The sequence below is a fragment of the Amblyraja radiata genome, chromosome 1, assembly GCF_010909765.2.
Source record: "Amblyraja radiata isolate CabotCenter1 chromosome 1, sAmbRad1.1.pri, whole genome shotgun sequence".
Lineage (NCBI taxonomy): Eukaryota > Metazoa > Chordata > Chondrichthyes > Rajiformes > Rajidae > Amblyraja > Amblyraja radiata.
Genome location: NC_045956.1, coordinates 9371365 through 9625064, shown reverse-complemented (window position 1 = coordinate 9625064; position 253700 = coordinate 9371365). Strand labels below are relative to the sequence as shown.

The 253700-nt window shown below is 43.4% G+C and overlaps 2 protein-coding genes across 4 annotated transcripts; one reads left to right on the top strand and one right to left on the bottom strand.

The window, feature by feature from the left end:
- Positions 1-44298: 44298 nt before the first annotated feature.
- On the top strand, positions 44299-158720 carry fhdc1 (FH2 domain containing 1). 3 transcript variants are annotated; one of them, XM_033017414.1, is made up of 12 exons: positions 44299-44415; positions 72405-73028; positions 80712-80773; positions 119750-119852; positions 137432-137517; positions 137609-137709; positions 141093-141163; positions 141268-141375; positions 141764-141834; positions 148378-148495; positions 151514-151678; positions 154286-158720. In XM_033017414.1, the coding sequence occupies exons 2-12, from the start codon at positions 72612-72614 to the stop codon at positions 156734-156736; spliced, it is 3753 nt and encodes a 1250-aa protein (XP_032873305.1). In that variant the 5' UTR covers positions 44299-44415; positions 72405-72611; the 3' UTR covers positions 156737-158720. The 3 variants fall into 3 exon arrangements, with proteins under 3 accessions (XP_032873305.1, XP_032873312.1, XP_032873321.1); XM_033017421.1 differs by lacking the exon at positions 44299-44415 and adding an exon at positions 71025-71113; XM_033017430.1 differs by lacking the exons at positions 44299-44415; positions 72405-73028; positions 119750-119852.
- A 9795-nt stretch (positions 158721-168515) lies between these two features.
- On the bottom strand, positions 168516-177265 carry LOC116970802 (immunoglobulin J chain-like). The gene is made up of 4 exons (XM_033017337.1): positions 177123-177265; positions 173987-174113; positions 171297-171377; positions 168516-168848 (listed from the first exon to the last, which is right to left on the bottom strand). The coding sequence occupies exons 1-4, from the start codon at positions 177184-177186 to the stop codon at positions 168752-168754; spliced, it is 369 nt and encodes a 122-aa protein (XP_032873228.1). The 5' UTR covers positions 177187-177265; the 3' UTR covers positions 168516-168751.
- Positions 177266-253700: the final 76435 nt, after the last annotated feature.

Sequence of the window (253700 nt, the reverse complement as noted above, 5' to 3'; positions counted from 1 at the left end):
TACCCTTTGAGTGTAAAAGTTGCTCCTGAGTTTCCTCTTAAATCTTTCCTCTCTCACCCTAAGCTTGTGCCTTCTAACGTTAGAATACTCTATCCCGTGAAAAAGCCCATGAGCATTACTTTATCCATGTTCCTTGAGGCCTATCCTCCATGAGTATAGAAGTTGGGAGGTCCTGTGGCAGCTGTATAAGATGTTGGTGAGGCCACATTTAGAGTATTGTGTTCAGTTCTGGGCACCATGTTATAGGAAAGATGTGGTCAAGCTGGAAAGGGTGCAGAGAGGATGTTGCCAATGCTAGAGGGTCTGAACTATAGGGAGAGGTTGAGTAGGCTGGGACTCTATTCCTTGGAGGCAGGAGGATGAGGAGTATAAAATCATGAGAGGAATAGATCGGGTTGATGCACAGAGTCTCTTGCCCAGAGTAGGTAAATCGAGGACCAGAGAACATGGGTTTAAGGTGAAGGGGAAAAAATTAATAGAAATCTGAGGGGTGACCTTATCACACAAAGGGTGGTGGGTGTATGGAACAAGCTGCCAGAGGATGTAGTTAAGGCAGGGACTACCCCAACATTTAAGAAATAGTTGGACAGGTTTGGAAGGATATGGACCAAATGCGAGCAGGTGCGACTGGTTGGCCGGTGTGGGCAAGTTGGGCCGAAGGGCATGTTTCCACACTGTATCACTCTATGACTCTAAGCTCCTACGACTCCTCATGATCTAAGACTTCTCAATAAGGTTACCCCTCAGCGTCCTAAGCTGCAATGAATAAGAGTTGAAGCTTATTGAAACTCTCCCCGTAACTCAAGCCTGGAAGCCCAGGTAACAGCCTGGTGAATCTCTTTTGCACACTTTCCAACGTAATGACATTGTCCCTATAGCTGGATGACCAGAATACCACGCAGTACTCCAAGTGGACAACTGCATCATGACGTGCAAATCTTTGTACTCAATAACCTTCCCAATGTAGGCAAGCATGCTAAATGTTGCCTTCATCACACTGTCCTCCTGACTTGCCACTTCTAGGGAAACATTCAATAAAATATACAATACAATACAATACGGTTTTATTCGTCACTTGCACATAAAGTGCACGTGAAATGAATTTGCCAGCGGCGGTACAATGAGAAAGAACACACAAAAACACAATAAAAATTCAACATAAACATCCACCACAGCATTCATCACTGTGGTGGAAGACACAACATTTGGCCAGTCCTCCAACATTTTCCCCCATGGTCGGGACCTCACCCCTCCCCAGCCGTCGCTGCGGGCGTCCAGATGAGTAAATGTCCAGGTAAGTCCTGAATCGGTGCCTCCCCAACCGGAGGCCGCGGCTTCAGGTTGGTGTAGGCCGCAGGCCAGCGGTCGTAGATTTAAAGTTCCCGCCGCAGCCAGAAGCACCGCAGACCGCAGGGCCGGCGGTCAGAGCTCCCCTCCAGGGGTCCCTGGCGAGGGACCCCGCTCAGGATGGTAAGTCATCTTTACTCCAAGATCTCTCTGTTAATGTGAAACACACTGGATTCCTTGGATACCTTAATTATCACAGATCAACCTTTGACTAGGAATGATAGTGGAATTCGACATAATTCGGATAAATTCACAACTTATGTAAACCCAATTTACTGAACACAGTTCTTATGGCTGCCTCAAGACAGGGCTTCTGTCAAACTCTCTCTCCTTTTGTTATCCACTGATTGCTACTGAGGAAATAGGTGGAAAGAGTTGGGCTCATGTTGCATCTTGCAGGATAGATCACATTGCCTGGCATTCATTTCCCAGACTCGAAGGCAAAGAGTAGCCACTTGCATGGGATACCGAATATCTGCTCAACCTGGAACTCCACACCTGTGATAAACATCCCTTCTGGAATTGAGTGGCAAAGAATGGATACATTTTAAAAATTAAGCCTTCCATGTTTTTTGCCAAAATGGAAATAAAACCAATGACAAATATAATTGCCACAAGTGATACAGTGCTGCATTTTTGTACTATCGTTGCTGGGGCCAAAGTAGGCATTTTATTGCTTTGATTAAAAATAAACAAACCACATGTTTTGGAAATTATTTCTGGTTATGCAGCTGTGGAGATCCAACAGATGATGTTTGTACTGAACCTAGCGACTATACACACCAACACTCCTTACCTTATTCTCATTCAAATCCTTCATAACAAGAGGATTTCAGTATAGGAGTAAAGAGGTTCTTCTGCAGTTGGATAGGGCCCTGGTGAGACCAGATCTGGAGTATTGTGTACAGTTTTGGTCTCCTAATTTGAGGAAGAACATCCTTGTGCTTGAGGCAGTGCAGCGTAGGTTCACGAGATTGATCCCTGGGATGGCGGGACTGTCATATGAGGAAAGATTGAAAAGACTAGGTTTGTATTCACTGGTGTGTAGAAGGATGAGGGGGTATCTTATAGAAACATATAGAATTATAAAAGGACTGGACAAGCTAGATGCAGGAAAAATGTTCCCAATGTTGGGCGAGTCCAGAACCAGGGGCCACAGTCTTAGAATAAAGGGGAGGTCATTTAAGACTTTTTCACCCAGAGAGTTGTGAATTTATGGAATTCCCTGCCACAGAGGGCAGTGGAGGCCAAGTCACTGGATGGATTTAAGAGAGAGTTAGATAGAGCTCTAGGGGCTAGTGGAGTCAAGGGATATGGGGAGAAGGCAGGCACGGGTTATTGATAGGGGACGATCAGCCATGATCACAATGAATGGCGGTGCTGGCTCAAAGGGCCGAATGGCCTCCTCCTGCACCTATTTTCTATGTTTCTAAACTGTTTTATTTCCTTGTTCAGTACCATCCTAGGGTCTTATGCATTGGCGATTGTAGCATTTTATACAACGCCTTCTCTCTAAATGGTTTAGCAACGATTCTGTGACCAAATGTTGTTTCCATAATCTGGAATCAATACCTTTTCAGTAATTTATCCTAGCAGAATAGCATGACTTATCCTTGATAAGGATAAGGATAAGGATAAGGATAAGGATAAGGATAAATCTGCAATTGATCCTTTCAGAATGTTCTTAATACCTTGTTTGTAGTAAATGTAATTTTGCCAAATTCACTTTGGAGTAGCAGATATCTAATGATCTTAAAACCTCAGCTGAGATTCTGAGATCAGTTCTTTGAAATGTAATTGACATGAGAGACCTGAATTTCTTTATAAGTATCTTTGGGTTAAAGATCTGGGAATATGAAAGTGCGTACAAAAGATTTCATAGGATCAAAAAAAAAAACTGGGAGTGAAACATGTGACTACAGATTGTTACAGATGCTGGTTCTTCATCTAGTTAGGTCGTGAAACTAGTTCCAATTAGGCATATATTGTGAGCATGCTCAGATTTTGGGCACTGTGCCAGCTACTGTTTGCAGCGGGCTGCTCTCTGAATCTATCCCTTGCCAGCATGTCGCAGGGCGGGCAACCTTCTCTTTGCAGAGTACTGAGCTGCCAATTGGGACTCACACCCAGTGTTAACGCCAAACAACTGAACATATGTTCAGAAGCCAGCAGGACCATCCTCCAGTGCTATTTGGAAAGCTTGTCAATTGCTTTCAAGTTAGTTGCTGATTCATTTCAAATGTGTATTTCTTTGGGGTGCTATTTGATGCTTCCAGAGTTCTTGGGAGTTGAAAAGCTTATGAGGAGTGAGAGGGGCTCTTCAAAGCTTTACCGCAAACCTCCCAGACATGGATCCCTCAGTTGCTATCAGTCTGATCGATTGGAAGACTGACATGTGGTGTGGAAAACCTGACTGGTAGAAGAAGCAGGAAAGGCCATTTCCATCAAGGCAACAATTCTCCTATAACCACCTGAGCAAGGAGCTATGCAAGAGAAGGTCATTACTCAAGTATGTGATGTACACTGGCCACAACTCTGCCTGCACAGACTTGCAAGGACTGCTTAGCCAAATGCTCTGAAGGCAACAATTAATATCAACCTTTGTGGGTCAGGCAGCGTTCAGGCTAGACCAGAATATATCTATAGGGAGGTTGCCTAAAGATGATATTGGCTATAAACATGGAAGAAGACCCTTCATCTCAACCAGTCAATGTTGAGCACATGTTCCACTGGAGCCCCTTCTTTCCACATTTAATTTTCTTCGGTTCAAAGGAGCTTTTATTGTCACATGTGCAAATGCTCTCTTTCATCATTCCATCTTTCATCATTTCTCAAGAATCACAAGGGTCAGGAGTGGTACCAAAGGACTGGAAAACGGCTTACCTGCCGTTAGCGAGTCTTCCCAAGTACCTGCCGTTAGCGTTACGAGCCGTTAAGAGGCGTCCCCGAGCTCCGACGTACCCGCTAAGTTCATTCTCCGTGCTTACCACGAGTTTGATTTTTTTTAAACTTGGGAGAGCTCTTGGAATGAACTCGTACCGTGGGACAGTTATTTTTCCATGCAGCACACAAATAAGATAAACACAACACTTTAGAATTTTACGTAAAGCATAAAAAACATCCCCCCCACAGCGGAATCAACGTTTCCCACTGTGAGGGAAGGCAACAAAGTTCAGTCCACTTCCTCTGTTCACCCGTGGTCGGGGCCTATTGAGGCCTCCGCAGTCACCTCAGCGGCGGCCCAATGTTTCAGGCCCTCAAACGGAAGAACACTCTCAGCGGCCTGGAGCCTCCGAATCGGCCACTTCCTACCGGAGACCGCGGCTCCCGAAGTCCACAGGTCGAGCTGGGCAGAGATTCAACACTGGTGACCCCGGCAAGGATCCCAGGCTTCGCGGTCAAAGTCGGCGCCGCCCACGGCTGGAAGCTCCGCAGACCACAGCTCCATGGTGTCGAAGTCGGCCGTCCCAGCACTCCGTAGCTCCAACATGGCGATTCCCGGTAAGGCATCGCTCGCTCCACGATGGAATCCAGTGCTGCGCCGCGGCTGAAGCTCTGGCCGGTCTCCGGCAGGAAAGGCCGCGCCAATCCAGATGGTAGGCCGCGAGGAGGAGGGGTGAAGATGCAGCTCGGAGGAAAGACGCATCCTCGATCAGGTAGTGACTAAGGAAAGGTTTCCCCCTCACCCCACATAAAAAAGGACTAAAAGACCTCAAAAAACAAACTTTAAGACAGTCTAAAAATAACAAAAAGGATGAAAGGACTGGTTAGCCTGACTTCAGTGAGTGGGAATTTTTAGTCCATTATTAAAGATGAGATTTCTGAGTACTTACAGTTCAAGCACATGATAAAGTGGGCCTAAATCAGCATGGTTTTTAGAAGGAGAGACCTTGCCTGACAAATTGGTTGGAATTCATTGTGGAAGTAAATAGGAAGATAAACGAAGGAGAGTCAGTGGATATAGGTTACTTGGATTTTTAGAAGGCCTTTGATAAGATGCCATACGTGAGGCTGCTAAACAAGGTGAGAGCCCATGGCATTAGAGGGAAGATGCTAGCATGGATAGAAGATTAGCTGAACGGCAGAAGGCAAAAGTGTTAATAAAAGGGGCGTTCTCTGGTTTGCTGCCAGTGACAAATGATGTGCCGCAGGGGTCGGTGTTGGGTCCGCTACGTTTCACATAGTACATTCATGATTTGGATGATGGAATTGATGGTTTTGTGGCCAAGTTTACGGATGATGCAAGGATAGATGGAGGGGGCAGGTAGTGTAGAGGACGCAGGGACACTGCTGAAGGATTTGGACAGGTTTGAAGAGTGGGCAAAGATGTGGCAGATGGAATACAGCAGAGCAAAGTGTGTGGTCATGTAGTTTGGTCGTAGAAAATGGATGTAGACTGTTTTCTAAATAGGGAGAGGATTCAGAAATTGGAGCTGCAAGAGGACTTTGCTGGTGCAGGATTCCCAAAAGGTTAATTTGTGGGTTGAATCGGTACTTGAATCGGTAGTGATGGGTGTGAATCGTTATTCCCTTTCTTTTTTGTTTAGCTTTACCTTCTTTGGATTTTTAACTTATTTCCTTTCCCTTTCTAAGGCCCTCTTTTCTTTGGGGCCTGTTTTCTTTTCTTTTTGCTTTTCGTTTTGTTTTCTCACATTCTCAGTCGCACGAGGTCTACATCGTCATTCATTTAACGCCAACTACTGCTGACGACACTTCACTATTATCCTCATTCTTCTCCTCTTTCTCGTTTCCCTTTTTACTATTACAGCTTAAAGTTTAAAAAAAAAAGAGAAGTTGTGCACAAAATGTATTATGTTGCATATCATGATTAAGATGTATGTACAATGCTTTTAATTTAAATTTTTTAAAAAAAAGAATCGGTACTAAAGAAGACAAATGTAATGTTAGCATTCATATAAAAGGCTTTATAGGGCTTTGGTCAAACCATATGGGTGAGATTTTTTGGACCCCATACCTCAGCAGGGGTGTGCTGGTATTGGAGAGGGTCCAGAGGAGGTTCACGAGAATGGTTCCAGGGGATGATTGGGCTAATGAGCGTTTTCTTTGACGTATTTGGCCCTTACTCGCTGGAGGGGGGGACCTCAGTAAAACTTACCCAATAGTGAAAGGCCTGGATAGAGTGATTGTGGAGAGGATAATTCTATTAGGAGGAGAGTCTAGGACTAGAGGGCACAGCCTCAGAATAAAAGGATGTATCTGAAAAGGATGAGGAGGAATTTCTTTAGCCAGAGGGTGATAAATCTGTGGAATTCAATGCCACAGATGGCTGTGGAGGCCAAGTCGTTGGGTATTTTAAGGTCGTTGGATATTAGCAGGTTCTTGATTAGTAAGGGTTGCAAAGGTTATGGGCAGGAGAATGGGGTTGAAAGGAAAGATAGATCAATCATGATTGAATGGTGGAGTAGTTGATGGGCTGAATGGCCTAATTCTGCTCCTATGACATATGAACATTTACTTCAGCACAATTTTCAGGACTAAACTCATACCTGATTCCATTAATAGCTGCCTTGAATATTCTCAGTGACTCCGTCTCCAAAACAGATAATTCTAAAGATTCACTACCCTATGGATGAAGGGAATTCTTCTCTCCCTGGTTCTGAAGGGCTTATTTTGAGATTTGACCCCTGACTAGACGCATCAGTTGGGGAAACATTATCTTTGTATCTAATCTCTCAAGCCCAATAGGAAAGGTACACAGCTGAATGAGCTATCTCTCATTCTTCTAACCAAAGATCCTATAGCGAGCAAGATAGATCACTCGATGAAAAAGACATAGTACGGTCATGGGCAGATTCATGGGTAATTTTCGGCCACACTTCCATAACCGGCTTCCGTCTCCACACCAAAGATCCCATAGGACACTAATGCGGAGACGGAAGCCGGTTACAGAAACATCCTCGTAAAAATAAAAGTTATTTGGGAAAAATCTTCTCATTTTCAGAATTATAATTTATTAACACAAACTGTTCCCCCACAAAGTTGATTACACTGCGAGTCGGGTCCGGTTACGGAAATGGATGAAAAAAGGCCCACGTTCCGTTCCGTTGCGTACTACACGTCAGCCCATTGCATTTAGCAGGAGTGGTCTATCTTGCTCCGCTATAGGATCTTTGCTTCTAACATCTAGAGAACACAGGCCCAGTTTGTTTAACCCTTCTTCATTGGCTAACCCTCCCAGCAATCAGTCTGCATTTTCTCTATCAGAGTGGTGAATACAGACCTATCCTTCTCAGGCTTGGCACATCTTTCCTTCCAGTCCTTCCTCACTAATTTGCAGCGGGAAGACTGGATGTTTTGTCAAGGATGCCTGTCACTATGGCCATCCCATTTTCTCTCCTCCACCTCCTGGAGGAAGGTAGAGAATCACAAAAGCTTGGATGTCCAGATTTAAGAAGAGCTTCTTTGCTAGTGATATCCAACTCCTGAACCAATCACCTCTTTCCCATACCATTCCCTGGAGGTGCTGCCAAGTACTTTTTATTCTTTAATCCGCTTCATTCGGTTATTCCGCTATTGAGCTTTAGTGTTGTTTTGCAGGACAATCTTGCACCGTTTTGCTATTTTTCACTTGTTGTTGTATTTATCATTACTGTATAATACTGTTTACACTGAGAGCTTCATGTGAGCAAGGAATTTAACTGCATCTTGGCGTATATGACAATAACCTGAATCTACACAATATGTCTCATACTCTATAATCAGATCCGTATTAAATTGCATAACATGTTTCAACCTTTGTAGACAATTCCTGTTATAAAAAAAGCCAATATGTTTGCCTACCTAATTGCTTCTGTATCTCCTTTAAAGGTTTGTGTCCATGGACACCCAAGTTCCTCTGAACACCAATATCTTCTAAACTTTCATTATTTTTGAATGACTCTTTTTTTATTGGCCACTGTGTTTATCTATGTTATAGAGTCATAATCATAGAGTCAAAGAGTGATACAGCGTAGAAACAGGCCCTTCAGCCCAACTTACCCCTGGCAATGCTAGTCCCACCTGTCTGCATTTGGGCCATATCCCTCCAAACCTGTCCTATCCATGTGCCCGTCTAACTGTTTCATAAACGCTGAGATAGTCCCAGCCTCAACTACCTCCTCTGGCAGCTTGTTCCATACACCCACCACCCATTGTGTGAAAAAGTTACACCTCAGATTCCTATTAAATCTTTTCCCCATCACCTTGAGCCTATGTCCTCTCGTCCTTGATTCCCCTGCTCTGGGCAAGAGACTCTGTGCATCTACCTGATCTATTCCTCACATTATTTTGTACACCTCTATAAGATCACCCCGCATCCTCTTGCGCTCCAAGGAATTGAGACCCAACCTACTCAACCTCTCCCTATAGCTCACACCCTCTAGTCCTGGCAACATCCTTGTAAATCTTTTCTGTACCCTTTCCAGCTTGACCACATCTTACCTATAACATGGTGCCCAGAACTGAACACAATATTCTAAATGCGGTCTCACTAATGTCTTATAAAACTGCAACATGACCTCCCAACGTCTGTACGCAATACTCTCTGATGAAGGTGCCAAAAGCCTTTTTGACCACATTATCTACCTGCGACTCGACCTTCAAGGAACCATGCACCTGTAATCCTAGATCACCCTGCTCTACAACACTCCCCAGAGGCCTACCATTCACTATGTAGGTCCTGCCCTTGTTAGACTTCCCAAAATGCAACACATCACACTTCTCTGTATTGAATTCCATCAACTATTCCTCAGCCCACATGGCCAATCGATCCAGATCCTGCTGCAATCTTTCACAACCATCTTCACTATCTGCAAAACCACCTATTTTTGTATCATCAGCAAACTTGCTTATCTTGTCCTGTATGTTCTCATCCAAATCACTGATGTAGATGACAAACAATATCTGGCCCAGCACCAAACCCTGTGGCACACCACTAGTCACAGGCCTCCAGTCTGTGAAACAACCTTCCACCATCACCCTCTGCCTCCTTCCATGGAGCCAATTTTCTATCCATTCAGCTATCTCTCCTTGGATCCCATGTGATCTAACCTTCCAGAGCAGCCTAGCATGCGGAACCTTGTTGAATTCTTTGCTGAAGTCCATGTACACAATATCTACAGCTCTGCCCTCATCGACCTTTTTGTTCACGTCTTTAAAAAACTCAATCAAATATGTGAGACACGACCTCCCACATACAAAACCATGGTGACTGTCCCTAATCAGCCCTTGGTGTGTTGCAATGGCTTTGAAAGGCCTTGGGGAATCTAAGGAGCAAAGATCCTATAGCGAGCAAGATAGTCCACTCGACGAAAAAGACGTAGTTGGGTCATGGGTAATATTCGGCACCATTTCCGTAACCGGCTTCCGTCTCCGCACTCGTATCCAAAGATCCGAGTCTGGCCCAGATCAGCACGGCTGGGACACTAGGGTGAAGTTGCGGGGAGGTTTACAATGTTTTTTTATTTAATGTTGTCCCTTGTCTAGTCCGAAATAAAGTTTATCATTTGATATAAAATTCCGGAGAAATATGCATGTGTGTGTTATATGATTATATACATCTATATCACATTCATATATGTGTGTGTGTATGTGTGTTCTTTCCTACACAATCCAATCAGTTGTATGTTCATTTAGATAACCCCAGCATTACAGACAGATCTCATTCCACTCTCTGGCTATTGGGAAGACCAGACCCATTTTATTGTTGAAAAACAACTCCATGGACACAAAAACACATTAAGGAACATTCCAAGAGTAGAGCAACTGGAATCTTCATATCGCTATTATTTTTCCAAATACTGCAGTTGTGAACAGTGTGATTAGATGAATTACAGAGTGCAAGTGTAATAGAAAAATCAACTCAAACACAGCACATGAGCCATTTAAAAAGAAATGTTTAAAAAAACCATTATAAAGGAAAATTAACAGAATCATAATTTATAAACATATTAATCTTTAACCAAAATTAACAGACTTATGAATGACAGAATTATGAATTATGAATCTAACCCTATATCACACACACAAACTGTTCCCCCCCAACGCTGATTACACTGCGAGAGGGATAACCAAAGTCGGGTTGGGTTACTAAAAAGGCCCACGTTCCGCTCCGTTGCGTACTACACGTCAGCCCATTGGATTTAGCAGGAGTGGACTATCTTGCTCGCTATAGGATCTTTGCTAAGGAGGTGTTAAACCCTCCGCAGTGCAAGTTCCACACACTGCTGGAACCACTGCTCAATAAACATCACTCTCAGTCCTTACCTCCACCGTTCCTTTATGCCCCTGTCCCACTTAGGAAACCTGAGCAGAAACCTCTGGAGACTTTGCGCCCCACCCAAGGTTTCCGTGCGGTTCCTGGAGGTTCCCGGAGGTTTTTGTCAGTCTCCCTACCTGCTTCCACTACCTGCAACCTCCGGCAACCACCTGCAACCTCCGGGAACCTCACGGAAACCTTGGGTGGGGCGCAAAGTCTCCAGAGGTTTCTGTTCTGGTTTCCTAAGTGGGACAGGGGCATTACCTTCCTTTATACCTCCTCTTCTAAGTCCAATCCTCATCATGGAGCCTGGACAATATCGCTATTGAAATAAGACAGGGATAAGACCAAGGTTTTGAAGCCAGTCTCCTGCTGCAATTGGTGAGCTGGTTAAACTGAACAGCCAATACTGACAGGGTGTTCTGCATTTGGTATATTACCGAAGCAAAGAATAAAGAGGATTTGGGGACATTAGGCTGGAAATTGTGCAGTATCTCTCAAGGTGCTTAAGAGCAGTACATTCCAGGGATGGAGGTTTTTTGTGTGCATGCCATCAGAAAAATAAATCCACCATGTATCAACAAAAGGACCTTTCCATCACTTCCTCTGTAACAGCAGAGCTAAAGAATGAAATCAGTTGCATTCATAAGTGTGGGAGGGATAGGGTTAAGGGGATTAGTAACACAAAGGGAGGATTAGAGACAGGAAAGGGAGATTCAAACTGGAGTGGAAATGCTTGGAGCCACGAAACACCCGTGGTGATAAGGCGAGTGTTAGTGCTGAGGATCGAGAGTTGTGGGGGGAGAAAGCAGTGGTCCAGCAGGCAGGCAAAAGGGTGGTGGGTGGGTGGGTGTTGGTTGAGGAGGTGTTCTGAGTTTGCGCTAAAAAACTGAAGAAGTGATGTGGGCAGTGGGTGGAATGAGAAAAGATTCAGAACCACTTAAGGAATGAATTATCTGGATGATGGTGAGAACATTCAGACGTCATAGTCGATGACCAGAGAAGATTGCCCCTCCTTTAGTTGAGGTTGACGCAAACCTTTACCTCCATTTAAGGTCTGCTTTAAACATGCAACCTCCCATCATCAAAGATATGCCAAAGCATGCTGTGCGGGAACCTCGCCCACCACCAGCCGGTCCCCTATGCTCCACCGCTCCAGTTCCAACCGCCCGCTGCCATGTCTCCTACCCGTCCCCGCGCATGCCTCGCACCCCTCCACGTCCCGCGGTCGTGACTAACCACGGGGCCTCCCCTCCTGCATGTGTTCCCTTTCCGTCACCACAAGCCTCTCCCGCGCCATTCTCACCTCCGGGTTCTCCACCCCATCTTTCAGGAGAGGAAGGAGAGGGTTTGGTCCGCACGCGCTCGGGCCGTCAGTAGACCACCAGACAGATATGGCGAGTTTGTTTAACTCCATGGCATGGGTGCCCTTTTACACTTAGTCTTTAGGGGGAAGGATGTAGATTGATTATGCATGTTAACCAATCACATATAGTTAGCATCACTAACCCCGCCCCACTATAACGTTTATATTAACACTTGCTTCGGGCACTACACTACCTATTTTCTATGTTTCTATGTATATCTTGCAGAATTTCAGTAATATATAACTGAAGGCTAATTCATGGACAAACCCTGATGATGTTTAAGGAAACGTGGTTCTGTCAGTTCTGTAATGAAGACAAGGATATCTCTCAATTGTTTAAATGGATAAGGTAAACCATCAGCTGAACGAATCCTAAATACCTTTCTATGACCAGAAGATAACAGCTTACCAGGAAACGTGAGCCACGCTAGGAACTCAGCAAGATAAAAGATTTGTCATCTTAACTCATCCTCCCCTCACTTCCACAAACACAGATGTGAACTTGTTTCCTGATTTTCATCTGACGAAAAGAAAAGAAAGAAATTGGACCTCTACTCCCGACCCCTTGTACTTACAGCTTCTGAGTATTTGTCTGTGTGCTTTGAGGAGATTGTCGGTAAGCTGCCAACAATTTTGGAAAAACAAAACAAACTGGTTTTAACAACCTATCCTTTGATGTCTTGAATTAAAAAAATCCAAACCCCACTGAACATCTATTCAGCATATATAATCTTCCTTCGTCTGTTTACACAAAGAAAGTGGTTTCCAAACTTTGAACAGCAGCCCACCCATGACTACTATCATTCTGCTCACAAAATCCATCCAATTCTATCTCCACAGATTTCTTGCTTGTTTGTTGTGCTTGAAATTCATATGCTAAGTCCAGGAATTTGTGTTTTCTTATTGTTATGCTGGCAAGACCACTTGGTTGTCTACTTTCAATAGACCTGCTTTGTTCTTATGCTGATGGTTGGTATTCCTGTATTAATAGATGAATTCCGCTATCCATTAATAAGATGAGTTCCTCTATCCAGTAATAAGGTGATAGATGAATTCCTCTATGTTAATCCAGTAATAATGGTGGAATGGCAGCACTGGGCTAAGTCAGGACAGCGTGTGGATAGAGGAGACGTTGGATATGAAGACGTTTCTGTGCCATTGGTGTTGCTGCCTTGCTCAGTGGTGAAGGGATGAGGGAGAGGAAGATGCTGCTACATTCGATGTCCTGAGTTGTTGGCTCCAAGAGAGCTGAAGAGTCTGTGCACATCACATGTGCACATCACACCCAGTAGAGGCAAACCTACAAGGACAGAGAGACAGTCAGAGTGCCCGGGAAGGTAAATGCCAATGAACATCTCCACCGTGACTCTGCCCTTGAGATGAGTGACCTTGGGCTCCACCTCACAGTAAACCATGCCATCCAGCCTCATCACTAGCCTTGACTGACAAGAAGCTGTGAAATGACACATTTGCCAGCTGTCAAATGAAAAGGCCTTTGGAACAGTCGTAATACTTGCCGAAGACCAAACCCCTCCCACATCTGGGAAGAGTAGTACATGCCGGGGAATCTCAGATGATGCAGTCTTGACTAACTTTAACCAAGTCTTAGATAGACACAATAGGTGATGTCACCTATTCCCTTTCTCCAGAGATGCTTTCTGATCCAACTTTTTGTGTCTATCTTTGGTTTAAACCAGCATCTGCTGTTCCTTCCAACATATTTAACCAAGTCTTGGTCTCTAAAGAAGGGCCCCACCATGTAGATATTATAAACTAGTGTCATCTCCAACAAGTTCCTGCCAGTGGCTGAGGAGCAGCTCACTGGATTCAGGGGTGGATTCCATCCATTTGGAGATAGAATGGAGATGCATGGCAGCACTTGGAAACACAGGGAGCAGCACAAATCACCGTACAACACCTCATAAAGGTTTGTCACTCCATCAATCAGAAGAGACTGTGAAATATTCCTCTGAAAATTGGCTACCTGCAAAAATTCATGAGGGCATGCAAGCAGTGGAGTTAACTCCACATCTCCCTCCTGCCTCCGTTGCTATCTCCACCCTTCCCTGCCCCAACTGACTCCCAATGCCAATCAACCTCCTCACTAGGATCCACATCACTTGTTAGCTTTGGCCCCACTCCACCACATCACTTCTTTATACTGATTCAATGATTACCTGGATCTGGTGAAATGGTTTATTTTGTATACAACCCAGTAAAACCATGTAGCAGACACAACACGTGTCACCACATTTTGGCACCTGACTATCTCCCCTCCACTATTTCAGGCCAGATGAAGGATTCCGACCTGAAATGTTGACTGTCCATTTCCCTCCATAGATGCTGGCTGGTCTGTTGAATTCGTTGAAGATAGTTGGATTGAGGATGACTTTCAGATTTTCTTTTTCTCACAGAGAGTTGTGAGTCTGTGGAATTCTCTGCCTCAGAGGGTGGTGGAGGCAGGTTCTCTGGATGCTTTCAAGAGAGCTAGATAGGGCTCTTAAAAATAGCCCTATTTGTTTTAATATTCAGAACAGTAACACTACTAATGAAGGGTTCTGCATGTGGAGGCCTCTTGAATAAAACATGCAGTGGAATTGACTGGGGGCTAAATTCAGAAATTACTGATGAGGTGAATCCCAGATGGAATTTATTGTGCATGTCAGAAGTAAATTCAGTGGTGCTGGCAGATCTTGAATCACCACAGGGTCATGAGCATGAATACCCTTTTAACTTTATTAATTGCTTTTGCTCCACATCTACACTAACCAATTAGTAATAAACAATTTGATGCTCAATATTTCTAAGTAAATTGAGAAATATTTAATCTCAGTTTAAGCCCTCTTTCTCTTTTTATCTATTCTACTCCCACCTTTCTTTATTCCGTGAAGAAAATAAAGGGCTTTTTATTTCAAAAAAAAAAAAAAAAAAAAATAGCCCTATTTCAGGGGAGTCAGGGGATATGGGGAGAAGGCAGGAACGGGGTACTGATTGGGGATGATCAGCCATGATCACATTGAATGGCTCGAAGGGCCAAATGGCCTACTCCTGCACCTATTGTCTATTGTCTATTGATATCCCAGTGGTGGAGTTCCAACAACTGCTACTGTATCAGATCAGATTCCAGGTAACACAACATTTATCTGACATCATTACTTCCACTCCCAACCATTTCCCACTTCCCAAAACCCTGCATCCATACCAACCACAGTTCCTGAAACACCCCAGCTACCAACTGTTGTCCCACCATGGGTGAGACCCAGGGTGAGATCAGAACTGAGAGTGAATGGGCCTGGCAGATCCAACACTGAGCAAACCTGAGGAGCTTATTGCCAAATGTCTGCAATCTACACGTCATGAGGTCAAGTGAGTGACTTGATATCTCTTCTTTTTGATCCATTCACTCTGGCCAATCTGTTGGTAAGGAACCAAGGTTCCCTCAATACATCTTCTAATTCGTACTTAAAAAGGATGATCAATATATTGCCAGTTGCAGTGGGGGTGTAGACAGTGACCTGTGACTGTCTTATTTGTCTAAAGAAGAGCAGAAGTCACCCCCAACAATATGTCAAACAGGCAAGTTCCCATGTGGCCTATCATCCTTACACTAATATTCCAATTAAATAGTTAGAAAGGTGAACTGAATTGAAAGCAAACTTTGCAATAAACTCATCTGATGAAGAATTGGTACACAGAATATAAAAATGTACTGTTTTGAAGCCATTGCATGTGTTGATCAGGCTATCTTCACTGTTTTAGGTGGAAGGGATTTAATAAAACTGTATATCAAAGTTTTGTAGAACTAGCCAAAAGTGAAGGTTCTGCCAGAGCAGTGACTTAACTGCGCGTGCTGGCCTCAGATCCCCAGGGCAGGATAGAAATATTGAGCAGGATAGTCACGGCACAGTGTCACTCAAAGGTAATCAGCAGGGGTTATCCAGATCTGAGGAAGGGTCCCGACCTGAAACATCGCCCATCTGTTTTCCAGACAAGCTGCCTAATGCCCCTGTCCCACTTAGGAAACCTGAACGGAAACCTCTGGAGACCTTGCGCCCCACCCAAGGTTTCCGTGCGGTTCCCGGAGGTTGCAGGTGGTTGCCGGAGGTTGCAGGTAGTGGAAGCAGGTAGGGAGACTGACAAAAACCTCCGGGAACCGCACGGAAACCTTGGGTGGGGCGCAAAGTCTCCAGAGGTTTCCGTTCAGGTTTCCTAAGTGGGACAGGGGGCATTAACCCACTGAGTTACTCCAGCCCTTTGTGTCTTTATTTGGGTAATTTAATGACTTCAGTTCACCTAAACTGTCCGTCCTCACACAGGGATCCAGTCACGGGCCAGAATTGTTTGCTTGCTGCTTGCTAAACTGAACTGCAAGTGAAAACAGAGGCTGATCGAGAAACATTATTCATAATCCATCTGTATTATTGGCAAAGAAAGCAAGTGATAGCAAATCTGATTCACTGTAATGGCACCTCACCGTCACACATACCGAAGTACAGTGAAATTCATTGTTTGCATGCAGTTCAGTTAAGGGCCTGTCCCACCAGCATGCGACTGCATGCGGCGAGCGCGACCAAACGTGGTGCTTGAGGCGTACGGCCTCGCGGGGCCGGTCCCACTTCCAACCGCGGAGCCGTCTGGAGTTGTGCGGGGCTGGTCCCGACATCATACTCACCAATCAGCTGGGCAGGAGGCGGGCCAACTGAATTTGGACGTCGCACGGCGTCGGGCGGTTACGTCATCACGCAACGGAACGCTGGCCGGTGATGTCATTGCGTCGAGACGGTGCGTACGCCCGTCGAGGCGCTGCGTACGGCCTCAATGCGGCTGCGGGCCGGCAGGCCGTTGCCACGTGGAATTTTTGGACAGTGTCAGTTTTTCAGGAGCCCCGCGCGATGTCGGGACCAGCTCCGCACAACTCCATACGGCTCCGGCGATCGAAGTGGGACCGGCCCCGCGAGGCCGTACGGCTCAAGCGACCACGTTAGGTCGCGCTCGCCACATGCAGTCGCATGCTGGTGGGACAGGCCATTAACAATCCTACTATACAATACTTCGCACCATCAAATTAACTTTAAGAGTGTAAGGTAGTAAACCACACTGATTAAGTACACAAGATTCCCCAAGCCACTTGTACCCTACAGGTCTGAAATCTTTTAGAAAATGTTAGTCTTAACTTGGCCATAAAAGCCCGTTGTCATAGCGATGGCATTGGGCCGGAGTTGCATGGGTTGTACTGGCCAGGCAATGTCCTCTACCACTGCCCCATGCCGCTGCACTTGGAACAGCACCCGATCTAGTGGAGCCCCAGGCTGCTTCAGGGCCTCCAGCTGTTCACTCCGCTGACTCTCCCACTCCAAACCCTCCTCAACATTGTCATGCGAATGTGCCGCCCTTCGTCTCTGACGGCCATCGCTCATCCTCCGTGCCCCAGGGAGTCTCCTGCAGCCAACGCACTCTGTCTCTGAGCATCTTGGTGTACGCAGAACGTAAGCCCCCCCGGCCCACTCAATGGCATCGTTCTTTTCTTCCATCCGCCTCCATCGCCATCGTGAAGAGTAAAAAAAAAACAGATAACAACTGGAAAACAAGTGAAAAATAAAATCACAAGAAGAAAATGAAGGAATAAACCTATGAATTATGCTGGGCCTTGAGCTACATTAGATTAGCAAGCATCATATTATTTACATCACTGGTATTGTGGTATTGGTGGGGTGGTACTGGTGTGTGATTTGAAGGTTCAACCAGCAACTTCCAGAAGCTTTCAGCAATATTTGTTTTAATTGTTTGCCTCCGTTTTAAATTAACCTTCAACAATGCCTCTCTATTGTAAACTCTTATCTAAATCCCTAACGATTCTAAACCTACCAACAACTAATGAAGGGTCACAACCCCGTCATCTGCTGCTGTTTGTGGTCTTCAGTACTTCTGCAGTAAAGCACATGTTCCTTTGTGTTTTCTGTTTTGTATATTCTATCTTACTAAGATGTTGAAGATAAAAAGGACAAAGCATTAATTAATGTGTAATACCAGGATGAAAACGTTTCTGATAAGATAGGTGAAGAAAATTGCATTTTGTGAATCTGAACCAGGGAAGCCCTAGTCAAGAGGAGATACCCTTGTGAATGTCAGTGGATGGATGCTCTCTTTATATTCTTTATTGAATTGTCATATGAGGAAAGATTGAAAAGACTAGGCTTGTATTCACTGGAGTTTAGAAGGATGAGGGGGTATCATATAGAAACATATAAAATTATAAAAGGACTGGACAAGCTAGATGCAGGAAAAATGTTCCCAATGTTGGGCGAGTCCAGAACCAGGAGCCACAGTCTTAGAATAAAGGGGAGGTCATTTAAGACGGAGGTGAGAAAAATCTTTTTTGCCCAGAGAGTTGTGAATTTGTGGAATTCCCTGCCACAGAGGGCAGTGGAGGCCAAATCACTGGATGGATTTAAGAGAGAGTTAGATAGAGCTCTAGGGGCTAGTGGAGTCAAGGGATATGGGGAGAAGGCAGGCACGGGTTATTGATAGGGGACGATCAGTCATGATCACAATCGAAGGGCTCGAAGGGCCTCCTCCTGCACCTATTTTCTATGTTTCTATGTTGAATCCTACACAACATATTGACCTTGGTTTTACACATTTCCATTGTATCCGCTTCTATTGTTAACTTCACATATTGACCACTTTACAGTTCAACGTTCTGGCATTTCTCTCTCCAGCCTATTATCTTCTTTGACATGTATTCGCCACCTTGATTGCTTTTCCAAACAAATTCCCCTTTTGGATTGAATTCAAGTTGCTGCTATTCTCCTTTCCTGACATTCCAGAACGTCCAAGGAAATATCTTACATTAATGGCCATTCTTTTGTAACGTTTTGCTACAACTGAGCTAAAGGCTTAAAAGTATAAATTGTGCAATGCCCATCCTTCACGTATATGGTCGGAAAGTGAGTAATTACAGCTTATTTACTTAATACGTTGTCTCATCCTGTTCCATACTTACTGTCAAGAATCTTGTTCTGTTAATGTTCTGTTTGAGGTATCATTTCTCCCAGTTCTACCCCTGGATATAATAATAATAATAATAATGGATGGGATTTATATAGCGCCTTTCTAATACTCAAGGCGCTTTACATCGCATTATTAATTCACTCCTCAGTCACACTCGGTGGTGGTAAGCTACTTCTGTAGCCACAGCTGCCCTGGGGCAGACTGACGGAAGCGTGGCTGCCAATCTGCGCCTACGGCCCCTCCGACCACCACCAATCACTCACACACATTCACACACATTCACACACAGGCAAAGGTGGGTGAAGTGTCTTGCCCAAGGACACAACGACAGTATGCACTCCAAGCGGGATTCGAACCGGCTACCTTCCGGTTGCCAGCCGAACACTTAGCCCATTGTGCCATCTGTCGTCCCAATTGATAGTCCTCACATTGATAGCCTGTCACAGATCTGAATGACTCGGTGCATACTGAGCAGTATGTTTTGGACTCGCAGCTCCTGGGAGTGTAGGTTGTGGCGAGGATACAGAGAGACATCAGAGGTATAGACAGGTTAAGATATGGACATGGCAGATGGAATATAATGTAAACAAATGTGTGATCACCCTCTGGAGTTTTTAAATGGGGAATGTTATTAATGTTTAGAGGGGCATGAGTTTCTTTGTACACAAGCTACGAATATAAATATTGTGGCTCAACAAACAATTGGGAAGTTTAACAATATGTTGGTCTTCATTGCAAAGATTCGCAGTACATGAGTAGGCCCATCTTACCCCAATTATACAACGCACAGTTGAGCCTCCATTTGGAACATTACAGTGCCCTCCATAATGTTTGGGACAAAGTTCCATCATTTATTTATTTGCCCCTGTACTCAGCAATTTGAGATTTGTAATAGAAAAAATCACATGTGGTTAAAGTGCACATTGTCAGATTTTAATAAAGGCCATTTTTATACATTTTGGTTTCACCGTGTAGAAAGTACGGCAGTGTTTATACATAGTTCCCCCATTTCAGGGCACCATAATGTTTGGGACACTGCGATGTCATGTAAATGAAAGTAGTCATGTTTAGTATTTTGTTGCATATCCTTTACATGCAATGACTGCTTGAAGTCTGCAATTCATGGACATCACCAGTTGCTGGGTGTCTTCTCTGGTGATGCTCTGCCAGGCCTGTATTGCAGCCATCGTCAGCTTATGCTTGTTTTGGGGGCTAGTCCCCTTCAGTTTTCTCTTCAGCATATAGAAGGCATGCTCAATTGGGTTCAGATCGGGTGATTGACTTGGCCACTCAAGAATTGACAATTTTTTAGCTTTGAAAATTTATTTTGTTGCTTTAGCAGTATGTTTGGGATCATTGTCTTGCTGCAGAATGAACCTCCGGCCAATGAGTTTCGAGGCATTTGTTTGAACTTGAGCAGATAGGATGTGTCTATACACTTCAGAATTCATTATGCTACTACCATCAGCAGTTGTCTCATCAATGAGCCAGAACCTTCAGCAGCCACACATGCTCATGCCGTAACACCCCCACCACCGTGTTTCACAAATTACGTTGTATGCTTTGAATCTTGGCCAGTTCTTACTCTCCTCCTACAGACCACCAGGGGCGGCGAAGGATTGACAGCTCCGCCAGCAGTCTGTTCGTCTTTTTTTTTCAGTTTCTTAACATGCCAGAGATGCGATTAGTTTTCCAATCGCATTCTCCAGTCGCTTAGCGGCCTAACATCGATGGAGCTGGAGGCCTCCTCAGACTGGATTTGGAGCACTACCGCAGAGCGTGGACTTACATCGGGGTCGATCCCTTGCCTGGGATCACCCCAACCGCGGCCTGCGGTCTTTACATCGGGTGCTCGCAGTCTCGAGAGAGAGAGAGGCCATGGATGTCGGGAGCTCCAACGTCGCAGAAGGTTTGGCCAGCCCCGATATGGGGTTCGATTGTCCAGCGTGGGGGAGCTGACATCCCCCCGATGCAGGAGCACATCGCCTAGATGTGTCTATACACTTCAGAATTCATTATGCTACTACCATCAGCAGTTGTATCATCAATGAAGATAAGTGAGCCAGTACCTTCAGCAGCCATACATGCCCAGGCCGTAACACCCCCACCAACGTGTTTCACAGATGAGGTGGTATGCTTTGGATCTTGGGCAGTTCCTTCGCTCATCCATACTTTGCTCTTGCCATCACTCTAATATAAGTTAATCTTCATCTCATCTGTCCACAAGACCTTTTTTCGTCGAACTGTGGTTGCTCTTTTAAGTACTTCTTGGCAAACTGTAACCTGGCCATCCTATTTTTGCAGCTAATCGGTGCAGTGTAGCCTCTGTATTTCTGTTCATGAAGTCTTCTGCGGACAAATCCACACTTGACTCCTGAAGAGTGTTTCTGATCTGTCAGACAGGTGTTTGGGGATTTTTCTTTATTATAGAGAGAATTCTGTCATCAGCTGTGGAGGTCTTCCTTGGCCTGCCAGTCCCTTTGCGATTAGTAAGCTCACCAGTGCTCTTTCTTCTTAATGATGTTCCAAACTGTTTATTTTGGTAAGCCTAAGGTTTGGCTGATGTCTCAAACAGTTTTATTCTTGTTTCTCAGTCTCATAATGGCTTATTTGACTTTCATTGGCACAACTTTGGTCCTCATGTTGATAAACAGTAATAAAAGTTTCCAAAGGTGATGGAAAGACTGGAGGAAAGACTAGGTGCTGAGATCACTCTTATACCTGCATTCAGGAGGCAATTAAACACACCTGAGCAATTACAAACACCTGTGAAGCCATGTGTCCCAAACATTATGGTGCCCTGAAATGGGGGACTATGTATAAACACAGCTGTAATTTCTACTTGGTGAAACCAAAATGTATAAAAATACCCTTTAATAAAATCTGACAATGTGCACTTTAACCACATGTGATTTTTTTTCTTACAAATCTCTAAGTGTGGAGTACAAATAAATAAATGATATTTTTTTGTCCCAAACATTATGGAGGGCACCATATGTACAGGCCTCGTCTCGATGTATAATGGTGGATAATCACACAGTGGAGGGAGTGCCGCAATGGTTCATCAGATTGATTCCTCAGATGGTGGGCTATTGAATGGAGTTTCGGCAGAACTCAGGTATATTCTTTTGAGTTTAGAAGAATCAGTCACCATATAAGGGGATAGCTATTCCAGATTGAGATGAGAGGAAATGTCTTCACCCAGAGAGCAGTGAATCTTTTATCCAAAATAGCTGTTTGGTCTCAATTGTTGAGTATTTTTAAAGACACACTTTGATTTTTAGATACTAAACAAACTCAAGTGGTATGGGGTTAGTGTTGGAAAATGGTGCTCAGGGTGGTAATTAACTGGATTGGACATGATTAGATTTATGAGCAGTGCATACCAGAGTAAATGTTTACATTGTCAGTCAAATGCCAGTGTTACAGCTACCCAGGCAACTCCCATGTTACTGGTTGTGGTGGTGATTGGGTGTTAAATTCCGAGAAAATGGGCTGTATGATGAATTTCTGTAATATGAAGCTGTGTCATCTCTGCTTGTATCTAGATATGCAAGTTAGAAAAAAAAAGTTGCATCGATTTATTTTTGCATTCATTTTTTTTCACATAAGTTCCATGAAAACAACTATATGCTGTATTCACTGTTTTAGGCATTGACTTGTGAATTCTGTCAGGGTGAATATCTATTACCTGAATGGCCATAATGCAGGGATGGCCTGAACTGGAACAGCTTGTCTACTTGCCAAAGACTTCAGTGCTGCAGCAGGTACATTGTCAGGTGCCATGGTCTTTGCTATCTCCAGTGTTCTCAGCTGTTTCCTGACATCCCGTGGTGAACTGAATTGGCTGGAGACTGTTTTCTGCGATAGTGGGGATCTCAGGATGAACATGGATTATCCATTGGGCACTTCTGGCTAACTTTGCAAATGCTTAAGCCCGTTCTTTGCATTCGTGTGCTGGTCCCTGCTATCATTGTGCATGAGATGGTCTTCGAATCTCCTCATAATGCTTTCCCTTCCGTGTATGCTTTCTTTCCACTGTTTCAAACGCAGCTGGGACCAGGTGGGCGTGTGGATTTGCAAAGCTCGTAAAGTTTACCTATGGTACAACTGGCTAAACTGAAATTGTTTTCTTTGGAATAATAGAGACAGAAGGGAGAATTATTTGTGGAGTACAAAATGATGAGAGGTCCAGACAGAATGCATAGGGAGACCCTGTTTCCCTTAGCATTTGGATAAGTTATGGACATAGATGTGGGATAAAAGGACTAGACAGGACTTGAGCAAAAAAGAAGTGGAGAACAGGAATTCATTGCTCGAAAAAAATGTTAGAAGCAAAACACATCACGCTCCGGAGCTCCAAACGGCGACCCAGGTTGGCATCGCCCGCTCCGCGGTGAATTCAGCGCTGCACCGTCGCTGTTGTAGCTCTGGTCCGGTCCCCGGCAGGAAAGGCCGCTCCGACCCAGCTGGTAGGTCGCGAGGTGGGGGGCGAGGACACAACTCGGAAAATAGTTTCCCCCTTACCCTGCCCCCCACCCCCACATAGAAAAGTTAAAGTTTCCCCCCAAAACAGACATTAAGCTAACTGAAAATTAAAATAAAGATTGAAAAGACGAACAGGCTGTAGGCAGAGGCTGCCACCAATGCAGCGACCCTAGTCAATTCAGTTGCTTGAATTGAATCACAGCTGGGAAGAAACTGTTCCTGAATCTGGAGGTGTGCGTTTTCACACTTCTATACCTTTTGCCTGATAGGAGAGGAGAGAAGAAGGAGTGACCAGGCTGCAACTCGCCTGTGATTATACTGCTGGCCTTGTCGGAGTTAATGGAAGGGAGGTTGGTTTGTGTGATGGTCTGGGCTGTGTCCACAATTCACTGCAATTTCTTGGATGGAGCTGATCCCAAACCAAGCTGTGATGCATCCTGTTAAAATGCTTTCTATGATGCATCTGCAGAGGTTGGTGAGAGTTATTGGGGACATGCCGAACCTCCTAAGCCTTCCAAGGAAGTTGGTGTGCTTTCTTGGTCGTTGCTTCAACATGAGTGGTCCAGGAGAAGTTGTTGGTGATATTGACTCCAAGGAATTTGAAGTTTTCAACCATCTCTACTTCGATGCCATCAATGGAAACTGGGGTGTGTGAACTGCTTAGCTTCCTGAAGCTGATCACTATCTCCTTTGTCTTGCTGGCGTTGAGAGAAAGGTTGTTGTCTGGACACCAGGACACGAGGTTCTCGATCTCCTTACTGTACCCCGTCTCATCATTTTTGATATCCGGCCCACTACTGTGGTGTCATCTGCAAATTTGTAAATTGAGTTGGATTTGTACTTCACTATATGTGACAATAAACTAAACTAAACTATACTGTCATGGGTGTATAAGGAGTAAAGAAGGGGGGGGTGAGAACGCATCTTTGCTGGGCACCAGTGTTGAGGATTATCGTAGAGGATGATTTGTCCCCTATCCTCACTGATTGGGGTTTGTTAGTCAGGAAGTCGAGGATCCAGTTGCAAAGATGAATGCTGACATCAGGTCCCGCAAGTTTGGTGATAAGCCTGGGTGGTATAATGGTATTAAAGGCAGAGCTATAATCTCGGAATTGAAGTCTGACGTAGGGGTCTCTCTTATCCAGGTGTTCCAGGGATGTGTCGGGCTTGGGCGATGGCATTGGTCGTGGACCCGTTGTGGCAGTAGGCGAACTGTGGGTCAAGGCAACTGGGTAGACTGCATTTTATGTGTTCTATAACTAGCCTCCCAAAACATTTCATTATGCTGAATGTTAAGGCCACTGAATGGTAGTCCTTTAGGCATGAGGTCTTGCTTTTCTGTGGCACTGGGATGATGGTGGTCTTCTTGAAGTAGGTGGGTACCTCAGAACGGAATATGGAGGGATTAAAGATGTCCGCAAATATTTCCGCTAGCTGGTCCATGCAACAACTAAGGACACTGCTAGTACCTCCATCTGGGTCAGTTGCTTTTTGCGGGTTTACCCTCAAGAAGGCCGATCTAACCTCTGCTACAGTCACACTGGGAAGAGGCAGACTTGAGACTGAAGGGCTAGGTGTCACCGCCCTATCAGCCTTCTGCTTGAGGCGAACATAGAAAGCATTCAGTTCATCAGGTAGGGTCGCACCATCACCATTGATGTTCCCTGACCTCGCTTTGCAGCCAGTTATAGTATTCAGACCTTGCCACATTCTCCATGTGACCAAGTGATTATATGGGCATCCTTGAAGGCTTTGCAGAGATCATAGCTGGCCTTCTTGTATCGCGCGGGGTGATTTGACTTGTATGTAGCAGACTTGGCCTTAACCTGTGAATGTACTTTGTGTTTCATCCATGGTTGGGGAACACTTGGATTGACTCCCTCAGCACGCAGTCTTCCACGCACTTGCTGATGAAGTCATTCACGACAGTGGCGTACTCATTCAGGTTAGCTGTGGAATCCCTGAATATGGAGCAGTCCACTGTCTCAAAGCAGTCACGTAAGATGTAATCCATGTCCATTTGACCAGCATTTAACAACTCTCTGTATGCATTTCTACACATTTTCGCTTTGCTCCATGTTCTTCCTGGATCTATAGATACTGGGTCTCACTCAGCAGAGGCAACCATTTACTCCCAGATTTAAGTCTGAACATGGATGATTATGTCCCCTTGTTTGATTATGTTGTTCTGAAGAAGTGGTCACCCTCTATGCCAACATCCTGACAAGTATGCTCTGCATCTTTTTTGTGTTTTATTTCTGGACTGATATAAAGACAATTGTGAAAGTTATCTGAACAAAACATCGCAGCAAGTGTCTACTTTTCAAGTTGTGTAATCTCTCCATGTCCATCAAAGCTGACTACCAGCTCCAGGTTTTGTTGGACTTTCAGGGAAAAGTAACAATGAAAAAAATACTTGGTTGTGTTTAGAAGTTGCGAGCTCTGAGGGGCAGATGCAGGGGAAACTCCATGGCATTCTTCTCAGGCATGTTTCATAACCTTAGCTTCTTCTGTTAAAGTATCCCAGCACACCTTCAGCTGTGAAAGTCTCCTTAATTTGTTTGACCAATTACTCAGGAAGTTGATCAGATGGTTGTTCAATCCCAGAAGGTTTTGTATTTCTGCAGCATCCATTGGGCTTGGCATTTCCTTCACTGTTTGACTTTGGCTGGATTTAGCTTCAGACTCTCTCTTGTATTCAGTGACCCAGGAAAGAGACATTCTCTATTCTGAATTTCAACTTTCTTTCACTTGAATTCAATTGATTTTCCTTGCATTTGTTTATCAGGGCCCCAAGCTTTCAGCTATGGTCTAACTCAGCTCCACCAGCATTACTTCTTCTCCAACGGCCAATATGTCATAGAAACATAGAAAATAGGTGCAGGAGGAGGCCATTAAGCCCTTCGAGCCAGCACCGCCATTCATTGTGATCATGGCTGATCGTCCCCTATCAATAACCCGTGCCTGCCATATCCCTTGACTCCACTAACCCCTAGAGCTCTATCTAACTCTCTCTTAAATCCACCCAGTGATTTGGCCTCCACTGCCCTCTGTGGCAGGGAATTCCATAAATTCACAACTCTCTGGGTGAAAACGTTTTTTCTCACCTCAGTGTTAAATGATCTCCCCTTTATTCTAAGACTGTGGCCTCTGGTTCTGGACTCGTCCAACATTGGGAACATTTTTCCTGCATCTAGCTTGTCCAGTCCTTTTATAATTTTATATGTTTCTATAAGATACCCCCTCATCCTTCTAAACTCCAGTGAATACAAGCCTAGTCTTTTCAATCTTTCCTCATATGACAGTCCCGCCATCCCAGGGATCAATCTCGTGAACCTACGCTGCACTGCCTCAATCACAAGGATGTCCTTCCTCAAATTAGGAGACCAAAACTGTACACAATACTCCAGATGTGGTCTCACCAGCCCTATACAACTGCAGAAGAACCTCTTTACTCCTATACTAAGACAGAATTCCTCCTCATAGGCTCCAAAGCCACACTCAGCAAAATCAATAACCCCACTCTCACCATCGACGGCACCACTGTCTCCCCATCTCCCCAGGCCCGCAACCTTGGCGTGATCTTTGATTCCACCCTCTCCCTTGAGCCTTACATCCGCCATGTCATTAAAACCTCCTTCTTTCATCTCCGCAACATCGCCAAACTCAGACCCTCTCTCACACCGCCTGCTGCTGAAAGACTCATCCATGCCTTCATCTCCTCCCGACTGGACTATTGCAACTCACTTCTCCTTGGCATCAGCTCCACCTACATCAACCGACTCCAACTGGTCCAGAACGCAGCTGCCCGACTCATCACCCACACCAAATCCTGGCATCACATCACTCCAGTCCTCAAAAAACTTCACTGGCTTCCCATCTCCCACCGGATCACCTACAAAATCCTGGTCCTCACCTACAAAGCCCTCCACCCTCTGGCCCCCCCCCCATATCTCACTGACCTCCTCTCCCCCTACCAACCCTCACGGTCCCTCAGATCCACATCAGCCGGTCTCCTCTCCATCCACAAGTCCAACCTCCGCAGTTTTGGGGACAGAGCCTTCTCCAGGGCAGCTCCCAGGCTCTGGAACTCCCTCCCCCAACTGATCCTCAATCCCGTGTCCCTCACCATCTTCCAGTCCCGCCTCAAGACCCATCTCTGCACCTCTGCCTATCCTTAGCCCCACGTCCCCGTCCCTTTTCATCTGTGCATTAATTGCCTCATACTGTGTTTTGTATTGAATTCTGTCTTTACTTTGTGTACTAGTCATGTCTCTACTATTTATTTCATTCCCCTTACATGTTTTTCCTCTACATGCTCAATTTTTGTAAGGTGTCCTTGAGACTCTTGAAAGGCGCCCATAAATAAAATTTATTATTATTATTATTATACTGAAATCCTCTTGTTATGAAGGCCACCATTCCATTAGGCTTTATCAAATGCACCATTTACTCTCTGCTGAATTTCCTTAGATGCTTTAATTCACACTACTTTTACCATTGTGTACTGTTTGTTTTATTGAGGGTTAAAAGCAAAGGTTGTAGATCCCAACCCACTTTCTGTCAATAAATAATTAATGGCTGCTGTGCCCATGGTAACATCACCAAATGGATAAAATACAATGCCAAATGGCACCTAGAATGATTCAACACATGAAATGCAAATTTCCAGAAGGGTGTGTCTTCAATGGGAAATGAATTAATACAAACACTTTAAAAACATGTGCAAAGTACTTTTACACGATTCCTGGGTTAAAATGGTGTAGTGGATCCAACTTCTGTGCAATCATGTTGAAATGGTATCGTGACTGTGATCCAGCATAGCTCAAGCAGTCGACTCCGCACTCTTTTGATATCTCTTTCAATGTGCACCATTTTAGAAAAGTTTTCCCACTCCCCATTGCATACTTCCTTTCCATCATGTGGCTTATTATTGATGAGCTGCGCATGGTGTTACTTTAATTGCAATTTTATTTTGTTTTGCGTGTTGCTTCCCCCCCATTGACCGCCCAATATTTCTAGCCTGGCTTTGGATAGATCTGCAACTTTGATAGATAGATCTGAATGCACTTTGCTGGTGTTGCTCTGTCTTATTGAGCAGTTGTTTATGGAGGGATCCCTGTGTTCCATAATCCTATCTCTAATTAGCAAATCCTCCATATCTGCAGTTTACAGTCTTACATTACAGACGTATGAAGGACCTCTCCTGCTCCTGAAGAGCAGTTTTATTTCTGGGAGGGTTACCATTAGCTTATAATGCTTCTGGTGTCTCTAGGGCTGAATGGGAGCTTTATGGCATGGTAATATTCTTCTCCTCAGTGACCACTGTGATACAACACTTCTCCTTTTATCTCCTTTGTATTTTTCATCACAGACAGCTCAATGTCCAATGTAGAATTTCCTCTCATCTATACGATACGATACAAGACGATAGAACTTTATGAGTTTGCTCTCCAGCAGTGCAGGACGGATGGTGTTAAAAACACTGGAGAAGTAAAAAAACGTGACTCTCACAATGCTTCCCGGCTTTTCCAGGTGATCATGGGAACGATGGAGCAGGTGGATGATGGCGTCCTCAACCCCCATCTTTGTTTGGGAAGCGACCTGCAGGGAGTCCAGGTAGGGTTTAGCCAGTGGTCGCAGGTCAAAGGTCCCATCTCCATTCTTTACATTACACGTCTGCAGATCCAGTGGCTTGGGTGGCTTTGTTTGTTCCATATATTATCTTGATATGAGTCATACATTCACCGCCTGTTGTGCATTTTAATGCATTTTTTAAAATCTCAAATTGGAGATATCATAATGTATTTGATCATTAGATTCAATCAATTTCATGATGTATCAATCAGTATTTTTTTAATTTTATTTTTTTTAAATAATATTTTTATTAGAAGTAGACATATTATAAAGTATAGTTACATATTATAGTAAAAAAACTTTTCATATACATCAGTCATACATTATTAAAATTTTCAATTGTCGATTACTTCTGCTTCTAGTGTTTTTTTTATATAGAAAAAGAGAGAAAGAGAGAATAAAGAGTTACAAATATCAAAAAAACAAAAAAGGTGGAATGGATTACATAATACGTCATTGGAGATAGGTTCGTAGATTATAAAGTATGACTTTTCATCTAATCCTGAGTTCAAGTTTCAGTTGGGTTTTCGTGCCGGGCCAATCTATCCCGTCAGATAATTAATGAATGGAGCCCATATTTTATCAAAAGTTCTTGTTTGTCCATTAAGACAAGTCTAATTCTTTCTAGATATAGGGTCTCCGACATTTCCACAATCCACATTTTAATTGTGGGGGTTGTAGGGCCTTTCCAAAATTTTAATATTAATTTTTTCCCAGTTATTATACTGTAGTCGAGGAAGTTTCTTTGGCTTGTAGACATTTATCACAAATAGGTGAGATTTGTGGGAAGATTCTATTTAGTTTTATTTTTGAGTAGTGTAATCTATGTAAGACTTTAAATTGTATTAAAGCATGTCTGGCATTTAACGAACATTGATGTATATGTTGTAAACTTTCGTCCCACAAATCTTTCGTTATAGGATGACCTAATTCATTTTCCCATGTGTGTCTATATGGTTCCGTCGGTGGTACCTCGTTGTTTAGGAGGGTGTTATAAATATAAGCTATTAATTTTTCAGTGTTAGGATGCTTGTTCAAACATTCATCAAGGATTTCTGGTTCCCTAGTCCTGTAGACTTGTGTATTAGATTTAGCATCATCTCTAATTTGTAGATATCTGAAGAAATTATTTGAGTGCAGTACATGATTCTGTTGTAACTCTTGAAATGAAAGAAAAGTGCCTTTCCCATAAAGATGTCCAATCTTTTTAATTCCATAATTTTTCCATTGTGTGAAACCCTTATCCAAAAAGGATGGCTTGAATAAAGGATTATTTACAATGGGAAGGCAGAGTGGTATATTATTCAATTTTAAAACTTTTTTTAATTGTTTCCAAATTCGTATTCCACTATGTATTATGGGGTTTTCCTTATAGGTTTTTTTGTGCAGTTTTGTGGTAGCAAATATGATCGGACCAATTTCAAAAGGTAAACAGTCTTCCTTTTCCACCCTTAACCAATCTGGTTGTTGATCCATTTCTTCCAGCCAGAAATTCATGTTTTTATTATGGACTGCCCAGAAATAAAACAAGAAATTTGGCAAAGCCAAACCTCCATTTATCTTTGACTTACATAAATGTTTTTTACTTATTCTATGATTCTTATAATCCCAGATAAAACTTGTAACAATGGAGTCGACTTTTTTGAAAAAAGCTTTTGGGATATATATCGGGATTAATTGAAGTAGGTACAGCAGTTGCGGTAAGAAGATCATTTTTATAGCATTAATTCTACCAAGCATTCAATTAGTATTTCTGACATTCTCAATATCTCTCTCTCTAAGATACTGAAGAGTAGCCAGGAATTAACAATAGAGAGGTGCTGTACATTTCAAAAGAATGTACATTGTGCTAAGCAACATTTCTTATAGTGGACATAAAGAACTGCATATACTATAATAATAATAATAATAATACATTTTGTTTTTGGGCGCCTTTCAAAACTCTCAAGGACACCTTACAGAGATTAACAAGAATAATAAAACATATAGTCGGAAAAAAATAAATAATAAAGACATCACCAAAACACAAATTAAAAACAGAATTCAATCCAAAGACAAAAAATCAAAAACACAATGTGAAGAGAGAGCAGCGGCAGCTAAAGCGCGCCAGCGTCCACTCTCTCTTCCGACAGCCATCTTGGACACAGACTAACATGTTTACTGACACACAAAAAAAATCATCCCCCCACAATGGTTACCACTGTGGGGGAAGGCACAATGTCCAGTCCCCATCCCCAGTTCATCCAAAATCAGGCCTATTGAGGCCACCGCTATTGCCTCTACGGAGGCCTGATGTTCCTGACCGTTCTCACCGGGTGGTGTTGCCCCGGCATCGGGAGAGTCCTCTCAGCGGCTGGGCCACCTGGAACGGCCGCTTCCTGACTGGGGACCGCGGCTTCCGAAGCCGACAAGGCCGCACCGGTTTGGAGCTCCCAGGCTCCCGATGTTAGAGTCGGCGCCGCCCACTCCGCAGATCCGCAGCCCGGAGGTGTTGATCTCGGCGGTCAAAGCTCACCGGAGCTCCAGCGCGTCGATCCAGCGCGGCGACCCAGGCAAGGCACCGCCCGCTCCACTCCACGTTAGCGCCCCAGCAGCTGTGCCGCCACCGAAGCTGAAGGTGCTGGGTGGTCCCCGCCAGGAAACGGCGCACCACGCCCGCTGGTAGGCCGCGAGGACGGGTCGACGGGGCAGCCCGGAGAAAAAGCTGCCTCACCGACCAGGTAGGGACCTAGAAGTATAATTACCTCCTTCCCCCCCACATTAAAAAGTCCATTCTCCGACAGACAAAGGACAGGACTTACTAAAAACTCAAAACAAAAGTGAGTTAAACGGACGGACGTTCCCCAAGATGGCTCCTCTTCCTTGTAAATATACTGATTTACAAAAAAGACACAAAGTGCTGGAGTAACTCAACGGGCCAGGCCGCGTCTCTTGGGATCTCGTGCTCACCGGACACGTGATTTGACCGGCTGGGTTACTCCAGTGTTGTGTGTCTTTATTTCTTATAGTGCTTATATGTATTGATAGAAGGATGACTGCTGAAGACGTTTACAGAACTAGACAGACTTTTTGACAGCATCTGCGCACAAAAAATGCATTATCAACATAGAGGGCAATTGGTCATGTATTATAATATTTAAAGTGCCACCAACCAATGTTACTTGGTTTACAATCCACTTGTCTATATTCAGCATCCCTTTCCCTTCTGCTTTGGTCTGTGCCTCTTTATATTTAGACCTCGGGGACTGAAGATTCTTTTAAGATTTTATGTAAACGGTGGATGAGAGTGAACTTCCTCACTTCAGCTGGAGAAATACTTTGCCACCGTCTTGTGAAGTGACATAAGGCACTCATTTAACTGAAATAAGCAGTAATGTCTCAACCAATTAGTTTGGGACCAGACAGGATTTGCAGCAAACAGTCTGTAAACAGTATATACCTATGAGGAAGAGCAGAACTTCTCATCAAAGCTACAGTGATAAACACAAGGATTACTGTTCCATCAACATGCTTTATAGTCACATAACACAGATTATCTGAGATTATACAGTTCTCCCAGGAGTGATCAGAAGAAGAAATATCTACACTTCCAATCTGCTTCAGACCTTTTTTTAAAACATTAAAGGCACTATATAAATGTCATGTTGTTATGATATCATTTGTTTATGATATCAGTCGGCTTGTACTCGCTAGAATTTAGAAGATTGAGGGGGGATCTTATAGAAACGTACAAAATTCTTAAGGGGTTGGACAGGCTAGATGCAGGAAGATTATTCCCGATGTTGGGGAAGTCCAGAACAAGGGGTCACAGTTTAAGGATAAGAGGGAAGTCTTTTAGGACAGAGAAGAGAAAATCATTTTTTACACAGAGAGTGGTGAATCTGTGGAATTTTCTGCCACAGAGGGTAGTTGAGGCCAGTTCATTGGCTATATTTAAGAGGGAGTTAGATGTGGCCCTTGTGGCTAAAGTCATCAGGGGGTATGGAGAGAAGACAGGTACAGGATACTGAGTTGGATAATCAGCCATGATCATATTGAATGGCGGTGCAGGCTCGAAGGGCCGAATGGCCTACATCTGCACCTATTTTCTATGTTTCTATGTTAAGATCTTCCCCAATAGCCTGTTGAAAACAAGAGTTATTTGTATAGGGAACTGATACATTAATCAATATTCAAATAGCGTCCCACCCAACCACACTACATTGCAATGCAGTGTACACATGCCATACTCTGGCCAGTTTAAAACCCTTGATATGAAAACACATCACCATTAAGTATATTAAAAGGTAACACCAGAAGTAGTTGGCAGGCATCATGTTGTGATGGTGCTTGCAACATACATTGCCATGACATCACCTTAGTACACATCAAATTGAAATTTCAAGGTTGCCAAGAGATGAAATAATAAGGATTCAAAATGAAAATACAGCTATGTACCATTCAATGTGTCATTATAAAAATATGTAATTCTGAAATCGTAAACAGTATCATAATTATATTTCCAAATCAGGTAAAGGTGGATTCTGGGTTTAATTTGACCCTGGATCCTCTACCATAACATTCTGGTGATATTTATCCAGTATTGGATTGCCACACATTCCAAGATAAAATGATTAGATGAGGGTGATTTTAAGGAGAAAAAAAACCACACATTGTTGGAGTAACTCAGTGGGTCAGACAGCATCTATGGAGGGAATGACACAAAGCTGGGTGGCAGGGTGAACTGTGAGGGCAATGCTATGAGGATGCAGGGTGACTTGGACAGGTTGGGTGAGTGGGCAGATGCATGGCAGGTGCAGTTTAATGCGGATAAATGTGAGGTTATCCACTTTGATGGCAAAAACAGGAAGGCAGATTATTATCTGAATGGTGTCAAGTTGGGAAAAGAGGAAGTACAGTGAGATCTGGGGGTCCTTGTTCACCAGTCACTGAAAGTAAGCATGCAGGTACAGCAGGCAGTGAAGAAAGCGAATGGCATGTTGGCCTTCATAACAAGAGGAGTTGAGTATAGGAGCAAAGAGACCCTTCTGCAGTTGTACAGGGCCCTAGTGAGACCACACTTGGAGTATTGTGTGCAGTTTTGGTCTCCAAATTTGAGGAAGGACATTCTGGAGGCTTTCAAGAGAGAGTTAGATAGAGCTCTTAAAGACAAGGAATATGGGGGAAAGGCAGGAACGGGGTACTGATTGTGGATGATCGGCCATGACCACAGTGAATGGCGGTGCTGGCTCGAAGGGCCGAATGGCCTACCCCTGCACCTATTGTCTATTGTCTATTGAATGGACAAGTAATATTATGGGTCGGGAGCCTTCTTCAAACTGATGGAAATAGGAGAGGAATAGTTGGAATGAACAAAAGAAAGAAATCTGAGATGAGGTGGACGGAACAGCAAAATCATTACTGACATCTGATGTCTGAAAGCTAGAGTGACGGCTGCAATCTGTAATTATTCAACCTGTATATTAGTCATTAAATTAAAAATACTTAAAAATCCATAAAAGATGGTGCTGTTGTAAAATGTAAGAGATTATATAACATTCAGCAGGACATTCACTTGCCTTATCATGTTTTTTCAACATCAAACTCCTCCACACGATGCCAGCAGTCGTGCAATATGTAAAGTACTTTGTTGCTTTGAAATGCAGCAGTGACTCACAGAGTATTTTGGTTTTATTAACACTGACACTTCGCTGCTTAAAGGGCCAACATTCAAACTGCATTAAACTTTCTTCTCAATGAGGTTGGTGAGCACCTAGGGTTCAAACACAGCCGTCGGTGCCTGGGGAGACCACTAGGATTTTCCTGCACTGCCGCTTCAGACAGGCAGTGAGTTGTAATAATGTGGTTATGCGAGTGTATGAATCATGCAGAGGCCATCCGAAAAGATTTGAATCCCACTAGGGCAGCTGGGGAATGTGTATGGATGGCACAGACAATAGACCATAGACAATAGGTGCAGGAGTAGGCCATTTGGCCCTTTGAGCCAGCACCGCCATTCAATGTGATCATGGCTGATCATCCCCAATCAGTACCCCGTTCCTGCCTTCTCCCAATATCCCCTGACTCCGCAATTTTTTAAGAGCCCTATCTAGCTCTCTCTTGAAAGCATCCAGAGAACCTGCCTCCACCGCCCTCTGAGGCAGAGAATTCCACAGACTCACCACTCTCTGTGAGAAAAAGTGTTTCCTCGTCTCCGTTCTAAATGGCTTACTCCTTATTCATAAATTGTACCTTTCCTTTCCCATTGCAGAAAAGATTTGGCTCCTGTTGGCACTCATTCTCACTAGTTTGTCTAGGTCACTCTGGCATCTGGGGAATGGTCTTCCACAACACCCCCCACCCATGGTTGCAACACCCCTCACTCATGGCACCTTTCAATCACTGTGACACCCACTCACTCATTCTGTTGTGCATGCTGCTTGCATTGTAGCATGTACTGTTAAGAGTTGGCTGCAAAGATCATACCTGCTTGGCAACCTTTGACAAGTTCAACAAACCTACACATTAAGGAATGCCAGTTTCTATACATTAATAGGTCAGGGCATCCATTAATTTTGTTCTGTGAACGTCACAATTGAAGTTCTTGTGCTTTAAACAACTTTAAAAACTATTATGGTGGCCCACAACATTGTTTAAATACCATTAGAAGGTACTAATGTATTTTTTAATCATAGGTGTTCAACAGCATTCAATAGGACTGGAACTAATATCATAACAGGGCATCTCATTTAGGCTCATGGATGGTTTAACCTTAATCTGTAGGGAATGGGCAACGGCATATGGAAATAGAGAAGATAATGTGCTCAAAGGAGGGCGTATGTTAGATAGTAATAGAGAATGAAGCAGCAAAGGGAGAAGTTGCAAGAAATAAAAGTAGAAACACAGGGAACTGAAGTTGCTGGAATCCTATGAGATAACACTAAGTGCTGGAGTAACTCAGCAGGTCAGGCAGCATCTGGAGAGGGAATGGACAAGTGATGTTTTGGGTTAGAACTCTTCTTCAGACTGAGTTTGTGTGTTGCTCCAGAAATAAAAAATATCCAGTTGGGTGTTTTCATGTAGTAGTGATAACAGAAACATGCTGAATTAAGGAGCAGGATGTGGGGGCAGTGGGTTTGTGGGGGCAGGCGGGTGTGTGTGAGGCGGGGACGGGGGGCAGGGCAGGTGTGGATGGGGTGTGTGGGTGGGGGGGGTTGTGGGGGGAGAGGGGTGTGTGGGCGGGGGTCAAGGTGGAGGTGTGGGGGGAGGGGGGTGTGTGGGCGGGGGTCAAGGTGGAGTTGTGGGGAGGGGGGGGTGTGTGGGCGGGGGGGTGAGCGGAGGAGTGAGCTCGGCGAAAAGACGGGGGAAGAGCCATGGTCAAGAGGGGGGGTATCACGGGGAGGGGGTGAGTTGGGAAGGAGCCAGCGAGGGGGACCAGAGGGGTAGTGGCTGGAATTGGCGGTGCGATGGGGACTCACAGCGGGCACTGGTCGCTGGTCATTCTCCTCCGCCAGGATCAGAGTCCCCACTTTCCATTTGGCTATATCGGTGACATCTCAGACGCTGGGCTGGGCTGCGTCTCAGACGCTGGACTGGGCTGGGTCTCCCACGCCGGGCTGCTTGGGGCCGGGCTGCTCGGGGCTGGGCTACTTGGGGCCGGGCTGCTTGGGGCTGGGCTGCTTGGGGCTGGGCTGCTCGGGGCCGGGCTGCTTGGGGCTGGGCTGCTTGGGGCTGGGCTGCTCGGGGCTGGGCTGCTCGGGGCTGGGCTGCTTGGGGCTGGGCTGCTTCGGGTCCCTCCGAAAATTGTGTCCGGTTGGAACCCTCCGCCGGCGATCCTCAGCTCCAGTAAAGACGCGATGGAGCACGAAGGGGGCGGACGAATCCGGTGAGTGACAGGGGACGAGACTAATGCTCGCGGCGCTGAACGACAAGAGAAGAGATCAATCTGCGCACGCGCGGTTTTTAAGATTTTTTAAAACTTGCTAACTTTTACGACATTGAACCACTCGGAACGAAACTCGGTGCAATCGCAGCATAGGAGAACGGTGAGCGAACTGGCGAAAAATCGTAGCGCTAATCTATGAAAGTAAGCATGCAGGTACAGCAGGCAGTGAAGAAAGCGAATGGCATGTTGGCCTTTATAACAAGAGGAATCGAATATAGGAGCAAAGAGGTCCTTCTGCAGTTGTACAGATCCCTAGTAGGACCACACCTGGAGTATTGTGTGCAGTTTTAGTCCCCTAATTTGAGGAAGGACATTCTTGCTATTGAGAGAGTGCAGCACAGGTTTACAAGGTTAATTCCCAGGATGGCGGGACTGTCATATGCTGAGAGAATGGAGCAGCTGGGCTTGTACACTCTAGAGTTTAGACGGATGAGAGGCGATCTCATTGAAACATATAAGATTATTAAGGGCTTGGACACGCTAGAAGCAGGAAACATGTTCCCGATGTTGGGGGAGTCCAGAACCAGGGGCCACAGTATAAGAATAAGGAGTAAGCCATTCAGAACGGAGACGAGGAAACACTTTTTCTCACAGAGAGTGGTGAGTCTGTGGAATTCTCTGCCTCAGAGGGCGGTGGAGGCAGGTTCTCTGGATGCTTTCAAGAGAGAGCTAGATAGGGCTCTTAAAAATGGTGGAGTCAGGGGATATGGGGAGAAGGCAGGAATGGGGTACTGATTGGGGATGATCAGCCATGATCACATTGAATGGCGGTGCTGGCTCGATGGGCCAAATGGCCTACTCCTGCACCTATTGTCTATTGAAATGTGAAAGAGCTGTAGAGAGGATATATTGTACAATTTCAACAACCTGAAAAACAACAGGAGCAATATTGCAGCAAAGGCCAAAGAGGGGGAAATCTCCTTAAGCGTATTCAGACTGACCTAGATCTCTGAGTTTCCAGATTATATTAGACGTTACACTAAATCTGGTTGTGGAAAACGAGGGGGGGCAAATGGACACATGAGTGAGGGAACACTTGGTAGCGTGTCATCATTTGATCATATGGTTTAGAATAATAATGGAGAGGGGCAAGTGGAAATGTCAAGTAAAACTTCTAAACTGAAGAAGGATCCTAAGTCGAGAAGGAATTTGGCCAAGTGAGTCAAATAACGGTAGTTAAAACTGTAACAGAACAAACAGATGTTTCAAATGCAGGCAAATGATACACAAAGAAGCAATGGTTAGAGAACCAAAGCCAAATTTCCCTCATTAACAAACAAGGTATTGAGGATAAGTTACTCCAGTGAGAACCAGCTGGAATATAATAAGTTGGGAGAAGAAGTGAAAAGGAAAATAACACAAACAATGAAAGAGTAGGAGAGCAGAATGGCAATTGAGTCTAAAAGTCAATGTGAAATGTATGTGGGAAAGAAAATAGATGGGTCCGATTAGGGATAAAAATGGGCAATGTGAGGATAAACCTTTTTTTAATCCAGAGTAGTTATGATTTGGAAGGTACACAAAAAAGCTGGAGAAACTCAGCGGGTGCAGCAGCATCTATAGAGCGAAGGAAATAGGCAACGTTTCGGGCCGAAACCCTTCTTCAGACTTCAGACTTATGATTTGAAGTTCACTGTCTATAGGAGTGGTAAAAATCAGAAATAGTCAGGCCTTTCAAAGGGGAATTGGATTTATGACAAAAGAGTGGGAAGTAAGACTCTCGAATTTGGTCTAGACAGCTAGCATGGACATAGGCGTTGTAAGACCTACCTCTGAGCTGGCACAGTTCTATGAATCTAGAAACTTTTAGAAACATCTCATCTTTCAATATGACATCTTATAATCTTCAGGACTCAACATGTTCAACAGTTTGAGATCATAAAGATAATATTTTTCATTATGCAGTAACTGTTATGATTCTATGGTTATCCATTCGTAGCTCCTGAATAACATCTTGATCTGAAACATCTGTTTTGATTTCTCTTTCCAGATTTCCTGTATGATCTGTTAGATGTATCCAGCAATCCCTGTTTTATTGTCAGACTTCCAGCATCTGCAATTTGTTTTCATTTTCAATGTATTTTGCTTCTCAGTTCTTCCATTATCACCCAGCTTTGAATCACATCATCATATCTTATTTAATCCTGTCTGCCTTCTAGCCTATTCTTTTTTGTCATAGACCATAGACAATAGACAATAGGTGCAAGAGTAGGCCATTTGGCCCTTCAAGCCAGCACTGGCATTCAATGTGATCATGGCTAATCATCCCCAATCAGTATCCCATTCCTGCCTTCTCCCCATATCCCCTGACTCCGCTATTTTTATGAGCCCTATCTAGCTCTCTCTTGAAAGCATCCAGAGAACCTGCCTCCACCTGAGGCATGTCTCCCACTTTTTCAGTCTTCTGCTTAATACTGAATTATATAAATCTAAACATTGTCACTAGTGATCTCTGTTTGTGAAGAATTCGTAGGTGTCGGTCGCAGAAGACATGGTGTTAGATTGCTTGCTCTTAGCAATTCTAGATCAGCAAAATAACTATTCTCCATGGATACTGTTTCAAATACCAGCAGTAATGTCACAAGATATTTTATGTTTTATATTTTTAATATAAATCTGTGCTATTAACTGCCTATTACTGTTTTAAATTGTATTTTTGTTTAGACCTGTGTTTTTGTGGAAAGCACTTTGGGTTGCATTCAATTGTATGAAAAGTGCTATATAAATAGTTTTTATTATTATAAGATAACTTCTGTGAGGATAAAAACCAAACGGTTGGTGAAACTCAGTGGGTCAGACAGCATATGTGGATGGAATGGACAGATGATACTTTGGGTCAGGACCCATCGTCAAACAGATGGAATTGTGGGAAGAAAACTAGAAAAGAGAGGTGGGATGGGGCAATGCCTGGCAAGTGATAGGTGGATACAGGGGATGGGTGGGGGGGGGGGGGGAAGATGGGCGGAATCACTTACAATGACTAGCGATGGAAAGGAGGCAAAGGGGATGTCAGGTAAAGAAAGATGAGGAGAGTGCGAAATGTAGAGTAGTCGGGTGGGTTATGGGTAGAATTCTTGCTATTGAGGGAGTGCAGCGTAGGTTTACAAGGTTAATTCCCGGGATGGTGGGACTGTCATATGCTGAGAGAATGGAGCAGCTGGGTTTGTACACTCTGGAGTTTAGAAGGATGAGAGGATATCTCATTGAAACATATAAGATTGTTAAGGGCTTTGACACGCTAGAGGCAGGAAACATGTTCCCAATGTTGGAGGAGTCCAGAACCAGGGGCCACAGTTTAAGAATAAGGAGTAAGCCATTTAGAACGGAGACGAGGAAACACTTTTTCTCACAGAGAGTGGTGAGTCTGTGGAATTCTCTGCCTCAGAGGGCGGTGGAGGCAGGTTCTCTGGATGCTTTCAAGAGAGAGCTAGATCGGGCTCTTAAAAATAGCAGAGTCAGGGGATATGGGGAGAAGGCAGGAACGGGGTACTGATTAGGGCTGATCAGCCATGATCACATTGAATGGAGGTGCTGGCTCAAAGGGCCAAATGGCCTACTCCTGCACCTATTGTCTGTTGTCTAATGAGAGGGGGAGAGGAAATGAGGGGATAAAAAGGAAATACGGGACTCGGGATAGGAGATGATTTTATATAGGGGAAAGAAGCAGGATGACTAGGGTTGCCGTTGTTTCCCTGAGCTCTTTCTGTGCTGCCTCCACTGTTGCGTCACCCCTTGGATACCTTTATTCCAGATCTCCACCATTCTTTCCATGTATCTGTGGCCTGTACTCATGGATGCAATGTGGCATAGCCCACTCTGCCTGCAGGCCAAGGCCAAGCCAAGTACCATTGCAGGACAAAGTGTGACTCAACGTACGCATGTGAAATGTTTTGTCAGCGTGCCCAAACCAAAGTTGCCTGACACTTAGGATACTGATGCCGTGAGCTGAAGAGACGTGACTTCACGTGCCTGCACTTTGACCATTACAGTTCAACACCATCTTGGTTTAATTTTGAGAAACAGCATGGAAACAAGTCCTTCAGCCCACCAAGTCCACATTTACCATTGATTACCGTTCACACTTGGTCTGTTATCCCACTTTCTCATCCACTCCCTACGCCAGGGAAAGTTCAGAGGCCAATTCGCCTGCAAACCCGTACGCCTTTGGGACGTGGGAGGAAACCAGAGCGCCCGGAGGAAACCCACGAGGTCACGGGGAGAATGTGCAAACTCCACACACACAGCGCCAGAGGTCAGGATCTACCCTAGGTCTCCGGCGCTGTGAAGGAGTGGCTCTGCTTGCTCTACCACTGTGCTGCCCTGTCTATCTGGCAAAGATTACCTTTAAAATACATTCAGGAAATTCCCCCTCTTAAAAGAATCTCCCTCACCCACTCCCAACTGAAATAAGATGCCACATCTGAATGGTGGTCAAATCATTCAGCTGATGGGCAAGTACACAAAACAAGTCCTTCCTGCACCACCTCCAGTTTAAATTCCATTTGGAATATTTTGGAGGACCAAGAAACCAAGAACCAAGAAATGTGCACCTTTGGGGGTGGGAGCAAGGGAAAGACTGGGGTTGTTTGTAGGTAATACTTGAAATTGGAGAATTCAATGTTCATACCTTTGGACTGTAAGCCACCCAAGCAGAATATGAGGTGCTGTTCTCCCAGTTTGCGAGGATATGAGGATGGCAGTTGAGGATATATCCATGATGTATCCGTTGCTTTCTAACAGAACTTGGCCAAAATCAGAAACTCAGATTAATGAATAATTCTTGAAGATTCCTAACTTTGATGGTTGTCCACACTTTTGGAAAATGAGCCACTAGAAGGATGGGGTGGTGGCGGAGTGCTTCTGGCAACTGCCTACAACAATCTTATTCTGTGTTTCTCACATCATATGGAGTGGGATTTTGTCACCATGATTCACACTGCTAGAAATCATGGCAGTTTTAGTTTGCCATCTGCTCAGGCTACGAAGTACAAACAAATCCAGATTATCTTGCATCATTTCCATCAGAATGCCAAAATCCATAATGACACTGTGATTGTTCTAACTCTTTTTACATCAATACAAAGATTATGTTTGTTCATGATTCATTCATGCTACTTTCCTCACGCACCTTTGCAAATGTGAGAACTGGCAACCCATCGAAACGTCATCCTGCAGTAGCTAGGAAAGGTTATTTTAATTTATTAATTTAGGGCTGACAAAGACCACCCTAACTGCCCTGATCCTTGCAACTCTTCCACTGAAAGCACTCAAATAATGTGCTTGGAAGAGAATTTCAAGGAGTAATGGGAATATTTTTCCAAGCCTAGATATTGTACATCATTAGGAACCTACACATGGAAATATTTCCATGCATCTACTGCCCTGCCTTTCTTGGTGTTACAGGCCACAGATTTGGGTGGAATAACTGCAGTGAATTTTGTCGGCATCTGTATAACTCAATGAAACTATGATGTTGGTGAATGGAATGATTGTTTTAAGTGATGAGTGGGGTGACAATCATGCCAGCTGTTTCCTCCTGAATCATATCAAGCTTCTCCAGTGTGGCTGGCTTCCACTTATTGGGATTACATTCAATTTGCCATTGTTTTGCTCAGGTAGCTGAACCATATTGTATGGTAACCTAAGATTATCCTCCTCACCGACAACACAGTTCTTTGTACCATCCACAAATTGTTAATCATAACTCTTACGTTCATATCCAAATCACTAATACATATGACAAACAATAAGGGCTCAAACCCAATCCCTGTCATAAGCTTCCAAACACAACCACAACCCTCTACCATCATTCTCTATTTCTTATTAGCAAGCCAACCTTGGATTTAATTTGCCAACGCAGATTCAATTAGCTCTAACCTTTTGGACCAGTCTTCCATGTGGGACCTTGTCAATGATTTTACTTCAGTCTATCAGCAGTGGCGGACTGGCCAGGGTGTCAGCTTGCCCAATGGCAAGTGGGCTCCTGATGAAGTGAGCCCCCTATATCAAGTGGGCCCCTGATGAAGTGGGCCCCCTTTGTCTCCTGGCAACCAATATTTTTAGACCCAGTCCGCCACTGTCTATCAGGTCCATGTGAACTTCAGTCTAGGTCTGAATGCTTGCATGCATTTTACATCTTTTACCATTTTATTTGTATTTCCTCTTTCTAACGGCCCCCAATAAGCCATGGACCAGCCGACCTCCACAACTTATCCCTATAGCAATCCTGGCCTCTACCCTATCACGGATATTCCATTGGTCTACCGTCCTTCTTTGCAACTTAAAACCAGCTGCTTTAGTGGTTTCCAGTTGTGTTGAAGGGGCTTTGGCCTGAAACGTTCAAAGCTTTTCTTTTCACAGATTCTGCCTGATTTGTTGAGTGTTTCCAGGATCTTCTTTATTTAACTTGTTTTTAACACTTTTAGTCCTTTTTAAGCCATCACATTTTGTTTTATTCCACCTGATTTTGTTGAATATATATCAAGGCACAATAAAAATGCTGATCGGAATAAATTGTGTAGATTTATGAAGAATTACAGAATTTAGTCTGAAGAAGGGTCGACCCGAAACAGTCACCTATTCTTTTTCTCCAGAGATGCTGCCTGACCTGCAGAGTTACTCTACCACTTTGTGCATTAACCTGCAACTGCAGTTCTTTGACGCTGAACTCATGTTTAAAATGGTGACCTTGATATTATTTATAAACAAACCAGGTGGAAAATATTTAAAGCAGCATTATTTGCTTCCCAGTCATCTAGATAGATGTTGCTCTTGATGCGATGACTCTGTGACTACATTACTCCAGTCCTATTTGCATTATTTATCAAATTAATTAACCAGTTACAATAGTCATAGTCTAATTCCAATAAGGAAGTGAGTCAGGTTTGCAAACCAAATCCCTGTGTATACATGCATCAAGGACAATATCATAAACAATGGTCATACCAAAAACATCGGAGTTAGTGCGCCACTTGATTATGAAAGTCTTTTATGAGGACAGCATAAATTTTAACTGATAGTCAAAAATATTCTGATAGTCAAAATATTCTGACATCTTCTTATGATGCATAATGTTTTGTAAGTAATTTGCATACCTTTCCTTTTTTTTTTAAAGAGCAATAACTTTACAGAGGTGGAGAAGGGGCCCCTCAGAGGATTGATGTGTGTGTGTGTGTGAGGTGGATGCTGCTGGGGTTTTCTCAGCAGCAGATGAGAGCAATGTTCACCTGGAGCCTGCCTGCCTGCCGCCGCCGCGCATGCGCCCGGGCCCGGAGCGCGAGCTTCCCAGGGCATCAGCGGCTGCAGGGAGTGAGTGGGGGAAGACAGATAGAGACAGAGAGGATATTATACAGAAACTTGGCCGGCGCTGGCTGAAAGCAAAAGCAGGTAAGTGTGTATATGTGTGTGTATGTGTGTGAGAGAGAGAGCCGGCGATCTGTGGTGCTGCACCATTGCACTGGTGCCGATGGACTTTGTGTGTGTGGGGAAACCTGCAGTGAAACCGGTTGTTTCAATGGTAATTAAATCAGTTTCAGATAATCTCACCACTGTGCAGTGTGTGAGTGTGTTCTCTCTAGCTCGGGCATGCATATGTTTAAGGTACACCAAAAGAAAAAAGCGGGTGCAGCAGCATCTATGGAGCGAAGGAAATAGGCAACGTTTCGGGACGAAACGTTGCCTATTTCCTTCGCTCCATAGATGCTACTGCACCCGCTGAGTTTCTCCAGCTTTTTTGTGCACCTTCGATCTGCAGTTCCTTCTTAAACACATGCATATGTCTAAGTTTGCAATTTTGTTTTTTCTCTCCTCTGTGGTTTATTTGCAAGGATGTCTTTGAGATCTGGAAGGGACGGGGGTGGAGTGTGTGTGTGTGTGTGTGTGTGAGTGTGTGTGTGTGTGTGTGGGGGGACTATGTGGGTTTCTCTGCACCGGGTGTGGGCTCTGGAGCTGCTGGTTGCTGGTCTCCAGGAACAGCTGGGTTGCCGGCCGATCGCACACCGGCCTCTCTCTGCTCGCCTCAAAGCCAGCGTAACCCTAATGGCTACAGGATCTGCAGAGAGAACGAGAAACCGGCGACCGTCTAAGCAGACTGATTTTGAAGCATGATTTTTGTTTTGTTTTTTGGAGTTATTTGGGATCGAGCATCAAGGTAGTAGGTACCAATAATAACGTGGGTTGCCAGCTGGGGCCTCGCTCATCGCATTCACAGCAGCTCCGCTGGTTATTTATTGATCCTGCTGCCTCGCTCGTCTTTTCTCTTTAAAGAAAGGCAGCCCGGGGAGATGATTTTGGCTGAGAATAATGTGGCGAGTCGCAGGTAGGGCGATGAAGGCTCTGCACCGGGGAGAAGGGGGCACGATTCGTGGTTATGTCACTTTATTCCCCCCCCCCCCCCCCCACCTTTCATTGGGGACAAAAGGCTGCTGTTTAGGACGGAGATCACCCGGGGTAATTAGGCTGTCAAACTGGGCCGATCAGATGCAAGGGATCCAGACTGGGCATGGATACGGCTGCTAGGAAGCCCAGCGTCGCTTTGCTGGGGTTTTGTGTGTGTGTGTGTGTGTGTGTGTGTGGAGATCAGATTTCACATTCAAGATGCGTTGATCTCTCAAAGAAACAGGCAACAGCCGTGCCTCCAAACAGACATCCAACAAACCAAGTTGCAATGAGCGAATGAGTGTAGTGCTGCCGCCCTCCAGCTTCCCTGCTCACTGCTCGCTCTTTGATCTCTGTAGAAAGTGCAAACCCAGGGAGTCAGGCAGGTCAGATGTAAAATATAAACCTTCGCTCATTGTTAAATGTTATTTTCCTGTTACTTGCTTCCTAAACACACTGTTAGAAATGATGGGGGGGTAAAAGGAATAGCAAGTTTATGCTCCGCACTGCGGTTGAGGCGATAGGTTTGTGTTTAAATTTATTTTAAGAATACATTCGTACTGCAATCCTGAAAATCGCTAAATTTAGCAGAACCCAAACCTGCCCTAGATACATAGTGTCTCCATGGGGCGAGTCTCTCTCCTGTATGCTATCTGAAGCTACAGGGCTCCGCACTTTTTAAAAGTTGATTATTTATGTTTTTAATTTTGGTTTGGTACGCAAGTGCCGTATAAAAATGACAGTAACGTTTTAATGGATTATCCACTTGGGGAAAACCTAATGAGTTGTTTTTGTTATGCATTATACCACCCACTTCTAGAGGCTTTGGGGGTGAAATTATATTTCAATCTGACCTGGAACAAGCGCCACAACAGTTACAATTCTTTTCCGAAATTATTGATCTTAGGAATTTGGCAGCTTTCATTGAAGAGTGCAGCAAAGGTTCTTGATATTGGAAAACTTTGGGAGAATAAATAAATGACATCTATGCATTTGGTTGTATCAACATAATTTACACACTTTTAGGTCTGTTGCTACACACCTCTATTGAAACATCTTGGAATGCTTTTCATTTTTAAGTAAAAGATGATATTGTTAATGGAAGAGGACTGGGAAAGATCAATAGAGAGACAGGTTGTGGAAAAGTGCATTACAAATACAATATATGCAAACCACAAACACAAGTGGTTCCTATATACGATAACTAGAATAACTAGAAGCTCGCATAAGAACAAAGGAAGTAAAGAACTGGCATTTATATAGCACTGTAAACAACCTCGGGACACAAAGAGCATCACAGACGGCTTTTTAGCCAATAAAGTACTTTTGAAATGCAGGGAAATATGTTGATTTTGCTGAAGATGCGTTCATAGTTACACTGTTGCCTGTTTGATTTGTGCAAATTAGGTGCCCTCCCGCTGAACCATCCATATTTCAGCTGGATTGAGCCAACCAGCAGGGATTTAGATTAGTTCTGCCTCTTTCAAATCAAAAGAGCTCCTTTTAAATGGCTTGTGGATGAGTCTGATATCTCTGAGCAAAATATTGTGGATAACCGTGACAAATTATGAACAAACTCTTAGAGAAACATGATCTTGAAGATCATGCCTTTTATAAGGGTAAAATTATGCTTGACATATTTAGGGGGGCAGAGAGCCAAGAAAATATTATGTTTATCCCGATCTCAGCAAAGTACAGCTGGAGATGGGAGATTTTGGATGGTATGGTGGAAAGAGATAGAATCAGTTGAGTGCAACAGAGCTGCAGTGGGGTGGCAGAAAATGGCAGTAGGGACTGTGGGAAGTAGCAGTGTTAGGAACTTATTTATTTTGTGTCTGTGCTGTAAATAGTACAGTCCCAAATAGATTAGAAAATTGGGTCAGGAGATGGCAAATAGCTTTTGGTGTTAATGAGAACAGAAATAAAGCGTGTAAGCATTGTGTTGATGAGAACAGAAATAAAGCATGTAAGCATTAATTAATGGCATTACTTGCAGGCGACAACAGATGCAAATGATTGATGTGTAACATTGGATGTTTTTATAAATCGCATTATGTGTGACAGTGGTAAACAAGGTCAATAGTTCTCCAGTTGTATATGGCAAATTACAGAAATGGTATTGAATCTGTGTAGACATTGATATGTCTCTGCTGGAAGAGCTGTGTGCAAAGCCACTATTACAGGAAGGATATCCCACCATTACAAAAGGTGCAGAATGGGCCACCCACAAAGCTTTCAGCTACCCAGTCACCAGGAAAGGCTATGACCACAATTTGTTTACACTGGAAAGGACTGGAGATTCTATTAAGATTTTATAGTTAGTTACTTGAGAGTGTTGACCAGAGCATTCTTATTTACTGTGGACTGTAGAATGACAATGAGTGACATGGGAAGAGGCTTAACTAAGGGAAGCCATTTGGATAAATCACACTATTTCATGCAAAGGGAGGTCAATATTTAGAATGAACAGTTCAGTGAGGCAGTGGATACTGAAGATAACAGTAATTTCAAGGAAGTCGAAAAACATTTGGTAGGAAAATCAACAGAGGGATATTGGTGGCGGTCAACTATAACACTGGCCAGTTAGATTGAAATGCATCTTCAATATCTTGTACATTTTTGTGTCAGTGTTAAAGAGCAAGCTGTTAGTTTGCAAATGTTATCACATTACATTTTCCAAAAGTAAAAAAAACTGCTGGTTGTGCAGCTTTCATGTATAATAAATAAGGCAGGGTTTAGTACGATCGATAATAAGTTACTTGTTTCGATTAACATTGTGGTATTAATGGCTTCGATTACTTTTTAGCAATTTATTTTCTAAGAATCAAGTGGCTGAGTAGTTGCTCAACCTTTTATTATTTAATCCATAACAGTATGGTTATTGGTTAATCTTTGGTGGACAATATCTTCGTGCAACATCACCTTTTTATGCCAAACAAGAAAGATAGGCTACCTTGGAATATCTCAGTGAGTTTTACATTAAAAAAAAAGCAGTTAGATTACTAATCCCATTTTACAGCATTCTGGGTTTCAGAAATGATACCCTCACTTTCTCTAACTTTTACTCCAGAGAATGACTATTCTGAGAGTTGTAAAGAATCGATACAATCCACAAAGGCAAATTTTTAAAACGTGTTAGTGGACAATGGGTGCTGGCAATGCAGGCCCATGGGGTACGCGAGGTGGGCTGACAAGATTTTTAATGAGGAATAACAAGAAGCAGAAAGTTGCTTTTCACTTTGACAACACTGCTTGCCCACCCTGGCCCAATACAATGCACACAATGAAGCATTATGTGCCCTGCTCGCAGCTCCCACTTTCCATCGCGGCATATAATGAGTTAAAAATAAAATTGAAACGATCAAACCACTATGGGTGGAACTTCAGCCAGTGCTGAAGAATAACTGCGGGTGAAGTTGACTCTTGAGAGAGATATTGTGGTGCAACAAGCAATACTATTACAATTGCCATTGTTCGCAGAATAGACCATTCATTGTTCATCCTTTAAACTCATCCGCACCCACAATCACAATAGCCACAGAGTATAGACACTGTTCCCCTGGCATTTTGAGGGAGGGGCCACGCTATTCAGTTCCATCTTGTCGGCTTTGTTTGTGTGAATATTTGATTGACAGATCCTGTTACGTTTGTGCCATATATTTAAACCTCAAATCAAGCAGTTAAATTTTGATAAAAGTATTTTAGTTCAATTTCATTCCATTGCCTTGGTTCCCCTTCACATAGATGGTGAAAGGATTGGTCTGGAGCCCTCGTTAGATGTGGCCTATTTGTGTGGTTTTGTTGAACATTTATGTGGGTTGAACAGCTTGGAGTAATTTATCCTCTAATAATCTGAGGCGTCATATCTGAAATAAGATTCAGAAGTGTTGTTAGCTGAAAGAGATACAGTTCTGGGCAGCAGTTGACATCACTGGTGCATTTGTAAGTATTTCATGGACAGCAAATTTGGGAGGTGGTCACTCTGCCAGTTGAGAGTTCTGGCAGAGGGGTTTTGGGTACTTGTCAAACAGACAAATGAAGCTGGGAGAATCTGAAATCACCTTATCATAAGATCATAAGTGATAGGCGTAGAGTTAGGCCATTTGGCCTATCAAGTCTACTCCGCCATTCAATCATGGCTGACCTATCTCCCTCCTAACCCTATTCACTTGCCTTCTCCCCATAACCTCTGACACCCATACAAATCAAGAATCTATCTATCTCTGCCTTAAATATATCCACTGACTTGGCCTCCACAGCCTTCTGTGGCAAATAATTCCACAGATTCACCACCCTCTGACTAAAGAAATTCCTCCTCATCTTCCTTCCTAAAAGAACATCCTTTAATTTTGAGGCTATGAACTGCAGAGGACCCTCTGCAGTTCGCTTACCGCCACAACAGATCAACGATGGATGCGATCTCAATGGCTCTCCACTCCGCTCTGGACCACTTGGACAACAAAAACTCATATGTCAGGCTGTTATTCATTGATTACAGCTCGGCATTTAATACAATCATCCCCTCCAAGCTGGTTACCAAGCTCTCAGAACTGGGTCTCTGCGCATCCCTCTGCAATTGGATCCTCAACTTCCGCATTCACAGCCAACAGTCTGTCCGTAGTGGTGGAAATGTGTCAGCCTCAATAACAATCAGCATGGGAGCACCTCAAGACTGCGCGCTCAGCCTCCTGCTGTACTCACTCTATACTCATGACTGCGTAGCTGGTCATAGTGCGAACTCCACCATCAAGCTCGCTGACGATACCATTGTTGTGGGACGTATCACTGATGGGGACGAGTCAGAGTACAGAAGTGAGATCGACCGACTGACCCAATGGTGCCAGCACAATAACCTGGCCCTCAATACCAGCAAAACCAAGGAACTGGTTGTGGACTTTGGAAGGGAGAGGATGGGGGCCCACTGTCCCGTTTATATCAACAGGTCGATGGTGGAAAGGGTCAAGAGCTTCAAATTCCTGGGTGTGCATATTTCCGAAGATCTTTCCTGGTCCGAGAACACTGATGCAATCATAAAGAAAGCACATCAGTGCCTCTACTTCCTGAGAAGATTACGGAGAGTCGGTATGTCAAGGAGGACTCTCTCTAACTTCTACAGGTGCACAGTGGAGAGCATGCTGACCGGTTGCATCATGGCTTGGTTCGGAAACTTTAGTGCCCTGGAGCGGGAAAGACTACAAAAAGTAGTAAACACTGCCCAGTCCATCATCGGCTCTGACCTTCCTTCCATCGAGGGGATCTATCGCAGTCGCTGCCTCAAAAAGGCTGGCAGCATCATCAAAGACCCACACCATCCGGGCCATACACTCATCTCCCTGCTACCTTCAGGTAGAAGGTACAGGAGCCTGAAGACTGCAATGACCAGGTTCAGGAATAGCCGCTTCCCCACAGCCATCAGCTTCTTCCCCACAGCCACTCGACTCGGGCAAAACTCTGAACATTAATAGCCAATAATCTGTTTATTTGCACTTTATCAGTTTATTTATTCATGTGTGTATATATTTATGCAATGGTATATGGACACACTGATCTGTTCAGTATTCATGCCTACTATGTTCTGTTGTGCTGAAACAAAGCAAGAATTTAATTGTCCTATCAGGGACATGACAATAAAACTCTCTTGATCTCTCTCTTGATCTCTTGATGACCTCTAGTCCTAGACTCTCCCACTAGTGGAAACATCCTCTCCACATCCACTCTATCCAGTTTGAGTTCTGAATGTTAACGTGGAATGAGAGTTCTTGTGGGACTTACACCTTAGCCAAGACCGTATCACCATGGATGGCTCTACGGTTGAGAGAGGCAGGTGACAAGTCAAGATAGAGATTCCATAGTTAGGTGCTCTGCAGCTCCAGACATGGTTTCAGGTTGGTATATTACCTTCAGGAAGCCAGGATCAAAAATATTACTAGAACGACTGCTGAACATTCTGCAAAGGCCAAGTGAATGGCTTGAGGTCATGATTCATATTATTATCACCAAAACTGGTAGAAAAAGAGATGAGGTCCTTTGCTGGACTTGCAATGTTTTGGTCAATGTCTGTAGCAGCAATGTTGGTGGTGAGGGTATGGGTTGTTTTTGATCTTGCAGAATGCAATGTGCATAAGTGCATTTGCATTTCCGGATATAGTTTAGGCAGGCTGGATATAATTAACGTAGGCTGGTTATTGCTATTTGATGAGAGCTCAATCTGTGTGTCATGGGAAACATTTAAAAAAGAAATTCAACAATTAAAGGTAGACGAAAATGCTGGAGAAACTCAATGGGTGCAGCAGCATCTATGGAGCGAAGGAAATAGGCAACGTTTCGGCCCGAAACGTTGCCTATTTCCTTCGCTCCATAGATGCTGCTGCACCCGCTGAGTTTCTCCAGCATTTTTGTCTACCTTCGATTTTCCAGCATCTGCAGTTCCTTCTTCAACAATTAAAGATGTGTTTCCACCTAGAAAAATGGTGAGAATTCCAAGTCCAGATTCTCCCAGATAGCAAAGAGCGTTGAAGATAAGATAATGGAGTATTGCGTGCATTTCTGGTCGCCCCATTAAAGGAAATGTAGAGGATCTGCAAAGGGTGTATCCGAGGTTTACCAGATTGCTGCCTGGATTAGACGGTATTATCTTTCAGGAGTGGTTGGACAAACTGGGATTGTTTTCTCCGGAACGTTGGAGGTTGAGCGGAAACCTGATAGAAAGATAAAATTCCGAGATGAATAATTAGAGTGGACAGGCAGAACGTTTTTCGCAGAGCTGAAAGGTCAAGTACTAGAGAGTATAGCTTTAAAATGAGTCAACGTTTAAAGGAGATGTGTGGGATAATGTTTTTTTTTACACAGAAACATAGAAACATAGAAAATAGGTGCAGGAGTAGGCCATTCGGCCCTTCGAGCCTGCACCGCCATTCAATATGATCATGGCTGATCATCCAACTCAGTATCCTGTACCTGCCTTCTCTCCATACCCCCTGATACCTTTAGCCACAAGGGCCACATCTAACACCCTCTCAAATATAGCCAATGAACTGGCCTCAACTACCTTCTGTGGTAGAGAGTTCCAGAGATTCATCACTCTCTGTGTGAAAAATGTTTTTCTCATCTCGGTCCTAAAAGATTTCCCAGAGTGCTGCCAGGGGGCATGACTTGAGAATTAAGGGACAGAAGTTTAGGGGTAACATGAGGGGAAACTTCTTTACTCAGAGAGTGGTAGCTGTGTGGAATGAGCTTCCAGTGAAGGTGGTGGAGGCAGGTTCGTTTTTATCATTTAAAAATAAATTGGATAGTTATATGGACGGGAAAGGAATGGAGGGTTATGGTCTGAGTGCAGGTATATGGGACTAGGGGAGAATACGTGTTCGGCACGGACTAGAAAGGTCGAGATGGCCTGTTTCCGTGCTGTAATTGTTATATGGTTATATGGTTAGTGGTGGGTGCTTTTGAATGTGCTACTATGGATAGTGGTGCAGGCAGATACAATAGTGGTGTTTAAGAGGCTTTTAGATTTGCACATGATATGTATGGCATGGAGAGATACAATCACGTGCAGGCACAGGATATTAGTTTAACATGGCATCATGTTCGGCACAGACATTGTGGGCTGAAGGGCTTGTTCCTCTGTTGTACCTTTCTGTTCTATGTATAAGCTAAAACAGGGAAGCATGTGACATGCTAATAGCTTAATACAGCAGAAAACAGTATAGAAAAAGTAAAAGCAAAATTAATGTCGAAATTTGGAAAGGAAAAAGCGTACAATAAAAATAACAGTCTAATCAAAGAAACAAATGCAAATATATTTTATAATAAAAAAGAGTAAGAGGCGATGAAGGAAAAAGTTGGGGCAATTGGGGAGCAGAAGGACAATCTTTGTGTGACTGCATAAGATTCTTCATGAATACTGTACAGTCTTCTGAAGAGGGAAACAATGCCTGTATGGTAGCTGCGGCAGATGAGGGTGAATGCAAATAATGGGGAAGTATTAGGCAGATTAGCATCTTTGAAAGTGAATAAATTACTATGTCTGGGTGAAATATATCCTAGTTGTTAAGAGGGGACTCAATAGGGACAGTGCATTTAATTAAAAAACTCAATGTTGAGGTCTAATGAAAATTCCTGGACCTGTAATATATATTCATTTCTTTTTCCACAGATGCCACTTGACCTGTTTTTATTGCAATTACTGTTTTCTATTTCAGCGCATTTAATATCTCTTACATATTTTTTGCAAGGTATTTGAGATTGTATTCCACATAGCAAACTGACCGAAGAAATGAAAAGCTCACAGGGTCCACGGGAGAATTTCCAAATGGAAAGTTTAGTGGCAGGAAGCAAAGTGGAATGGTTGTCAGCAGTATTGTGACAGGCAGGCTAGGGTTTCACAGTGCTCAATACTCAGTCCCTTACACTTTGTACTATCTTTTGATAATTTAGACTTTAAATCTAGAAAATATCAGTAGGTATGGCGCGTGGTTAACAGTCCACAAATTCTTTTAATGTTACACATGAGAGGGTCGAGTGACAAAGAATTCCAAGACAATTAGAAAGCATTCTCTGCTGCAGGCTTGGCGCACATGAAAGGTAGCAGGACAGGTCAACAAATTGTTGGAAAGGCACACACAATGCTTTCCTTTATTTGCTGAACCATAATATAGAAATGCCTTTACAATAGTAGACCTCTTCTTGAGTACTGAGTACAATTAGGATGTTGCCAGAAATGGAGACATGTTGTTATGAGAAACTATAGATTAGGTAAAGTTGGTTTCCTCAGAACGGTGAAAGCCGAGAGAAGACAGTTGCAATGTATTTGAGGGGCTTCTTATTTATCTTATTTTCCCATAGAAGGAATTTAAAAAAAAATAAAAAAAATATATGAAGTTGGTATATCCCTTTTGCACGGTTTTTATAATAGAGCTTTGTTTTTTTTTTTTCCTTTTTCCTCCTTTCTTTTCTAGGGTCTATTTCTTAATTCTTTTCTCTAACCAATGGCTCCCTGTTTTTTTTCTTCTCATTGATCACTCTTTTACACGAACACACCTTTCTTTCCCTCACTTTCTCTACTTTCTTTATATATACCTTTCCTTAAAGCTTAAAAAATGAAGAGGTACAATAAATGTAGTAAGATATATCTGGCTGGTACTATTGTAATTTACTGTACTTCTAATAAATAAAAACCATTTAAAAATAAATAAATAAATAAAATCTCGGGGCATAGATTTAAAGTAATTGACAACAGGGTGAACAGGAAGAATTGGAAATATTTTTACACCTATTTGTTGGCAAGGAGTGAATTGAACCCTGAAAGTTTGATGGCGTTAGAATCCCTCATCATATTTAAGAAGTAGACACAAGGAACTGCAGATGCTGATTAACAAAAAACACACACACAAAGTGCTGGAATAACTCAGCAGACAATAAAAGTGATGGATTATAACAAAAGCACACAAAATGCTGGGATCCGCTGAGTTACGCCAGCATTTTGTGTGATTTTATATTTAAGAAGTATTTGGGAATGTAGACGCAGAGAAGCTGTGAGCTGCAGCATGGTGTAATGTGCTCGAGAGCTCCTTTTCAAACACAAACAGCTTCTCTCTGTATCATAAATATTGTATGATTCAATCAATAATACCTATTGATTTGTTCTAACTTAAATTTGGAGACCATTATTGCCATTTCATTTTTCTACAAGTTGTTTCCATGTAGGAAGCACTGATCTCATGGTTGGTTTATATTCCTTGAACATCTTTCAGTAACATGTTCAAGAAGTGTTCTTCACATAAGGGTATCTGGCAATAGACAATAGGTGCAGGAGTAGGCCATTCGGCCCTTCGAGCCAGCACCACCATTTACTGTGATCATGGCTGATCATCCACAAATAGTACCCCGTTCCAGCCTTCTCCCCATATCCCTTGACTCCGCTCTCTTTAAGAGCTCTATCTAACTCTCTCTTGAAAGCGTCCAGCGAATTGGCCTCCACTGCCTTCTGAGGCAGAGAATGCCACAGATTCACAATATCTGTGTGAGAATGTTTTTCCTCGTCTCCATTCTAAATGGCTTACCCCTTATTCTTAAACTGTAGCCCCTGGTTCCGGACTCTCCCGACACTCTCCCAACAGGAACATGTTTCCTGCCTCTCGCGTGTCCAAACCCTTAATAATCTTATATGTTTCAATAAGAAAACCTCTCATCCTTCTAAATTCCAGAGTATACAAGCCTCCATTCTATCAACTATGACAGTCCCGCCATCCCAGGAAATAACCTTGTGAAAATTTGGTGGGTTACCTCACTGTGATGATATTATCACTTAAGCTGTCTTCTGTCCTTAACATAATTCTGTCCACATTTTCATAAGATCTGTTTTTTTTCTCGTGAAAACCTCACTGGCTTTAACAAAAGAAGCAATGGGTCATACAGCTGTACAGTACAGAAATGGGCCATTTGACCTAAAATGTCCATGCTGTTTGACCAAGTTGGCATATCGGGCTGGTGCCATTTGCTTGCATTTGACCCATGGCCCTCTAAACCCTTTCTATTCATACAGACTAGTCCAAATGTCTTTTTGAAGTCAGAATTGTATCTGTTTCTATAACTTCCTCTGATATTTAATTCCAATTATGGACTACCCTCTGAGTGAAAGAGTTTGTCCTGAGGTCCCAATTAAAATTCTCCCTTCTTACTTTAAGACCGTGGCTTTAGCTTCAGAATCATCTACCCTGGAAAAAAGACGGTGAAGATTCACTTTATCCATACTCCTCGTGATCTTATACACCTCAATAAGGTCACCCCTCAGCATCCTATACTCCAAAGGAAGAAGTCCCAGCCCATCTAACTTCTCCCGCAAACGCAGGCAATATCCTACTGAATCTCTTTTGCACCCTCTCCAACTTAATAACATCCCTCCTGCAGCTGTGAGCAGAACTGCACACGGTAATCCAAATGTGGTCTCAGCAACAAATTGTGCAGCTTCTTGATGGACTCTGGTGTTTTGCACAAATATTATAGTTATTGATTTATTGAATTTTTAAGTTATTATATATTATTGGTGTATTGGGTTTATGGGCCTCTTAAGCTGCTGCAAGTAAGAATGTCATTGTTCCATTGTTGATACATTGTTCCATTGTTAAGACAATTAAACAATTATACCAAGAGTAAAAGTGTGGAAAGGGAAAGAAAACAGGTCCCCACAAGGATCAGCATGGACATCTTTGTGTAGAACCACAAGATAGCCAGGGTGATATTAAATCCATAGGAGGTACACAAAAGTGCTGGAGAAACTCAGCAGGTGCAGCAGCATCTATGGAGCGAAGGAAATAGGCAATGTTTTGGGCCGAATCCCTTCTTCAGACTGATGGAGGGTGGGGGGGGGGAGAAGAAGAAAGGAAAAAGGAGGAGGAGGAGCCCGAGGGCTGAGGGATGGGAGGAGACAGCAAGGGCTAACAAAATTGGGAGAATTCAATGTACATGCCCCCAGGATGCAGACTCCCCAAGCGGAATATGAGGTGCTATTAAATGAATAGGAATACTTCTCATCCGCTTTTACTGAGGGGAAGACCACAGAAGCTGGGGAATCGAGGCATAGGAGTTGTGATGTCTTAGATCATTTACACATTATCAAAGAGGAAGTATGGCGGGGGAGGGGGGAGAGATTTTAAAGCAGATTAAGGCGGATAAATTAAATCATGTCTCGCAAATCTGGTTGAGTTTTTTGAAGAGGTCACCAAGAGGATTGATGAGTACAGAGCAGTGGACCTTGTCTGTATGGGCTTTATCAAGGCCTTTGGCGAAGTCCCGCATGGCAGGCTAGTCTGGAAGGTTAGAACGCATGGATTCCAAAGCGGGCAAGTCTATTGGATTCAAATTGGCTTGGAGGAAGGAGTCAAGTGGTAATTGTGGGAGGTTGTTTTTCTGATTGGAGGGCTGTGACCTATGGTAGTGTGTAGTGGGGGTTGGTGATCAATCACCCAGAACGTCCCCGCTGAGCACTATAGTTATACCCTCCCTGATCAAAAAGACAATTCTGCCTCCTCCTCTCTTACTCACTTCTCTATCACGCCGATAGCATCTATACTCTGGAATATTGAGCTGTCAGTGCTGTCCTTCTCCCAGCCATGTTTCTGTTGGGGCTATAATATCCCAGTCCTCATAGTCAATCCACCGTGAGGTTCACCGCAGTGACTCTTTCATTCCCAACATAAGATTTGTTACTTGAACATAGATCGGGACTGAATGTTCTAGGTTTGACTGCTCTTTGCTTTAAACAGCTGGCAGGCTCTTTAATTGGTGGAGCAGCATCTGCCATGTGCACAACTTGCCTTTGTATCTCTTATGGATGTATTTCATCTGTGGATTGCCGTAATAGATTAGACGAGGCACCCCAGTAAACCAACTGCCCGTCCTCGCTGGCATTGCCCCAGCCAACATCAGACGAGAAGCAGCCACGCTGGCCCTCTCTCGAAAGGCACAGACCAGTGAATCCCACCTCCTCCATCAGATCGTCACAGAGACACCACGACGTGTACGCCTCAAGTCACGGCGCCCCTTTGCCACGCGAGCCCACGAGCTGCTCTGCACAACACCGGCTGCCGCTTCCAAGGCCGCCTGGGTCAAGACGCGATGGAGAGACCAGTGGAAGTCAGCGGAACCATCTAGGCTACACCATTACATCGATGACCCCATGGACGTCCCTGGCCACGACCTGCCCCGAAAGCAGTGGACAACCCTCAACCACTTGAGGACAGGCATCGGACGCCATGGAGCAGCGATGAAGAGGTGGGGCCTCGTGGACAGCGAGAGCCTCCTGCGAGTGTGGGGACCCAACACAGACAGTGGAGCACATAGTCACCAGTTGTCCCAAACACCGGTTGGCCACCGAATGGTGAACGAGGTCTGATTGACCTGGACGATGACACGTTGGCCTGGCTCGCCTCACCGGAGCTGCAGGTCTAACAGACACACGACAGAAGAAGAATAAGAAGACGAAGATCTAATAATTTTTCAGTCCACAGTCAAGTCAGTGTTGCCTATCTCCAGCAATCCCATTGATCTGAGTGTGATGTTTGAAATCTTGTACGTTCTACAGTATCTACCTCATTACACCTTTCAATCGGACAGATTCTCAGCTTCAGTGGAACTCCATTTTATGAACCAGGTCTCCAGTGTCATCTCTTGGGCAAAATAATCCCTCCCTCAGTCTCAATTAGGCAATAACCCATGACGAATTTAATTAAGCGTTGTTGAATCAGCAGAGTGTAAAGGGTGACAAATATCAAACCATCTTCCACTGGCTCCAGCATGCTGAATCAGATGCACTATCCAAAAACAGTTTTACACTTATTTCCCCAGTGACGTTAATCCTTATGAAAGACAATGTTAGCCTCACGGTGTTCTGAGCAGGCATCGCACAACTGAGGAAAGACATTCTTGCCATTGAGGGAGTACAGAGAAGGTTCACCAGACTGATTCCTGGGATGTCAGGACTTTCATATGAAGAAAGACTGGATAGACTCGGCTTGTACTCACTAGAATTTAGAAGATTGAGGGGGGATCTTATAGAAACTTACAAAATTCTTAAGGGGTTGGACAGGCTAGATGCAGGAAGATTGTTCCCGATGTTGGGGAAGTCCAGAACAAGGGGTTACAGTTTAAGGATAAGGGGGAAATCTTTTAGGACCGAGATGAGAAAAACATTTTTCACACAGGGAGCGGTGAATCTCTGGAACTCCCTGCCACAGAAGGTAGTTGAGGCCAGTTCATTGGCTATATTTAAGAGGGAGTTAGATGTGGCCCTTGTGGCTAAAGGGATCAGGGGGTATGGAGAGAAGGCAGGTACAGGATACTGAGTTGGATGATCAGCCATGATCATATTGAATGGCGGTGCAGGCTTGATGGGCCGAATGGCCTACTCCTGCACCTATTTTCTATGTTTCTATGTTTCTATGATCCCAAGCAGCATTTGTGAAATCCTGAATAGTGACAGGCGTTTGCCTCAGCAGTCTCATGCTCATGCTCATGCCAACTTAACCAAATGCCTACTTCAGTCTCATTTCCGTAAGTTATTTGTATTCTTTTCAATTACTTATCTAACCCCTTCAAGTAATTTTACACCATGTGACGTACATCATCCTCTAACACCAGTGTTCTTGCGATAGTCCTGATTTAATGACATCCCCCTGCTGTTGTTTCACTAACTAAAGTTCCTCCTTGATCCAAACTCTCAACACTTAACTTCATGTTCAGAGATGCACCCAGAGCAGAGTTCATCCTTTCTGAGGCAAAGGGCTTGTGAATTGAAGGACAGATGCAGCCGAGCGCTATGGGAATCTCAACAGCATTCCTGTCAAAGATCAGAGCACTGCTGGATGAATGTTCTTTAGCAATAGCCAGAAGTCATCAAAAGTCTGTGGACAGCTGCTCACCTGGATCGGATTTTTATAATGATTTTTTTAGGGTGTGACTGTACAGAAACTGAAGGGAAATGGCCCCATGTAGGAATCCACGCAAGGCAGTGTCTGGGTTCCATCAAAGAAAATTCACCTCAGACTTGTACTTAAAAGAAAATACATTCATTTTATAGCTTGCAAAAACACACAAACTGAAAGTATAATTACATGAAGAGAGTCGTTGACTAGTCCATTTGCGCGGAGAAATGTTAGATAGACCTCTAGGGGCTGGTGGAATCAAGGGATACGGGGAGAAGGCAGGCACAGGTTATTGATTGGGGACGATCAGCCATGATCACAATGAATGGCGGTGCTGGCTCAAAGGGCCGAATGGCCTCCTCCTGCACCTATTTTCTATGTTTCTAAATCTGCTTGGGTGTACTATGGATTGCTAGTGTTGGGTGTTAAAACTACTGCTTCTATTTCCCTCTCCTCAGTAACAGATGCATCTTCCAAAACCGTGGAGATTGCACCTGCTCACTGTGCAAGGTTTGTTGTCTCTGGTCCAAAAAAAAACTGTCCTAAATCAAGGTTTGAGAGGGAGACTGGAATTTTTGTTAAAAGTAAAATATTATCAAAGCTCTTAAAAGGCACATAATAGAGAAAAACAGAGAAAATAGGATGTGGAGTAGGGCATTCAATTCCTCAACCTTACTATATGATCATGGCTGATCATTTGTCTAAATGACATATTGTCACTCTCTCCCCCGTACACCTGAATGATACATTTGAACACATACTCAATCTTTACTGCAAATTAAGTATAGCTTTTATCATTACATTTGTTTATTAAAGCCTCAGAAGCATTGGTTCTTTAGAACATAAAGAGCGATTGCCGTGTGAATGATCCCCCCATTTTGTTTTTCTTATCAAGAATCTCCTTACAGATCATACAATTGTTACTCTAATTTTCTGTTATGTTCATATTGACATTTTTTTAGTTTTAATCCGCCCAATTTTATCGTTGCCAGTTAATTTCAAATTTGCTGATGCGTTCGTTCCATTGGATAAATAAACATTATGTCATGGAAAACAAGTGAGCCATTTTGATCAAATCCACCATACAAAGAAGAATATTGACTATCACAACTTGAAATACACGATGATCAGGCAGGATGCAAGGAGAGAGAAACATGGATGTATTTTTCCTTCTTTCAAGCCACGGCTTCTCACACTCTGGAGTTTTGAATCTCCCAGATGCCACTCTGGAAATCTATCTTTATAAAATTTGTAAGATACAAGAGTCCACAGATGCAAAAGCAAATGGTTGGGGGTCAGCATCTGTAGTGGGAAATGGACAGATGACGTTTTGTGTTGGGGCCTTTCAAATCCCGACATATCCAACCATTTCTCTCTCTCTCCACAGATACTGCCTGGCCTATTGAGTCCAAATCGCAACCGCGTGTTGCGGGAACAGACCCAACGGGTCTGCACTTGGTCTAGTCACTCGGTAAACTCTGCATTCATTCATAAATTGACCTGCTGCCCATTTTGCTTCAGGTGCTTTGGGCAGTGATGAAGCTCTTCTATCCCTGTGTTTTCCTGGCAAGGGTTCCCATGGCACCCCAGGTTTGGCAGCCAAGAGCTTCCACAACTTATCCACGTAGTTTTCAGGTGGCCTCATTTTAGTTTTCCTTCAAGTGTCTACATCGTTACGTCTTCAGTTCATCTAAACCATGTGATCAGTCTATTCTCAATACCTCCTGGTAATAACAGCGCTTTCATATCTCATTGGTTGCACCATAAAATAGGTCTTTAAGGTAGTTCTGAGATACAAGATAGGGAGGATTTTTCTGTGGCACCATTTATGAAATAAAGACCCTTTGAACGTAATGTACATTGTCATTTCCTGCATTTAGCACCAGAGACAGCTGTTCAAAATATGAGACTCTGATAAATCTTGAGTTTGGTTTTAAGCTTAGTTTAGGTTTTGATGATTTCCAGACTTTATTTAAACTACTGAACATGCTGTTGTTTTTTTAAATTCTGCTTCAGATGTCCTGGCTCATTCCAGGTCATCTGACTCTTTATTAGCCAGAATGTGATCATCTGTTCGCACTGCTCACGAGCAGCAATATTAAAGATTCTCTTGTGGTTAATTTGCAGTCCAATTTGCTGTCTGACTGCAATGTGTCAGGTATTTGTGAGTAAATGAAAGTGAAGCAACGGTTCATCTGCAAATTCATATCCATGTGACATAGCTCGCTATATCTTCAATTTTACCACAAATTACCCAGATATTGAAGATAATTGCAGACATGACACATCTTCAACACATTCCTGAATTGACTTCAAGACTGCACTCAAAGTGATCAATGCTGATGGTAAAATTGGGGGAAAAGCTGTTAAAAAATCAATTTCAGACAAGGAAGCCATTGAGCTCATTGTGCCCATCCCAGTCAAATATGAAGTCATTTTGGTTGTTATATTATCTTTGTCACGGGCTGGTCTTTGCATCCACTTCCTTGGTTGTATTCTGAGAATGCTGCTAACAGCCTCTGATATACGCTTGGGCTTGATCACTAACACAAGCATTGCATAAGAGTGTACCACACCAGTCACCACAATCACCTGGTGGTGCTTTCTTGGATGTTTTCACTGCAACTCCCTAGCCCCATTCTTCTGGTACTCTATTCCCTTCTCAGAATGTGAGCAGTGGAATCAAAAAAGATGCTTCTCAATTGGGTTTAACTTTAGTAATTCTCCATTCAATGTTACTCTTGCCAGCAGATATCCCATTTTACAATGTTGATGGCTTCACTGTTCTCTTCCTTTGGGCATTGTATTAATATTGTGTTCATCTGTCTGTGGGCTGTGCTTCCTCTTCCAGTGGTTGTACAGCAATTCTGTGATGTGTTCTGCCCAGTGCAGCTCATGTTTTTCACTGTTGTCATTGTCTGTGGTCTCTGCTGGGTGTATTAATTGATGTTCGGCATTTGCCACTGGTGGGCCATGTCATTTTATGGATACATTGAGCACAGAACAGTAAAGCACAGGATCAGACCCTTCGGCTCACAATGTTCATGCTGAACATGATGCCAACTGAAAACTAATCTCCTCTGCCTATATGTGGTCCATATCCCTCCATTCCCTGTATTTTCCCATGCCTATCCGAAAGCCTCTTAAATGCCATTATCGTATCTGCTTCCACAACCACCTCCACAACCTGGCAGCGGGTTGCAGACTCTGCATAAAAAAAAAACACCCCACTCATCTTTAAACTTTGTTTCTTTCACATTAAAGTTATGCCCTCGAGCCTTTGACATTTCCACCCTGGGATATTTCCACCTCTGCCAATGGCAAGGTGTTCGTGTTGCAAGGATCAACATTTCTGGTGCCCCATCATATCTTCCCATCATCTTAATGAGGAAATCTCAGCCAATTAAGTAATTTTTTTTATTTTATGGTAAATTGTAGCGAATTGAGGAATGCAGTTGAACAGAGGGATCTAGGAATAACTGCATAGTTCCCTGAAGGTGGAATCTCATGTAGATAGGGTGGTAAAGAAAGCTTTTGGTATGCTGGCCTTTATAAATCAGAGCATTGAGTATAGAAGTTGGGATGTAATGTTAAAATTGTACAAGGCATTGGTGAGACCAATTCTGGAGTATGGTGTACAATTTTGGTCGCCAAATTATAGGAAAGATGTCAACAAAATAGAGAGTACAGAGGAGATTTACTAGAATGTTGCCTGGGTTTCAGCAACTAAGTTGCAGAGAAAGGTTGAACAAGTTAGGTCTTTATTCTTTGGAGCGCAGAAGGTTAAGGGGGGGACTTGATAGAGGTCTTTAAAATGATGAGAGGGATAGACAGAGTTGACGTGGATAAGCTTTTTCGATTGAGAGTAGGGAAGATTAAAACAAGAGGACATGAATTGAGAATTAAGGGACAGAAGTTTAGGGGTAACATGAGGGGGAACTTCTTTAGCCAGAGAGTGGTAGCCGTGTGGAATGAGCTTCCAGTGGAAGTGGTGGAGGCAGGTTCGATTTAATCATTTAAAAATAAATTGGATAGGTATATGGACGGGAAACGAATGGAGGGTTATGGTCTGTGTGCAGGTAGATGGGACTAGGGGAGAATAAGTGTTCAGCACCGACTAGAAGGGCCGAGATGGCCTGTTTTCCGTGCTGTAATTGTTATAAGGTTATATGGTTATGTTTTAAGATGTAGGCATAATGTGCATGGATCCTTGATTCATGGCATCACAAGAGCCATAAAAAGCAATGCTGATATTGACCTGGTATTCTCATGGTGTAGAAAATGTAAAAGTTGTAACGTTGTTGTTTAGCTGAGCAACCACAGAGAGTTTAGGTTTAACAGATCCAAGTGCGGGATGCATGAATCTAATAGATGGATCTATACCCTTACAAGAGGGAAATTCCGTGAGATAATGGAACAGTCGTAAAAAAGTTGGACATGGGAGATGATGCAAAAGCACTTTAGTACATATAAAATCCGACTCTTTCAAAAGTTTGTCCCTTCTTTGGAGTAAATAATGTTCCCTAACCAATAAACTGAGTCAAAACAAACAAGAGTTTAAATGGACCAACACATTAAAATGTGAGAGCAGGTGGAACAGTGTTATGTGAAAGCCCTGGTAGGAATGGAGTTATTGAGTTAGACAGGAAGGCACATTCAGGCAGTAAAGTCATGTTGAGGGTCATGCATGAATTGAATGGAGTATTTTTCAGTGTTTTAGTGCCATCAGTAATGGAAGGAACGGAAACTATGAAGTTAAAATAAAAGGAAAATGAGGGTGTTATAAAAAGGCCCTGCAGGAAAACTCTCCTAATCTGGAGGAACCACTGGGACTTTGGCACTGGATTAGCAGATTTTTCAACTATGGGATGTTATTTCTATGAACTATAGACAATAGGTGCAGGAGTAGGCCATTTGGCCCTTCGAGCCAACACCGCCATTCAATGTGTTCATGGCTGATCATCCCCAATCAGTACCTCGTTCCTGCCTTCTTCCCATATCCCCAGACTCCGTTATTTTTAAGAGCCCTATCTAGCTCTCTCTTGAAAGCATCCAGAGAACCTGCCTCCACCGCCCTCTGAGGCAGAGAACTCCACACTCACTACTCTCTGTGAGAAAACGTGTTTCCTCGTCTCCGTTCTAAATGGCTTGCTCCTTATTCTTAAATTCTAGATGGCTTACTCCTTATTCTTAAAATACCCAAACACATTTAATTTTACTGAAGTTTTACATGTGTTCAGTAGTATAATACATTTTCCAGTTAATTTGGTAAATATAAAGCAAGCTCAGGAAACGGAACCCAATGAGAAACTGAATGGAAAAAAAATAAAGATAATTTGCAAAATAAACAGCACTTGACAATTTGTTTTGTGTTCAGCAACCCTAAAGATGGTGGACTAGATCAGAATAGGCTCTTTTGGTTACCAATACTAATGGGTGAGCAAGAGGCAGAAACAACCAAATACTGGTTTAGTGGTCTTTTAGTCTAATTTGTATGTAGAATACCGCACTCCCGTGTGATCTCAGCAGAGCCACAAGCAACATGCGTTGCAATTTCATGAATGTGATTTCAGTGATCAATCAGCAGTAACGTTGCTGCTACAGGCCTCGGCACAACACCCCAGTGCTCAATTATATGTGTGGCTAGCATCAGGCTGAGCTTGTTCGTGTTGATTAAATCTCTGGAGACCCAAGTCCTCTTGTACCCACAAGAGGACTGGAAACTGTACAAACAGAATGAAGCGGCAGTGCAGGGGAAATGGTAGTTGCGATGAACAGGTATCGCGATGCCTAGGGCGCGGACTCAGTACCACAAGAGAGTTATTGACCTCGATGGTGTGGTCATGATCAGCGGGTGCAGCAGGCCTCATCAAACCCCATCTCCCCAACTGCATCCCTTGCCTCACACGTTGCTCCTGCAATGCATTCACATGTTCATAATTTTGGGCTTGGGCTCTCTATGTTAGGTTCTGACATCTACCTTATCTATGCCTCTCATAATTTTATACACTTCTATCAGGAAAACAATCCAAGTCAATCCAATGCTATTCGACCTTTCCCTGCAGCTAATAACCCCTCATCCAGGCATCTTTCTGGTAAACCTCCTCTGCACCTTTTCCAAAGCCTCTACATCCTTTCAACAGGGTGACCTGACCCACACACAATACTCCTGTGATGTTACAAACTTTGAAAAGAGAATCTAAAAACAGAAAGATTGCAGGTTTAGAATAATCAAAGTGTTCTTGTGTACTAATAGCAATATATTAGCAAGCAGGTGCAGCAAGTAGTTAGAAAGGCAAATGGCTGATTGCCCTTTATTGCATGAGTGTTGGAGTACTATTGTACAGGGTAATAGTGAATGAAGCCACTCCTGAAATACCATGTGTTTAAGAAGGAACTGCAGATGCTGGAAAATCGAAGGTACACAAAAATGCTGGAGAAACTCAGCGGGTGCAGCAGCATCTATGGAGCAAAGGAAATAGGCAACGTTTCGGGTCGAAACCCTTCTTCAGACTGATGGGGGGTGGGCGGGGAGAAGAAAGGAAAAAGGAGGTCTGTCTCGGGCTGTCTCCTCCCATCCCTCAGCCTTCGGGATGAGCTTTTGGTATGCTGGCCTTTATAAATCAGAGCATTGAGTATAGAAGCTGGGATGTAATATTAAAATTGTACAAGGCATTGGTGAGACCAATTCTGGAGTATAGTGTACAATTTTGGTCGCCCAATTATAGGAAGGATGTCAACAAAATAGAGAGAGTACAGAGGAGATTTACTAGAATGTTGCCTGGGTTTCAACAACTAGGTTACAGAGATAGGTTGAATAAGTTAGGTCTTTATTCTCTGGAGCGCAGAAGGTTAAGGGGGGACTTGATAGAGGTCTTTAAAATGATGAGAGGGATAGACAGAGTTGATGTGATCAAGCTTTTCCCTTTGAGAATAGGGAAGATTCAAACAAGAGGACATGACTTCAGAATTAAGGGACAGAAGTTTAGGGGTAACATGAGGGGGAACTTCTTTACTCAGAGAGTGGTAGCTGTGTGGAATGAGCTTCCAGTGGAAGTGGTGGCGGCAGGTTCGTTGGTATCATTTAAAAATAAATTGGATAGGCATATGGATGAGAAGGGAATGGAGGGTTATGGCATGAGTGCAGGCAGGTGGGACTAAGGGAAAAAAGTTGTTCGGCACGGACTTGTAGGGCCGAGATGGCCTGTTTCCGTGCTGTGATTGTTATATGGTTATATGGGCCCCTCCTCCTACTTTTTCCTTTCTTCTCTCCGCCCACCCCCCATCAGTCTGAAGAAGGGTTTCGGCCCGAAACGTTGCCTATTTCCTTCGCTCCATAGATGCTGCCGCACCCGCTGAGTTTCTCCAGCATTTTTGTGTACCTGAAATACCATGTATAGTTTTGGCAATTTGTTTAGAAAGGATATTATAGCGATGAGGACTGTGCGAAATAGATTAGGTAGGAAATTCCTCGGGTGAGAGAGTTGGCAGAACGAAGGATGATCTTATTGAAACATAAAAAATCCTAAGGGAGCCAAAGAGGATGGTGGTCAAGATGTTCCCACTCGGGAACATTTGTCATCCCAGCCAAATGGTAATGATCAGTGCAAGTTTTAGTGGCTGTGGGTTCCATGGAGTGGGTTTCCACAGAATTCAGTAAATGTCTTCCTGCTTTTACTGGTATATATCTTGTGGACTTTGCATGCCCTCTATATTTAAAGAAGCTTGTGGATAATACCAAAATTGGCAGTTATCACCAAGAAAATTGTACACTGCAATAGAATATCGGTGATGTGTCAGATAGAATTTGATCTGGGAAAGATCGTTAAAGCAATACATGATCTTGGAGTGCGAGCCTATGTATTTCTGCAGGTACCATAATAGGTAAAGGCATAAAAGGATATTTGCCTTTGTTGGCCACGGCATTCAATATAAGAACAGGGAAGTCATGTTAAACAGTTTAATGCATCAGTATGACCACACCTAGGTTACGTAATTTGATAACCACAGTGTATACAGAAGGATATGAAGGCACTAGAGAACATGTAATAGACTTATGAATACCATATGTTACTGGGGCTGTGGAATTTTAGTATTGAGATAATGACCAGGCTACATTTGTTTTCTTTGTGACTAAGGAGGCTGAGGAGATTTGATTAAATGTGTAATGTTTTGCAAGCCCTGCTGGGTGAAACCAACTATTGGGAGAGGGGTAGGGAAATGATGTGGGAATATAACTAGGGAAGTGATTCTGTTAATTTTGCGAGATGAACTAAAGATGCCTTTCACCAAGGTTGATGGGGTTCAGGAGTTGTGGTTCACGATGGTGTCAGCAAAACCTTCATCACCAGCAGAGTTGCTGCCGAACAGCTCCAGAGACCCAGGTTCGATCCTTACTACAGGTGCTGTCTGTATGGAGTTTGTGCATTCTCCCTGTGACCGCGTGGGTTTTCTCCAGGATCTCTGGGGATCGCTGGTCGGCGTGAACTCGGTGGGCCGAAGGGCCTGTTTCTGCACTGCATATCTAAACAAAACCAAAAACAGTTCCCTCCATAATGTTTGGGACAAAGACCCATCATTTATTTATTTGCCTCTGTATTCCATAATTTGAGATTTGTAATAGAAAAAAATCACATGTGGCTAAAGTGCACACTGTCAGATTTTAATAAAGGCCATTTTAATACATTTTGGTTTCACCATGTAGAAATTACAGCAGTGTTTATACATAGTCCCCATTTCAGGGCACCATAATGTTTGGGACACAGCAATGTCATGTAAATGAAAGTAGTCATGTTTAGTATTTTGTCGCATATCCTTTGCATGCAATGACTGCTTGAAGTCTGCGATTCATGGACATCACCATCTTCTCTGGTGATATTCTGCCAGGCCTGTATTACAGCCATCTTTAGCTTATGCTTGTTTTGGGGGCTAGTCCCCTTCAGTTTTCTCTTCAGCATATAAAAGGCATGCTCAATTGGGTTCAGATCGGGTGATTGACTTGGCCACTCAAGAATTGACCATTTTTTAGCTTTGAAAAACTCCTTTGTTGCTTTAGCAATATGTTTGGGATCATTATCCTGCTGTAGAATGAACCTCCGGCCAATGAGTTTTGAGGCATTTGTTTGAACTTGAGCAGATGTGTCTGTACACTTCAGAATTCATTACACTACTACCATCAGCAATAGTATTATCAATGAAGATAAGTGAGCCAGTACCTTCAGCAGGTACTGTCAGGTCACGGCGTAGCCTTGCAACTGGTACCATGTAGCCCAGTTCAACCTGTGGGACATGCTCATCCTTCATGGAAAGTCTGCTTTGGCGGACCAGGCGGAAGAGATCTTTATGAACCAATGGCTGGAAAGGCGACGCAGCAACACACTGCGGAATGCGAAGGGCCAGTCAGATCACTAACGACGACATGGCCATCCACTGCAGCCAAGAAGTCTCCAGCCGTGATGATTTTTCATACCACTGGACACTGACATCTGCGGCCAGAGAGGGTGGGGTTGTTACAGTGCAACAGGTTCTCCACCTTAAACTCATTCACACACAGGTTTTTGTGCAGCCCTCTTCTCTGCATCGAGACTGCACAACCCGCCATCGTCGTTACCGACGGCCACCACCACCTTCAGCAGCCATACATGCCCAGGCCATAACACCCCCACCACCGTGTTTCACAGATGAGGTGGTATGCTTTGGATCTTGGGCAGTTCCTTCTCTCCTCCATACTTTGCTCTTGCCATCATTCTGATATAAGTGAATCTTCGTCTCATCTGTCCACAAGACCTTTTTTCCAGAACTGTGGTCGCTCTTTTAAGTACTTCTTGGCAAACTGTAACCTGGCCATCCTATTTTTGCGGCTAACCAATGGTTTGCATCTTGCAGTGCAGCCTCTGTATTTCTGTTCATGAAGTCTTCTGCAGACAGTGGTCATTGGCAAATCCACACCTGACTCCTGAAGAGTGTTTCTGATCTGTTGGACATGTGTTTGGGGATTTTTCTTTATTATAGAGAGAATTCTTCCGTCATCAGCTGTGGAGGTCTTCCTTGGCCTGCCAGTCCCTTTGTGATTAGTAAGCGTTATTCATGTTTCTCAGGCTCATAATGGCTTCTTTGACCTTCATTGGCACAACTTTGGTCCTCATGTTGATAAACAGCAATAAAAGTTTCCAAAGGTGATGGAAAGACTGGAGGAAAGACTAGGTGCTGAGAGCTCTCTTATACCTGCTTTAAGGAGGCAATTAAACACACCTGAGCAATTACAAATACCTGTGAAGCCATGTGTCCCAAACATTATGGTGCCCTGAAATGGGGGGGACTATGTATAAACACTGCTGTAATTTCTACATGGTGAAACCAAAATGTATAAAAATGGCCTTTAATAAAATCTGACAATGTGCACTTTAACCACATGTGATTTTTTTCTATTACAAATCTCAAATTGTGGAGTGCAGAGGCAAATAAATAAATGATGGGTCTTTGTCCCAAACATTATGGAGGGCACCGTACATCAAGGTTCTAAGTCAATCTTAATTGATGGTTTTTAAAGCTGAGAATCTTCTTTATTGTTCTTCCCTGGAACTTTTTCTTCTGCAACAGTTTCACTCTGACTTGGGGTTGTGGGAGTGATGCCATTGGTTAAGTGTTCCAGTGACTAACTAGTACCTGTTGAAATGTGTCAATCGTTTTAGAAGTCACTTGACACCATTGAGATAAGAGGATTGAAAGCAAGATAATATGGTATTTGTGTTCAAAGAGGTAACATGATAGGCTGAACAGTCATGAAGACATTATTAATTTACCATGTGGGTAAAATAATGGAATTGATTATTTGGAGTAAACTTGAAGATCATCTGTATAGCATTTAGTACCAATTTATGGTTTAATAAAAGGAAGCCCTGCCTGAGCAACTTCAATGAGGAATTTCAACGCTCTTGTTACTAGTTTGTGAACTCAAACACTTTCATGTGATTTAAAAGGTTCATTTACAACTTATCAAAATTCATACTATTTTTTTAAGTGAAAATCCTTCAATAAATAGATCTTGTCTTTTCACAACCATACTGCAGATGCCGGTCTTTCTTTAAAAAAAAAATGCTTGAGTAATGTAATATCCTTGTCTCATGAACTATGTCTTTTCTATAGTGCCTGTATATAAACCCATTTCTCTCCCTCTCCCTCTCTTATAGCTTGTTGTCAATTAAATAAATCATGTGGGAACTTGCGCCCTTTCTTGCCTACCACAAAGAACATTGTTCTCCTATTGAAAGAGACTGATCATTTTTCATGTAAGCAATTAAGAGTTATTTGTGAGGAGAATGCTAGTTGGTACGCACAATTCATACCTTTTTCTTAATGTAATTTGGTTACGAACTCAACACTCCCTTCAAGTACAGCATTATCTTGTCACGGATATTTGATAAATGTTAATATTGAATTTATCATTCTGTTCCCATTCAGTAGAGAGTTTTTTCAATGTTGTTCATGTGTTACAAAAATAAATAATTTAGAACTCTCCACTTTGTCAAGTGGTTGGATCCTAATGCCCCTGTCCCACTTAGGAAACCTGAACGGAAACCTCTGGAGACTTTGCGCCCCACCCAAGGTTTCCGTGCGGTTCCCGGAGGTGGCAGCTGGTTGCCGGAGGTTGCAGGTAGTGGAAGCAGGTAGGGAGACTGACAAAAACCTCCGGGAACCTCCGGGAACAGCACGGAAACCTTGGGTAGGACCCAAAGTCTCCAGAGGTTTCCGTTCAGGTCTCCTAAGTGGGACAGCCCCATAAGTGCGACAGGGGCATAACTGGGGTTGTAGAATGTACCAGATATGATCTGTCACCTGTACATAGTTAGCAGATGTAAACTTGATAAGAAGTAGGGTAACCTCATGCAATTATAAGCACATTATCCATTGCCTAATACTAAATGCTTTCCAATTAATTCTGCTCGATGCCTCAGTGTCTTAGGCATACATGCTGGATTGCATTCCAGGATCCCAAAAGCGAATTGCCCAATGATTATCTCCATTCATGTTTCCTTCACAGGGAAAAGGTGAGTTATGAAGGTACATCTAATATGTAAAAGTCTGCATGTAAAGACAGCACCGTCTGCATTAAAGAAATCAGAGAGAGAACATCTTTGCATCCACGATTTTGAAGCTGCTTACATTTGACTGTTTTTATCGTTGATTTATGTGGCTACGTGAAATTTCGGCAAAACCTTTTTGAAAATCAAAGAACTGCAAACATTGGGCATCTGAAATAAAAAAACACAGAAAGTGCTGACAACACTCAGCAGGTCAGTCAGCATCTGATTGACGTTAATTCTGTTTCTCCTTCCACGGTTGCTGCCTGACCAGCTGAGTGTCTCCTGCATTTTCCCTTTCTAGTTCAAGTACTTTGGTAAATGCATTGGATGGGAGACCTCGCCCGTGTTTACTCCTCATCCACCCACCCAAAAAAAACCCAAGACCCTTTGGCGGGAAGTGTAACAAGTTAAATAATCAGTATTTGCAGGAGATGCACTTGTGCTGTTTGGTTGTTCCATTATCTAACATGAAGAGTTTTTTTTTTTTGATTAACAGGTTCTGGTGCTTTGGCGGATGAACAATGATATAATATGAGTACCCCGGGACACTATGCTCTTCGGTGGATTGTATGTAGAAAATCCGGTGAATGAGATGAGTTTATCGGCAAATGTTGGAACAATGGCCGTGAATTAGCCCCAGCCTTGAACGACCTTACAAGGGGGTGGAAAAAGCCGAAATTATTTTTTCTTCTCTTGGATTACAATGCAAGTGATGAGTTGCCTGTCGTTTGTAAATGACAAAGAGAATGCCACTTCTCCATCAGTCTCCGGTTTGATCACTGAAGCACCAACAGCATCACCTTCACTTCCAGCTCCTCCTCCTCCACCTCCGCCCCCACCTCCACCTCCTCCCCCTCTACCGCCTGGACTTCCCCCTCCGCCACCTCCAGCATCGGGCTCCCGGGCCGGGCACCAAAAACGAATCCGCAGTTTCTTCTGGAAGACCATCCCCGAGGAGCACATTCGAGGAAAAACAAATATTTGGACCATTAGCGCAAAAGAGCACTCATACAAGATTGATACTCGGACTATTGAGGAGCTGTTTGGTCAGAAAGATGACGCTAAAAATAAGTTTGGCACGGCAAATTCAAGATCCTCATTTAAAAGCAGCAGCAAAGAGGTAAAATGAGATTATACATTTTCTATGTGCTTTATTGCTAGGTTTGAATTATTCTCAAATTATTTGCCAAACTTTGTTCTGTGATAACGTTCTCATTTCTGACTTTCTGAAGATTGCCAGTTTCAGTTCCATTTCCAGAGGCATTAACACATGACCCAGTGCAGTATTGGGTAGATCCCACAGAGTTGACAGTGAAAGCTCACATCCCAGGGTGGCATAACAGGTCCCAAGGCAATATTCTGAAAAATTGCTTTAAAAAAAAAATTGTGATATTTACCTCCCCATCAATATCGCTTGCAGAGATTAGTACTTTGTTCTTTTATGGGATTTTTTCCTGATGGGATCTTATTCTGTAGAACTGCTCATACAGTATGTTTCCATGCATTACAACAGTGACAGTGCATCAAAGTTCCTCTCTTTCGCTAAAGCACGTTGAGACCTCTTAGGATAAAAAAACGAAAATGCTGGAAATACTCAGCAGGTCAGAAAGGATGAGAGGTTTTTGAATTAAAAATGTAAACTTGTTTTTGCTTTACTGATGCCTGATCTGCGGAGTGTTGCCAGCATTATCTGTTTTTATTTTACATAAAGGCTAGTTTCTGTGTGTGTTATTTTAATTTTAATTTTATACATAATTTAAGAAACATATAGCAATTGTATAGATTTTTTTTGTAACCAACCAGTGACTGGCAAACTTAAAAATGATCATTTTTTAAATATTTTATTAAAATTGTATGAATTCTGTCCATTTGAAATATTGAACTGTTTGAATAATTTGCACATACAAATGGAAAATGACAAATGTTTAAACTATTTAGAGGAACTATCAGCTTTGCAAAGGAAAATTAACATTTTAAGGACAAATGATTTTTGTTTTACATATGTTCACTCCCTTTTTAAGTTCCTGCTGCATTATTCTCTCAAAAACCAGATGATCTCCTGTCAAGCCCTCGTCTATGTCCCTTAACCAACTGCTCAGCAATGTATCTAAATGATCTGTGCTGATTTGGTTATTTGTCGATATACACTTGTTATTTTATCGATCGATATGTTTATATTTAAGTTTAATGACCAAGGAATTTGTGTCCAACTGAAGTTTCCAAATTTCATTTGCCACCGCCTTTTTAAAATGTTTAAAGTTCAATATTTGAATAACAATTCAATGAATCAGGATATGTATTTTGGTTTGGCAGAGGTTCCTAACATGATATCAGAGAATGCTATTGGTTATGCCAAAGAGTGAATTGATTTTCATCCACTGCCCAGCCAGAATGCTGGATAATGTTATTACATTTCAAATGTACTGATTGCGCACAGCGTCTATCAGATGTTGACCGTCTGCCCTAGCTAGAACATAGAACAATACAGCACAGGAACAGGCAGTTCAGCCCACAATATTCACACCGAACACGGTGCTAGGTTCAACTAATCTCCTCTGCCTCAACATCATCCATATCCCTTCATTTCCTACATATCTACAGTATGTGACTATTTAGAGGCCTCTTATCGTAGCCTCCTGTCGTATATCTGCCTCCTCCACCGTGCACCACTCTCTATGTGGAAAATAATATTGCCCCGCACGTCTCCTTCAAACTTTGCTCCTCTTACCTTAAAGCTACACCCTCTAATGCAGCGTTTCTCAACCGGGGATCCCCGGAACACTAGGGCTCCGCGAGAGGTTGCTGGGGATTCCAAGAGAAATGGTGGTAAACTGGACCAGGGGGTTTTAAACTACCGCGGGATGATTTCCCCAATGCCGCGGGCTCCAGCTGTCCACGGTGCCGGATCGGGCTGCAGATGTCCTCGGTGTCGGGGCGTCCGGGCTCCCCCTGAGCCGCTGCTCGTGCCCGTGACCCATCTCTCTAGTCAGCCGCGCGCTCCTTATAAGGCGTGAGAGGCCACGGCTGCATGCTGCCAACATTGTGACAACTCCTTGAGTAAGGGGAAGGGGGTGGGGTAGAGAGGGAAGGGGGTTGGGGGAGAGAGGGATGGGGGTGGGAGGAGAGGGGTGAGGAGAGTGAGGGGTGAGGAGAGGGGGAGGGGTGAGTAGAGAGGGGTGGGGGAGGGGGAGGAGAGAGGGGAGGGGGAGAGAGGTGTGGGGGAGGGGAGATGGGGTACCACCATGAGGTACCATCTCCAGTTTAAATTCCATTTGGAATATTTTGAAGGACCAAGAAACCAAGAAACCAAGAACCATGTGACTGACACCAGGCTGGCCCAATAATAGAAGGGACCACCCTCTGGGCAGTCAGCTGTGTCCAATGAGGAGGGAGCTGAGCGGGGTTCGGTTGCGCGGTGTGGAGAGGCTGGGTTCGAATGCTGTGCGGTAAAAAAACCAACATTGTAGCGGTACGGTGCGGGCTGCGTGGTGGATACTTTTCCCTTTACACTGTGTGGAGCAGCATGGCGGAGAAGAGAGGTCAGCTGACCACAAAGTGTCTCTATTCTATGCCCTTCGCGATCGTCCCAGAAACCCGTATTGACCGGGAGAGGCCTCAACCTGGAATGGTGGCGGAGAAGTAGACGTAACGAATCAACAATTGGTTTCGTTAGGTCTACATTTGTGTCTGCTAATGTTCTATTTCAATGGTTTATTAATGGATAAGGGTGCGGCTCCCAAAACAATCTTAGCCAAAATAGCATCGTTTTTTCTCTCTCTCTCATCACAACTTTCTTGTAGCCCACGACTGTAAGTTAATACCAATCATAAAAGTAATGCTTGCTCGGCAATCTTCTTCGTAAGAAACAAAAATCCGTAAAGTGAACCACTTTGTAGTTATAGCAGAGACTGAGGCACATGAGAGCAGGTTGAAAAAACAAAGGCGACGGAAGCAGTGGGAGCGTGTGCGCATGCGTTCACGTGTGGACAAATGATCCGGCCCGCATGAAGACGCATTTTGCCCAATCTCGCCTGTGACCTAAAATGAGTTTGACACCCCTGAACTAGACCAAGCATGGGTCCCCCAACACAATATGCCCCCAGTAGCACTCACCTATACACAACTCTGGCACTTCAATTATATTTCAATAGCATTAATGTGAAGGTAATGTACCGAGATTGATTTGTGAGCCATCGTTTTTCTTTTAAAAAAAAGAAGTTGGCCCCAGGAATTGCCAGCAACTGAGCTCCAATCCACTTTTGCAAAAAAAAAATTTTTTTTTAAAAAATGAAAAAAAAAATAAAAAAAAAATGACCATGGTGACTCTGTCCACAGGCAATCTTGGCCATCTAGAGAACTGGCAAGATGTAGAGAAGAACACTTAACCCAAGTTATGGTGCTCCTCATTCACTGGTCATTAAAGTTAATCGCTTCAGAATCGGGTTTTGCAAAATAAAGTATGGCCATCCAGATGCTCAGTTTGCAATCCAGCTGTCCATCTGGCAAGGCTCTTTGTGGGAGCGGACTTTTATAATTGAGAACCGCAAAAAGACCAAAGGGCGGTCAGACAATTAAAACAATTTCTCTCTACCTACCCGCAAAGCGCAGGTGTGCGTTTATGCATTCTGGTGTGAAGTGTGAGAAATGTAATTGGTGCAAGGGTGAGAAAATAAGTTTATTTTAGTGTGAGTTTAAAATAAGTTTATTACTTAAGTGTGAATTCATTGCTCTCTGGCCTTGAATTCCTAATTTTCGTAGGGGGACTCAGCAAGGAGGCCAGTGTGGGAGTTGGAGTACAAGCTATCTGACAATTCCCTGGGGCAGCATAAAGTGGCAAAGGTTTAAGAGGAATTCCCTGCCAACCGGGGACTCGGATAGATTAAGAAAGGGTAGGGAAATGAAAAAATGTGGTAAACGTTAGCAACCAAGTCTTTTCGGACTGTTTTTGTATATTAGGTTATTGCTTTTCTATGTTTCTCTTTTAAAAAAAAAAAAGTTTTCCCCTGGGGTATTTGTTTTAACTGGTTGAAATGTGACCTTCAGATTGAAGCTCATGTTACTAGCATTGAGGTGAATTGGCTGCTGAATGGAGTTTCATAAACATGGTAAACTTATTTTCTCACCCTTGCACCAATTACATTTCTCACCATTGACCTACAATGGCTGGCTTTAAACAGGCACGACGCTATTCCAATATTTGTAGTCTAAGTCCCACTGTTTGGTTACTTGCCCTACATAAAATGCTGGAGCTGCAGGGCTGGGGAGATGAGGACTAAGCAAATGTGAACGAGAAAAAAAGATGGTGAAGTGGGGTAGAATGCAGATGAGGGAAAAGCTGCCAAGATGTCGCTTGCACAAGGAGTGACAATGCTGGGGGAAAGGATTAAGTGTGCCAGAGGATGAACTGGGAGAATAATTGTGGAGCTGAACATAATGGGAAAGGAAAAGGAGAATGAAAATTCACGGTCTCCAACTCTGCAATTGGTTCACTATACATGTACTGAGTGTGCAAACATTGCACATTTTTAAACAAAGTGAGTCATGTGTTAAAATGATTATCCCATTACATTCTTGACCTGGTAGGCTCATTAAGGTTCTCAAGGTTTTCCAATACGTTGTGCCCTATAAGGTGATGCTAATTAGGAAATAACAATAATCGTCAGTAAGTGTCATGGTTTATTTAACAGACTTCCTTTGAAAACGGCACTATTGCAGTTAAATTATATGTATTTTACAGAATATATGTTGCTCTGAGAACTCCACATTGTTTTTAACTGAATGTTGCCCATTGGATGAAGTGATGATTTAAGATTAGGTGTGGAGGAAAGGACTGCAGATGCTGGTTTAAATTAAGGGTAGACACAAAATGCTGGAGTAACTCAGCGGGACAGGCAGCTTCTCTGGAGAGAAGGAATGGGTGACGTTTCGGGTCGAGACCCTTCTTCAGTCTGATGTCATGGTAGTGGGCGGGACAGAGATAGAATGTAGTTGGAGACAGTAATGCCCCTGTCCCACTTAGGAAACCTGAACGGAAACCTCTGGAGACTTTGCGCCCCACCCAAGGTTTCCGTGCGGTTCCCGTGGGTTTTTTTGTCAGTCTCCCTGATGGTCGAAAGTGGTTTTCGCTTCTTCTATGTTCCGGCGATTATTTCAAAAAATTCAAAACCGGCCTCGACTAAAAATAGGTTGCCGTTTTAAAAATCAGTAATTTTTTAGTCGAAGCCGGTTGCGATGCTAGTTGAAGGTGGTTGCCGGTGGTTGCAGGTAGCGGAAGGTAAGACCTCCCTGGTGGTATAAAACTGGGTGGAAAAAAAGGTCTCCAATTTGCACTGGGCCTCACTTTGACAATGGAGGAGGCACAGGACAGAAAGGCCAAATTGGGAATGGGAGGGGGAGTTATAGTGCTGAGCAACCGGGAGATCAGATGGGTTTGGTGGACTGAACGGAGGTGTTGAGCAAAACGATATGATTGTACTATTACTGTTACTCCAGTATTTAAGATTACGTGGCTGAGTTGCATATGGTCAATTAGCTAACTGTTGAACAGTCACAGACTGGAGTTGTAATGGGGAACGTACAAAAGCACTATACTGATTGATTAAATCGTGCGTAGAAAGAGACCTGAAGAGCCGATCAAGCAAAATTAATAAATAACGAAGTAATTTGTGGAAGAGATATTTGCAGAAAATGTTGTTCACCTTGGTGGTCCTGAAACTAAATGTGGGAGTGGGACAGGGGAAGTGAAGGGAATTCTCCCGATCTCTTTTCACAACATAAGCAGGAGGTCCCTAGAATGCCGAGTGATGTAGCGTAAACACCAAGTGGCTCCGATAATTCTCTCCTGTTCCCTGGAGAATTACTGTGGTGAGAGTGAGTGGAAGGACATCTGATTTCAGACTGGTATTTAAATGCCTGTCAGTGATTTAAGAGCGAGAACAGGCCATTCTCTCTCTTGAGCTCTTCCACACCCTTGGTTCCGACGTCTTGTTTTTGCTTGGGCACCTAAAACTTTGATGTAGTTAGTTTGTTTACACAGGTCAATCCTACAAGTTGTAACTGGAAGTGAATCCTTCTCAATGATTATTTTTACAATGTCTCCTGCCTCAGCGGCTTGATGGATTTTTCCCGCAAATGTTTCCTGTGATGTTTCTCAATCAGCAAAAATATCAAATTGGAAATCACCTATAAACGTTAATGCCACCTACCATGCTCATGCTGGTTCTTGTCAGTTTAGTGGAGGTGTTTTTTGAAGTTCTTGCCATTTTAGTGGTGGCGATTTTTTTAAGGAGACTTATTCACCCGATTGTTAAATGAGGAGGGAGGACACAAACTGATTACATTTGTAAAGAAAACATTCTCAGCTGCCTTTTATCTCACATGTAGCCTATCTTGCTCATCAAACCTGCATTGAAGAAGAGCTAGGAAGCATTGCACAAATAGAAGTGTAGCTCTCCTCTGTGGGGAAGAAAACATTATTTTTAAATGACCTCCTAAATCTAAATTATAATTGGTGAAATTGCAAATGTTATTCCTAGCCCGATTGGAAGCAACTTAAAGAATGTGTCAAATTAAAACCAGCGTTCTAACAAAATTACAATCTCCCCCAACAAAAATACATAATTCTCTATTTCAGTTTATAATTGTGGGATTTTTGCTGGTGCTTTGTTTTAAGCAAATTACTTAGTGCAGTGATTACCTTATTATAGGAAAGAAAATGGCTCAAAGATTGAGGAATGTTTTGCATAAGCAGCATCCTCTTGCCACTTCTGCAGCAGAGATGACTGACATTTCAAAGTCACTCAAGGTTTGTGTCTTTACCCCAAGGTTTTTTTTACCATGGCTCATTTTTGGGCTATCCTGTAAGAAAAATAAATAAGGGAGGACAACATAATTAAAATTGAGAACTTGGGTGAATGCCAAATGTTTTTTTTAAAATAAAAGGCAACTGTCGGAGACAAGTGAATCAGATTTTGTTTACAAATTCATGCGCTGCCTTACTTGAAGTTTTGTGCCAACACACGTCATTCACCTTAGGCATAGTTGTCAACCAACGCAGTGGTAGAGTTGCTGCCTTTTTATGCCCCTGTCCCACTTAGGAATCCTGAACCGAAACCTCTGGAGACTTTGCGCCCCGCCCAAGGTTTCCGTGCGGTTACCGGAGGTTTTTGTCAGTCTCCCTACCTGCTTCCACTACCTGCAACCTCCGGCAACCACCTGCAACCTTCGGGAACCGCACGGAAACCTTGGGTGGGGCGCAAAGTCTCCAGAGGTTTCCGTTCAGGTTTCCTAAGTGGGACAGGGGCATTAACAGCGCTTGCAGTGCCAGAGAGCCGGGTTTGATCCCGACTACGGGTGCTGTCTGTACAGAGTTTGTACGTTCTCCCCGTGACCGCGTGGGTTTTCTCCGATTTTCAGTTTCCTCCAACACTCCAAAGACGTGCAGGTATGTAGGTTAATTGGCTTGGTATAAATGTAAATTGTCCCTATTGTATGTAAGATAGTGTTAATGCGCGAGGATTGCTGGTTGGTGCTGACTCGGTGAGCCGACGCGCCTGTTTCCACACTATATCTCTAAACTAAATAAAACTAAACTACAATCTATGCATTAGTTTTAGTTGGCACTATATATATGTTATAACTACATTGCACAATTCAATACAACTACTTTGGTCTAATGTCTTTATTGTTTCATTGGATGCAGGCCATTCTCTCGATCATGTCTCCGTTGTATTTATAAATGGCAAATAGAATTCTAGTACAATAATATTTTATTGTTCTGACTTATTTTATCCCTCCATTACAGATTAATATTTTAGATTCAAAAAGAAGCATGAACATTGGAATATTTCTGAAACAATTCAAAAGGTACGACTCTTTTGAACCTCTGCAATGTGTTTGATTTTTTCCTATGTAGCTTGGATCCTTGCTAATGTGCCACAAAGTTCTGTTGCAAAGTGTACCAAATATTTTGCTTAAACTTTAGGAGGTGGGCATTAGAAGAAATACTCTTATTTTTGTTTTGCATATACCAGTAATTTTAATATCATATTGGATAAGATCTGAAATCCCAGAAAAGTCCATTTTTAGGGATCATCTTACGAAACTAGAGGAATATTGTTACAGGTTAATATCCTTGTGCCCCAGAGCACCAAATTAATGCCTTGATCTGAGTTTAAAACTCACTACCTATAATTCTGTAAAAGATTTAAGAAGTTTTCCCTGTAATCATTGACATCTACAACAGTATCATCTGGATATATCATCCTTTTCAGTCGTATCAGTCAATTCAGCCACGGTGCTGAATGCAGCCATTTGATCACCTGTAATTATCTTAGCTTACCCGAAGCCCTGGAACTATCATTTGAAGCTTGCTGATAGCCTACAGCTACCAGTTCCTAAGCTCCAGACATCTTCAGCATTCCACCTAGTTCATCTTTACCTTGGAGGTCTGTCTTACATAGTGAATCCATGACATCCATTTACTCCAGACCAACTAGCAAACAAACATCCCTGAAGGATTTAGAATCTAGAATTTAGAAGATTGAGGGGGGATCTTATAGAAACTTACAAAATTCTTAAGGGGTTGAACAGGCTAGATGCAGGAAGATTGTTCCCGATGTTGGGGAAGTCCAGAACAAGCGGTCACAGTTTAAGGATAAGGGGGAAATCTTTTTTCACACAGAGAGTGGTGAATCTCTGGAACTCCCTGCCACAGAAGGTAGTTGAGGCCAGTTTATTGGCTATATTTAAGAGGGAGTTAGTTGTGGCCCTTGTGGCTAAAGGGATCAGGGGGTATGGAGAGAAGGCAGGTACGGGATACTGAGTTGGATGATCAGCCATGATCATATTGAATGGCGGTGCAGGCTCGATGGGCCGAATGCCTACTCCTGCTCCTATTTTCTATATTTCTAAGGGTTTTCGAGTGAAGCTCTCGTTTGATCACTGGCCTTTTAAAGTTATTTTGACACCCAATGGTTTCAAAGGTCTTTTATTGTCACGTGTACCAATTAAGGTACAATGATATGCGAATTACCATACAGTCATAATGGAAAAAAAGTTTTTATGCACACAACTACATAAAAATGAACATAAACATCCACCACAGTGGATTCCCCACATTCCTCACATTGATGGAAGGCAAAAAAGTCCAACCTTCTTCCTCGAACCACCCGTATTCGGGGGGGATCGAAGCTCCCGTGTCGGGGCGGTCAAAAATCCAGCGGCTTGGAGTTCCAGAAAATCGGTCTCTGACCAGAGACCGTGAGCTCCGTGATGTTAAGTCCACAGGCAACCGTGGTTGGAGCTCCGAGGACGATCCCTGGCAAAGGGTTTGCGGACTCCACGATGGTAGGTTCTCCAGGCACCCGCGATGGAGCTCTCGAAATCGGACTCCAGCTAAAGCCGCCAACTCCTCGATGTTAGGCCACAGTGCGGACAGAGTTAAAATAGCATCTCCGTCGAGGTAAGAGATTAGAAAAAGTTTCCCCCACCCCCACATAAAACAAGCTAAAGAACACTAAAAACATACATTTAACACATACTATTTAAACAACAAGAAAGAATGGACAGGAAGGGACAGACAGACGAGGTAGCCATTGCTGGCGCCACTCCCTTCCTAACTTGCCATTCCTATCCACCCACGTGCTCACAGAATCAATTTGATTGTTGGTTCAGGAAGGGCTCCAAGTTAAATTTCTGATCGTCATGTCCTCTAGGTTCCACCATTTCTAAGCCCTCTAAGGTCGCACCATTTCCTATGTCTAACCGTGGAGCTTTTCAAAGATGTGTGCTCCCCTGGTTCTGGCTTCTTACTTATGATTAATTTTAATTGTTATGTCAAAGGCTTTACTTCCATCTGACTAGAAGATAAGTGCTGGAAATTCTTTACTTGAATCTCTTTGCTTCATTCTCCTCTAAAATATTCCTGAAAAATAAGGTTAGTTAAAGAGGTAGTCCCATATATTTTTTGGATTTTGTCATGATATGGAAGGGAGCCATTTGACCCATCTAAGTCTATGCCATCTCTCAGAGTCGCATTCTGCTTTCTCTGTATCCTCTTCTCCCTCACATGCTTTACCCTGATCCTCCTATCCCTCACCTATGCCAGAGCAATTCTTAGTAACAATAGACAATAGGTGCAGGAGAAGGCCATTTGGCCCTTCGAGCCAGCACCGCCATTCAATGTGATCATGGCTGATCATCCCCAATCAGTACCCCGTTCCTGCCTTCTCCCCATATCTTCTGACTCCGCTATTTTTAAGAGCCCTATCTAGCTCTCTCTTTAAAGCATCCAGAGAACCTGCCTCCACCGCCCTCTGAGGCAGAGAATTCCACAGACTCGCCACTCTCTGTGAGAAAAAGTGTTTCCTCGTCTCCGTTCTAAATGGCTTACTCCTTATTCTTAAACTGTGGCCCCTGGTTCTGGACTCCCCCAACATCAGGAACATAGAAAGAAGTGAGTGAGTAACATTCGAGCATTTCCGTTGCATGCGAGAGGGAATCTGAGCCGCCTGGCACAGAATCTGGGCCACTGAGCACAGAATTCCACTGCGGTGTGATGGGTGTGCCACATTTTTGGTGGTGCCATCTTTCAGCAGGGAAGTTATCGCCAGATCCTGTCATCTCGCTGAATGTAAACGATCTTTTCCAAGAAGAGTTTTCCCTCATGCTTCAGCCAGTGTACATTCCCCCAAGCAACATTTCCTGAAAGGAATTGCCTTGTTTTGACTTGCACAGCAAGTTCCTATGAACAGCACAAATAGGATCATGCGATTCTTGCCTTGCCGCGGAGATGATATTTCAAAAAACTCCTTCATTGGGTTCAAAGAGATCCTGGGGTATGAAAGCCACCATATAAAGTAACATTCTTTCTCAGATGGCTGGTACTGAAGTTTTTGTCTGAAAATCTTCTGCGAAACACATTCATAATTCTTTATACGTCTGATTGCTGATACATTGGAAATCTAGCTTAACCTTAAAAACAGCTTTTTGATTCCATGTAAGGTTAGTAGTGTCTTCCAAAGGTCACACTTGGTCCTAGAAACATAGAAAATAGGTGCAGGAGTAGGCCATTCGGCCCTTCGAGCCTGCACCGCCATTCAATATGATCATGGCTGATCATCCAACTCAGTATCCCGTACCTGCCTTCTCTCCATACCCTCTGATCCCTTTAGCCACAAGGGCCACATCTAACTCCCTCTTAAATATAGCCACTGAACTGGCCTCAACTACCTTCTGTGGCAGAGAATTCCAGAGATTCACCACTCTCTGTGTAAAAAAATGTTTTTCTCATCTCGGTCCTAAAAGACTTCCCCCTTATCCTTAAACTGTGACCCCTTGTTCTGGACTTCCCCAACATCGGGAATAATCTTCCTGCATCTAGCCTGTCCAACCCCTTAAGAATTTTGTAAGTTTCTATAAGATCCGCCCTCAATCTTCTAAATTCTAGCGAGTACAAACCAAGTCTATCCAGTCTTTCTTCATATGAAAGTCCTGACATCCCAGGAATCAGTCTGGTGAACCTTCTCTGTGCTCCCTCTATGGCAAGAATGTCTTTCCTCAGATTAGGAGTCCTATGCTCTTTGAGCCAGCATTGGGAAGGTTGTGGAGGGGAAATAAAAATAAATGGGCAATGATTAGTATGACAGCTAAATAAAGAACAGCAACTTCACATACAACCTCCTTCATTTCTCCTGTACTGCAAAGTACCAGATTTGAAGAACCCTTGAACTTTGTCATTACTGTTTTTTGGCACGGTTTGCAATATTTCATCATGGATGTAATCCAGAAGCCTCCTGTCACAACCCCATGACTTAATCACCATTATAAAAATAAAAAAATTTAAAAATCCATGGTGCAGTGCCAAGGTGCAAGAATATTTCACTTGAGTAAACGTCACCAGGAGTGGGAGCAAACGTATTAAAAAAAACTGCAATCAGGGGAAATAAAAAACTATTATTTAAAAAGAGACACTAAAGAATTCTACGCATTCTTTGCACCAATGGACTGTGACTTAGAAACTTCCACAGAGCATTGTAATTAAGGCATAATGGCAAATGGGAAAGGTAAAAAGGAAAATAAAGGATGTGACCTAAACAAGAACTGTAAATTTATCATGGTTCAAACTTGCCTTTCACTCAAAGTCTAACAAAAAGATCAACAGCTCTTGTTTCAAAATCTGAGATTTGTCAAATCCAATCCAGTGTTTAAGATTTACCGTGTAATCCGTTTATCAGGGCCTCGGTGGGAGAGAGTTGTGCTGGTGCAGTCACAAGATGGATGTAAGATTCTCTGCCCAGCCATCTGGCACAGCATCTGAATTTAACCGTTGTGACATGTCTTTCTTGCTTCAGATTCTTTATCTGAAAATGTTACTGTACACACTCGGGTAGTGATTAATTAATCAAACTGACAAAGATCGTCTTATCGTCTCATCAGAGAATCTTAGAAGAGATTTAAACTGAGAGTTCATTGTCTTTCATCTTCCCTTGCTGTTGGTGCATGTGGTCTGTCTAGTAACCAAGAATTCTCTCAGTTTCCTCTCCTGTCCATCAGCTATTCCTGTGTTTGTATTCTTCCCACAATTCCTGATGCGTCGTTTATGTCCTGATTATGATCCCAGAATTTAAGAGATGATAACTTTGGAGAAGATGTTTCCAAGGCAGCTGCTTTAATCTTTAATGGCAGACATTTATTATTGTAATCAGTAACATTTCCATACATGAAGCCAATATATTAGAAACATAGAAAATAGGTGCAGGAGTAGGTCATTCAGCCCTTCGAGCCTGCACCGCCATTCAATAAGATCATGGCTGATCATCCAACTCAGTATCCTGTAACTGCCTTCTCTCCATACCCCCTGATCCCTTTAGCCACAAGGGCCACATCTAACTCCCTCTTAAATATAGCCACTGAACTGGTCTCAACTACCTTCTGTGACAGAGAATTCCAGAGATTCACCACTCTCTGTGTAAAAAAATGTTTTTCTCGTCTCGGTCCTAAAAGACTTCCCCCTTATCCTTAAACTGTGACCCCTTGTTCTGGACTTCCCCAACATCGGGAATAATCTTCCTGCATCTAACCTGTCCAACCCCTTAAGAATTTTGTACGTTTCTATAAGATCCCCCCTCAATCTTCTAAATTCTAGCGAGTACAAGCCGAATCTATCCAGTATTTCTTCATATGAAAGTCCTGCCATTCCAGGAATCAGTCTGGTGAACCTTCTCTGTACTCCCTCTACGGCAAGAATGTCTTTCCTCAGATTAGGAGACCAAAACTGTACACAATACTCCAGGCGTGGTCTCACCTAGACCCTGTACAACTGCAGTAAAGGATGCTACCTTCTTATGGATACTGTAATTTTTTCTCCCCCATCTTAAAATTGACTTTGTTGCTTCTAAAGTTATATACATTTGATGTATTGCATCTGTTGGCATTAGGTGCACTGGAGTTGAGGTAAATGTGACTATTCACGTTATTCCCTTCATCGTATATCTGTACGCTGTGATGGCTCGATTGTAATTGTGTATTGTCTCTCTGCTGACTGGTTAACATGCAACAGAAGCTTTTCATTGTACAGCAGTACGTGACAATAAACTAAACTAAACTAATCCTTGACATCAAACCAAACATGGCATCAAGAAACACTGGAAAATGGGCATAAATGGGAAAGCAAATCAATAATTTCTGTTCAGTGTTCAATTTGATTCACAGCTCTTTTTAGATAAAGTGGTCGAACATAACTTAACGTAACGAGATCAAGACAACATTTGGAAGTGGATTAATATGTTGTGTATATTAATATGTTCATTCCCCTTTTGTACCAAGAAGAGGGTCTAACCATTGTCCCTTGATCAGTCTGAAGAAGGGTCCTGACACGAAATGTAAATTGTCTGTTTCCCACCACAGATGCTGCCTGACCTGCTGAGTTAACGTCATAAGGAATAGGAGTCGAATTAGGCCATTTGGCCCATCAAGTCTACTCTACCATTCATTTTTGGCTGATCTATCTCTCGCTACTAACCCCATTCTCCTGCCTCCTCCCCATAACCTCTGACACCCGTACTAATCAAGAAGCTATCTATCTCGTAGATCTATCTCGTTCCTCTAGTAGATAGTTTTTTGCTCTGGATGCCAGCATCTGCAATTGCTCGTGTCTATCCGGTGAAGCTTACCTTCACCGAGTCCCCTCACTTTCAACACTTTCACCGTGAACCTACATTTGTGCCATCTACAAATACTGACATTTAGACTGAAGAAGGGTCCCAATCTGAAACGTCCCCTATCCGTGTTCTGCAGAGATGCTGCCTGAGCCACTGATTTATTCCAGTACTTTGTGTTGTTAAGTGATGCTTGGTCAAAACCCTAGATATCCTTACACCGCAGCATCCTACAGAAAGATTGTAGTGGTTGAAGAAAGTTGATCACCAGTAACCTTTGAAAGCGATTGTGGCATGGGTAAGGAACGGGCAGGAGGAGGAATACAGGAACTTGACCAGTGCCTTTTGTGCCTGGAGTGAAGTTGTCTCATCCTGAACACAACTAAGACTAAAGAGATGGTGGTTAACTTTGGCAGGTCCAAGCTCCCCCTTCAGCCGGTCAACGCTGCAGGGGCTGACATTGAGGTGGTGCAGACATATAAATACCTTGGAGTGCACCTTGATAACAAACTGGACTGGTCTGTCAACTCTGACTCCCTCTACAAAAAAGGCCAGAGCAGACTCTTTTTCCTCAGAAGGCTCAAATCCTTCAATGTGTGTAATGATGTGCTGCACATGTTTTACAACACTGTTGTTGCAAGTGTTATTTTCTACGCTGTTGTCTGCTGGGGAAACAGCATTAGTGCAAAAAACAACAAGAAGCTGGTCAAACTGGTTAAACGAGCTAGCTCAGTGCTGGAGTGGAGAGTAGACTCTGGGATGGATGTGCTTGAGAGGCGTATGAGGCACAAGGTGCAGGTCATCCTGAAAAACCTCGGGCATCCCATCCATGTAATTCTGGAGAGTCAAAAGAGCACACAGAACAACAACCGGCTCCTCTCCCTGCCCTGTAGAACGGAGCGGTTCAGGAGATCCTTCACCCCTGCAGCCATTAGATTTTATAATTCGGACCGCTAGGCTGTAAGGGGATGCATTTTGCAATTTTTTATTTTTTATTGTTAATTATTGGTCTTTTTAAGTATTTATTGCTCTCAGGTAGTGTCCACATTGTATTCTATGTATTTTCTGTCTGTGTTCATTTTGAATCTGTGGGTTTGTTGGTTGGGGGCTTCTGGACATCTGAATTTCCCTGAGGGGATCAATAAAGTATTTATTATTATTATTATTATTATTATTTGGAGATGGATAATTAATGGCTGGCATGGTCATCAATTGCCACAAACAGGTGTTGCATTTTGGGATGTCTAACAAGGGCAGGACCTGCATAGTGAATGGTAGATCTCTGGGGGAGTGTTGTAGAGCAGAGGGATCTAGGCGTGCAGGTGCATGTTCCTAGAAGGTGGAGTCGCAGGTAGATAAAGGGGTCAAAAAGGCTTTTGGCACATTGGCCTTCATCGGTCAGAGTTTTGAGGATAGAACTTGGGAGGTCGTGTTGCAGTTGAATAAGACGTTGGTGAGGTCGCATTATTGTATTCAGTTCTGGGCACCATGTTATAAGAAAGATATTGTCGAGTTTAAAAGGGTTCAGTGAAGATTTACGAGGATGTTGCCAAAACTAGAGGGTCGAAGGCTGCAGGGAGAGGTTAAGTAGGCTGGGTCTCTATTCCTTGGCGTGCAGGAGTATCTCTCTTTCTCTTTCCTTCTCTCGTTATCTCTCTTTCTCTTTCTCTTTCGCTTTCTCTTCCTCTTTCTCTCAATTCAATTAAAAAACTTTATTGGCATGATAAAATACATCGTTATATCGCCAAAGTATAAAACATGACATACATATTTTAAATGCATAAATATAAATACAAGTATACAGTGCATGGATAGATATGTCCCTGTACATAAATTCGCAATAGACCTATAGCCCTTTATTGATACACGTTCTTGCAGCTGTAAGCAGTACAACAGAATAGCAAGTTTAGCAATTCAATATAAATTTCTTAGTGTCAGTTAATGTCAATTAGTGTGTGCGTGCATATGTGCATATTGGTCATTCACCGTCTCTCAGGTTATGGCATGCTGTTACGTATTGTGCACCAAGATGTGCCGTATTTCCTTCACCAAGGATTATTCTTAGTTTTGATGTATCATCTAGTTCTTTAAAATCAGGGGTTGCCAGACTGAGTTTGTCAAAGTATGTTTTTCTTGTTTTGTCAAATGTTTTGCATTGTAGGAGGAAGTGCACCTCTGTTTCAACCTCATCTGTCAAACAGTGGCCGCTTGTTTTCTCTTGGTTGCCAGAATCTCTTCTGTCTTCCTTTCTCAACTGCCAAATAGTGGTCACTTAACCTGTATTTGGTGAGGGTCTATCTCTGCTTTATGTCTCTAAGAGTTGAGAGATAGTCTGCCAATGTATAATCTCTTTTTAGGGCATTGTAACATTCTAATCAGCTTTGGCTTTTGGTTTCTTTATCTCAATTTTCCAAATAGATTTCTTGACATTGTTTGATAATTTGGTTTACTCTAACTGGTGATCAGTATTGATGTGAGGTTGGTCAGGATTTAACTGGATAGGGTTTAACTGAATAGGGGTAGTTAGTCTCAGTACCAACTGGCACAACCCCCACCCACCAATTTTTGTAGTCCTTACAACAAGTAGCCTGGTGCGAAATCAGCAGGGAAAAAACAGGAACGGGGCACTGATTTTAGATGATCATATTGAATGGCGGTGCTGGCTCGAAGGGCCAAATGGGCTATTCCTGCACCTATTTTTCTATGTTTCTAAGCAGTGCTTCATGAATTATTTATTCTTGCCTCATTCTTGTGTTAACAATGGGCCATATCTCTCCATGAATTTGCCATCTTCATGCAGTCAGGACAACTCTAATATCAGCAAACTGGAGGTAAGAGGTAATTATCAACGTGCCCTCAAAGGTTCAAAGGTTCAAAGGTTATTTATTGGTCACATACACCTAGGTGTAGTGAAATGCTTCTTGCCAATGCAGCACATAAAGAAAGAATACAGACATAACATTAATAAGAGATTTAAACATAAAGAACATCCCCCCACAATGGCTCCCACCATGAGGGAAGGCACAAAGTCCAGTCCCCAACCCCAGTTCACCCATAGTCGAGCCAATTGAGGCCTCCACAGTTGCCTCTACGGAGGCCCGATGTTCCTGGCCGTTCTCGCCGGGTGATGTTGCTCCGGCATCGGGAGAATCCTCACAGCGGCTTGGGACACCTGGAACGGCCTCTTCCATACTGGAGGCCGCGGCTTCCAAAGCCAACAAGGCCGCGCCGGTTGGAGCTCCACTACTGGCGATCTCGTCGCGAGATCCCAGGCTCCCGGTGTACAGTTCGGCGCCGCCGCCCGCAGCTGGCCGCTCCTCAGACCCGCAGCTTCGCGATGTTGTTCCCGGCGGTCTCAGCTCACCGGAGCTTCAGCGCGGCGACCCAGGCAAGGCATCGCCCGCTCCACGATAGCGCTCCAGCGCTGTGCCGCTGCCGAAGCCGTGGTTCTGGGCGGTCCCCGACAGGAAACGCCGCTCCAGGCCCGCTGGTAGGCCGCGAGGACGGGTCGAAACTGCAGCCCGGAGAAAAGCTGCCTCACCGACCAGGTAGGGACCCTGAAAGGTAGTTTCCCCCCCCCCCCCCCACCCACCACATAAAAAAGTCTAGAACTCCACAAACAAAAACACTTTAACTAACTAAAATAAAAAAAAGATGAAAAGACAGACAGCTGCTGGCTGGGCAGCCGCGCACAGGTCAGCGACCCCTATTAATGCCTCTCTGTATGGCAAATATCCAGGCTTATGTGTTAATATTGTTAGCAGGAACAAAGGACTCGAGGGCCCAATTTTTAGTTCTGCAAATGTTTAATGAGTCATTTCCCAAGCTGCTTATGATCCCATAGCTTAATTAACTGCAATAAATAACCCACACAGAAATATATAATGTACTGTTTTGGCTTCAGCGTAATAAATATGTTGTGTTTCTGATGAGTGATTAGTCATCTTTCACCTTCCAAAAATCCTCATTTTCAAAATCCATTCCTTTTAACATATGTGCCGTTACAGAGCATTTGCCATTTAATAGTCTGTTAAAAGGTCAGATCCTTTTAGAGAATAATAATTTAAACATGAGCAGTACAACATCCTATTGTAATATTTTCTGGTGCGTAGAGGTGAAAGAAATAAGATAGTGCCAGCATCTCCGAGACAGTAATATTAGTTACAGTTTCCAGGATCACCTATCTGAACTGTGGTTGTGAGAAGAAAACAATGCAGCAGGGTTCTAATTGTAGAAAACACAAACACAGGCTTGAGCATCTTTTCCAACCGAGTTAAAAGTTAGTTGTGATGAATTCGCAAAGTAATTTTGGGCACAATTTCCCCGGCGAAAGCTCCAAAATAAACAAGAAAATTATTGACTTGTCAACCAACAAAACAACATGTGCAAAAAATCGTGTGCATTCAATTTTGTTGGTCTTTCAATATTGATCCAGTTTAGCACAATGCAATAAATAATATATGGAACTCGTTAGATTAACTGCCAAAGCTTCATCGACTCAATTGATTGGTTTGTGTTGCAGCTGTGCATTAGGGAAACGAGTATCTCCTTGCATAACAGAGGTAATTCCGGGCCTCGCCTCTGCAGGGTAACTCCTGGTTTTCCCCAGTTGTCCACTGGTTCGGCTGCACTGAAATCAAACAAAACTGACGTGATCATTTGTGCCACTAATCCTGTGAATTTGTGGCAGTGGTGGCTCTCATGCCTTTGATTCAGGAAGTTCTTGTTCAAGCCCAGCTTGAAATGTGACTGCAAAAAATTAGGCCAATGCTCAAGTGCTGAACCGGAGGAGATCTGCATTTTCAGCGTGTCGTATTTTGGATGCAATGGACAATAGACAATAGGTGCAGGAGTAGGCCATTTGGCCCTCCGAGCCAGCACCACCATTCAATGTGATCATGGCTGATCATCCCCAAACAGTACCCCGTTCCTGCCTTCTCCCCATATCCCCTGACTCCGCTATTTTTAAGAGCCCTATCTAGCTCTCTCTTGAAAGCATCCAGAGAACCTGCCTCCACCGCCCTCTGAGGCAGAGAATTCCACAGAATTTTTGCAAAACCTACTTGGCTAATAAAGTATTATTGTGATTGATTTATTTCCATTTATTAATTTGTTATTTGTTGAAGATGCTTTTGCAATGATTCCAGGTGCTATTTAATCTTCAGTCCTTTTGCACAAGCAAGTTTTCTTTGTAGGCCGGGTTAAGAAGTTTTTTGGCAAGTTTCTCAAGTGTGAGCTCATTTTTTATGACTTCTCATTGTCCATGGACTCTGCCCTTCTCTGGTTCGCCTTATCTTTGGCGTGTCTCACTTGTAACACGCAAGCTGTATTATTTCAAATATTACACTAAGGGCGGTGGATGTATGGAATAAGCTGCCAGAGGAGGTAGTTGAGGCTGGTAGTTTAAAAAATAGATAGACAGGTACATGGATAGAACAAGCTTGGAGGGATATGGACCAAATGCGGGGAGGTGGGACGAGTGTAGCTGGGACATGTTGGCCGGTGTAGGCAAGTTGGGCTGAAGGGCCTGTTTCTACACTGTTATCACTCTATGACTATTATATATTAGACCATCTAACAATAGAAGTGAGTAGTGGGGTACCGCAAGGCTCGGTGCTGGGTCTGCAGCTATTTACGATATATATTAATGATTTAGATGAAGGGATTACAAATGACATTAACAAATTTGCAGTTGTCACAAAGCTGAGTGGCAGTGTGAAATGTGAGGAGGATGCTATGAGAATGCAGGGTGACTTGGACGGGTTGCGTGAGTGGGCAGATGCATGGCAGATGCAGTTGAATGTGGACAAATGTGAGGTTATCCACTTTGGTGAGAAAAACAAGAAGGAAGATTGTTTATCTAAATGGTGTCAAGTTGGGAAAAGGGGAAGTACAACGGGATCTGGGTGTCCTTGTTCAATGAAAGTAAGCATGCAGTCAATGAAAGTAAGCATGCAGGTACAGCAGGCAGTGAAGAATGAGAATGGCATGTTGGCCTTCATAACAAGAGGAGTTGAGTATATGAGCAAAGAGGTCCTTCTGCAGTTGTACAGGGCCCTAGTGAGACCACACCTGGAGTATTGTGTGCAGTTTTGATCTCCAAATTTGAGGAAGGACATTTGTGCTGTTGAGGGAGTGTAGTATAGGTTCACGAGGTTAATTCCCGGGATGGCGGGACTGTCATATGCTGAGAGAATGGAGCGGCTGGGCCTGTACACGCTGGAATTTAGAAGGATGAGAGGGGATCTTATTGAAACATATAAGATTATTAAGGGTTTGGACACGCTAGAGGCAGGAATCATGTTCCCAATGTTGGGGTAGTCCAGAACCAGGGGCCACAGTTTAAGAATAAGGGGTAAGCCATTTAGAACGGAGATGAGGAAACACTTTTTCACACAGTTGTGAGTTTATGGAATTCTCTGCCTCAGAGGGCAGTGGAGGCCGGTTCTATGGATAATTTCAAGAGAGAGCTAGATAGGGCTCTTAAAAATAGCGGAGTCAGGGGATATGGGGTGAAGGCAGGAACGGGGTACTGATTGCGGATGATCAGCCATGATCACATTGAATGGCGGTGCTGGCTCGAAGGGCCGAATGACCTACTCCTGCACCTATTGTCTATTGTCTACTATGCTTTGTTTTATTAGTTGTTTTCAGGGGGGGGGCATGATTGAGATGCTGAGGTAGGTTCTAAGATAGTAGGTTGGGCAGTGAAGGAGGATTGAAATAGTGCCCTCTTAATTGCGGCATTTTGGATTAATGCACAGAATGTAAACGGGAACAAGATGTATTATTGGCTACCACTATCTCTGGAAGCACGTGATAATTCCAAAGAGATTGGGGAGAAAGTTGAAATGCAGAAAACCATGTTTTTTTTGTTGGTGTACTGCAGGTTTCCATATCAGATTCAGATTCAGATTCAACTTTAATTGTCATTGTCAGTGTACAGTACAGAGACAACAAAATGCAGTTAGCATCTCCCTGGAAGAGCGACATAGATTTATTTATTGAAATTATATACTATTTACATATGCAGAGATCCAGAATTCTTTTAGATTTGGAAAATGAGGTGGAAGAGATTATTGAAGAGTAAAATAATCTGCAGTCACTTGGATTTCTCTATGGGTCAGCAGAGATAAAAAGAACATGTTCCTAACCTGATTACCATAGTGATGATGCAGTTGGCTCCAGAATAGAGAATTGTTGATGATTTGGAACTAATTGGAAAGCTTAAGGTCCACACTTTTAAAAATACTCATTGCATGCAATGAGATACATTTTCTACAAATAGTGGGTACCTTAGCCTCTGAGCTGAAAATCAAGTCTGAATACTTTGTGAAATCTGGTTTCCCAATGCCGATTTGCAAAATGTGCTGTTGTGTCACATTTTTATTTAATTTTAAGACACGCCACGGAATTTGCTAATTAATTCAGTTTCTTAACAGGATACTTTGTCAACAGAATTCTCTAAGCACAATCAGCAAAATTATGCCCTTGAGACCAGCACTGGTACTCATTTCGTGCCTTTCACCCAATGGTCATATAACTGCAATATAGAGTGGAGCAACATAACACACTGTTATTTCTGGACCCTAGTTTGGAATCAGAAAATAAACTGATTCATTTTTTTAAATCATTTGTATTTTCTGCTTGTGTAAACATAGAAACATAGAAAATAGGTGCAGGAGGAGGCCATTCGGCCCTTCGAGCCAGCACCGCCATTCATTGTGATCATGGCTGATCGTCCCCTATCAATAACCCGTGCCTGCCTTCTCCCCATATCCCTTGACTCCACTAGCCCCTAGAGCTCTATCTAACTCTCTCTTAAATCCATCCAGTGATTTGGCCTCCACTGCCCTCTGTGGCAGGGAATTCCATAAATTCACAACTCTCTGGGAGAAAACCTTTTTTCTCACCTCAGTCTTAAATGACCTCCCCTTTATTCTAAGACTGTGGCCCCTGGTTCTGGACTCGCCCAACATTGGGAACATTTTTCCTGCATCTAGCTTGTCCAGTCCTTTTATAATTTTATACGTTTCTATAAGATCCCCCCCCCCCCTCAGCCTTCTAAACTCCAGTGAATACAAGCCTAGTCTTTTCAATCTTTCCTCATATGACAGACCCGCCATCCCAGGGATCAATCTCGTGAACCTACGCTGCACTGCCTCAATCACAAGGATGTCCTTCCACAAATTAGGAGACCAAAACTGTACGCAATACTCCAGATGTGGTCTCACCAGAGCCCTATACAACTGCAGAAGAAAGTAGTTATAATATAAACTTTGTAGCCATCTAATCCTTGATTTTTTTTTCCCCCGAGAAAATATGAAGTGTGTGGTTGAGCTGCAGATTGAGTGTGCCGTTTGTGTTAAATACCTGTGTTGATTTGTGAGGCAATTATCCTCCACAGTGACCCCTCTCCATCTGCAGTTGAGGTTTCCGTCTACAAATATCCTTTACCAAAGTTCGGCTGAATTCAACATTGAATTAATTCCAGTTGACTGAGTAAATTCATTTCTAGCTGGCTGTTTAAATTCCCCTTGTGGAAGACTGCCACATATTTCTCTTAAAAACTCATTAACAAAGGATTGAGAAGCAAAAGTAGATTTGTCCAAAATCTTTGATCTAATTTACTAATCCACCAGCATAAAAAAAGCAGAAAACAGCGAGGTATTTGTATCAGTGTGTACCCAGGTTTTCTACAATTCTCTGACCTCCTTGCTGTTTAGCAACAACTGCAAGCGTTTAACTTTTAATTTTTATTTTGCCTATGCAAAAAGCTTGACATTCAGATTTTTTTTTTTTTGGTGAGACCTGGCTTTGAAATACCCCATTCCTTCAACTTCAAAGTTACCTGTGGATCTATTTGGAGTTTACAGTTACTGAGGGGAAATATACCAACTTGGATCGATGATAATGCTCAGATCTCTGGTCATACATTTACGCTCCATCCGATAGCCTTGAAGGGCAAAGGAGAAAGGAGATCTTGTGTTTTATATCGTGGCATTATAGAAATTTTACTCAGAAGGCGACTATTCAGCCAACCAAATCTACGTCAGATGAAGAAGACCTCACCAAGCTGAATCCCTTCTTTTAGCATTAGATGTGCACGTCCATATGCCTTTTAAATGTGAGTGTTTCTGCCTCGATGATTATAGACCTTCTAATTTTCCTTCTAATTATTATACCAATTACATTTGAAGTCTCTGCCTCTTGGTATTTGACAAACTTCACCAAAGACAATACCAGCTTTCGAGTTTATCCAGGCACTTCAATTTTATAGAGATTTCATTCTCGCCAAAGCACACCCAATTTTGTAACCTGAATGTTCCAGTCCTGGTAAGATTGTCATAAACCTCCTCTGCACAGTCTCCAGTGTGGGTGTCTCTTTCCTGAAATGTAGTTTTGGACTTGCAGCCAATATTTAAGTTATGGCTTAATTAGTGTTGTACACTGTTCTAAGGTAACCTCACTACCCCAATCCTCTGTGCCTTAGCTAATAAGGCCTTAGCTAATAAAGTATTTTTTAATAGTACAGGTGCATAACCTTTTATCCGAAAGCCTTGGGACCAGACACTTCTCGGATTTCGGAATTTTTCGGATTTCCGAATGGAAGATTTTTAGCGTAGATTAGGTAGGTAGCGCGGGCGGCTTGAAAAGTCTGGAGCGGCTGCCTCCTTCCCGGAGACCGGGGAATCATTGTAAATCATTGCTTAAATGTTAGTCAGTTAGTTTGGAGGGATTTTATGTGGTGGGGGGGGGGGTGAAGGGGGAAACTTTAATTCTTAGTCCCCTGCCTGGTCGGAGAGGCGGGGGGCGGGCAATGCCTTACCGGGTCGCCGTGCGGTAAGCTCCGGAGCGCTGTGGCCGCCGACTCCCAACATCGCGGAGCTGGGGCTGCGGGCGTCTGGCCGTGGGCCGCGCTGGATTTGGAGTGCCGCGCAGCCAGGGGTAGAGTTGCCGGGGTCGGAGCTACAACCGGCGCCGTCCGCGGCCGGACGCCCGCAGCCCCAGCTCCGCGATGTTGGGAGTCGGCGGCCACATCGCTCCGGAGCTTACCGCACGGCGACCCGGTAAGGCATTGCCCGCTCCCCGCCTCTCCGACCAGGTAGGGGACTAAGAATTAAAGTTTCCCCCATCACCCCCCCCCCCCTTCACATAAAAGCCCTCCAAACTAACTGACTAACATTTAAGCAATGATTTACGGATGTTTAAGTGTCTCCTCGGTCTCCGGGGAGGAGGCAGCCGCTACAGTAGTACAGACCTGGGTTGACCGTGGGTCGTTTCGGGTCATGTTTGGCGCCAAACGCGAGCTTTGGTGTGCAGACGACATCCTGGAAAAAATGTCCGGTTTTCGGAGCTTTTCGGTTTCCGGAACTACGGATAAAAGGTTGTGCACCTGTATTAGCAAACAAAGGATTTTTTTCATACCGTTTGACCAGCCACATAAAGAATCTTTGGACATGCCATCTAAGGTCTGTATGATCCCTCACAAGACCCATTAATCATTGTTTTCCCCTTTTATTTCTGCCTAAATCAAATTTGCTTTTTACTCTTACCAACTAGCCAAGTGGAGATTATTGTTCAAGCCTTTCACATTGCAGGATGCACTAGAGTACTTTGGACCCAGTGAATTGGTTTAGAAGTGTAATCATTGTTGCAATGGAGGGAACATATTGCAAAGGATATGCATCGTACCATAATAAAGACTGGATAGTATGTTTTAATAATGACATTGAGATGCAGGACACTGGGGGTGATTCTCATGCACTTGCTGGACATACCACACGTACTTCATTAAACCAGCACTCTGAACTTCTTCAGTTAATATGTAATCTTAAAGTCGACATCTGCAGCTCAGCCTCTATATTGTAATGTGGTGTCCTGCTATATTTTGGTGTTACATTCTCTGGGGAGAGATTTGAACCCCCAAGTTTCCGATCGGAGGCGAGCAAGTATGTCACCATAGCTGAGACCAATACAATTTAGGTTACTATTTCAGTGCAAGTGTCAAAGAATTATGTCCCTTGTGCTGTATTTGGAGTGAGATGTGAAATGTTGCTGTACTTGCCTCTTTTACTGTGAAAGAAAACAATACCAGCTGAATCTGACCTTTGCAGCTAAAATGGTCCAGTCCTGGTTAGAATCTGAATTCTCCGCTGCACAGTCTCCTGTGTGGCTGGTTGCCTCTTGCCTGAACTGCAGTATCTGGAATTGCAGTCAATTTTTAAACTGGCTTAACGAATGTTGCACCTTGTTCTAACATAACCTTCCTACCCTAATCACATGTGCCATTGCTAATACAGTCAAGCATATTTCTACCTTACTGACCAGCTACCATAAAGAATCTTTGGACATGTCCTCCAAGGTTGGTCTGTTATATCACGTGGATGTTAAAGATCCCCTCACATTATTTGTGGAGGTGCAGGGTGGTTTTCCTGCTGTCTTCATCCATGTTTATGAATCAGTCAACATCACAGCACTATTCTTAATACTCATTGCTCTTTGTGGGATTTCAATGTTCAGGCTGTAGCTGCCATCTATATTCCAACATTGACTACAGTATTAAAATACCTTATAGGTTGCGAAGAACTCTGAGTAAGTAAAGCCCCTGTCCCACTTAGGTGTCCTTGGCACGCTAATTACGCGACCTCGTGGTTGCGTTGAGGCGCGACGGTCCCGCGCGACTTCATGCATATGCACAACTGTCTGGAGCGCGTGATGTTATTTGAAGATGGACCCAAAATGCCGGAGTAACTCAGCGGGACCGGCAACATCTCTGGAGAGAAGCAATGGGTGATGTTTCGGGTCGAGACTCTTCTTCAGTCTGAAAGAAGGGTCTCGACCCGAAACGTCACCCATTCCTTCTCTCCAGAGATGCTGCCGGTCCCGCTGAGTTACTCCTGCATTTTGTGCTTATCTTCAATTTTCTTGACCCCGCTCTGGGAGTAGAAGTGGGGGCGGATCCGGACCGCAACGGCCGTGAGCCCCAGGCCGAGTTCGGCGATCGTTTGCCTGCTTCTGCTGCTGTTGAAGGTGAGACCTTGCATCGCGCCAGGGTCTTGGGCCTGTCCCACTTTGGCCGTCAGTTCCGTGACAGGCCGTTGGCGCGCGAAGATTTAGTTCGCTACACAATTTCGGAGCCGCACAACTCATACCCCTCCGCGCTTCTCAGTGGGACCGGCCCCGCGCGGCCATATGATGCCCGTGTGCCTCAACGCGACGGCGAGATCGTGTAATTTGAGTGCCAAGAACACGTAAGTGGGACTGGGCCTTAAGGGTAAGAATGAGATTATACAGATTTAAGCTCTTTATGACCTATCCCATTGTGCTCAGGGACTAGCGAGGAGGTTGCTAATCCTTGGTTAAGCAAGTAAACAACTTCCAGGGTTCTAGCTCCAGGTTACTCTATCCATATGAAGTTGTCTGTTCGGGATGGACAACACCGTTTGGCAGGCTGATACCAACTGGAAAAAGTGCCCGCATGAATACTGGTGATGTGCATTGGATGCTGGGAGGGCCACCATGGAAACTGACATGGGAATAGCCAGCATGTAAATAACCATTGGCCATCCAGAGAATAAATTAAGGTGAAAATTGATTAAGAATACAAGAAATAGAAGTCCTTGTACCTGCTTTGCCATTCAAGAAGCTCATGGCCGATAATTTACTACTGTCCTGCATTGACCCCCATATTCATGTACTTTCATAATACACATAACTTTATCGGTGTATATAGTGCACAAGGGACATGATTTGCACCGCTCCTGCTCCCCCATATGTGCTATATACTCATTAAACTAGAGATACTTAATAATGAGACGGATCTCATTGGAACTTACCGAATAATGAAAGGATGTGGAGAGGATTTTTCTACTAGTTGTAGAGTCTAGGGCCAGAGGGCACAGCCTCAGAATAAAAAGACATACCTATAGAAAGGAGATGAGGAATTTCTCTAGCCAAAGGGTGGCGAAACTGTGGGATTCACTGCCACAGACGGCTGTGGAGGCCAAGATTGGGTATTTTTAAAGCGGAGATTAGTAAGGGTGTCAAAGGTTACCGAGAGAAGGGGAGAGTATGGGGTTGAGAGGGAAAGATAGATCAGCCACGATTTAATGGTGGAGTAGACTCGATGCACCAGATTACCTATCTCTGCTTTGCAATGCTTCCCCATATCTTGTGTCTGTGACACATCTAGGTGGCTCACTTTCAGTGTATCATTTACCAAAATAAAACTATTTTAGCTGTAAATAAAAGGCAATACAACTTGTTCACAGGTAGAGTCAGGGTCCTTGATCAGGTGCATTCATTTTCATAAGGTATAAATTACACCCTGTGGATTCTCCTTGATGTTATAGAGCTGTTTTTTGATCAATCTATCTAATTATGCATTTCCTGCTCCCTGTTTTCAAATGCATCCATTTACCATTAATTATTTAGAGGCAAGTAGGCTGCATTTGTGGTTCTGCGCCTATGTTATATTTAATTACAAAATGTGTTGCTCGGAAGGATACACCTGGGTTTTTTCCCCATTGCCATTTTAAATGACATTGCAGCACGACTCATCATCACACTGCTTGCTGCCACACTATCTGGGTCTTTGATCTTGGATGGCTCATCATGGAAAAGGCCACATGACGTCAGCTCAGACCACATGACTCTTCTCTGTGATTTGGCATATTCGTAAAAGCAATGAAACTCCTGACTGTGGTGCTGTGCCATTCCGACAAGTTTATTTCCTTGATAAGCCCCTGATCTGGTAGATATGCATCTACCTGCCTTGTCGGGCTTCATGCTGGAGTTATTGCTCCAGGTTTAGGTTTATTATTGCCATGTGTACTGAAGTACAGTAAAAAGCTTTCTTTTTGCATGCTATCCAATCCAATCAGATCAGATAATACCACGCATAAATGCAATCAAGCCAAAGTCAAGCACAACAGGTGGAGCAGGGGGTAAGATCCAGAGTAGAGTACAGGTTGCTGCATTCTAAAGGGCCTGTCCCACGAGTCACATGCTGGTGGGACAGGCCCTTAACACACCAATTCCAGAGACAAGGTCCATTGCCCGCAATGAGGTAGAGATGGATTAGACAGTGCCCTAATTTATGAAAGGATTGTTCAGAAGCCTGATAAGGGAGGGAAGAAGATGAATGTTCTAATTGTGGGCTGGGGGTGAAGTTGTGAGAGTGGAAAGCAGGTCTGCCGTAGATAAGGTAATTTTGCCATCTCATTATTTGCACTTCTAAAGATCTTTTGCACAGCTTTTGAGGCTTCGGTAATTGACGTTTGCCGATGATGAACCTGGAGTTTTTTTTTAAAACTCTGAAACACTTCCTTTATTCAACGAGTCTACTTTGCATAAGTTACTTCAGAGACGGCTGGCAATTATGAATGCTGGTAGTCATAGCATGGAAGAGATACAAAGAGCACCTATGTGTTCTACATTACAAAGCTGGGTGTGACGACTGATAAATCTACATTTCAATTCTGACGGCAGGCAGGCAGGCAGGTTGTTGCTGCTGTGGTGTGGATGTGGGAGCTGACGGGTCACGGGTTTGACCATTCTGGAAGGATCCTGAAAGTCAGTCAGATTTATGCTGCAACATTGATGATGTTGCTAAATTTCTGCTAAATCTCCCACTGTTTGTTCATGCTAATAATCTACTGTAGCCAACCCTAATCACCAATGCAGTAAACCATGATAATCGGCAATGTGCACCATTAAAGATTAAGGATCTGAACTGATTAAATAATCTAGCCCTCAGCTGCCAGTAAGTAGAGCTCCTTATCCGAATTGCCTCCCACAGTAACATGGTGGGGATAAATCTAAGATGGAGCACGCACCTTTGGTCATCGTATATGTGAGAATAACAGTTGTCACTTCCTACATACCAGCACGCTGCCATCTTGCTGCAGAGCTAGCATTAATTTCCCCTCTTAATTATTTTACGATATGACATGCTTTTCTTTGAACTACAGAAAGGAGACAAAATGGTGAATGTTTGAAGGTTCTGGCAACATTTCATGAATGCATACAACTAGGGTTGCCGACTGTTCCGTATTAGCCGGGACATCCCGTATTTTGGGCTAAATTGGTTTGTCCCGTACGGGACCGCCCTTGTCCCGTGTTTGACTGCTACTAATCGGGTCGAGGGGACTGTCGGGTCAGAGCGCCGCGTCCGGCCCGACCTTTGCCTCGCCCGTTGCCCCGCAGTCGGCAGCCTGGCCAGCTGTCCGACCTTTGGACTTTCGCTTACTGCCGACACCACCACCCCTCCTTCTCATGGCCGATTATCGGTTCATGAGTCGGATGGGGTGCCGGACTTTGCGTGCAGCAGAACACAAAGCCCAGCCGGCGGGCCAGCTGAGGAGTTTTGGCCCGTGTGCTGGATTTTGCGCGCAACATTTGTGAGTGAGTGCGTGTGTGTGTGAGAGTGTGTTTGTATGTGTGTGAGTGTCAGTGAGTGAGTGTGCGTGCGAGTATGTGTGGCTGTGTGTGTGAGTGAGTGTGTTTGTGTGTTTGAATGTGAGTGAGTGAGCGTGTGTGTGTGAGAGAGTGTGTGCATGTGTGGGTGTGAGTGTGTGTATGTGAGTGTCAGTGAGTGTGTGTGTGTGTGTACGTGTGTGTGAGTGAGTGTGTTTGTGTGTTTGAATGTGAGTGAGTGAGCGTGTGTGTGTGAGTGAGAGTATGTGCATGTGTGGGTGTGAGTGTGTGTGCAACCTATCCTCTTGTTCCCTTCCCCCTCACACACTGATCTAACGTGCCTTTCTTCTGCCTCTGATCATCCGCAGTGACCATGTTCCCTTTGCAACATAACTGCTTTCCTCAGGGCCTGGTGAGTAAGGTTGCCAACTTTCCTGTATTAGCCGGGACAGCCCGTAAATTGGGCTAAATTGGTTTGTCCCATACGGGACCCCCCTTGTCCCGTATTTGACTGCTACTATTCGGGTCGAGGGGACTATCGGGTTGGAGCGCCGCGTCCAGTCCCACCTCGCCCGTCCCAACGTAGTGCAGCCCATGGAGTGCAGCAGCAGCTCCTCGCCCTTGGCCCTGTCAGTCGGCAGCCTGGCCAGCTGTCCGACCTTGGAACCTCCGTTTACCTCCGACATCCCCACCCCTCCTTCTCATGGCCAATCATCGGTTCATGAGTTGGAAGGGGTGCTGGACTTTGCATGCAGCAGTACACAAAACCCAGCCGGCAGGCCAGAGTTTTGGCCCGGGCGCCAGACAACTCCTCAGCTGGCCCACTGGTTGGGCTTTGTGTGCAGTCCCCACTCGGGCCAACTCATCATTCACCCAGCCGCGACTGAGTCGGTCAATGAATTGCCCTGGACTTGGTGACTTGGTGGACGTCCTGTCACTTTCCGTGCATCGAGGGCCTGTCCCACTTACGCGATTTTTTCGGTGACTGCCGGCACCCGTCAACATGTTGAAAATTCAGTGGTGACCAGAAAGACGCTACGACTCTTTGGGTGACTAGGGGACCTCTCACGACCATACAGGCGACACCCTGGCGACATGTCACGGGGTGAAGCCTGTATGGTCGCGAGTAGTCGCCCAAAGAGTTGTACGTTGATCTGGTCGCCGCTGAATTTTCAACATGTTGAAAATTTTCGGCGACCTGTAACGACAAATAGACGAGTGCTGGCAGTCGCCGAAAAAGATGCTTAAGTGGGACAGGCCCTTAAATTGCACGCTTGGTTTGTCGAAAAGATCAAAATTCTAAACTCGAAGTACGGTTTCTACTGAATGTGTATCGCTTTTGCACCATCGTAATGTCGAAATATCGTAAGTCGAAGCATCGCAAGTCTGGAGCATCTGTGCTCTGTAATCACCAGAGGGCACGCTTTTACAGACAGATCCTAGATCTGATACAACAGCGTGCGTGCGTGCGTGTTGCATGTACCGTTGACGCCACGACGAGTGATTCACCTGTCATCCAATCACAGGCCCCTTTATGCGCGTCAGTTGTACGCTATATTTTGCCAATTCCTGCCAAAACAAAACGTTTCAGCAACGTCTGGTGTACGGTCGGTTTGCCTTGTGCAAATATGGATAAACCTGCAAAAAAGGAAAGACTGCAGCTATGACAAGCAATGGGAAGCAAAAAAGACGTGGGTTAAGTCCGTCAGCAGTGACTCGACGAAGTCTTTCTGTACTTTATGCCATTGGGAATTTGTCCCATATTTTGACCTTTTGTCCCTTACTTGGGAGTGTGAAAGTTGGCAACCCTACATACAACATTAGTGCCCGGAGGCACAGTGACACGGCCCTGTGGAGATGAAGGGGCAGGGTTACTTGGGTTCCATTGTTTTAGATCTTGCTGTGGACAAATTTATTGAATTTTTATCTGCTGCATGGGAAAGCTTTTTGCACAATGGTTGGCACACAGCCTACTTAATCCAGTGATTGGAAACCAGCAAAGGCTGCAGTTCTTACATTTAACAATAGGTTTCCTCTATGGGCCACTGCTCCATGATGCATGGCGAAAGGTGTAGGAATCTACTGTTATAGAGCATACCTTGGGAACACCCGCGACTTGGGTAAAAGGCATGTGATTCTCAATTCAACCCCTCATCCCCTCCCATCCTTAAGGGCCTGTCCCACTTGTATGCGATTGCGTGCGTTTGACGCGATCAAACGGAAGTGGAGTTCACGCTAAGTGCGTGCGTCATTTGCGTCATGCTTACCAATCAGCTGGGCAGGAGGCGGGCCGACTGAATTTGGGTGTCGCACGGCGTCAGGCGGTGACGTCATCACGCAACGCCACGCCGGGCAGTGACGTCATCGCGCAACGTCAAGACGCTAGGCGTACGCCGTCAAGATACTGCGTACGACATCAAGACGCTGCGTACGGCCACAATGCGCTTGCGTGCCGACAGGCCGTTGGCGCGCGAAGATTTCGGCCGCTGCAAGAATTTCGGAGCCCCGCGCGATGTCGGGACCAGCCCCGCACAACTCCGCGCTCCTAAGTGGGACCGGCCCCGCGCGGCCATATGGTGCCCGCACGCCTCATGCGACCACGAGGTCGCGTAATTTGCGAGCCAAAGTCGAGTAAGTGGGACAGGCCCTTTACCATACAACTGCAACAAAGAAATAATCTGGGCATATTTGCCCCCACAGCTATAAAGAACTAGAGGAGCTAAATGTGCCACCCTTGTTTAATTAGAAAAAAATAGAAAATACTGGAAAAACACAGTCAGTCAGTCAGTCATCCGTGGGCTGAGTGAATGGGAGCAGTGAGAGAGCGAGTCTCCTCTACGCTGGTTACACCAAATGCAGATTGAGTGACCACTTTGCGGAGTACCCGTTTTTGGGAGGGTGACCATGAGTGTCCCATTGCCTGTCACTTTAATTCTCCATTCCACTCCGACTCTGACCTCTCACTGCATTGTTACTGAAGCCCAGTGGAAGCTTGCGGGCCAGCACCTCATTTTCCATCAGGAGAATTAGCAACCTTCTAGCCTCTATTAAATTCTACGACTTCAGGTAACTTTATATTTGGGTTTGATCAGTGGTCCATCTGTGATATTGACCCAACTTGTTTGTTTTTTCCCCCCCTCTTTTTCTCTCTTCCTTTCTAGAAGAGGAGGACTTGCTTGCCCTAACCTGTCAGGCTTGTCTTCCAGCATTCCACAACTCCTACATTCTTTTCCAGAACACAGTCTGCAGTTCCTTGTGTCTTCTACATTCTTTTGTTTGGGTTCCCTAATTGCTCCCATCTACTTTGACCAGGTAACTTTGTTTACAGGTTACCCCATCAGTGATATTTTATCCTCTGCAAGTAGAATTAGTCAGCGTATTGACATCATTTGTTAAGTGAAACATTGATAAAATTATTGTTTGCTGGAAAAATTAATTTACTTTTAAACTTTCTGAATTATTCCCAACAAACACAAACTTGTATTCAATTATAGCAGTTTGAAGGTTTGAACCCAGCTTAAGAATTAGTTTGCACATTTTTTTTTAAATGGTGTTAGTAAAATTGTTGGTGGTTTAAAAAACCAACTAATTTGGTTACTAGTGTTGTTTTAGGATATATAATCTGCAATCCTTACCTGGATGTTAACTTTTGAAACATCCTTAACTAAGGATGTTTCAAAAATACTGATTAAGGTGTTACTCTGAAAGCATTGATGCTTACGGCGTAATTATTTTCTCATTGTGGCCGACTGCATATGGGCGGCGCCCGGTAATCATGCTCCACCACGCGCTACACGTACAAGGTCAGGACGCCTGCGTGCAACCGCAATACGTCCGCATGCGTACGCGATACATCACGCCGGAGGCGCGCGAAGATTTTGAGCCATACAAAATCCCGGAGCACCGTGCGATACCGCGCGCAACTCCATACCCCTCCGCACTTCTCCATGCGACCGTCCCGCGCGGCCCACACGCTACCCGTAAATGGCGCGAAAATGAAGGCCTAGTAGGACAGGCCCTTAACTCTGTTTCCCACAGCCTGATTAGCTGAATGTTTCCAGCGTTTACGGATTTTATATTTGATTTCCAGCATCTGCAATTTTTAAGATCTCATTCTTGTATTGTCTGAGTGGCGTTTGCACGTTCTTCCTGTGGCCATATGGGTTTTCATGGGGTTCTCCAAAAGAACCAGTGGAGTGTTGATGGGTGTGTCAGAGAGTAAGTTGCATAGTCACACGGGATAAAGGATAAGTAACGGCATTGATGGAATTAGTCTTTTCAGTTTAGAGATGCAGCATAGAAAAATCCTTCGGCCCACTGAATCCACGCCGATCATTGATCAATGTTCACATTAGTTCAAGTCCACTCACTCTACACAGTAAGGGCAATCTGCTCTCTACTGTACACCTGTAGAAGTTTTCAGTGGCATGCTGAATCTCCTCAAACTTCTGAGGAAGTGGAGGCGTTGATGAACTTTCTTTGTTACTGCATCAATGTGGTGGGCCCAGGACAAATCTTCAGAGATATGCACCCCCAGGAGCTTGAAGCTGTAACGGGCCCGTCCCACTGGCCCTTAACTCATCATTACCTGTTATTCATCCCTCTACAGTGGTTGTATAGTTGGCTGATGGTGTTGGAGCTGTGTTTGGCCTTACAGACATGGGTATATGAAGCAAGATAGACCACTCCTGCTAAATGCAATGGGCTGACGTGTAGTACGCAACGGAACGGAACGTGGGACTTTTTTTTCATCCATTTCCGTAATTGGACCCGACCCGACCCGACCCGACTCGCAGTGTAATCAACGTTACGGGGGAACAGTTTGTGTTAATAAATTAAAACTCTGAAAATGAGAAGATTTTTACCAAATAACTTTTATTTTTACGAGGATGTTTCCATAACCGGCTTCCGTCTTTGCACTAGTATCCTATGGGATCTTTGGTGCGGTGACGGAAGCCGGTGACGGAAATGGGGCCGAAAATTACCCATGAATCTGCTCGTGACCGTACTACGTCTTTTTCAACGAGTTGACCATCTTGCTCGCTATAGGATCTTTGATATAAAGTAGGGCAAGGGACTGTGCACACAGCTTTGAGGTGCCCTTTTGTTCCTGCTCACTATCAGAGTGTTATGATTTTCCCTGTTAAATTCTATCCTAAAATGCAAAGAAAATGCTGTGTAGAAACAAGGAACTGCAGATGCTGTTTGCGCAGAAGGTCACTAAATGCTATATGTACTCAATGGGTCAGATAGTATCACTGGGCACTATCAGTATCTGATGTTTTGGCCCAGAGCCCTTCTTCAGACTGATTGTAGGTGAATGGGAGGGGATAGAAAGATGGAAGAGAGGAGATGTCGGTCAAGTGTGGTAGGTAATAGCTGGACACAGTAAAGCAAATGATTGGAACAAGGGCAGAAGGTGTGAGACCCAGATTGAAGAATTGCGGATTGTGAAGCCAGGGAAAGGAATGGAGGGGAGGGGAGGATGAGGAGAAAAATAGGTACAGGTCTGGATGGGGCACAGGAGAGGGAGGGGTTGTTAGAGGTTATCTAAAATTGGAGAATTCAATGTTCATACCATTGTGTTATAAGCTACCCAAGCAGAATATGAGATTCTGTTACAGCAGTTTTCATGTGGCAGTGGAGGCAGCCCAGGACAGAAAGGTCAGTGCGGGAATGGAGTGGAGTTAAAATGGTTGGCAACAGGATCTACGCTTTGAAGCAATGAGCGCAAATGTTCGGCGAAATGGTCGCCAAGTCTATGGTTGGTCTCGCCATTGTACAGGAGGCCACATTGGGAACATTGGATGCAGTAGATTAAGTTAAAGGAAGTGCAAGTGAACCACTATCTCACCTGGAAAGACGGCTGGGTCCCTGGATGGAGGTGAGCGACAAGGTATCGGGACAAGTGTTACATCTTCTGCAGTTGCGTGGGAAAGTACCTGGGGAGGGGGTGGTTTGGGTGGGAAAGAATGAGTGAACCAAGGAGTTGTGGCAGGAGAAGTCTATGTGGAAGGCGGAAAGGAATGTAGTCGGGACGGTGTGACTGGTGGTGGGATCATGTTGGAGGCGATGGAAATGTTGGAGGTTAATTGGTGGTTGGACCACGTTGGAAGATGCTGTGTTTCCATTTCCTATTTCCCACTCGTGAAGTGTGTTGGAAGGAACTGCAGATGCTGGTTTAAACCGAAGATAGACACAAAAAGCTGGAGTAACTCAGCAGGTCAGACAGCATCTCTGGAGAAAAGGATTTGGGTCGAGACTCTTCTTCAAACTCAGTCTGAAGAAAGGACTTGACCCGAAACGTCACCAATTCCTTTTCTCCAGAGACACTGTCTGACCCACTGAGTTACTCCAGCTTTTTGTGATTATTTTTGATGAGGGTAGAAGCTATTTTAAAACAAGCACAATAAATTAATAAAGTTGTATTCAAGAGATATACAGAAACGTATCACAACTTAAATTCACATTAAGTTCATGATTGATTAGAGTCAAGGAGAAAATTGGGGTCAAAGCAGCCACATGCATGGGGGAGTGTTGGTTCGAGGTATTTATGTCTAAAGCAAAAATGAGGAATCCTTTCATAAGAACTTCAGTCATTTGCTGGAAATATTAGCATGCTGCACAGGTGCTGCCTGGCTTAAGTATTTCCTGCATTTTCTAGCTTATTTCAGTTTCCACATTCAACAGCATTTTGCTTTTGTGTTATGCAAACTGAAATTAAATCTGAACAAAGAAAACTATGTAGGTATGAAGGGTGAGTTCGTTTGGGAAAGTAGCTCAAAAGATCTTCAAGGTAGATAAGCAATGGCAAGCATTTAACAATTTTTTTTTTTTAATTCACAGCAGCCTGTTTTGTTAAAGTTTTAAAGAAAAAATCTCAGGAAAGTGATCCAACTGTGACTAATAAGCTAATGTTAGATTGAAGTTGAGTTTATAACGTTGTCAAAAAGAGTAGTCATTGAGGATTTTGGAACTTGGCAAAAGGTGATATGAAACTTCACAGAGAGAACTGAGGGCAAATTATCGGAAAACATTTAAAAACAGATTGTAAAGACTTTATGGATATTAAAGTGGAAGAGGTCAGGCAGAGATGTGGGCTCCTCAGAGCTGGAAACGGCTGATATAAAGCAGATAGAGGAAATGGATGAGACACAAATACTTTATGGGAGATGTACTTCAGGTTCGGTAAGATGGTAGGACATCTCTGCAACAGTCTGGTGGCTTAATGGGGGTCACTGTTTCTGCTTTGATTACATTTGGCATAAAATAATTAATGACCCAAAATTAAGTGACCCAACTGTTGTACTGCGATTCAGAAGCATGTCTCCTGATTGGTACTGCAGTCTGCCGGGATGACTTCAAGATTGATTGATGGAACACAGATCACTAGAGCTAAGATAGTCACATTATCTACAGCTCCTGTGTGTTACCCTAGATTCGTATTCTTCAAACGCATTGAAGGAAAGGAACCCTTTGGCCCATCGTGACTTTGCTGGCTTTTGGGGCAATCGCAATTCCCCACAATTTCCCCTTCAACCTACTCATTCACATGTGTCTATCAACACCACTCAAACTCTGAGCCACCCACACTTAGAGGGGGGAGGGAAGAGGAGGGGAGGGGGACGAGGAGGGGACGGGGGGGGGGGGGGAGGAGATGGGGAGGAGGAGGAGGAGCAGGAGGGGGGGGGGGGAAAGGAGGGGATTAACTGTCACCTATCGACCTACCAATCGACATACCTGTGGGATGTGGGAGGAAACCGGGGATATCCATGTGTCACGGAGAAATTGCAAACTCTTCACAACACAGGGAGCGAAGAATAGGATGAGAAATTAATGGTATTAAAAGTATGGTGACCTATTGTCAAGGATTTTGAGAGGAAATTGTGAAAGCATTGGTTTCGATCTTCCAGAATTCCTTAATTCTGGATTTTTTCCCCCACAAATTGGAAAAACAGCGAGCTAATAGTGCTGCTCAAGAAAGGAAGGAGAAAGATAATCAGGAAGCTAAAGTCTCGTTAGCATGATATCAGAAGCAGGAGAGATCTTGTTGGCAGGCACACAAAAATGCTGGAGAAACTCAGCGGGTGCCGCAGCATCTGCGGAGCAAAGGAAATGGGCAACGTTTCGGGCCGAAACCCTTCTTTCTCCAGCATTTTTGTGTACCTTCGATTTTCCAGCATCTGCAGTTCCTTCTTAAACTTGTTGGCAGGCCCTGTTTGGGTTACATAAGTATGGATTTATGCTAGGAAATCACACTTGACATTTCTGTTTAGACATTTTCAAGAGAGAACCAGTGCATGTAGCTTAAAAAGCATTTAAACATGTACTCTATGTTCATTATGCTGAATTATGAATTGTTGGATTGAGAACTAACTGATGAAAATAATGGGTAATTTTAGAGTTCACAAGCTCTAACTATTGGGGTACATGAATCAGTTTTTGGACTATCAATTAATTAGATTAGTGGACTGTTAAACAAAGCTGGCTGGGAACATAAGTTGTTGGGAGCATTGCAAGGAAAAGCGTACAAATGTGCACAATGTGGTAAATGTAATACAAGGTGGAGAGATGCAGTAATGCATTTTGATTACAAACACAATGTTGATCTAATTTAAATGGTATAAGCTTAAATAGACGAGGGTGTGGGAAATATTAGACAATTTTCATCTCCTTACCCAAGAAAATATGCACTGAGAAGTTGCAGAGAAGGTGCAACAAAAACCCAAGCAGCTGATTTCATGAGTGAAAAGATTGTTTTGTAAGAAGCAATTTGAACAGAATAGGTCTATATGCCTCATTTAATAAGGCACAATAATGTCACCCCACTGGCCCTCTGCACCTCCTTTGAAATTGTAAACCTCTGTACCTCTGTATATATCTGTACCTCCGAATACCTCTGTATTCTCCAGTTACAACATTTCCTTCCGTAGCTTGGCATTATAATGCTTCATTTGAAATGTTTTTTCTGCATTAAAGGTCCTATCAAAACGCATTAGACATGAATTAGAATCTGGGACCTGGAGATATAGTTTGTTTCTTTCTTCCTGTTCCTTCATAAAATCTATTTTTATCTTTTTTTAAATCATTTTCTTGTTCGTTGAATATTATCGTAATTGTTTATTGAGCATTCATCAATAGATGAACAGGAACTATTTCAAACTAAATATTCAGGCTAGAACTTGTTCACTTCAGTGAACTCCAATCCCTCAATATCAACCCCAATCCTCTCGATAATATCTGAAATTGAGCGTTGGCTACCTGCTGTCAGATTTAAACTTCAGGTGAGCTTCCAATCCACCCATCCATCACCGAGTTTGCTTTTTTCCACCAAAGATACAGGGACTGCCCCATTTCCGCTTCATCCTGATCTTTTATTAGCTGTGGACACGATTCTTCCAACGCATGGTTAGCTTCCACCTGAAATTTAAGTTTGTGTCGTCACCTTATTCCTAACCCTCTCAATAGACAATAGGTGCATTGTTAGAATCTGACAATGTGCACTTTAACCACATGTGATTTTTTTCTATTACAAATCTCATATTGTGGAGTACAGAGGCAAATAAATAAATGATGGGTCTTTGTCCCAAACATTATAGAGGGCACTGTAACTCTTGGGCACCTGGGTGAAGAATGACAGTGACCCTGTGAGAGACGTGTGTACAAATTACTTCTTGCACAAGCTGGTTTCTCTTATTCTTCCTACTTCTTACTGTTCTTGGTTGCTTGTTGATACTCCTGCATCTCGCCCATCTTAGCACAATAAACAGCAGAAGCAGTCACAAAATGTCTCAGAGCTTCCACTGCAATATCACTGATATGAAGAGGAAATGTATTCAAAGCCACAACCAAGCACATTACTAAGAACCCACTGACAAATCAAATAACCCACAAATCAGGTTTTTCCACAATCCCGTTTTGCAGAAGGTGAAGGCCCTTATTTATATATGCCATTTGCTTCAGCACGCTGTTTAGATGGCCACCCGGGATGGCTGAAAGACAACAAGCTCATTATAAAACCGCCACCTCTTCACGATCAGGTATGACGTACAACTACACTAAATTCATCCTCTGCTTATTTTGGTATCTCAAACTGGGCACAGTCAATTAATTTCTTGTCTATGGAGGCAGATAAGCAAGTTTCCCCCACTGAAAACCTATCAACAATTGTTCATTCCTGGGCCCAATGCTACGCCTCATTCTAAGTCTGAGGTGAGAAAAAACTTTTTCACCCAGAGAGTTGTGAATTTATGGAATCCCCTGCCACAGAGGGCAGTGGAGGCCAAGTCACTGGATGGATTTAAGAGAGTTAGATAGGGCTCTAGGGGCTAGTGGAATCAAGGGATATGGGGAGAAGGCAGACACGGGTTATTGATAGGGGACGATCAGCCATGATCACGATGAATGGCGGTGCTGGCTCGAAGGGCCAAATGGCCTCCTCCTGCACCTATTTTCTATGTTTCTAAGTCATACTAATGTAAATTTTACAGATGGGCCATAATTTTAATACCCTTTTTTAAATGTTTCTGCCTGTTGAGTATTTTAACATAGCATGAAAATTCTGTTACATTTATGGATCTGGGATATGATTTTGGCAAATGCCCCCAATATCAGCAAAGTTTTCTTTTTGCCCACATCAAAATTCTTTATTAATTAACAGTCGCTGAGGAGAGGTATTATAACTTTCCTGATACGCTGGAGGTAAATATATTCAGAGGGAGTCATAGACACACACAATGCAGAGACTATCAAGGATGATCACGTTCCAGTCCAGGGAACTTTTATTTCAAAGTAGATTCTTCCCATTCAGTGTACGGTTCTGAACACCCTGCTAATGTCATCAAAAGGATGCAAAAAAAGATTTGGATTTGGATGGTTTAAGTTCTAAAGAGTGGGTGGATACGCCTTTTTGTTTCTCTGGGGCATAGAAGGCTGAGGTGTGATCATACGAATGTTTATAGATGCCTGAAGGGCATAGATAAGGTGAATAACCAGATTCCTTTCCCAAGGTAAGGGGGTATAAACCAAGGTTTAGGGTGAGAGGGGGAAGATTTCTACACCTGAGGGGTAACTTTCTCACACAGAGGTTGGTAGATATTTGCCTGAGGAAGTAGTAGAGACAGGTAGAATGACAACATTTAGTAGGCATTTGGGTGGGTACATGGATAAGAAAGATTTAGAGGGATATGGGCAAAGCACAGGCAAATGGGACTAGCTCACTTAAGCACCTTGGTCGGCATAGACACGTTGAGTCAAAGTGCATGTTTCTGCACTGTACAGCTCTGATCCTATAATTCTATTCTGGTACATAGCAATAAATGGGGTGCGCTGCAATTATGGTAGTTATAGTTTCATTATAAATCTCTGCTCATTCTTGCTGAGTGCTGGCAGCTCACCAGACATAGTAAAAGAAGGCATGCTTATAGACATGCATATTACATCACTCAAGGTAGCTATTTGGCCCATGAGGTCCATACCAGCTCCCAGTAGAGCAATCCTGTCAGTCAAGTTCCTCTGTAGTCTGAAACTGTTCTCTCTCATGAGGCCAACAATTCTCCTTTTGGTTCCTTTATCACCCGGTGGGGTCACGACATCCGAAGCCTGGATCGCCCCGGCGCAGAGGGAGAATAAGAAAGGAAGAGACAAAGACTTAAGACGTTTGCCTTCCATCACAGTGAGGAGGTGTCTGGTGAACTCACTGTGGTGGATGTTAAAATTGTGTTTATTGTGTGTTTTTGTCATTTTTACTATATGTAGGACTGCAAGGCAACAAAATTCTGTTCAGGCTGCAAGGTCTGAATGACAATAAAGGCTACTTTGACTGACTTTGACTTTGACTTTATCACTCATGTACAAGGGGTAACCTACATTAGCCACTTAACCTGCATGCATACCTGTGGAATGTAGGAGGAAACTGGAGCACCCAGTGGATACACCTATGGTCCCAGGGGAAACTTGCATCTACATGCAGGCAGCATCCAAAGTGAGCATCAAGCTCAGATCCTGGAAGCTGTGAGGCTGCAGTACTGCTGTACCAACTTGACATTATTGAACACCTATATCTACAGTGATCTTGGGGCCAGGATGATGCTTATTGTGATACAAAATGTATTGAGCGACAGCCATTTTGCAAAAAAATGAAATAGTAAATACAGCGCATTCCTAAATTATCTTGTGAATTAAAAATTACAAATACTCAGCTGCAAATTAATTGTATTAAGTAAGCTAATGTAGGAGTTAATGGTACACAGCAAGATCTTTCAAACAGATTTAAACCCCAAATCATACATTTTTGCAGTGTTCCGTCGTAGGCAGCCCCTCTGGATTGAGATGATGTCCATCAGGCTTGGTTGGTTTTCTGATGACTAAGGTACACAATTGTGGATGCACAAGTTCTTTGATGGGTGGGGAGCATCTTATCATTCAGGGATGTGGGGTTTCTAGCCCTATGACTGGTTCATTGGCTTCTGTATATTGTAAATTGTCTTTAGTATGTAGGATAGTGCTAGTGTACGAGGAGTTTGTGGGTCAGCTCAGGCAAGGTGGGCCAAAGGGCCTGTTTCCATGCTGTATGACTTAAAGGCAGGCCGTTTGGGTCAACTTGTCCATGTTGACCTAAATGATTTAGTACAACTTACCTGCCAGCGTCTGTCTATGTACTTTCTCTCCAATATCTCTCTGTCTACAACATTCCTCACGGCCCTACCATCACTGTGCAAGACTAGCTTTTCCTTGTCTTACCAAAATGCAACACCTTGCATTTTTCTGAATAAAACTCCATCCGCTATTCTTTCAGCCCAATAGTCCAGTTGACCAAGATCCCATTGTAATCATAATTAACCTACTTCACTGCTCACTCTGCCACTGATTTTAGTGTTGTTTGCAAATTTACTAAGCATGTCACCAACATTAATACCTACCCTGTATGAAAAGACAAATAAATCCCTGTGGCTCACCAGTTGATACAATCCTCCAGTCTGAAAAACAACCCTACCACCTTTCTTACCTATAAGCCAATTCTGAATCCAGTTGGCTAGCTCACCATGGATACCATATGTCCCAACCTTCCAGACCAGTCTACCATGTGTTACCCTGTGAAAGGCCTTGCTGAAATCCATGTAGACTATCTCAAATGCAATCTTGTCAATCTTTCTGGACAACTTCTGGTCAATCTTCGAACAACTCAATCAAATTGGCGAGATACAATTCCCCATGCACAAGGACATGCTGATTACCCCCAATCAGTCCTTTACTTTCCAAATGCATGTGGTTCCTGTCTCTCAGAATCCCCTCCATTTTAAAATTAATCATTAACTTAGAAGAAAAAGTAAGCAAATGAGTCAATCAGAGACTAGTAGAATATTACTACTTGTAGTACTATTACTACTACGAGTATTGGTAGAATACTTTACTAATTTTAATTTTAGGGACATGAGGCAAAAAGAACACATAGAACTAATTGAGATATTATCATAAACACAATTGTACCTATGATTAGTTGAAAATAACTTAAGTATGTTGAATGTGAGGCAATTAATGGGTTGTATATTAGAATTGGACTGTATACAATTTAGTTGATAAATTTTGAAACCTAATTGAAACATCATTTTTAAATCTCCCTGTGACATGAGTTTTCCCTTTCAGAAAAGCTACTAATAAAGAGCAGTGCTAATTTTTATGATAATAAATGCAGAAATGATCTGGGGTTTTTTTTTAAATATTTCCTTGAAGAGAGAGAATTTTCTGTTAAATTTTATACTTATGGGGGAAGACGAGGCTATTGAAAGATGTAGAACCTTATAAAAAAAAAACCTGATACTTCAGATATCAAACACAAAACCTAAGTCCAGCAGGTAATAACATTTGTGAGTGTTAATTTCAGCTGTTAGCACTTGGCCTCTGAGGTTGAAGAGCTTCAGTAATTGCACTGAGCTTCAGTGGCTCGGTCCTCCCCATTGTAAATGTCTGTGTCTGTGGGTCAAGTTGCCACAGCAACGGTAAACAGAATAACCACTGGGGGTGAAAAACAAGTAACATAACATAAACTCCTACATTATGGGGGTTTTTTGAGTGAGAGTTTGCATTTATATTTTTGTTTCTTTCTGCCCATCCTTAGTTAGGAACCCATACTTGTTTGGAATCTAATCCGAGCCCCCAAAGAGCAGGCTGCTCTCTCCCTGAGAATACAGTGGCATAAGGGTGAGGGGGATGACTAGGGAGAGGAAATTGCAACCTGATTGGACAGATGGAGCTTAGCTACAGACTTGCTGCCATTGAACTGAATGCTGGGAGGAAAGATAGTGTGGGAATTGCACTGTTCAAAAGAAAGGGAATTTGAAAAAGTTCATTTTTTTAAATGATCACCTCATCTGATGCATTTAAAAATAAAAAGTCATGCAAGGTGTTTGGAGGCTGGAATGTGAAGGAATTCCGCAGACACTATCACTAAAAATTTATTGCGCTGATAGATGTTTTTAGATGAATTGCCTTTCACTTCAGGCACTGTGACTAGCAGATGGTGCCAGTCTCACTGCATTCTTTAAAGCAATTGTCTCTCTTTGGCCCTCCCCTTCTCAATCTGGAGGCTGCTTTTTGTTTTGTGTATTTGAGAAATTGGTGTCTTAACTTGTTTTTGATATAATGGTTATAAGGATCAGTTGATTAAATCACACCCAGTGCATTGACAAAGAATGCTTCGAAAAATCCAATTTAAATACTTTATTGAATGTCTGTACTTAACTTTGCTTCTTAAATAATTAAACGTTTTCTCTTGTCTTCTGTCGCTGGATTACATGTTATGATTTAGGATGCGTCACCTTTGTAGAAACATTGTCAGTCGAAGAAAGTCAAAGACATAACGAGTCTGAAGAAAGGTTTCGGCCCGAAACGTCGCCTATTTCCTTCGCTCCATAGATGCTGCTGCACCCGCTGAGTTTCTCCAGCATTTTTGTGTACCTACCATAAATAGCAGTTGAGTCACTGGAAATATTTAGATTTTGAACAGGCAAATCTCCAGCCATAGAAGAAGAAATGATGGGAAAAATGTTTCTCTTCATCTTATTCTCATGATGTTTATTGTTGCTGTCAGAATAATATTTGTAGATAAACTTAGAAAAAATATTTTATATTGGAAAACACTTCCTATATCCATGATTGGTAGAATAAGTGCCATAAAGATGGTATTTCTACCACAGTTGTTATATTTGTTTCAGGCTATTCCTTTTTTTCTTCCGAAAACTTTTTAAAAAAAAATTGATAATATTGTTAATAGTTTTATTTGGGATTATAAAAATCACAGAATAAATAAAAAACATCTACGCAAAGCTAAGATAAATGGAGGATTAGCACTTCCAAACTTTTTATATTATTTTTGGGCTGTTCAGATTAAGAATATGAATTTCTGGTGGGTAAATATGGATCATGAACCGACATGGTTAAATATAGAAAAGGAAGACTGTCTACCTTTCAATGTAGGTTCGATAATTTTTGCACCAACGGAAGTACAAAAAAAAAAATATAAAGACAACTTAATAATATATAATAATAGACGTATTTGGAAACAAATAGTTAAGACTCTACATTTGGATAATCTCTCATTTAGATTACCAATTATGAATAACCCATTGTTTAAACCTGCTATATTAGATGGGGGGTTTAAACAATGGGATGATTTAGGAATTACAAGGATAGAACACCTTTATAGAAAAGGAAAATTTCTTTTATTCCAGGAGTTACAAGATATTTATGGATTGTCTCCACAACATTTGTTTAGGTATTTACAAATTAGAGATTATATTAAATCCAATACACAAGATTATAAAAATAAAGAAGCAGGACTGTTAGACGAACTGTTTAATTTATATCCAAATACAGAAAAATTAATAGCCTATATATATAACACCATTTTGGATAAGGAGAATCCAATAACGGAAATATATCGTCAAGCATGGGAAAATGAAATGGGATTGGCTATAACAAAAGAAAACTGGGAAGAAAGTCTACAACGAATACACCGGTGTTCATTAAACGCCAGACATATATTGATACAATTTAAAGTATTATATAGGTTACATTATTCGAAAACTAAATTAAATAGTATTTTTCCGAATCTCTCCGCAAGAAAGCAGAGGCAAATTTAATACATAGTTTCGTTACATGTCCTAAATTGAATTATTACTGGACAGAAATTTTTAAAGTTATTTCTGAAGTCATCAAAGTTAAATTGGACCCTAACCCAAAGCTAATAATATTTGGAATTCCGGATTTACATCTATCACTTACAGTAAATCAAAGAAATTTCTTTGATTACTGTTTGATAATTGGGAAAAAAATCATATTGAAATTTTGGAAGGGAACATTATCCCCCACAACCAAAATGTGGGCAGCAGAGATGATGGAGACGTTACATCTGGAAAGAATTAGATTTGTCCTATTGGACAAGTATAATTCTTTTGAACAGATATGGTCTCCATATATACAGTATTTAGAGAAGTAGCTGTTCTTGGCAACACAGCTCGGCGTGCACCCTGCGGGATTTGGTGAGAATAATTCATTTTTATATTGGAATTAACATATATGTCTTTATTGATACTATCACTTGTAGTAGTGTTATTAACAATACATATTGTGGTTTTTCATTTTTTTTTCTTTTTTTTTTTTCTTCTTTTTTTTCGTTTCTCTTTTCTTTCTTATATATAATCAAATTATTATTTAATCACTCTCTTAATGATTTATAACTGTTCTATTCTTTTTCTATCATTATTTCTAAAAAAAAATAGTAGATAAGTATTAATAGTGTTTTACTTAATGCAAATTGAATTAATTTGATATAAAGTTGTTTGAAGCATTGTAATTGATTACCTTTAATAAAAAAAAGATATAAAAAAAAAAGAATAATATTTGTAGTTTGCAAAATGTCCTTGCTTGAAGGCATATTTAAAGTATTCGTACTGATATATTCTAGAGAAAAATCCATATCAAACTTGTTTTTGACAACTCATCACCTCAAATTGCTTCAATCCAGTCAATTAGAGACTTGTAATTTGCAGAATTTGCCTCCGATATTACATCCCTGAAATTAATGTGTCAGATACAAGTTTGGGAGATTACATCGATAATTATGATGCATGATTTTTGCTGTTATAGACACAATTTTAAAATTTCAAATAACCTGGAAATTTGGGATGAAACGATCTGTTGAATCGCTTTAATAAAGGTGAATCACCAAATTGTTAACTTTTTTTTTGCTGTGTGTTTTTTTAAGGTCAAATCAGTGCATCATTGAAGATATTCGGACTGGAAGGAGTGGGGCTTATGGATCTGAAAAACTGCGTGAGCTGCTCAAAATAATACCAGAGGCAGAAGAGGTCAATAACTTTTTTTACTGCTCCATAACGAGAATCTATCAGATGATTAATTGTTTTTTGCCTATGGGATGGTTCGGGACATGATCAAATTAAACATTCCACTTATCTGGCGCTGCCAAGTCAGGTCTTCATCCTCCTATCTGAGCTAATCTGAGGAAAGACATTCTTGCCATAGAGGGAGTACAGAGAAGGTTCACCAGACTGATTCCTGGGATGGCAGGACTTTCATATGAAGAAAGACTGGATAGGCTCAGCTTGTACTCGCTAGAATTTAGAAGATTGAGGGGGGATCTTATAGAAACTTACAAAATTCTTAAGGGGTTGGACAGGCTAGATGCAGGAAGATTGTTCCCGATGTTGGGGAAGTCCAGAACAAGGGGTCACAGTTTAAGGATAAGGGGGAAATCTTTTAGGACCGAGATGAGAAAAACATTTTTTACACAGAGTGGTGAATCTGTGGAATTCTCTGCCACAGAAGGTAGTTGAGGCCAGTTCATTGGCTATATTTAAGAGGGAGTTAGATGTGGCCCTTGTGGCTAAAGGGATCAGGGGGTATGGAGAGAAGGCAGGGATGGGATACTGAGTTGGATGATCAGCCATGATCATATTGAATGGCTCGAAGGGCCGAATGGCCTACTCCTGCACCTATTTTCTTTGTTTCTATGTTTCTATCTCTTAAGGGCCTGTCCCACTTAGGTGATTTTTCAGGCGACTGCCGGAGACTGTCAAGTTGCCGGCAGTCGCCTAAAAAAATGGCAACTGGAACGGCGACTGTCAGAGTGGAACACGCACACACACACACACACACACACACACACACACACACACACACACACACACACACACACACACACACACACACACACACACACACACACACACACACACACACACACACACACACACATCGCTTCCTTCACCAGCCCGTTATGTAGGCAGGGGACAGAGCAAGCGTGGGTAGTGCACACGCTGCAAATCCAAGGTGATACAGACACACACCGCGATGAACAGGAAGGTTGGCGCTGTAATTAAGACAGCTACAGCATGGTAAGTCCTTTAAAAGAAGGGGGGAGAAGGAGTGGAGACAACTTTTAAGAAGCCAGACGACTTTTAAGCCAGAGATACACGGCTGTGAAGCTCGGCGGACATTTAACATTACCGGTCGGTTATCCTTGGTTCTGAAAACTATTGCTTACGTTTTTTTTCCCCCAATGAAATTCACCGGTCAGCACCGGTCGGCTACAACCTACGAGAACCTTTGACCTCCTGGCAACCCACGAGGACCTCCTGGCGACCCACCTACGGCACGAGAATTCTCGCTACTCTCCATGGCGGCTTCGTTCTGGTCGCCGCTAATTTTTCAACGTTGAAAATTTCACCGCGACCATAATGAGGCCGCGACTAGTTCCCAGGATGCGGGAACTCCTCACGACCACGAAGGCGACTCCCCGACAACCACCCGCGAACATGTGGCGACTGCATAGTCTCCTGCAGTCGCCTAAACAGTCGCCTCAGTGGGACAGGCCCATTAGAGATCCATACAGTTCATTTTATATACTATATGTCTTGCTATACCTAACATTCCTTTTGCCCAATGTCTCCATTATACATACTCTCAGTGCATCTTCCCTCTTGTAATCATAGTTCACAAATTTGTGTAATCGCAAACATACAACAATTATTTGTCTAGCCACTTCAGAATCTGGAGCTCTTCAAAATTGCCTTTGTGCACCTTTTTCTCTACAGACTTAATGGTGCCAGATTTCTGCTTTTCACAGTTCAGAACAGTGGCACAGTATTATTGGTAGGCCCCAGATTTAATCCTGCCCTTGGTTAAAGTCTACGTGGAGTTTATACATTTCTGCCGTGTGCTCAGGTTTTCTCCCACATGCCAGAGATGTATTAGTGTGTTGATCGACTGCTGTAAATCACACCGTTGTTCAGATAACTGGAAATATTATCCAAGGGGAGTTGGTGGGCCTATGTGAGAGAAAACCTTTGGGGCTACAGCAAATGGGACAGATGGGGATTGTTCAGCAGGGAGCTGGCATGGATCTGATGGGCTGAATGACTGTCTCCTGTGTCATACTAACTAAGAATATTGAACTCTTGAGCATGGCTGACACAATTAGATCTTGCAAGGAAGGAGGTCATTAGTGAGGTGCCAGAGGGATTGGTTACTTTCACATGATTTGCAATTCTGCACAGTCATTATGAAATGTTTGCAGGAAGCACCACTTTGGCCGTGGACTTTAAGCCAAAATTTCATGCCCCATCTTGGTGGCTACGAAATTTAAACTGAGTTAACTAAATAAGTCTGAAACAATAAGCTGGTGTAATGGTGGTTATGAAAATTGTTTAAAACAGCAGTCTTGTTGACTCTTCTCTCTTCTGTCTTGGGCTAATCAGTTGTATCAAAACGCTACCATAAATACGCAAATAATAGAACCGATTAGGGCTCCGGGCATTTAATATGGAAAGGACAAAACGCACCTGCAGACCGGATTGAGCAAAATTGGAGAGTTAAGGGCCTGTCCCACGAGCAAGCGACCTGCATGCGGCAAGCGCGCCCAAACCGGAAGCGGGGGCTACGCGGAGGTCGAGTGATCCCCGTACAGGGCCGGTCCCACCAGCATGCGCCTGCATGCGGCAAGCGTGACCAAACCGGAAGCGGGGGCCGCGCGGAGGTCGAGTGAGTGACGTGAAGTTCGAGCGAAGTCCGCGGGATGTTCGCGCGTGATGTACGGCATCAAGACGCTGCGTACTGCGTCGAGATGCCGCACACGCCCGTCGAGGCGGTGCGTACGGCGTCGAGGCGGCTGCGGGCGGAATTTTTGGACAGTGTCAGTTTTTCGGAGCCCCGCGAGATGTCGGGACCAGCTCCGCACAACTCCATACGGCTCCGGCGATCGAAGTGGGCCCGGATCCGCGAGGCCGTACGGCTCAAGCGACCACGTTAGGTCGCGCTAGCCGCATGCAGTCGCATGCTCGTGGGACAGGCCCTTTACACTCCAGACTAATCCATTCATCCTCACAGAAGAACATCTCTCAGGCTGTGCCCAAGCTCCTGGATTTTTATACATTTCTCAATAATGTATTTACCTTTTCTATATTCCCTTCAACTTAACCACACTTTCTTCCCTACTGAAAATCAGCATGCTACACCTGGTTCTCCATTATTTGTAAAATCCTTTGATTAGATTGAAAATCCCAGTTTAACATCAAACTACATCACATTAAGTAAGAGTACATAATATACATAACATGAAATACTATCATCCTGGTGTCATCTTTCCAATGAACTCCTTTGCAGCGAGATTATACATTAGCTCTATGCACAACACAGCACGGAATTGAAAAATTCTATTTCCTCTATCATATCTCAAGATAGTGATCAGGAAACCCGTCCCACATATTCCAAGAATTCGTCCTCTATATTCTAGTTACTTATTTGATTTACGAAACCTCAGGTGTGGAGGTGTATTATGCAGGCAACACGCGTGTGAACATGCTCAGAGGCAGAGCTCCAAGCCCTATTGGCCTATTCACTGGCTACATACATCTATCTAGGACAAAGGTCCATGAGCAGCTGCCTCCGGTGCACCACACTGCCCCCCGCTGGTATAGGTCCGCAGCACGACTCATTCAAATGTGGGCCACATCTTCAGAACTATGGACCACTTTGTTTGCTCAGAACTGTCTTCCCTTTGTGGAAATGTCTTCTCTCCGAGGGTAGCAAATCAATGGATTCTCTCCCCCTGTAAGGAGGTGGAGATCAAACAATTAGAATGACTAAAGTTGAAACATATAAGATTGTTAAGGGCTTGGACACACCAGAGGCAGGAAACATGTTCCCGATGTTGGGGGAGTCCAGAACCAGGGGCCACAGATTAAGAATAAGGGGTAAGCCATTTAGAACGGAGACGAGGAAACACTTTTTCTCACAGAGAGTGGTGAGTGTGTGGAATTCTCTGCCTCAGAGGGCGGTGGAGGCGGGTTCTCTGGATGCTTTCAAGAGAGAGCTAGATAGGGCTCTTAAAAATAGCAGAGGCAGGGGATATGGGGAGAAGGCAGGAACGGGGTACTGATTGGGGATGATCAGCCATGATCACATTGAATGGCGGTGCTGGCTAGAAGGACCAAATGGCCTACTCCTGCACCTACTGTCTATTGTCTAAGTTGGAGATGGATACATATATGAAAGATTGAAGAATTGTAGGTTATGGGAACTGGCGTGGAAGACAAGTTGAGGCCAACATAACTCAACAGTGATCATAATACGTGGTCAGGATAACCTAAAGCCTCTGGTTGAATTGAGGAAAAGTTTAAATGTGATCAGCACCTCAGACATGACATAAAACTCTTAAGGCCCTGTCCCACAAGCATGCGACTCCATGTGGCAAGCGTGACCTAACGTGGTCGCTTGAGCCGTATGGCCTCACGGGGCCGGTCCCCTTCGAACGCCGGAGCCGTATGGAGTTGTGCGGAGCTGGTCCCGACATCGCGCTGGGCTCCGAAAAACTGACCGTATTTAAAAATTCCGCGCAGCAACGGCCTGCCGGCCCACAGTCGCCTCGACGCCATGTCACTCACTCAACCTCCGCGCGGCTCCCGCTTCTGGTTTGGTCACGCTTGCCGCATGCAGGCGCATGCTGGTGGGACCGGCCCTTTAGGTCGCGCTTGCCGCATGTAGGCGCATGTTCGTGGGACAGGCCCTTTAGTCTACAAGGTAGGAGTGTTGGCTGGTCTTCTATGTGCTTCTAAGACCTGGAATACTTACAGCGGGCATCTCAGGACACTGGAAAAATACCACTAATGCTAACAGGAAGGATAAGCTAACACCAACCCCCATAGCCAGGCCAACATTCCCAGCATTAAGGCCCGAAATCAATTCCATTTGCCAGGCCATAATTTTCTCATGCCTGACCCCAGATTTCTTGAGTCAGCCATACTATTATGAGCCCTGTCATAGGAGGTCAGAAAAATATTAAATTGCTACTATTTCAATATACGTTCATATCCTTACACAACACATCCTTACTTTTGCTCATTAGTGTTTGTTTTAAAACCATTGTCCTCCAGGTTATTCTGAACCATAACATCGGGATTCACTTTTGACAGCTCAATCCCTTGTTACTTTTCATTGCTTCTCTCCCATGCTGACCCATCTATCTGCTCGACTGATATCATCCCTTATAAACTATGCTGACCCATGTCCTATATATTGTTTTCACATTTCCTTCTGAAACGCTGAATGCCCTGGAACATTTAATAACAATAATAATAATATATTTTATTTATGGGCGCCTTTCAAGAGTCTCAAGGACACCTTACAAAAATTTAGCAAGTAGAGGAAAAACATGTAAGCGGAATGAAATAAATAGTAGAGACATGACCAGTACACAAATTTAGCTCCTAGCTTTGCTCACCCTGTGACTGTTTCTGTAATGGCAACTAGTTCTGCTGTTTATTTCAACCATTTTGTTATGGCTGCAGTGTACTTTTAGATATGGCAACTTTATATTTGGCTTTTTAACTTTTCTCCTATTTCAATTATTTTTAGCTATTTATTTTGCTTTCTACATTTCAATCTCCCACTTTCACCTTTGTTCCTCTCCCTCCTGTCAGATTACCATCCTCTTGCCAAGCCAGTTTAATCATTCTGGGCTCCTCAAATGTTCCTGGCTGAAATTCGAGAAGCAGTTAGGCCTTTATAACAATCCAGAGGTTTCAATCAACATAACCTGATCTTAGATTTGCAAATGTATTTAATTACTTGGATTTAAGTTTACTAGCAGCCATGGTGGGATTTGAACTCCTGCCTCTAGCAGCCAATAGTCTAGGCCTCTTATTATTAACCACTTTGCTACCAAACCTAGGCTGCTGTTGTTGACACCGGTAAATACATATGGACATGGTTCTTTTCACACCTGTCTTTTAGCCTAGTTACAGCGTTTAATCTTTATCAATATTCAGCTCTATTAGTGGCCACTCCTGACATAGAGTTTTCCTTCATAAAAGGACTCCTCGTTTCCCTCTTCCAGCTTGGTAAGCCTTATAGCCCTGTCCCACGGTACGAGTTCATTCCAAGAGCTCTCCCGAGTTTAGAAAAAATCAAACTCGTGGTAAGCACGGAGAATGAACGTAGCGGGTACGTCGGAGCTCGGGGACGTCTCTTAGCGACTCGTAAAGCTAACGGCAGGTACTCGGGAAGACTCGCTAACGGCAGGTAAGCACGGGAAGACTCGTGAAGATTTTTCAAACATGTTGAAAAATGTCCACGAGAACCCCGAGTACCGACGAGTGACCATTACCGTAAATCTCCGAGGTCGAATCAGGGCAAACTCGGGAGAGCTCTTGGAATGAACTCGTACTGTGGGACAGGGCTTTAAGTGGGCATGTTTAACCTGCCTATGTTGAGTGAATTCTCTGTGAATCCTTTATCTCCAGCCAGGTGTTCTATAACTCTATCTTGTTTTAAAACTCTATGCTTTGACATACGGAAGTTTTAACGCACATTTCTGCTTCCTAAATTGATTTATGTTTATTTCATTTTGTGTGTCACATCCTGACACAATCCGCCCTCAGTTGCTGAATTGGTGTTTGTTTTGTAACCACTGTCTTCCAGGTTATCCTGCACCATAACATTCAGATACACATTTACTGATTGTGATCGCTCATTGTTTCCATTCCTTCTCTCCCTTTAGTATTCATAAAGATATTGGTACTGCCCTTATTCACATGAAATTTGTACCACCTGTAGAATGCTTCCTGCCTCTGAACTTTCCCCGGGGTTTGGGGAATGTAAAGCATTTGCCTCGATGCCACAATGATTCATTCTACAATGATCGTCAAATTGAAGGTGACCTTTGAAGGAGCTAACCAAACAAACGTCAGAGCAGTGTTACCCAAACCTTGTCATCTAGAAATGAGGATCATTAAGAACTTTGTAGTTAGCATTCAAAACTTCATGCATTTCTCCATGAAGAACATGCAAAAAAATCCCCAGTTGAAGTACTATACTCATTAGAGGAAAAGGAAAGAAATCATAACACTACCGAAGCATTTATTAATTCAATAGTTACTTTATTGTGACATATACCTATATATACAGTGAAATATTTTGTTTTGCACGCAACCTAGTAAAATCATAAGCACAATCATACGTAAATAAAAGAGTGCCAAGATTATAGTTGTAAAAAGAATAGTAAATTTATTCGGAGGCTGCACACAATGAGATCATCTTATACCTTTTAAGTATCGTTTTTAAAAGCATCGTGTCCCATTTTGTATTCTTATGCTTGCCATTGGAGGCCTTCATAAGTGCCCTAGTGCCTACTTTGAAACATCTACATAGTACAGTTCAAGTGTCAGCAGCATTTGACATGGATGGCTACTAATATTCTGAAGGGGAAGTTCAAATATCCTTGTGGAACTTTCAAAAGACTCCCAGAGCCAAAGAGTATGGAAACATTCCTTGAGACCCACGGTGTCCAATCACGCCATCAAGTGTTTGTTTATATTTATCATTTTATTCTCCACTCGATCCCGAGCCTTCCGTGCCATATTGTGACAAGTGCACAACTAAATACTTCATTGCTGTTGTAGTATTGTAATGCCCCTGTCCCACTTAGGAAACCTGAACGGAAACCTCTGGAGACTTTGCGCCCCACCCAAGGTTTCCGTGCGGTTCCCGGAGGTTGCAGGTGGTTTCCGGAGGTTGCAGGTAGTGGAAGCAGGTAGGGAGACTGACATAAACCTCCGGGAACCGCACGGAAAACCTTGGGTGAGGAACAAAGTCCCCAGAGGTTTCCGTTCAGGTTTCCTAAGTGGGACAGGGGCAAACTTCCTCTGTCAGTGTGCTCCAGATTCCAACTGCTCGCTGGGTGAAATGTTTTTTTATCCAATCTCCACTAAGCCATTTGCCTTAAATTTATGTTCTCTGGTTATAAACCTCTCGGCTAATAGGAAACGTCTATCACCACCTCACCTATCTATGCCCCTCAAATGGGAGACATACACTCACACTGGGGTTGGGGGGGGAGACTAATACTTGAAATTGGAGAATTCAAAGTTCACATTGTTGGGTTGTAGGCTACCCAAGCGGAATAAACAATGCTATTCTTCCCGTTTGTGTGTGGCCTCATTCTGGCAATGGAGGAGGCCCAGGACAGGAAGGTCGGTATGGGAATGGGAAGGGAAGTTAAAGTGGGAGATCTACCAGGCCTTGGTTGTAGAGTGCAAGTGTTCAGTGAAATGGTCGCCTGTGCCCTCTAGTTTACGCCTGCCACCCGGATTCTCAATGCGCACTGATTTCTCCCACTAACCCCTACCACCCTAGTCACCCTGCTCCCATCAATCCACACACTCATCTCCCATCCCCGAGTTCCCCATTTGTTTCCTCTCCCTGTCTCCTTCCACCCATATACCTCCCTCTGGTTTTACAGTTCACTCCTGTTCTATATTTCCGTATCTGGCTCCCTTTAGTCTTTTTTCACTTCCTGCCGTTGTCACTTACTCCACCCATCTGCCAACCAACACTCCCCCCCCCCCCCCTCCCCCCTTCCTCTGTATCCACCAATCAGTTGCCAGGTTTTGCCCCCACTCCCTTTTCTCTATCTCCCCTCTACTCCATCAGTCTGAAGAAGGATCACAACGCAACACATCGTCTGTCCATTCCCCTCCACAGATACTGCCTGACCTGTTGAGTTTCTCTAGTGCCTCGTTTTTGCTCCAGATTCCAGCATCTGGACCTTCCTGTCTCTGGTGTTCAATGTAATAGTAAGACTAAACGAGAACTTACCAGTTTGAAGTTTGATCTTGATTTTATGAGGAGTTACGATGAGCGATTACGTGAAGAAGGGCCGTCCGTCTGCGTGCGCGTCAATCTTCAAAGCAGCGGTGTTAAATCACAGACAAAAAAGAAGACCTGAGAATAGTAAGATTGTGAAAAACTTGAACTTCCATATGACCTTGATAGTATGAGGGTGGGAGCGGTGGGCACGTAATCGCTCATCGTAACTCCTCATAAAACCAAGATCAAACTTCAAACTGGTAAGTTCTCGTTTAATCTTACTATTTTACTTCGGAGTCACGTGAGTGACTACGTGAAGATTTCAAAGCTCTGTGATTTTACCCCGGTTACGAATCCAGGCGTCACACACTGAATGGATTGACCATGGATGCGTGTAATCATTAAAGCATTCAGACATTACGTAGTTAAGTAAAGAAACTGATGCTTTAAATGAAAGAAAAGTTTAAAAAAAAGTTACCCCTCCCAACCTTGGGGGGGGAACTAAGGGACAGAACTTAAAATGGTACGTGCAAACACCCCCAGTCCGGTTATAGGTTTGTTATAAAACCGGTGGACCGTTATTTCATTCGTCCATCCTGCAGCCACTAGGATGTCGTCAAGGGGCACGTCCATAGCTCTTGCTGCCGACGTAGATGCAGCCCTGGTGGAGTGAGATTTAACCATATAAATGTTTACTCCTGCTACCGCCATTACCTCTTTTGACCATCTGGAGATGGTTTGAGTTGACACCTTCTGGTGTGGTTTTTTATGGCTGATGAGGACCGATTGTTCTGTGCCTCTGAGATTCTCCGTATCTCTCAGATAGTGGTGTTAGTATGTTACCACCCACACAACCGTTGGTCCTCTGGATATGCCAAGAACTGGATCTCCATCCCTGGCATTCCTGGCCTGCTCTGTTTATCAGGTTCCTGATTAGGAATGTTATGTTATTCATATTGGTGGTCATGTGGTCCAACTGTAGCTTTTGCAGTGTCTGGACTCTTTGTCAGCATACCACCTTCAGGGTTAGTTATAGGCGGTCCCCACTGTCAAAGTAGGGCTTGTACCACGCTCGCATCCCATGTGTCCGTGTACCTTGGCCTTGGAGGTCTTAAATTGTAAATTCCCTTCATGAATTTTGTTGTAAAGGGGTGCGTTCCTATCGAACTGTGCCCTGCTTCCGGCATCAGATTGGAGGAGAGTGCGCCTCTGGCACTATAGATTGCACTATAACTTAGTTTATAGTTATAGTACAGTTGATAGGAACTCCAAGACATCCGTTATCCGAACTGTGTTGTATTTGTTCGGACAGTCCTATGCCTTGAAATGGCCTCCTCAGAATCTGCAGACCAACAAGTTATACGTTCATGTAGTGGATGATTGCTCCCTGTAACTGGGTTCACTAGGAGGTCCCTGCTCTTGGGTACAGCCATTACTGGCTGGACTATAATTCCCAAAATTTTTGGGGACCAGGCTTGAGTAGGCCAATCTGGCACTACCAATATGCATGTGGCTTAGTCTTGCTTGATTTTTGTCAAGCATCGGTTTGTGAGACAAATTGGCGGAAAGCATACATAAACATTCCTCCCCAATTGAGGGAGAAAGCATCCACTGCCTTGCTCCTGGATCCAGCTCGCAGGACACATATCTGGGTAACTAATGGTTAGTCTAGATGCAAATGGATCAACATCTGGTATGCCAAATCGTGTAGTTATTTTGTTAAATACTGTCTGATTCAACATCCATTCTGTGTTGTTATTAAACATTCATGATCCAGCATCTGTCACCGTGTTATATCTACCTCGTAGATTTCCCAAATATTCCTCTCGATACACCAGTGCCAAATGAGGTTCGACAATCTGTCGTAAGATACAGATTTTACACCACCCTTGTTAATGGATATATGCCACCGCAGTGGTGTTATCAATCTGAATTTGAACAAGCACCGGTTGCATATCGCTACAGAGAACCTTGAGTCCATATTGTGCCCCCAACAATTCTGGGTAATTGATTCCATGTGTTGGGGAATTACAGACTCCTGCTCATTCCATCTGCCCCCACAGCTTTAGACTGTGTTGGTGTCTCCCCATCCTTAGCCGCTTGCATAGGTCTGAAGAACCCTCGATGGCTTTCGAGCAAATTTCCCTGAGCTGTCTCCCATTCGTTAACCACCATAGTTATTCAACAATGGCCTCTGCTGGCAATCCATAGTTTGCCAATTCGGCCTGCATGGAATCTGAGTGTTCGTTCCTTTGCTCGCTGTAAGTTCTGGTAATGCAAAGGCCCGTACTGCTGGGAATGCAGCTACTATTTGCCAATTACACTCGCTGTTTGCCTGATAGATGGCTAGAATTTGACTATCAGGTCATTGCAGGCTTAATTAATATTGTCGTTTGCCCCTAGGCAAAGTCACCAACATATTTACTGTTTTTGATAGTAAATTCTAGGTTATCAATTACCCTTGTAGGTGTCAATTTTGATTTAACTGGATGGATGAGGTAACCAATTCTTTCAAACAGGGTTTTGGTTTGCTTGACTGATGCTTCTGCCAATTCTTGGTGACTCCAAAATGGAAATGTCCTCCAAATACGCCATTACTATGTGGTTTTGAGACCTTTGTAGGCCCAGAATTGGTTTCCGTAGTTTTGTCAATAGTCTAGGAGCTGATGTCAACCCATTTGGCAGATCCATACCATCCAGTTAAACTTCAAATATAATAATAATAATAATAAATTTTATTTAATGGGCTCCTTTCAGACATCTCAAGGACACCTTACATAGGTTAATAGAAATAAAAACATATAATCAGAATAAAATAAGTAATAAAGACATCACAGAGACACAAATTAAAAACAGAATTCATTCCAAAAACAGAAAATCAAAAACACAATGTGAAGAGAGAGCAGCGGCAGCCAAAGCGCGCCAGCGTTCACTCTCCCTTCACGGCAGCCATCTTGGACACAGACTTACAGGATTACATTAGACAAAAAAATCATCCCCCCACAATGGATACCACTGTGGGGGAAGGCACAATGTCCAGTCCCCAACCCCAAGTTCACCCCAAAGTCAGGCCTATTGAGGCCACCGCAATTGCCTCTACGGAGGCCCGATGTTCCTGGCCGTTCTCACCGGGTGGTCTTGCCCCGGCGTCGGGAGAGTCCTCTCGGCGGCTGGGCTACCTGGAACGGCCGCTTCCTAGCTGGAGACCGCGGCTTCCGGAGCCGACAAGGCCGCGCCGGTTTGGAGCTCCTAGGCTCCCGATGTTAAAGTCGGCGCCGCCTCTCCGCTCCTCAGACCCGCAGCCCGGAGATGTTGCTCTCGGCGGTCCAGCTCACCGGAGCTCCAGCGCGTCGCTCCACGCGGCGACCCAGGCAAGGCATCGCCCGCTCCACTCCGCTCCGCGATAGCGCTCCAACGCTGTGCCGCCACCGAGGCCGAGGTGCTGGGCGGTGCCCGCCAGGAAACGGCGCTCCAAGCCTGCTGGTGGGCCACGAGGACGGGTCGACGGGCAGCCCGGAGAAAAAGCTGCCACACCGACCAGGTAGGGACCTAGAAATAAAGTTGAGACCTACCCCCCACATTAAAAAGTCCATATCCCCTACAAACGAAAAACAGGACTCACTAAAAACTATAAAAAAAACGAATTAAAACGGACGGCTGCTGGCTAGCAGCCGTTCACCAAGATGGCTCCTCCTCCTGATATCTCCTGTTCTTAGTGAATAGACACCGAATAGTATGTATCTTTGAGGTCGATGCATGCCATGTGACCATTCTATAGGAAGCTCCTATAAAATAGTAGTTAAACCGTAACAAAATGACTGTTTCTAAAAGTCTATACTGCACAAATGAGTTACACCTGGATGAAGTGACATCCTCCATCTGTCACATGTCCTGAATGGCAATCCTGCCCAAAAATACTGGGCCTGCCTCGAAGACAATTCCAGTCCGAGTTCCAAGTCTGCTTGGAACCTGTGTATGTTGTGCAGTAAAATTATCACGTTATTATCTGTTTTTAAAAACCCCGTTCTGAAATTTCTTGTTATTGTCATTTTGAACAAGAACACAAGAGTAAATTACCAACATGTAACTGCTCCCCAATCCCTTGTTTCAGTAAACCCAGACCCACCTACCTCCATGGCTACCGGTGGTCTTATGGTAAGCCCAAAGGCCCCTGATGCGGATTCCTTTTCTCTCCTTGATTGGGAGTAGGACTGGTAGGGAGTGTGGATTCCATGTTTCTCCCGACCTCTGCTTGGGTCTGGTCTGAAACCTCATCATACTGAGCCTGCCTTGTAGGACAATTCTGGCCATTATTTTGAGTCTGCCTTGAAAGACGACTCTGATCATATTTCCGTGCCCAGCTTTCAAGCTACCACCGGATTCAGTGAACCGCTGCACTGAGAGTGAGGTTCGTAGGCAGCCCTGAAAACAGGTGCTGCCGCAGGCCCCTGAGGATACCTGTGCTGACATGGCCCTTCCAGTGGACTTAAATGAGATTCTAGCTTTGGTCAGACTGAAAAGGACCATGAATGCTCCTCTCCTTAGAGCAGGAGACATTTGTGCAGCCCTGAAAACAGGTGCTGCTGCCTGCGGGTTCTCCATAATACCCGGGCTGTCAAGAGCTAGATTCCATCCAGGGAAGCACCCAGTGGAACCTGGATGATTGCAGAAGCACTTGTTTTCTGTTTGATTGTATGGAAGATTATTATTCCTTTTATGTAAAGCATTTTGGTGTTGACTTAAACAGTGCAATATAAGTAAAACTTACTTACTTACTTCCTTTCTTTCTTCTGCTTGTCCCTGGGAAGGTTTCCCCCCCTCTCTTTGTACTCTGATTCAGAGTGGTTTCTTCCACATGTAGTTCCCCCTTCAATGGGGAAGACATTGGGCTGCCCCATGTGCGAGGCTCCCGGCCCCGGCACTGCTGTAGGCCGTGCTGATACTGCTCCCTCCCTTGGAGCAGATCATTGTTGGAGCAACTTCTCCATAAGTTGCTCCATGTGGGAGAAGTCGTCCTCAGACGCTCTCCGTTGAGGGAGGGTATCCCTCTTCCCAGGACTCATCTGAGTCAACGGGTTCGTTTAGACTTGCAGGTGGCATTACGTCCCGCAGGACAACCATGGAGCTCCTGCTCCCGCGCAAAGTCTGCTAATGTCGGGAACAAGACCGTCGCCCGCTTGCCGTCTCCTCGACATCTGGGCTCTGAAAAAACTTCAAGCCCGAAAGAACGCAGGTAAGTGATTTCAACTTTCCTTACCTGCTCATCCCGACGGCCTGGGAGGCTCAATGCCTGCCAGTCCGTCGTGCGTGTTGCGTTCAGGCGTAATGACGCGCACGCAGACGGACGGCCCTTCTTCACGTAGTCACTCACGTGACTCCGAAGTAAAATTGCCCATACAGTTAACTCTAGAATATATGTGATGTTGGTCTCAGGGATGAAACATTGATTCACATTATGCCCCTCCCTTGTCATCTCCTGTTTCGCAGAGAGCTGAAGAGGACTAGTTCCTTGAAAGCTTCAGTATATGGAAATACTTGATTACACAGTTGGGACTAATTTGAAATATTCATTTTGGATATCATACACAATCTCGTAAACGGGCTATAACTGGTCAGCTTCACAAAGGCTGATAAAGCTCAACAGCTGGCAGTAGAAAATGAGTTTTTTTCCTATGATGTGCAAAGTGGTTACAAAGGAAGTGTAATGGACCACCCCTTCAATCTGATAAGAGGTTTTTAATTGAGGGTTGGAATAAGCTATCTCCACATTTATAACACCCTTCTATTAAGATATGCTTTCTGAATAGCCTATATTTAGTTTAGTTTACTTTAGATACAGAATGGAAACAGGCCCTTCAGCCCACCGATTCCATGCTGACCATCGATCATCTGTTCAAGATAGACACAAAATTCTGGAATAACTCAGTGGGACAGGCACCATTTCTGGAGAAAAGGAATGGGTGACGTTTCGGGTCGAGACCCTTCAAACGGAATCAGGGAAGGGGGAGACACCCGAGATATGAGAATGAGGATCAAGAAAAATGTATAGATCATTGTTAGCTAGGGGAAGGTGACAACGAAGCGTGCAGAGATAAAATATAATCAGGAGGAGAGTCAGACTGGTTGGAGAACTGGGATGGAGGAGGGATGAATAGAGGGGGAAAGCAAGGATTACTTGATGTTAGAGAAGCCAATATTCATACCACTGGGTTAAACTGCCCAAGAGAAATATGAGGTGCTGTTCCTCCAATTTGCATTAGGCCTCACTCTAATAGTGGAGGAGGCCCAGGACAGAAAGGTCAGAGTGGGAATGGGAGAGGCAGTTAAAGTGTTTAGCAACTGGGAGATCATGTAGGTTTAGGCAGACTGAGTGGAGGTGTTCAGAGAAATGATTGCTGACCCCTGCGCTTGGTCTCGCCAATATATAGGAGTCCACATCTGGAACAGCGGATACAGTAGATGAGGTTGGAGGAAGTGCAAGTGAACCTCTGCCTCACCTGAAAGGAATGTCGGGATTCTTGGATGGAGTCATGCAGGAGGTGTTGCATCTTCTGTGGTTGCAGGGGAAAGTACCCAGGGAGGGGGTGGTTTGGGTGTGAAGGGATGAGTTAACCAGGGAGTTGCAGAGGGAACAGTCTCTGTGGAAATGGATGGGGATGGAAAGATATGGCTAGTGGCGGAATTCCGTTGGAGGTGAGGCAAAAATGTCAGAGGATTATGTGTGTATGTGTTTAAAGATAAGGGGGAAATCTTTTAGGACCGAGATGAGAAAAACATTTTTCACACAGAGAGTGGTGAATCTGTGGAATTCTCTGAAGGTAGTTGAGGCCAGTTCATTGGCTATATTTAAGAGGGAGTTAGATGTGGCCCTTGTGGCTAAAGGGATCAGGGGGTATGGAGAGAAGGCAGGTACAGGATACTGAGTTGGATGATCAGCCATGATCATATTGAATGGCGGTGCAGCTCGAAGGGCCGAATGACCTACTCCTGCACCTATTTTCTATGTTTCTATTTGATGGCTGATGGGGTGAAAGGTGAGGACTAGGGGGACTCTGTCCCTGTTGCAACTGGGGGGGAAGGGGAGCAAGAGTGGAGTTGCGGGATATCGAGGAGATCCTTGTGAAGATCTCATCTATGATGGAAGAGGGGAACCTCCCGTTCCCTAAAGAATGAGAACATCTCAGATGTCCAGGTGTGGAACACCTCACCTTGGGTGCAGATGCAGCATAGACATAGGAATTGGGAGTAGGGGATAGAGCCTTTGCAGGAGGCAGGGTGGGGAAAAGTGTAGTCTAGATAGCTGTGGGAGTCAGTAGGTATACAATAGATATCAGTTGATAGTCCATCTCCTGTGATGGAGATGGTGAGATCAAGAAACGGTAGGGAGATGTCGGAGATGGTTGAAATGAATTTTAATGCAGGATGAAAATTAGTAATGAAGTTAATGAATTCCGTGAGTTCTGCCTGGGTGCAGGAGGTAGCCCCGATGTAACCAAACTAGCTCAATTTTATCCCACTTTCTTATCCACTCCCTACACACTAAGAGTAATTTACAGAAGTCAATTAACCTACAAACCTGCACGTCTTTGGGATGTGGGGGAAAGCTGGAGCACTCGGTATAAACCCACACGGTCACGGGAAGAACACGCAGAGTCCACACAGACAGCACCTGAGGACAGGATCGAACCTGGGTCTCTAGCCATCACCTATCCATATTCTTGGCAGATGCTGCCGGACACACTGAATTACTCCAGCACTTTGTGTCTTCCCTTCTAAAATTGCTATGAGTTTGCTAAAACCTGACTCGCCTTTTACAAATCCACGCTGCCTCTTTGGCCTGCTACACACGTACACAATCACTTTGATCTTATTTATGACTTAGTAAATGCCTGACAGTGATTGATACAGAAACTGATCCTTTGTTTCCCAGTTTCTCAGCTTTCGTAATTAAGAGTGATAGGAAGAATTTTATAATTTACAAAAAGATTCCTGAATTAAGAGAACTGGGAAATGACTGCTCATATATTTACTGTTCTCACCCAATGTTTTAATATCCCTGTGACACAAGGCAACTGGTCCTGTTAATCTTTTCATTACTTTCACCCTGCTTAATGTTTTTTATATCTCTGCATTAAACTCAATATTGTTTTTCTCGTAATTTTCTGCCATGTTTCCATTACTATAAATTGAGATATTAAAAGATTATTTCTTGTAGCTACCATTTTATTTATTGTAATACCACAGTTAGTCATTTTCAAGAGACCCAGGTTGGTCCTGCCTGCTGTTACGTCGGGTGTCTTCACCCCAAATTAACAGTAAAACATGTATATTAATATAATTGAGTAAATATAAAATTATAAAAGGACTGGACAAGCTAGATGCAGGAAAAATGTTCCCAATGTTGGGCGAGTCCAGAACCCGGGGCCACAGTCTTAGAATAAAGGGGAGGCCATTTAAGACTGAGGCGAGAAAAACCTTTTTCACCCAGAGAGTTGTGAATTTGTGGAATTCCCTGCCACAGAGGGCAGTGGAGGCCAAGTCACTGGATGGATTTAAGAGAGAGTTAGATAGAGCTCTAGGGGCTAGTGGAGTCAAGGGATATGGGGAGAAGGCAGGCACGGGTTATTGATTGGGGACGATCAGCCATGATCACAATGAATGGCGGTGCTGGCTGGAAGGGCCGAATGGCCTCCTCCTGCACCTATTTTCTATGTAATGATTTATTTATTCTCCTTTGTAAATTTAAGCAAAAATGAGGTACTAATTCAATGATATTTCCCTAAAGGTAAAAAAATTACAAGCCTTCAAAGATGATGTGAACAAACTGTCACTGGCAGATTCCTTCATGGTCCTATTGATACAAGTCCCAAGGTAAGGAAGCAGTGTCATGCACCTTCTCCGTACTAATAAAATATACCCATTTTTGATCTTTTGTTTTTGAACAATTTTTGTTGGTTTGCAGCTATGCTCTTCGGATGGAAGCCATGATTCTTAAAGAAGAGTTTACTCCTGCCTGCTTCACTTTACACAAGGAAATGGATACAATGCAGGCAGCCACTAAAGGTAATGGATATGATTCATTACATAAGTACATGCCAACTTGGGGCTGTAAAATGGCTGTATATTTCTGCTGGGTGGCTGATGAACTAAGAAAAGGACGCAGAAAGGCTGTAGAGGTATATAGACCTGTATGGTGAAATGTCAAAGGACATGGCCCAGGAAAAATACCCTGGAAAAAATGTTAAGTCATACATTTTGATTTTTTAAATGGAAGGTAAAGTGTTTTTAAAAAAAATGAAAGATGATGGTGTTCTGAGGGACCTGGGTATTCCTGTATGCAAAGTTAATGGGCAGCAACTAGGATTCAATTCAATTCAATTCAATTTTAATGTCATTGCACAAATACTGAGTATGGGTACAACGAAATGCAGTTTTGCGTCAGTCCGATACGTCAGAAGATACAGAATAATCAAAAATACAGAATAATTAAACAATGGGGACAGAGGGACCGGAGAAATCTATCGGCGGGACTCCGAGTTCAGCAATGTGATGGTATATTTGTAGAAGCTGTTCCTCATCCTACTGGTACGAGACCTGAGGCTCCTGTACCGTCTCCCTGATGGGAGGAGGGCAAACAGTCCATGGTTGGGGTGGGAGGGGTCTTTAATGATCTTCCCAGCCCGTCTCAGACACCGTTTTCGGTGGAGGGCATCCATGGCAGGGAGGGGGGCACCGATGATGTGCTGCGCGGTTTTCACCACCCGTTGTAGTGCCTTCCTGTCCGCAACAGTGCAGCTGCTGTACCATACCGTGAAGCAGGTGGTCAGGATGCTCTCGATGGTACAGCGGTAGAAGTTGGTCAGGATCTGGGGGGACAGGTGGGCTTTCTTGAGCCTCCTCAGACAGTATCTTTCTTGGCCTTTGTTGTAAAATGATTTTAGTATAAGAGCAGAGATACCCAGATCCAATTATATAGAGCACACTCGTGATAACGCATCTGAAATACTCTGTGCAGGTCTAGTCTTCCTATGAGAGGACTGCTGTAAAACTTCACCAGATTTATTCCTGGGGTGACAGGTTTGTTCAATTCAGATTCAGATTCAAACTTTATTGTCATTGTGCAGTGTACAGTACAGAGACAACGAAATGCAGTTAGCATCTCCCCAGAAGAGCGAACATAGAATAATGAGCAATAAATATATATACGTACATACAGTTGTCGTAGTGCAAATTTTTCTGGGGGAAGGAAAGTCCGGGGGGGGGGGGGTGATTGGCAATTACCGAGGTACAGAGTTAAGTTGTGTAACAGCCGCAGGAAAGAAGCTGTTCCTGGACCTGCTGGTCCGGCAACGGAGAGACCTGTAGCGCCTCCCGGATGGTAGGAGGGTAAACAGACTGTGGCTGGGGTGAGAGCAGTCCTTGACGATGCTGAGCGCCCTTCGCAGACATCGCTTGCTTTGGACAGACTCAATGGAGGGGAGTGTGGAACCGGTGATGCGTTGGGCAATTTTCACCACCCTCTGCAGTGCAGAGTTAGGTAGAGTGGTCCCAAACGCTGAGAGATGGAACAATCGGAGTGCATAAAAAATACAGAGGGCTTGACAGAGAAGATGGAGCTTAAGTATCTAAAATCAGAGGTTACATGTTCAAAGCAAAGGGATATCCGTTTAGGACTGAGATTTATTCAACCAGAGAATAGTGAATCTTTGAATGTCTTGGCCGTACAGGACAATGGAAGCTCATCTGTTGGGTATATTCAAGGCAGATCAATAGAATTGTAGATGTTAAGGGAATAAAAGGATTTGCAGGAGAATGGGACTGAGAAACAATCAGAAATGATCTTATTGATGGCAGGCTGGGTACTCCTATTACTAATGTTCTTACATGGCACATTACATTTGCTCCATTGTATGGTAGAGGCTTGGATCCACATTAGCCTACACATTCAAACTCATCTTCTTTTCCTGGGCAATATTTCCTGTGGTTATCGATTCTGTCTGTGATTCATTGAAATCTCACTAAAACGTGTATGTGAGAGAGGATGTGTACGTATTTGTGTGTGTGACAGAGTGAGGGTGTGTGTAAGTATGAATGCATTTCTGAACGATTTCTCCCACTGAGCTGTGTTGATCACATTGATATTTTAGACGGCCATCAATCACAGTATGACAAAGGTGAGGACAGCTGTACAGCACAACAACCTTTAAGCATTCATTTGAGTTACAATCACATTCATTCACACTCACACGTAAACTTTCCACACTTATGCCCCTGTCCCACTTAGGAAACCTGAACGGAAACCTCTGGAGACTTTGCGCCCCACCCAAGGTTTCCGTGCGGTTCCCGGAGGTTTTTGCCAGTCTCCCTACCTGCTTCCACTTCCTGCAACCTCCGGCAACCACCTGCAACCTCCGGGAACCGCACGGAAACCTTGGGTGGGGCGCAAAGTCTCCAGAGGTTTCCGTTCAGGTTTCCTACGTGGGACAGGGGCATTACCCACATCGGTCTTCCTTCCGATACTCTTCGTGAGACACAGCCCACAGGTACCTAGTCGAAGACTTGAACCTTCGACAGCCCATTGACGGGGGTTCCAAACCTCCTGTCGCAATTGCTATTCCCTTTTCTGGTGCCGCAATTGCCCCCTAAAGCGACCAATGTGATGGCGTACTTCAACTAGTCTACACAGGAAGAAATCTCCGTTCCAGCGAAAGTTCAGTCCGATTGCTCAAATATGAGCTGCCGCGAACTCGGGTCTGACCTGTCATCGGGGCTCAATTTCGGTCTCGCGTATAGTGAAGCTAAAACCCCTGTCCCACGGTACGAGTTCATTCCAAGAGCTCTCCCGAGTTTGCCCTGATTCGAACTCGGAGATTGACGGTAATGGCCACTCGTCGGTACTCGGGGCTCTTGTGGACATTTTTCAACATGTTGAAATATCTTCACGAGTCTTCCCGTGCTTACCTGCCGTTAGCGAGTCTTCCTGAGTACCTGCCGTCAGCGTTATGAGCCGCTAAGAGATGTCCCCGAGCTCCGACGCACCCGCTACGTTCATTCTCCATGCTTACCACGAGTTTGATTTGATTTTTAACTCGGGAGAGCTCTTGGAATGAACTCGTACCGTGGGACAGGGCTATTAAGGTTAGTCATCTCAACGGAACCTCCAAGAAGCTGTGGTCGCTGATCAACTGATCTCTGACAGAATCACACATACATAATGTTCACTTAAGAAAGGTACCACAATGCCCAAGTATCAAACCCCACAAAGAAATGTAGGGAAGGAAGCTGAACACTGGGTATTTATTCAGGGTTGGGTCCAAAGTTGTTGAATAAGAAATAAGTTTATTTGCATGTAAAGTTCTAAATATGATGTGGAATGTCACTTGATGCGTTCCCTGCTCTTTTTTTAGCTCCCATTAAACTTTGAACCTTTTATTAACATTTTGCAGAACTGATGGCCTGTGAAGAACTTCATGCAGTTTTACATTTGGTTCTACAGGCGGGCAACATCATGAATGCTGTAAGTGATCTGTGCTGCTTCCTACCCTGTTCATTTTGATACCTGTTCAAAGCTTCTGTGTATCTTTCTTCTCCATTGATGGGTTTCTTCTCCTTTCTCTCCAGGGAGGTTATGCAGGAAATGCTGTGGGGTTCAAACTATCTTCATTGTTGAAACTAGCTGACACAAAGGCAAACAAGCCAGGAATGAACTTGCTGCATTTTGTCGTTCTGGTTAGTATTTGGGTATTTTCCCATATTTATTCTTCCCAATATTACCTCCTATAAATGATTTTAACGGTCATTTATAGATTTAATTCTAATGGACGAGTGAATAGATTCCTATTTTTCGTAGGTTCATTGTTTTCTGGAATTGGTTCAAGAATAGATCATTTTCCATTAGAAAATAGGAATTACTGAAAATTCGTGGCTGATAGGATGCATTCCCATCTCCAGAAGAATTGTATTCACTTTACTGTCAGCACATATGAATAGCTATTTGCAAATAACAATAGTTCTTTGACTCCCATAGAAGATGAGATGTCATTTTAATTGTGTGCTTTACATTCAACAAGTAAAAGGGAGCATGCCAGTAACAATTATTGTTTTTCTTTTCAACCAGGAAGCACAAAAAAAGGATGCAACTCTTTCAACTTTTCCCGAAAAGCTGAAGCATGTTCAGGCGGCAGCCAGGTAATTTAAGAGGGTTTGTTGTCTTTATATCATCTCCTTTCTCCCCTCCCCACTTCTCACACACCAAATATAGACGTAGGAAAACAAAGATGGCAGCAGCATTAGGGAATGATCATCAAATTATAAATATGTCCCAAATATATTCTGAAGAATCCAGAATTTTGTTTTTCTGCAAACAGATTTTGGAAGATGCACCTTTTTGTTTTGGTTCAGACACACTTTACAGATATTCCCACCTGCAGCTGAGTTGACTGAAATGTTTGTATTTGTCACATCTTTTTGTTTCCATCACGTACCTGCAGTCTACTATCTAAACATTAGTGTTCCTGAGCTTTGTTATTACCTGAATGTTCGTGCTGGAAACTGCAGGTTCAGATCTGAGCAACTTAGCGCAGGATAAACTCTTCAGGATTGTTAACAAATTCACTTTGTGAAGTCTGGCCAAGAAAGTACATGTTCATTCAATCCCTGATACGTTCACTGAGTCATGAACAAGATGTGTCGAGTCATGAGCAAGGGAGGTTAACATGCTAGATATTTCAATTTTACAATGCGGAGATGTATATTTCAATTCCAGAATCTTAACTTATTTTATACTAGACCAAGTGGGACCCCAACGCTGGGGGGGGGGAGGCACGGTGTCTCAGGGGAGACCTAAGTAGACCACAACATTGTGGTTGACTCCTCACCGCCCTTCTGCTGTAAAAACAGAGTTAACTACGCTAGCCAAATCCTAAAGGATCGACCTGCCGGTTTGGAGCTGTGGAGGTAGTCAGCAAAGTAGCACAAGTGATAATCCTACTTTTGTTCTCATCAGTCTACAGTCATCATCAGCGGGACCATCTATGTATGATGGCAAGAATGGCCATTGCATAGGTGTTGTAGAGACTAAAGGGCCTGTCCCACTTATGTGTCCTTGGCATGCAAATTACACGACCTCATGGTCGTGTTGAGGCACACGGGCATCATATGGCCACGCGGGGCCGGTCCCACTGAGAAGCGCGGAGGGGTATGTAGTTGTGCGTGTCATCGCGCGGGTCTCCGAAATTTTTGTAGCGAACAAAATCTTCGCGCGCCAACGGCCTGTCGCGGAACTGACGGCCAAAGTGGGACAGGCCCAAGACCCTGGCGCGACGCAACGTCTCACCTCCAACAGCAGCAGAAGCAGGCAAACGATCGCCGAACTCGGCCTGGGGCTCACGGCCGTTGCGGTCCGGATCCGCCCCCACTTCTACTCCCAGAGCGGGGCCAAGAAAATTGAAGATAGACACAAAATGCTCAGTGGGACCGGCAACATCTCTGGAGAGAAGGAATGGGTGACGTTTCGGGTCAAGACCCTTCTTTTCAGACTGAAGAAGAGTCTCGACACGAAACGTCACCCATTGCTTCTCTCCGGAGATGCTGCCGGTCCCGCTGAGTTACTCCTGCATTTTGCGTCCATCTTCAAACGACGTCACGCGCTCCAGACGGCTGTGCGGTCGAATGAAGTTGCCCGCGACCTTTGCGGGACGTTGCACCTCAATGCGACCACGAGGTCACGTAATTAGCGTGCCAGGGACACGTAAATGGGACAGGGGCTATAGTCCCATTTTCAAACTGAGGACATCCCAATGTATTAGGTGGCATTGTAATGATGACAAATGGGGTAGACACAGAGTAGGTTTGTCAACTTAAAGTGTTGTGGGCCGTCAGCACCAAAATCTAACTTGAAAAGCAGAAAATTCAAAGCAGGTCAGGTAACATGAATGTTCCACAGGTAACATTAGTGGAAGGAGTACGAGGTGTTGTATTTTGGGAAGTCAAACCATGTCAGAACCTTCACAGTGAATGGCAGGGCCTTGGGAGTGTCCTAGAGCAGAGGGAACTAAGAGTGCAGGTACATAGTTCTCTGTAGGTGGTGTCACATGTAGATAGTATGATGAAGAAGACTTTTGGTATGTTCGTCAGTCAGGGTAATGAGCATAGAAGTTGGGATGTTATGTTACAATTGTATAAGACATTGGAGAGGCCACATTTGGAATATTGTGTTCAGCTTTGGTCATCCTGTTATTTTCTTTAGTTTAGTTTTGAGATACAGCACGGAAACAGGCCCTTTGGGTCCGCGCCGACCAGCGATCCCCGCACACTAACACTATCCTACACCCACTAGGGACAATTTTTACATTTGCCAAGCTAATTAACCTACAAACCTATACGTCTTTGGAGTGTGGGAAGAAACCGAAGATCTCGGAGAAAACCCACGCAGGTCACGGGGAGAACGTACAAACTCCGTACAGACAGCACCCGTAGTCGCTGTAATCACAATCACAATAATACTTTATTAGCCAAGTATGTTTTGCAACAGACGAGGAATTTCATTTGCCAAGTCAGTCACACAAATAAAAAGCAACGGAATGCACAGAATACATTTTAACATAAACATCCACCACAGTGATTCCTCCACATTCCTCACTGCGATGGAAAGCGAAAAAAGTCAGCAACTCTACCGATACGCCACTGTGACTGCGATAGGAAGGATGTCATTAAATTTGAAAGATTGCAGAGAAAATGTGCAAGGATTTTGCCAGGACTTGAGGGCCTGAGCTTTAGGGAGATGTTGGGCAGGCTAGGACTTGATTCCTTAGAGCACAGGAGGCTGAGGAGTGATCTTATAGTGGTGTATAGAACCATTAGGGGAAGAGATAGAGTGAATGTACGGAATCGAACCTGAGGGGCAATTTTTATCACACAGAGGGTGGTGGGTATATGGAACAAGCTGCCAGAGGAGGTAATTGGGGCAGGTGGGACTGACAGAGATAGGGCCTCTTGTGCAGCATGGGTAAGTTAATTATAACGCTGAAAAGAAAGTTAACATTTCAGTTACTTCAAGGTTTCAAAGAGGGCAAGGGAGGGATGTAGAAGTCAAAGTGAGGGCAGGGATGCTGTGGGGATAAAGGCAGCTGATGATGGATTAGTGAAGGAAGACAAGAGAGAGAACACAAATAAAGGAACATAAAATGCCTATCTGCAGAGCTGTAGAAAATGCCCAGCAGGTGCACACATCTGATGAATAAAGATATTACAGATGGAGGATCTGGCCAGTTCTGATACAAACAAAGAAAGCGTGCTAGCTGAAGATGTTGAATATGATATGGAGTTCGGAAGGTTGCAACGTACCCAGATGGAAGTTGAGATATTATAGACAATAGACAATAGGTGCAGGAGGAGGCCATTTGGCCCTTCGAGCCATTCGATGTGGTCATGGCTGATCATCCCCAATCAGTACCCCGTTCCTGCCTTCTCCCCATATCCCCTGACTCCGCTATTTTTAAGAGCCCCATCTAGCTCTCTCTTGAAAGCATCCAGAGAACCGGCCTCCACCGCCCTCTGAGGCAAAGAATTCCACAGACTCACCAGTCTCTGTGAGAAAAAGTGTTTCCTCGTCTCCATTCTAAATGGCTTACTCCTTATTCTTAAAACTGTTCTGGAAGCTAATATTGGACCTCCTTCTGACAATGTGGAAGGCAACTGACCAGTAGGTCATAATTGGAATAGGATGGAGAATTAAAGTGACAGGCACCAGGAAACTCAAGGTCATGCCTGAGAACCTAGTGTGAGTGCTTCACAAAGCCTCCAAACCTGCGTCTGGTTTCACCAATGTGGAGCAGACCGCATTGTGAATACCAACAGTAGCATGCTAAAATGGAGGAAGTGCATTCTCTTGGGAGGGCTGCCTCTCTTGAAAGGACTGTTGGTGTTGTTAGATGGTGGGAATGGAACTGGCAGAAGGAGTAGTGCTGCTCCTCATGCAGTTTCCTAGTTCAGCCAAAGGGACTTTGACCCAGAAGGCTACCTTCCTTTTCCTTTCTGCAGATTAACCCATAACATGTAATTTTCAGTTAACCATCTCTTTGTTTATGTTTACTAATGTGTTGTAAGTGGGTAATATCCTAAAAATGAAGATCACTAAAATGTTAGCTTTTCCTTATTTTTATACTGTAATACATGCTGAATATATAATCTACCACTGTTTAGGATCCACAGTGGGGCCGCAAAAAGCAAAAATGCAAACAAGTTAGTATCCTTGCAAGAAAAGCTGGTCATGGGAAAACCTTGTCGACAAGGACTGGTGACTAATTAGCTCAAAGTATTGGCAGTATTAATTTGCCAAAAATTTAAATAAGCGAAAACGGCATCAAAATTAGGTTTGGATACTTGCTGGAAGTATAAGGGGTCGGCCATTTAGGACTGAGATGAGGAAAAACTTCTTCACCCACAGAGTTGTGAATCTGTGGAATTCTCTGCCACAGAAGGCAGTGGAGGCCAATTCACTGGATGTTTTCAAGAGAGAGTTAGATTTAGCTCTTAGGGCTGAAGGAATCATGGGATATGGGGAAAAAAGCAGGAACTTTTAGATGATCAGCCATGATCATATTGAATGGGCTCGAAGGGCCGAATGGCCTACTCCTGCACCTATTTTTCTATGTTTCTATGCTGTCTGACGCGCTGGGGGTTTCCAGTATTTTCTGTTTATCTTTCATATTTACAGCATCTGCAAATTTTTTTTGTTTTCATGATCCGTATCCTCATATCCCTGTATATCCCATGCTCTATCATTACTATCCAGGGAATGTATTCTTGGTTCAATGAGAAGTGTAGCAGGGCAGGCCCAGAGCAGTCTAGGGATACCTAAATATAAGACCCCAACCCAACAAAGTTGAAGTGGGACAATGCCTGTGCTAAATAGCACAAGTAAGATGTTGTAGGGCGAAGTGACTTCATTAGTGATGGATCAAGTCAAAGCTCTGCAGTCATTCAAGTAGTGAAGAAGGGTCTCGACCTGAAACATCACCCAGTCCTTCTCTCCGGAGATGCTTCCTGTCTCGCTGAGTTACTCCAGCATTTTGTGTCTGTCCTCAGTTTAATCCAGCATCTGTAGTTCCTTCCTATACACTAACTATCAGCCAATCTACTCTCAGACATCAGCAAGACAATGGAAGGTATCATTGGCACTTGCTCACCAGTTTCCTACATAATACTACATAAATACCGAGGCAACAGTAGGAGGTCACACCTTATATATCCTGTAGAGTGTGACGCACCTGTGAACTCCCATCTACCAGGTGTTAGTCAGGAGTTTAATAGAATACACTCCACTTGCCTGGATGTATGCAACCCCAGCAGTACTGATGATGCTCAACACCATTTAGGGCAAAGCAGTTCACTTGATTGTGGGGGGAGTGGGTAGAAAGCTGGAAGAGAGGAGTGGCAGGACAATATGTCTATGTTCACTTATTACCTGCCACACGTTGTCCCACCCCTCCTCTCTTCCAGCTTTCTCTTTCCCCCTCCTACTAGGAAGAAGGATCCTGACCCGAAATGCCACTTGTCCATTTTCTCCAGGGAGGCTGCTTGACCTGCTGAGGTACACCTGCACTTTGTGTTTTGTTTGTTTTGTAAACCAGCATCTGCAGTTCCTTGTTTCTGTCACTTGGAGGTTCCTCTCCAAAGTGCACATCATTCTGACGTGGGAATATATCACTGCTTTTATACCAAAGTCTAAAACTTGGGCCTTACAACATAACCCTTTGCAGCATGACAGCACCAGTTCACAAAGGCAACTCATGTTCCAAAACATACATTAAAAAAACACTGGACAACCAAGAATGAGATAGACCATAGAAATGAAAACCATTCCTTGGCTGATAAATAATATTCTTGAGTAATTTGACTAAGAATTAAATAGTGGGAAATTGAGATTTTATCATTGTCTAAAACGGTGAATATGTTTGCCATTGGAGAGCTTGGTGACATAATATGCGCATTACATTTCAGAAAGTATGGCAGATATGCCTGGAATCAATAGCAACCTATGGGTTTCAATCTAATATTCTTCCCATAATTGTGAAATTTCTATTTTCCAGCCTGCTTTGACATTTAACCAAATAATATTTCCAGAGTCCAGTAATTTCAGGATAACTACTTTAATTTACTACAGTATACTTTAAATTATATAAACACTTAATAGTATGTCAAATGTCCTCATAATGTGTGATGCATTGATCTGTGTAGTCATTGGGAAGAAGGTTACACAAAAAGAAAGACAGGAGGAGTTGCATGTTGCTAACATCACATTTTTGGCATTTAAAAATTAAAATATGAAAATAAAATTTTTCAAAGGTAACTTAGATGCTGAAGTAGAATTCAGAAATTAACAAAAACATAAGAGCAGATTAGTTAACATTTTAACTCCTGAATTGTTCAATCCTTGCCTTTATTTATTACAGTAATACTGATTTGTTGTGGCTATCCTTGCTTTTCAAAAGCAAATTAAACACAGATATATTAATTTGCATCATTATTGCTAGCTGTGGTTACATAATGGGATTCCTACACAACACCATAGCTACTCAATGGACATATTTAAACAATGGACTTGGTTGTTCTTTCCTTTAAAGCACTGCATCTTACATTGTGGATCTGTTGTAGGTTGAGAGACAAGCCAGAAACAAACATTTTTATTTGGAAATTCTGACATGTTTTAAACATATATTTTCCTTCCAGATTGTCCGGTGATAGCGTTAATGCCGACCTACATTCACTTGACAGTAGAACAAACTCGATGCAAATACATCTAAAGCAAGATGTTGAACTATTTCATCAAATGGAGGATTTCATTCAGGTGAGCCAGTATCTAATAGACAAACTAGTGCATGTCCAAATGACAGCAAGATGGAGCAGAGGTTAATTATTATGGTGAGATGACTGCAGTTTATTTAAAAACAGCATGGAATTCTAAGCTTCTGCAGTAGATTGCATGAGCTAGAAAGATTAACAAATGCAGGTCTGTTTGTTGCTCTGCTGGCAATCTTAATGTTCACACTGTACCTATCTCAAATGTCCAATGTTCTTCATGAGCTTTGTTTGAATTTATAGAGAATATTCAGAGTTTAGTTCTGGAGTACAATATTTATCCCACAACTGGGGTGATCAAATGACATACAATTGGTGTATACATTGGTGACTTGTGGCCATCTTCCCTGGTGTGGAATAAATCTATATTCATTGCCTAAACAAAGAACATTCTGTTTCTGGCATAATTATAAGTATTAAATAACTGTTCAGAATTTTTGAAAGAGACCAAAAAGAACATGATTATTATGCTAACAAAATTTGGCAGCCATTTTAAAAATTGGACTTTATTCAAAGTAACACGATAAATTCCAATCTTATTAGGTCAATAATAGAGCTAGAAAATTGTAGCTCTGTTAATGACGGCACAAAGATAGATCAGTAAGATTTAACTGTGCCAACTACAGGACAGAATCTTTGCGTATTCAACCTTTGCTGGATGTATCATTTAGAGCGTTTGATAGAGAATTCTATTTCTGCTAGCAGTAGGGAAATGAATAATGTGTAAGACATGCCTAGGGAAGTACTCATAAATACAGGTGGTTAAAAAAACCTCACAAGGCTGTGGATCTGGAGGATCTTGATTCGATGTTGTAGGATTTCCGAAAAAAAGTGATGGAGAGTTTGTGATTTTATTCTTGAATAATTTAACTCGCATTGAACACGAACATAAGTAATAGGATCAGGAGCTGCCCTTGTGGTCCTCCAAGCTGGCTCCACTATTGAATAAGGCAGTGACTGATCTAATAATGATAAGATAATGATTTGCCTCATTTTCCCCAATCCCTCGCCTCCTCCTTCTTAAGAGTCAAGTCAAGAGTGTTTTATTGTCATTTGTCCCAGATAGAACAATGACATTCTTACTTCTCCCCCCTCCTCCTCACATCTCATGATCATTAACTCGTCCATGGACAAGTAAAGTGTGCATCAGGGCCCTGAATAGATACAGTGAATCTATTAGGGAAAGTACTGTGCTATTTCACATTAGGCCAAAGTAATACCCAGATGCATGAGGCTCATTGTTTGCTTTAATTATTAAATTAATGATCAAGCTAGATAACAGGTACTGGCTGTCATTTAGTGTCATCTATATTACTAAAACTAAGATCTTAACCACTTTCTGACTTTCTGTTTCGTGATTTCTGAAAGAACGCCGCCACTTAAGGCTGTCATTTTTGGCCACCTCGCTCAGAGTCCCTCTCCGCTGAGCTGGACCAGAGGATTTTTCCCATCGATGAAACATAAAAGAGTTATTAATGTTCAAAAAATGTTGACATTCTCTCTGCTGCCCCTGCTGGTGGGAGGGGGGAGGGACTATAAAACCCGGAAGTGTTGTGCCTCATTCAGTCTCTGCAAGATGGGGGAACTGAGAGGGTCACATCTCTCAGTCTGAGCTGTGAATAACACTGAACACATGTCTACTAAACTGTGAGTGTGGTTTTACTTAACTTGAGTGCCCTTAATGTGGTTTGAAAATGAAAATATGGTTGGTTTGAAATAAAAGCACTGCAAATGGTTGGTGGGGGTTTGGGTTGAAGTTAAAAGCACTGCAAATAGTTGGTGGGGGTTTGGGTTGAAGTAAAGAGCAATGCAAATGGTTGTTTGGGGATTTTGGGTTGAAGTAAAAAGCACTGCAAATGGTTGTTTGTCTAAACTTGACAACTTCCTGTTTGCACTGTATATTGATTTTAGATAAAAGGCTACCACTTATGGCTGTGATTTTTGGCCATCTGACTCAGTCCCCCTCTGCTCATCAGGTGCAGAGGATTCTTCCCATCAATGAAAAATAAGTGTTATTAGTGTTTAAAAAATGTTGAGAATCTCTCTCCTGTCAATCACACCATGAAGGCCACAGCTTTTCCAGTGGGAGGGGGAGGGATTATAAAAACCGGAAGTGTGGGTGTGGCTCAGTCCCTACATGATGGGGGAGGGAGAGGTCACAACTCTGTCTGAGCTGTGAATCAACTGAACACACTGAATGTCTACTGAACTGTTGAGTGTGGTGTTTTGTGTGGTTTTATGGTGGCCTTGCACCCTGCATGAAATGGTAGGAAACAGAACCTGAATTTGGTGGCCTTGCACCCTGCTTGAAGTGGTATGAAACTGCACGAATTTGGTGGCCTTGCACCCTGCTCGAAGTGGTAAGAAACTGCACTTGAATTTGGTGGCCTTGCACCCTGCTCGAAGTGGTAAGAAACTGCACTTGAATTTGGTGGCCTTGCACCATGCTTGAAATGGAATTTCAAGGAATAGCCGTGAGTCAACTGCCATCCCACCAGCCGTGAGTGAGCTGCCAGCACATGAGGCTTGAGGGGCTGAGCTGCCACCCCAAGAATCCATTTGGCCCACAATGTCCATATTAGCCCTCGGGAGACCAGTCCCTTCAGCCCACAACACCCATACCAGCACTCCAGAAAGCCTGGAATTGTAATTGGTGGAGAGGTGGATATATTGTGTCGGGGGACCAGCCCTCCCGTGTGAACATGGGACCCAACGGGTCCCACTCAGTCTAGTTTGCTTCTAAAATCTTAATAACTATAATTTAGAAGAACAAGAAAGCTAGATTTTTTCAAAAACATCATCATTTAGATTACCTGATTTTAGGACATTATTGCAATGTAACCTGTATGATGTTTGCAGATAATGATTTGTGAGAGATTCACTGTATGACAATTGGTACACATGGCAATAAAATACCTTTGAACTTTTTGAACCATTGAGAATGAAGGCACAATGTTATTTCTGTTCATCGCGTGTTTGCTGATGTACTGTATATCTTACCCTGCAGCAAGGTTTGAGAGAAGTGGCCAGATTAGAGGCACAACGGATGGAATTGCAGAGGGAAGCCAATACTCTCATTGATTTCTTCTGTGAAGACAAAGAAACAATGAAATTAGAAGAATGCTTCAAAATTTTCCAAGACTTTTGTGATAGATTCAAAAAAGCTGTCAAGGTAAGTGGGCACACAACTACACTGACCTGCCTGTGAACCATTTTGTCGGCTTTTGGAATGAGGGATTTCTGATTGCCTCACTGTCCCTAAATATACAGTAGATGGCGCTGTTTACTGAATAATTAAAGGAAAGCTCTCATAACTCTGAAACCTAAAATCTGAAGTAAATCTTAAAATAAGATAACAACCGAATGTATTGTAAGTGCAGCTGAGTAGACAATAGACAAATAGGTGCAGGAGTAGGCCATTAGGCCCTTCGAGCCAGCACCGCCATTCAATGTGATCATGGCTGATCATCCCCAATCAGTACCCCGTTCCTGCCTTCTCCCCATATCCCCTGACTCCGCTATTTTCAAGAGCCCTATCTAGCTCTCTCATGAAAGCATCCAGAGAACCTGCCTCCACCGCCCTCTGAGGCAGAGAATTACACAGACTCTCCACTCTCTGTGAGAAAAAAGTGTTTCCTCGTCTCCATTCTAAATGGCTTACTCCTTATTCTTAAACTGTGGCCCCTGGTTCTGGACTCCCCCAACATCGGGAACATGTTTCCTGCCTCTAGCGTGTCAAAGGCCTTAACAATCTTATATGTTTCAATGAGATTTCCTCTCATTCTTCTAAACTCCAGAGTGTACAAGCCTAGCTGCTCCATTCTCTCAGCATATGACAGTCCCGCCATCCCGGGAATTAACCTTGTAAACCTATGAATAAGAATGATGAATGAATACGTTTATTGGCTAAGTATTCACATACAAGGAATTTGCCTTGGTGCTCCGCCCGCGAGTGACAACATGACATACAGTGACAGTTAGGAATGACACATAAAACATTAAACATTAATAATAAAACACTATTGATTAAACATATTAATTAAATAAAATACCAGAGCAAAAGGAGGCTACAGATTTTTGGTTATTGAGTAGAGCTACTACTCGTGGAAAAAAAAGCTGTTTTTATGTCTGGCTGTGGCAGCTTTGACAGTACGGTATCAGACAACCATGAAATCAGCCTTAATTTGAAAAACATTTGAGGTTGATGTTGCAATTGGTGCATGCCCCGTCTCGGACCGACTATGAAACATCGACTGGACATCTCTCTGCGTTGACTGAGGTTTCTCAAGCTGGGCAGCTCCAGGTGTTTTACTGGCTTTGCTGCAAGCGAGAGAAAGGAACCATCGTCTCCAGTCCTGATGCTAATCAGTGACTCAAACTAATATTTTATGTATACAGACATTCTTCAAGGACAAAATCTAGATCAGTTATGATTACAGATCATGAATCAAAACAAAAATCCTGTCTGATTTGATGCACAACTTAAAATAACATTTTGGTCAATGAACATTAGAGGGAATAGCTATAAGGTGGGAGGGTAATGTTTAGCCTGTTCACTGCCAAGTTTTTCTTCACTATTGGCCATGAGCCTTGTATACTCGGGGGTGGCACGGTTCAGGTTAATGAAGATGTGTGGGGCAAGGTTTTACACAGAGAGTGGTGGAAGACCTGGAACACAAGGCCAAGGGTGGTGGCGGAGGCAGCAGATATGATAGTGGTGTTTGAGGCTTTTGGATAGACACTTAGAAGTGCAGGAAATAAAGGAATATGGATCATGTACTGGCAGATGTGATCAGTTTAACTTGGCATCATGTTTGGCTCAAACATTGTGGGCCGAAGGGTTCCTTCCTGGGCTGTTCTGTTCTATTAATTATTATCTATAGAATGGAGAAGGGCCATTGGGCCCATTGAATCACACTTGTAAATTCCATCCTGTCCAAAGACCATAAGACTAATGGGCTCTTTTGAGAGTTAATATAGGAAATGTCAATATTTTCTCCAGAAGAGGGAAGATGTTTGAACCAAACAAATTATTATAAGAAGAAAATAACTGAATTGTATTTGTGGTTTTCAGACATTTTCACCACAGGGGATTCTCCAAAATATCATTCATAATCTATGATTAGAAAGATTTATTTTAAGTTGTGCATCAAATTGGACAGGAGTTTTGTTTTGAATTTCTATGTCAACATAATTCAAGAAGTATCATTAGTTAATGTTCAAGTCAAGTCAAGAGTTTATTGTCATATGTCCCAGACAGGACAATGAAATCATCAGCACTACAGCAGAACAGAATATAGTAGGCACAAATACAGAACATATTAGATTAGATTAGATTAGATTCCTTTATTGTCATTCAGACCTTTCGGTATGAACGAAATTTCGATGCCTGCAGTCATACATAATAATAATAAACAACAAAACATACAATAAACACAAATTAACATCCACCACAGTGAGTCCACCACATATCATATCAGTGAGTCCATATACCATTATATAAATATATACACACATCAATAAATAAGCAGTTAAAGTGCAAATAAACAGATAATGGTCTCTTAATGTTTAGAGATTTGTTTCAGTTGAGTTTAATAGCCTGATGTCTGTGGGGAAGTAGCTATTTCTGAACCTGGACGTTGCAGTCTTCAGGCTCCTGTACCTTCTACCTGAAGGTAGCGGGGAGTTAATGTGGGGATTTTGCGTTTATTTATTTAAGGGAAATTGTCATTAAAATAAAATAATGAATGAATGAAAAACAAATCTCTGTACCCCGTAGGAAAACAGAGACAGAGAAATTAAGGAACTCTGTCAACAACAAAGGCTAAAGGAATTGGAAGAGAAACGGCATTCGTGGGCTGCTGGTGAACGAAGTATCTTTGGAAGGAGTAGTAGCGAAAATGATGTGAAACTGCTCATCAAGGATGGACTACATGACCTAATAGCTTTCACTCATCCGAGATCTCAAAGCCCCGGGAGTGTGAAGAGAACTAGAAGCAGACGCTTGCGCTCATCGGAAGGTTCTGCTATTGACAGCCATTTATTGTCATTTTTGCAGGCTGCACATACAGAAGAACAAGCTAAGTCAAACAGTATCCCTCGTTCTGTTGCACGTAGCTCTAGACAGAGGGTAGCCTGGCAAAAGATGTCAGAAACCCATGATGGAAGCTTAGATAGTGCCCACTTTGACTCCAATCAGGGCTGTGCTCATACCACAGTTATAAAAGACAGCTATCTCTGCTTGGCTTCAGCTGAGCCATGCACTGCTAGGAATACAGAGACCGCTCCTACAGAGAACTTCACAAAGACTGAAAGTGCAATTGGTCAGCATGAACAAGATGCCTACAATAACAATGAGAATAGAATACAGGATAATGCCCACACAAAGTATACAGACATCACAAACCTTAACCAGATGATCGCCTCCGAACAGCAGCTTGAGCTTCTTGAAGGTTTACAGATTTTCAATTACGCCAGTGCCGCTGACTCTAGCCAAGTGACGACCTGTGATGATGTTACTCTAACAGACCTGGAGTACAGCGAAGACCTGAGTTTGCAGACTCCTACTACAGATGTGAGTTTGTCGACACCGAGTACAGATGTGAGTGTGCAGACTCCAAGTACAGATGTGGGCATGCAGACTCCCAGTACAGATGTGGGTGTGCAGACTCCCAGTACAGATGTGAGTGTACAGACACCTAGTACAGATGTGAGTGTACAGACACCTAGTACAGATGTGAGTGTACAGACACCTAGTACAGAGGAGAATTTGCAGACTACTGATACAGATGTCAGTGTGCAGGCCTGTGACACAGATATGAGTCCCCTGATGTTTAGCACCAGTGTAGGCATTCAGACATCCTCTAGCTCTGACTCTGGTGTATTTTCTGGTTTGGTCTCAAAGATATTTGATGGTGAGTCTTACTGCTTTACGGATTCTCGGTCATTACCACAGAAAATAAAGAATACAGAAGGCACTGAAGTATCCATCCAGAGTTCAGATGCAGCGAATAACTCTGTTTTAAACAAGGAAAGCAGAACGGTGTTTTTTGTTTTGGGATATACAGGAGGTGGAGATTGCTCTGAACCTTCAGAGCAATGTGAAGTCAAAGCTGCCTGCCAGAAAATCCAAGTAGAATCACAACACCAATTTAAAGGCCCTAAAGGAGATCACACTGAAGTTTCTAATGATTTGTCAGACATGAAAAGGGACAATGCTCTCATTCCCATTACCAAAAATATAACCATTAATAATGACCATGCTATTGAGGCAGCCTCGGAGACAATGAACTTACCAAAGGTAGCAAAGCAGATTTGCAGTTTAAAGCAGCCTAGTACGGTTAGAGGAGAAGCATTGCCCACTCCAAAATCAACTTTGCATTGTTTGAGCAGTCCAGTTCCTCCTAAAACCTCAAGGACAACAAACCACCCTAATAATGAGGAAATGAGGAGGGTTTTGCCAATATCAAAGTCAAGTAGAAGATCCAACAGTGTCAGAAGACCAGAAGCAAAAGCATTAAGTAATGATGAACAAAAACACTCTCAAAAGGCTTCAGGGTCAAAGTGGCGAGACACTTGGTCAAAGACTCCTCGCAGGTCCAGCTATCCAGTGGCAGAACAAAAGCCAACAAAAGAGACTGCTGCTTTGGCAAATACATCTAATAGCATTGCAAAGCGTAAAGACTCCCTCAGAAAACCTGCCGCTAAGCCAGTCCGAAATATCCCCAAGCCAAGGCCTGATGAAAGCAGTAAGATTTGTCGCTCAGTTACAAGAAGCTTCCCCAGGCACAGCACAAATACAGGTGGAACAACAGAGTCCACGGAAGGAAATAGTAATTCAGCCTCACCAATGCTTACTCCCAACTTTGCCAGAAACACTGTGGCCTCTTCCTCTCGACGCCAGAGGTCAGATCCCAGACCGATTCCCAGCACACCTCCGCAGCCCGCCAAAGCAACAAACCTCACCAGAACCTCTTCGCAGAGGCAAACTATGCCCAAGCACGTTGGAACAAACCATACAAAGAGCAGTGAAAATACCAGCATGAAACGACCAAGTACCCAAAAACTGGGGAGCAAGACTGAAGAGGAGGATAAGGCACCAACATGCAAAACACAGTCCACCTACACCGGCGACAACACTTCGCAAAAATCAACTGAAAAGAATCACCTTCCAGCCACAGATTCCATTAGAAGCAAGAAAACTCCAGAAAGATCATCGAAGTGGAAGTAAAATGTTTTATTGATGTAGAGCTTAGGGCAGTAGCAAGTTAAAATCTTTGTAGACCTTCCCGAATGGAAGTTCTCCCTTTGTGTGCCTGCAGTTCGATTTTCCATTGGTATGTATTGGTGTTCTGCATTGGTCAAACATGCCGGGTCTTGCCAGCAAGAATCAGTTACCTTTTGTGAACCATCCTTTGTGGCACCAAGAAATGGAGCAGGAAACTGCCAGGACCAGCTCTGCCTTTTAGACATGAATCTCCTGCCATTCATTCACAAATTAATTGATGTGCAGAAAAAGCCTGTTGGCCTTATCGCATCTAAACATGGCAGCAAGAGGCAGAGATTGGAAATCCAGTGGGGGAATGATAATTGAATTTGGAAATAATAATCCCATTCGACGGAGGCCGAACCAGATCTCAGCAGCGTTTGGTAAAGTTGCAACGTATTTGCTAATTCCTCAGGAAGAAGTACCGATCCGTGGTATTTTCAGGATTAAGTTTGAGTGCTGCTTCTCCGTAATGGATTTTGATCCATTACATGAAAATGTCAAGAAGCTAAGCTAGCTTTATATCTCTCTGCAGCTGGTGAATGTATCTTTTTAAAATGTCAAGATTAAATCTTCAAATTTTTAGAAGATGGCTATTTATAGTTATGGTGGGCTACTACTTTCTTTTTAAGGGAGGAAAGTACTGGTGCTAAGGAATAGAAATGTATAGAGAAACTAGTGAACGAATGAGTGGGCTGGAGTTTCCACTTGATTACATAGTTGCAGCACAATAATTTATTTTTTGTATTGTGATATGAATAATGTGTATAATACACAGTGCATAGCATATTCTGTACAGTATTGGTATATCTTAGTTAAACTCCATGGATGGGATAACTATTGTGTTCAGTCACTTTCACCAAGGGATTACGATTATAGAGATTGGAACCAAGGGTCGAAGGGACCACTATATGTAGCTGGGACAAGTCAATATAAATTGATACTTTTTCTGGTCGCCCCTATGTTGGAGGAGTCACATGAGTGCAAACCGATGAAACACAACGATAGTCCATTCGATGTCGAACGTTGGCTGGTGAATTTTGAACACAAGCAGTGCCATGAAACAGGCGCACACTTTGTAGTTAATGATATCCTTATATTGAATATTGTGCTAGTATGCATATGGGGATGTTGCACTGTTTCTTCAGCAGTTGTCTTTTTACTGATCTCATTAAATATGAAAGCTGCTCGTTTGTCTGCAACTGCTTTGTTAGGCCTGTGCCTGTCCGAGCAATGGTGTATAGGACATTTCCTGCTCTCGTTCTATAGTGTTTTTTATGGGGCTATGTTACACCCAAATTTCTCTCCAGGTGGTACTTTAACCTAAAAAATATATATTTTTGTTAGATATGAGATCATTATATCTCTTAACAGGCACACATACTGCCTGTGAAACGAACAAGACTGAATGTGGGGAGGACTGCGAGGCTCCTGGCTTCTGAAGCTGCCCCATTTACTTGAGATGAATGTTTTTTTACTATTGGCAGATTTAAGGAATTCCAGTCTCTTATTGTCTGTAATTCAATTAGCATGGGGTGTTACTACACATCCGCAAAAGTGTTAGTTTAGTGTAATATAACAAGACTGATTTACCTCCTGAAGAGGTCAATTTTAAAGTGTCTATTTTTTTCGTCTTCATAATTTGCTCATTTGGATTTGAGGATTAAACTTGGCTTCATTGTCCATTCCACCCCTTGTCTATTGCGCCCTCTGGTGGCATCGTGTAACATATCTATGGTAATTGCTTTCTTTTGCCGTTCCATCTGCATCCACCCTTATTAACTATTAAATTGCAACGGCTCAATGAGCGTTCAAATTTTAAGATTACCTTACATTTGTAAACAAAAGTGATGTATCTGTAAATTGAAATGAAGTGTTGTAGTATTTGCACGTTCCACATAACTCCTGTTCAGTCAAGTATTAAAAGTCAGTTCTGTCCCATCAAATAGTGATTGAGTTGTCTACTTATTGCAATGTGCTTTCCTAATGAAGCTTTATAAAGATTAACTGTTAGAAACTGCAATCTAAATTGGGCCCTAACGGTGTGCAAAATTGGGACGGTGATTTGCGCTGCCAATATTCAGTTCCATTCTGAATAATACAGTCTAGATTCGAGATACAGCGTGGAAACAGGCCCTTCGGTCCACCGTGTCCGTGCCGACCAGTGATCCCCATACACTAGCACTATCCCACACACACTAGGGACAATTTACAATTATACCAAGCTAACTAACTTACAAACCTATACGTCTTTGGAGTGTGCAATGAAACCGGATAACCCAGAGAAAACCCACGCAGGTCACGGGGAGAACATACAAACGCCATGCAGGCAAGCAACCGTAGTCATGATCGAACCTGGGTCTCTGACACTATAATGCCCCTGTCCCACTTAGGAAACCTGAACGGAAACCTCTGGAGACTTTGCGCCCCACCCAAGTTTTCCGTGCGGTTCCTGGAGGTTGCAGGTGGTTGCCAGAGGTTGCAGGTAGTGGAAGCAGGTAGCGAGACTGACAAAAACCTCCGGGAACCGCATGGAAATCTTGGGTGGGGCGCAAAGTCTCCAGAGGTTTCCGTTCAGGCTTCTTTCCTAAGTGGGACAGGGGCATAAGGCAGCAACTCTGCCACTGCGCCACCGTGCCGCCCTCTACTGCTACACCACCGTGCATAATAGGGGTTGATGGAACAATGATAGGTGTTGAATTTTGCAGCCTCGATGGCAAAGATAGATGAACGAATGAATAAGTTTATTGGCCAAGTATTCACATACAAGATGCTTTGCAAAATCACACTAATTGAAATGTGATTGAAGTTTTGCATCATAACATCCCAAAGAGAGATCTGTGATAGCAATCTTCTAACTTTGAAGAGTTAGTATTTATTCTTTTCCCACTGTGTCCACGTATTCATTACTGGATTTGCAGTGGGAGTTGGAAAGGTGGAGAACTGAGCACATGGTTGTCAGTGGGTGTTTAGTAATGGACGCATGCATAAGCAGCAAAATAGGATATAACCCCTTGAATTTGATCTACATTCATAAGAATGTCTGATCTTGGCTGTCCATTCCCTGAACCGGTTGTCCCCAGGTTGCGGCAGGTTTCTGTGCCTCAAACTGTCTGTAAACAACAGTTCACAACTTGGAAATGTGTCTGTGAACGGAGTTCCCACACAGCTGAAGTTGCCTGTACCCCGCTGCGGCTGGCAAATCCAACCTACAATCGGTCATCCAATTGTTTATTTGTATGCATGGGCTGTACATAAGTCACCCGTTCATAAACTGTAACTCTTGATTTCCAAATCATCTATCTGAACCTTGAGTATATTCAATGACTCAATCACCTCAGCTGCCTTGGGTAAATAAACATAGAAACAGAAAATAGGTGCAGGTGGAGGCCATTCGGCCCTTCGAGCCTGCACCACCATTCATTGTGATCATGGCTGATCATCCCCTTTCAATAACCCGTGCCTGCCTTCTCCCCATATCCCTTGACTCCAGTAGCCCCTAGAGCTCTATCTAACTCTCTCTTAAATTCATCCAGTGACTATCATTAAAATGTTTTTTAAATATTTGAAAGCTACAAGAAGGATACTAAAACATGCCGGCTCTAGTGTACTGACTCACTGTGGTCTATCTTACACTCTTACACTTAGTATGAGATTGTGCCCAATGTATAGTGGAATCATTACTGAATTGTATCCAAAAACATAATTTCACTGTACTTCAGTACACAGGACAATAAGGTACCATTGATAGAGTATGATTGAACTATTAAATAATTCCAAATGCTCCGTGAGTGGAAAGAAAATACACTCATCTCCAGACTAAAAGATAGACTCCATAATCTAGAGCAATTCCCCCTCGTTCCTGGGTTGCCAACATGTAAACGCTCTCAGTATTCACCCTGTCAAGCCCAGACTCTTACACATTTCAGTAAGTTCATCTCCCATTCTAAACATCAATGAGCGTATGTTCAATCTGCTCAACTTCTCCTCCAAAGGCAACCCCAAGTGAACTTTCTCTCAACTTCTTTTAATAGAAATATATTGGTATCTGGGATAAGGTGATCTGTTGCCTTGGAGAATAGCAGTCAGTGTGACTGGGACACGGGATAAAGGGGGAAGATATGACACTTATGATAAAACCCCCGAAATGGGACTGGCCAGGTTGTGCAGCACCTGATTTATGGAAATCTGCCTTTATGAAAAATTATCTCATTCATTTTTTAAGATTTTTTTCAAGATAGTAATATATTTCATGGTATAATTAATAACCCGGATGCGGTATATGTTTCATCAGATACATTATGGGAAATGTTAAGGAGAACATAGAAAATATTCAATGAAGTAAAAGAATTATAGGAAGTCTATGCAGTGATATGCTAGGGGCAGTGACAAAAAAAATTATATTTAAAAAAAATCAGTAAATGCAGTTCCTCATCAAATGGAACCTTACGTAACCCAATGACAACCTGTTATCTGCTATCCCACCAGAAATCAAGATGAGTTAATATCCATTTCACTGGTAGCTACTTTCTGAGCTCCCTTTTATACATCAGAGCACTGGTTACCATGCTCTATTTCACACACAGGGGCATGGTTCATGCACTCCCTTTCACACAGTGGGACTTCAGTTGCAACGCTCCAATTACACTGACGGTGCCCAGTTTCAACACCCCCATTAAACTCAGCATTTATTCCTGCATCCGTTTGAACCTCAAGCCCAGCTTTGTTTTTAGCACTCCTTTGAAACTTGGTCAGGCCTCGTTTCCCGTGTCCTTTGAACTTACCGTATTAATTGGAAAATATTATTCTACTGTGTAATATCTCAAGAAAGTGTTGGAGAATTAATAAAAAGAATTCCAATTGGCCAGAAAATCTACTAGTTCACCACCGAGACTGAGCATTCTGGATTAACAGAACTTTACTGTAGGTGTGGGTTAAACAACGCATTGGAGAATCATTGGGTATCCACAGTGTAGCAATGTGAGTGATTTAGTACACATTGCTCTGATGTATAGTGTTAGTTGGCATTTTAACATTAACATTTGCTGACACTTCCCTCCTGAACTGCACATGATAAAAGTTGATAGCATTGTGATTAATTCATTAGCAAGGATTGAGAACTAGCTAACAAATCGGGATAAAAGAGCCATTTTCATATTAGCAAAGAATCTGGAAAGGGGAATGGTCAACATTTCAGGTCTTGTAAGATATTATGGATTCAGCTTGTAGATAGAAACAAGCGCAGGTTTTCAGTGCCGCTGTTGCCAGTATCGGTCTTTATTGTGCAAAAGTACACCGCACATACACACTCATATTCATGGGACTGATAAGATATAGAATATATCACATGACATAGATCATACCATTATAGTACTCAGTTCTTAAAGTTACAGTTACCATTATATACACTACACTGCTCTCCCCTTAGAAGGTGAAATAACTTGTAAATTAGACAAACAAGAATCATTTTATAAATTTAATCTGACGACTGGTTTACGCACTCTTTCTGATCACCTGAGTGGTTTAGGGGGGAGTGTCAGGTTGTGGTTCTAAAGGAGAGTCAAGTTCAGGATTATTTACCTTGGTCTCTACTTTGTTTGGAGATTCTGCTCTTACATCTGAACTTGGAATAATACCAAGGTCTGACAGATCTGTTTCTTCGTCTATGCTTTGCTCTTGTGCCGGTTCAGCGATCCCTTGCTGGGATCATATGGTTTATGTGCACACTTCTAACATGTCCTCCAATTTCTACCAAGTATTTCCTGGTAGCACACACTTCAACTACTGTTCCCACCTCCCATTTGCTTTGTAAGTGGGGCTGAGAACACGAACTTGATCATATGTATTGAACCCACATTCTTTTTGACTTCCACTATAATGACGTTTCTGATCAGATTGTTTGCATTCAACCTTAGGAGATAGGTTAGGTAGAAGCAAATTCAGTCTAGTTCTGAGCCTAGTTCAGGCGTAGATTGTGGTGTGGTACGATATTTCAGTAAGAAACTAGCTAGCTGCTGTGACATACTGAATTTTGAATTCCCTTCAAGAACTTGTTGCTTGAGAGCTCCTTTGATTATCCTGACTGACCTTTCCACTGCGACGTTAGATGCCAGATGGTAAGTTGGCAAGACGAGAAAAAATGAGGAAGATGAGAATATGTTTTGCTTTATAGATTTATGTATTGAGTGTGAGCATTTTAAAATCATGTTGTTTTGGCCATTGCAAATGGTACGGCCTTGTTTGGTGTTTTGAAAACTCCAGGATACCTTGCTGTTGCAATGGTCCTTCACCCAAAGTTGTACAGTTTTTAGCACTTGTTTCTCTCAAACTATTAATCTGGCCATGTTTTCAAAAAGATCTGCCATTGACCTGTCTGCTACCCACTTTCTCTAATTTGTTTCAATCTATGTGTTCATTAACCCACATATACAATAATTTAGACAATTAGTCTGATAAAGGACACAACACTTCACCTGGTCAATTTCCCTCCACATGTGATGCCTGAACTGCTGCATTCCTCCAGCCCTTTATGTTTTACTAACCAGTTTATTTTTGTAAAGAAACAGATTATTTTCCCTAAAATAAAACATATATACAAAATACTCTGCAAAAACTCTTCATACATCCTCGATGTCTACACATTAGATAATGTCAAGTCAAGTCAAGTTTATTCGTCACATACACATATGAGATGTGCAGTGAAATGAAAAGTGGCAATGCTCGCGGATTGTGCAAAAAACCCCTACAAAATAGAAGAACAGAATCACATATTCACATATTACATATTTGTGGGAGGGAAAAAAAACCCAGCAATTTTAAAAAGACACCACACAACAGTGAAATGGCACAGTAAAGTTAGTCCCTGGTGAGATAGGAGTTTACAGACCTAATGGCCTCTGGGAAGAAACTCCTTCTCATCCTCTCCGTTCTCACAGCATGGCAACGGAGGCGTTTGCCTGACCGTAGCAGCTGGAACAGTCCGTTGCTGGGGTGGAAGGGGTCTCCCATGATATTGTTGGCTCTGGAGTTGCACCTTCTGATGCATAGTTCCTGCAGAGGGGCGAGTGAAGTTCCCATAGTGCGTCCGGCCGAACGCACTACTCTCTGCAGAGCCTTCTTGTCCTGGGTAGAGCAGTTCCCAAACCAGATCGTGATATTTCCGGACAAGATCCTTTCCACAGCCGCTGAGTAGAAGCACTGGAGGATCCTCAGAGACACTCTGAATTTCTTCAATTGCCTGAGGTGGTAAAGGCGCTGCCTTGCCTTACTCACGAGTGCTGCAGCGTGTGATGTCCATGTCAGACCCTCTGTGATGTGGACTCCTAGGTGTTTAAAGCAGCTCACCCTATCCACAGTATCCCCATTTATCTTCAAATAGTGTCATAGTGTTCATACCTATCTTTAAACTGCCTGCAGTCTGCCCTTTCACCCTTTTAAATTTTTATTTTTAGTCCTGTTAAAAACAAAATGTTTGTTGGAGGTCTTTTATGTGGTGGGTGGGGGGAGGGGAAGAGGAAACTTTATTTCCTGGTCCCTACCTAGTCGGAGAAGGAGCTTTCCTCCGAGCTGCTTCTTCGCCCCGTCCTCGCGACCTACCATCGGACTGGAGCGGCCTTTCCTGTCGGGACCGGCCGGGACTACAGCTTCGGCAGCGGCGCAGCGCTGGGACACCAGCACGGAGCGGGCGATGCCTTACCGGGTTGCCGTGCGGTAAGCTCCGGAGTGCTGTGACCGCCGACTCCGACATCAAGGAGCTGTGGCTGCGGAGCGTACAGCCGTGGGCGGGCGGCGCTGGATTTAAAACACCGCGGTGCCTGGGATCCAAGATCAACAGAGTCGGAGCTCCAACCAGCGCGGCCTGAGGACTTCGGGTGCCGCGGTCTCCGGGGAGGGAGCGGCCGCTCCAGACATTTCCAAGCCACGGAGGAGTGTTCACCCGATGCCGGAGTTCCAGCTTCCCGGCAAAGAGGGCCTGAAAACATCGGACTGGTTGCAGAGGCCACAAATAGGCCCCGACCTCGGGTGATTCACAGAGGAAGAGGACTTAACTTTCTGTTGCCTTTCCCCACAGTGGAAAATGTTGATTCTGTGGTGGGGGAACGTTCATGTGGAATTCTATAATGTGTTGTGTCGTTAATTTTCTGATTTTTAATTTTTCTATGGATGTACGGAAACTTTATTATTTCTTTTATTATTTCTTTTATGTAAAGCACTTTGGTTTCAACGCGAGTTGATTTAAACGTGCTATATAAATAAAATGTACTAACTTACTAAACAAATCACCTTTGCCACTCATGTGGCTCCGAGGTGTTTGAGTTATTGTCCCCACTGGAGAAGCCGGGATTTTCCAGGGCGGTGAGACGGAGAGCCAACGTCCCAGAACAATAAACGAGAAGTTCTCCTCTTCTCTATGACGAGAGTTCTGCAACACCCTCTCTTGCCGCTCCCCCCTCTGTGATTCCTCCTGCTCTTTGACCCCACGGCCATGTTTTAACCCAGAACCGCTACCACAGCCACATGTTCTCGGTGCTTGCCAGAGCCTCCATCTTCTGCCTCGGAACATCCAACTCTGGTTCCTTGATCAACGTCTGCTTTGATCCGACGTTTACACACCTTACCCTTCCATGTCTCTAATTTCCATTTCCCCTGACTCTCAGTCTGAACAAGGGGCTCGACCGGAAATGTCACCCATCCCTTCTTCCCAGAGATGCTGGCTATCCCGCTGAGTTACTCCAGCATTTTGTGTCTATCTTCGGAATAAACCTCCATCAGTTATATTTCTGATCTCAGGCTTCAGAATTGACAAGTTTTTTATTTCATCTCCAACGGGAGGAATGTAGAGTTTGTTGTGACCCCAGCTTTGGAATTGACCGGTAATGTGCTTGAATTGCATTGCCTATGCAGTGATCCTGACCCCAAGCGGTATGTGGGAAAAGCAGGAACAGGGGGCTGATTTTAGATGATCAGCCATGATCATATTAAATGGCGGTGCTGGCTCGAAGGGCCGAATGGCCTACACCTATTTTTCCATGTTTCAATCTTTAATCCTGACACCAACTCTTACACCTCAGCAGTATGATTATTGACTTCTCCGACTTCAAATAACCCTTGCTTTCCCTCTCTCCCCATCCCTCCACCTTCCCAGTTCTATGGCCAGACTGTCCGCCTGATTACATTTTATCTCTGTTTGCTTCGTTGTCAACTAGTCCGAGCTAACAATGCTTTTCCTTGAACTCCATCTCTGTTGATATCTCGTTTTCACACCTTACACTTCCTTATCTCTGTGTCTCCCTCTCCCCTGACTTTCAGTCTGAAGAAGGGCCCATTTCTTCTCTCCAGTGTCATAGAGTCATAGAGTGATACAGTGTGGAAACAGGCCCTTCGGCCCAACTTGCCCACACCAGCCAACAATGTCACAGTTACACTAGTCCCACTTGCCTGCGCTTGGTCCATATCCCTCCAAACCTGGCCTACCCATATACCTGTCTAACAATGGGATAGTCCCAGCCTCAACTACATCCTATGGCAGCTTGTCCCATACCCACCACCCTTAGTGTTACAAAGTTACCCCTCGGATTCCTATTAAATCTTTTCCCCCTCACCTTGAGCCTATGTCCTCTGGTCCTCAATTCCCCTACTCTGGGCAAGAGACTCTGTGCATCTACCCGATCTATTCCTCTCATGATTTTGTACACCTCTATAAGATCACCCCTCATCCTCCTGCGCTCCATGGAATAGAGACCCAGCCTACTCAACCCCTCCCTATAGCTCACACCCTAGTCCTGGCAACATCCTGGTAAATCTTTTCTGAACCCTTTCAAGCTTGACAATATCTTTCCTATAACATGGTGCTCAGAACTGAACACAATATTCTAGATGCAGTCTCAGTAGGCGAGATCAGTCAAAGTCAACATGGATTTATGAAAGGGAAATCACGCTTGACTAATTTGGGAATTTTTTGAGGATGTATCAAGTAGAATGGATAAGGGAGAGCCAGTGGATGTGGTGGATCTAGACTTTCAAAAAGTCTTTGACATGGTCCCACACAAGAGATTAGTGTGCAAAATTAGAGCACATGGTATTGGGGGTAGGTTATTGACATGGATAGAGAACTGGTTGGCTGACAGGAAGCAAATTGTAAGAATTAACTTGTCCTTCCCAGAATGGCAGGCAGTGACTAGTGGGGTGCCGCAAGGCTCATTCCTGGGACCCCAGTTGTATACAATATAGATTAACGATTTAGACGAGGAAATTAAATGCAAAATCTCTAGTTTTGCGGATGACACAAAGCTGGGGGGCAGTGTGAGCTGCGAGGAGGATGCTATGAGGCTGCAGGGTGACTTGGGTAGGTTGGGTGAGTGGGCAGAAGCATGGCAGATGCAGTATAATGTGGATAAATGTGAGGTTATCCACTTTGGTGACAAGAACAGGAAGGCAGATTATTATCTGAATGGTGTCAGATTAGGAGAAGGGGAGGTGCAATGAGACTTGGGTGTGCTTGTACATCAGTCACTGAAAGTAAGCATGCAGGTACAGCAGACAGTGATGAAAGCTAATGACATGTTGGCCTTCATTGCGAGTGGATTTGAGTTTAGGAGCAAAGAGGTCCTACTACAGTTGTGCAGGGCCTTGGTGAGACCGCACCTGGAGTATTGTGTGCAATTCTGGTCTTCTAATATGTAGAAGGATATTATTGCTATTGAGGGAGTGCAGCGTAGATTCACCAGGTTAATTCCCGAGATGGCGGGACTATCATATAATGAAAGAAAGGGTCGACTGGGCATGCATTCGCTGGAATTTAGATGGATGAGAGGGGATCTTATTGAAACCTACCAAAATCTTAGAGGATTGGACAGGGTAGTTGCAGGAAAAATGTTCCCGATGTTGGAGGTGTCCAGAACCAGGGGTCACATTTTAAGAATAAGGGGTAGGCCATTTAGGACTGAGATCAGGAAAAGCTTTTTCACCCAGAGAGTTGTGAATCTGTGGAATTCTCTGCCGCAGAAGGCAGTGGAGGCCATTTCACTGGATGTTTTCAAGAAAGTTAGACTTAGCTCTTAGGGCTAAGGGAATCAAGGGATATGGTGAAAAAGCCAGAACGAGGTACTGATTTTGGATGATCAGCCATGATCATATTGAATGGTGGTGCTGGCTCGAAGGGCCGAATGGCCTACTCCTGCAGCTATTTTCTATGTTTCAATGTATCTCAAGCGTGTTTCGTTTTTTTAATTAAAAGTTATAATGCCATTTTTAATGGGCAAGTAAACTTTACTATTGCAAAAATAATCTTTTGCCCGTTAAGAATTACTTTTATATTTGTGGATTGTGTTTATTCCAAAGTATTTGAAAGTATGAATACTAGGAATAATGAAAACAATATTTTAAAAATATTTATAAAATTCACTGACTCTTTTCTCTGATGCATTTGTGCTCCACATGTTGTTTGAAGCACTTATCACCAATTGCACCTTTTGCATTCTGTTTGTGACATGAGTATCTGTCCGTTTGAAGACTCTACTTACCAGCGATTCCCTGGAATAGTGGGTGTTTTTGGTTTGCTGCTGATTACAGGATTCAGGCCCATATGTTAAGATATTTCCCGTTTCCACAAAACCTACTGAGTGGTGGTCTGCTGCATTGACATATGGCCTTCAGTTTGTTTGTCATCAAAAAAAGTACAAGCAAACTATGACAAATTAGAAATTATGCTACAAGTCAAAGAACGGGATTTGCACAAAACAAGTTTTGGAGCAATGAAGCATTTTATATGTTCAATGAAGACAAAAAGCAAATGCAACGATATAAAGCTAAAAATGCATTAAGAAAACACAATGTAGTAATGGGAACAACATCTGACATGGAGGCCGAATCATGTGTTGTTTCAGTAGAGGGCGCTGTAGGCTGTGGATTCCAGTGGAGTTTGGGATTCCACACAGCATCAATTTGGTTCCCATGGTGTTTTAACGGTATTGGCATTCTCTAGATGTTACGGCCGTAGCAGGTGTCTGCAGGGGGAGGTGGGGGTTTGCATTGGGGTTCTTCAGGTAAAGTTGGCTTTTGGTTGCAATTCTTGCAGCTGCAACAAAATATATGATCAATCAAATATATATTTCTCATTAACACAGTCATAGACCTATGCCGCACAGAGATATGCCAACTCCCCCATGCTAACCAACATGTCAAACTGAGCTAGCCCAGTTTCCCCTATCCCTCTGAATCTTTTCTATCCACTTATCTGTCCAAATGTTTTTAAACATTGTAACTATATCAACCTCTACAACTCATTCTGGTAGCTCGTTCTCTAAGCCCATCACCATCTACATGGATGAAAATGATCCCTCCCGTACCTTGAAATCTTCCCCCCTCACCTTAAATCTATGCTCTCTAGTTTTAGAATCCCCGCTCTGGGAATATGCTGAGATCATCCACTTTCTTCACACTCCTCCTGATCACATATATCTCTATAAGGTCTCCACTCTACCTCCGACAATCCAGGGGTAAAAGTCCCAGCCCATTTCGCATCTCTTTGTAACTCAAGCCCTCCAATCCCTGTTACATCCCCATAAATTTCTTCTATCCCCTTATCAGATTTATGACATTTTTCCTGTAGCTTGGCGAGCAGGACTGCACAGAGAACACCAAGTGTGGTCTCACCACGACTTTTACAACTGTGACATGATGTCCACATTTCCATAGTCGATGGAAATAGCCCCTAACCAATAAATGGAAGTGTGCCAAACTCCTTCTTCATCCCCCCCACCCCCCTTTCTATCTGTGTTGCCACTTTCAGGGAACAATGCACGTGTAACTCTAAGCCCCTGCATTCTACAATACTCTCCAGGGTCCTACCATTTACTGTGTACATCATGCCCAGGTTTAACTTGCATTAGGCACTTGTCAAAGTTAAATTCCATCTGCAATTCCTTGGCTCACTCCTCCAATTCATCCAACACCTGTTGGAATCTTAGATAACTGTCTTCATTATCCACTACATCACCAATATTGATGTAGTCCACAAACTTACTATTCAGGAGTTCCTTTTCTTGCCCTCCTGATTTCCTTCTTCAGTGTAGTCCTACATCTCTTATACTCCGCAAGGGATTCACTTGATCCCAGATGCCTACACCTGAAATATGCCTCCATTTTCCTTTCCAGTGCCTCAATATCCTACGTCAACCAAGGGTCCTTCATTCTTACATTGGAAGAAAGCCATAAAAATATTTAACTGTGTAAATATAGGTGTTCCCTATCATTTCACCTGAAGTCGATCCATCAAACCAACACAAAATGAATGAAAACATGACAGAGAATTGTCTTGGAATTATTTATCAAATAAATAAAAGATCCCATTATGCATTTAAAGGAAACTTCCATCAGTTATATCTGAGCCATGAGAACATGAACTGTTAGGAAAATTCTGGTTTTAATCTAAACCACATATCACCACTTATTTTGTTATCCTTTCACCATTGTCAATATGCCATTGAGCACAACTTTGGAACATTGGAAATCATTCAGACTGCCGTATTTGTGGTATCTCAAAATAAATGTGAAGTTCATACCCACTTCCAGCTTTTTCTCCCAAACTCTGTAAATGAGTCTTCTTTAAATATAGTTTCTATTGTTATTGGAAGTTGCTCTTTCACATTATGTATAATGATGTATCACAAATCTGAATAACCCTCGATATGAAAACATTCTGCTCATTTCCTTGTAGAGACAAGAGGGGCTGCAGAAGGCTCCTGACCCAGAACATCACTTATCCATGTTCTCCAGAGATGCTGCCTGACTCGCTGAATTACTCCTGCATTTTGTGCCTTTTTCTGCTGATTTCCTCAGTTGTTTTGACTATTTTACCCGTTCACTTATCTGAGAAGATGGTTCCTCTGGCAATATTAAAAACCAAAACTATTCTGAATATACCTTTAGATCTCCTTTTTGCCAAAATGTCCAACTGAAGCTTTCATACAATTACGGAGTCATATTGAAAACCAGCAGGGAGAAGGGTTTGTTGGCTCACCTAGTCAGCAGCAACCATCATGCATCCGTTTTTACACAAATCCTAATTATTTAACACTAATCCGTTTTATTCTCCCCACATTCACGATTAACGTTTCCTCAGATTCTACCGCTCATCTACACATTAGCGGTAATAGAGAATGGTCTGGTAATCCGCCAACCTTCATGATTTATAAACGTGGAGGAAACCAGAATATTCAGGATCCCACATAGTCACAGAGAAATAGTACAAACTCCATGAAACAGCAGCCGAGGTCTGGGTCTAAGATCACAGGAGCAGAAGACAGCCGCTCTACTAATGACACCGTCGTTCAGCCTGAGTTATTCAGTTGTTACTGAATATTCACAAATGGCTCAAGGAGGCCTGATTGTAGCTGTTCCGAATTACACCACATATTAAAATTTGAATACCAGATCTATTTCCCAGATGTCAGGTGTAGGCTGTGTTCTGAAACCTGCTCTAATTATAAATTGCAAAAAAAAGAGATAAAAATATAAATCATACAAATCTGAAATTTTGTAGACAAACTTGTTCCGAAGAGGGGAGGTTGGATCTGAAATGTTCTCTCTGCTCCTCATGGGAACTCTGCAATAAAAGAACAATTAAGACCCATTTTAACATTGCCAGAATTTTGGCAGCCAAATGCCATGAAGTCATTCTGCACGTGGATAGCTTTCAGCTGACAGTATGGACAGCTGTGATTGTCCAACCACATCATTGTAGATGTGGGTAGGCAATATCAGTAATTGAAGGAAGAAAGTCAAGAATTAAAATAATCATTTGAAGATTATTGCCTAAGGCCAAGTAGTAATTACTGTAGCAATAGAAAAGAAGGGCATCCTGCATAATGATTGTACACGTTAAATAACAAACCTCACCCAGTATAAAGACTATACCAAGTTGAAACTGAGTCGGTTTTGGATGATATAAGGTTGCTCCAGAAATTAATATGCAGTGAACTTTTTAAGTCAGCTTGTAAATTCATTATCTCAGTGGCTTGGGAATTATTCCAGGAAGTTGTCTTTCACATAATGAAATAGAAAGGTATTGCATTATGTTAGGACGTTCAGGGATGGATTAGTCTTTCACAGATGATTAGATACATCTATTCTTTTCCGTAGCCTAGTACTTCTTATAGTCACTAGACATTACTTTAGAAAACAGGCCCTTCAGCCCATCTAGTCCGTGCCAACCGGCGATCACCCCATAGACTGTATTAACAATATCCTACATATTAGTGACAATTTTTGTACAACATACGGAAGGCAATTAATTTACAAACCTGTACATCTTTGGAGTGTGAGAGGAAACCAGAGCACCTGGAGAAAACCCACGTGGTCACAGGGAGAACGTACAAACTCCACAGAGTGAGCACCCGTAATCAGGATCGAATGCAGGTCACTGGCGTTGTAAGGCAGCAACTCTACTTCTGTGCCACCCCTACTACTTTTCCTATCAATTGCTCGCCCAGTAAACAAAACAACAGCTTATGCCCCGTCCCACTTAGGAAACCTGAACGGAAACCTCTGGAGACTTTGCGCCCCACCCAAGGTTTCCGTGCGGTTCCTGGAGGTTGCAGGTGGTTGCCGAAGGTTGCAGGTAGTGGAAGCAGGTAGGGAGACTGACAAAAACCTCTGGGAACCGCACGGAAACCTTGGGTGGGGCGCAAAGTCTCCAGAGGTTTCCGTTCAGGTTTCCTAAGTGGGACAGGGGCATAACTCTTCATTCAGTGAAGACATGTTCAGTTCTCTGTGGTAATCTTCACTATGGATACCACTATTCTCAGTTTTTATCTTTGTGCAGCAACAGTGTTCAGTTTATTTAGAGAAATAAGCACCAACATGAATAATTGGAGCACGTCAGGATAATGCATCTCATAATGGCATGGAACTATAATGTTGTGGCCATTATAGAGACTTGGTTGCAAGAGGGACAGGACTGACAGCACAATGTTTTCAGGGTTTTGATGTTTCAGATGTAATAGAGAGGGAGGTAAAGAGGTGGAGGAGTTGCATTACTAATCAGGGAGAATGTCACAGTGGCATTCAGAGATGGCACAGAGGGCTCATCCACTGAGGAAATATGAGTAAAGCTCAAAAATAAGAAACATGCAATCACTCTGATGGGATTAAACTATAGTCCTCACAATAGCCAGCAGGAGAGAGGAACAGATATGTAGACAGACTATGGGAAGTGTCAATAGGAATGGTGGTGTTATAATGAGTGACTTTAACTTCCCCAATATTGACTGGGATTTCCTTAGTGCAAAAGATTAGGACAGGGCAGAATTTGTAAGGTGTATCCAAAAGGGCTTCTTGAACCAATTTGTGGATTGTTCAACTAGTGGAGGGACCATACTGGACCTGTATTGGGAAATGAACCTGGCCAGGTGTTTCTGTGGAAGAACATTTTAAGAACTGTGATCACAACTCCATAAGTTTTAAGAGTTATGAAGAGGGAAAAATCTGGACCAATGGACAAAAGTACTAAATTTGGATAAAGCAGAGCATAACATTATTCGGTAGGAGCTTCGGAGAGTATATTGGGAGCAACATTTATGGAGAAGTCCACATCAGATATTTGGTATTTAGCTAAAGAATATCAGAGTTTATCAGAGTTGAGGATCAGCATGTTCCAGCAAGGAGGAGGGAGAAAGATGGCAAAGGAAGAGAATGTTGGGTGATAAGAGAGGTTGTAAATTTGGTCAAAAAGTAAAATGAACCATATGTAAGGTTCAGGAAGATGAAATCAGACAGGGCCTTCGGGGAATACAGAGCAAGCAGGAAATAACTCAAGCAAGGAATCAGAATGGTTGTTAGGGGTTGTGTTATGGTCTGACTCTGGGGTGGAAGATTGCAACCTTCACGTGGTCCGCCCTGTTTCGACTAATGCAATCAACTCGACGTGCACAAATGGAAGATCAAATAGAACAAGTTGTCCAACAACTTTAGGCTGTGCACGCCACACTAAGGAAGAAGGTCTGACTCTGACATGTATTGATTGCCTCCTTTTTGTGATAATGATTCGATGAACCACAGCACAAAAATGCCTACAGTCTCCAATAATGAGTCTTTTCTTGTTTTCAACCATGTGGGTACATTGACCCCCCCCCCCCCTTGCAAACGCGCTTTGGGAAAACAGACCCAACGGGTCTGCACTTGGTCTAGTTGACATGTAAAAATGCATTTACTTACATAATGTGTATATCCCTCACAAGCTGCTCCACACGTGCCCCATTAGGCAATTCAGAAACAACTGTTTTGGATGTGACAGTCATGCATTTACATTGTGATTTAACTAGAAGGTGGCTCTCAGCATCAGCTGTAAGAAAATAGACATGGTTATTAGCTTTCTGAATCAGTAGCATTTATAATAAGTGTGGAAGTTATAATGTCCAGCAAATCCAGGCGCAAATTGAATGTACCTGTTAATTGGCTTGCGAGTACAGAAATAAACTATAAGGTAAGATAAGATAAAATACCATTTATTGTCGTTTGAACCTAAGTTCAAACAAAATGTCGTTTCTGCAGTCGTACAAACAAGAAAAACAAACAAGGCACACAATTAACACAATTTACACAAACATCCATCACATTGAATCTCCAAACACCTTCTCACTGTGATGGAAGGCAAAGTCTTGTCTCTCCCCTGTTCTTTATACTTCTCCTGATGTTTGTATGTATGAATGTATTTATGGAATTCCCTGCCACAGAGGGCAGTGGAGGGCAAATCACTGGATGTATTTAAGAGAGAGTTAGATAGAGCTCTAGGGGCTAGTGGAGTCAAGGGATATGGGGAGAAGGCAGGCACGGGTTATTGATAGGGGACGATCAGCCATGATCACAATGAATGGCGGTGCTGGCTTGAAGGGCCGAATGGCCTCCTCCTGCACCTATTTTCTATGTTTCTATGTACACAATATTTTAAGTGCAGCCTCAGGAAACCTAGATAATTGTTTTAAGCCATTTGTATTTTTGTACTCGAATCCTCTTGCAATAAAAGCCAACATAACTCAAGACATGTTGTGCCTGCATGCTATCTTTTAGTAATTCATGTAAATGGTCACTCAGATTCCTCTATCACGTCATTCAATCTTTAATTACTTAAAAAGACTCTGGCTTTCAATTTTTTCCACCGAAGTGCACAAATGTACATGTTGCCACAATCAGTTCTTGCCTGTTTTCCTGAAGCCTCTGCTCCCTCATCACAACCAACATTGCTACCCAGCAATGTAGCAAGTACGAATGTGGAGATTTTACATGATATCTAAATGGACATAGAATGTGAACAGTAGTTGCTCAGTCACTCTCTTTCACAGATCTCTGTGCCTTCTGGCAGATGAGTGCTGGCCTTCCCAATGCCACCAACATGCCATAAACATTCATCACAAACAAAGGGACCAAAACATTATCTAAGCTGACGGATTTGTGGTTATCTGGTTTATCTCATCTAAGATAATGTGGCGATAGCAGAGCTCTGAAAAATTATATAAATTATTTTACAATACTTAATTTAAAAAAAAATTCCTACAGTGAAAATCATCATGCCTTGAAGATTTATTTACCAAAAATCCATTATGTTTTTCCTTTAGCTTTTAACATTTACATTCATTCAAATTTTCCTTGATTTGCGTTTTGTTTTGTATTGTTGATATTTTATTTCCCTCTGGATATAAAATATTCATTTCAAAAGTGCTCTGTTCACTTAGTGTTCAATACAATCTCACTGGTATCTTTACCAGATAGATCTTCCCTCTTATTGTTATTTTTCAAAATGCATTTATATTAAAAATTAGATTTTTGGTTTTAACCTTGATGATGCTTGCAATTCTTTTTTCATTTTCTTCCATTTATTACTTAACATGCACTCCTGACGTAGCTCTGAGTAAAGATGTGGTTATCTTATTCAAAAATAGTGTTATAATGGCTGGCATTAGAAACGTAAATGTCTCTTTTTTGGCAGTGAGTATGTGTTTGGCACCGGGTTCAACTCGCATCGGGTTGAGGTAGAGGGTGATTATATCCGTATCAAGTAATAAATGTAAGAACATGAAAAAAATTGCAAGTATCATCAAAGTTAACACTCATTTATTAGTTCATTTGAATTAAATCATGAAATAATGTATTTTGGAGTCTTTGAAATATAGTAGAGTTTTAGGAAACAGAACAGTTTTCAAATTTGCTTTATATGTGATTTTAAAATTTGTAATCATCTTTTGTGAATCTGACCATCTATTTTTACATTTATATTCTACAATTGCATTTTACTTGAATTTTAAATTTTTTCATTAAGTTTTTAAGTTTATTTTTGTTTTATTTATTTCAAAAGGTCTTAATTAATGGTCAAGGAGGCCCAATATAGCAGTGTCCTATCTGCTTGGGTATGGATATCAATATGGAATGCTTCAGGACCTGTTATGACACTTTGCTTAAATAACTAAATGGAGATAAAGAACCCGAGCCCCTCAATTGATGAGGTGGGAATTAATATTCCCTTTCTTCAGGTCCATGTGTTACAGATTGACACTGGAACTACCGGTAATCTGGAGTTAATTTATGGTGAGTAGAAACTAAAACCTCAGTAGCAGAAACTCATTTCAAGTGGTTGCTGAAGTTTGGGAGGAATTACAAAATTAGTGACTTTTATTAAAAAAAAGTCAAGATATGCCAAAGATGCACATTCATGGTCACGGAATACACAGCAAGAACAATGTTATCATTCATAAATCACTGGGACCGCTGCATGCTGAGGCGATCATATTCATCTGCAAAGAGACTGCATGAGTATACGATATAGCATGGAAACAGGCCCTTCAGCCTTTCGAGTCCATGCTGACCATCGATATATCGACTATCACAAGTTCTATGTTATCCCACTTTCTCATCCACTCTCTACACATTAGGGACAAGTTACAGAGGCAAATTAACCTACAAACCCGCACGTCTTTGGAATGTGGGGGAAAACTAGAACACCGAGAGGAAATCCGAGGGATCACAGAAAACGTGCAAACACCACACAGACAGCACCCAAGGTCAGGATCGAACCTGGTGTTGTGAGGCAGCAGCTCTACCAGCTGCACCACTGTGCTGCTCTAGTGCTCGTACAGTCCACAAATCAATTCACAACTAGTCTAATCAATGATTTCTGCACATGCTTGTACCAATGTCTCCACAAACTGTCAACTCATTGTTGTTGCTTCTCATTATTTAGGAAGAAAACTTCTTCATTATTTTTTAGTTTTTATACTTTTGAGGTTTCTATTGCTAAGAAAACAGGAAATATTTACGCATCACATTGAACAATGAAAAATGTAATAATTAAACACCACACCTGCTGCAAGAATTGTGAAAAGCAGAATTGCTGCAAAAGGCTTCATCATTTGTTTGTTCTTCATAACTGGAGCTTCACCTTCTTTGATCTTCCTTTTGTCTTGTGGCTCTACACGTAGTCTGATCAGTGCTCACACAAAATGAAAGACCCAAGTGTTTTGCCTGTTTTTTGAATTAGTTCCTTTAATTAGCTTCATGTTATTTTCGGTTCCATTTTAAGACGTAGCTTTAGACAGAAACCAGTTGCTGGATCTGCTGCCTTTGATTGGGGAGTTTTAAAAATAAAAAATGCAACTGAAATTAATTCAGACATTCATCCAACCACAACTGGACAGCTTGCAATGATTTTTCTTAGTAGAAAAATCCGGTTTTGGCTCTAAACAGTGCAAGAAGCAGTAGAGACCCACAGATGAAGTGAGATGCAAAGAATGGTGACACTAATATGGGCTGAAAAAACTAACAAGTAAAAAAATAACTTACGTATTAATAAGGACAAACTAAAGAGTTTAACAGGTATATTGAACTGGTGGCTGAAGAAATGTCGAGCCCTCCAAAGACAGATGCAAGGGACATTTTAAATGCAAATCAGAAAACCGCAGAGCAGTTAAAAATATTTCTTGAATTCTCACAATAGGGATTTGAGAAAACTAAAAATAAATCTATTGAAGACATTTACTGGGTTTTAAAGAAATAAAAGAAAAGTTATGGTAAAAATAATAGCTTAGAATTAATTTTGCAACAATATTTTTCAGTGTTAAATCAATATTAGCGATCTCTGTGAAGTGGCTTTGAGCATTTCTGACGATAGTGCGTTTATTGGTGCCTGCATGAAAATTATGGGATGATTTCTCTTATCAAATGCTGCTGTCCTTCATGCAGGCAGACAAGGCGTTATTACCCAAACCTCATGCTTCTGCCATATATCCTTCCACCTCTGACTTTCTTTAAAGAGTCACGCCACATATAACCATATAACAATTACAGCACGGAAACAGGCCATCTTGCCCTTCTAGTCCGTGCCAAACACTTATTCTCCCCTAGTCCCATCCACCTGCACTCAGACCATAACCCTCCATTCCTTTCCCGTCCATATACCTATCCAATTTATTTTTAAATGATAAAATCGAACCTGCCTCCACCACTTCCACTGGAAGCTCATTCCACACAGCTACCACTCTCTGAGTAAAGAAGTTCCCCCTCATGTTACCCCTAAACCTTTGTCCCTTAATTCTCAAATCATGTCCTCTTGTTTGAATCTTCCCTACTCTCAGTGGGAAAAGCTTATCCACGTCAACTCTGTCTATCCCTCTCATAATCTTAAAGACCTCTATCAAGTCCCCCCTTAACCTTCTGCGCTCCAAAGAATAAAGACCTAACTTGTTCAACCTTTCTCTGTAACTTAGGTGCTGAAACCCAGGCAACATGGTTATATGGTTAGCATTCAAGGAGAAATTTTCCAGCCAGCAGGGAATGTTCACAAGGGAAGATTGAATTCTCTGGTGCTGGGTTGGGAAGGAAGGAGTTGATATATCCTGGGATCAGAGAAACCTACACTTTCTGGAGTAGAATAGTGTGTGGAGGAGGTATCTTCCGGGCGCTGTCTGTATGGAGTTTGTACGTTCTCCTGTGATCGTGTGGGTTTTCTCCGGGTGCTCCAGTTTCCTCCCACACTCCAAAGATGCACAGGTTTGTAGGTTAATTGGCTTCGGTAAAAATTGTAAATTGTCCCTAATAATAATAATAATAAATTTTATTTAATGGGCGCCTTTCAGACATCTCAAGGACACCTTACATAGTAATCGGAATAACATATAATCGGAATATAACAAGTAATAAAGACATCACAGAGACACAAATTAAAAACAGAATTCAATCCAAAAACAGAAAATCAAAAACACAGTGTAAAGAGGGAGCAGCGGCAGCCAAAGCGCGCCAGCGTCCACTCTCTCTTCACGGCAGCCATCTTGGACACAGACCTACAGGACTACAATTAGACAAAAAAATCATCCCCCCACAGTGGATAGCACTGTGGACGAAGGCACAATGTCCAGTCCCCACCCCAAGTTCACCCCAAAGTCAGGCCTATTGAGGCCACCGCAATTGCCTCTACGGAGGCCCGATGTCCTTGGCCGTTCTCACCGGGTGGTCTTGCCCCGGCGTCGGGAGAGTCCTTTCGGCGGCTGGGCCACCTGGAACGGCTAGTGTACAGGGATCGCTGGTCGGAGCGGACTCAGTGGCCGAAACGCCTGTTTCCACGCTGCATCTCTAAAACTAAAAACTAAAAACTAAGATGGTATGGTTTCAGTAAGATCACAAATGCGTGCTCTGAGCTTTGTGAAATGCTGCAAATGCAGATTCCCCTCTGAATGATAAAGTCACATCAACTAAAAAGTCAAAAATTCCCCACCATAAAGGTTATTTATTTTTACCTTTATTATGCCGCAGTGATTTATAAGTTACCATTAGAGACCGGCTGCAGAATTGTGAGGCTGCATTTCAGGGAGGTGGTGACCTTCACTTTGAACAAGGGCAATAGACACACTTGCGTGAGGTCGTTCTTGGCGATTTCAGAGATCGCTCTTGTATGTGTGGACTTCCTGGTGTGAGGATATCCTGCGTGATAGGTTGATAAAAGACCATCAAAACCAGGAGTGGATAATGTGTTGGAATACCCACTCTTTTCTCAAATAGCTTCTCATTGCTCATTTCTCAGCTGATGAACATGAAACTACTCATGTATTTGCATAAATTATCGGTGTTTCATCACTAGCTTGTGAAATTATCGGTGTTTCAGCATCTATCCCACCTCGACAACAGAGACACCTGTGAGAATGCTGTTCATGGACTTTAGCTCAGCATTGAACACCATTATCCCCTCCAAACTGATCACCAAACTCATCGACCTGGGCATCGACCCCTCCCTCTGCAACTGGATACTGGACTTTCTAACCACCAGACCCCAGTCTGTTAGGTTAGACAACCACACCTCTTCAACCCTCACCCTGAACACCGGCGTTCCACAGCCCTGTGTGCTGAGCCCCCTCCTCTACTCCCTCTTCACCTACGACTGCACACCTGTACATGGTACTAACACCATCATCAAGGAAAGAGCGTTCACGTCACGGCCCTGTTTCCACCAATCTTTCCACCACCATGCACAAGAAGCACAAGAAGCGACAAGACAGACACCATTGTATGCAGATGCCGAGAAGTGTGTTCAGCTCTGAACAACATCTAATCTTGTGAGGTGGATGAATGGGGTGCATTTAATCTGGCTTTTGTCAGTGATGCCAATATTCTTGTGTCGTTGAAGCTGCACTCGTGCTGACAAATGGAAAATAACGCATGCCATCCCCGACTTATATAACGTAGATGGTGGAAGGCTCGGCAAGTTAGTTGAAATCAGTGTCACAGAATACACAGCCTTTGACTGACCATTGTAATTACAATAATTATATAGATGTCTTGTTTCAGTTTCAGACCAACGGTGATTCCTACAATATTGTTTTCATGACTTCATGAAAGTTAATACTGTTGAATGTCAAGGAAAGTTAGTTACATTATTTCTTGTAAGAAACGAGTATTGTCTCCAACATGGACTTGATGTGATAGTATGCACATGTATGTGCCTCAAAACAGTAAAAAATAAGATTTTTCAATATTTTTAATATTACAAAATGATGACTAAATTGAAAAAGTAAAATTTATTAATTTTGCCCACAAGCAGCCTATAGTACGATGATCTGCCATAGACAACAACAGCAAGGAGCAATAGAAACATAGAAACAGAAATATAGGTGCAGGAGTAGGACATTTGGCACCTTCTAGCCAGCACCGCCATTCAATATGATCATGGCTGATCATCTAAAATCAGTATTCCGTTCCTGCTTTTCCCCCATATCCCTTGAATCCTTTGGCCCGAAGAGCTACATCTAACCCAATACGTGTACCTGCATCTTTTTGTCTACAAATAAAGCACTGTCTCAAATATGGGCAAAGCACAAAGTGCTGGAAGAACTCAGAAGGTCAGGCAGCATTTGTGGAGGGAATGGAAAGATGATGTTTGGGTCGGGACTCTTCTTTAGTCTGAGCTTCTCCAGTATTTTGTGTTTTGCTCAAGATTCCAGTATCTGCAGTTTCTTGTGTCTCCACTGTTTCAAACTTGTTGGGGCATATGTCACTTGTCACACGAGTCCAGTACTGAATGATGTCTGTATTTTGAGGCCTGATTTTCTTCATGTTTGCAATTCAATTCAATTCAAGCATTTTCTCACTTAAAACAAGATAGGAACATGCCAATATACAAACCAAGTAGGAGCAAGAGTGGCACTTTCAGCCTGTTCCGCCATTCAAAAATATTGCAACCTCAATCTGAATTCCTGCCTACCCAGCTAATCTTTCACCCCCATGCTCATCAACATTGTTTCTACCTCTGAATGAAAAATATTCACGGTTGCTGTTTCTACTTCCCTTTCAGGAAGACATTCCAAAACTCATTATCCTTGGTAGAGAAAAAAGTTCCCCAAGCTGCCTCAACCCTGTCTTAAATGAATGACTCCTTTTTAAACAGTGTCCCCTAATTAGAGATTCTTATCCAAAATGAAAGGTCCTTTCACATTCACCATGTCAAGCCACCTTGGGACGAGCTGTCAGTCTGTTCATGACATTCCAACAAAAAAACGGGGCTCCCGATATCATCTTCTTCCATCTCCTCCTTCTCTACCTTCTCCTCACCTCCTACTGTTCCTGCGCCTCCTCTTCCTCCTCTTTCTACCTTAGACCATATTGGTGGGTGTGGGCGAGTGGGGCTAAAGAGCATCTTTCCACGCTGTATGACTATAACTATAATCACCTTCCCAGATGTTGGCAAATGCTGACTCCATAATAGCCAGGTTAAAGAAGGGTCCTGATCCGAAACGTCACCTGTCCATGTTCTCCGGAGATGCTGCCTGACCAACTGAGTTAATCCTGTATTTTGTGTTTTTAATTATGAAGTGGGATATCTACCACATGCTGAACTGCAAGTTGCAGAGTACGTGGTCTGGTGTTGGAAGTCAGTTAAAACAACTGATCCTGCGAGACCACAAAGTACCTTCCAACTAACTCTAGACTTGGAAAACTGCTGTACATTGGGGTGTGCAGAACATGAGAGTGAGATGATGACTTTAATGTTAACATTAATGGCCATGTAAGGGCTGGTCGTGTGACTTTCCTTGTGCAGATGAGACCACTGCAAAGAAGGATTCGTCAGATGGTGCACAAAAATGCTGGAGAAACTTAGCGGGTGCAGCAGCATCTATGGGTGCAGATGCATTTTCCAGCATCTGCAGTTCCTTCTTGGACACTTCGTCAGATGGTGTGTAGGTAGGTTCTATGAAACTCAGTAGCATCAGTAAGGCGTTGCATGTAACATGGTGTGTAGCAGCTGAATATTAATTCAGATGAACTTGTCCGTTATAATTGTGAATATGCTATAAAATTATATCTCTGAGTAAAGTTTTGAGATGAACTTTAATATCTAATAGCCCTGTCCCACGGTACAAGTTCATTCCAAGAGCTCTCCCGAGTTTAAAAAAAAATCAAACTCGTGGTAAGCACGGAGAATGAACGTAGCGGGTACGTCGGAGCTCGGGGACATCTCTTAGCGGCTCGTAACGCTAACGGCAGGTACTCGGGAAGACTCGCTAACGGCAGGTAAGCACGGGAAGACTCGTGAAGATTTTTCTCCATGTTGAAAAATGTCCACGAGAGCCCCGAGTACCGACGAGTGGCCATTACTGTAAATCTCCGAGTTCGATTCAGGGCAAACTCGGGAGAGCTCTTGGAATGAACTCGTACCGTGGGACAGGGGTTTAACTCAGATCAACAAACCTTGCACAGTTGTTGAAGGATTTGGAAAAGGTTAGGGATAGTTTTAAGTTACAGTAGACAATGCCTTTATTGAAAAGGTTAATTTTGAATAGACTTAAAGTTTTCAGTCATTTGTTGATGAGTTATTTAGTGCCTCGATAACTCAGAACTTACGCTATTTCTCGTAGGGAAGTTAACTCCCCACACATGTGTCTTCTGCTTTGTAGTTTTATGCTGCTCCTCCCTATATTTATTGTTTAAATATTGTAAGATGTCACCCTATGTCCTTTCATTCAATTTACATTTATTTGTCACATGTACTAATTGGTACAGTGAAATGTGTGAAATAAGTTCATTCTGACTTATGGCAGGTGTGAAGGTTTTACAAATAACTGTATGTCTAAATGTAATCTCGAGTAAGATTTCCAGTGGTTACAAACAGGAAATAACCGTTCTTTAAACCTATACATCTGTCATTTTGCATATCCTGATAGAATTAATTGCTGACTAATATAATGAAGACATTCCATGTGAGAATCTTGCTACAAAACTTTTAAGCAGATTTTTATCATTTTTCTTGCCGCAAAAGCAATACAACTAGTTTCCAAATTTAAGGAAAATGGCAGAAATATTCGAATAAATGCTTGAGTCTGTAAAGGAGAAAAGTGTGCCAAAGTATTTCATAAGATCACAGTCAGATTACAACGATGATAAGATAAACTTTAGGAAGGGTCATATAAAAGTTAGCTGAACAGGTGAACCTTAAGGAAAAATTAAAAGGAGGCGAGATGGAGGAAGTTATAGAGAAAAATTTAGAATGTATGACGGAGAAAATTGGCAAAGATAACAATTGCTGTGAAATACAATGAGGGAACATAGAAAAGCACAACATTGGAAAAGGCCCACAATGTCCACGCCAAACCGGATGCCAAATTAAACCAATCTCTTCTGCCTGTACATGATCTATAACCCCCCACTTCCTGTATATCCATGTGCCTATCCAAAAGCCATTTTAATTTCTCTTAACTTTAGTTTAGTTTAGTTTAGTTTAGTTTAGTTTAGTTTAGTTTAGTTTAGTTTAGTTTAGTTTAGTTTAGAGATACAGCGTGGAAACAAGCCCTTCGGCCCACCGAGTCCGCAACGACCAGCGATCCCCGCCCATTAATGCTATCCTACACACACTCGGGACAATTTACATTTATACCAAGCCAATTAACCTCCAAACCTGTACATCTTTGGAGTGTGGGGAGAAACCGAAGATCTCACCCTTGACCCTTGAAGACCGAAAAAGGTGAATGTATTATGGGGAACAAGGAAATGGCAGATGAGTTGAACAGGTACTTTGGATTTGTCTTCACTAAGGAGGACACAAACAAACTTCCTGATGTACTAGTGGCCAGAGGATCTGGGGTGACAGAGGAACTGAAGAATATCCACATTAGGCAGGAAAAGGTGTTGGATAGACTGATGGGACTGAAGGTTGATAAATCCCCAGGGCCTGATGGTTTGCATCCCAGGGTACTTAAGACAGTGGCTCTAGAAATTGTGGACGCATTGGTGATAATTTTCCAATGTTCTATAGACTCAGGATCAGTTCCTGTGGATTGGAGGGTAGCTAATGTTATCCCACTTTTTAGGAAAGGCGGGAGAGAGAAAACAGGGAATTATAGACCAGTTAGCCTGACATCGGTGGTGGGGAAGATGCTGGAGTCAATTATAAAAGATGAAATAGCAGCACATTTGGATAGCAGTAACAGGATCGGTCCGAGCCAGCATGGATTTACGAAGGGGAAATCATGCTTGACTAAACTTCTGGAATTTTTTGAAAATGTAACTAGGAAAATGGACAAGGGAGAGCCAGTGGATGGAGTGTACCTGGACTTTCAGAAAGCATTTGATAATGTCCTACATAGGAGATTAGTGGGCAAAATTAGGGCACATGGTATTGGGGATAGAGTGCTGACATGGATAGAGAAGTGGTTGGCAGACAGGAAACAAAGGGTAGGGATTAACAGGTCCCTTTCAGAATGGCAGGCAGTGACTAGTGGGGTACCACAAGGCTCAGGGCTGGGACCGCAGCTATTTACAATATACATCAATGATTTGGATGAAGGGATTCAAAGTGACATTAGCAAATTTGAAGATGACACAAAGCTGGGTGGCAGTGTGAACTGTGAGGAGGATGCTATGAGAATGCAGGGTGACTTGGACAGGTTGGGGGAGCAGGCAGATGCATGGCAGATGAAGTTTAATGCGGATATATGTGAGGTTACCCACTTTGGTACCAAAAACAGAAAGGCAGATTACTATCTAAATGGCGTCAAGTTGGGAAAAGGGGAAGTATAACGGGATCTGGGGGTCCTTGTACATCAGTCTATGACAGTAAGCATGCAGGTAAAGCAGGCAGTGAAGAAAGCGAATGGCATGTTGGCCTTTATAACAAGAGGAATCGAATATGGGAGCAAAGAGGTCCTTCTGTAGTTGTACAGATCCCTAGTGAGACCACACCTGGAGTATTGTGTGCAGTTTTGGTCCCCTAATTTGAGGAAGGACATTCTTGCTATTGAGGGAGTGCAGCGTAGGTTTACAAGGTTAATTCCCGGGATGGCAGGACTGTCATATGCTGAGAGAATGGAGCAGCTGGGCTTGTACACTCGAATTTAGAAGGATAAGAGGGTATCTCATTGAAACATATAAGATTGTTAAGGGTTTGGACACGCTAGAGGCAGGAAACATGTTCCCGATGTTGGGGGAGTCCAGAACCAGGGGCCACAGTTTAAGAATAAGGAGTAAGCCATTTAGAGCGGAGATGAGGAAACACCTTTTCTCAGTGGTGAGTGTGGAATTCTCTGCCTTAGAGGGCGGTGGAGGCAGGTTCTCTGGATGCTTTCAAGAGAGAGCTAGATAGGGCTCTTAAAAATAGCGGAGTCAGGGGATATGGGGAGAAGGCAGGAACGGGGTGCTGATTGGGGATGATCAGCCATGATCACATTGAATGGCGGTGCTGGCTTGAAGGGCCAAATGGCCTACTCCTGCACCTATTGTCTACTGTCTAATGTCTATCTCGGAGAAAGCCCACGTGGTCACGGGGAGAACGTACAAACTCCATACAGATAGCACCCGTAGATCAAACCCAGGTCTCCAACTGCAATAGGTGTAAAGCAGCAACTCTACTGCTGCGCCACCATGCCGCACAGTAATATTTAGTTTAGTCTCGTTTATTGTCATGTGTACTGAGGTACAGTGAAGCTGCTTGTTGCACGCTATCCAGTCTGTGGAAATCATTACAATCGAGCTGTGCACAGTGTACAAATACAGGATAAAGGGAATAACATTTAATGCAAGATAAAGTCCGGTAAAGTCTGATTAAAGATAGACTGTGGTTCTCCGATGAGGTAGATGGCAGGTCAGGGCAGCTCTCCAGTTGGCGATTGGAAGGTTCAATTGGCTGATAACAGCTGGGAAGAAACTGTCCCTGAATCTAGAAGTGTGCATTTTCACACTTCTGTTCCCTTTCCCTGATGGGAGAAGAGGGAATGTCTGGTGTGAGACTCGTCCTTAATTATGCTGGTGGCTTTGCCAAGGCAGCATGAAATTTAGATAGGGCCAATGGAATAGATGTTGGATTGTGTGATGGTCCGGGCTGCGACCACTAATTAAGAACTTATTAAATGGAGCACTAATTGCACGCAGATATAAACATTGATAGATGAACAGATTAATATATTGTTCCAGTGAAGTAAACTGTGTGTACCCAGGAGCAACCAACCAGCCTACTGTATGCAAAGTAAATGGGGCCGGGATTACAGCTCATTTCATGTTCTTTCTCCACTTAATTATGTGGAATAATAGAGGATCAACTCACAAATATTTTTGTGTTTTTCCAGATAGTAGCGCTGAGTGAACTAAGTAGCCGAGTGCTGATAATTACTGAAAGACTGCAAATTACTGAGAGGGCAGTAATATCCAATGTACAGTCTGCTTTGATGCAAGATTTGACCATGGAGATCAAATAAACATATTAAAGATGGAGATAAACTCATGAGAAGGGATGGCCCATGAATACAGGTTGTGAAGTGTTGTGCAACAACCTGTTCTAATTGTGTTGTGAAATCAAAAACCGTTTGAGTGCTAACTCATGCAGTCACCACCACAATTTGTTCTCTATCATTGGTGAACGAGGGCAGGGACATTATATTGACCAGAATTCTCACAATTTAAAAACATTCAGTAATACTTAAATTGAATTGTGATGACAAGAAAGCATTTTATCAGGACGGATCTCAGTTTACATAGAAACATAGAAACATAGAAAATAGGTGCAGGAGTAGGCCATTCGGCCCTTCAAGCCTGCACCGCCATTCAATATGATCATGGCTGATCATCCAACTTAGTATCCTGTACCTGCCTCCTCTCCATACCCCCTGACCCCTTTAGCCACAAGGGCCACATCTAACTCCCTCTTAAATATAGCCAATGAACTGGCCTCAACCACCCTCTGTGGCAGAGAATTCCACAGATTCACCACTCTCTGTGTGAAAAAAAATCTCTCGGTCTCGGTCCTAAAAGACTTCCCCCTTATCCTCAAACTGTGACCCCTTGTTCTGGACTTCCCCAACATCGCGAACAATCTTCCTGAATCTAGCCTGTCCAACCCATTAAGAATTTTGTACATTTCTATAAGATCCCCCCTTAATCTTCTAAATTCCAGCGAGTACAAGCCTAGTCTATCCAGTCTTTCTTCATATGAAAGTCCCGCCATCCCAGGAATCAGTCTGGTGAACCTTCTCTGTACTCCCTCAATGGCAAGAATGTCTTTCCTCAGATTAGGAGATCAAAACTGTACGCAATACTCCAGGTGTGGTCTCACCAAGACATTGTACAACTGCAGTAGAACCTCCCTGCTCCTATACTCAAATCCTTTTGCTATGAATGCTAACATACCATTCGCTTTCTTCACTGCCTGCTGCACCTGCATGCCTACTTTCAATGACTGGTGTACCATGACACCCAGGTCTCGTTGCATCTCTTCTTTTCCTAATCAGCTTGGCTTGTGAACAGCTCCATCCAAGACCGCAAGAAATTGCAGCCAATTGTGGACAGAGCCCAGCCCAGACCATCACACAATCCATCCTTCCTTCTATTGACTCCATTTATACCTCACGCTGCCTTGGCAAGGCCAGCAGCATAATCAAAGAAGTTTTGCACCCTGGCCACTCCTTGTTCTCCCCTCTTTGATCAGGCAAAAGGTATAGAACTGTAAAAACGCACACCTCCAGATTCAGGGACTGTTTCTTCCCAGCTGTTATCAGGCAATTGAACCATCCTACTACAACCAAAGAGCAATGCTGAACTACTATCTACCTCATTGGTGACCCTTGGACTATCCTTGATCGGACTTTGCTGGCTTCACCTTGCACTAAACATTATTCCCTTATCATGTATCTATACACTGTAAATGGCTCAATTACAATCATGTTTTGTCTTCCTGCTGACTGGATAGCAGGCAACAAAAACTTTTCACTGTACCTCGGTACACGTGACAATAAACAAAAGTTACAGGTGGGAATAAATGCTGGCCTTGAGATCTTGGATAATTTAACAAAAAATGTTGCTGAGGGTCGTATGATTGATGTATAGATGGACATTCACAGAGCTGACAGACACACGATACAACAAGCAGCCTTTTTCAGTGTACTATCACGGCAACATTATTAAAAGTTTTTCCATTGTTCTTGTCAAAAGTTTTAGAAAGAGTTCTGCTGGATAGAATAAATGAGTTTGTTAACGCCACAGATAACCAGTTTGGCTTTAAAGCTAAATATGACACTGACTCATGCATAGGAGGAGGAGGAGGAGGAGGAGGAGCCATCTTGGGGAACGGCTGCTAACCAGCAGCCGTCCGTTTAATTCGCTTTTTTTAATAGTTTTTAGTTAGTCCTGTGTCTCGTCCGTTTGGAGAAATGGACTTTCTAATGTGGGGGGTAGGTGGCAATTTTATTTCTAGGTCCCTACCTGGTCGGTGAGGCAGCTTTTTCTCCGGGCTGCCCGTCGACCCGTCCTCGCGGCCTACCAGCGGGCCTGGAGCGCCGTTTCCTGGTGGGGACCGCCCAGCACCTCGGCCTTGGTGGCGGCACAGCGCTGGAGCGCTATCGTGGAGCGGAGCGGGCGATGCCTTGCCTGGGTCGCCGCGCTGGATCGACGCGCTGGAGCTCCGGTGAGCTGAGACCGCCGAGTTCAACACCTCCGGGCTGCGGGTCTGCGGAGCGGAGCGGGCGGCGCCGATTTCAACATCGGGAGCCTGGGAGCTCCAAACCGGCGCGGCATTGTCGGCTTCGGAAGCCGCAGTCCCCAGCTAGGAAGCGGCCGTTCCAGGTGGCCCAGCCGCTGAGAGGACTCTCCCGACGCTGGGGCAAGACCACCCGGTGAGAACGGCCAGGAACATCGGGCCTCTGTAGAGGCAACTGCGGTGGCCTCAATAGGCCTGACTTTGGGTGAACTTGGGGTTGGGGACTTGACATTGTGCCTTCCCCCACACTGTAGGGGGATGATTTTTTGTCTGTACGTAATCCTGTTGGTCTTTGTCCAAGATGGCTGCCGTGAAGGGAGAGTGGACGCTGGCGCGCTTTAGCTGCCGCTGCTCTCTCTTCACATTGTGCTTTTGATTTTTTGTTTTTGGACTGAATTCTGTTTTTAATTTGTGTTTCTGTGATGTCTTTATTATTTATTTTATTCTGATTATATGTTTATATTCCTGTTAATCTATGTAAGGTGTCCTTGAGATGTCTGAAAGGCGCCCAAAAATAACATTTATTATTATTATTATATATGCCCTAAAGGAGATTGTAAACAAATATAGAGGCAAAAACTCTTCAATCCTTATGTGCTTTATTGATGCTTCCAAAGCCTTTGACCGTGTTAATCACAGAAAGCTGTTTGGTAAAATGAGTCAAAGAGGGGTGCCTGAATACATTGTTAGAATTCTGGCCTACTGGTATGCCCACCAGACTATGTAAATATAATGGGGCAATAGGGTCTCAGCCCCATTTGGGGTTAGCAATGGTGTTAGACAAGGGGGAATTTTGTCCCCAGTCCTTTTTAATCTATATATTGATGATCTGTCTAAACAATTGAAAGCCTGTAACACTGGGTGCGTGATTGGTAATATTTTAGTGAACCATATTATGTACGCAGATGATCTTGTGGTCTTTAGTCCATCTAGCGCTGGTCTCCAGCAGCTCCTTACTATATGTTCTGTGTATGGTGTGGAACATGACATTAAATATAATGCTAGTAAGAGTGCTGTTATGATCTGTAGAACCAAAGAGGATAAATGTCTACAATTTCCTGATTTTAAATTGTCTGACAATAATCTTAGTGTCTGTAATAAGGTAAAATATCTAGGGCATATTATTACAGAACAAATGACAGATGATGAGGATATTTATAGGCAACGATGCATGCTGTATGTACAGGCGAATATTCTATTGCGTAAATTTGGTGCGTGTGCAGGTGTGGTGAAGATGTCGTTATTTAGAGCATACTGCACACCCCTCTACACTGCGCACCTGTGGTCAAACTATGGAAAGACAAGTATGCAGAGACTAAAGGTGGCATATAACGATGCCATGAGAACACTGCTAAGGAAACCTAGATGGTGTAGTGCCAGTAATATGTTTGTGGCTGCAGGAGTCAGTACTTTAGAAGCTATCCTAAGACATCACATGTATAAATTCATTTGTAGCATAAATGACTCTAAAAATGTGATTATTGTGGCCTTGTCAAACATAAGGGTTAGCACTACACGCTACGAATCCCAGCTGTGGAGACACTGGTATCGTTGTCTCGTTGTAGGGCATTGATCATTCTTTTAATCTGGATTTTTAACTTATGTATTGTGGTTTAAAAATATATATAATTTATATGTACTTTATGATATTTAATATGAAATGCATTTTTAATGTAATGTTGCCCCTTGTCTGTACCTCGAGTCCGTAATAAAATATATTATTATTATTATTATTATTATTAACAGCATTGTGCCTCTTGCGACACGGACAATCAGTTTGTATGTATATTTAACGCGATGACAAGGCACAGGCTGGTGAAGTCAGCACACACATGGTGAGTGAAATCTCATGGACCGAAATGTGAAGAGAAATATTTAAGTATGTAGAGGGGCAACATACTGTAACTGAAGTAGTGACGTCACAGTAGGAGGCAGGACTGAAGGAGGGGCCACACAAGTCTCTGGCAGGGCAAGTTTGGAATGGTGCACAAGGGTAGATGGCATCCTTGGATTTATACATGAGTTATATTGAGAAATTGGAGAATCAGTAGCAAGAAAGGCAAATGCAATGTTAGCATTTATTTCAAGAGGACTAGAATACAAAAAACAGGGATGCAATACTGAGGCTTCATAAAGCACTGGTCAGACTGTCTTTGGATTATTGTGAGCAGTTTTGGGTCCCATATCTGAAGAAAGATGTGCTGGTGATGGAGAGGGTCCAGAGGAGGTTTGCGAGAATTTACCTATCTCTCCCACTCAACCGCATTCTCCTGCCTTCTCCCCATAACCCTGACATGCATACTAATCAAGAATCTATCTGTGTCTACCTTAATAATATCCATTGACCTGGCCTCCACAGCCTTTTGTGGCAATGAATTTCACAGATTCACCACCCTCTGACTAAAGAAATTCCTCCTTATCTACTTCCTAAAGAAGCGTCATTTTATTCTGAGGCTACGACCCCTGGTCCTAGACGCTCCTGGTTAGAATCGTCGACCACTACTCCCCGCAACACCAGGTTCAGGAATAGTTACTCTCTTACATCGACAGGTTCTTGAACTGACCTGAACAAATCTAATCCTACCTCGGCAACAGAACACACAAGACCACTTCTTGCACTGCCTTGGACTTGTGGAGGGGATAAGATAGAGTAACTTGTGAGTAAGAGGTAAGCTGTTAGAGCAACACTGAGGAAAAGTGTAGTCACGCAGAAGATGTTACAAATGTTTAATACATTTTACCACAGTGGGTGGTGTGGATAAGTTTCTCACAACATTATAGAAGCTTCTGGATGAGCAATTGTATTGCCAATGCATAGAAGGTTACAGACAAAGTACTAGTAAATGGCATTAATATAGATGAGTACTGAGAGAGAGTACAGAGGAGATTTACTAGAATGTTGCCTGGGTTTCAGCAACTAAGTTACAGAGAAAGGTTGAACAAGTTAGGGCTTTATTCTTTGGAGCGCAGAAGGTTAAGGGGGGACTTGATAGGGGTCTTTAAAATGATGAGAGGGATAGACAGAGTTGATGTGGATAAGCTTTTCCCACTGAGAGCAGGGAAGATTCAAACAAGGGGACATGACTTGAGAATTAAGGTACTGAAGTTTAGGGGTAACATGAGGGGGAACTTCTTTACTCAGAGAGTGGTGGCTGTGTGGAATGAGCTTCCAGTGGAGGTGGTGGAGGCAGGTTCGATTTTATCATTTAAAAATAAATTGGATAGTTATATGGACGGGAAAGGAATGGAGGGTTATGGTCTGAGCGCAGGTATATGGGATTAGGGGAGAATACGTGTTCGGCACGGACTAGAAGGGTCGAGATGGCCTGTTTCCATGCTGTAATTGTTATATGGTTATATGGTTATACTGGATATCATGGACATGCTGATGTGTCTGTTTCTGTCGAAGATAGACACACAATGCTGGAGTTGCAAGATGCATCGGGTCAGGCAGCAATTCTGGAGAAAGAATAGGTGATGTTTTGGGCCAAGACCCATTTTCAGACATTCAGCCTGTTTTTGTGTTCTATAAATCTAATTGACTTAACTCAGCTTTTGTGTTCCGTATCATTGTCCCTGTGTCTCTTTAAAATGATGACCAGGATACGATTATTGGATTCAAAGCAGTTTATTAACAAAACTTGAACGCACACAATTTTTCATACATATAATATAGCAAGCTCTTGACAGACACATGTCTTGCTGTGCCAAGCTGCTTATAGCTGAAAATAATATGAAGTATGTTCTTAAACTAAAGGCCATTCATCCACATTACTCTGGTTACTCTAATTTAATGTTCCTTGTGTTACCGACAGAGAAAAGGTGAATGACAAAGTAATAGAGACCCTGAAAAGAATGGAGCAGTGGCTGGAAAGATGTGTCTGGAAAAAGCAGAGTCAGGTGTAGTACCGTGCCCCTGGATTTACAATGTCATCAGATCAGGAAAGCTCAATCACCTCCATCCTGATGTGCCAATGACTGCCATTAAAAAAGGAAACAGGGATTCTGCACTTTGTCCATCTCATCATAGAATTAAAAAATAGCGAGGAGCTAAGATAAACCTTTCATAGGTTTCTAGCTGATGTAATCCTTCCAGTTCTTGGCACCAAATTACGTCCAAAATCAAAGTCCCACAAAGCTGATCTACAAGAACGAAGCCATGTTTTTGGAATCTCTATTTTATTGAGAAAAGCTTGGTTTATTTAACAGGGCAGAGGTGGAGTGAAGGTGAGATTTGAAGCATACTGTATATCCAATATCCAGTATATCATGAAATATAAAATGGAGGAAGTAAGATGAAAGTGTTGCTCGTGGCAAAAGCATCATTGACTAGAGGGCACGGATGTGGAGAAATTTGCAGAAGAAACACAAGGAAAAGAGCTGTTAATCTGGAGTTTCTCTCTGAAAAGGCATTGGAAGCAGATTTAATGGTAACTTTCAATAAAGAATTAGTTGGAAGAACTATCAAAGCAGAGAAATTTGCATGGCTTTGAAAATACCTGAAATGGTGGTGGAGTTTTGCTGGTGGTTGGGAGTTGAAGAGCTAGAGGTGAGAATACTTGAATATCACTTATACATAACCAGCAAAGACATTTGTGCTGAATGATCTGCTGTGAACCTCATTCTATGATTTAATATTGGAGACTTTCCCTTATAGGGAAGAGATAGAAGCTTTGGCATTATATTTAGGAACAGACAAATACATTTTAGAATGCCATGTATTTGATGCTTAAATCATATCAGAGATACAATCCTTTTTATTTAGAATTAAAATCACTTCACCAAAAAAACATTTGTAGGTATAAAACCTGTTTCATCACCTCAGGATACCATTGTGGCAATGAAGCTCTTCAAAATGTATCCTACTTTGCAGTTTTTTTCAGTAAGCCAATAATAAGTGGCTTCACCCAGGAAACCTTCCCACTCAAACAAACTGTCGTATATGGTGACATCTGATGAGCTCTGAAAGAAAAAGGGAGACATTTAATCTTTCTAGTTATTAGATTTCTTTGAGGGGATGGGGGGGGGGGGGGGGGGGGGGGGGCGAAGGGGGGATAAATTGCAACATCATTTAATTAAAAAATGTTTGTCAGAGTTCTCTTGTTTGTTCCTTTCACTTGTGGCAGATGATCTGCCGATAAAATGCAATTCATACAATTTCTCCACATTATCACGAATCCCACCCATTGAAATATAAACATGAAAATTTAAATGCATGAACAATTCTTACTTGATTTCCACGAATCTGCAATTTTTGTTCGGCAAGATGATTTCAATTTTACGAATATTACTCTCGGGAATTACATTTTTTTCATAACTGGTGCACGTACATTGTGTTCCTTCATTGATATTTTTATGAGCCGCTGTAAAACAAATGATAAGTTGTAAAAATATATTCCTTAAAATTAGTTTTATTACTTTCAGTGTTCACAATGTGGCCTCTTCTTTGGCCTTCTGCGCTGTTATAACAAGGCCTATTCTAAGACCGAGGAAGGACACATCAAGTTCCATCTGGACACATAGTAACCTGCAAGCCTGAACATCAAATAGAACAACCTGGAAAAAACACACTGTCTTTGAATCAGAACCTGCCAAACCCCCTCAGGATTCTATGTTTCAGTGTGATCACCGCTCATTTTTTAAGTTACAATGAGTACAGACCCACCCGCTTCAACTATTTATTATAAGACAATCCATATCTAATATTATCCAAGTGAACATTCGTTGAACTGTCTTCTGTTCATTCAACTGGCTGAATGAATCAAAAATCTAATTACAACTATAAAGCTTAAAGACTCTAAATGACAATATCTAGGGTATTTTCCTCACCCATCGACAAAGCTGCACAAATTCCAAGCAGCAGCAGGAGTGTAGCACTAACTCTGTAGTTCATTGTCGGATTCTAGTCTTCTCGAGCCTTGCCTTTCTGATTCAGTTGGTTTTTCTTGGTGTCTTCTATTTGCTCTGCATTTATATCCTGAATAACTAGGGGTTGCTCAATATAATGAATTTGCAACGGCCAGTCACTGGTGCAACAGAAAACACTGATTACATCAAGATAGTCAAATTAATAATAAGCAGAAATGTTGCAATTTGTAGATTATATCAAAATTGACAGTTTGTTTTAAAAAAAGAAGCTGAAAACAAGTTAATGCTGTGATGGAGACCGTAGGAAATTGGAACAGGAGCCGGCCATTCAGCACTTGAGCCTCTCTCATGCTCAATAAAACCATGGCTAATACAACGTTCCAAATCTGCTCTCCCACCCTGTCCCATTACACTCGATTCTTTTACAGATCATACATTTTTCTCCACTTTGAATATATTCAAAGATTCAGCCTTTCCTGGGATAAGGAACTCAGATAAGTCACCGATTTTTGAGAGAAGATATTCTTCCTTGTCTCATTCATAAATGACACCTCCACCTTATTCTGCGTTGATGTGTTTTGGTCCCAGACTTTACTACAAGCAGGATCATCTTTCCAACACACGGCAGCCAAACCCCCTCAGGATTTTTATGTTTCAGTGTGATGAGCTCTCATTTTTGAAGTTACAATGAGCACACCCCCACCCGTTTCAACCTTTCTCTAATAAGTCAATCCATATCCAAGTGAACATTCTGTGAAGTGTCTCTAATAATTATCTATTGTTCCTTAAATAACAGGATCACAAAACTGCTCACATACTCTAATGTTGTCTCACAAATGCCTTATGCAGTAGCCGTAAGTTTCCCTGCATTTATATTCCATCTCTTTTGAAATGAAAGGCAAGTTTCTGCTTCCTTCCTGATCCGCGCTGCACCTAAGAGAAACTTCTGTATTCATGCTGCATGTTTCTGCTATCTTTTGCCATTTAAATCATAATTTGACTACACATCCTCTCACCCTGCCTTTTGTATGGACGCCATCTCTTATTCTTAATAATCGCGTCCTTGCGTCCTACCACCTGGATCGGAGCGGTCTTTCCTGCCGGGGACCGGGAACTGGACCAGAGCTTCAACAGCGGCGGCGCAGCGCTGAATTCACCACGGAGCGGGCGATGCCTACCTGGATCGCCGTTTGGAGCTCCGGAGTGTTGGGCCGCTGCTCCAACATCGTGGAGCAGCGGTTTGGGAGAGCTTCCAGCGCGGGCGGCGCTGACTTCAATATCGCGGAGTCCTGGGGCCCTTTGCCGAGGGCCGCCAGCGTTGAATCTCCGCCCGGCACGGCCTCCGGACTTTGGGAGTCGCGGACTCCGGTAGGAGGTGGCCGACTCTGATGTCCAGGCCGCTGAGGAGGTCCCCCAGCCCCGACGCCAGACTAACATCATCCCGGCAAGCGGGCCTGAACATCGGGCCGCCCATAGCGGCGACTGCGGAAGGCTCGGGGACGCCCCGACCACGGGTGAACATTGGGGAACATTAGAGGAAGAGACTGACTTTGGTGCCTTCACTCACACTGGGGAACTTTGATTCTGCTGTGTGGGGATGTTTTATGTTGAATTCTATCGTGTGTTGTGTTCTTTATTTTTATTGTATGGCTGTACGGTGATTACATTTCACTGTGACCACTGGTACATGTGACAAATACATGTATCCTGTATCTTGTATCCCTGATGGGAGAAGAGGGAATGTCTGGAGTGAGACTCGTCCTTAATTATGCTGGTGGCTTTGCCAAGGCAGCATGAAATTTAGATAGGGCCAATGGAATAGATGTTGGATTGTGTGATGGTCCGGGCTGCGACCACTAATGAAGAACTTATTAAGTGGAGCACTAATTGCACACAGATATAAACATTGATAGATGAACAGATTAAGATATTGTTCCAGTGAAGTAAACTGTGTGTATCCAGGAGCAACCAACCAGCCTACTGTATGCAAAGTAAATGGGGCCGGGATTACAGCTCATTTCATGCTCTTTCTCCACTTAATTATGTGGAATAATAGAGGATCAACTCACAAATATTTTTGTGTTTTTCCAGATAGTAGCGCTGAGTGAACTAAGTAGCCGAGTGCTGATAATTACTGAAAGACTGCAAATTACTGAGAGGACAGTAATATTCAATGTACAGTCTGCTTTGATGCAAGATTTGACCATGGAGATCAAATAAACATATTAAAGATGGAGATAAACTCATGAGAAGGGATGGCCCATGAATACAGGTTGTGAAGTGTTGGGCAACAACCTGTTCTAATTGTGTTGTGAAATCAAAAACCGTTTGAGTGCTAACTCATGCAGTCACCACCACAATTTGTACTCTATCATTGGTGAACGAGGGCAGGGACATTATATTGACCAGAATTCTCACAATTTAAAAACATTCAGTAATACTTAAAGGGACTTGTGATGACAAGAAAGCATTTTATCAGGATGGATCTCAGCTTGGTTTGGGAACAGCTCCATCCAAGGCCGCAAGAAATTGCAGCCAATTGTGGACAGAGCCCAGCCCAGACCATCACATAATCCATCCTTCCTTCTATTGACTCCATTTATACCTCACGCTGCCTCGGCAAGTCCAGCAGCATAATCAAGGACGTGCTGCACCCTGGCCACTCCCTCTTCTCTCCTCTTCGATCAGGCAAAAGGTATAGAACTGTAAAAACGCACACCTCCAGATTCAGGGACTGTTTCTTCCCAGCTGTTATCAGGCAATTGAATCATCCTACCACAACCAAAGAACAGTGCTGAACTACTATCTACCTCATTGGTGACCCTTGAACTATCCTTGATCGGACTTTGCTGGCTTCACCTTGCACTAAACATTATTCCCTTATCATGTATCTATACACTGTAAATGGCTCAATTGCAATCATGTTTTGTCTTCCTGCTGACTGGATAGCAGGCAACAAAAACTTTTCACTGTACCTCGGTACACGTGACAATAAACAAAACTGAACTGAGGAGGGTCTTGGGGAAGTCTTTGTGGGGTTCAGAAGCTGTAGCTGAATTATATTACATCCCACATTACTCAATCTTTATTCATCATCACAGGGTCTAAATATTAGAACCCCCGACCCTCCACTATCTTGGGAATATCTCCGTCATACAGTGGATCAAGGGTAGTTACAGGTGGGAATAAATGCTGGTCTTTGCTTGATTGAGATCTTGGATAATTTAACAAAAAGAGTTGCTGAGGGTCGTATGATTGATGTATAGACGGGCATTCACAGAGCTGACAGACACACGATAGAACAAGCGCCTTTTCAGTGTACTAACACGGCAACATTATTAACAGCATTGTGTCACTTGCTACACGGACAATCAGTTTGTATAATAATAATAATAATAAATTTTATATAATGGGCGCCTTTCATACATCTCAAGGACACCTTACATAGTAATCGGAATAAAAACATATAATCGGAGTAAAACAAGTAATTAAAGACATCACAGTGACACAAATTAAAAACAGAATTCAATCCAAAAACAGAAAATCAAAAACACAGTGTGAAGAGAGAGCAGCGGCAGCCAAAGCGCGCCAGCGTCCACTCTCTCTTCACGGCAGCCATCTTGGACACAGACCTACAGGACTACAATTAGACAAAAAAATCATCCCCCCACAGTGGATAGCACTGTGGAGGAAGGCACAATGTCCAGTCCCCACCCCATGTTCACCCCAAAGTCAGGCCTATTGAGGCCACCGCAATTGCCTGTACGGAGGCCCGATGTCCCTGGCCGTTCTCACCGGGTGGTCTTGCCCTGGCGTCGGGAGAGTCCTTTCGGCGGCTGGGCCACTTGGAACGGCCGCTTCTTGGTTGGAGCCCGCGGCTGCCGAAGCCGACAAGGCCGCGCCGGTTTGGCGCTCCCAGGCTCCAGATGAAAAAGTCGGCGCCCGCTCTCCGCACTGCCGCCTTGTCGCCTCTACGCACGCCGCCTCTCCGCTCCGCAAACCCGCAGCCCGGAGATGTTGCTCACGGCGGTCCAGCTCGCCAGAGCTCCAGCGCGGCGACCCAGGCAAGGCATCGCCCGCTCCGCTCCGCTCCAGCGCTCCAATGCTGTGGCGCCACCCAGGCCGAGGTGCTGGGTGGTTCCCGCCAAGAAACGGCGCTCCAAGCCCGCTGGTAGGCCACGAGGACGGGTCGACGGGCAGCCCGGAAAAAAGGCTGCCACACCGACCAGGTAGGGACCTATAAATAAAGTAACACCTACCCCCCCACATTAAAAGACCATATCCCCTACAAACAAAAAAACAGGACTCACTAAAAACTAAAAAAAACGAATTTAAGACGGACGGCTGCTGGCTAGCAGACGATAGTACAAGCGCCTTTTCAGTGTACTAACACGGCAACATTATTAACAGCATTGTGTCACTTGCTACACGGACAATCAGTTTGTATGTATATTTAACGCGAGGCCCAGAGTTGGGTGAAAGATTGGTTTGTCAGACTACATGGAAACATATAATAGTGTAAACTGTGGGAGGGACAAGAATCAGAGACAGGCTGGTGAAGTGAGCAGACACATGGTGAGTGAAATCTCATGGACCGAAATGTGAAGAGAAATATTTGAGTATGTAGAGGGGCAACATACTGTAACTGAAGTAGTGACGTCACAGTAGGAGGCAGGACTGAAGGAGGGGCCACACAAGTCTCTGGCAGGGCAAGTTTGGAATGGTGCACAAGGGTAGATGGCATCCTTGGATTTATACATGAGTTATATTGACTAATTGGAGAATCAGTAGTAAGAAAGGCAAATGCAATGTTAACATTTATTTCAAGAGGACTAGAATACAAAAAAACAGGGATGCAATACTGAGGCTTCATAAATCACTGGTCAGACTGTTTTTGGATTATTGTGAGCAGTTTTTGGGTCCCATATCTGAAGAAAGATGTGCTGGTGTTGGAGAGGGTCCAGAGGAGGTTTATGAGAATTTACCTATCTCTCCCCCTCAACCCCATTCTCCTGCCTTCTCCACATAACCCCTGACATGCATACTAATCAAGAATCTATCTAAGTGCCTTAAAAATATCCATTGACCTGGCCTCCACAGCCTTTTGTGGCAATGAATTTCACAGATTCACCACCCTCTGACTAAAGAAATTCCTCCTTATCTATTTCCTAAAGAAATGTCATTTTATTCTGAGGCTACGACCCCTGGTCCTAGACGCTCCTGGTTAGAATCGTCGACCACTACTCCCCTCCATCCCACAGATGCTGGGAGTTCCTTCAGCAGATAATTTATTGCAAAAGAAAAATATGTTTGATAAACTATTGACAGTTTTAGCGTGCAGTTTGCAGATGACACTAAAGTAGGTGGTATTGTGGACAGTGAAAATGGTTGTCAAGGATTGCAGTGGGATCTTGATCAGCTGGGCGAATGGGCTGAGGAATAGCTGATGGAGTTTGGTGCAGGTGGGTGAGGGGTGTTTTGGGATTTTGGGAGGTCGGGTTGAGATGGGACCTTCATGGTGTATGTGGGCCCTGGGGCCATGGTGGAGTAAGGAATGTAGGGGTGCTGGTACATGGTTCCCTGGAGGTTGTGTCATAGGTGGGGAGGATGATGGAGAGGGCTTGTTCTACATTGGCCCTTGGCATTCAGGGTATTTAGTGTGGAGTTTGGAATGTTGTGTTGCAGTTGTACAGGACGTTGTGGGGCCACATTTGGAGCACTGTGTTCAGTCTTGGTCACAGGGATGTCATTGGGCTGGAGGGAGAGTACAGAGAAGATGAGTGAGGATGTTGCTGGGACTGAGGGGCCTGAGATATAAGGAGGTTGGGACTTTGTTCCGTGGAGTACAGGAGGCTTATTGAATAATGGAGAAGGATGAAGAGGCTTTAAGACTCCTTGTGCTTCCATTAGTTAAAATCACACATGATCAGATCACTGAGAAAAGAATGTGAGGCAGCATGAGGAAACATTTGTTTAAAAGATGAACTGGTTGTGATCTGCAATTCATTGATTGAAAAGTTACTGGAAACAGAATTTTAAATGGTATGAATGAATTTTAAGGAAAGACTGAGCCAACTGTTTTACATTATAAGTTCTGTCACTAAACTGTCTGAGGCACATTCGTCCTACGCTTTCCTTCAGCGCTATATGTTCCTATTAATAGTATAACAGGTCTGTTAAAAATAACACTTGTAATAGCTTGGAAGACTGACACATCTCATCCAGGGAATATACAAGATTAGTCTTCATCTTTCAGATCAAGGTGTTTTATATCTGCTGGGCAATGGATTGTCATATAAAGGCAGCAGAATAGCTGGTGCTAGCATATCAGATTGAATTTCAAATGGAATTTAATCCTGATAGTTATGACACATTGCACAAATTCCTGGGTGTTAATATCTCAGATAACGTGTCCTGGGCCCAGCACGTAGATGGAATCATGAAGTGCCAACAACCCTACTTTTTTCAATGTTTAAAGAGATCTGGCATGTCACCAAATACTCCAACACAATTCCACAGAAACACTGTAGAAAGTATTGTGACTGGTCGCATCATGGCCTGGTGTGGCAATTCTATCTGCAAGGAATTAAAGAGTTGCCGTCCATCACAGGTACAACCCCGGCCCCCAACCCCCCCCCCCCCCCCCCCCCCCACCACCGCCCCCCCTCCCCCCCTCCATCGAACGCGCCTGCATGAGGTGTTGCCTAACATCAGGGATCCCGGCCATCTTGGCCACGCGGTCTTATTGCTGCTACTGTCAGGCAGGAGGTCCAGAAGCCTGAAGTCCCGCAACACCAGGTTCAGGAATAGTTACTCTCTTACATCAACAGGTTCTTGAACTGACCTGAACAAATCTAATCCTACCTCGGCAACAGAACACACAAGACCACTTCTTGCACTGCCTTGGACTTGTGGAGGGGATAAGATAGAGTAACTTGTGAGTAAGAGGTAAGCTGTTAGAGCAACACTGAGGAAAAGTGTAGTCACGCAGAAGATGTTACAAATGTTTAATACATTTTACCACAGTGGGTGGTGTGGATAAGTTTCTCACAACATTATAGAAGCTTCTGGATGAGCACTTGTATTGCCAATGCATAGAAGGTTACAGACAAAGTACTAGTAAATGGCATTAATATAGATGAGTACTGAGAGAGAGTACAGAGGAGATTTACTAGAATGTTGCCTGGGTTTCAGCAACTAAGTTACAGAGAAAGGTTGAACAAGTTAGGGCATTATTCTTTGGAGCGCAGAAGGTTAAGGGGGGACTTGATAGAGGTCTTTAAAATGATGAGAGGGATAGACAGAGTTGACGTGGATAAGCTTTTCCCACTGAGAGTAGGGAAGATTCAAACAAGGGGACATGACTTGAGAATTAAGGTACTGAAGTTTAGGGGTAACATGAGGGGGAACTTCTTTACTCAGAGAGTGGTAGCTGTGTGGAATGAGCTTCCAGTGAAGGTGGTGGAGGCAGGTTCGATTTTTCATTTAAAAATAAATTGGATAGTTATATGGACGGGAAAGGAATGGAGGGTTATGGTCTGAGTGCAGGTATATGGGACTAGGGGAGAATACGTGTTCGGCACGGACTAGAAGGGTCGAGATGGCCTGTTTCCGTGCTGTAATTGTTATATGGTTATATGGTTATACTGGATATCATGGACTTGCTGATTTGTCTGTTTCTGTCGAAGATAGACACCAAATGCTGGAGTTGCAAGATGTATCGGGTCAGGCAGCAATTCTGGAGAAAGAATAGGTGATGTTTTAGGCCAAGACCCATTTTCAGACATTCAGCCTGTTCTTGTATTCTATAAATCTAATTGACTTAACTCAGCTTTGGTGTTTCGTATCATTGTCCCTGTGTCTCTTTAAAATGATGACCAGGATACGATTATTGGATTCAAAGCAGTTAATTAACAAAACTTGAACGCACACAATTTTTCATACATATAATATAGCAAGCTCTTGACAGACACATGTCTTGCTGTGCCATGCTGCTTATAGCTGAAAATAATATGAAGTATGTTCTTAAACTAAAGGCCATTCATAGAAACATAGAAACATAGAAAATAGGTGCAGGAGTAGGCCATTCGGCCCTTCGAGCCTGCACCGCCATTCAATATGATCATGGCTGATCATCCAACTCAGTATCCTGTACCTGCCTTCTCTCCATACCCCCTGATCCCTTTAGCCACAAGGGCCACATCTAACTCCCTCTTAAATATAGCCAATGAACTGGCCTCAACTACCTTCTGCGGCAGATAATTCCAGAGATTCACCACTCTCTGTGTGAAAAAAGTTTTCCTCATCTCGGTCCTAAAGGATTTCCCCCTTATCCTTAAACTGTGACCCCTTGTTCTGGACTTCCCCAACATCGGGAACAATCTTCCTGCATCTAGCCTGTCCAACCCCTTAAGAATTTTGTAAGTTTCTATAAGATCCCCCCTCAATCTTCTAAATTCTAGCGAGTACAAGCCGAGTCTATCCAGTCTTTCTTCATATGAAAGTCCTGACATCCCAGAAATCAGTCTGGTGAACCTTCTCTGTACTCCCTCTATGGCAAGAATGTCTTTCCTCAGATTAGGAGACCAAAACTGTATGCAATACTCCAGGTATGGTCTCACCAAGACCCTGTACAACTGCAGTAGAACCTCCCTGCTCCTATACTCAAATCCTTTTGCTATGAATGCTAACATACCATTCGCCTTCTTTCACAATTACTCTACACAAAAAAAGTCGATGAAAGGAGACCAACTCCTTAAGAATGTTCATCCACATTACTCTGGTTACTCTAATTTAATGTTCCTCGTGTTACCGACAGAGAAAAGGTGAATGACAAAGTAATAGAGACCCTGAAAAGAATGGAGCAGTGGCTGGAAAGATGTGTCTGGAAAAAACAGAGTCGGGTGTAGTACCGTGCCCCTGGATTTACAATGTCATCAGATCAGGAAAGCTCAATCACCTCCATCCTGATGTGCCAATGACTGCCATTAAAAAAGGAAACAGGGATTCTGCACATTGTCCATCTCATCATAGAATTAAAAAATAGAGAGGAATTTTTTATTTTTTTATTTTTTATTTTTTTGTGAAATCTATTTAGGTTAATGAAACAATCATTATCATTGGCTTTATATGTGTGATATACATCTATGTTGCTTGTTGCTGCTTTATGGACAACTAATAAATGCTGGCCTTACTTATATCCTACTTCTCGCATGGAGAAGAAGAACTTGCATTCACACAACATTGTTCACTTCCTTACAAATTGCAAGTTCTTCACAGCCAGTAACATGCTTTTGAAACATTATCACTGTGCACAAAAAGCATCAATTTTCTTCAACAAACCACTAATGGCAATGAGATCAACATAGTTGCTCACTTTCTCAGCACTTCTAGCATTTTGTTTGTATTTTTGTTTTGTGTTTATTTTATTAGAAGTTAATACAGTACAAAACAGTACAGTGGAACCTAATTTTAGGTGCCAACTATGTCATACCGTAATCCATTCTATGTACAACCTCTAGTTTTATGTTTTGAGAAGGAAGTAAGCAAGACAAGAAAAAGAAAACAATAGAAAGGGGAAAAAGAGGAAAAATAGATGGTAGAGAATAGAAAAACGTGAAGTGTGTATATATATATAAAAAAAAGAAAAAGTGGAAAGTAGAAATAGGAAAGAAGGCCCCTTAAAAGAGAGAATTTCAAATCTTTATTCGGAGATGTAGATCTATCCGCGGCATGAACTGAAATCAGCAATCTTTACAGTACCGCTGCATCACATGATTCCAAAAAGTTGATGAAAGGAGACCAACTCCTTAAGAATTGGTCATATTTATCTATTAGTCGGAGTCTCATTTCTTCAAGGCGTGCTATGTCCATCATATTCCTAATCCACATTTTAACAGTTGGTATGGTTGTATTTTTCCAAAATTTAAGTATCAATTTCTTTCCAATTATTAACCCATAATTAAAAAAAACATTTTGGTCTTTATTTAAACTGATATCTTCTACTATTATTCCAAATATAATCCATTCCGTTTTAGGTTCTATTGTTGACTTGAAAAGCTTAGTAAATATATCAAATATATCGCTCCAAAATTTATTCAACTTTGTACATCCTACAAATGAATGTGTTATATTAGCGTTTTGAAAAATAGCGAGGAATTATGATAAACCTTTCATAGGTTTCTAGCTGATGTAATCCTTCCAGTTCTTGGCACCAAATTACGTCCAAAGTCAAAGTCCCACAAAGCTGATCTACAAGAATGAAGCCATGTTTTTGGAATCTCTATTTTATTGAGAAAAGCTTGGATTATTTAACAGGGCAGAGGTGGAATGAAGGTGAGATTTGAAGCATACTGTATATCCAATATCCAGTATATCATGAAATATAAATTGGAGGAAGTAAGATGAAAGTGTTGCTCGTGGCAAAAGCATCATTGACTAGAGGGCACGGATGTGGAGAAATTTGCAAAAGAAACACGAGGAAAAGAGCTGTTAATCTGGAGTTTCTCTCTGAAAAGGCAATGGAAGCAGATTTAATGGTAACTTTCAATAAAGAATTAGTTGGAAGAACTATCAAAGCAGAGAAATTTGCATGGCTTTGAAAATACCTGAAATGGTGGTGGAGTTTTGCCGGTGGTTGGGAGTTGAAGAGCTAGAGGTGAGAATACTTGAATATCACTTATACATAACCAGCAAAGACATTTGTGCTGAATGATCTGGTGTGAACCTCATTCTATGATTTAATATTGGAGACTTTCCCTTATAGGGAAGAGATAGAAGATTTGGCATTATATTTAGGAACAGACAAATACATTTTAGAATGTCATGTATTTGATGCTTAAATCATATCAGAGATACAATCCTTTTTATTTATAATTAAAATCACTTCACCATAAAAACATTTGTAGGTATAAAACCTGTTTCATCACCTCAGGATACCATTGTGGCAATGAAGCTCTTCAAAATGTATCCTACTTTGCAGTTTTGTTCAGTAAGCCAATAATAAATGTCTTCACCCAGGAAGTCTTCCCACTCAAACACACTGTCTTCTGCTCATGTGGTGGAATTATGCGGTGAGCTCTGAAAGAAAAAGGGAGGCATTTTATCTTTCTAGTTATTAGTTTTTTTTTAGGGCGTGAGGGGGGGGGGGGGATAAATTGCAACATCATTTAATTTAAAAATCTATGTCAGAGTTCTCTTGTTTGTTCCTTTCACTTGTGGCAGATGATCTGCCGATAAAATGCAATTCATACAATTTCTCCACATTATCACGAATCCCACCCATTGAAATATAAACATGAAAATTTAAATGCATGAACAATTCTTACTTGATTTCCGGGTAAGGGCAATTTTTGTTCGGCATGATGATTTCAATTTTATAAATATCTTTCATGTAGGTGGAATTTTTTTCACATGTGGTACACATACGGTGTGTTCCTTCATTGTTATTTAAATGAGCTGCTGTAAAATGAATGACATGTTGTAAAAATATTCCTTTATTACTTTCAGTGTTCACAATGTGGCCTCTTCTTTGGCCTTCTGCGCTGTTATAACAAGGCCTATTCTAAGACCGAGGAAGGATACATCAAATTCCATCTGGACACATAGTAACCTGCAAGCCTGAACATCAAATAGAACAACCTGGAAAACACACACTGTCTTTGAATCAGAACCTGCCAAACCCCCTCAGGATTCTATGTTTCAGTGTGATCACCGCTCATTTTTTAAGTTACAATGAGTACAGACCCACCCGCTTCAACCATTTATTATAAGACAATCCATATCTAATATTATCCAAGTGAACATTCGGTGAACTGTCTGCAATGGTTTATTCAACTGGCTGAATGAATTAAAAATCTAATTACAACTATAAAGCTTAAAGACTATAAATGACAATATCTAGGGTATTTTCCTCACCCATCGACAAAGCTGCACAAATCCCAAGCAGCATCAGGAGTGTAGCACTAACTCTGTAGTTCATTGTCGGATTCTAGTCTTCTCGAGCCTTGCCTTTCTGATTCAGTTGGTTTTTCTTGGTGCCTTCTATTTCCTCTGCATTTATATTCTGAATAACCCGGGGTTGCGCAATATAATGAATTTGCAACGGCCAGTCACTGGTGCAACAGAAAACACTGATGACATCAAGACAGCCATGATCATATTGAATGGCGGTGCAGGCTCGAAGGGCCGAATGGCCTGCTCCTGCACCTATTTTCTATGTTTCTATGATAGTCAAATTAATAATAGGCAATATTAATAATGTTGCAATTTGTAGATCATATAAAAATAGACAGTTTGTTTAAAAAAAATAAGCTGAAAAAAAGGTAATGGTGTGATGGAACCCATGGGAAATTGGAACAGGAGCCGGCCATCCAGCACTTGAGCCTCTCTCATCTCTATAGGGGGGTTGCACGTAAGGTCACCGGGTCATAGGGCTCGATGCACGGAGCCGCTAAATCCAACTGGAAGACATCCGTCACTTCCGGTATATGTTATTAATGCTAGAAACGCGTACTTTCCTACCTGTTAAAAACCGACAAAATTTTGAATTTTTGCGCTGAAAAAAATTGTGGGAGTCGGGGTAAGTGTGAGTGACATGTACCCAACTTTAGAATTCCAAACGTGAAGCGAAATGAAGGTATAGAGAAGCGAGAACTGAAGGGACTACAGCAGCTAAAGTGCTTGGTAAACATTGAAAATATTGGGAATTATCGCGTTTGCTCACTGCATTTCATCAAGTAAGGCATTATTTGTGTTTATTCTTGATTCCTTTGGTGTCTAAAAATTTTCAGAAGTGATAAATCTGGCTGTAAATGTTTCTTCAGATGCGTTTTCATTTTGTATGTAAAAACCCACGAGAACCATGGGCGATTAAAAAAAATTACAGCCAGATTTATCACTTCTGAAACTTTTTAGATGCCAAAGGAATCAAGAAAAAACACAAATAATGCCTTAGTTGATGAAATGCAGTGAGCAAACGGCCAATGTTCGCTAAGCACTCGGGCTGTTGTTGTCCCTTTTCGAGAACATTCTTAAAACACTTGATTGTACTAATTCTTTGAATTACTGCACCTATTCTGCAATCTCTTCACGATTAAAAAAAAATTAACAATGGTTTTATTCCTATCGTAGGTTTTATTCCAAACATTCCCGTTGTTGCTGCTGATTGAATTTGCACTTTAAATGACAATAAATTGAATTGTATTGTATTGTATTGTATTGTAAAGATTTAACATTTATTTTAAAAGACTTTGCGATTTTTAAATTGATTCTACTAATTCATTTTAGTTGCATTTTTAAAAATACTATGCGAATGACCGCAAGTAAGTATTTCATTGTTCCATCGTAGGTACTGTAGGATCACTGAATTCTCAATGACTTGCTGAGCCCAGTGGAAGTGTTTAAAACTTTTTATTCAGGCACAATGGACATACGGCATCAGAGCAAAGCATTAAAATATCTTAACTAAACTTCCCTCGAGTTTGAAAGAGAGTTCCAGTGACCTTACAGGACCTCCTAGGACCACGTGTCGACCATGCTGCGAGTTTGAGTTGAGGGCTAACTCTTCTAAACTCGCAGATTAGGTCGCTGTAGTGGGACAGCCCCTTTACTAAAACTCTCATCTTGACCACTTCCGGTCTGCATTTTAATTAAATTTGCGCAAAAATGCTACCCTATATCGCTAGGATTTTTCGCCACCTCACTCACCGTTCTCCTCTGCTCCAAGCCACCAAGTTTTGTTCGATCGGTGAAATAATAGAAAGTTATGAAGGTTTAAAAAATTGTGAGATCAGCAGATTGTTCTTCTCGCCTGTCAGTCACCATGAAGGTAACACCCCTTCTTGGGACGAGGAGAATAAATCCATGGAGGCGGGGCGTGAGTCAATCTGCCCGGAAGCTGTAAGTGAGAGTTGAATCCAGAACTGTGAGTCCATTAGCCGTTAGTGAGTGAACTGTGAGACTACAAGCTATGATGATTGAACTGTGAGCCAACAAGCCGTGTTGAGTGAACTGTGAGCCTATAAGCCGTGGCTCAGTCCAGAGATCGCTCTCAGTCGTGCTCAGTCCAGAAGTTGGGCGTGAGTATAGTGAAGAGAGTTTTACTGTCATATGTCCCGGATGTGTGTGTGTGTGTGCGCGCGTGTGTGTGATGGAGTGTGTGTGTGTGTGAGAGAGAGATGGAGGATGTGTGTGTGTGAGAGATGGAGGGTGCATGTGTGTGAGTGTGAGATGGAAGGTGTGTGCGTGTGTGTGTGAGATGGAGGGTGTGTGCATGTGTGTGTGTGTGAGAGATGGAGTGGGTGTGTGTGTGATGGAGGGTGTGTGTGCACATGTGTTTGTGTGATGGAGGGTGTGCGTGTGTGCGAGATGGAGGGTGTGTGTGATGGATGTCCAACAGCCATGAGTGAGTGAACTGTGAGTCCACCAGCCATGAGTGAACTGCGAGTCCACCAGCCGTGAGTGAGTGAACTGCGAGTCCACCAGCCGTGAGTGAGGGAACTGTGTGTCCACCAGTTGTGAGTGAGTGAACTGTGAGTCCACCAGCCGTGAGTAACTGAACTGTAAGTCCTAGGATCCATTTGGCCCACAATGTCCATATTAGCCCTCTGGAAACCAGTCCCTTCAGGCCACAACACCCATAGTAGCGCTCCAGAAAGCCCCCCTCATACTGGCCACCAATATTGGAATTGAATGAATAAATGAAAAAATAAGTGAGTTTATTGGCCAAGTATTCACATACAAAGAATTTGCCTTGGCGCTCTGCCCGCAAGTGACAACATGCCATACAGCGACTGTTAAGAATGATATATAAACATTAATAATAAAACATTATTGATTTAACATGTGAATTAAATAAAAGAGCAAATGGAGGCTACAGATTTTTGGTTATTGAGTAGAGCTACAACTCGTGGAAAAAAATATGTTTTTATGTCTGGCTGTGTCTGAATTGGTGGAGAGGTGGAATAATGCATTGGGGGACCAGCCCTCCCGTGTGAGAATGGGACCCAATGGGTCCCACTTAGTCTATTATACTTGTAAAACTCTTATCTTGTCCTCTTCCGGTTTGCGTTGTTTTTACATTTGCGCAAAAATGGTGCCGGATAACGCTATGATTTTTCTCCACCTTACTTGCCATTCTCCTGTGCAGCAAGTGCAACAAGTTTTGTTCTGTTCGGTGGAATAGTACAAAAGTTATGAAGGTTTAAAAATCATAAAAATCGTTCCTTCCGGCACTCGCTGTCAATCACCGGCGGCAAGGAGAATAAAGCTGAAGGAGCAGAGTGAGCAGAGCGTGTTGAGCGAGTGCAGAGTGCGCAGCATGCGGAGGGAGCAGCGTGTGGGCTGCTTCTGCGGAGACCAGCACGTCCTGCAGCAGGGGTGGGGGACGGCTTCAGGAAGGGGCTGTCGGTGGCCGGGGGGTGGGGAGAGGGACCTACACCGGTAGGCCACAGCAGCGCTGCCCCCACCGGCCCCCGACAGGCCCCGCCTGAAGAACGCAACAAGAGACGCAACACATACATATCTCCCCTCCCACCCCACCCACCCCAGCCAACCACCCCCCTCCACCCCACCCCCCTGCCCACACACACCCCCACTCCCCTCCTCCCCTCCAACTGCACACCCGCCTCCCCTCCCACACATGAAGAGGAAGGTGGATGAGGGGAAATGTGCCTCGCCTGCGCAGTTCGGGGCTATGGGTGAGTGGTGGAATATTGCTTTGGGGGAACGGGTTGCGTTGGGGGAACGGGTAAGTGGTGGAATATTACATTTGGGGAATGAGTTGCGTTGGGGGGACCAGGCCTCCCGTGTGACTGGGACACAACGGGTCCCAATCAGTCTAGTAATAAATTAAAATTAAATGTTAATAACTACAATTCTAGTGGGGGAAAAAACACTCAAGTCCTTAGTGCAACTAAAATAGTTCTTAAAATAAACAATCATGTACGTTACTATGGATTGTGTGATCCCTCTAAGTAGCATTGATGTGGAAAATCTGATGTATTTTCCACTTCGGCTGAGTTGTGTGAGCTGTTTTGGATCCGTTGAGTTATAGACATTAGACAATAGGTGCAGGAGTAGGCCATTCGGCCCTTCGAGCCAGCATCACCATTCAATGTGATCATCCCCAATCAGTACCCCATTCCTGCCTTCTCCCCATATCCCCTGACTCCGCTATCTTTAAGAGCCCTATCTAGCTCTCTCTTGAAAGTATCCAGAGAACCCGCCTCCACCGCCCTCTGAGGCAGAGAATTCCACAGACTCACCACTCTCTGTGAGAAAAAGGATTACCTTGTCTCTGTACTAAATGGCTTACCCCTTATTCTTGAACTGTGGCCCTTGGTTCTGGACTCGGGAACATGTTTCCTGCCTCTAGCGTGTCCAAACCCTTAATAATCTTTTATGTTTCAATAAGATACCCTCTCATCCTTCTAAACACAAGAGTGTACAAGCCCAGCCTTTCCATTCTCTCAGCATATGACAGTCCCACCATCCCGGGAATTAACCTTATAAACCTACGCTGCACTCCCTCAATAGCAAGAATGTCCTTCCTCAAATTAGGGGACCAAAACTGCACACAATACTCCAGGTGTGGTCTCACTAGGGCTCTGTAAAACTGCAGAAGGACCTCTTTGCTCCTATACTCAACTCCTCTTGTTATAAAGGCCAACCTGCCATTCGCTTTCTTCACTGCCTGCTGTACCTGCATGCATACTTTCATTGACTGATGAAGGAGGATCCCCCAGATCCCATTGTACTACCCCCTTTCCCAACTTAACACCATTTAGATAGTAATCTGCCTTCCTGTTTTTGCTACCAAAGTGGATAACCTCACATTTATCCACATTAAACTGCATCTGCCATACATCTGCCCACTCACCCAACCTGTTCAAGTCACCCTGCATTCTCATAGCATCCTCCTCAGTTCACACTGCCACCCAGCTTTGTGTCATCTGCAAATTGCTAATGTTACTTTGAATCCCTTCATCTAAATCATTGATGTATATCGTAGCTGCGGTCCCAGCACCGAGCCTTGCGGTACCCCACTAGTCACTGCCTGCCATTCTGAAAGGGACCCGTTAATCCCTACTCTGTTTCCTGTCTGTCAACCAATTTTTGATCCATGTCAGCACTCTACCCCCAATACCATGTGCCATAATTTTGCCCACTAATCTCCTATGTGGGACCTTATCAAATGCTTTCTGAAAGTCCAGGTACACTACATCCACTGGCTCTCCCTTGTCCATTTTCCTAATTACATCCTCAAAAAATTCCAGAAGATTAGTCAATCATGATTTCCTCTTCATAATTCCTCTTCAGCACTATTTATGATGCTTGATGCTGACTTGGACCAATCCTGTTACTGCTATTCAAATGTGCTGCTATTTCACTTTTTATAATTGACTCCAGCAACTTCCCCACTGTGGCATCAGCTGATAGACAGACCACTTATGGTCAAACCATCGTCAGTGGTTACGAGGGCTGTCACGTGACATTAAGGGGAGTGTCCTGCTACATAAACATATCTCTCCTTGAGAGCAGGGAGTCGACAGGTAATTGAGCTCGAGACAACACCCTCGCCCAGCTACAGCAGCAATGACAATTATGTTAGTGGACCAAACTTGAATGCAACACCTGAATAAAGCAACTGTTTATTCACCACATTTGGTGCCGCTACATTGGTGACCCCGACGATACAAATTTAGGGTTTTGGATTTCACCCGACACACACAGCTTTGGGAGACCTGATGTCTGCAGCCTGCAGCCCAGCCGTGCAGGACGACGCTGTCACCAACCCGGCCCTATGGTAAGGTATGCTGCAGGCCGCCCGGGTCAAGGGGCGCGGTCCGGGCCTTGTGTGACGACTGCCAATCTCTCCCGCATGACTGGCCCGGAGCCGTCCACCAGGGCTGAGAGACCGGCCCACCAGCTGCTGCCCGACGGGGCTGAGAGGCCGTGGCTGTCGTCGCTCCCCCACTAGCTGTCGCTCCCCCACCAGCTGCTGCACGAACTGCGAGTGTAGCAGCCCCCAGCATTACCGACGCCCGCCCAACAGTCCCGGGAGTGGGGAGAGAGCAGGCCCGCCCATTACCCCGCCGGCCGCTGCTCAAGGCTTAGCCTCCCAATAGGGTGGGCCTACCTGGGGCGGCTGCCCGAAGACGTCCTCACCGGCGCGGACCCCGAAGATCCCTGGCTGCCTGTCCGGCCCAGCAGCGGGGTGGAACCTCGGCCAGTCGTGAGTCGGCAGTCTCACGAAGGATTCCCCGGCAACCGCCACCGCCGAGGGCGCGGCAGTGCAGCCCGTCTTCAATGGCGACGGTGGGTGGAGTCCCTACCTGCAGTGGTAGGGCGAGGCTCGTCGATGCCAGCCGCCCCTCACACAGCTTGAATCGCCTGTGAAGACCGCTTCAGCTGGCCGCCAAAATGGCCGCCGCGTCCTACTGACACATGGTCGCCGTCACGACTGCAAAAATGGCCACTGCAGCCGGCTGGAAGAGACACTCGATCTTCCCTGACCGCCGTCAACAGCGTCACCTTCAGGTCAGCTGCCGTCACTGCAGCCTGACCACCGTCGACAGCGCCACCATCCGGCCGGATGCCGTCCCTGCAGCCTGACCACCGGAATGAGCGTCACCTTTAAGTCGGAGGCTGTCACTGCAACCTCCAGTTTTCCAGCCCAGGTTCCCATCCTGCACCATGTACACTGGATAATGTGAACTTTCCTACCACTTTGTACTTGTTTGCCCACTGTAGTTTGTTTTGTTTCTTTTCACTTTTTTACACTGTATCACCATGCTGGGTTTAGCAATCAGTATATTTATTTATTTGTTTGTTTATTTATTTGTTTATTTATTTGTTTATTTGCATTGTTGCCGATGTCTCCCAGTCATTGCTGGGTGCCATATTTCTCAGGACATGATCCCTTGCTGGTCGAGGACATGCGACTTTCTCGTCCATCTGGCGGCTTTTGCATTGGTCTCTTCGCACCCCTCGGCATATGGCCGGATGGCCCACTGAGCCCGCGGACCCCACCGTCCCGACCCACAGCCAGGGTGCCTCCGACCCACAGCAGCAGCCGTCTTCGACTATGCTTGCGCATCTTCTTGTAGAAAATGTAGAGAAAAAGATTAGTTAAACCAAATGTAGGTCCCTTGCAGTCAGAAACGGGTGAATTGATCATGGGGAACAAGGACATGGCAGACCAATTGAATAACTACTTTGGTTCTGTCTTCACTAAGGAAGACATAAATAATCTGCCGGAAATAGCAGGGGACCGGGGGTGGGGAGGAACTGAGTGAAATCCAGGTTAGCCGGGAAGTGGTGTTAGGTAAATTGAATGGATTAAAGGCCGATAAATCCCCAGGGCCAGATAGGCTGCATCCTAGAGTACTTAAGGAAGTAGCCCCAGAAATAGTGGATGCATTAGTGATAATTTTTCAAAACTCTTTAGATTCTGGAGTAGTTCCTGAGGATTGGAGGGTAGCTAATGTAACACCACTTTTTAAAAAGGGAGGGAGAGAGAAAACGGGGAATTACAGACCAGTTAGTCTAACGTCGGTAGTGGGGAAACTGCTAGAATCAGTTATTAAAGATGGGATAGCAGCACATTTGGAAAGTGGTGAAATCATTGGACAAAGTCAGCATGGATTTATGAAGGGTAAATCATGTCTGACGAATCTTATAGAATTTTTCAAGGATGTAACTAGTAGAGTGGATAAGGGAGAACCAGTGGATGTGTTATATCTGGACTTTCAGAAGGCTTTCGACAAGGTCCCACATAAGAGATTAGTATACAAACTTAAAGCACACGGTATTGGGGGTTCAGTATTGATGTGGATAGAGAACTGGCTGGCAGACAGGAAGCAAAGAGTAGGAGTAAACGGGTCCTTTTCACAATGGCAGGCAGTGACTAGTGGGGTACCACAAGGCTCAGTTCTGGGACCCCAGCTATTTACGATATATATTAATGATTTGGACGAGGGAATTGAATGCAACATCTCCAAGTTTGCGGATGACACGAAGCTGGGGGGCAGTGTTAGCTGTGAGGAGGATGCTAGGAGGCTGCAAGGTGACTTGGATAGGCTGGGTGAGTGGGCAAATGCATGGCAGATGCAGTATAATGTGGATAAATGTGAGGTTATCCACTTTGGTGGCAAAAACAGGAAAGTAGATTATTATCTGAATGGTGGCCGATTAAGAAAGGGGGAGATGCAATGAGACCTGGGTGTCATGGTACACCAGTCATTAAAAGTAGGCATGCAGGTGCAGCAGGCAGTGAAGAAGGCGAATGGTATGTTAGCATTCATAGCAAAAGGATTTGAGTATAGGAGCAGGGAGGTTCTACTGCAGTTGTACAGGGTCTTGGTGAGACCACACCTGGAGTATTGCGTACAGTTTTGGTCTCCTAAACTGAGGAAAGACATTCTTGCCATAGAGGGAGTACAGAGAAGGTTCACCAGACTGATTCCTGGGATGTCAGGACTTTCATATGAAGAAAGACTGGATAAACTCGGTTTGTACTCGCTAGAATTTAGAAGATTGAGGGGGGATCTTATAGAAACGTACAAAATTCTTAAGGGGTTGGACAGGCTAGATGCAGGAAGATTGTTCCCGATGTTGGGGAAGTCCAGAACAAGGGGTCACAGTTTAAGGATAAAGGGGAAATCTTTTAGGACCGAGATGGGGAAAACTTTTTTCACACAGAGAGTGGTGAATCTGTGGAATTCTCTCCCGCAGAAGGTAGTTGAGGCCAGTTCATTGGCTATATTTAAGAGGGAGTTAGATGTGGCCCTTGTGGCTAAAGGGATCAGGGGGTATGGAGAGAAGGCAGGTACAGGATACTGAGTTGGATGATCAGCCATGATCATATTGAATGGCGGTGCAGGCTCGAAGGGCCGAATGGCCTACTCCTGCACCTATTTTCTATGTTTCTGTGTTTCTATGTTAGCACTTTCTATTCCTTCCTCCGGTTCTGGGGGGGTCCTGTGGTGTCAGCTGATAGACAGACCACTTACGAGGGCTGTTACTTGATGTCATGGGATAAGGGGAGTGTCCTGCTACATAAACATATCTCACCTTGAGATCAGGGAGTCGACAGGTAGCTGAGCTCTAGACAACACACTCGCTCAGCAGCAGCAGCAGCAGCAATGACAATTATGTTAGTGGACCACGTTTGGTGCCGCTACACCACCACCGATGTCAGGCTAACTGGTCTATAATTCTGTTTTCTCTCCCCCGCCTTTCATAAAAAGTGGGATAACATTAGCTACCCTCCAATCCACAGGACCTGATCCTGAATTTAGAGAACATTGGAAAATGATCACCAATGTGTGCACTATTTCTAGTGCCACTTCCTTAAGTACCCTGGAATGCAGACCATCAGGCCCTGGGGAATTATCAGCCTTCAGTCACATCAGTCTACCCAGCACCATTTCATGCCTAATGTGGATTTCCTTCAGTACCTCCGTCACCCTAGATCCTCTGGCCACTAGTACATCAGGAAGATTGTTTGTGTCTTCCTTAGTGAAGACGGATCCAAAGTAGCTGTTCAACTCGTCTCCCATTTCCTTGTTCCCCATAATAAATTTCAGTCTTCAAGGGTCCAACTTTGGTCTTAACTAATTTTTTCCTCTTCACATTCCTAAATAAGCTTTTACTTTTTTAATTTGAACAATAGGGAGTGCCGTCGAGTATGGCTGCCCTGCCAGCAGTTATTAGTCCTTTCACCCTTTTTTTAATTTTTAGTGAATTAAAGTGTTTTGGAGGTCTTTTAGTGTTTTATATGGTGGGTGGGGGGAGGGGAAGGGGGAAACTTTATTTCCTGGTCCCTACCTAGTCGGAGAGGCGGCTTCCCTGCGAGCTGCTTCTTCGCCCCCTCCTCGCGGCCTACCATCGGACTGGAGCGACGTTTCCTGTCGGGACCAGCCGGGACTACAGCTTCGGCAGCGGCGCAGCGCAGGGACACCATCACGGAGCGGGCGATGCCTTAAGGGCCTGTCCCACGAGCATGCGACCTGCATGCGGCATGCGCAACCAGACCAGAAGCGGTGGCCGCGTGGAGGTCGAGTGAGTGACATGAAGTTCGAGCGAAGTCCACGGGAAGTTCGCGTGTGACGTATGGAGTCGAGGCGGTGCGTACGGCGTTGAGGCGGCTGTGGGCCGGCAGAAATTTTTGAACACGGTCAGTTTTTCTGAGCCCTGCTCGAAGTCGGGACCAGCTCCGCACAACTCCATAAGGCTCCGGCGATCGAAGTGGGACCTGCCCCGTGTGGCTGTACGGCTCAAGCGACCACATTAGGTCGTGCTTGCCGCATGGAGTCGCATGCTCGTTTGACAGGCCCTTTAGATCGCTCTTTCCGCATGGAGTCGCATGCTCGTGGGACGGGCCCTTTACCCGGGTCGCCGTGCGGTAGGCTCATGAGTGCTGTGACCGCCGACTTTAACATCCGAGGAGCTGTGGTTGCGGGCGTCCAGCCGCGGGCGGCTCTGGATTTAAAACATCGCGGAGCCTGGGATTTGAGATGGCCAGAATCGGAGCTCCAGCCAGCGCGGCCTGAGGACTACGGGTGCCGCGGTCTCCGGGGAACAAGCGGCCGCTCCAGACATTTCCAAGCCACTGAGGAGTGTTCACCCGACGCCGGAGTTCCAGATTTCCGGCAAGAGGGCCTGAAAACATCGGTCTGGCTGCGGAGGCCACAATAGGCCCGACTATGGGTGAACAGGGGATGGGACTGGACTTTGCTGCCTTCCCCCACAGTGGGAACCGTTCTGGGGGGATGTTTTTATGTTTTTATGTTTATTGTTAAAATTCTTTAATGTTGTGTCTTATCTTTATTCATGTGCTGCATTGTCAAGTCAACTTTCACTACACCATTTGGTGTATCTGATAATAAATGTCCTTTGTATCCTTGTATCCTATCCTCCTTTATATTCTTGGCTAGCTTACCTTCGTACCTGATCTTTTCTCCCCGTATTGCCTTTCAGTTATCTTCTGTTGCTCTTTAAACATTACCCAATCCTCTTGATTCCCGCTCATCTTTACTACGTTGTACTTCTTCTCTTATATATTTTATACTGTCCCTGACGTCCCTTGTCAGCCACGGTCTCCCGTTAGAATCTTTCTTCCTCTTTGGAATGAACTCATCCTGCACCTTCTGTATTATTCCCAGAAATACCTGCCATTGTTCCACTGTCATCCCTGCTAGGGAATCTTTCCAGTCAACTTTGACCAGCTCCTCCCTCATGACTCCATAGTCCCCTTTATTCAACTGTAACACCAACACCTCCAATTTACCCTTCTCCCCCTCCAATTGTAGATTAAACTTGACCATATTATGGTCACTGCCTCCTAATGGCTCCATAACCTCAAGTTCCTTTATCAAATCCGGTTAATTACATAACACTAAATCCAGAATTGCCTTCTCCCTGGTAGGCTCCAATACAAGCTGCTTTAAGAATCCATCACAGAGGCACTCCACAAACTCCCTTTCTTGGGGTCCAGTACCAATCTGATTTTCCCAGTCTACCTGCATGTTGAAATCTCCCATTATCTTTACTACATGCCAATTTTAACTCCTGATTCAACTTGCACCCTATGTCCAGGCTATTGTTTAGGGGTCTGTAGATAAGTCCCATTAGGGTATTTTTACTCTTACAATTCCTTAGTTCTATCCATACGGACTCCACATCCCCTGTTTCAATGTCACCCCTTGCAAGGGACTGAATTTCATTCCTCACCAACAGCCACCCCACCCCCTCTGCCCACCTGTCTGTCTTTTCGATAGGAGGTATATCCTTGAATATTCAGTTCCCAGCCCTGGCCCTCATGCAGCCATGTCTCTGTAATTCCCACAACATCATACTTGCCAATTTCTAACTGAGGCTCAAGCTCGTCCACTTTATTTCTTATACTTCGTGCATTCATATACAACACTTTGACCTCCGTATTCACGTCCCCTCTCACACCGCTCACAATTGGCCCTGACTTTACTCCCTTATCCTTTCTCAAACCTTTTCTTCCCATTAATTCAAGAGTCTTTTGTAACTTTTCCTGTACTCACTTCCCCTTTAACTCCATCTTTGTACGCCCAATTTGTCAATCCCTCCCCCCCAGTTTTGGTTCCACTGTAGAGATCCATTGGTGGGATCTACATGTCAGCGTTGCAGACTGATCCGTATATTGATTGCTTGCTCAAACATCACACACAGTCAGTAGATGCACATTGAGAAGATGCTTTCATAAAATGGAGTCCTGTGCACTTCCTGTCAGACATTTGCCCTGTTGAAGCATGGTGCGTGAATGTCATTGGCAGTGCCAGCGTTTATGTACCACTCGATTCATGGGTAACCTTTAGAATTTAGGATGGTGCTGTGGCACCTGAGCACTGGTTAGTCAATTCAACCCCCAACACAAGGAAGAGTCAACAATTAATATTCAGGAAGCTATTGACGAGTTGCTGAAATTATTAAACTGACAAAATCTCTTGTGATAAACAAAACATTTCATGGAAAAATATCGCAACAGATATTCTGCAGAAACAAATTGCAAAATCCCAAATGCAGAAGAGAAATGCAGAAGATAGAGATGACATGACGAATGTGGGCTGTGGCCACAGGATTAGGCTTGAACCACACGAGGCTGTGGTGAGTGGGTGGAGGGGTGAATGCTGGGAGAGCAGGTCCATCTGGCGAAGGAGATGGCTTGGAAATTCTCGCACTTCTCAATCACAAAATGGAAAGGCTTGAGGAATGCCTGGTTGTGAAGCCTGGGATACGTCTTCCTGGGAAATGTGCCTTTCAAGGGATCGGCTGGCGGTTGACCAGACTATGCAACCGTTGCAAATACTGACAGCACAGTGATGGGCTCAGAGAGAGCATAACAGGATTTGACTAGGAAAAATGGGTGGCTAAAAAGATGGATTATTGTCTCAGACTGAGTGCCTGGCTGATCTCAAACTGAGTGCCTGGCTGGTCTCAGAAGAATATAATCTTTTAGGAGATTAATAACAACCAACAGATGAGTGATACAGTGTGGAAACAGGCCCTTCGGCCCAAATTCCCCACACTGGCCCTAGCTACACTAGTCCCACCTGCCTGTGCTTGGTCCATATCCCTCCAAACCTGTCCTATCCATGTACCTATCTAACTGTTTCTTAAACATTGGGATAGTCCCAGCTTCAACTACCTCCTCTGGCACTTTGTTCTATACACCCACCACCCTTTGTATGAAAAGGTTACCCCTCAGATTCCTATTAAATCTTTTTCCCATCAACATGAACCTATGTCCTCTGGTCCTCGATTCCTCTACTCTGGGCAAGAGATTCTGTGCATCTACCCGAACTATTCCTCTCATGATTTTGTACACCTCTATAAGATCACCCCGCATCCTCTTGCACTCCAAGGAATAGAGATCCGGCAGACTCAACCACTCCCTATAGCTCACACCCTCTTGACCTGGCAACATCCTTGTAAATCCTCTCTGAACCCTTTCAAGCTTGACAATATATTTCCCATAATGTGGTGCCCAGAACTGAGCCCAATATTCCAAATGCGGCCTCACCAACGTCTTATACAACTTAAACATGACCTCCCAACTTCTATACTCAATACTGTGACTGATGAAGGCCAATGGACCATTGTGGGTTCCAGTGTTCCTTGATCATCTGTGCTGGCTTTGATATGTTCTATTCATACCTTTCATTCATTTGTTCTCTGCACCTTTTCACATCTCTAGTTTCCCTCTCCCCTGACGCTCAGTCTGAAGAAGGGTCTCGACCTGTAACGTCACCCATTCCTTTTCTCCAGATTTGCTGCCTGAGGCACTGAGTTACATTAGGCTGAAAATAGACATTTTGTGTCTATCTTCTATTTTTAGTTTAGTTTAGTTTAGAGATACAGCGTGGAAACAGGCCCTTCGGCCCACCGAGTCCGCACTGACCAGCGATCCCCGCACATTAACACAAGCTTACACACACACAGGGGACAATGTACACTTACAAGCAAGTATACAACCCCCAGCAAATTAACCACCAAACCTGTACGTCTTTAGAGTGTGGGAGGAAACCGAAGATCTCGGAGAAAACCTGTTATGGGGAGATGTACAAACTCCATACAGACAGTACCCATAGTTGCAATCGCTGTCAGGCAGCAACTCTAACGGGCAGTGTAGGAATTAAACAATTATTTTGTGTTCAGCATGTTCCTAAAATCTGCAATAACTTAAATGTTAAGAATACCTGCGTTTTTTATTTTGCTTGAACATAAATGTTGGCCAGGGCACAGAGGCCACGTTTATACCGTGAATTACAATCTTTTATATGTGAGCGGGAAGACACTAGTTAATGTCTCATAATGTACAGAGAGTTACGGGTTCAATACAAATCTTGTTTGCAGCAGTACTATATGCACATAGACTCAGACAAACAGGCAAAAATAGCAATTATACGTAAATTGCACACAAAGTTCGACAAAACGGTAAAAAGAAAGAAAAACAAGTAAAAACACCCTTAGTGCAAACACAATTAGAGAAAAAAGAGTCCAGGAGGTGGTGAATAGTGTTCCGTTGTTGAGGCAGGTTTAGGGTTGTTCATGTTTATTCAAGAAACCAATAGTTTTAGAGTCAAAATCCGTGGAAACAGGCCCTTTGGACCAACTTGCCCACACCGACCAACATGTCTCATTAGCACTAGTCTGCATTTGCCTGCATTTGGACCATACCCCTCTATACCTGTCCTACCATGCTCCTGTCTAAATGTTTCTTAAATGATTGTACCAGCCTCAACTACCTCCTCCTACCTCCTCCTCATTCCATACATTACACCCACCACCCTTTGTGTAATGGCTCCCATTTAATCTTTCCCCCCTCACTTTAAACCTATGTCCTCTGGCCCTCGATTCTGGGCAAGAAACTCTGTGCTTTTACATGATCTATTTCTCTCACGATTTTGTACAACTCTATATGATCACCCCTCATTTTCCTGCACCCGCTGCTCAACCTCTCCCTGCACCTCAGGTCCTCGAGTCCTGGCAATATCCTTGGTATCCTTTCCTGCTTGACAACATCTTTCCTACGATGCCACCAAAAATTGAACACAATACTCCATATGTAGCCTCACCAACGTCCTATATAACTGTAACATGACTTCCCAACTTCTATACTCAATTCTCTGACTGATGAAGGCCAAAGTGCCAAAAGCCTTTTTGATTACCCTATCCACCTGTGATGCCACTTTCAAGAAACTATGTACCTGCGCTGCTAGATCCCTCTGTTATACAACAATTCCCAGAGCCCTACTATTCACTGTGTATGTCCTGCCCATGTTAGACTTCCCAAAATGCAATATCTCATGTTCCTCTGTGTTATATTCCATCAACCATTCCTCAGCCCACCTGACCAAACGATCAAGATCCTGCTGCAATTTTTAATAACCATCTTTGCTATCTAAAGTACCTCCCACTTTTGGGGGCCAACATAGCTCCTCAGCATTGTACTAAACCAGTAGGCTAAATTATGTCCTTACGTCCAAGGAATTGAAATGACTATCTGCCAAATCAGAAAGAAATGTTCTACAACTTGGCCAAGACGTTTTATGATTATCTTTCTGTAAGAATTCTCTTGATTGTCCTTTCTACCTTTGCAGATGTTCTGGGATAGAAATTAGTTACAAGGTGCAAGATGCTTCACTTAAGGGCCTGTCCCACTTTCACGACCTAATTCACGACCTTTTTTACTTGTGGACATTTTTCATCAGGCTAGAAAAACGCCCCGACCTACTTGATGCCATGAGTACCTACGACTAGCATCACGACCTCCTACGACCTCGTGACGACCATGCTGCGAGTATGAGTCAAGGGCAAACTCGGCAGAGGTCGTGAATTAGGTTGTGAAAGTGGGACAGGCCCATAACCCTGAGAGAAAGCTGCACAATGTCCAAACAGCAGCAGGATTGCGACAGTAGCACCACAATTCATTCTAGGATTCCAGTTCTCCCTGACACGTCTCTCTGGTTCTGCAGGTGTATCTGCTGTCAGTTTAAGACCTGTGTTTATAACCAAACTTGGTGGAGTTGGGGGTGAGGTGAAATAAAATGTTGTAACCACCCTGTTGAAGCAGAAAAACAAACAGCAGCAGGATGTTACAAAAAAATAAAACATTAGATAACGTGATGTTGAAATTAACTGATAATGTCAAAGTTATTATATTGGTAGAAGAAAGGAACTGCAGATGTAGGTTTACAAATAAAGACACAAAGTGCTGGAGTAACGCAGTGGGTCAGGTGGCATCTCTGGAACTCATGAATAAAATACTTTTTGAGTCGGGACTCTTCTTCAGACTCTTCTCTGAAGGAATGTCTTGATTTGATTCAGACAAGTTCTTGATGGGGAAGGGTGTCAAAGGTTACGAGGAGAAAGCAGGAGAATGAGGTTCTCATTAGAGTCCATCATGATTGAACGATAGAGCAGTCTCAATGGGCCGAATGGCCTCATTCCACTCCTACCTATATTTGTTGTGAACTTATGGTCTTATATACTTGGATTGTTTTCTCTGGAATGCTAGAGGTTGCGGGAAAACCTGATAGAAGAATATAAAATGATGAGATGTATAGATACAGTAGTCAGAACCTTTATCCCAGGATGGAAATATCAAATACTAGTGAGCGTAGCCCTAAGGTGTGAAGGACAAGGTTTACAGGAGATAAACCTGTTGTTAGTGATATATGTAAAGAACTTGGATGTAAATGTAGACAGGTTGGTCAGCAAGTTTGCAGAAGACAGCAAAATGTGTGGAGTTGTGGACAATGAGGAAGGCTGTCCAATGATACAGTGCGAAAGACATGCGGGGCAGGTTTTTTACCATGAGGATGCCTGGAGTGCGCTGCCAGGGGTGGTGGTGGAGGCAGGTACGATAGTGGCGTTTAAGAAGCTTTTAGATAAGCACATAGACATGCAGGGAATGGGAATATTGGGATCATATTCAGGCAGATGCGATCAGTTTATATTTGATCATGTTTGGCGCAGACACTGGTCTGATGGACCTGTTCCTTTGTTGTGCCGTTCTATACAACATGTTTGAAGGTCCTGTTTCCATGCTGTCATACTCATGCTCAGTTATTTTGCATCTTTGTGAAAGAGATCAACAAAGGCTCCAGTTTGATTATTTTGTTACATAGCATATTAAACATGGTAATGGGCATAATTGTTCTGTCTATCAATACTTGGGATATTTTGTCTGGGCTCCGGGGAGTGTTGTAGAGCAGAGGGAACTGGGAGCGCAGGCACATTGTTCCTTGATAGTTGTCTTCTTCTTGTCTATGGCGTGCACAGCCTAAAGTTGGTCAACTTGTTCTATTTGATCTTGTTTGTGCACGTCGGGTTGATTGCATTAGTCGAAACAGGGTGGACCACGTGACGGTTGCAATCTCCCACCCCCTTGAAAGTGATGTCATAGATAGATAGGGAGGTCAAGAAGGCTTTTGGCACATTGGCCTTCATCAGTCAGGATATTGAGTACAGAAGTTGGGATGTTATGTTACTGTTGTACAAGATGCTAGTGAGGCCACATTTGGAGTCTTGTGTTCAGTTTTGGTCACTCTGCTATAGGAAAGATGTTGTTAGACTGAAAGGAGTGCAGAGAAGATTTACAAGGATGTTGCCAGGACTTGAGGGCCTGAACTATAGGGAGAGGTTGAGCTGGCTAGAACTTTATTCCATGGGGCGCAGGAGGATGCGTGGTGATCTTATAGAAGTGTATTAAATCATGAGAGGAAAAGATAGAATAGGTGGACACAATGTTTTACTGAAAGTAGGGAAATCATGAACCAGAGGACACAGGTTCAAGGTGAGAGGGGAAAGATTTAATAAGAATCTGAGTTGCAAGTTTTTCACACACAATGGGTATATGAAACGAGCTGCCAGAGGAAGTCGAGGCAGATGCTATCATAACATTTAAAAGACATTTGGCCTGGTGCATGGACAGGAAATGTTTAGAGGGATATGGGCCAAACATGGGCAGATGGGACCAGTGTAGATAGGGCAGCTTTGTCAGCATGGGCAAGTAGGGCTGAAGGGCCTGTTTCTGAGCATGCACTGTATAACTGCATGAGTCCAAGACTGTGTTTGTGTTCTCAGAGAATCAACCCTCACAACACTAATTTAAGTGTGTGCAGTATCTGACCCTGAAGCTTTCAGACCATCCATGTGAATAACTTTGTCCCAACAAAGGTTCTTTTCAGTTCAGTATAAATGGAGTTGTAGCAGAGTTTAGCTGCACAATTGTGTATATTAAGGGGCTTAGAACATATACTTGCAGGACACTGGAGTGGAGAATTAATAAGCAGGATGTTTTGTTGCCTATCCTTGCTGATTGCTGTCTATAGTTAAGAAGTCAAGGATCCAGTTGCCGAGGAGGATGCAGATTACAAAGTCCAGCAGTTTTGGGATGAATTTGGATGGCATTATGGTGTTGAAGGCAGAGCTATGCTCAACAATTAGTAGTTGGATGTAGGTGTCTATGTTATCTACATGTTGCAGGGAAGAGTGCAGGGCGAGGGAGATGGCATTGACCTGTTGCGGCAGTAGCTGATTTACAGTGGATCAAGGCTGTGTGGGAAGCTGGAGCTAGTGTACGCAACCACCAGCCTCTCAAAGTACTTCATGATGCTGGATGTTGGATCCACCAGATGATAGTCACCAAGGCACACTACCTGGTGAATCATCTCTGTGTTCTTTCCAGCACAGACACAACATCGTCACATGTTCCATTTCACCCTTTGTACCACTCAATGAAACGATGTCCACAGTATAATTGTTGGAGCAAAAAGCAGTTTATTGAAATATTTCATGTTTACAATTGTTCATTGTGACATCATTGCGTGATTATTATCAGGATTATGATCCCTGTGACAGGAGCATTGAGAGCTTGTTTGTGAAATTAATAAAGGGACAGAGCACCAAGCAGAGTAAACACTTCTTTTCAGATTGGATAGAAATTCTCTCTCATTGGCCGTATGTTGAAATAAGTATATTTTTCTATTGCCATAAACTATCAGATAAACAATATTGAAACACAGGGAACTGCAGATGCTGGAACCTTGATTAAAACACACAGTGCTGGAGTAATTCAGCAGGTCAGGCAGCATCTGTGGAGGAAATGGATAACCAATGATTTGGGTGGCGCCCCTGACTTTCCTAACCCAACGTCATGAGTTACTCCAGCACTTTGTGTTTGCTCAAGATACCAGCATGTGCAGTTCCTTGTGTCCCCATTACATATTTATAATTACTTTTAGAAAGCTATTAATGAAATGAAACACTTATATTGGAGTACAATCATGTTTCCAGAATTAAAATCATTTTACAGTGAAGTTGTAGCAAAAAGAACATTTCACAATGTATAATACCATTTCAGCAAATGAAGTCCTAATTTACTTTACTTTGTATATGCTAATAAATCTTTGATTAATATCTTTAGCCAAGGAGCCGTCCTCTCCACACAGATTGTCTTTATGTTGCATTTTGGAATAAGCCGTGCTCTGAAACAGAAAGGGGACATTTTACATCTTTTGACAACTTGAAATTCTATGTTTACATTGCCACGGGCTTATTTAAATATGGGATTAGCTTTCTGTAAGGATTCTCCTGATTGTCTTTTCTACTTTTGCAGATGATCTGTCCATATAAATGCATTTACACAATTTCTCCAAATGATCAGCAAAACCACCATGGAAACATAAGTGTGACAAGTTTAATTCTTATTAAATCAATTCTTACATGATTTCTGTTGTTCCGCAACTTCTATTCCTGGGAAAGATATCAATTTGTGTTATGTAATTCCCGGATATCTTGTCCTTACGATTGTCACGACACTGACAGTGTGTATCCTCATCTTCATTTACAGGAACAACTGTAAAATGAATTAAATGTTGTAAAAAATCATTCTGTAAATGGTGGTTTACACAGTATTTGTAAACATGTGATGTGCCGTGAGAATTAATGATCATTTTGTTACAGTACATGTAACTTGGAAGCAGAGACCTCATTATTGGAATCACAATGCATTTAATGTCTTTTTGTCCTTAAATTTTGACACCTGCGTTAAACTTTTGCATTAGTCACTGCAGTTGAGCGCAGTGCCAGCACAAATCTATCAGGTAAAAAACAGTTTGTTGGAAATAGCCTGAGATAGTAGCAAGCACTATATGATGGCAAGTCCTTTCTTCTTCCAATTTAACTTTACCTTTCAATAAACCTAAGGATATCAAATTGTGCATTATAACAATTTGCAGTGTAGGCTTTACGCAGCTGTTTTATGTACAACATGAAATAATTTAAATGACAAGATTATCAGATTTTTTTAAATCTTGCTTGATCATAAATTTTGTTCGGGACACAGACAATTTTTTTCTAACGAGTGACATGCAACCTTTTATATGTGTCTGAGAAGACTTTGTTTAATGCCTCATCCTGAAAACAACATGGCCAATTGTCCTTTACTCTAGTAGTTGCAGTGGAAGAGTCAGCTGGGACAGGCTGGGACAGGCAGCATCTTGGGAGAACACGGATAGGTGATGTTTCAGGATCAGGGCCTATCCTCAGGTCCCGACCTAAACCGTCACCTATCCATGTTCTCCAGAGATGCTGCCTAATCCTGCTGAGTCACTACAGCACTTTGTATATATTTTTGTACAACACCACCTGCAGTTCCTTGTTTCTAAGCTTATTTAGCCAATAGTCTATTTATAAAATGAGATCTCTCGCTTTAAATGAAGCCAATCGGCCAGATGAACTAGTACTGGCTTCCCGCAGGGGTATCCATTCACTTTCTTTCCCCCATCGCTCACCCGATCAATTACTTTGGCCCAAGTGCTGATCTATCTGACTATTTCATATTCTGATTGGCTCTTCTTTCACCAGTCTCGTGGACATTCAATTCCAGTACAGTATCAAATCCATGCATAAAATAATCCTTGCATCTGTCACTAATTTGCCGTCTCTTGAAACACCTGCTAATGTGCAGCACTCAAGCGGAATTTATATTAAGTTCGGTGAGTTACAGGTACAAGGAAAATCTTGCTTGCAGAAGTATCGTCGGCACATAGACTCAGACACAGGCAAAAATATAAATTATTCATAAACTGCACTTAAAATTCTCCAAGACAGTAAAAACAAAAAAAAGGTTGCAAATAAAATCAGGGCATTAGTGCAAAACACAATGAGAGGAACGAAAAAGTCCAAGAGGTGGCCCATGGTGTTCTGTTGTTCAGCTTCGATTAGGGATGTTGATGTTTTTGATAGTTGTAGGAACATTGCTCAACTGTACTGTACTAAACCAATAGGCTCAATTATGTCCTCACATCCAGGGACTTGAAATCACTACCTGCCAGATCAGAAAGAAATGTGCTGCTTCTCGGCCAAAATGACACTTGAGGAAGATAGTGAGTTACAAGGTTCAAGATGCTTCACTTACCCTGAGAGAAAGCTGCACAATGTCCGAACAGCAGCAGGATTACGACAGTAGCACCACAATTCATTCTAGGATTCCAGTTCTCCCTGACACGTCTCTCTGGTTCTGCAGGTGTATCTGCTGTCAGTTTAAGACCTATATTTATAACCATATTTGATGGAGTTGGGGGTGAGGTGAAATAAAATGTTGTAACCACCCTGTTGCAGCAGAAAAACAAACAGCAGCAGGATGTTACAAAAATATAAAACATTAGATAACGTGATGTTGAAATTAGCAGATAATGTCAAAGTTATGATATTGGTAGAAGCAAGGAACTGTAGATGCAGGTTTACAAATAAAGACACAAAGTGCTGGAGTAACGCAGTGGGTCAGGTGGCATCTCTGGAACACATAGATGAAATACTTTTTGAGTCGGGACACTTCTTCAGACTCTTCTCTGAAGGAACGTCTTGATTTGATTCAGACAAGTTCTTGAAGGGGAAGTGTGTCAAAGGTTACGAGGAGAAAGCAGGAGAAAGTAGGAGAAAGCAGGAGAATGAGGTTCTCATTAGAGTCCGTCATGATCGAACGATAGAGCAGTCTCAATGGGCCGAATGGCCTCATTCCACTCCTACCTATATTTGTTGTGAACTTATGGTCTTATTGACTTGGATTGTTTTCTCTGGAATGCTAGAGGTTGCGGGAAAACCTGATAGAAGAATATAAAATGATGAGATGTATAGATACAGTAATCAGAACCTTTATCCCAGGATGGAAATATCAAATACTAGTGAGCGTAGCCCTAAGGTGTGAAGGACAAGGTTTACAGGAGATAAACCCGTTGTTAAGCGGCCTTTTCACGGGGCGAGTTGACGCAAGATGTCACCAGAGTGAAGAGGTCGTGGTCCAGCACGAGTCTCGCACGATATAACGGCAGTAGATAAAGAGTTCCCACGGTACTCGGCATTTCTGCTATTTGTGCGAGTGACTTGTCCGTTTCCCGAGCTTTCCCGTTAAATCTTGAATGAACATCGTGAACTACACGTGACACAAATGATGTAACTTTTTTTTTCACACACTATATATATCCTCCCTTGGTTGAATTGGCTCATTTGGAGACATATTTTACTGTGTATGTGGGAGACACAGATGGACTGAGCACAGTACCTCGGTCTTACTGTGTGTGGGAGAGGGGGAGAAAGAGGCAGAGTCTCTCAGCCTGTGTAAGAGGGAGGGAGAGAGAGAGAGAGAGAGAGGCACACACAAGGTGGATGTGAAATCTCACCTGCCTGTTTCAGTGACAGACACCCGCCGTCAGTAAATGAAGACACCCCATCTGTCTCCCCCTCCTCTCCCTCGACTCCCCCACCTTTCTCTCCCAACTCCAGTCCCGTCCCGACCCCCTGGGAAACTGAATAGAGCAACAGTCAACTGCTGCCTGTGCGCTGATATGACAATAAAGGCTACTTTACTTTACTGAGTTAAAGAGTTCCCACGGTAGACTGTAAAACTGGGACCCTGGTTCTGGACTCCCCCAACACCGGAACCCTTCTTCAGACAGCCTAATCGGAATTGAGTCTGTAGATGTGTCTCGTCCCGAAACATCAGCTTTTTTTCTCCAGAGATGCTGCTTGACTCGCTGAGTTACTCCAGCTTTTTGTGTCTGTCTTCGGTTTAAACCAGCATGTACAGTTCATTCCTTACACGGGTCTCTGTACAACATTGATTGGTAGCGTACCGGACCCCTGGACCCGAGGACTCCGACCTGTATCTCTCAAAGAAGTACATGTGAAAAATTTCTCACGGACCATAAAAATGCGTAACCTTTCAGTAAAGTCCCTTTTAAAGTCCCTTTTAAAGATTATAGTTATTTTCTTGAATCTCATTAACATAACTCATGAATAAGTTGATGTCCATATGCGGATGCAAATCTTTATTTTTATTTATTTTTTAAATTCAATTCCACATAAGATAATTTTTACTCACCTTCTGTTCCCTCTGTCCAGCTTCCGGGTTCACCGTTCGCAGGAGTTCCCACGGTACCCGCAAGAATTATTACGGATATCGCACAGGCCACTACGTTCATATAATGTTGCAATGCTCAACCACAAGTGTACAAGTCAATCTTGGAGAAATTCAAACTTTCTTGAATTTTCTCCCGAGTGACCAAGTTACACGATGACCTGCCGTTAGCGCTACGGTGGTCCACGGTGGTCCACGAATGCCGCACTGTTATTGCACGAGGTTCCCACGATGTTAAACTCTGGTTAACTCTTGCGTCAAGTCGCCCCGTGAAAAGGCCGCTTTAGTGATATATGTAAAGAACTTGGATGTAAATGTAGACAGGTTGGTTAGCAAGTTTGCAGAAGACAGCAAAATGTGTGGAGTTGTGGACAATGAGGAAGGCTGTCCAATGGTACATTGTGAAATACAGTAGATCAGTTACAGATATGGACAGAGAAATGGCAGATGGAGTTTAAACCAAGTGTTGCACTTTGGGAGGTGGTGCATAAGGGGGAAGTTTGAGTATAAGAGGAGGGAGGTTCGACTGCAGTTGTACAGGGCCTTGGTGAGACCACACCTGGAGTATTGTGTACAGTTTTGGTCTCCTAATCTGAGGAAAGACATTCTTGCCATAGAGGTAGTACAGAGAAGGTTCACCAGACTGATTCCTGGGATGGCAGGACTTTCATATGAAGAAAGACTGGATAGACTCGGCTTGTACTCGCTAGAATTTAGAAGATTGAGGGGGGATCTTATAGAAATATTTTAAGGAGTTCTTGGTGACTATCATCTGGTGGATCTAAGGGGATAGACAGGCTAGATGCAGGAAGATTGTTCCCGATGTTGGGGAAGTCCAGAACAAGGGGTCGCAGTTTAAGGATAAGGGCGAAGTCTTTTAGGACCGAGATGAGAAAAACATTTTTCTCACAGAGAGTGGTGAATCTGTGGAATTCTCTGCCACAGAAGGTAGTTGATGCCAGTTCATTGGCTATATTTAAGAGGGAGTTAGATGTGGCCCTTGTGGCTAAAGGGATCAAGGTATATGGAGAGATGGCAGGTACGGGATACTGAGTTGGATGATCAGCCATGATCATATTGAATGGCGGTGCAGGCTCGAAGGGCCGAATGGCCTACTCCTGCACCTATTTTCTATGTTTCTATGTTTCTATGTTTACAGTTAGTGCTAAGACCCTCAACAGAATTGATGTGCAGAGGGTCCTTGGGGTCCGAGTTGATAGCTCAATGAAAGTGGCAACACAAGTAGAGAGAGTGGTAAAGAAGGTGTATGATACGCTCGCCTTCACTGGTCGGGGCACTGACTAAAGAGTCAAGAAGTCAGGTTGTACTTTGGTAAGACCATATTTTGAGGATTGTGTGCGATTCTGGTCTTCCCAATACAGGAAGGATGTGAAGTCTTTGGAGAGGGTACAGAAGAGGAACCAGAATGGTGTCTGGATTATAGTGCATAAGCTAAAAGGAGCACTTGGACAAACTTGGATTGTTTTCTCTGGAGCATCAGAGGTTGTGGAAAGCTGATAGAGGTATAACATTATGGGAAGCACAGATAGGAAAGACAGTCAGGACCTTTTCTCCAGGCTCGAGATTTCTAAGGCTGGAGGGCATAGGTTTGAAGTCCGGGCGTTGAGTTTAAGGGAGACATGTGGGGCAGGTTTTTTACCATGAGGATGCCTGGAGTGCGCTGCCAGGGGTGGTGGTGGAGGCAGGTACGATAGTGGCGTTTAAGAAGCTTTTAGATAAGCACATAGACATGCAGGGAATGGGAATATTGGGATCATATTCAGGCAGATGAGATCAGTTTATCTTTTGATCATGTTTGGCGCAGACACTGGTCTGATGGACCTGTTCCTTTGTTGTGCCGTTCTATACAACATGTTTGAAGGTCCTGTTTCCATGCTGTCATACTCATGCTCAGTTATTTTGCATCTTTGTGAAAGAGATCAACAAAGGCTCCAGTTTGATTATTTTGTTACATAGCATATTAAACATGGTAATGGGCATAATTGTTCTGTCTATCAATACTTGGGATATTTTGGCTGGGCTCTGGGGAGTGTTGTAGAGCAGAGGGAACTGGGAGCGCAGGCACATTGTTCCTTGATAGTTGTCTTCTTCTTGCCTATAGCGTGCACAGCCTAAAGTTGGTCAACTTGTTCTATTTGATCTTGTTTGTGCACGTCGGGTTGATTGCATTAGTCGAAACAGGGTGGACCACGTGACGGTTGCAATCTCCCACCCCCTTGAAAGTGATGTCACAGATAGATAGGGAGGTCAAGAAGGCTTTTGTCACATTGGCCTTCATCAGTCAGGATATTGAGTACAGAAGTTGGGATGTTATGTTACTGTTGTACAAGATGCTGGTGAGGCCACATTTGGAGTCTTGTGTTCAGTTTTGGTCACTCTGCTATAGGAAAGATGTTGTTAGACTGAAAGGAGTGCAGAGAAGATTTACGAGGATGTTGCCAGGACTTGAGGGCCTGAACTATAGGGAGAGATTGAGCTGGCTAGAACTTTATTCCATGGGGCACAAGGAACTGCAGATGCAGCTTTACAAATAAAGACACAAAGTGCTGCAGTAACTCAGTGGGTCAGGTGGCATCTCTGGAGCACATAGATAAAATACTTCGCCCTTATCCTTGAACTGGCCTCGACTACCCTCTGTGGCAGAGAGTTCCAGAGATTCACCACTCTCTGTGTGAAAAAAGTTTTTCTCATCTCAGTTTTAAAGGATTTTCCCCTTATCCTTAAGCTGTGACCCCTTGTCCTGGACTTCCCCAACATCGGGAACAATCTTCCTGCATCTAGCCTGTCCAACCCCTTAAGAATTTTATAAGTTTCTATAAGATCCCCTCTCAATCTCCTAAATTCTAGAGAGTATAAACCAAGTCTATCCAGTCTTTCTTCATAAGACAGTCCTGACATCCCAGGAATCAGTCTGGTGAACCTTCTCTGCACTCCCTCTATGGCAATAATGTCCTTCCTCAGATTTGGAGACCAAAACTGTACGCAATACTCCAGGTGTGGTCTCACCAAGACCCTGTACAACTGCAGTAGAACCTCCCTGCTCCTATACTCAAATCCTTTTGCTATGAAAGCTAACATACCATCCGCTTTCTTCATTGCCTGCTGCACCTGCATGCCTACTTTCAATGACTGGTGTACCATGACACCCAGGTCTCGCTGTATCTCCCCTTTTCCTAATCGGCCACCATTTAGATAATAGTCTGCTTTCCTGTTTTTGCCACCAAAATGGATAACTTCACATTTATCCACATTATACTGCATCTGCCAAACATTTGCCCACTCACCCAACCTATCCAAGTCACCTTGCAGTCTCCTAGCATCCTCCTCACAGCTAACACTGCCCCCCCAGCTTAGTGTCATCCGCAAACTTGGAGATATTGCCTTCAATTCCCTCATCCAGATCATTAATATATATTGTAAATAGCTGGGGTCCCAGCACTGAGCCTTGCGGTACCCCACTAGTCACTGCCCGCCATTGTGAAAAGGACCCGTTTACTCCTACTCTTTGCTTCCTGTTTGCCAGTCAGTTCTCTATCCACATCAATACTGAACCCCCAATACCGTGTGCTTTAAGTTTGTAAACTAATCTCTTATGTGGGACCTTGTCGAAAGCCTTCTGGAAGTCCAGATACACCACATCCACTGGTTCTCCCCTATCCACGCTACTAGTTACATCCTCGAAAAATTCTATAAGATTCGTCAGACATGATTTACCTTTCGTAAATCCATGCTGACTTTGTCCAATGATTTCACCACTTTCCAAATGTGCTGCTATGCCATCTTTAATAACTGACTCTAGCAGTTTCCCCACTACCGATGTTAGACTAACTGGTCTGTAATTCCCCGTTTTCTCTCTCCCTCCCTTCTTAAAAAGTGGCGTTACGTTTGCTACCCGCCAATCCTCAGGAACTACTCCAGAATCTAAAGAGTTTTGAAAGATTATTACTAATGCATCCACTATTTCTGGGGCTACTTCCTTAAGTACTCTGGGATGCAGCCTATCTGGCCCTTGGGATTTATCGGCTTTAATCCATTCAATTTACCCAACACCACTTCCCGACTAACCTGGATTTCACTCAATTCCTCCAACTCCTTTGACCCATGGTCCCCTGCTATTTCCGGCAGATTATTTATGTCTTCCTTAGTGAAGACAGAACCAAAGTAGTTATTCAATTGGTCCGCCATATCCTTGTTCCCCATGATCAACTCACCTGTTTCTGACTGCAAGGGACCTACATTTGTTTTAACTAATCTCTTTCTTTTCACATATCTATAAAAACTTTTGCAGTCAGTTTTTATGTTCCCTGCCAGTTTTCTTTCATAATCTATTTTTCCTTTCCTAATTAAGCCCTTTGTCCTCCTCTGCTGGTCTCTGTATTTCTCCCAGTCCTCTGGTATGCTGCTTTTTCTGGCTAATTTGTACGCATCGTCCTTCGCTTTGATACTATCCCTGATTTCCCTTGTTATCCACGGATGCACTACCTTCCCTGATTTATTCTTTTGCCAAACTGGGATGAACAATTTTTGTAGTTCATCCATGCAGTCTTTAAATGTCTTCCATTGCATATCCACCGTCAACCCTTTTAGAATTAATTGCCAGTCAATCTTGGCCAATTCACATCTCATACCCTCAAAGTTACCTTTCTTTAAGTTCAGAACCATTGTTTCTGAATTAACAATATCACTCTCCATCCTAATGAGGAACTCAACCATATTATGGTCACTCTTGCCCAAGGGGGCACGTACAACAAGACTGCTAACTAACCCTTCCTCATTACTCAATACCCAGTCTAAAATAGCCTGCTCTCTTGTTGGTTCCTCTACATGTTGATTTAGATAACTATCCTGCATACATTCCAAGAAATCCTCTTCCTCAGCACCCCTGCCAATTTCATTCACCCAATCTATATGTAGATTGAAGTCACCCATTATAACAGTTTTGCCTTTGTCGCACGCATTTCTAATTTCCTGTTTGATACCACCTCCAACTTCACTACTACTGTTAGGTGGCCTGTACACAACACCCACCAGCGTTTTCTGCCCCTTAGTGTTTCGCAGCTCTACCCATACCGATTCCACATCCTCCAAACTAATGTCCTTCCTTTCCATTGCGTTAATCTCCTCTCTAACCAGCAACGCTACCCCACCTCCTTTTCCTTTCTCTCTATCCCTCCTGAATATTGAATATCCCTGGATGTTCAGCTCCCAGCCTTGGTCACCCTGGAGCCATGTCTCCGTGATCCCAACTATATCATAGTCATTAATAGCTATCTGCACATTCAACTCATCCACCTTATTACGAATACTCCTTGCATTGAGACACAAAGCCTTCAGGCTTGTTTTTACAACACTCTTACCCCTTATACAATTATGTTGAAAAGTGGCCACTTTTTGATTTTTGCCCTGGTTTTGTCTGCCTGCCACTTTTACTTTTCACCTTGCTACCTATTGCTTCTACCCTCATTTTACACCCCACTGCCCCTCTGCTCTTGTACCCACCCCCTGCCACATTAGTTTAAATCCTCCCCGACAGCACTAGCAAACACTGAAGGGGAAGGGTGTCAAAGGTTATGAGGAGAAAGCAGGAGAATGAGGTTCTCATTAGTATCCGTCATGATTGAACGATAGAGCAGTCTCAATGGGCCGAATGGCCTCATTCCACTCCTACCTATATTTGTTGTGAACTTATGGTCTTATATACTTGGATTGTTTTCTCTGGAATGCTAGAGGTTGCGGGAAAACCTGATAGAAGAATATAAAATGATGAGATGTATAGATACAGTAATCAGAATCTTTTTCCCAGGATGGAAATATCAAATACTAGTGAGCGTAGCCCTAAGGTGTGAAGGACAAGGTTTACAGGAGATAAACCAGTTGTTAGTGATATATGTAAAGAACTTGGATGTAAATGTAGACAGGTTAGTTAGCAAGTTTGCAGAAGACAGCAAAATGTGTGGAGTTGTGGACAATGAGGAAGGCTGTCCAATGATACAGTGCGAAAGACATGTGGGGCAGGTTTTTTACCAAGAGGATGCCTGGAGTGCGCTGCCAGGGGTGGTGGTGGAGGCAGGTACGATAGTGGTGTTTAAGAAGCTTTTATATAAGCACATAGACATGCAGGGAAGGGGAATATTGGGATCATATTCAGGCAGATGAGATCAGTTTATCTTTTGATCATGTTTGGCGCAGACACTGGTCTGATGGACCTGTTCCTTTGTTGTGCCGTTCTATACAACATGTTTGAAGGTCCTGTTTCCATGCTGTCATACTCATGTTCAGTTATTTTGCATCTTTGTGAAAGAGATCAGCAAAGGCTCCAGTTTGATTATTTTGTTACATAGCATATTAAACATGGCAATGGGCATAATTGTTCTGTCTATCAATACTTGGGATATTTTGGCTGGGCTCCGGGGAGTGTTGTAGAGCAGAGGGAACTGGGAGCGCAGGCACATTGTTCCTTGATAGTTGTCTTCTTCTTGTCTATGGCGTGCACAGCCTAAAGTTGGTCAACTTGTTCTATTTGATCTTGTTTGTGGACGTCGGGTTGATTGCATTAGTCGAAACAGGGTGGACCACGTGACGGTTGCAATGTCCCACCCCCTTGAAAGTGATGTCACAGATAGATAGGGAGGTCAAGAAGGTTTTTGGCACATTGGCCTTCATCAGTCAGGATATTGAGTACAGAAGTTGGGATGTTATGTTACTGTTGTACAAGATGCTGGTGAGGCCACATTTGGAGTCTTGTGTTCAGTTTTGGTCACTCTGCTATAGGAAAGATGTTGTTAGACTGAAAGGAGTGCAGGGAAGATTTACGAGGATGTTGCCAGGACTTGAGGGCCTGAACTATAGGGAGAGGTTGAGCTGGCTAGAACTTTATTCCATGGGGCGCAGGAGGATGCGTGGTGATCTTATAGAAGTGTATAAAATCATGAGGGGAAAAGATAGAATAGGTGGACACAATGTTTTACTGAAAGTAGGGAAATAATGAACCAGAGGACATAGGTTTAAGGTGAGAGGGGAAAGATTTAATAAGAATCTGAGTTGCAAGTTTTTCACACACAGTGGGTATATGAAACGAGCTGCCAGAGGAAGTCGAGGCAGATGCTATTGTGAGATTCAAAAATCACAAATGCTCTTGAGACAAATTCAGACAAAGAAGTGTTTTTATTAATATCATATTCTGCAGAATAGGTGCCTCTCCCCCGATGTCCCCTAGAGGCACACCGAGGATCGGGATGTCTTTTAACTTTATACATTTCTTTTCATTATTATCACATTCTCATCTCTCCCCATTGAGCTTCTTCCAATCATAACATAAAGCCCAGATTCCCACGAGAACGTCGTGGAACGCCCACCCAACGTCAAAGACACCTCCCCTATCATGCATCGCATGTGCATTTAAATTAGGCATCTTGTCATAGTGGGTGTGAGTACATTTTCATGGCATCTCATCAAGTAAGCGCATTACAGAGCAGCTCATGCCCCTTCCCCCAGTCACCGTTATGTTCTTGTGTGACTGTGGTTATCTTCTGACTCTCATCCTTGAAATGTCACCATCTGTACTTGCTGCTATTATCTAGAATTTCTCTCTGTTCTTTATATTGTTACTTTCTATTCTACTAGCAGTTTGGTTTCTGCTGACACCTTATTTCTTTCTAAGTTATATTTCTATCCCTAGTCTAAATCAACTATGTCTGTTAACCCTTTTCTCACAATCCATCCTCTTTCTTTTTGCCAAGCACCCTTGATTTATACTATCTCCTCCTTTTCTAATGCTAGCAGAAGATTCTTCACCTCCCTATCCTCCTCTCGTTGGTCATACTGTGTTCTGAAGGCCATTATGGTGGCAGCACTGTTCTTCGTCAGGACGGTTTCTATCAATCGCTGAGCCAATCCCCGTACGCAGGGAATGATACAACATCCGAACAAACACAATAACCCTGCCATGACTATTACTGATGTTAGGGCTGATGTAAAGATGTGCTTCCATTTCCCAAACCAGGAGTCTAGAAACCCGGTCCAGGAGGTGTCTACTCCAGAGTTCTCAGCCAATTCGATAGACAGAGAGGTGAGACCTGCTAGGGCTCTTGATACTGAGCCATCCGGAGCAGTGTTGTTGGGGATGTATGTGCAACATTGTTCGCCAAACATTACACACACCCCTCCCTTCTCAGCCAGTAGCATGTCCAAGGCCATGCGATTTTGCCAGGCCATTTGGCTGGTAGCTGTCAGTTGTTCCGCTAATCCTTCAACTGCATCTCAAGTGTAATTTATAAAGCGTTGTTGATTGTAGTATAAGTAGTTGATCCAGTCCACATTTTTATTAATTGTGGACCACCAGAAGAGTATGGACTCAAAGCCCGCAGCTATCTGATTTCTGGCTTTAAATTCATCGGGTACCCCTCTTGGCACCCCTATCGCATCTATATAGATGTGTGTGTCGAATGATCCTCTCACCTTTCTCTTTTGTCGTCGGCTTCCTTTATCGAGTTCTACAGCATGTTCTACTGCTATGGTGAAGGGCATCATCAGTTGTATGAGGGTACAGGTTCCCGTCCATGACCCTGGTAACCGGGGCCACAGGGTATTCTCCCCGCACCACCACCAGACATCGGCTCTACTGACTATCTGCTTTTTCAGCCAGGAGCTATTGAACAGTGGCCCCTGTTCCTCAGCCGTTATATTATACGTCTTATTGCAGTTGAGCACCTCCCCCATGTCCTGTCCCTCTGGGTTATTTCTTGTATAGCACTCAAACCCCTCCTCCCCAAAAGGAATGGTAAATGGAGGAGGTCAAGGGTCTTCCCTTCGACCCTTTGTATTGTTGTTGCTGGCTGGAAATAGGTAATGATAACTCTGGCATATCACATTCTTTGGTAAGAGGGGATTCGTGAATAGCTGTAGTATACATGTCATAGCCCTAGGTGTTCTATCCCAATTCAGGGGAAATGGTACAGGGACCAGCTGAGGCCTAGCTCCAGCACAGGCGTAACAATTGGTTCGTTGTATACTTCTGGCTGTGTACATCATCCAGGCAAGCCAGGTGTTGGCTCCTTTTCCCCCTGTTGGTATTCCTTTCTTATATAACTGCCTTAATCCTGTTTCTCCTGCTACTATCATTATCTTCAGATCCTTAGACTCATTTTCCCTGGTGACATTGCTGACTACTGGTGGTGCTGGTGTTGCCCCGGGATTCCTATTCTGACTGTCATCTATCTTGAACACCTCTCCCCTATCCTCGTATATTACCATCTTCCCATCTTGCTTTACTTCTATCTCAAACTTCAGACATGCGTCTTTCCCTGTTTTATCTGCACATATCCAATACCTACCACTTTCCTGTATTTGGACACTCTGTATGCTCACATATACGCGTCCTGGCAATTTCTCGTTCGGGTTTTGATATACTCTCCACCTATCAGTTTGATAGGTGGTCCGATGCCACCCATATTTTGATGAAGTAAATACCGCGTGCCAATCTTTACAGGGATGGGTGCATACATACATTCTATAGCCGCACCACCATTTTCCTTTACATACATTAAATGGGATGGTGGTGGACCTTCTATTCTGTGGTATTGTGATTTTTATGCATGTTACATTACTTACAAGTTGGGTAACCACCCAACACACGACCCACCAACACGAAATCTTCATTTTTCCTGCGGGTTCTTGGTAAATATTAAAGTCAATGGTTCCTCTCCTTTGCGCACAGTCCACGGGCTGATATCGTCTGGTGGGGCCTCCACAGGACCCTTAACTCGACTTGCGTGTGTCCACCCTTTCTCTTTTGTTCGTACTGCTGTCTCCGTGATTAGTAACACCAGGTAGGGTCCAGTCCACTTAGGTTGCAGCTTTTCTTCTTTCCACGTTTTTATTAATAGCCAGTCTCCAGCCTTGACTGAGTGAATCGGGAAGTCCAGTGGTGGGCTCTGGGCCAGCAATCCTTTAATTTTTAGTTCTGCAAGAGATTGGGACACTGCCAGTAAATAGTTCCTCAGGAACACATCGTTCCCTTGTATTGTTGGGACTCCTTCTATCTTCCCTAAGTATGGGAGCCCGAATAACATTTCATATGGTGATATCCCTATGTCTTTTCGAGGTGCCGTTCGGATTCTCAACAGGGCTATCGGGAGGCACTTAGTCCAGGGGAGTCCCGTTTCCTCTATCAACTTGGTGATTTGGGTCTTTAAGGTGCCATTCATTCTTTCCACCTTTCCTGAGCTCTGGGGATGCCATGGTGTATGCAATTTCCATTCTATTCCCAGTGCTTCACATATCATTTCATGTGTTTTGGAGGAAAAATGGGTCCCTCTATCTGAGTCTATTGTTTCCACAATCCCATATCTGGGTATAATTTGTTCTAATAATATCTTGGCTACCGCCTGTGAGGTGGCAGTTGCCGTGGGGAATGCCTCTACCCATCTGGTGAAATGGTCCACTACCACTAACAGGTACTTCCATGTTCGTACCCGGGGCAGCTCGGTAAAATCTACCTGTATTCTTTGGAAGGGCCTAACTGCTAATGGTTGTCCTCCTCCTGGGACTGCTCTCATGATTTTCTTATTAATTCGCTGACATATTACACAGCCCCTTATGACTTGTTTGGCCATGGTAAATATCCCACAGCAAGCGTAGGTTCTGAGGAGGGTGTCACAGAGGGCTTGTGTTCCCCAATGGCTTTGTCCATGTAATCTCCCTAATAACTCCCTCATTATTTCTTTGTTCAATAGCTGCTTTCCATTTGGTGTCCACCATTTCCCATTTGAAGTACGCTGAGCCCCCATTTCTTTCATGTTTTCCTGTTCTTTCTCACTAAAGATAGGTATCTTTTCCTCTGGTTCCCTTAAAGGTATTAGTGACTTCATTTCTACCATCTGTTCTGTGGCTGCTCTTTTTGCAACCCCATCCACTGCCCTATTTCCTCTGGCCTCCAGGGTGTTACCCTTCTGATGCCCTGCCACATATGCTATGGCTATTCGTTCTGGTTTTTGCAAGGCTTCCAGTGTCTGTCCTACCAATTGCTCATGCGCTAATTCTTTACCTCGAGTTGTTATAATTCCTCGCTCTCTCCAGATCTTCCCAAAGGTGTGTACTACTCCAAAAGCGTATTTTGAATCGGTATATACTGTTCCTTCCTTCCCCTCCAATAATTCTAAAGCTCTCATTAATGCATATAATTCACAAGATTGAGCTGACCAACTACCAGGCAGCCTGCCGCTTTCAATTTCCTCCATAGTTTCCCCGTTCACTATACCGTACCCACTATGTCTTTTTCCACCTATGCACCTGGAGGATCCATCTATGAACCACCGGCTGCCCTCAGCCAGAGGTTGCTCTTCTAAGTCTTCTCTACTTTTTGTCTGTAAATCTATTATTTCACTACAGCAGTGTACTGGGCCCTCTTCCTTGTCACCCTGTTTCTCCGCTGGATACAGGAATTGGGACGGGTTAAGGTTCTTATCCGTAATTATCATCAAATCGTCTTTTTCCATCAGGATGGCCTCATACTTTTAAAAGTCTGTTAACCATCTGTTGGATTTCTGAGTGAGTATGTTCTTACTGTGTGTGGTGTAGAAACAACCAGAGTGCCTCCAAAGGTTAATTTCCTACTCTCTTCCACCAATATTGCGGTAGCTGCTACCGCTTGTATGCATCCCGGCCATCCCCTGGAGACTGGATCTAATATTTTCGAGAGGAAGGCCACTGGCTGTCGATTTCCCCCTCTTTTCTGGGTGAGTACCCCTAGTGCCACCCCCTTGTCTGAATTTACAAACAGGTGGAAAGGTTGTTCTACTGAGGGCAGAGCCAACACGGGAGCAGTAATCAAACTGTTCTTTAATTTCCCAAATTCCAACTCCTGTTCTGGGGTCCACTGAACTTTGTCTTTTTCTTCTCCCAATTTATCATACAGGAATTTCACTTGTCTGGAGTAATCATCTATCCACAGTCGACAGTATCCTATCAATCCCAGGAATTTCGGATCTCTTTCTTATTCTTTGGTAGTGGTACTCCCGTGATCCCAGCTATCCTTTCGGGGTTTATTCGTCTCTTTCCTCCACTTATCAGATGTCCCAGATATTTTACCTCTTGTTTCACAAATTGAAGCTTGTTACGGGACACTCTTAACCCCTTCCTTCCCAAGAAGTTTAACAGGCTTATTGTGGCGTCCCTTACTTCCTCTTCTCTCTCTCCTGACAAAAGGAGGTCATCCACATACTGTAATAGTTGCGTTTCCCCGTGTCCTGGGAAATCCTCCAATACCTGCTCTAAAATTTGGCCGAATAAATTTGGTGATTCTGTAAAACCTTGAGGGAGCACCGCCCACCGGAATTGTTGCTTTCGCCCGGTTTTTAGGTTTTCCCACTCAAAGGCGAATAAGTCTCTACTCTCTGTTGCCAGCGGACAGCTCCAGAAGGCATCCTTTCTCTTTCTCTTTCTCTGTCTGTGTCTGTGCCTCTCTCTCTCTCTCTCTCTCTCTCTCTCTCTCTCTCTCTCTCTCTCTCTCTCTCTGTCTCTCTCTCTCTCTCTCTCTCTCTCTCAACGCTGAATAGATTCAGGACTGGACATGGCCCCTGCTTGGCCAGCCTTCACAAATGGGGCAGCAGCCCAACCCCACGGTGTGCTTGTGGCACTCCCTTACAACACATCATTGAAGCATGCCTTCAACAAAGACTCAAAGGAGGACTTGTCACCCTTCATACAGCAGATCAAGAGGCAACTGTTTGGCTAAAGGACTTTGCATTCGCTAAATAAATAAAATCTCTCTCTCTCTGTCTGGCTGTCTCTGTGTCTGTCTCTCTCTCTCTGTATCTGGCTCTCTCTGTGTCTCTGTGTCTGTCTCTCTCTCTCTCTCTCTCTCTCTCTCTCTCTCTCTCTCTCTCTCTCTGTCTGTGTTTCTCAACTTGTATGTCTACCATAAAACAACATAAAAGCTGGTCATGTTTCATCAATTAACTTATTTCCAGTTAACTTTACTGACGAGAAATCTAAAAGAACATCAAGAAACGATTTTTACAACTTCTCTTTTTCAGGTTACCAGGATACAAAGAGTTAATTTTTGCAGCTTGTTCGCAATCCCCCACGGCCCAAACACAGTGGGAATTCCCACCTCCGCCACGGGGCGTCTGTGTTCAATTTTACAACTTGCTCATTTCAACCATTTGTTCCAAACCGGTTTTCAAACAAATCACTTTGTTTCATTCTTACTTCAAATAGATTATTCAATTTATATTTTCTCCCTGCCTGCACTGTTGTCCCCGGCCTTTGCCGTCTTCTATCACATCCCCCTTTCGCGGCCTCTGCCGTCTTCTTATCTGCTACTTTCGGGTTAACTCCCTTATCATCCTGTCTCAGGAACTTTCCTGTCTCTATCTGTTCCTTATTTCTTCCTTACATCAGGCCAGGATTTGGTCACGAAATTTGCCTCTCCTCCGATGTGAAGAGATTCCCCATAATGGCCATCAACTCCTCCCATGTATAAGTGTTTGGCCCAAGGAATTGATCTAACTGCTCTGCCAGACCTAAAGGATCCTCTAGGAGGCTTTTCATTTCTCTCTTGAAATTCCTCACTTCAGTACTAGTTAAGGGGACATTAACAAACCCCATTCCCCCTTGGGGTCCTCCCATGGGTACCTCTCTTAAGGGTCTGATTCTCTCCTCCCTGGGTATTCCTGCCCCCAGCGGCTCTGCTCTACATCTACCCTGGCCCCTGTATTCTCTCTTCCCTGGATATTCCTGCCCCCAGCGGCTCTGCTCTTTCTGTGGGTATCTCCTGCCCATATGCAGCTCTGCATTTTCCCCAACTGACTATAACATAATTGTTGGCTTCTCCAACCCCTGGGTATTTCCTGTCCTCCAGGGTCCAGCATTTGCCCCCAACGGACTATTGGGCAGAATACGGGGATTTGGCCCACAGCCTTTTCCCCTCCCTTCTGGGTTTGCCTTGCAGCCCCCTGAATCCTTCAGGGCGTTAACCACAAGGTCTTATATTCTTAATACCGTGTTCATCGTACCGTGTTCATCATTCTCAATAGCCCAGGAAGTACTTAATAGTAAAAGTTTCTTACCGGGGTCTCTGCACAGAATCACTCGATTTTTGCGATCTCCTATCACTCCCACTTCTTTGCCGAGTCTCTGTTTGGTCCGGATACTACTGTTCAAATAGCTGACGGCAAGCAAGGAGTCTGAGACCGCTGAATTCAGCAGGGTGCACCTTCCCTTCGTCCGTCTACTCCCGTCAGCTGTCTAGAGTATTGGATCTCGGAAACGAGCCCCCAAGTTGTGAGATTCAAAAATCACAAATGCTCTTGAGACAAATTCAGACAAAGAAGTGTTTTTATTAATATCATATTCTGCAGAATAGGTGCCTCTCCCCCGATGTCCCCTAGAGGCACACCGAGGATCGGGATGTCTTTTATCTTTATACATTTCTTTTCATTATTATCACATTCTCATCTCTCCCCATTGAGCTTCTTCCAATCATAACATAAAGCCCAGATTCCCACGAGAACGTCGTGGAACGCCCACCCAACGTCAAAGACACCTCCCCTATCATGCATCGCATGTGCATTTAAATTAGGCATCTTGTCATAGTGGGTGTGAGTACATTTTCATGGCATCTCATCAAGTAAGCGCATTACAGAGCAGCTCATGCCCCTTCCCCCAGTCACCGTTATGTTCTTGTGTGACTGTGGTTATCTTCTGACTCTCATCCTTGAAATGTCACCATCTGTACTTGCTGCTATTATCTAGAATTTCTCTCTGTTCTTTATATTGTTACTTTCTATTCTACTAGCAGTTTGGTTTCTGCTGACACCTTATTTCTTTCTAAGTTATATTTCTATCCCTAGTCTAAATCAACCATGTCTGTTAACCCTTTTCTCACACTATCATAACATTTAAAAGACATTTGGCCTGGTGCATGGACAGGAATGTTTAGAGGGATATGGGCCAAACATGGGCAGATGGGACCAGTGTAGATAGGGCAGCTTTGTCAGCATGGGCAGGTAGGGCTGAAGGGCCTGTTTCTGAGCATGCACTGTATAACTGCATGAGTCCAAGACTGTGTTTGTGTTCTCAGAGAATCAACCCTCACAACACTAATTTAAGTGTGTGCGGTATCTGACCCTGAAGCTTTCAGACCATCCATGTGAATAACTTTGTCCCAACAAAGGTTCTTTTCAGTTCAGTATAAATGGAGTTGTAGCAGAGTTTAGCTGCACAATTGTGTATATTAAGGGGCTTAGAACATATACTTGCAGGACACTGGAGTGGAGAATTAATAAGCAGGATGTTTTGTTGCCTATCCTTGCTGATTGCAGTCTATAGTTAAGAAGTCAAGGATCCAGTTGCCGAGGAGGGTGCAGATTACAAAGTCCAGCAGTTTTGGGATGAATTTGGATGGCATTATGGTGTTGAAGGCAGAGCTATGCTCAACAATTAGTAGCTGGATGTAGGTGTCTATGTTATCTACATGTTGCAGGGAAGAGTGCAGGGCGAGGGAGATGGCATTGACCTGTTGCGGCAGTAGCTGATTTACAGTGGATCAAGGCTGTGTGGGAAGCTGGAGCTAGTGTACGCAACCACCAGCCTCTCAAAGTACTTCATGATGCTGGATGTTGGATCCACCAGATGATAGTCACCAAGGCACACTACCTGGTGAATCATCTCTGTGCTTTTTCCAGCACAGACACAACATCGTCACATGTTCCATTTCACCCTTTGTACCACTCAATGAAACGATGTCCACAGTATAATTGTTGGAGCAAAAAGCAGTTTATTGAAATATTTCATGTTTACAATTGTTCATTGTGACATCATTGCGTGATTATTATCAGGATTATGATCCCTGTGACAGGAGCATTGAGAGCTTGTTTGTGAAATTAATAAAGGGACAGAGCACCAAGCAGAGTAAACACTTCTTTTCAGATTGGATAGAAATGTTCTCTCATTGGCCGTATGTTGAAATAAGTATATTTTTCTATTGCCATAAACTGTCAGATAAACAATATTGAAACACAGGGAACTGCAGATGCTGGAACCTTGATTAAAACACATAGTGCTGGAGTAACTCAGCAGGTCAGGCAGCATCTGTGGAGGAAATGGATAGCCAATGATTTGGGTGGCGCCCCTGACTTTCCTAACCCAACGTCATGAATTACTCCAGCACTTTGTGTTTGCTCAAGATACCAGCATGTGCAGTTCCTTGTGTCCCCATTACATATTTATAATTGCTTTTAGAAAGCTATTAATGAAATGAAACACTTATATTGGAGTACAATCATGTTTCCAGAATTAAAATCATTTTACACTGAAGTTGTAGCAAAAAGAATATTTCACAATGTATAATACCATTTCAGCAAATTAAGTCCTTATTTACTTTACTTGGTATATGCTAATAAATGTTCGATTAATATCTTTAGCCAAGGAGCCGTCCTCTCCACACAGATTAGCTGGCTGTTGTATTTTGGAATAAGCCGTGCTCTGAAACAGAAAGGGGACATTTTACATCTTTTGATAACTTGAAATTCTACGTTTACATTGCCACGGGCTTATTTAAATATGGGATTAGCTTTCTGTAAGGATTCTCCTGATTGTCTTTTCTACTTTTGCAGATGATCTGCCCATATAAATGCATTTACTCAATTTCTCCAAATGATCAGCAAAACCACCATGGACAAGTTTAATTCTTATTAAATCAATTCTTACATGATTTCTGTTCTTCTGCAACTTCTATTCCTGGGAACGATATCAATTTGTGTTATGTAAATCCCGGGTATCTTCTCCTTACGATTGTCAAGACACAGACAGCGTGTATCCTCATCTTCATTTACAGGAACAACTGTAAAATGAATTAAATGTTGTAAAAAATCATTCTGTAAATGGTGGTTTACACAGTACTTGTAAACATGTGATGTGCCGTGAGAATTAATGATCATTTTGTTACAGTACATGTAACTTGGAAGCAGAGACCTCATTATTGGAATCACAATGCATTTAATGTCTTTTTGTCCTTAAAGTTTGACTCCTGCGTTAAACTTTTGCATTAGTCACTGCAGTTGAGCGCAGTGCCAGCACAAATCTATCAGGTAAAAAACAGTTTGTTGGAAATAGCCTGAGATAGTAGCAAGCACTATATGATGGCAAGTCCTTTCTTCTTCCAATTTAACTTTACCTTTCAATAAACCTAAGGATATCAAATTGTGCATTGTAACAATTTGCAGTGTAGGCTTTACGCAGCTGTTTTATGTACAACATGAAATAATTTAAATGACAAGATTATCAGATTTTTTTAAATCTTGCTTGATCATAAATTTTGTTCGGGACACAGACAATTTTTTTCTAACGAGTGACATGCAACCTTTTATATGTGCCTGAGAAGACTTTGTTTAATGCCTCATCCTGAAAACAACATGGCCAATTGTCCTTTACTCTAGTAGTTGCTGTGGAAGAGTCAGCTGGGACAGGCTGGGACAGGCAGCATCTTGGGAGAACATGGATAGGTGACGTTTCAGGATCAGGGCCTATCTTCTGGTCCCGACCTAAACCGTCACCAATCCATGTTCTCCAGAGATGCTGCCTAATCCTGCTGAGTCACCACAGCACTTTGTATATATTTTTGTACAACACCACCTGCAGTTCCTTGTTTCTAAGCTTATTTAGCCAATGGTCTGTTTATAAAATGAGATCTCTCGCTTTAAATGAAGCCAATCGGCCAGATGAACTAGTACTGGCTTCCCGCAGGGGTATCCATTCACTTTCTTTCCCCCATCGCTCACCCGGTCAATTACTTTGGCCCAAGTGCTGATCTATCTGACTATTTCATATTCTGATTGGCTCTTCTTTCACCAGTCTCGTGGACATTCAATTCCAGTACAGTATCAAATCCATGCATAAAATAATCCTTGCATCTGTCACTAATTTGCCGTCTCCCTGGATCTTGAAACACCTGCTAATGTGCAGCACTCAAGCGGAATTTATATTAAGTTCAGGGAGTTACAGGTACAAGGAAAATCTTGGTTGCAGAAGTATCGTAGGCACATAGACTCAGACACAGGCAAAAATATAATTTATTCATAAATTGCACTTAAAATTCTCCAAGACAGTAAAAAAGAAAAAACGATTGCAAATAAAAACAGGGCATTAGTGCAAAACACAATGAGAGGAACGAAAAAGTCCAAGAGGAGGCCCATGGTGTTCTGTTGTTCAGCTTCGATTAGGGATGTTGATGTTTTTGATAGTTGTAGGAACATTGCTCAACTGTACTGTACTAAACCAATAGGCTCAATTATGTCCTCACATCCAGGGACTTGAAATCACTACCTGCCAGATCAGAAAGAAATGTGCTGCTTCTCGGCCAAAATGACACTTGAGGAAGATAGTGAGTTACAAGGTGCAAGATGCTTCACTTACCCTGAGAGAAAGCTGCACAATGTCCGAACAGCAGCAGGATTACGACAGTAGCACAATTCATTCTAGGATTCAAGTTCTCCCTGACACGTCTCTCTGGTTCTGCAGGTGTATCTGCTGTCAGTTTAAGACCTATATTTATAACCAAATTTGATGGAGTTGGGGGTGAGGTGAAATAAAATGTTGTAACCACCCTGTTGCAGCAGAAAAACAAACAGCAGCAGGATGTTACAAAAAAATAAAACATTAGATAGTGTAATGTTGAAATTGGCAGATAATGTCAAAGTTATGATATTGGTAGAAGCAAGGAACTGCAGATGCAGGTTTACAAATAAAGACACAAAGTGCTGGAGTAACGCAGTGGGTCAGGTGGCATCTCTGGAGCACATAGATGAAAGTCGGGGCACTTCTTCAGACTCTTCTCTGAAGGAATGTCTTGATTTGATTCAGACAAGTTCTTGAAGGGGAAGGGTGTCAAAGGTTACGAGGAGAAAGCAGGAGAAAAGCAGGAGAAAGCAGGAGAATGAGTCCGTCATGATCGAACGATAGAGCAGTCTCAATGGGCCGAATGGCCTCATTCCACTCCTACCTATATTTGTTGTGAACTTATGGTCTTATGGACTTGGATTGTTTTCTCTGGAATGCTAGAGGTTGCGGGAAAACCTGATAGAAGAATATAAAATGATGAGATGTATAGATACAGTAATCAGAACCTTTATCCCAGTATGGAAATATCAAATACTAGTGAGCGTAGCCCTAAGGTGTGAAGGACAAGGTTTACAGGAGATAAACCCGTTGTTAAGCGGCCTTTTCACGGGGCGAGTTGACGCAAGATGTCACCAGAGTGAAGAGGTCGTGGTCCAGCACGAGTCTCGCACGATATAACGGCAGTAGATAAAGAGTTCCCACGGTACTCGGCATTTCTGCTATTTGTGCGAGTGACTTGTCCGTTTCCCGAGCTTTCCCGTTAAATCTTGAATGAACATCGTGAACTACACGTGACACAAATGATGTAACTTTTTTTTTCACACACTATATATATCCTCCCTTGGTTGAATTGGCTCATTTGGAGACATATTTTACTGTGTATGTGGGAGACACAGATGGACTGAGCACAGTACCTCGGTCTTACTGTGTGTGGGAGAGGGGGAGAAAGAGACGTACACTCACAGAGGCAGAGTCTCCCAGCCTGTGTAAGAGGGAGGGAGAGAGAGAGAGAGGCACACACAAGGTGGATGTGAAATCTCACCTGCCTGTTTCAGTGACAGACACCCGCCGTCAGTAAAAGAAGACACCCCCATCTGTCTCCCCCTCCTCTCCCTCGACTCCCCCACCTTTCTCTCCCAACTCCAGTCCCGTCCCGACCCCCTGGGAAACTGAATAGAGCAACAGTCAACTGCTGCCTGTGCGCTGATATGACAATAAAGGCTACTTTACTTTACTGAGTTAAAGAGTTCCCACGGTAGACTGTAAAACTGGGACCCTGGTTCTGGACTCCCCCAACACCGGAACCCTTCTTCAGACAGCCTAATCGGAATTGAGTCTGAAGATGTGTCTCGTCCCGAAACATCAGCTTTTTTTCTCCAGAGATGCTGCTTGACTCGCTGAGTTACTCCAGCTTTTTGTGTCTGTCTTCGGTTTAAACCAGCATGTGCAGTTCACTCCTTACACGGGTCTCTGTACAACATTGATTGGTAGCGTTCCGGACCCCTGGACCCGAGGACTCCGACATGTATCTCTCAAAGAAGTACATGTGAAAAATTTCTCACGGACCATAAAAATGCGTAACCTTTCAGTAAAGCCCCTTTTAAAGTCCCTTTTAAAGATTATAGTTATTTTCTTGAATTTCATTAACATAACTCATGAATAAGTTGATGTCCATATGCGGATGCAAATCTTTATTTTTATTTATTTTTTAAATTCAATTCCACATAAGATAATTTTTACTCACCTTCTGTCCCCTCTGTCCAGCTTCCGGGTTCACCGTTCGCAGGAGTTCCCACGGTACCCGCAAGAGTTATTACGGATATCGCACTGGCCACTACGTTCATATAATGTTGCAATGCTCAACCACAAGTGTACAAGTCAATCTTGGAGAAATTCAAACTTTCTTGAATTTTCTCCCGAGTGACCAAGTTACACGATGACCTGCCGTTAGCGCTACGGTGGTCCACGGTGGTCCACGAATGCCGCACTGTTATCGCACGAGGTTCCCACGATGTTAAACTCCGGTTAACTCTTGCATCAAGTCGCCCCGTGAAAAGGCCGCTTTAGTGATATATGTAAAGAACTTGGATGTAAATGTAGACAGGTTGGTTAGCAAGTTTGCAGAAGACAGCAAAATGTGTGGAGTTGTGGACAATGAGGAAGGCTGTCCAATGGTACATTGTGAAATACAGTAGATCAGTTACAGATATGGGCAGAGAAATGGCAGATGGAGTTTAAACCAAGTGTTGCACTTTGGGAGGTGGTGCATAAGGGGGAAGTTTGAGTATAGGAGGAGGGAGGTTCGACTGCAGTTGTACAGGGCCTTGGTGAGACCACACCTGGAGTATTGTGTACAGTTTTGGTCTCCTAATCTGAGGAAAGACATTCTTGCCATAGAGGTAGTACAGAGAAGGTTCACCAGACTGATTCCTGGGATGGCAGGACTTTCATATGAAGAAAGACTGGATAGACTCGGCTTGTACTCGCTAGAATTTAGAAGATTGAGGGGGGATCTTATAGAAATATTTTAAGGAGTTCTTGGTGACTATCATCTGGTGGATCCAAGGGGATAGACAGGCTAGATGCAGGAAGATTGTTCCCGATGTTGGGGAAGTCCAGAACAAGGGGTCGCAGTTTAAGGATAAGGGCGAAGTCTTTTAGGACCGAGATGAGAAAAACATTTTTCTCACAGAGAGTGGTGAATCTGTGGAATTCTCTGCCACAGAAGGTAGTTGATGCCAGTTCATTGGCTATATTTAAGAGGGAGTTAGATGTGGCCCTTGTGGCTAAAGGGATCAAGGTATATGGAGAGATGGCAGGTACGGGATACTGAGTTGGATGATCAGCCATGATCATATTGAATGGCGGTGCAGGCTCGAAGGGCCGAATGGCCTACTCCTGCACCTATTTTCTATGTTTCTATGTTTCTATGTTTACAATTAGTGCTAAGACCCTCAACAGAATTGATGTGCAGAGGGTCCTTGGGGTCCGAGTTGATAGCTCAATGAAAGTGGCAACACAAGTAGAGAGAGTGGTAAAGAAGGTGTATGATACGCTCGCCTTCACTGGTCGGGCCACTGACTAAAGAGTCAAGAAGTCAGGTTGTACTTTGGTAAGACCATATTTTGAGGATTGTGTGCGATTCTGGTCTTCCCAATACAGGAAGGATGTGAAGTCTTTGGAGAGGGTACAGAAGAGGAACCAGAATGGTGTCTGGATTATAGTGCATAAGCTAAAAGGAGCACTTGGACAAACTTGGATTGTTTTCTCTGGAGCATCAGAGGTTGTGGAAAGCTGATAGAGGTATAACATTATGGGAAGCACAGATAGGAAAGACAGTCAGGACCTTTTCTCCAGGCTCGAGATTTCTAAGGCTGGAGGGCATAGGTTTGAAGTCCGGGCGTTGAATTTAAGAGAGACATGCGGGGCACGTTTTTTACTATGAGGATGCCTGGAGTGCGCTGCCAGGGGTGGTGGAGGAGGCAGGTACGATAGTGGCGTTTAAGAAGCTTTTAGATAAACACATAGACATGCAGGGAAGGGGAATATTGGGATCATATTCAGGCAGATGAGATCAGTTTATCTTTTGATCATGTTTGGCGCAGACACTGGTCTGATGGACCTGTTCCTTTGTTGTGCCGTTCTATACAACATGTTCGAAGGTCCTGTTTCCATGCTGTCATACTCATGCTCAGTTATTTTGCATCTTTGTGAAAGAGATCAACAAAGGCTCCAGTTTGATTATTTTGTTACATAGCATATTAAACATGGTAATGGGCATAATTGTTCTGTCTATCAATACTTGGGATATTTTGGCTGGGCTCTGGGGAGTGTTGTAGATCAGAGGGAACTGGGAGCGCAGGCACATTGTTCCTTGATAGTTGTCTTCTTCTTGCCTATAGCGTGCACAGCCTAAAGTTGGTCAACTTGTTCTATTTGATCTTGTTTGTGCACGTCGGGTTGATTGCATTAGTCGAAACAGGGTGGACCACGTGACGGTTGCAATGTCCCACCCCCTTGAAAGTGATGTCACAGATAGATAGGGAGGTCAAGAAGGTTTTTGGCACATTGGCCTTCATCAGTCAGGATATTGAGTACAGAAGTTGGGATGTTATGTTACTGTTGTACAAGATGCTGGTGAGGCCACATTTGGAGTCTTGTGTTCAGTTTTGGTCACTCTGCTATAGGAAAGATGTTGTTAGACTGAAAGGAGTGCAGAGAAGATTTACGAGGATGTTGCCAGGACTTGAGGGCCTGAACTATAGGGAGAGGTTGAGCTGGCTAGAACTTTATTCCATGGGGCGCAGGAGGATGCGTGGTGATCTTATAGAAGTGTATTAAATCATGAGGGGAAAAGATAGAATAGGTGGACACAATGTTTTACTGAAAGTAGGGAAATCATGAACCAGAGGACATAGGTTTAAGGTGAGAGGGGAAAGATTTAATAAGAATCTGAGTTGCAAGTTTTTCAC

Coding starts and splice junctions, on each gene's coding strand:
- LOC116970802 (XM_033017337.1), bottom strand. CDS start 177,186: ATGAAGAACAAACAAATGATGAAGCCTTTTGCAGCAATTCTGCTTTTC. Junction 174,114..177,122: donor TTTCACAATTCTTGCAGCAG/GTGTGGTGTTTA, acceptor ATTTTCTTACAG/CTGATGCTGAGAGCCACCTT. Junction 171,378..173,986: donor GTGAGGGATATACACATTAT/GTAAGTAAATGC, acceptor CTTTTATTGCAG/AGTTCCCATGAGGAGCAGAG.
- fhdc1 (XM_033017414.1), top strand. CDS start 72,612: ATGCAAGTGATGAGTTGCCTGTCGTTTGTAAATGACAAAGAGAATGCC. Junction 80,774..119,749: donor TTTCTGAAACAATTCAAAAG/GTACGACTCTTT, acceptor TGTTTTTTTAAG/GTCAAATCAGTGCATCATTG. Junction 119,853..137,431: donor TAATACCAGAGGCAGAAGAG/GTCAATAACTTT, acceptor ATTTCCCTAAAG/GTAAAAAAATTACAAGCCTT.